Below are 243,793 nucleotides of genomic sequence, written 5' to 3'. Positions count from 1 at the left end.
TCTAATACGTGGATGGAATCGCCTGAAAGTCAGGAAAGGCTGAAGTCAAGGTCACCCGTGCACGCTTACTGGTGTTTGTAACGTGTGTGCTCTGAGCTGCTGCCTTGGAATGTTAGTGTCTCTCAGTCAGTGAGGAAGTCATATTAAAAGAACTTTCAGTGGCGTTCAATATGCATATAAAGCTCTTTGAACTGGGTATTGTTACACTTGAAAATATTAGATAGAAATGGAGAAACTCCAGGTTGCATTTATTGAGCATCCTCCAAGAACAACCTAATATTGTTGCAGGAAAAAAATTCATGATATATTTCTATAAGATGAATGTGTTACCTTGTAACTGTGGAATATTATGTGTACAACAGAAGGAGAGTTGTGGTTTATTATACGTCCTGATCAAAGACTCTTTACTATTCTTTTGGTCTAGTTAGGAGTTGCTTTTGTTGTTGCTGTTTTGATGGTTTACCTACTTTAATAAGAGGATGTTCCACCAGAACAAGCTGTCAGTGTGTCTGGTGAACCCAGAAGCTCATTCTTTTATCTTCAACAGCACAGAGACAACTTTTTTTTTCCCCCCGAGACATACAGAGCAAGGAAAATATATGGATTATGTTTCTGTTTGATTTTTTGCATCAGCTAACTCTGGGTTTGAGTGGCTTTTCTCCTCATGACAACTTACTCAACTCACAGAAGAATTTGACAGTCAACTAGCCCAGGAGCTAAAGACAACAGCTTTTGTAGTCTGTGGGTTGTTGTCAGCAAGATTGACTTTTTCTGAGCAACGTGAAGGGTGGCAACTCTTTCTGGTAGGTTTGGCTTCACAGAATAGGCAGGACATGCTAGCAGTGCTGAAATTGTGTTGTCCAGGTAATAACCTGGACGAATGAAAGCAAACAGGATGGTAGGCTTTACATGGATATTGATTTCTATTGTTAGGAAACATATTGGCAAAATAGTTATTCATTGTTCTAAGTTTTTCTCTTGTTTTTAGCACTTTCTTACCATTTCTCTGTAACATTTTTCCTGTTGACCAAATCGGAGTGTTGATTTTTTACATCTGTTGTTCTTTTGCGTTACACAGTTGTTGGGATACAGAAAGTGGAACAGGATCGCCATGTTTCGAAACAGTCTCAAGATGCTTCTTACAGGAGGGAAGTCAAACCGCAAAAACAGGTCCAGTGGTAAGTAAATGTCAAATCCTCATGCATGTGTTTTATTTACAGTTTTTGAAAGTATTCCTTTTATGTGTGTTTTGGTCTCACTGGGTCTTTCTTTTTAATGAATAGATGTACTCACTTGATCTTGCAGACTCAAAACATCATTATAGGTCATTTTAATATTGTGCTGTAATTTAATATTTAAAAATATATGTATATTTATTTTAAAATGTATGTAAACCACAATCGTGTTTTTATTGGGGAGATAAGATGTAGGGAAAAACAAATAATAGTTATACATAATCCTGTAATAAACTAACATCAAGGTTCATGTTTCAGTTATGGAAATTAAGAAAATAAGTTTTTTTCCTTGAAAATGACTGTGATAACTTGTGGCAGTGAAATCTTCATTAGAGACAATACTTGTGATAGCGTAGCAATTTTTTGTTCGTTTGTTTAAACAGAAGGGAGAGAGAGGAATGGGAAGAGATGGAATTAAGGAGAAATTGCCCAAGTTTAGTCACTGGTAGTCTCCTTTTTCCACCATCCCAGGAAAGGCGTTTACAGTTAGCACCGGTTCATACGGCTTGGCCTGTTTGAGCCCTGAAGGAGATTGGGAGAGATTGTGATTGTGAACCAAACACTATGAAAATACTGATATGCTTTAAAAACATTTTTATTTAACTTTTGTATTTATTTCCAAAAATGGAGTGCTGGCAGTGTAAGAGCTTTTAATTAGATTTTTAATTTCTCTTTCTAAAGCCATCTGGCAGCAGATATTGAATATTTTGGGATACAGTGTTTATTTGCGCTTGTGCGTCTGTGTAAATAGTGCCTATGTAGTGTCCGTGGGAATCCACAAGCGAGGACGCAGAGATACAATGGTGATAAATGCAGTAGAAAAAATGGGCTGTTTTCCCTTGGTTGAAACAAGTTAATACATATTTCTCACCGTGCCAGAATTTCCCGCCCCCCCTCTTTAATATCCTACTACCCCGAGTTCAGTTTGGGGAAGGAGAACTGTGTTTCTCAGCAGTACGGCTTCGCTCTGTCCTGAAGTTGCCTTGTAGCAGCGCTGACTTCGTTTTGGTCCTCAGACGTCAGTGATCTGTTAGAGTCTGGTTTCTGGTGAGAGTCCCAGTTTGTGTTGGTTGATCCTGAAGACGCTTGTCATGAAAAGTTTCAGCAGTGCATTGTGGTGTTGGCTTCCTTGTGTTAGTTACTGTAATTGGTGCGTATCTCATCTAGTGGGAAAAACGTCTGTTTTGCACAGATGCCTTTAGTAATTGGAGCCTGAGGTCATGGTTGTCATTCACTGCTTTTATGAAGGAGATCTTCTTTCCTTATGAACTCCTTAGTCTTTTGTTGCAGGAGTGGTTAATCTGAGGAAGGTACCTGCGTAAAGAGAAACGTAGGTTTTGGGAAGACATACGAGCAGATGGCTCTGTCCTCTTCTGATTTTCTTATCTCTGTGCAGTATCACATTTACAATTTAAAGCCCAGGAAAGTACAAGTCCTCTGATGATACTCACAACCTTTGGAAAACTGTACATAGACAAATAATCTTAAATTGTGGTTCCTGTACAAAGCCATATCTTTGTCAGATGTTCTGTTATCAGTCCCTAGTATTCCTTTTGGCTTATCTCCCAAAGCAATATTAAGGATCTGGTATATGCAGAGCTTTGCAAATATGTGTTTCTTATTTTGTGAATGAAAAATGTCAGTTCTGAAATGACAAGATTGAATAGGGCTGTACTTCTGCCTTTGAGCAGAACAGAAAAAGAGAAAAGCCTTCTTGAAAAACAATATGACAGTATTTAATAGATGAGGTTTTCTTTGGTGCCTAATGACTATACTGTATGTTTAATATAATTTATTGCAATTCTGCCTTTGAAATAAGTTGCTTTATTGAGAAGTTCTATGTGGCATTCCTCAGGGGAGGAGAGGGAATAAAAAAAAGGAGATGATAAGGTTTGTTATATTAACAGTGTCTAAATGGACAACATCCCTCCACTGGAAGGTAATTTTTCAGATAAGTGTTAGTCTATCAAACTATAACATGACACTCGATGAATTCATTGCTGCCTAGATTTTTTTAAGAAATATATTTAATTCTGTATTTTTTTGCAACACAGTAAGGAAAAAATCCATAAATCTTCCATGTACATTTCTCTGTAGCACACAGTATTACAAGCCTGATATTTGCATTATTAGCTTTGCAATTCTGGCGAACTACAAATGTGATGCTTTAAAAGTTGATAAGAAAGGAGAGTGCTTATCTAACAATATACAAAAGGAGTTTGTCACCCGGCCACTGACAGTGACGGAGCAGTCCTTCTGCGCTGCTCTGAACAACCGGACTTGATACTCATCATACTTGTTTGCTTTGCTTACCTTAAACCTCCGTGCTCCTTTTCTCTTCATCCTCCCTTCCTTCCCAGTCTCTCGGTATGCGAAGGAAAAGATCTTGAGGAATCCTTCCACCCCCTTGAATAAACATACATGTTTAACAGCTAGGTCCGACTGGTGCATTCTCTGGAACATTTTCGCATGGTGAGTGCATACCTTCAGGTCACCTACGTGACTGTCGCCTCCGCTGTTACGATTTCATGGGGGCTGTTTGTGTGGAGGCATAGGTGGGACACTGGGGGTTCTGGATATTTTTAGCCAAGTGCTTTAAAAAGATTAGGTATTTATTGGTATTTTTTTTAATTATATTTATCATTAAAAATATTTAGATTGCTAAATAGAAGTTGGAAATGAAGGTTCCCTGATGGTTTTGGTGCTCTGATTTGCCTCGTGGCCTCAGAAGCCGCATTGTCACGGGGCAGTGTGATCTGGAGGGTTGAGCCGGGGAGAGGGACCGTGAGCTGCCCCGCCAGGAGAGGCAGACGTCTCCGGAACAGCCTGTTTTCCCAGGGAAGCTCTAACGCAGAGCTACACCCATCTCTGGGAATTGGGAGCAAACTCAAAATCCTAAGTTCTATGTTGTGAAGGTAACCTATCAGAGGTTTCAGGTCTGCTGGTGATTCACCTTCCACGCGGTGATTTTAAATTCCGTAGGTTGGTGACAGCCCACTCGGGTGTCTCCGGTGTGTGTGGGTTTGGATGAAACTGCAGTATGTGTATCTTAATTTCCTACACTCCAGTCATTTTGCATTCCAGTGCGGGAGTAAACCTTTGAAGCAAGGTTAAACGTATTGTGGTTTTTTTCTTGGGGAATCCAAGTGAGCGTGCTGGCCTTTGAAATGACTGTTGGTTGCAGTTTCTTTCATTTGCAGTAATATAGTTAGCAAACAGGGTCAGTGAAGTCAAGCTAACAATACATAAATGTTGTGATGTGGTTTTGATAATTCTTCATGATTAAAAGAACACTGGTAGTGGTAACAGTAAAATGCCTTCTTATTATTCCTCCTTCAGAAACTGCTGAGCAACTTCTCTGAAGAACTGTGGTTAAAATTTATTTTGACTCAGCAGGGGTGGGTTTTTCTCTTTGGTACTCTTTATGGTATTGTGGTTCAGGAACACATAAAATATTTATAAAAGAAGAATACCAATTACGTGTGTATGAATGTACAGTTACATGCAGTAATGCCAATTAAAATAAATGAATTTGTACTGCAGCATCAGATTGTGTAATCTCCTGTGGTTAATTTTGTGTGTGTGTACTTTCAAAACTCTACTGATAGGATTTCATAGCAGCGTACCGTATGCAGTACAACTCTGCATGTGTATTTGTGCACATATTTAATCTCTTGTCTTAACAAAATTCTCTTGTGACTCAAGGGCACTCAAGATATTTTACAGTAATGCCTTGAGGACACATTATGACTGCAGTAGTATTTTGATTAGGCTGTGTTTTCCTCTGTCACAAACGGATATTCCACAAAGCTACCGGACAACAGTGTCTTTAAAGCTGAAATGTGATCCGAGCATAGTTAAATATTACCTTTATTTTTCTATTCTAAATTAATTTAGAGGAATGCAGACACGTAAGTTTTCTGACTTACAAGTTTGTATCCAGGGCTAAATTTACCTAGAATATGTTTGTTTTAAAGCGTGAAAGAACTGTGCTTTGCTGCATTGTTTTATTCCTCTGGCTGAAGATCCAGCACGATGATTGTGGCCAGAAGCTCCATGGCTAGGGCAAGCTCTTGCGTGAAAACCTGCAGGTAGGCGCTCCTGCCTGTTGCTGCTTGTCAGAAATTTTTCTGAGGCTTCTTTCCCCCTAACTCAGCCCTTCCAGGGCGATTCTGTCCTGTTCTCTGAATCCAGAGACTATAAGGTACTCTGTTGTTTTTATCTGTTTTATCAAGGACCGGTCTCATATTTATCTGCCGTTTGTTTGCTTATACTAAATAGTTATTGATCTGGGTATGTATTTAATTAGTTTACATCAAATCAATCTGCTAATATATTCATTCCGGTATTGTGTTCGTGAAATAAGCCTGTGTAATGGATCCAATCTTTCCGCCTATTATAATTATCATCATTATTTCTTTTCCAAGCAGATGGACTATTTCCTTCTTACATTATCACGTTAAATTAATACTACTGTAAGAGTTCAGATTCCCTTTAGAACCTAGTAAAATTCCGCTGCTAAACTGCATGTTTTATTTGGTTTTATACGTCTCTTCACTTTGAGAGGTATAAGTCCAGGTATTTGTGCCTTTTATTTCTGGCAGAGGCTGAGACAGATTCTTAAAGTTCTCTTGTCTTTTTTTTTTTCCCCATGTTAAATTTGTGTGAGGCATGTAATCCTTTACAAACTAGCCCAAAGGGTCTGCTTTTTTCTTCTGAGTTAGTTAGGAATTGTATCTTACTTGTTCTTAACTGATGTAATGCACACATTCTTTCTCTCGAGCTTACCAGCTAGGAGCCTGCCTGTCATTCATAATATTTTTGGTGTAGGGTTTTTAAAACTTGTTCTTCTTTCCTGGTTCACGGGAGCGCCAATTACTTCTAACTTCCAATGTATTTATAGGGCCTTTTGGAACCTGGCACTTTATATTTTAATTCCAGGACTAAAAAAGCCCCTGTCAAATGCTCATCTCTTTTGATTCTTGCCTTTCTAAGATAAAAGGCATTTCTGTGAAGGTCTCATCACTGCTTTGCCAGGACTCCATGCAGTTTTTTTCTGTCTGATCTCTTTTGGAAGTCTAATTTTTACCCCAAAAGAGTTTTAGAGGGTCACAAATGCTTGTTGGATTTCATTTCTGAAAGAAATTGCTGAGTGATGAGATCCAGCTGGTGGGTCCTATAGATGTTGGGATAACTTAATTTAAGAAGGTATTAGAAGTGGGATATTAAAAGACCTATCAGACTTACAGATCATATTGTGGTACTGAATACCAAACGTATCCACATGTTCGAGGTATTCCATCCAAATAATTCAGACCATTTTCTTCCGAAAAGTTTGCTAGCCTTTCATAAATCTGTTTTTAAACAAGTCTCAAGTATGTGGATGTCGTGGTTTAAGCCCAGCCGGACTAATCACCACACAGCTGCTCACTCACTCCCCTTCCTCAGCTGGACAGGAGGGAGAAAATATGAGATAAGGACATAGGGAGATCACTCACCAACTACCATCATGGGCAAAATAGACTTGACTTGGGGAAATTAGTTTAATTTATTACCAATCAAAATCAGAGTAGGATAATGACAAGTAAAACCAAATCTTAAAAAACCAACACCTTCCCCCCACCCCTCCCTTCTTCCCGGGCTCAACTTCACTCCCGATTTTTCCTACTTCCTCCCCCCCCGAGCGGCACAGGGGGACGGGGAATGGGGGTTGCGGTCAGTTCATCACACGTTGTTTCTGCTGCGCCTTCCTCCTCACACTCTTCCCCTGCTCCAGCGTGGGGTCCCTCCCACAGGAGACAGTTCTCCACAAACTTCTCCAACGTGGGTTCTTCCCACGGGCTGCAGTTCTTCACGAACTGCTCCAGCATGGGTCCGTTCCACGGGGTGCAGTCCTTCAGGAACAGACTGCTCCAGTGTGGGTCCCCCTCGGGATCGCAAGCCCTGCCAGCAAACCTGCTCCAGCGTGGGCTCCTCTCTCCACGGCTCCACAGGTCCTGCCAGGATCCTGCTCCAGCTTGGGCTTCCCACAGGATCACAGCCTCCTTCGGGCATCCACCTGCTCCAGCGTGGGGTCCTCCACGGGCTGCAGGTAGATATCTGCTCCCCCGTGGACCTCCCTGGGCTGCAGGGCACAGCCTGCCTCACCATGGTCTTCACCACGGGCTGCCGGGGAATCTCTGCTCCGGCGCCTGGAGCCTCTCCTCCCCCTCCTTCTTCACTGACCTTGGTGTCTGCAGGGTTGTTTCTCTCACATATTCTCACTCCTCTCTTCTCCGGCTGCTGCTTCCCGGTTTTTCCCCCCTTCTTAAATATGTTATCAGGGAGGCGCTACCACTGTTGCTGATTAGCTCAGCCTTAGCCAGTGGCAGATCCGTCTTGAAGTCGGCTGGCATTGGCTCTATCAGACATAGGAGAAGCTTCTAGCAGCTTCTCACAGAAGCCACCCCTGTAGCCCCCCCTGCTACCAAAGCGCTGCCACGCAAACCCAATACAGTGGACAAATCCATAGACCCTCTGACCACAGTGAAGTCTAACCCTTGAATTTATTAAGAATGAAATGACCCTTCCTGAAAGTTATGTTTTTCATTGATGTAATTTAATGTATTTCTTCTTAGGAAGGAAATATATCGGGAAGATCTGTGTGTACACGTGCGCGCATTTTCCTTCCTAGTTGGGCGTATTTATTTGGTCGGAATCTGTCTTGTGCATATACCCGGCTCTCTTCCCAGACAAATAAAAGATGCTTGGACAATAAAGTTTCTGCTTCTCTCCTGCTGAGCTATCTTAGAGAATTTTATCAGCTAGTGCCCATATTATTCTAACATGTGTTTCTTTACTTCTGATCCACAATACCTTTTTTTTTAATAACACCACAGATGTTAACCTAACTTGCTTTATAGCTCATAAATAATTCTTATTTGACAGGTCTGTTCAGTCCATTACTGTGTTTATAATTTTCTTATTAGCTGACTCAACCGTTCCACTCGAGTTTATCAACCTGTATTGTTTTGTGCTTCTGTGTGTGAGCGTATGGGGCGAGCGGGGGATATTCCAGCTCTGTCAGTCTAAGCCTTGCCAGTATTTTCACAAATTTGAACATCACCAGCTGTGACAACAAGTGTGTTGACTAAAGCTGCCTCCATCCTGTTATGAGTAACAAGCAATGGATGTCCTCACCCCACCTCTTGTGTTTCCAGAGCCCTAAAAGTGACTTTATTACCTGAAGCACCATTCACTGAGTTTTGTTTCCACAACCTTTTTGTGGCTTTTCCCACCCTCTTGAGATTTAATTTATTGTTTTATTCTTTATCTTTTTTGCTTTCATCAAATACAAATGTATATGCTAATCTTTTTCTGGCGAGGGATTTTTAGTCCTTCCTCAGTGTTTTCTGATTGTCATCTCATGGTGTTCTATGGTATTCTTAAATGATTTGCATATGCAAAGTTTTTCAGAGACATATTTTAAGCCTTCCTCGTTGCCTCGACCTTCCCCTTCTAACCTCCCATATTGTGGTATGCTTATAAAACTCGTTTTTGCTTTGCCCCTCTTTTCAAACCTTACAATATGCCTTTCCTTCATTTTTCTCAACATTTCAGCCCACCACATTACTGCATTTTACTGCATTAGTTCTGGAATCTGGAATGGTTCAACTTCTTACGCTTTCCTTGAGATAAATCTTCTTGAATATTCATAATCTCGTAGTTCTCCTTCTCAGTATTCCCAGTTTTTTGGCTTTATTTTTTGTAAGGAATTGGAAGAATGCCATGTTTCTTGATGTCTGTTTTTTTTTTCTTTTTTTTTCTTTTTTTTTTTAATGATAGAGCAGCATCTCTGTCTTTGAAATGCTGTATTTTGGGCTCTTTACTATGAGGCTTAAATTTTGGGGACTTCTAAATCCTTTTTCCCCACTGATGTGGTACTGTTCTCTTCAATGTATAACACTGTTTGACAGGCAGGCCCTGTGTATTGCGTATATTTACTGTTTCGATACAGGTGCAGTTCTTATTTAGTTCCTCCCTTTTCGTTAAAGTAGCCTGTGCCAGAGCTTGAAATGTTCTTTTTTCCTCCCCCAAAACAAAATGAATGAAAGAATCTTCAGACTCTGTCCCATTTGGTCAAAAACGTTAAATTGTAAAATTAGGTACATGGGTTTGGGGAGGTGAGAGAAAACTGCTTGATGTATTTCTTCTATGCTGATTGCTGCAATTGTTTCAGCTAGCTCAAAAAGAGAGGAAGGCATGCCCGGAGCGTTTGACAGGATTGTCTCCCTTACAGCTGCTGGGAGCTAGTTCTTTTTCTTTTGCTGTTTGCCCATTTTTTATTTCTATCGGTGCATCTACAAGCGCGCCTTTTTCCTCAGTCACCCACGTTTTATTTTTCAGATATGTTCCTACTTGCTGGTTTTTATCCAAGATTTATCTCTAGGTCAGTGAGCCCATTCTCAAGTTCTTCTGTATCAGCTTTAATCCTTCTCAAACCTTTCCCTTCGTTAGCGATTCTCCAGATCTGATTGCTGAGATTAATTCACTGAAGTCCCTTCTAATAGCAGGGGCTGATTTGTCCTCCTGCTCTGCTCTGAGTGCTGCTTCCATTACAGCAGCCGTCTCCCCTTCTGTTGTCCTCATACGTTGTTCTGAGCTCTTTAACCTCCAGAGAGTTTCTTCTGGGGAAAAGACAAGGGCTTTTTAAACCGGTCCTTTATGTGGGCATCCATTCTGCAAACAAGGGGGTCGATTTTTAAAATTAAAGGGGTCAGGGAGTGGTACTGTTTGCAGGCTGTGCCATTTCCCCTTCAGCAGTGGTCGGCTCCACTGACCGCCTTTTCTCACTCCAAACTTATCTGAAAGCCTTCGCTGTGCCTGCTTGGTTTTGAGCTGTCAGAAACGACAGTAAAAATGATTTGCCTTTGTGGATTATATGTAATACTTTCCATTGAGTGTTGTGCTGGCAGAAAGCAGTATTTGACCAGAGCTCATGGAATTCAGTGGTCTTCTGTATAAGCTTTGGTTTCATGCAGGAATGAGCAAGACGAGGAAGCAAGGGGTGCTGGTGCTGGATGTCTGGGGCTGTGAGCATGGTGCGGAAGCTGCTCTTGTCTCTTACTGGAGAAGGAAGGTCGGAGGCTTGAAGGAAAAGAGGGAAGCGTGATGTTGGGAGTATCTTTCTTCCTCGTATTACATGGTGTTTGTTTCTACTGCATTTGCCAGCAGTTTTAGTGGAGCTGCATAGTGAATGTTGTAAGAAGTTTTAGAAATCATTTTTAAATTTCCTTGTAGATCTTTTTTTTTTTTTGTCAAAAAGGTATTTTTATAAATAGAACTGTTCAGTTGTGCAACCTAGCTGCTTTAATCCCCGTTGACTAACCGCTGAATGGTGCTTCAAGAACACAGCTGGCTTTTTACTGTACTGATAACTGCTAATAAACCTTTAAAGAGCTTTGAACAGCCTCTTCATGCGAAGAATACCAGTGTAGATAGTGGTGTATGAAAGCTGTAATAAGGTTGTTATGAATTGGAGCTCCCCAGTCATTCTCCAGATGCTTTCCACCAGAGCTCACTTCTGGCGTCTCCGTATCTTCCCAGGAGAATGTAGGAAGCTGGAATGTACGTGCCAAGAAGCACGAGGAGGTCCCCGGGGACTGGGAAAAGGCAAGCGTTACACCCATCTGAGGGAACTGAGGGGGTCTGGGGAAATACAGGCTTGACAGCCTCAGCTCAGTCACAGGAAGAATTATGAAGACTTCTTCAAAGCCATTTCCAGGCATGAAGGAGAAGAAGGTCATTGGGAAAAGCCAACACGGAAAGATTTATCAAGTTACAGATTGTGCTTGAGCAGCCTGATTGCCTGCAATGATGAAGTGCCGGGCTCTGCAGATGGGAATGGGGTGGTGGACACAGCTCACCTTGACTTTAGCAAAGCTTTCAACACAGTCTTAAGACCCTTGTGGCCAGCTGGAGGGGATGTGGGCTAGATAGATGGGCTGCAGCCTGAGAGGAAAGCTGGCTGGTTTGGCAGGCTCGAAGGAGAGTGATCAAAAGTTCACAGTTGTAACTGGTGGCCAGTTATGAGGAGCATTCCTCAGGGGTTGATACTGGCATCAGTAGTGTATAGCATCTTTAGCAACAGCCTGGACAAGGGGTGGAGAGCATCCTCACCAGGTTTGTGGGCCACGCTGTCTTGGGGGCAGCAGCTGATATGTTGGAGGGCAGGGACTGCCAGCCTGAAGGACCTCCGTGAACAGGAGAAACCTTACGGAGTTCAACAAGGACAAGTGTGAAGTCATGCTCGTGGGACATGTGCGCAGGGGATGGATAATGGATAATGCTACGGTCTTTTGGCTGGGTGCTCGCGAAGAGGCCTGGGGTCAGGGTTCCAGACCTTCTCCTGACAGGTATTCAGGTATTTAGTTGTTGTGTGTGCAGAAGCAGCAGCGTATTGGTAGGTGGAGAAAGAGAAGAAAGAGAGAAGGCAATCGCTGAATGTATGGAGGAGCAAGGGATGGTCAATGATCTCAGATACTGTCTCTTTAATGGTTGAAGTTGAGTGCCAAAAACTGGTAGGAATAGTGCCTGTAATCTGTGTGCCTTAGATTTACATTTGTAAAATGGGGATAATATCTCATCCCTTACCCTTGCAAATGAGCAGTCCGTTTCCGTACAACACCTGGATATTTTGATGACAGGTACTGAAGAAGAGCTCACAGCGGTTACCAATTTTGTCACGATTGTTTCACTGGGTATTATATGAGTCAACACATTGAGCTTTAAAATGCAGTAGTGCATAGGTGCTAAGCAAATCAGAAGCATCAATTCTGCTATTAAATCTGGCAGAATTTTTTGGGCTAAGGGAAGAAATATGTCAGTATAGTATTACAGTCAGACTGTAGTGACACAGGTGTGTAGGGAGAACAGAACAAAGTACATATGTTCTGTGTAATTTTGGGTACATCTGGGATTCCGTGGCATTACTCGCATCCACTGGTGGGTGTGGAAGAGGCACCTATAGCTGCCTTATCTCCCGGGGCCAGCAGAGGGGGTAGACGTTTTCTGACAAACCGTGTATCAAAAGCTGCGCGGAAATGCACCGTGCTGATATACCGAGGAGATAAAGGTACGTTTTTCCATGTCAAATGACCTTGCCTTCTCTTATTCCTCAAAGAAGAAAAACTTTTCTCATACATAATTCAAAAAGAATACGCACACTTGCTTCGAAAGAAAATAACATAATCAGTTTGAGGGATTTGTTAAGCCGAACTGTTGGGAAGGTGGAATGTCCTTTCCAGGATGTCTGAGGAAACCTTAATAATTACCATATCTAGAATAGTTTTAAAAATACAAACAAGTCAATTAAGAACAAAGGTTTGTATCTGTGAATTCAACTATTTCATCTGTAAAATCAGTAATGTCTAATGACTGATCTTTGGCTTTCTCTACTGCAACAAGCCTAGCCCCAGTTCTTAGGTGAGCAACAAACTTGGATCCCTTAACTCTAAGGATGATTTAAACAAAATGAATAATCTAATCTGTAAGAACGGATTGCTGGTTTTTATACAAGCAAACTAAAAGTAATGTTATTCACAATTCTGGAAGCATATTAAGTATCCCATGTTTCTAAATAAAGAAATTGTTTTAGAAATACTCAACACTTGCATGTTGATTTTGTCATTTTCCCTTAGCGTGTTGAATAGATAATGTCTATTTTCTTGTAATCAGAACTTGTTGTGGCACAGAAATAAGCAAACATCTTCATCTGCAGGAAAAATAATTAAAATGGAGAAAAGTTCAAGCTAAATTATCAGGCTTGGTATTTATGTTCTTTTTGAATGTTGAAACAGTAATTTCTGTTTGCAGTGAAATTCTGCCTGCAATGATTTAAAATCAATCGATGTCAAGTGTAGAAAGCCGTAGGTAATTTCCTTTACTAATTAGCTTGCGAATTTTCGCATCACATGGCTTGGCACAATTTCAGGAAGATGTTCCGAGCAATAAATGCCATCGATAGATGAACTGGGCGGATCTCTGTCTCACTGTATGACGTGCCAGTGTGCAGTACTACAGCAGGAGCCCGTGACTCATGGGGGCAGGTGAGTTGAATTCAGCTCGTAGGAATGAATTCAGCTCTTGTGAAAATCCACCTTGAAAGAACATTTTCCAAACTTTTAGTACTAAATTTAGCTTTTTTGGAGTCTACATTATCAAGAGGTTTGTGAAAGGCTTACACTTTGGTGTCTTTTCTCTGATTAACTTGTAGGAATAGGTTCAATGAGACCACAAGAGAATAATCTTTTAGCGACAATATATAATTTTTTAATGCAGTGTAGGTAATACAAAGAATATAAAGTAGAAACTTTGAGTGGCAGAGCATGTGGTATAGATGCTACAATGGGAAAGTCGTGCTTTTTGTATTTGTTTGTGGAGGGGGAAGGAAGGTTCTTCTAAGTATCCCTTGAATATTATAAAATTGTGTGGAAGGAAGAAATATTAATTGCTGTGTGGGATAGAGGGAGTCTATATTCCCAGTTCTGTTGTAAAATCCCAGAATGCAAAATAAGCCTCTCCTCTCAATTTCATTTTGTGTTTAAGCTTCTAAATGCGATGATAAAAGTCAAGATGAGACTGTGTAACTGGATGGCAGAAGGTATTATTTGGTTGTTACTTTATTAAATTTCATTTTCAATAGGTTTGATTTTCAACTATGCAGTTACAAAGTAAGCAGCAAAGAATATAGAAAAAGATGGATGAGGTGTGATGACAGTCAGGAGAGTTAGTTACCGCTCTGAAAGCAGCATTAGAACACCTCTGTATGTCAGAGACAGCTTTGAGTGGAGAGATTAATGTACCCTGGCTATAAGGCAAGCTGAAGTTGCGTCCCAAGGTGGTTCTAGCTTGATAGGATCTGAAACGCTAACCTTGAAGGGCTGCTGTTGAGATGGGAGCTGAAGCAGTTTTAGCAAAGGCATGTCACCGAGCGTGAGGAGGTTTCTGGAACTTCACATTACTGCCGTTTTGGTTTTTTTTAACCTAATTTTGGTATTTAACCACAGTTAAGAAACAATCTGCAATTTCATAACCTTTTCAGAAGAAGGAAGGAATCTCATGAAACATGATCAGAGACTGTACGCCGATTCTGTGCTCCACGTGCAAAACGTTTTTTGGACATCAAACACTTCTGCACCGGCTGGAAGAGTTCTCTCTTACGGCGTGGTAGGAGTACTCCCAAACAAAATGAAACAAAGCCTACTTCATGAATTATTTTTTATTTCTTTGATAAAAGAAAGGTCATGTTGCTAGATGCTGCAAGAGGTACGCGGAGCACAGTGAGTTACCTACCGCTCAGGGCCAACGCTGCTTGTGTTTGCCCAGACTGCGCTGTTACAGAGATGAGCGAGCCTCCTCCCTTGAACTGCTGCTGGCTTTCTGGGAGTGGACCCAGTTGCTGGATCCCTGGTGTCCTTTAGCTCTTTGGAGCGTGACTAGAGGGCAAGCTTTGCCTGTTCTTCTGCTCGGCGGTGGGTGTACTTTGGAGAGGTTGGTTTGTCTTCAGTGCTGTCTCCAGAGGGCTGAACCTTCTGGCCTTACGTGTCTGTTAAATGGATCCATTTTCATCACACTGTCCTCAATATTATTAATTTTTATTAGTCTAAGTATGTCTTTACTTAAATTTCCACCAAAGAAGCGGAATTTTTCCATATGACAACTTTTTTCAGTACCTAAAGATAAATATTATTTATATGCAGTGTGACTTATCCCTGGGAAGTGTTGATACAGATTATTGCATTTGTTTATTACATTGACGGATGATGAAACCGTATCGCTCCATCCTAGAATTATATTCCAGGCATGATTCATATTCTTATTTTCGAGGGATTTTTGTGCACTAGGTATTGGCCAGCTTATATAAAACCTACCAACTATAGTGAATTGTTCTAACGTGTGCTGTATACAAATATGTTCAGACACGGTGCAGTAAAGGTTAAAATCGGCTCCCTTCTCCTGCATCCCCTTCCCAGCCTCCGGGGTTTTCTGAGGCTGTGCAAGGGTGGCTTTTTTAATGTGGCTTTTGCAGCTCCCAGTTCAGCACTATGTATGTAAAGTTACTGGTTTTGTGAAGACATCTGTTTAGCTTCATTCATATAAGGATCTCTTTGATGCGTGAAGTACCTGTACTAAATGTTGGCGAATCAATGTCTCTAATGTCATCATTACGTTCTCTTTTTTGGAGTTGCACTTGCTCTTCCTTTTTTTTTTCCTTAAGGAGGAGTAAGGTAAGTGTCTAGTACGTACTCACATTTTTAATGGAAAAATTATCTTTTCTTTGTAAGAGGACTGATTTTTAAGCTCTCTTCTCTTCAGAAGTTTCTCCTCTTCATACTGTTTCTATTGCATGCACAGAAACTTTTACTCTCCCAACATGCGTATGAGGACTTTTTTTTTAATATCGGATATTTTTAGATAACTCATGGATAATTTTTGCTAAAGCTTCCATCTTTAAATGACCTATTTGTGGGAATTGTGGAACTTTTTGCTGAAAGATCTTTCTGATGTAGAAGGATTTATTTTTTCCTTTTATATCATCATTTATAGAAACCGACCCATATTCTCTTAGCATACAAAAACCGCCCCAAAATCTAAGCAAGTTAGGGACGTGATTTTTATAGGACGCTTTGACAGGGTGTCCAGATTTTAGCAGAAGGTGTTTTGGGTCATTTAAACAGGTTTGAAAATCAGTATCTTCTGTTAGGTGAATTATGATAAAGTGGTGCATGAAGCCATTTATTACACTTCAGAGTAGCTTTCAACCACCAGCTCTCCTCCGAGACGTCTGTTACTAACTGCTGATAGACCAAAAATTATCTGATGAACTGGACCTTTGGTCCATTCTCAGAGTAAGAAATGAAGATCACAGATTATCTCATGATTCCAATATACTGATTTAAAAAGAGGCATTTAATTTATATTTGAATTTTCCTTTGTTACAATTTCAAGTGAAGTCTTAATACTTTAATTTACTTTTATACTGAATACAAATTAGTCTGCTTTTAACTTATATTAAAACGCTTTCTTTCACTGATACCACAACTATTAATAGTGCATTTAAATTATTTATTCGTCGCGTTGTTCTTGTCTGATTTAAATGATTGAGTATTCCAGTTATGCTTTTTTTTTAAAGTATTCCTTGAAGTTGTTCACAGTGAAATAGCTCATTCTGATGACTGGGTTGCCGACACTGCTTTATTAAAAGGAATAAAAAGCTATGAAAAGCATTCTTGGTGGTGTTTCTGCATTTTTTTGTTGAGAAATTCAAGTTCAAAAATGTGTCTTATTTTTAATTAGTAAGTTAGCTGAACAAAACTTGTTTGAAAGTTTACAACAATGCTGTGTTGTTAAATACGGACATCTAGAAAGACTTCAGTAGATCAAAGTTCTAAAATGTAAGAAAAATAGGAATTCTAGGTGTCTAAACATCGCAGCTGCCTTTTAATGCAGTCTGCTGCTCCGCAGGACTGATAAATGAACCTTCGCTAGGAAATGTTGCCCTGAAAGCTGACTTGCAAGATAAAAGCCCACTAACAGTTTATAAGCTGAATATCCAGCTACTCTTTATCTTCTCTCTGATAATTAAACAAAGAAAGAACTTTTTGCTCACTGCATATGCCCGAGACACATCCTTGCTATTAAACGGAGACTTTTGTCTCTGCTGCGTGTTCTTTGTACGACCGACAAAGTTTACCTCGTTTCTTGACACGCTCCAGAGAGAAGATCGTCACTTTAAAATAGATGTGAAGTCGTGAAAAGAAACCGACTTTGGCTGTTTTCTGAAGCAGCTCGGGCGGGAGCGTGCTGTTGGTCCCTCCCCGTTCGGCGTGGCGCTTGGGAAGGGCTGAGGTGGGTTAACTGCAGGAGCCGCACCTGAAAGCACTTCAATAAAATTAGGGCACAGTGAGACAAAAATCACATGAAACAGAGGCTGCTTTGTAAGTACATAATGACAGTGAAGCAGACCTTGTCATCATAATTTGCTTATTAATTCAAGTCAGTTTTCTTAATTTTCTTCCTGTTTTCCTAAGAGAAGCATTTCCCACACCGCATGTCGTAGCACTTGTGGTGTTATGGTTGGGGAAAAGGGTCGTGTACTGACTTGGAGCTTTTTGAGTCTGTATTTTATAAACCCGTATTTTAACAAAACAGGGATGGCTGTTCTAGTCACAGTGTGACAGGCTCAAACTGAAAGAGTAATTTTCATTTTATGAAACAAATTGATCCGATTTTTTAATTGGGATAAATAAATTCTTTGGATGTGGGCCATTTTAAAAAAAGTATTTATAACTTTACTTTTGTCAGATTTTCCAGGAGTTCTTAAATATCAAATGAGGAGGAATATGTAGGCTTCTCGGGCACTTCTGAAAACCCTGTTGTGTGATTACCTGCGTTTTTAAGTGACTAGATCAGATTAATTTGAAATCTGGTCTTCTACCTAGTTCCTTTTAAATTCAATAGGATAGCTAAAAAGAAAAGTGTATTCTGGAAAATTAAAGCAGCGTCTTTTTTCCGATTTATGTAAATTTATGCATTCGTGTTGTAATATACCTGTTACGCGGTAGTTTCTTGGTTGTTTTGTCAGTGGGTAAGTGTTTTTCATACAGGTTCTCTGGCATCGCGGTGCGCGAGTGGTTAATGTCGACTTTGGGGTTTTTCTTTCTTTTTGAGACAGAAAGTCTGTTAGTATTTGGTAACTATACTTGGCAGCAGTAATGATTTATCACAGGGTGCTTTTTCCAAATGTGTCTCTTCAGGACACTGTGCATGAAAGAAATCCAGGCGGCTGGCCTTACTCCAGCGTCTCCAGCAGAGAGAATGAATAACGCAGCAGCTCAAGGCCAGGGAGCCCGATTAATCTCCTGTGAAAGGAAGAGGTCCTTCGGGCTTCGGAGGGGAGAAGCCAGGGAGAAAGGAGACTGGTAGATTGGCCTTGGCTATGCTCAAGGTATCCTTCTGGCTTGTGCTGCTGCTGGCACCGTTGCCGTTGCCATGTGCTGGGGGTAAGAGAGTGCTGACGACGGAGAGGATGGCTTGGCCATTAGTCTTGGCCCGTATAGCGAGAAGAGGACATTGTGAAAGAGCTCCTGCCTTTCACTTCGTTAATTGTCAAAGCCCCTTTCAGTGAGTACGGATAAGCTTCCTTGAGTAAATACTGTGTGCTGTCAAAGATGTCCACAGGTCTTGGCTGCAGATTTGATCAAGGATTAAAGAACTTCTTCACTCAGCACTGTTCCTTTGTGCTGAGGCTTTACTTCCCCCATATTTGCAGGTAAGTTGAGGAGTATCTTCTGAAGTCTGTTGGCTGAATCCTAGAGATGAGTGTCTTTATAACAGGACAATGGCTCCCTCTTATTTCTGAACTGGAGGTATCTGAAGAAATCTGATATTTTTAACTTTACGGGCAGTTGGTTTGCAAGCAGTTCTATGTAAGAATTAAGATGACTGTGGACCTACATTGACTTGTTCTTCTATTGATGTGCATATGAATTTCTTGTAGGTATGAACAAAAAAATTCATAATTATCAAACAACCAGTACATTCTTGACATAAAAGTTGCTTTTTACCTTGCTGCCTTCTTTTCTTCTCCTTAAGATCTAACTAGTCTGGATTCCTTGTTCATGTAGTATTTAGCATATTTGTGAAGTTACAACCGACTTAGAGTTAAATTAGGATCGCAGAGTTCTCCACAGTCTTAATGTTTTAAATGAACTTTAATGAATTATCAGTATTCTGAGTTGAAGTTAAAACTAATTTTAAATTTCCAATGCATTTTCCAGCGTTAGAAGTCAGTAATATTTCATTATGTTACACATTTGTTTGTGCTCGTCACGTGTTCTATTTGTAGTATAAATGCTCAGTCACATGAGCAGTTTTTCAGACTGGAAGTGTTTTTCTGATGGGAGAGTGCTTTGTGCTGTGGTACTTGGCTTTGGCTGGGCAGTAATGTAAAAATACATGTAAAATAATGGCAACAAAGAGTAAACCCATAAAAATGACCCATTTTCTTAAAACAGAAGATATCAATTCACCAAACATCCTATCTGAAAATAAATTCAAAACCCCATCTCCTAATTTAACCTGTACAGTCCAGAAAACGTTGTGATTTTCGGATACTGATGTGAGCTGTAAGACAGGAGTGAAGCCAAGAAAGCTTTGCCAGGAGCGGTTTGCTGCCAGCTTGGTCGTACTCAAAGACCCCTTTTATTTCACATCATGTAATACTGATGTTAAAATTGCAGTAGTTGCTTATGTGCATGTTCATAAAATGTGGAAGGTGACTTTTACAGTAATTTAATGGAGTGTAAGTGAAGTGCAGGCTAACTAAGATGACGCTGCTGCTTCCTTCATACAATGCCCCAGACCTCTGCAGCCACTGGGCAAATCTAGAGCCCGTAGTTTGGCGAGTTCTGCTCAGCAAAAGTGATGGAAAGAGAAGGCAGATAACTACCATGAAAGTGAGATTTGAAAAAGTTCCTGAGCTGCCAGCATGTGAAGTGCTTAATAATTGAGTATGTGAGGAGCCATACCACTATCATTATTTTTAAGGAGTAATTACATCTCTGTAAATCTGCCTTATATGTAAAAACCTTAACCCAGTTATCTAGTTCCCTGTTGAATTTTGAAAATAAATATTTCAAGTGAAAAATGATGTATATCAACTTAGATAACAAACTTCTAAAGGGGGGAATAAGATGGGGCTTGCTTTCTGAACTGGATGTGTAGGCTTGAGTGGTGGCGTGGGTTTACGTGCTCCTGTGGTGACAGTGCCACCTACCAAACCTGGAGTTTGCTGAGTCCTAGCACAGCAAGTAGTGATCCACAGCTGCCTTGCAGATGGGAGGAGGGGGAAAGGATCTTTAAAACGTGCATTGAACTGTATTCGTAGGTGTGAAAAGGATGCACAAGAGTCCTGATGCTGTTTCAAATGCTGTATCGTCACCTTTCTGTTATTTACAGTACGCTGTAAAAAGGAAAAACTTGGATAATAAAGAAGTAGTTAAGATTAGCCACTGAGAATTGGTTTAGAGTGTTTTCCTGTATAGAGAAATCTGCTCAGAAGTTTTCCATGTTGTTTTTCTAGACTTGGGGCAGTTTTAAACAGCAGTTACGTTGAAACCTGGTCATAAAATTTGTAGTATTGAGCCATAGCTGAGGTGTGTTGTTGGACAGCGTAGTGACCAACCCACAAAGTAGATGATTGAGTTGAGTGATGATCAAAACTTAATTGTATACTACTAAACTTCAGTACAATACTTAAAAACAATTTGTTTGAAATGGGGGTAATCACAATCCCACTTTAGCGAACAGCTCTGTAACAGCTTTGGGATAATTTGCTGGCAAAGTCAGTGTCTGCCCTCCTGTTAGCTCTTACCTTGGCCTAATTATTACATTGAATTGGTACGAAAGGTAACAGAACCCTACAAATTATTTTTCAGTCTGAAAAAGGTCAGGATAACTTTGTGTTTCATTCTCTTTAGTGCTCTTTGTGACTTTCTTTTAGCTTGAAACCAAAGGGTCTATACATAATGAATGCAGAGTTAAAAGGAAATCGGAGCTTCAAAAAAAAAAAAGATCCTCTGTTGGGTGGTGATAACCTGAGTGATGGGAGAGGAGACATCCATGCAGGAAAGTCACTGTTGCTCTGAAGGAGGAAGAAAATTGCTTTTACCTTTCATGTGGAGACTTGTATGTAATAGTGGACAAAGGGTTTTACCAAACAGCACTGGTATGAAGAACATATGTCAAGTATATGTTGACATAAGTGACTGTGCTCCTAATGAGCAAAAGCTGATTAGCAGATGGGCATCAAATGAATGCCCTGCACCATCTCGCTCTCTCGTCGCAGGTCCGTGAGTCATTGAGTTCCCCAGGAGGCCAGCACTGGGTGATGGCTGTTACAAATATAGCCCCGAAAACACCAGTCTGGGCTCCGGAGAGACCGGGCACCTTCGCTAAGCTGAGCCGGGGTGAAATAGGTGACTGCTCTCACAGCTGACGGCCGTTGCCCGGGACCCAACGCCTGCACCCTGCTCCTGACAGCTCGGCGAGCTGGGGGCGAGGAGAGGCGAGAAGGCTCCAAGCACCGCGAGAGTCCCATACAGCTGGTGGAAATACCGTTTAATGTTTCAGAGGTATGGAGGCCAGAGATTTTTATAACTTGGAAACATTTTTAGTAGGAAATCAGTAACCAAAGGCTAAATTGTGCGTTCTGTGTGACGAATTCTTCAGCTGAGAAAAGCGGAGAGATGTGCCCGCTGCTTAGTGTGGAGAGGGTCTCTGAGCAGGCTGCACCAGTGATAACGTTGATACCCTTGTTGGCAGAAACCTATGGGCTTGTAGATGGCGCTTATTTGTCCCTAATGTGACGTGGGATGCTCCTGTATGCCTCAGTTTCTGCGTCCAGCTGTATAATCACTGTCTATATTTTAACTGCATAGGTGTGGTGTTTTTAAAATTCGCGAATAAAATATGCTGTATAATTTCAAAATATTATTAGCAACGCAATTTTTTACTCCAGGTATTCATCCTGTCATACAATCATCTTCCATGTTAAAAAAAAAAAAAAGTAAAGGGTATAGTTTCTGATTAATATACACTTTACGCAGTACAGGTTTCTCTAGACAGAATAGTGATTTGTTATCAACAGAGAGAAATAAGGGTGCCACTTTTCCCACATGCAACAGAGAAGATGAATTGTATCCCAGATTAGATGTACCTGTTTCTTTCCAGTGACAATAAAAGGGTTGAGATGATGAAGGTGTAGATATCTCTGTCACTGATGCCTAAACTTATTTACGAGTCATTCTGCTCCAAAATAACCCAAATGTTGGTTTATATGATTTCTTAAGAAGTGTGCATACCTGTACATGCCAGGAAAAAACCCCACTTGTCCTTGTGTCTAAAATCCATGGGAAGCGATGCTGACGGTGTATCGTGTAGGAGTAGGACTTAAGCTAATAAATTTATTATGACAAGGGTTTTTTCTTATGTGTTTCTGCACAAGCTGCCAACACAGTAGGACCCTAATTTCAATTCAGGCTTCCAAGCACTGCAGTAATAAAAATAAACACAAACATACTTGCACAGAAAAAAGAGTTCTTTTTTAATTCTGCAGTTGCTCTTCATGAGCCTTGTGGCCCCTGGCCACGTGGGTGGGTTTTTTCTGTGTTTTCATAAGCGATAAGCAATCCGGGTAGTTAACCTAGGATATCTAACAAGCGGGCAGCGTACCTTTACATTTTGAGGTACATCGATGAAGTGCCTGTACTATCGTACACCCTTCCAGCAAGTGTCCGTTCCGTGCTCCTAAAGAGATGGAGTTATTGCTATAAAAATGTAGCAGGAGGAGGGAAGAAAAAAAAAAGCCAACTTTTGGAAAGGTGCTGAGGCGTTTTAGCAGCACGGACACTTGCCGGGTGATGCTTCGCTGGATCTGTGTTGCGGCTCCCTCAATAAACAAAGCAAAGCCATAATTCATACTCTGCTCGAATGACCTTCCTTGATGAGAGAGGAACTCGTATGATAAATGGACAGACTTAAGTATGTTTATGAATTGCCAAAGCCTCTTAAGCCAAATTGCTATTTTTACTTCATTAATTAGAATGTCTCCATATTGCAAACAGTGATGGTTTTACCCCAAAACAGATGGCTTGCTCCATAGGAAATCTAACAACATGAAAATACCAAATGCGCTGTTCACTGATTAAAGTTTTACTTACGTTTTTACATTGAATGAGTTTGCATCTCGTTTCCATTAGAAAATATGAAAAATTGCAGCTTACATTTCAAATAATTGAATGGCTAAGGCAAAGCGCAAAAAGTAAAACATGTAATAATCTGCCTGATGTGATTTTCACAGAATCACTAAGGTTGGAAAAGACCTGTAAGACCATCAAGTCCAACCATCACCCCAACCCCACCATGCCCACTAAACCATGTCCCGCAGTGCCACGTCCACACGTTCCTTGAACACCTCCAGGGATGGTGACTCCACCACCTCCCTGGGCAGCCTCTTCCAATGCTTCACCACTCTCTCAGGAAAGACATTTTTCCTAATATCCAGCCTGAACCTCCCCTGGCACAACTTGAGGCCATTCCCTCTCGTGCTGTCACTTGTCACTTGGGAGAAGAGACCAACACCCACCTCCCCACAACCCCCTTTCAGGCAGTTGTAGAGAGCGATGAGGTCTCCCCTCAGCCTCCTCTTCTCCAGACTGAACAACCCCAGCTCCCTCAGCCGCTCCTCATCACACTTGTGCTCCAGACCCCTCACCAGCTCCATTGCCCTTCTCTGGACACGCTCCAGCACCTCAATGTCCTTTTGTATGGCAAGGTTTGCTAGCTTTATTTTGTGGTGTTTTTTTTTTTTTTTTTTTTAATAAAAGTAATTTTCAGCTTTGTCAATTTAAGAAATTGCAAGTTGCCAGGGATGCAGGCATAGGAAGTGGGCATGTGCAGCCGCCTTGTCCTCTGCCCGAGTGACGGGTTTAGGGAAGGCGAGAGCAGAGCCCGGAGCTGCTCGAGGAGGCACCAGGTCCTGCCTGCGGCTGCGGGGTTTGCAGCAGCGCCCGGGGCTGGTTGCGCTGGAGCTGCGGGCTGCAGTGCCCGTCTGCCACTGGCTCCGGCATCTCCTGCTCTGCTGCCTGGAAGACCAGCAAGATGATGCAGGAGGTTTTGAGTTCAGACAGGAATAACCTTCAGCGTAATTCAGAGGTGGGTTTGCATCGCCGAGCGAGGGAGGAAGCGATGAGGAGCGCTGAAGAGGTTAATATTGCTGAGGGGATCTTTTGTTTTGCTTCAGGATGCAGTTATAGGTGTTAGAGCATGGATGTTTAAAGTTTTTAAAGGCTGTGTGGCCTTTTTCTGAGCTTAAAAGTACAGGAAAATGTGTGTGCCTCTTGTGTTCAAATGTTTACAAAATGTCCTGTGGAAATGTTGATTTGCATGTAGAAGAGTTACCTCTTAAATTATGAGTTACGGCAATCAAATGTAAGATTTTTTTTTTTTTCCTTTTTAAAATGAAACACCCCCTGCATGTCTCTTCATCCTTTCTTCCTCCTCCTCTTCTCCATCTCTTTTGTTTGTTAATTTGGGGTTGTGTGTGTAATAATGCCGGAGAGTATAAACAGGGGAGTCTGAGCTGAGATGTGGAAATTCATGGGAATGAGCAGTTCATATTTTATTGATAAGCATAATACACCGTTTAGTTTGTAGTGTGAATCACAAGGCTTTAAATTATTACTGCCTTTCTTTTTCAAATAAAATATATGCAAAAATACGTCATTGCACACTGTGAGGAAGGAAGTGGGAGTTGGGTTGGGGGTCATGAGGATCCCAAGGACAGAGAGATATGAAGGCTGGGATAAAGCTGACTTTTTACATTATGGTGCGCTTATGTAGGTATGTATTTTTAACTTTGTATTATTTAGCTCATTAAGCAGGGTAGTAATAAAGTTGCTGTGAAACTTAACTAACAACAAGTAGAAGTACGATTCCGTTGGGCAGCCTAGGTAGGTCTGTTCTTACATTGTATCGTTACTAGCGAGAGCGCTGTTCATTTTACGAAGACACAGATTTCAAAGAGGATTTGGTATGTGGGGTGCTGGCACTAATATAATGCTGGTTCACAGGCTTTGGGCACGGGGTGCCCCGAGCTGAGGGGGTGCGGAGAAGGGGCCGAATTCCCTGGGCTAGCTGGGATTCCCTTCGCTGGCTGAAACCTCTCACTAGTGCAGTCCAAATCGACATAGCTGTCACTTTAACCTGGTTCGGTTTGTAAACTTTGGTAAATTCGGCTCGTAAACTTCTAGGTTTCTGATAAGATGTGTCTTACCTTAAAACGTGTGAAAATGCAATATCTACGTAGCCAAAATGTAGTGGGAAATACGTCTTTATTGTGAAAGGGCTCTTGCATTTAGGCTGTTAAACCTTGACTCTGGAGAGGGGAGGGAAGGAGGGCAGAGGGATTAATGTCATGAGCGTGTGTGTGTGTGTGTGTGTGTGTTCATGAATTTGGATAAATAGAATGGTTTTTTGAGATGAAAATACTGACCTTTTAAGTCTGGCTAATGCTTGGCCAGACATTTATAATGTTGTATATAAGGAGTTTGTTTTATTTATAAATGGATGATTACATGTTTTAGTATTTCTATTTACATTACTGCAGTATAATAATCTATTTATTAATTCAGTTTTGTTCTGTTTGGTTCATTTATCATGCATACCTCTCCCCCACCCCTTATTTACTGCAGCATAAACTGTAGTTCAAGAAGAAAGCCCCAGTTTGAATTTAATAATGCTCTATAGCGCGTATTTCTTGGTTCAATTACATATTCTGAATAAAAAGAAAGAGGTCCCTGCTTCCTCTCTATGCCTAAATCATCATATTTTTTCAGATGCCACTTTCTAGTAACTCTGGCATAAAATTAGAATCATGCATCAGATCTATAGGTGCTAAAAATAGGTTATGGTAGCAGCAAGAGTACATCTGAAGGTATATTCTACATATTGTTAGGAATGCGCTTTCCCTTATTTCATGTCTCTTGGTTGTTATAGAACTGAGATTTGCAGATGAAACAAAAGAAGGTGAGTTATGTCTGTTACAAATAATAGCAATAATGAGTTTATCTGTGTTCAGTCGCAGCACTGTGAAGGAATGGCAACAGCAAGGCTATGAACTGGCTAGTTTTGTTTTATTTAAGAACTAAAATTATGTTTATTAGTAATAATGGCTTCAGTTAGATATCTCCTTCAGACCGTTACATCTTCCAGTTTCTTCTTACCTGAAAGTATCCTGAAAATTTTCATCTTAATGGAATCACTGCACAACCCTAGCACGCTCTGCACAACCGGGTTATGCCCGACGTATTCGCCAGGTTATATGGGCAAAGCAAAGATAAATGGCTTGAAATCTTAAAAAAAAAAAAAAAAAAAAGTTTCAAGTTGGTCTCTTAAGCGTGAAACGATCACAGCTCCGTGAGACTTTTTAAAGCGGGGGCTAATGAGGAGCCTTGCAGCAAAGACGGAGGCTCCTGAAAACAGTTTTCACCGTTAGTCTCAAAAGTATTTAGATTTGGCTTTAGAAATTTGTCATTTTGGACTTCAGTGATACTTCCTGCGAGAACACGTGGTAGTTGGCATGCGGACAGCAGGATGGTGCAGTCAAAGCTGGTGATGAATTGTTCTCTGTGTGCTCCCGTTGTGGGCACCCTTGAAAAGGGGAGAATAGCGCCTGTTAGCCTGTACCTCTGGATTATTCACGGTTAGGTGGTCCAGCGAGATACAGCTGGAATGACTTGATCAGATGAGTGCCCTCTTGCCATTAATTGAAAATATAAAAAAAAATACTAGCTGTACAATGCAACTGCTTTATTCTGTTTGCAATCGCAGTATTTCAGCCGTCTTTTTAACAGTTAACTACTCAGGAAGTGTGAAAATAGCATAGCTATGTTAGTGATGGTGATTTAATACGGGAAGAGAAATCATCTTGCAGAATCAAAGCCAGCCGTAACGAATCGGAAAAATCAGGTAACGGTCCTATCTGTGCAAGTATATTTCCCGTGATAAAAATCAGCCCTTACTGCTACGTTCTGCTTCTGAGCTGATTTTTCTAAATTATCTGCTATGCTAATAGAGAAGTAGGCTGGAGACAGCTGTTTCTTGGTGTTACATGCTGCAAACAAGATGGCTGGTATATATTAGTGCTGCAAAATTGCAGATGAAGAGCTAGCTGCAATTAAGTTATTTCTATTGAATAGAAATTAAGCAAAATACAATGATTTTGACTGGTTGTTGGGCAGCTGTTATTGGGATGGAAGAAAGGGAAACAGACTTAAATTAAGTAAATTTGCAAACAAGTCTGCAGTTACTACTGAAAAATAAGAAGTTTTTCTCTTCCGAAATAGATCCTAGATGTGTTTTCAGTTATGCAATTATGGAATGTTATTTGTGTTCTTAAACTCACGTTGACCGAGGCTGGGAGCTGGGTGCTCTTGGTGTAGGTATAAGAAATGCTTCAATGCTCTTTATTTTTTTTTAAAAGTACCTTCTGGAGAACTGATGTTTTCATCCATTGGAATAGATTGGTCATTGCTGAGCTGCAGTACTGAGAGTTGGATGATTTGGGGTTAGTAACTGTACAGTACCTTTAATTTTAGCTCCTGGTCTGGGTCCATCTTGGTTGAATTTGATGGTTTTTTGTTTGACAGCCATAGATGAGAGTGCTGCAGCTGAAGTAGCCTTTTTTGCAAATACTGCATTTGTTGAGTATATAACTGCTTCGGCCCTTGCACATGCTTTTGTCCACAACCTGGTGAAAAATGTCTTTCTATCCCTGTCTAAGGAAACACATGTAGTTTCCTAAAGGCTAAATAGAAGAAGGGGAGAGAACCACAGGTATCGCCCCTGTGAAACACCAACAGGTGGATGCTGTAGCTTTAAGGCTGAAGTGTTTCAAAGTTGAAGTGTTTCAGAACTTGAATTGTGGTAAAATAGTTTAAAGTTTGTTTTGTGCAAAACTCTGGGCACAAAATTTACGGGACTGTGAAGTCAACAAGACTGATTGAGACTTTTGTGATAACATTTCCTATAATGGGCCCCGTAATGTAAACCGTGGAGGTTCTCACGGTGCCTTTGATATTTATCCCTTTTGATCTAAAAAGTACAGGCTATATAAAGATTTTAAATTTCAAATGTTTTAATATGGTATGTTCGTAATACTGTAAGCTTTAATTTATTTCAAAATACTCTTGAGGGCTGTGCATGTTTACAGGAGAAGCAGAGCCTGTTAGCAATAGGGTACGCTGTAATTTTAGGTGAAATGAGTTCTTAGGTGTGATTCCCACTGAATTGTGAGAACTATATGATATTTAGGGAAATGAGGTACAGTTCCTAGTATTTCCGTGAAATACTTCTGTACAGGCTATCAGAACAGGGATTATGTCTTTACCGTCACAGTTGATTTGCTGCTTTCTGCTGGTCCAATAGTCACATTTTATATGGGCAATATTTTTTAATTGTAAGTAATAAAAACTGGAGATTTTTGAAAGACTCGTAAGATGCAGTGAAAAATTCCAACAGCTAGACTGCTCAGAAGGACATTGATACTTAATTTAAAAACACAATCTGTGTATATGTCAGTGCAATGCTAGGTAAGTATCCAATATGTTAAATAATTTTTAAGATCCTGTAATAAAAGCCATTACATAGGATAATTTTCTCTGCGAGATGCTGATTTAGTGGGATGTCAGACAAGAACCTCAACTTTTATGTTATGATAGTGCCATTGTAAGGGTAAATCAAGTGTTCGTCATTGAAAAATAGTTGCTGCATATACCCCAATAAACATACTGTAAATATCAAGACACTGATGTTAGGTGTTATATATTTAAGTTTTTCTTTAGTTAGATTCTGTCAGAATAGTGTAGAATATATTAATTTTAGAAATTATTGTTTTCAAGACTTCAGATTTACTTGAGAGAGAGAGAAAAAATGGGTACGTCTGCTTTCTTAGGAGTGCAAAGACTTTCATAACAGAAAAACTTGGGGAAAAAAGTTCAGATATCTTGTCTGGAAGTTCCGTAACAGCTCTCTGGTCAGCAGTTCCTTAATATTTATTATGTGATGTAAAGTTGGCAACTTGTGGAAGTAATCTCTGAAATGAAAAATGTAGCCCGTAATGTCACTATAATATGCCGAAATGTCACTCGGTAGCACACGTTCTGTGGGAGCAAGGCTTTAACGTTTTTTAAGTGTAGAAGTTATAGGTTAACCTTTAGCTGATTATTTCTTCGTAATGCACATTCGGTACTTCCAATGACCTCCGCTATTCTTCCCGTTTGGAAAAGTTTCTCCATCTCTTGGTGGTGCCCACGTAGCCCTGACCTTTGGTGGCACGCAGGTGTCTTCACCACGTGCTCCGCCTTCTGCCACGAGAATACGTGCCGGAAGGACAGCTCGCCCTCGCTGCGGTGCTGCGGGTAGACGGGGGATGAGCTGGATTTATTACGGAAATTTTCGTTATTTTGCGTTTCTGTGATTATAAGGACTTTATGAAAATGGCATCAAAGGACGCAGTCATTAGACTGGATGCTTCTTTCTTGGCAATTGAAATGTGTTTTTAAAAAAAGCTTCTTTTGCATGCTTCCATTGTCTTCATAACAACATCGTTTGGAGGGTTTTGTGGATGGCCAATGTAACACGCCGGGGTGGGAGGTGGGGATGTTCTGATAAAAATAAACCTTAATAGTTTGCCTGCAAATGAACACATCTAAAACCCAGTGTACAAGTTTTGGCACAAGGATAGAGCCTGGTGCATTTGTGGGTCAAATCCCTGTCATTTTTTTTTACTTCTGCCTGCAGCCCATTTTTGGATCTGGGTGACTTGAGGGTTGGATGCTGCTTTAATTTCCCAAAGGTTAAACCTTTCTTTAGTATACCACCACTCTGAATCTAGATTTGGAAAAGGGCAGCATTTTTCTTCAGGTTTGAAAACACTGTCATTCTGCTGCTAAAATACAGATAAGTAACACAAGGGCACTGGAGGAGGCTCCCCAGGGAGGTGGTCACGGCACCAAGCCTGTCAGGGTTCAAGGAGCATCTGGACAACGCTCTTAGTCATATGGCTTAGTTTTAGGTTGTCCTGCCAGGAGCAGGGAGTTGGACTTGATGATCCTTTTGGGTCCCTTCCAACTTGAGAGATTCTATGATTCTAATTTGCCCAGTAGCTGGTGAAGGATTGTAATTAGGATCGTCTGGGATTAAGAATAGTTCAGAATGTAACCCTTGTCACTCTGCCAGCTAACGCAGCAGGAGATTAAACCTACTCATCTTCCCGGAGATGCGGTGTGAGGGGCTGTGGGCAGAGACCACGGGGGTACCGTCAGGGAATCCCAACGGGAGCTCGCCTTGGAGATCTGCTGCGGAAGCTGCTGCCCTGATTCGGTTTGGATCGTCCAATACCAGTCAGTAAGACAGAAATCCAACAGCCTTTCTTACAAGGGCCCTCAAGGGACAAAGTATTGTCACTGATCAAAATGGGATCGGTGGATGTTTATGAGCATTACTGGAGAAGTGTATTTTATTTTTCTTGTGTTTCCTCCTTGTGAATTAATCATCCAGATGAGAATCAAAGCTTCAGCATGGCGCTAGCCTTGCTAACAGTTCTGTCCTTCCGCCTTTGGAGAGCTGTGCCTCAGCTTTGGGCCACAAACAGCTCCAGGTTTTAGTTTGACTCCCCAAAAGTGTCCTTCAGATCATCTGCCTGACCAGTGCAAGCTATGAACTTTACTTTGGGATCTTCCTTTCTAGGGCGCTTATCCAGAGTGATGGTCTGTTACGGGTTTCAGGGGGTGTGTGAACTATGTTCGTGTTTCTCTGATCTGATAAAGCTTTAGCAGAAGGGTTTCCGTCACTGTCTTTCATTTTCTGTCCCCATATGGTCAGTTGATGTATTTCAGCTATTTGGGCTTCATAGCCAACCAAGGCGACAGCCCGTTGGCACTGCAATACAGGCTCTTGTCTGAATTGTACAGATGGAGGTGTGTTCTCTCTCCAGAAGGTTTTGGGACTTGAAATAATTATTTTATTTCTCTGGTGGGATGATTGAATCTTTGCTGAGACTTCATTTTTATAGCGAATCTCAATGAATGATTGCATTTGATAACTCTGCAATCTTACAAAAAAAACCCAACCAAACCAAACCCAAAAATCCAATATAGAGAAGGACTTTCTTAAAAAAAGTTGCTGAAATAAAGGAATGCCCCTCTGTTGTTCCCTAGGGGCTGCTGTAAGCAAGAGGTTTCTGCTACAGTAATAAACAAGTCTTTGGTTTAATCTTATGCAGTAAAAGTTCATGTTTTCAGGGTATCACAGTCTTGAACTACAATTAGCCGGCACGGGGAGGTTGTGTGTTCATGGCTACCTGTGCATGGCTGAGATAGCCACGTAGCCAGGAGGGTGCCTTATCCCACCTACTTGTGCCTGCAGTGATCGAGTTCATCTTGCACCCTAGCCCGGGTGGTGCCTGCGGATAGTTTTGAAGATCATGTTCTGTAACAGTTCATGATCTCGGGCTTCCACATGTACCACGAGGATTGCGTTCAGAATGACCTGCGTCAGAAGAAAACGCCCCTGAAGGGCCGGGGAGCAGCTCCCCTCCCGCGCCTCCCAGTTAGCCCGCGAGGGACCGAGCAATGCCCTGTGCGGGTAAGGTGGTATGTTTGTGAAGAGCTCAAAGGGAACTCTAAGTCTAGACTAGACATGCCTGAATAATCCTCTCTGTTTCCCTTCGTCGGACTAGATAAACCACGCTGATTTCGGGGGGGGCTGTTGTGGAAGACGAGTAGGGGCTCGGCACGGGTTTGCAGCAGAGCTGCACAAATAAACCACACTCCCCCCAGCAAAAACCTTCACCACTGCGGCTTTTTTGTGTCGGGCACTGTTGTTGCCAGGTTTTGCCTGATACTGTGTTTTGTTGAAAAGTTCTTTTTTTTTTTTGATTGTGCAGTAAAAAATAATGGGAACCCAAGGAACGGCTTTTCTGAGATCCCCGAGAGCTCATAATCTTACTCACAGGTTCCCATTTGGACAGAAGATCCACAAGCATGACTGTGCAGGCTTTATTTTTAATATTAGGAGGGGGGGAGGAAGAGGTGATTGGAAACGTTTACACCTTATTCATTAGGTGGGCGTGTGGAACAGCAATCCAGCTGGGAGAAAATCTGTGGATGGAAGAGAACATGCAGTGGTAGTTTGGAGCAGCAGTGCGTCCTTCAAAAGAGAACGGAGGAAATGCGGGCAGAGTATGGGCAGTTATGCTGCAGCCAGAAGAACAGTTTATTTTGCAAAGAAACAGACCAAACAAAAATGCGGTGAGTTGATAATGACAAAAAAATAAAAATCAACGAACTCAGTAGAACTTATACATATTTTATCTGCCCTCCAGCATAAGACTTCTTGCGTCAGTTGAAATTTGTTTTCCCAATAGCTTCAAGTTTTGCAACCATCTCTTTTCCCTTCAGAACAGCAGTGATCCTAAATAATAAAAATCATAAAAAGAAGCAAAACCCTGATCCATACAGTGGCATTCTAATACTTAAGTTCTTAAAATTCACGAACATATTCTAGCAGGCAAGTCTGGGTCTTTCCTGCCGCAGAGCGTTTCTCACAGCACAGATGTCTGCGCATATGATAGTTGTTATATATGATGGTCAGTTATTCTTCTTTAAAAGAAATTCCCTGAAAGACCTTTATTTCAGAAAAACTGTCTGAGCACATAGTTTTGCTGCTATTTATGTAGGTTCTCTTGCCTGTACTCTGGGGAGTATAAAGGGCATTTTTCTGGGGCGGTTGGGAGGGGGGATGTGTGAAGGCACCGCCACCGAAAAGCAGCAAACGGAAGGTTTGTTCTGTTGGCTCCCTGCTTTTTCACGCGTTGATAATTCTCCCCTTCTCAAGAGGGATCAAATACCAAAATCCATTTTTTGGGAGGGGGAAAATACTCCCTTCGTCTGTTGTGAACAATACTTCACTGAACGTCATGAGGTGATTAAAGTAATAAAATACTGTGGGTTTAACTAGAACATTCCATTTTTGCATGGCACTATGTAAACACAAATGTGGTGGATATACAAACCAATTTTGGAGGAAGCCAACGTAACTTCTATATAAAAGTTGCACACGTGTGTGTAGTCAGCGTACACAATGCTTCATGTATAGTGCTGAGTTAGTGAGCATGTATTTTAAATAAACCCTGATATGTGCAAACCCCAATATGTGCAATATTTTGCAATGGTTGTGCAGACAAATACAGCAGTGTGTATACAACTATATTTTTTTTTTCCTTGTGTGAGATTCAGCTTAAGCGTCTGTTAGCAACTCGAGGCATTAATTCCTTCATTCCAGGGTCATCCGGTGTTCCTCTTGTGGAGCACTGTTGATAACTCCACCGATCTCTGGCGCTATGTGCAGTTACCCTCTTTCTGTTGAGGGGAAAAAAGTGATTCCTTGATGAAAATGAAACTATTTGGGGGGGATTCTTGGCGATTTTACAGGTCAGTCCTTTCTCTATTTTAACCTGGAGTTAATTTAGAAGGTGACGCTCTTGTGAGTATAGTGTTTATGTAGGACTTCCCTTTGTCCTGTAAAGTTTTAAGAACAAACTGATCAAAGTACACACTTTAGGGTTTTGCCACATTAAAATGAGTTGCTAATTTGAATATAGACATTAGAAAAAATTAATTGTAATGAGGCTGTTTTATCGACAGTGATTCACTCTAGTTGCTTACCTAACCTGGGCAGGTTTCAGGGGCTCAGCCTTGACAGCCCGGGACGCTGAAGCGGGACGACTGCAATGCCTCGTACTGCCGGCTGCTGCATAAAGGGAGGTCTACAGTAGGTTCTTCTGGCTCAGAAGACCAAAAAGGACCAGATAGGTCCTTTTTAAAACCAAAAAGGACTAGTTAGTCATCTCCTTACTAAAGAACATGCTTTGTTATGTTTTGTTCAGAATATTTTATATGTAAAGAAACCCGTTTAAAGATGGTTCTCTGCTGTGATTAGCCCTTTAAAGTTTTGAAAAGGTTTTTGTCTTTTTGAAAGGTAATCAAAATGTAGCTTAAGCTTTGAAATGTTTTTGAAGCAAAACTGGTTCTGTCTTTTTTTCCAGGTGTACGATGTGTTGGAGTGGGGTTGACACCTAGATTATCCCTGCTGACAGCTTGAAAGATGTATTATCACCCTTTAAACTTCGGGCTGGCTATTGATGTGTGCTCCATTTACAATTAACAAGTATACTTGTCTGTATTCCTGCTAGTAGTCATTACGGGTGACATGTAGTTACATCATGGGAACCAAAACATTTCCTTTGAAATAAGAAGTTTTCATGGCATATAGATGAGTCCTTTTTGGTGGAATGCGGCTCAGTTGCCTGGGGCTAATGCACTTCGTAACTCGGGCGCATTGCAGGCTGTTTTCTTGCTGTCGCTTCGATGCATTTGTGAAAGCCTTTCTATTTCTTTCTGCTGTATAGATTTACCTTTGGTACATGTTTCCTATTGACTTGATCCATAAAAAGATGAGGGGAAGTGGCAGATGCCTAGGAAACTCTGTGGCTCTGTCTGCTTTAGTGCCTTTTAAGTTCATTTTGTTGCAGCTTCAGACATAGTTTGAAGCTTTCCTTTCAGCTTTGGATGAAAAGGGAAAAGGTGAGTCATGCAGGTAGCTGTCCTTGCTCCGTGCAGTTTCTCAGAAACATGTTCCAGAAGGATAAAAATTACGAAGAGTAAAGCTCTAAGTGACCTGATCTAAATTGGCGTTGCTTTGAGTAGGAGGGGTTGGACCTGCCGAATGCCAGAGGTCCCGGCGTAGATCGCTCTGTGAGCCTCGGTTTCAGAGGTGGAGGACGCGCAGTCCCAAGGTACTTTACTTAAAAGACAAGCAAAAAAACTTGTAGGTTAAAAAAATAATAACAACATGTATTTCTCAATTCTCCTGTATGTGACTCAAGAGGATAAATAGAGATCTGTTCAAATAAAACTACTCTTTTTTTGCACCCTAAGTGTTTTTTACTGTTTGAAGAGTGAAATGGAGCTCTAGAAGAGGACTGAGGGATCGATGTGTTCTTGTCATACTACCACGAGTAATAAGGAATCTGTAGACTGAGCTATGCAGCCAGGCGGTATCCCTCTGTCCTTTAATGGAGATGAATAAATATAATTACTGACCTGGTAATGCCTGATGTCAATTAAGAAGAAAGGATTGAGTGTGCTTGTGTAACGTATTTGACTAGCTAACCTAAATAAAAGATGTAGCTATTTGAAAGACTTTCATTAATGGCTCACGCAGCTGTGTGACTTGACAAATGCAAGAAGAGTTAGGTATAAGGATGATGCTATTTCTCTGTAAAACCAGATATACTAAACCCGAATGTGCACAAAGTATATTTTTCCTTGTTATCTCCTCCCCTCCAACCCCCCAAGGAACAGAACACATAGTAGTATTATACTATGTGTAGAATTTTGGGATAGGATGGATCTTCTTCAGCCACAGGGAAGGGATTCTTTTGTCCTTAGAAAACAAAATAAGTGTATTTTGAAGTGCACTTTTACCTGGATAGCTCAATTTGCATATAGCTTAGACTGCTAAATATATTCAGTTCCTACTGGGTTGTGAATCAAATGTGTAGGACAGATGTTTCAGGAGCCCTTTGGGTGGAAGTCCAGCACAGCCCCCTGCAAGAATAGACTTCTGCACCTAAATGGGTATTTGCAGAACCAGCCTGCAGGCTCCAAGAGCAAGAACATGTTGGAAGAGAAGCAGTTGCTTGCCTGAACGCCGAGTCTGGTGGGATGCTGCAGAAAGCAGTTGGGATGCGGCCGATAGTGGTGGTCTGTCAGTCCACTGCCTTTAAACGTGAACCATGTGTGTTGACAGGATCTTAACCCACGGCCTGACGCTTCAGAAGACTGCCAAAATCGCTTGGCTTCTTTGTTCATAGCTAGCTTTAAAAGTAGTAGGTAATTTGCTGTCGAAGGCTATGGCTAATACGGTCTGTAACGTGTTTCCTGCGGAGCAAGCAGTGATGCGAAGGAGGCAGGTACGTGTTCCGTGACGTGCGTGAGGTAATGGGCGTTATGCAAATATCTCAACGCGCCAGACAACCCAGCGCCGCTGTTTTGTCCATAAATGTCGATGTAGGGCCCAAGTGTGGGAGGTCTTATCTCTGCAGAACTGAATTCTCCCAGGCAAGCGGTTGGACAGTATCGGTACAGTGATGCAGTTGGATTACAGGGTATGTTTACTGTATAAGCAGTTTAGTTCCATTAAAAGGATTGGGGTTTTTCTGTTGATCCTGGGAGAACAGCAACTCTGTTGTTATTTGGGGTTATATTGTTTACTTGAGATTTTGCCCAGCTTTTTGCCACTGATGTCCGCAAAGATCACGAAGTGGGTGAGTTTACATTGTAAGGAGCAGAAGTGGCAGCGTGCTCATCTTTTATAGTATGAACTACTTCAGTTTTGATTGTTCAGTGCTATTTAAGTTCAGAAACACCATGAAACGACTGTGAAAAAAGAAGGGGTTTATTTGTCAGCATCTGTGTTTAAAGCCTGTGTAAACAGCTTAAAGATGTGTATACTCAGAGTAAGACAGCACAGAGATATGTAGATAACTCTCGCTCTCCCCACCTCACACAGCTAATTGCTGCTAGTTGGGTGCTCACGAGCTTTTATCAAGCCTCCCCCCTTTATTTTCCGTAAGTACAGTTTGCCATTCAGCCCGCGTCCTGATGAAATCGATGTGTTTTCCTGCAAAGCAGCATGCATGATGAGGGAAATGGGGGATGATGCTATGCCTGCCTGCTTTTATTCGCGAATACAACGGCATTTCTGTGGTGGTTACAGCGTCATTCAAATGATCAGTGTAGTGCAAGTTGTTAACAGTTTACAGCTAAGTTCTTGCACTTGCCTCCACTTTCAACTTTTGCACATTCCCTGGAAGTGCCAGACTGTCCCTGGGTGCTGCGCTATGGGTGCAGGGAGCGTAGGGAGAGCCGGTTCAGGAGCGGCTCCTGCCACTCACGTAAAGCACCCGGCCGTAAAATGCCTCCGAAAGCGGATGGGTTCGTAGGTCTCCATAAATGCGTGGGCTGTGGGATTTGTGTTGGTGGAGGAGTTTTGGGCTTTAAGTTTTATTTAAAAAGATATTTCAAATGGTCTTATACGCGGTCTGAATTTAAACAAACCTCTGGAAGTCCGGATTAATGCGAAGCCTGACTGATGATCACATGGCGTGCTTTTGCTGGGGTTGTGCATGGATTTGATTTTGGTAAAAGTCACGGTTTTCAAAGAGGCGGGGTGCTGAGTGCAAGGGAAGGTGGGTTAGGCAGAGGGGGGTGCAAACTGTTCGATCATACTATCAGTGGGATAATTAATAGTAGCTAGTCGGATTTGAGGTCATGTACACAGGCACGCATACCTACACTTGCAAATGAGAAAATAATGTCTTGGACAACAGTGGTGGTGAAAAGGTTGCGTTTCCAGTTAGACACTGTGACGGAAAGGGCTAATGAAGTATGTGAGTATGTGTGCAATAAATTCTTAAGCAGGGTGAGAGAGAAGGTGGGTTTTTTATGCAGGACATCAGTGAGGTCAGTAGTGCTGCGCTACAGTCAGTGCTGGTGTCAGCATGTCGGAAAAGGGGTTGTAAAATCAGGGAGAACAGGGAAAGCCACAGCGGGCTGCAGGGTGTGGGGGATGAAACGTCACCCCCTGGAAGGTCAGGAGTTCTGGGTGTGAAGGTTATCAGATGGGGGAGCTGACTTAACTGGGCTGCGCAACGCTTTGATGGAAATACGGGTGCCGTAAGGCCACTCAGCCTGATACAGGGATCTACAGCGCGCAGCATATAGCACAAACTGAAGTGAGAAGTGGAAGTGATGAAGAAGGGCACAGTGCTTTAACAGGATGAATAACCGTTGACGCTAGCTGAATGGAAGTCATTTTTTGGCAGCAGAGGAGCAGATAACTTCAGTCAAACAGAAATGAATGGAAATATGTGGCTTCTGCGCTGCGGGAAGGCAGGCTAGGTCCTCTAACGGGCCCTCCTGGATTTTAACAGTAATTTTAAGAGATAAATAATTCTCAAGTAGAAAACCAGCAACATGTGTCTATGTATATACATATATGTATATGTGTATAAAAAAATTATCACTCAGTTGTCTATGAGGAAAAACTCCTGCAGAAAACATCTTGCCTGATCTTAACGTGCCGGTTGCATGGGCTGGCTTCGTGCTGAAGACTGCTGTGCCCTCTGTTTCTGAGAGGCTTGGAAATTGCCTCTCGGAAAACAAATACTTGTTTGCATTAGCTTTGCAGTCCTCTATAGACCTGGGAAAATAAGGTACGGTGTTTCCTAATGTTTCTATTACAATGCGCAAAGCACTTGAGTTATTACGTGTTCTTTTTTTGAAGAAGCTCGATCTCCTGAAAAGAATTAGATAATCAGATGAATTTGTACCTGCCCGTAAAGCCGAAATACTTTGACATATGATTTGGTCATTATGTATTCAGGTTAAGTTTCCCTCCTTCTGATTTCTGCTCCGCCTTTGCTGGAAACCTTTCTAGTTTATTACCGCTGTATCAAACCTTGTTTCACCTTTATGACTAAGCTAAGCTTAAATGTGCGTCAGCCCGTCTTGAGGCATTTGCATTCTTTTCGCTTGACCGAGGGCTCACGGCTCTCTGTGCCAATGGCGGGTCATGCCCACAGCCCGGGGAGAGGCTGGTACTGTCCTCGGCCCGCGGCGCTGCCACCGTCTGCGGGGCTTTGGCTGGAGCACGAGGACTAAATGGGGACAGTTGGGTGGTCTTTTCTTTTTTTCTTCTCCGCTTGTGACCTACTGTGAATCTGCAAATGGGGTACAAAGCTGAAAAACCAGCTCTCCTTTCATTTCATCAAGGGCAGGTTTTGTGCATTCCTAATTTGCTTGCTCGTTTAAATTTTCTGATAAGTCAAACTCATATAACATTAAATATTCTCTTAACCTGAAGTCTGTAGGTTACTGTAAGACAGGTGATGGTGTAAAGAATTCTTCAGAATTTCTCATCTGCATCTCCAGACAAATAGTAATTTATTTTTAAAGTCTGAATGCCACTTAAAAGAATGGATGGTTTGAATTCTGCTTATAATTTCATGTGTTGGTGTAAGATGCTGTGCATCTTTCTGCACTTCGTGAGTTTTAGATAATTAGTCTGTCTAGCTTTTTAATAGCTGCCTGCTTGAGGAAGCTAACGTGAAAACTTCGTCATCATTTATTTAATCAGCAGAACAGCTGTTTCACTGCAAACTTTCATTAATAAACTTCAAAGTTTGTCTACATAAATACAATAATTTTAGCACTAACAGGTTTCTCCATAATCTTCCATATAGCAATAATTTTTGAAGTGTTACTGTTTTACATAAAGTAATGCTATGCAAAACTTGGCCTCATTAACTTAAATGCACAACAGTCTCAGTTTTAAATTGCCAAGCAAAACAAAGGTAAGTATAAACAAATTTTTTAGCAGATAATTTACACCTCATCCAGGCGGTGGGGCAGCATGAGGGAAACGTAACAGCTAACGAAGGAGCGATAGCAAATGCAGGTGAACTGAATGTAAAGGCACCGCTGAGCCTGGTCGCAGGCGAGATGACGAACGTTTTTAACAATATAAATCAACACACAAGTGGAATATATCCATGCATGTGGTCTTGATTTAGGTTAAATCCTGAACTATTGATTTGGGTTATGTCAATACATTTTCAGGTGAAAACAGCTTGGTTTCACAGCAGTAATTGGAGCGGTGCTGGCAAGCATGTCTGTGCCTGCGGAAGGGGAATATCTTCAGGAGGTTATCAGCAAAATTATTCCGGTGGAAAATGACACCCTGTAAGCGACATAGTCATGCTGAACAACAAGCGGGCTGAGCCTAGGATACAGAGGAGAAAAATAAAATGTTAGCTGAACAGTAAGAGGGGGTTAAATGGCACTTGTGCGGCACACCACGGCGCGAGGGGCTGCCGGGGTCCTGTCTGCAGAGGCTTCCACTCCGAGCTTTCATCTCGCTTCTAGCGTTGGAAGTGGCTTTCCTCAGCCGGGCTGAATCCTGTTCTGAAGCTGTTCCTGTGGCTTCCCGTCGCGCTGTGGCCCAGACGTGCCCGGTGCGATGGTGGGGGTGTGGGGCTGCGCTGGGCCTCCGGCGCTCGCGGAGGAGTCTCCGCTCTGCTCGCGGGCTGCGAGGGTTTTCCTCCGTGCGTGTGCGTGTGTGGAGATCAGCTGGAGGAGAGAATGGAAACTGCTCAGCCTAACGGAGTTCTCCCAGATGAAATCCATGGATTCGCACTCCTTTCCTTGCCGAGCCCTGCCGGGAACTCTGAACCCGGGTGTGAGGAGCAGGAGGAGGTTCTGCAGCAGCCGCTGAGACGCCTGGGTGGTTTTACCCACGGAACTGCATCTCTATGTAGATGCTGCGATCTTCTCTTGTTAACGGGAGCGTGAAGTCCCGGCTAACTAACCTTACTGTAGAAAGCCACCGTGTTACCAAGACTGAGCCCACGGAGGGAAATTTTCACGTTGCTGAAATGCTGTTGAATGAGCCTCAGAGGACCCGCCAATCCTTGGATGTTCAGGCGGTGGTTGGTAGATCATAATTCCACCCAAAGGACTCCTGCGTGTCTGCCGGTCATCTCTGCAGAAGCCTAGTGCTGTTCTCCAGAGTTTTCTGTGTCGGGGGTGTGACAAGTGACTGGGGTGGCCTTGCCTGCTTTCCTCCAGGGAGGATGTTTGTATGGGAAAGAAGCACATGCAGCAAAACACCCCATGGCCAACGGCTCTGGGCCGTCCCATGACGCTCTGGGCCGTCCCATGACGCTCTGGGCTGTCCCATGACGCTCTGGGCCATCCCATGACGCTCTGGGCCGTCCCATGACGCTCTGGGCTGTCTCCTGACGCTCTGGGCTGTCCCGTGCCACCTCTTGGCTCTCAAGATGAGGCCGTGTTGTGGAAATTTGACGGTACTTTGCCATGATGCACATACTCTGATGAAGTGAATTTTCCTCATCAGCTTTCCTGGAAGGAAGTTCGCCCGCGATCCCATACCCCCGTTGCCTGCTGGAGGGGCCCCCCAGCCACGTGCTTCCCTGCTGCCCCTGCCCTCTCCTCGCGCGGCAGGCTGACGCGGTGAGGTCCGAGCGAACCTCTGACACGGATTCTGGGTTTGCGTTTTGTGCCATCTGCTGTTGTCAGATGCTTCCGTGGTGGTAAGATACAGGCGGAGCGTGTGAAAACAAAGCATCAGGCTGTTTTTATCAGTTTTTTAATGATTTTTTTGTTCACGAGAAAAACGGCAGAGTGTTTACCGTAAGGCAGTTAGCTTTGCTTACAGTCATTTAAAAACATTTTGCACTTAGGCTATTGATTATTTACCATTATAAAAAACTTCTTAATGGTTTCTGATTACATTTTCTATCGCTGTAAGAATCTTTATTTGTACTTTTTTATCTTCTCCCTAATTGAGAAGGGATTTTTTTGTTGCTGTACACATGAATATGATCAGGGTAAACCTCCGTTTCCTTTAGATGCCAGGCTGGTTGTTGGTCTGTGCTCTGTGACTTGCATTTCTTCAAGGGGTGGGTTTCTGACTTCACAAAACGCTCTTCCAAGTGGATAGCTTACGTAGCAGAATTTGCTGGAATATTGATGCAAGTTCTTTTGTTTCTAAAATTGTTTTCTTTCACTCTCGCAGCTTTTTGCCCTCGTCTGTGAATATTTCATTCTCCTTTAAAAATGATGGCGGAGAAGGGAATGTATTCTTACCTTCTCGGATGTGAGTAATCCACAACATCATTTTAATTGGCAAAAAATGTTTCTAAGCCATCGTGTGTAATGCGCTGGTACTAGATTGATTATACCTCCTGGTTGATAAATCAAAAGAAATTACTATAAAGAGCTTCTGTAATTGTATTAATTAGAGAGATTTATGTCTGGTCTCTGCAAAGCAGTTTATGATGCTGCGTACAACTCAACAGCAGCTTGCTTAGGCTGGTGCTGCAGAGACAGACTGACGTGGCATCCCTTGGCATGGGCAAACTCGTTCCTGGCTACCCAGAGATGATGTACTAGTGCTTTGCTCTTCCTCCATTTCCTTTTTTAGACCCTTTTGTATTGTTCCTAACTAAAGTCAGAATTGTGCAGTACTTGAGACGAGCCTTTCGTAGTGGTGCAGGGATTGCTATGTAACTTTAGACGGTGCGGTGTTGTAAAGTGCCATCTAAAATTAATGTAGGAATATCTAGAAATAGTTCAATGGATAGGAAATCTGGTACTGGTACAAAGTCATACTGCATCTCTGCATATTGCTCTTCCTTCTGCATTTTATCTTTCAGGCAGAATTTCTTCAATAACTCAATAATTTCTTTAATACTCAATAATTTCTTTAAAGCCCTGTCTGTATTTGTAAATGTATATGTATATATATTACTACTACTGCTTGAGTAGTATCTGGAAACAATTTTTAGAAATAATTACTCATTCTTCCAACTAAATAGAACTGTTAACCTCTTTTTATATTTTACTGCATAATTGCCCGAAGTAGGCGAGTGAGTGGTATTTGTGATCAAAGTCCGTAAATTGTGACTGCATACATCTGTGAAGTTTTTTCTGTGGCAGTGTACAGCCACAGGAGCCATAAGAAAGATGATTCTTGCGGGTGTTTGGGTTGTATTTTTACTATTTGAGTGTTTAAGCATAACTTTAAAATTTTAATTATTTGGATTCCAGGAGGTAACAGACTGGAAGAAGGATTTTGGTTGCATTTGGTGGAAATACCTTTGATAAAAAGTTGTAATGTGTTTCTAAAAACATCGGTCGTGCATTCACTGGAAATGGGATGGAAGAATTAATTCAGCTGCAGTATGAGAGTGCAGAATGCAACAAGAGCTGATGATGGAAAATAATACTCAGTGTTACATGTGTTTGAAAAAGCAACGAAATGCTAAGAAATACAAGGTTTTCAGATGGGATTTTTTTGTTTTCTTTTCCCTTTTGCTTTTCTTTAGTTATCTTACTGTATTTTTGCTAGCACATTCAGTCTTACTAGTTAAATTACTGTCTTCAGTACTAAAGGACATCATTGTTTGGAGAGTGACAACGGTTTTCATACCAGCCTGTCCGAGTACGTTTAATTGTGACAATACTACGGTGATTATCACACGCACACATAAAGCTGGCAGACCTCCATTTCAAACTGCCTGTTAATTGTGACAAATCCTAATGCAGGAGTGCTGGTACGCTCTGCCAAATATCAATTTCCTGCGGTAAGTCATAGATGAATCAATACGGTTGACCGAGGTAATTGAATTAAGTACATCTGGGTAGGCAAAGCATTCTAGTCGCAGGTGAAAGCAGGGACTCGCAGTCTGAACAGCACCGCTGACTGTCATTGATTTACTCTGTGATCTGGGGAAAATCACTTAGAGGAGTGTTAGCAACAGTGCCTCCTTATGCTTGTCTGGCAAAATTAACAATTTGGTAGCTGTGAAGCTAATTAAAGGTGTAGGGAGGACACATTGGCCATGGCAGTTCCAACCATAAAATCATAGTATCATAGAATGGTTTGGGTTGGAAGGGACCTTAAAGATCAACTAGTTCCAACCCCCCTGCCATGGCAGGGACACCTTCCACTAGACCAGGTTGCTCAAAGCTCCGTCCAACCTGGCCTTGAACACTTCCAGGGATGGGGCATCCACAACTTCTCTGGGTGACCTGTTCTGGTGCCTCACCACCCTTATGGTGAAGAATTTCTTCCATATATTTAATCTAAATCTACTGTCTTTCAGTTTAAAGCCATTACCCCTTGTCCTATCACTACATGCCCGTGTAAAAAGCTCCTTTCCAGCTTTCTTGTAGGCCCCTTCAGGTACTGGAAGGCTGCCATAAGGTCTCCCCGGAGCCTTCTCTTCTCCAGGCTGAACAGCCCCAAGTCTCTCAGCCTGTCTTCACAGGAGAGGTGCTCCAGCCTTCTCATCACCTTCATGGCCTTCCTCTGGACTCGCTCCAACAGGTTCATGTCCTTCTTACGTTGGGGGCCCCAGAGCTGGGCGCAGGACTCCAGGTGGGGTCTCACGAGAGCGGAGCAGACGGGGAGGATCACCTCCCTCGACCTGCTGGCCACGCGGCTTTTGATGCAGCCCAGGATGCGGTTGGCTTTCTGGGCTGCAAGCACACGCTGCCGGCTCATGTTGGGCTTCTCGTCAACCAACACCCCCAAGTCCTTCTCCTCGGGGCTGCTCTCAATCCGTTCCCTGCCCAGCCTGTATTTGTGCTTGGGATTGCCCCGACCCACGTGCAGGACCTTGCACTTGGCCTTGTTGAACTTCATGAGCTATATGGTGTATTAGCTGATACAAGAAAAAATGTTTTGAGTTCTAAACCAAGGTTAACTTAAACCTGTGGAAGGACTTGAAATATTTTCCTTGGGATTTTGGTAGGCTGTGCTTGTGCTTTCCGAGGGAGGTAGGACAGCCACTGAGCAGAGCACCTCAGAGGCAGCAGCAGGAGCCGGCCCTGTCGTGTGAAGCGTTCCCACGCCTGCGCCCGTGCGTGCGCGGGTTTGCTTTTCCCGTGCAGTTACCTCCTTCTGTCTCCAGGTGCTGTACCGCAGTGGCGTACGGGGAGCGTCACCTGGTCTGAACGGGTACGGTGCTCTGGTTCGTTCCCAGGGAAAGAGCTTGGCTGGCATTTGGGTTCCCATGCTCAGCCAAGACCAAAATGAGATTTTCAGTGTGTCAGTTATGGGTTTGGGGGATTTCGGAGCCTTTTTCCTGTGCAATAAGGCTTTGAATCCATAATAAATCCCTTTCACTGTTCTCTTTCTGTCGTCGTTCAGGGATTGCTGAGTGCTGGCAGCAGACTGCCTGTCATCAGAATAACCTATTTTGAGCTTCAGTCACTTGTACCAATTTCTCAACTAATTTTAGGACAGGTGACCACTAAGCTGTTCTAAAAATGCCGTTTGAACTTCTAATTAGAGGAACACGCACAAATGCAAAGACAAAATTTGCCCTACAAAATAGGTAACTCTTGTTGTAGCTGTTAAGAAAAGCGTTTGTTGTATATAGTATTAATTGGTTTTAGTTAATTACATTTTAACATATTCAGTCAATTGGAATAATTAGTATATCTGTCATGCTTTTTATTTGAAGCTGAAAATGCTTGTGGTTGCTAAAGGTCCCAGACAGCCTTATTAGAGTATACAAGTATTTTATAATCTGCAGATGGAGAGTGAAAGCATGTTGAGTCAGTGATGACAAGGAGGGAATTTGAAAGTCAGTCATCACTGATCCTCCTTTGCTCTCGTCCCCTTCCCTCGTCGCCAATGTGCATACGCTTCCCCACCAGGCACCGAGAGCTCTCGCATACAGAACAAAGGGTTTTCCCACCTTGTAATGAGTTTTAAAAAATGAATGACTGTACTGTCTGTAGAGTTGTTCTTTGACTGCCGTTTGAAATATTCTGGTGACTTTTATGTTTTCCTACCTTTTTTTTCCCTGATACATACCTATTATTCCATTTATTCAGATTGGAATGTGTAACAATTCATAACTCGTCTGCTTGTGTGTGCTAACACCAGATTTAGTTGTACACTAATTCAGTTTGAAAGTAAGACCTCCTTATCCCAAGATACAGGAGACCACGTCTTTCAAATGGCTAGAATGAGATTTTGTTCCACTGCAAGAAAAGAAACAATTTGTGCTTTAATGTAAATGAAAACATGTTTGTTTCCATATCTTTCTGTTTGACTTTTAGCTTTAGATTGTGCTTCATAGGAGCTGCTGGGTTACTGAATAAGGACAATTGAAGCCGTTTCCCCTCTGTGGAAGCTCCTCTGGGTGTTGTGTCTGAGGCACGTTTGGGCAGAGCGGGAGAGAGCCCACCCGCGTGCCGGAGCAGCTGGTGAGGTCCATGGGAGGTGGCGAGGCTTGGGGAGAAACTGCGGCTGGGAGGCTGGGAGCCGGGCACCTGGGAGGGGTGTGCTTCCTGCCCCTCCAGGCAGTTACGAAGATGGGCTTCTCTTCCACTGTGGTTGAAATGACATGGGGATAGCCACAGCAGTAAGTGAGAAGCTGTACTTTGGAGACGAGGAATGGTGAAGGAATGGTCCCATTTCTCTTCTTTCTGGGCTTGAGTAGGGTTGAGTGTCCAGGTGTTAACTGCTTCAGAGGGGCTTCTCCAACTACCTAATTACGGGCACCTCTAACAAAGTTTCTTACAAGATAACACTTGGTCACTCCAAGCTACAAATTCTAGTATGTTAGATGAAAAATACCCTGCCACGGATCAAACTACCTACTCGGTCAATCACAGCAGCAGCAAGGAACAAGCATGAGTGGTGACATCTTGGGTGAAACATCTTTCCGTACCAGTTTCCCAGGTAGAGTTGTCTGCGCTGCAGATGTTGGAAGTTTGGATTCCAAGGTGTGTTCCTCAGGTCAGAGTTACATTTTTGTTGTATGATACAATGCTGATTTACTAATGAAAAGCCTGTCATTCAAAGAGAAATGCTTGGGAAAGACCCCTTGGGCTTAGAGAAGTTGCCCGGGCAGTGGTGGTGGTGCAGGTTGCTTTTAAGAAAGAAAAACTCAGGGGAAAGAAGGTCCAGGTTAACAGTCTGCGGAGGCAACATACCTCATTTACCTGTTAACCTCTTTTATCTTCTGGGGGTCATGGTTTGTTAACAAAAGGTCTTCATCTACTTGTCAGAACAAAAATAAAACTTAGAAGTAAAATGCAAAACGGTGCAGTAGTACTACTTCACTGGGTGGTTCTCTGAGCGAGTTATCAGGTCCTCCGATCTTGATAGCGAAGCAGATATTTTGTCTGAAATAAATGTCTTATCATTGACTGTGTTTTCCATCTCTTGTGTATAAGGATACATTTTAAATTTCTTCCAAAACAATTAACAAAATACTATTGTGAGTATTTGCTTACAAATTCTGAGAAAAAATATTTTCTACCATCAAATCAATATCACCTCCAATTATTAAACCTATTTATTGTTTTGTCTTGTAAAAAAGATAATGCTTACATTTAATCCCATGTCAGTGGAGTTATTTCTGACTCTGGTGGTTTGGTCAGCTTTCTCCAAGCCATCCGTCATGGTACCTCAGCCTTTATTGAGTGGGTGGGTAAAATTCCATCTCTTGTATCCACGTTTGTGTTTCCTTACAATGACTTCTGAAGAGGCGAGCGCTTCTTATTTTTCTCCTCTCTGAAAGTTGTACCCGCAGCTCTTCTATCTGCTCATCCTGGGTGATTCTGTATTGCCCCCGTAGGAGCTTGGAACATCATTTCAGAAAAATAATTATAAGTTGATGCACGTAGATTGCTGCAAATTAGTACCTTTCTGATTCAGTGACAGTAAACATTACATTCAGCTGATTACTTCCTACACTGGCCCATTAACTTTTATGTAGTTTCCAAAAAGACCAGCTTTACATTTATTTAAATGATTAAAATAGTGAACAAGTGAGGCTGCTTCTATCCCTTCTAGTAACTAGCTTGAGAGATTGTTCATCAAAACAGTTTTGGGGACAAGTACTGAAAATGTGAACGGTAAATCTAAAAAGCAGTGAACTGAGATGGCTTATTTGGCTGAATTTTTTGCAGCACTGATGTGACTTAACCCAAATCTCACTGACAGTGAATGGAACATAAGGAGTCTGAACAAGTCCAGTTCTTCTGAAAATTAACTTTGCTAATCTAATTCTATGTTGAGTTTGCGTGCTGTCATTTTTTTCTTGATCCTGTTTTCTAAATTAATATGCTTTTTTAAAGGAGAATTGCTACAGTGTATATTTGGTCCATTTAGGGATGTCTGCATTAGAGAAACTAAGGGTTAGGGTGAATTTGAAGTTTTATTCTACCTAAAGGATCATATGGATGTTTCAGACTTCTTTTTAAAAAAAGGTTATGGGTAAAAATAAAAAGAAGTCACTAAAATCTTCACCATGAAAATGTCTGGTTCCAATACGATGCACATTTTTGACCCACCACACTTGAGATTATGAATTGAGTGGGGGTGGATTGACTTCTGGGTTCTCTTGGTGTTCGCCCTGGCTCTTCGGAGTCCCCGTAGGGCTGCTTTTGCCCTTTCTCACAGCTATTTGGACAAATTAAAGAACGATGTTTTCACTCCGGATTGCTTTCTGCTCTTGAGATTGTTCCTTAATGAGCTCAGATACAACGCAGGTACTGAGGGTAGCTGGCCTTTGTTTATAAATTTAGATAATGTACTTATTAATGTCATTTTAAAGTGCACAAAGTATAAAGTGCACATATCTTTTTATAGTTATGGATAAAACCTGTAATGTAATTTCATAAGCTTTAATGGAATAACCAAGCCAGCATGTGTACTTGTATTCTGGTCTTAAGGTGTATTAACGAAGTGGCAATAATACTGCGTTTCTGCACTCCATCATGCCCAGTTACAGCCATGACTCCAGAAATAGTTTGTAATGTTGAACATTTTATGATATTAAGGTTCTTTTCAAACCACGGGCTCAGCTGGAGTCAGCGCATACCTTATGTCAGTACCGACTCCTCGTTTGCTTGCTGCCCATACGTCCAGTGGGACAATACTTAACATACAATGAGGTAAACCCCCTTATCTGTATTAAATGTATATTAATTTTCTGCTTTAGCTGAAGTATTTCAAAACACAGCCTGGCATTTCCAGCTTCTTAAATACTAGCATTTTGTTTGCAAAAAAGGACGAAAGTCTTTTGATGACCCGTGGATTAACAATTACCAAATGTAAAATTATACTCGTGCAAACGTTTCTGTGACTTCCGTCTCCCATTGCTTTGCATTATAAACTGTACACAGCTGAAAAGCTTTTCTTGGGTTTGGGGGCTTTTTTGGTATCAGGGCAGTGATGTAACTGAGGTGGGCTTGTTCCTTTCTGACATTTCGGAATCTCACTGCTCAGCTTACCTCTGAAAAATACCTGCTTTTGGTGCCTGCTCTTGGCCGCTGAATGACGGTCTGTTCATCTGGTCTGTGTCTAAGGCCAGGAATTAGAATTAGTTTAAATAACATTAATTGCAGAAAAATAATTCTACACAGAAATAGTACGCCTTGTATGCCCGTTTCGACTTGTGTGAATTATCAGAGCTGTTCGGAGGGGATTCAGCGTGTTGGAAGGTGGCTGGGGAGCTCTTTTTTAATGCGAGGGCCATTAATAACCCAGGTCTGTCCTGCAGTGCCATCAGCACAAATCCTCCCCCTCAGCACCCACAGCCACCCCCCAGCACCCCAGTGCGCCCACTGGGGAGTTGTTTCGGGGGGGGGGGGGGGGGGGGATGCTTTACGCTGTTAGTAAATGAACGTAGTTCGTAATGAGTTTTATCGTACTTTTAATAATACTAATTTTAGCACAAGAATAATTTTCCTGTTTGTTTTCTGAAGCAGAAGACCCCCTCACAAACTAAATAATTAGGAAGAATTTTTGATTAAAGTGACTCTTTTAGTACCAGTCTCAGTCCGCTCTCCCCTCTCGCTCCGTTCGGGTACGTTTTCCCTCTTTCCAGGCACAGATCCCGCCTGGGAGGACAGCGGGCGGTTGCGTTTGGCGCGTGTCATTCCTTAGCCTGGCTGGAATCCGTCGGGCTCGCTGAGAGCGAGATTTGCGACTCCCTCTCCTGCGCTGGGCTGAGCCGCCGCGGGCTCCAGGACGGGCCCCAACGCTCCCTCCCGCAGCGGCGGTGCCCCGCGGTCCCGGGACCCGTCCGGCTGCGTCACCGCGGGCTTTGATCCCGCCCGCTTCATCCCCTGGGGCAGCCCGATGTGGGTTTGTTGGTTTGGGGTTTTTTTTTCTGCATGTGTCTGTGTTTTGGGAGCGCGATGGCAGTTGGGAGCCACATCGCCGCGCGTCGTGCCGTGCACACGGCAGACCTTTCCTTCCGCAGGGATGCCGGGCTGGGCTGGAATCAGATCAGTTCCTAACTGCTGGGCTGGCTTTCTGTGAGTCTTCTGTGTTTTCCAAATACGATTTTGATACGATGCAGATTTAAAGTATTGATTTATAAGCTATTATAGCGGCGCGCGCTCTGTCAGTCGCTGTTAGAGCAGCGGCACATCTAATGCAGTCAGTTCTTGCAGCAGATTTCCCAGCATGCGTAAAGCAGGCTGACCCACCCTTTTATTTTTCTGCGTTTAAAATTTCTTTGTCAGATAAAAGAACTGGGAAGACGTTTAGTCACGTTGTGTGTTTTAGACACTGTTTCAATTAAATAGGGGAACGGGAATATCAGGCTGCTGGCACTTTATTTTATTTAAAACTTGTCGTCTTTGCTTTTAACGTGACCACCTGGCAGCGAGGTGATGCTGAAGGTGCTGTGTTATTTGCTGACACCGGATCGTGGTGTTGCAGATGTATCTTGCTCGTATTTGCAGACTGGTCTTACTAATTGCAATGCAGCGCTTTGTGCAGTGGGTTTATTTGGTAGGATTGCCAATACCCTTGGGATTTTCTTTTCCCCTCGGGAGCGGTCTGTTCAAAGAGTACAGTTGTTCTGTGCATCGGAGAGGATTTGTTGTGTCATTGGTTTTAAAAGGAGAACGGGTAGAATGGGGGGGGACAAGCAGGCGAGGAAGAAAGGGAAGCGGGTGTTTCTCAGACCCATTTATAGTAGGCGAGACTGCTTTTCTGAAGCTGTTACTAAACATGATTGTGTTGAGATTACTTAATCCCTTTGTAAGTGAGAGAAAGAATTAATAGCTATTACTATTTGCTGTATGCTTGCCACATAATGTCCCACTCGGATGCCCTCTTTGGATTTCTGAACCCGGTTTCTGTCTAACATCCCAGTTGGAGGGATGTTAGATGCTGATGAGACAGCATCTTTCTGAAATTAAAATAATGTGTAAATCTTAGTGGACTTTCTTAACACTGAGATATGTAAGAATAAAAAAATCACAGAAGTTTTCCTCCTTCCCATGGCTAGATACAAGAGAATATGGATTACTGAGCCAATATTTTACTAGGTCATTCACTTCCCTTGTGGCATTTGCAAAAAATAACTATTTTCTGTTTCTCGTGGCATCTTACGTGCAAGCTCCTTAACCAGGTTTACCTCGGTCTGTTCTGAGCTTTATTTTAAGTTAACACAGATGTTTGTGTTTTCTAGCAATGACTTCACAACCGATTTACTTTTGGTGACCTTTTTTAGATGTTGCATCTGAGGCTTTGTCAATAACTGTGGTGTTGCACCATGTTGACGATCGTTAGAGCAACTGAGTTGATTGCACTTCCATGAGTGATACTGTCTGCAAGCCATTGTCCAAATAGTAGGTCATGCCTATAAATAATAGGTATTGCTAAAGCAAATACTAACGACTACCTAAAATCATGCATAAACAAAATAACTAACAGTATTGTTGGAACGACAGAGTCCTGATACGCACACAGGGGTGAACGCTATCAAGACCATAAACTCGAGCACTCGGAAGTTCAAAAACGTGAGGATTAATGTTCCCTTAGCAACAGTGATTTGCCCCTTTTTTTGCATGTATATTAAGGTAACTCTTTAATTATGTGTGGTGTTGTACCCTAGTAACCTTGCTCCTCCACTGCGGGGAATGGTCTGTGCTCAAAATTTTGATTTGTAGCAAAGAGAGGAAAAAATTACATAGTTCCATCGTTCAACTTAACTGCGGGCTGTTCCTTATCTTCCTGCAGTCCTCTGCCTTTTCACCATTCATCTTAAATTCTGCAGGTACCAGCCTTCTCCACTACCTGGCATTGATTTGTTTGTATTTTTTTATATTTTATTGCAAGTATTCATCATTTCACAGTTCTGCCTGCGAGGGAGAAGGTGTCTGCTCCGCCCTGGAGAGCCCATCCTGCCTGGATCTGCCGGCGGGAGGCTCCGTGTTTTCCGCTTTCACTCGAACGCACGGCAGATGGGAAGGGTTGGTGGTCCACAGGGTTGAGGGTAGGGAGCTTCCCGAAACACCCCTAGCCCGTCAGGCTGCCTTACGTTAATACAGTGAACCTGTGGTTTTATTTATGCACATTAAGTGTGCCCGCACATGCGCTCTGTGTGTTTGGGAGAGGGACAGCTTTACACCGGCTACGCTTGTTCTCAAAATATTCCTCATGAAAAGCCGCGGAAGGGTTTTGAGAATGCCCGTTAGGTTATGCTGTGTTTCACCCAAGCTACAGCCTTTCCTGCAGCTGCACCAAATGCAGCGGCAACGGGTGAGCGCAACTGCATGCCGACTAAAGACGTCATATATGCTGAGTCATCAGATTTCTTTTTTCCTTTCCCACCCTCCTGAATTGATTCGGGAAGTTAATTTACTGTGATCTTTCTCTCCCCCTTAATATACTGTGTAACTTGCAAATTACCTGAGAAATCTCTACGGGACTCTGAATCCTGTGCAGCAGTTCCCGGTCTCAAACCTCATGGCTTTGGCAACGAGTTGTTGCCGTTCTACGTTCCACTGTTGAGTGTTGAAGAGCGTGAGGGAGCAGGACCGCCGGGTCTGCAGGCCCTCAGCTCTGCTGCCTCGGGTAGTGCTTGTTCGCAAAGCAGGAGGACTGTTTTGTTACGGCCAAGTGACTGTGCAGGAGAGACTCTGCCCTTCCAAGTGATCTTAAATAGACGAATTCCTACTTAGCGTGACGTAGCCGGCAGTACTGCCGCTGGTGGGTTGGTTTGTATCTCTTTAAGCTCCCATCATTGTATTCCGTAAATGTACCGTGCTCAGAAAATACCTGCTTCGCTTTGGTAGGGAAGCTGACTTCCCAGAGACCCAAACCTACTCATTTTGGGCTAAAAGCTAACAGTTTTTTTCTTTTAAAGTAAAGAACGTGCTTGTCTCTTTCAGATTTATTCCGTTGTAGAAAATCCAAGTAGGATTTAGATTCCCAGTAAAGCTATAGGGTAAGAGCCTTCTGTTTTCCAAACAGCAGCTTGTGTTTCCTCCCTACCAAAAAGGGTCCCAAGGAAAAACCTTGTTGCTCCTGTTAATGGGAGAACCGAATTTCGGAAGAGCCGCAAACCAGCGGTGATAAATTGCAGGTTGATGCTTTGGCACTCCGGTGTCCCCGGTGCACTTCACGGCATAAAAGCAAGAGACGCTTTCCTGTTCTCACAGTCTCCAGTCCAGCGCCGGGTGATGGTGGCTCTTGTCGCTGAGCGCACTTCCAGCTCCCCGGTCAGTGATGTTTTATTTTTCACTCATCTTCTGAGTGCGGGGCAGGGGGAGCGGTGCCGGATCAAGTTTGTCTGAAACAAGCAGGTTGGAAGCAGGTGGGAACGGAAACCCGGCTGGGTGCCGAGGGGGGGCCCGTAGGAGATCTGCAGGAGTGGGAACGGGGCTGAGCGAAAGCCAAACCACGCTGAGGATCTGAGGGCAATGTGTTTGAAAAGAGCCCAGTTATATGGAAAAAAAAAATAATGGGAGTGAGCACGGGTTCATACTTGGTCTGTTCCTTCATCTCCAGAATTCATCCCACCCAGCAACACCGGCTGGAGAGGTCAGGCATCCCTTACTGTGGAATTACGTTTTAAGCCCAATTTAGTCCTTAAAGCCCTTTATTAATTTTTTTTCCTAACTTTCAAAACTCTTCCATCTCTGTCAGGCATATATTAGAGTTTTTGGGTATTCTGTAGCTCTTTGAGATGAATTAGGGTAGGGGCATTTTAGAGTTAATTTGGAACATCTGTTTATGATAGTGAAACTGTATTATTAACATAATGAAATATTAGCTGCCTTTGGTGTTCAAAAGTATTTAACTGAACCGAGAGTTAAGCTGTTGTCTGAATCTTATTGCAAAGCACTATGGAAAAAGTTACTCTATGAATTCAAGAAAAGCTTACAAACCAGTTTCATGTCACCAAACACTCCTTTGTTTTACCATAGTTTTAAAAACAAAAATTGCATTAGGTTTTGAAGTCTTATTCCAGAGGGTTTTTTAAATATAATTTAACCCAACTGTGTTGTATCTTCCTGTCCGTGGGGACCTCCTGGGTTATTCTCCTGGCGGGACGGGGCCGTGTGGTCCATCTCTGCCGCGTAACCGGACCTTTGCATGTGTGATCTCCTGCCAGGTCGCATGCCGCAGCATCTCCTCCGTTAGGAGTCCGCCCCCATCAAACCCGTCCGGCCTCTCGCCCGCTCCGTGTCGGGGGGAAGGTTTGCCAGGACCCGCCTGTGGATTAGCTGGACTGACCTGGCAAGGTGGTTGTTCAGTGTTGCTCGCAATAACTATGCAAAAAAAAAAAAAAATACTGAGTTTGTCTTTTGATGATGATTATGTGGCTTTTGATAAATACAGGGGTTTACTCCTGATTTTAACACTGTGACTTTCTGTTTGTAACCCTTGTTCTTTGAAACTTTCAATCCTTATAATTACCTCTTTGTATATTTATGTTTGGAACGCAAAGGTTTTTCGTTTTCTTCATAACTTAGAGGTCGTCCACCTGGGCTTGTAGCCGGGGGCCTTTAGTGATGACAATTATATCTGTATGCAAAGCAGCGTTCAAAACCAACGTTGTGTATTACAAGTCAAAATACAGAGAGAGGGATCTATTAATAGTCTTTTATGCCAGCCGGACTGTAGGAAGGCTCAATATAACTAACCCCAGGAGGGTATCCAGGCTAATAAAGGCTCCTTGAATACGTCAAAATTGCAGTCATCTTTGCAATGTCACATCCTTCTTGCAACCAGAATAGAGAAGTGAGCAGGGAAAATCACAGAATCCTTAAAGTTGGAAAAGATCCGTAAGATCATCAAGTCCAACCACCAACCCAACCCCACCATGCCCACTAAACCATGTCCCGCAGTGCCACGTCCACACGTTCCTTGAACCCCTCCGGTGATGGTGACTCCACCACCTCCCTGGGCAGCCTCTTCCAGTGCTTCACCACTCTCTCCGTAAAGACATTTCTTGTAATATCCAGCCTGAAATGTCGTGGTCTGTGTCCTCCTTGACACCTGGCAGATGTGATGGCTTACCGGGGCATGCGCAGCTGATGTAAAACAGGGGATTGCGGGGTTGCCGTAGCTGGCTTTAGGAGGCTGACCTTCCTGTTGGATGAGCAGGGACAAACGCAAAGGTGACGAAAAATTGCGTTGCTGGCACCCGTTCAAGGTGCCTGAACGTTGCTTCGGGGAAACTGAGGGCTGGAAGCGTGCTGCCAAGGGAGGAGGAAACGGAAAACCTCTCCGCAGCCTGGGCTGTGGTCCTGCTTTTTTGGGGGGGTGTCAGTAGACCTAAATTTTTGGTCGCCTAATCAGTTGTGCTGTTGTGTCCCAATACACAACTTATTCAGGCCAGACTAACAGCTGTAACTCACATGTAACGGGAGCTGATAAAGTTGAATTACTTCATGGCACAACAGGCCTGTCCAACAAATAACTTTGGGGATATATAGACACAAACATATCAGCGTGCAGCTGCTTTTACTATTATCAAAAAGTATAAATGCTAAAATTGACTATTGAGCTTTTAAACAGCTATTTAAGAATTCAGTTATTTCAAAACTACTTCTAAAGATTCTAAAAGCTTCCCCTCCCCTGCCATAAGGTGTAATAACCTCTGAAACGCACCCTGCATTTTAAATGCCTGGTTTTGCTTCTTCACAACCTGCGTAGCTAGACGACTTTTTGCTTTCAGCTGGCATAAACCCTGTGTACTCGAGCATCTATATTGATGTGCCTATCTATTGTTTCTAAGCTGGTCAGTTGATCAATGAAGACCAGCATGTAATTAATTGTATGCTATTGCACGCAATGCCCCACTCTACATTTATCCAGATGGATTTGGTATTTATTAACTATAGCTGCATTCATAAACAGTTTCAAGAGGATATAATGAGAGTGGGTTTGTTCTTCCCAGCCTTCCCATTTTTTAGCTGACAATTTCAAAGGGAAACAATTTCATAGAATATTTTTTTTTTGTCTTTTTTTTCTGGATCTCTTTCTACAAATACTTAATATTTTTTATATTTTGATATAATGGTCCAAAGTGAAGGAGCTAATTGAAGATGCACAATTTGCTTACTGTTTCATTCAAATGTCCGTTGGGCCAGTAGGAGAAATTAGAAGCCTACTTATATCCTGAGGACCTCACAGATTTCATTTGCAGTGAGCTGGGGAGAAACTGGAAGGACCGGCACAGGAGTCAGTCAGCCGTTTGCCCCAGTTTCAGCCTACGAGAGGGACCTTTTGTTCTGCTGTTCGTACAAGATAGGTGATGGTACTCAAGGAAAAGTTGCATCTGCCTGACCTGTCCACTATGATGTTCTACTTCTGCTGTTTTGGTTCTCATGCAGATGGAGGGAACGAGGAGCCACCAGACCGAAGACAGGCAAGTGTAGACTCCCGTCAGAGCCGATCTGGGCAAGGTAAACCTTAGTGTTGTTCTGCCTCAGTGACTCGTTTCTCATTTCTTCACCTTTATATATATACATTTTGTGTTTTTCGTAAGACTGTGTAATCTCGCAGAGTTCGTAACCATCGTTACTCGCCATACGGCTACAAATTTACTAATACTCACAAAGCAGACTGTCTTTGTGTAGTTTAGAATAACTCAGGGCGCAGCGCAGGCGTACCGGCAGAGTGTACGGCATCTCCATTTTGCAGACGGCGGGACGGTTGTTGGAGCTGGTGGTGCAAGAAGTCTTCAGCACGTACCAGCGCAAATCAACGGGCCACTGGCGTACGGTGACCTCTTGCCTCCCGCGCTGATTGGAAAGGGGAGAACCCGGCTGGTTCTCGGTAGCCAGGTTATCGTTCCCCCCCGCCGTGATGTGATAGAGAGGGGACCTGTGCGTTCCTGCCTGGGGCTGAACAGCCGCGTGCTACGTCTTCCGCTTTTCATCCTACAGGAACGGCGCAAAAGGTCCTAGGAAGAGAGTAGTAAAAATAGTTCCTGTATTATTTAAATAATGGTGCTACAAACTCTTTTGTTCAGTAGCCATCATTCACAATAGGCTTGGTGGTTAAAACCAGCACTAGAGCCGTGTAATGGGGATTTCTGTCACTGACAGCAGCAGCTCTTAGATCTTGCTGGCTTATGTGTCCTTTGAAGCAGCTTGCTTAAAGTTTTAAGCATTTGCTCATTTGTGAGGGTTGTGAAAATGCTGGTATTTTCACATAGCTCTTGAGACGAAGAAGCATTTTTTGGAAGCATGGCTCTAGTAGGTGCTATGTGCGTTGACTTATTTTCTCTTTCGGATTGCAGCAATAATTCTCCTTTCATTTAAGTTCAAGTCTGTTGTTGTCATGGTGTTCTAATGACTTATTATGGAGACATTTTCTCCAGAGCATTGCTCATTTTTGGCAGTATTCCAGTGTTGCCCGGGCAAAATTATTGCAACTGATTGAAGCCTGCGATCAGAATTAGGGGGATTGGAATTCAGAGTTAAAACCCTGAAGCCTTGTGAAACATCAACAGCTGAAACTGCTCTGTTAACATAGGATCTTTTTATTACTATTTTAAAATGTATTATTTTAAATTGTCTTATTTTAAAACAGAAGAGTTAAAATAAAATTAGAAAGAAACAAGGGAATTTATAACTGCACGTAGCCCATGACAGCTTGCGTTCAAGTAGCATTTCTGTGCTTCGAGGATACAGAATGAACGGTCGCTCTCTTCCAGAGGCTGTTCGCTGAGATGCGGTTGCTGGTGTTACTGCTGCAGGCTGAGCCTTGCCCGCCTCCTCTGCTGTTAGTCCCTGCGATGTCCCTTCATTTCTCTGGGGTTCGTCCCTCCGTTTGCTGTTCCGAGACGCAGCAGCTCGGATGCGGCTGCTGATGGGAGTTGCCCGCTGGGTTTCCGTACACTCGTTTCAGACCCTCTGTTCTCTCAGGTTACGTTTCAGCCTGTTTATTCAGCATCTCAGCTGCTGTGGAAAAGTACTGGTTTTGGGCAGAGGACGTGGGGCTTTTTTTGCAAATGCTTACTTGCCAAATAACGACCAACCTGTATCTGTTTGCCTCAGTAAGTATGACTCTAGGAATTGCAGGAACTAGCAAGAAGTTTCAGCAAGAGAGGGAGTAGAGGGAGAAACAGGTAAAAAAATCCTTCCAGCTTCTTGGAGAACCAAGCTTCTGCACTAAGTAGTTCCATTTCGATCAACGGATGTGACTGTAGACGCAGACTTTCTACAGTGTAGAAGAAGGACATGTCTCTTCGCTCCATAAAAGCATTATCTTTAACTCTTCCCTGCTCTGTGTCCGTAAGCTGCTGTCTGTCTGCACGTGTTCACGGGTGTTTTTCATAGTCATGGGTGAAGGGTTTTTATTACACTTCGATAAACCAGCTAACTGAAATGAGGTGGTCGTCTTGTGTTTAAACTTCCCTGTTGCCATGTGTGATGCCCAAGTGTTACAGCTGTCTGTAAAGCTTTATTATCTGGGAAAACATCAAGAAGTAGTTTATTAGTTCAAATATGCACTTTGCGGTAACATTTTGTTTAAATACATTTTATAGACAAAGTGTCGAAGTTCCAGTTCAGCTGTGAATGATCCCTAATTTGAGGGTTTGATAAACGCAATATTCTTTCTAAACTGAAACAAATTTAAGACAGTTTCATTTAACTTTGTGTGTGCGTTTGTTTACTCCGGCAAGGATGAGGGAGAAATTTTGACATCTGTGGAATGAAAACAGTACATTGGGGATGTTTTGTGAGTTCACTGTTTTTGTTGTAAAGCATTTGAATTTTAAGAGGGAAAATAATCCTGAAGACTTTGCAAAGATATCATTACTTTTATTTCTATATAAGATACTGCCCCCAGTTGCCCTCGGTTTTAGGTGAAGATTGGTCAAAGATACTGCGAACTTACACCATAATAACCAGTGAAATGCACACTGACTTTTAGGTCTTTCCCAGACCTTAAGTTGCAGAAGATGCCTGCTGCTCATAGTTCCCTCAAAACCTAAAATCTAGCCTGGGGAAATTTGAACTTTATTTTAAAGAATCAAAATCAATGATGGCAAATCTTTTTTTTTGTGTCTGGTGCCAAATGTATTTTGAAAAAACATTGTAGCTTGTTTCTGTCGATGTCAATGCCGATTTTGGCACTGATGCCGGTTTGCCTTTCCTGGCACTCGCAGGTGATTATGAATAGGCTTGCAGAGTCAGCAGAGGTGTTCAGCTCGCAATAACCCTGGAAAAAGCAAGGTCCTCGATCCGCTTATGTCAACTAAGCTGTATACGGAGCCAATAATTACAATTGGCAATTCGCAGCTGGAAGAAGTCAATTTTTTTTGCTATATTAGCAGCATGCTATCAAATTAAGCCCTCCTGGAAAAATTATGCCCTAGTAGATCCATTGCATCTTTTGGATGATTAGCAGCAAAAACTTAGAAACAAGATCATCAATCTTGAGATTTTGAGCTCTGCTGAGCAGTAGCGCTGTCCCGCGTGTTGTGTGTGTGCAAGACTTGGCCTTGCTCTTGAGAGCACGTGTGTCTCTCCAACATACCTCATTTGTCCTGTCTGCCTGATGCGCTGCGTAACGTCCGATGGCAAGAGACCTGAGAAACGGCAGTGTTCCCACCTCTGAAGCTGTGGTCGTTGTGTGGAGCTCCGATGTGTGTCAAATGGGAGACCCCGGGGTGGTGCTCAGCTGGCCCAACGTGGGTGGGTGTAGTGGAGCTGCCTTTGCAGTCCATGGATGGAGTCAGTGGAGTGTCCGGGCTGGGATTCTTCTCCTGAAGCAGAACCCTAAAATGTGTCATTAAATGAATCTTGTCCTAAACTCCCTGCCTTCTAGAAGCGCTTCTAGACAGCCGGCTTGGATGTAGACACCTCTTTTGTGGACACCAGAATTAGATGAGAGGAACACAGTTTCAGCACACCAAAGTACTGCCGGTGGGCACGGTTGAAGAGGACCGTTGAAATGCTTTGGAGATGGCCATAAGCACAGGCTCCGTGTCTGTAAGGAAGCAGTGCTGATGGCGGGTGGGTCGCGGTGGCACACGGCAGCTTCCCCTGGACGGTCTCAGGTTGAGAAGCAACGCTGATCCGCTGCTCACGTAGAAATGGTAGTAACTGCAGGGGAGAAGTGGTACGGCCGTAATTTTAGTTTTCTCTGACTATAGCCAAATACATTTTTTGTGTGTGTATATATACACACACATACACACAAACACACACATATATTTGGCTATATGTATATAAAAGGCATGATATTGTCAGCAACAGCATCTTTTAATACAAAAAAAAAAAAGAATAACAATGATCTGTTCTCCCTTAAAGGGATGTACTCCGTTAGAGCATTCGTGTGCGCACTTAATTAAAGCAGCATGAAATGAATAGAAAACCATCAGTGTCTGGCTCATAGTTTGTGGCAATAATGACAATCTCTGATGAATAAAACATATTGAACTGTAGCATACTTACTAGAGCATACGGAAGTTAAAAAGAATAATCACCTCTGTAAGGCTTAGGCTTTGAAGTTATGTTCAGTAAGCTACTGTGAATGTGGCAAGTGTTCCGTAAGCAAGAGAGTAAAAGTCATGTTTTGAACTGTCAAAAATAGTGTGTGTGTAAAGTGTGTTAGTGTTTGGTTTGGTTTCTTGTAGAGGATGATAGAAAAATGCTGAGAGATGTTCCTGAAAGTTGTCATCAGTGACGGGTGGATTTTAGCCACAAATGATACTACCTCTTAGTTCACTTCAGGAGTTTGTCCAAGATTTTTGACAGTTATTTCAATGTGGGGTTTTCCTCCTATCGTAAATAATATGTTGGGTTGTTCACCTTGCCCTTTGGTATCTGGAATAGAGTCAGTCCATCGCCTCCTCTGGAGTACCATGTATTTCAGGCATTTACCCTTTTGTTTTCTCCCTGCTTTTGTCTGTCTACCCTTCTGTCCAGGAGTTACATTTTCTACTTTAAACACATTCTCACAAGCCATTGAGAACCACACACAGATATCCAGTGGAAATGAAATAATAAACGTCTTACGGAGGAAAAATGTTAGTAGGCACTAAAAGCTAAAATCCATCTCTTAAAGGTGTGGCACGACGGTAATCTTCGTACATTATCTGTAATGAAATATTAACGTTAAGAGTTTTAAGTTGGTTTTGCAGATGAATTATTAGTTGTCTGTGTCAGGTTGTTAATCTTGCTGGCTAGAGGTGGAGAGCCAAGTGTTCTTGACCAGAGGTTTCCCTACTCTGCAGCTAACAGAGGAACCTTACGGCTCCCAACACTTGCTGATCTGGAGCACCCGCCCTTCGTTTGTCATTAATATTTATTGCAACAATCAGCATTATGTGCCTTTATTGTTCTATCTCCACTTGTTGTCATGTTATTTGGTGTCTTCCATGTGGAGCTGTAGTGGTGTGAGCCCCGTACGGGCTTTGTGCGGCTCTGGGGGCTTCCGTGCGTTTGTTAGGGGAGAGTTGGAGGTGGCTGCTTTCGGAGGCTTTTGTTCTTCTATTCTGCGTTGGGGTTTTTTTAGGCTAAAAGTCCTCAAGTTGAAATTTAATTCAGCTGGAAGTTTTTTTAGAAATACACAATCTGAACGCACAAAAAACTCATCAGGAAAAGGATTATTGCTTTGTCTGAGTTGTATTTAAAACTGGTGACTCCAGGACCCTGAAAGACAAATTAAAAAAATCGAATTCTTCATGGTTATGCCATTCATCATGTAAAGAGGTGTGCTGAGATGCTGTTCCAGAAATAAAAGTTCTTCGAGGGAAGTGCCAAGCCCATGCAAGGTGAACGGGCGAGAGCAGCCGTCCCTGCTCCGCGCGGGACTGCGAGCGCCGTGCGCGGCGCGGCGGCTCTGCGGCTGGGCTCACCCGAGCCAGGCAGTCCTCCGTCTAGCGGAGATGAAAGCAGGAGACTCCCTTGTATTCTGACCAGTTCCCTTTTTATTTTTATATTCCCACCAGGCACCTCCACAGAGAACGACTGTGCTTTTGAACCAGACTACGCTATTCCGCCACTCCCAGTGACCGAAGGTATGCAGCACATTCGGATTATGGAGGGCATGTCCCGCTCCCTTCCATCCTCCCCCTTACTCACACATCAGTCTATCAGTGTTCGGCTCCAACCTGTGAAGAAGTTAACTGGTAAGGACTTTAAATAAAGTTCAGTGGGGCTTTTAAGGTCCGTTGGTGCAAAAATCTGTAAGAAAACGCTTTGAACAAGCTTCTGTATACAAGTCATCGTTTGTTTATTATAGCAGCTGCTTTAGTCAAAACCAGGAACGGATTGGATTTCATGCTGACAGAGAAATCTTTCTATTCCGAAAAGGATCTCTCTGTTTTACAAATATTCTCTCGTTTTCTGAGACATTTCTAGCAGAGTGTGTTTCAGTTCCACTTTGTATCGTGGTTTATGCACAGTGGAAGTGTTTCAGTAATTTTAAAAAAACTTTATGCTGAAATTTTGAATGCTGAGAGAATACATCACAAAAATGATAAACTTCTACAGCAAAGTGATTTTTTTCATAGTTTATGCATCTTTTTAAACTGTTTTGTTTATCTAATCTGCTGGGATTGTGGTTTGAGCACCTAGAGATTTTAAAGTAGTTGGATTTTCAAAAGCACTTGGAGCCTAACGTCCGTTGAAAAGCCTGACATCGTATTTCTAGTGGGGGCAGTTGTGAGAAACTTGCTTCTTGCCTAAAATCTGACATCCCTCCGTGCCCGTCTTTAAAAACGATCAGCAGTCTACTGCGTTTGTACGGAGAGAAACCTCCAAAAAGAATTTTAACCCGATATAACCAGAGCTATGCTTTCCAAGGGGAGCTCTGATCCACTTTGTACCTTTTGTTTTCCCTGCCCTCTGGTGAAAGGAGGAATCGGAAGGGTCAGGAGGAAGAGACTCCTGAATCGGACACTTTGCAGGACCTCATGGTGGTCTGAGCGCCTTCGGTAGCAGTGGAGCTCAAGAGGTGTAAGAGAATCAGGCAGAAGGAGATGTAACAGGACACGAAAACAGTTTAGAAAGGAAGTTCCAGTGCCGTGCTCGGCTGTCTGCAGCGTGAGTTCCCCATCACTAAGAACTTTGAAAGCGCGGTGGAAGTTCTGCCTTGAAATGGGAAGGCCTAAACCAAGAGTTGGTGGGAATGGGAACAGCTCAGTGTAGCTCGGAGGTCGGTTCTTCGGGAGCGTTGGTGATGTGACACTTGGAGGCACTTGTGGGGTTTTGTGGATTTTGGGGTTTTTTTGAAACGCTTCTTTTTTAAGAGGATCCTTCGGTTGCAGGCCTGAGTCAGGGCTGTGCAGCTGGATCTTCAGACCTCCTTTCTGTTTGTCCGTCGGCATTTCCTTCTCTTTTGCGGAACCGCTAAGAACACAACGTATTGCGCGTCACCAGAGTAGCTGCTGAAACAAGCTGGACTTCTAAAAGTTCGGTTTTGACTTCTAGAATCATAAAGTTTGGTAGCGGATTACAAAAGCCGTTTCAAAATACAATCTGTTTCAGTTTAGCGAATCTAAAACCTTGGTAGTTTTTATTCTAGTTCTTAGTACTTTCCTCCGGTACGAATAGGCTGCTGGCAGCGCTTTGCGGGGTGGGAATTCTGCGTGCGCTTGTGATGAACTCTTTTTTTTCTCGTCGTGCCACGTAGTAATGGGTAGGTGTGGAATCCACAACCTTCCTGCCACGAAAAGCAGAGGTTGTGAAAAATGACAAAAATAAATCAAGGCTCCTTTTTTCTTCTCACAGCGTGTTCGTACTTATTTAATGTATTGTGTAACGTGTAGCTAGTTTGTTCCTGCTTTTCCTGAGTTTTCTCCCATGATCCTCACATTCATCCAGTTTCCTCTTCCTTTTAGTCTTTGAGTTACGTGCAGGGATTTTCTTCTTTGTTTTGGGTGGTTTCCTTAGCAGAGGCAGGTAATATTAGCCAGTTCCATAGACCTTTTTTTTCAGTTAGGAAAGGATGAAAAGCATTCTATTTTACAAATAGTTTAGGCCTTTGTAGTATCTTTATCTTGTTCATTATCATTACCCTTCCGTCCCCTTCTTTTGACTATGGTCCTTTGTGGCTTTATGCTCTCCTGTCGTAGCTCTGCGTAACATTATATTCATGTATGTACTTGAACAGTTCATTACTCTTCTCTGAAATATTTGCAGAGGGTTTGAGCTGTACCCCATGGAAAGAGCAATTTTTCTTACACCACTGCAGCTCCATTTCTCTAACAGCTTGCAGCCTGCGCAGCCAGCTGCCTTGGTGCAGATCTGCCGGACCTCTGGCTTGTCAACAGACGGTAACCTCCTCCCGCTTCTCGAAATCGCAACAATTCAGCCTAGCAGATTAAGCTGCCTGTATTCATAATTCTCTTTCTCCGGGTGGAAACAGGTCAGACTCCATTTAGCTCCAAACTCAGAAAGCTTTTGTTGGATTTGGCAGGGCTGCTGTTCGGAGTGTCCCACTAGCTCCTCAAAAGACCAGATACTGGGATTCCAGCAGTGGCTTTTGCGGGTGGTAGTTTAAAGAAGGGGATTCATACAGACTTCAGGGGCTTGGGCAGCTCGCTGAGACGCGTGCTCCAGCACCAGTGAGGTGGTTTTGTAGAGCCGTGCTGTAGACGTTCAGCTGGTGAGGCTGCGTGCTCCTCTGTCCGTCTCGTTTGGAAACTATATGCGATGAAATACAGACTTGAACGAGATGATCTTACAGGTCTTTTCCAACCGTAGTGATTCTGTGAGATGTGTGCAAACCAGTCAATAAAATGCTGATAATTGTTATTACACAAAAGCAAGAGAAGAAAAGCGTGGGCTCCTGGTCTTGTTCGAAGGTCCGTTTTGGGGCCACACGCAATCTATTGGAAGGTGATTGGGAAGATGACTGCGTCTGTCTTCTACTTGCCTACTTTTCCATCTGTTTTAAATATCCTGTCCCGGCTAGACCCAATCCTGTGTAGCATGAAAACCCATGCTAATGTTTTGCACGTACATGTCTTGATGACTCCAGTGGAGCTCCTGATATACTTAGAATTCAAAGTGCGTTTCAGTGCGTTGGTGGATTAGCATGATTTTTAAAATTATTAGTTTAATTTACTGTTGATATTGTGAAAGGAAGGTGTTTATTTTACATCCTCATGCAGTCATTATAGGAATTTGTTTGCTTTCATTAAGGTAACGTGTAAAGGAACTGGGAAAGTAATGCTTTCCGCTCTTTGTTATTCAGAGTATTTATCACGTTTCTTCAGCTATTCCTTATCATCTGTCTCTCTTATGTACTACTAATCTGAGAGATTTAAAAAGCAAAAAAAAATATCAGCTGCAGAAGGAGCTGGCTGTTGAACGGCCATTTACTGTATCAGCAAATAAAAAGTTCTTTTTTTTCCCGGGGGACATCAAGTGCCAGTTTGTAAAGACCCTCCTCATTTTTATTCCTTAGTAAAACAGCCTGATCTGTAAAATAAAGAAAATGTGGAGTTAATACTGGATTCATGAGGACACATTCACAGCCTTGCACTATTTTTTGATGTGTTTCTCCCCAGTTTTGCCCAATACCCCTGTCTGATTTTACAGAAGTCTTGTAAGTGCCCTCGCAGCTACTCAAAATCTGGTAGAATTGATAAGAAACTTGGTTCAAAAAATCTGCATGTGGCTGCCGGAGCTCTCAGATAAAAACAAGCAGCCAGCAGTTTGACAGTAAATGCAAGGGGACATTTCACAAAGTCTCCCTGGCTGTGACGGTTTCCTCTTCTGCTTTGTCTCGTTGTGCTGTCCAGTCGTTAATCCTACACAATAACAGCAGTGATTCCTTTTGGAAAAGGGATGAGGGTGATTCTGGGAAACTGAAGTATTACAAAGAGAGGCTTTTGTCCGTCTGACAGTTGCCACACGGATTTTTCAAAGCGACCTTCAGAGCATAGAAAATTGTTGAGAAATTATCCAATTGTAAGGGCTTTTTCATGCTGTTTGCTTCTTACATACATTTGTGTGTGACTAACCCATTCATGTCATAATTTCCATATCTGCGGAGTGGTTGGATAGCGGCATGGTTCTATTTGTTACATAAAAACCTTTGTTGCCTCGTATATATCTTCTGCTACTAAAGATTTAATTCCTAAGACCACTTGCAACAAAACATGACTGTACCAACTTCCAGATTTATGCTTTCTGGAATTCTTCAGAGAGGAACATTTAAATACAAAAGACTTTTTAGGCTCTTCACAAGATGATTTGCTCATGTTCGAGGGCTAAGTTATCTTGGGTCGCCCTGGATCTGCAGGATTCTCTTCCAGTGTAGTGGAGCAGGTTTGTCAGCTCCGATGGGGAGGGGAGAGCAGCTGCTGAGGTGGCCCCTTTTTGTGGGCATCAGGGGTGTCACATTAATTTGGGGTTTAACTTGGCCCTTTAAAAAGGAAAAGAAACTTGTATGGTGCAGAGAAACTTGCCCAGTAGAAACTGCAATGCTATCTATTTATCTATCTATTTATCTATTTATCTATCTATCTATCTGTTTATCTATTTATCTATCTATCTATCTATCTATCTATCTATCTATCTTATCTATTTATCTATAATGTGATCTTTTAAAGTTCTTACCTTGGCTGATTTGTAAACAAATCAGCTTTTCATCCAGGGAACTATTAAAATGTCCATTTTTGGTAAAAAGCCATAGGAACACGTTATGCGGTGCATTAGTTTTCTTGCCGGAGGAGCTGAGGTTGCTTGCTAACATGTTGATATCTGGGTTTTCTGTGGATGGAGTCTTGGCTGGATTCGGCGGTTGATAAATATTCAGTATGGTTGCAATTTTCACTCTGCTGAATAGTCTGGTGATTAAGAAAAACTCAGGTCATTGTGGCTCTAAAGGGTGAAGTAATAGTAAGCATAAGTAATCAGCTCGCCCTCTCCTGCCTGTATAACCGATTGTTTAACAGTGGCTAAGAGCATATTTTAGATCAGCGTGGTCAACCTCAGTTTATGCTGCTTAATAATTTTTTTTTATAACAACAGTGGCTTTATTAGCAAGTGAAATGTGAAAAATACATCATAAAAAGAAAAAAAACCCCAACCAACCAACCCAAAAACACCAAAAAACCCCCTACCAGCCCAGAATATGTGGAAGACATCATTTTGATTTCTGTCTGGAATAAAATTAGCACTTAAAAGTTACCATGCTTGCTGCACAAAGAGAGCAACCATTTTCAAAACCATTGGGTTAAATATTCTACCGTACATCAAAAGTGTATCGCTGATGACTCAAAGCCGTGGCTGCAAGGAAAATAATGCAATTGCATTGTATACCTTCATTCAGGAAAGCATCGCTTTTCAGGAGGGTGCTTACAGAGATGAATATATCTAAGTGCTTTCCTGAATCGATGCCCAAAATAGTAACCCAGCATTACATTAGGTCAAAATAGGAGATATTGGGCTGAAAGACGCAGCTACTGCTGCTTTATTCTATTACTGTGGAACCCACCACGTGCAAAGGGTTTGCGCAAAGCCCGGTGCTGCACTGAACTTCTCCTCAGGAAAGGTTTTTAATTTACATGCTGTAAATTTATATGCGCAGGGATAATTTTATTCATCACTATACTTGGCTATTTCTATTTTTTTCTATTGAATGACAGATTGCAAGCTTTAGGATTCTTTCCGAAAGAGTACGTGTGTGTGAGTGCCCATGCACGGAGGGAGGAGGGGAGAATATTATCAACTTTAGGAAATAAATCATGTCTTTCTAAAAGTGGCCTAGATGTTTAGGTTTGGATTCTCAAAGGCCTCATTCCTCCTGTATCCAGCGTGAATTAGATGCTTCAGCGTCTTTGAAGACATGGGCCTGAGGAATTGGTTTCATTGCAAATCCCCCGCTTTGAGAACGTTCCTCCCGTGCGCTTTGGGAATGTGGGGACTTTCCCTAAGAATAAACTCCATAGAAATGAGTAGGAATGTTCCTAGGTGTGTTCAGGCAATTCATAGCACCCTCTTCCCTTTCACGAGACCCTTTCATGAGATCCTTCGTACCCTTTCACGTACCCTTTCACGAGATCCTTCGAAGGTGGCGAGACCAGAGCTAAGCAGGGTGGAGACTCGCTCTTCCCTCTGACCCCAGCGAGGACCCACCATCGTGGTTCTCAACACCTTCCAGATCCAGCCGGGCTGGGGCCACCCACGGGCAATGTCCCCTGTGCCACCATCACCCATGTCATTTGTAGTGCTGGGAAATGGGAGATCCGGGGTCTTGTCGTCACCCCGTCCCTCTGCGTCCTCCTTTGTATCTCTTGGGAAGAGCCGTAAGGATTGTTACTTCTTCCTTCTCGTATCTTTAGCAAATGGTTAAATATTCTTGATGCTAATTGTAATTGTGGGACTAAACAAGCCGAGATCTCTCTACTTGAAAACTCTAATTGTTTCTTGTTTAATGGTGACAAACGCAGATTAATAATTGCAGCCCTCTGGGACTGCTTATTCCCTCGAAACTAATGCACTGACTCGGCTGGGTGTGAACGTGGGAGATGGTGAGGCGGCTGCTTTAGGTGTGTGAGTGTTGGGGAGAAGCTGGCTGTGCCGGTCCATGTTTGTTCAGATAAAATAAGTTAATAAATGGAAAGGATTTCTAAAACTTTAAATTTCAGTTGCTGAGCAGAGAGTTCAGAACGACAGCGTTGGGTCGGCTTTTGGTGAAATAGTTGCAGTTCTCCTGATCGCGGTATATTGTCTATTTGAGCACGTGCATTAAGTGAAAAGCATCTGATGCTGATTGTGTAAAACAATGTGTTTTGTTCCCTTCTGTGTTAGCATGGAACATCAACCTCGGTCTTCTTTATAGCTTGCTATGGCAACTGTATGTACGAGTTGGCTTTCACAGCACTGCTCTACCTGGCGATGCTTTAGGGGCACTGCCAGCCTTCGCTGCCCAACAGCGACTGTGTACAGGTTAATTTGGGGATGTTTTCCCGTCTCTCGGAGGAGAGGCTGGATCTCTGGTGGGTGGCACTGCCGCTCAGGCAGTCAGCCACCTGATGGTGCTGCAGTTTGGTTCATCTCAGGCTCGCTCCCGTAAAGACAGAGCTTCTTACCTGCGCGGAGCTGCGTGGTATCTGTGGGTCTCCCTGGTACCCTCATCGTTCGCAGATGTTAGCTGGGGTCATAGTTAGCGTCCTGCCATTTTCCTTACTCAATGATTTCAGTTATTTCCATCTCAGTTATTTGAAAACACTGCAAAATCGTGTTGTTCTGTTGTGTTTTGGTACAACGCTCCCAGCGCAAACGTGTCTTGGATTGACGCGATTGTGCGTGCGGTGGTTTGTGCCGACTGCTTCAGCCTGAACAATGAAACCTGTATCCAACCGAGGAGAAGGGGATGCTGCAGCTTTAAAGCATCCAAGGGCTTACAGCCTTTTAGTATAAATTGTTCCCAGAATCCATGTCACAACTCCTTATATGGTGCTGCTTTTTTTTCTCTCGGTTGCCATGACAACAGCAGCACTGCACCATTCATCAGCTCTGGTCCTGGGCTGCATTGCTAACCCTTCGGCTTACTCCGAAATGTTCAGGAGAGCATCAGCGGCTCGTTCGCTCCGGTATACTGCGCCATTATTCACCTAGTCTTTCAGCAGTTTGCTCTAACAAAAGAGCAAGTCAAACTGCGCCATAGGAAGAAACTATAAAAATACTTCGGTTTTCCCCCAAGGGAGGCGTATAGTCTACATTTGCTGCGGCATTCTGGAAGGAAAGGCTCTTTCATGCCGAGAGACTTAACGAAGAGAGGAGGCTCGGTGTCTGTAAGCTTCTCCGAAATCACCGTTGAGCCTGCTCCCCGGGGCAGAGGAGATGCCGAAGTGATGCTCGTTCGGGGCAGTAGGCACCGCAGGGGGATAGATGGTGGTTGTGCTTTTGGGAACCGAGCTTGACATCAGCAGCGGGAGGTGTCACCTGTAACATCATCCTGACGTTGCGAGCAGCAATATGGAGCTAGCGCTAGGGAGAGGTGGGGACCAGGGGAGGATCTTTGCCGGAGTGCTGCTCTCAAGGCGTCGGTACCCGTGAATGACCAGGCTTGCTGACTTCTGCTGCAAGACTGCACGCTCTCGGGTGACGGGGACAGAAAACAAAGCCTTGTGAGTATTTGGACAATTTGTCTCGCATCGACTTTGATTTAAATTGTGTTAGGCGTTCCTTGGCCTCCTTCAACTCTGCAGAAAATCAATGTAGACCACGGGATTCTGGTGCTCCTAGTTTACAAGGAAGCCATTACTAGGAGGTTTTTCTGCTGCTTGCGTTATTTTTCTTTTAGTTGTTGTTGCAATACTTTTACGTAATAGGAGTTTGTCACCTGCTTGCTAGCATGTACGGAATTCCACATACAAAACATGAAATGAATGAGCAATGAAAAAATTCCACTTTCCAGCACTGCTAAGATATAAAAGAACTACTGAGGAGTGTATTTAAAAATACTACGGATATCAAGAATGTTTTGGTTTTTTAAATTTTGAGAACAATGAGACTGAGATAAGGTTTTTCTGCTGTAGTGCAAAATGACTACAAATTAGATTTGAGTGGATTATAAAAATATCTATGTGCTGGGTGAGAGATTTTTGCTTCTCACTGAAAGAGTGAGATTTTTAATCCAATGCTAGTAGGAAAGATACAAATATATAACCGATCATTTTCAAGGTATAATAGAGGAAAAGCTATTCCAGTGCCTAGTGCTCATGTTGCACCTGATTTTTGAGTGGTATTGTGGTTAAAATTGTTGCTGTCAGGACAGACTTTCATCCTTTTTAGGTATTTCGATGTCACACCGTTTGCGGTATGCTTACATTGCTTTTTATGACTTTCTTTAACTGTCATGCTGTCAGCATGACATTGATCTGAAATTCCTGTTTTTCCCGTAGGAGTGGAGGTTGGATTGGAGGCCCACTCTTGCATTTCTGAACTGCACAGTAACGACAAGGACTGAGTTATCTGTCAAGTGCTGTTAGATTCTGGGGTTTTTCAAGATGCATACTGTATTTTTGCTGGGTGTAATTAATTTCCCATTTAATTTTCCCTGATGCATTGCGATCCGTGGCTATTCAGAGGTTTAACAGGTAGAAAACTTGTATTTTGTCAGAATTATTGAGTTGTCCCTCTTAAAAAATGACGTCAAACGCACACGCAAGCAGCATTTCATTGTGGTTTTGGCACCTGCGTTTTTAGTCCTGTCTTGAACTCTAGCGTGGCAAACCCTAATGTCTCCAGCAATGAAACCCGCTGGAGAAGGAGGATCCTCCTTCATTTACAAAGATGTACGCTTAATATTTTTTTTTCCCCTGTTGTGTCAATTCTTACTATTCATTTTTGGGATGCTTCACCCATTATTTTTGGACTTGTGATTTGTTTTGACAGGCGTGTACTTAAACGGGAACCACCTGGGCTTGCAGAAATAGAGCAGGTGGATGGATGTGTCTCTGTGCCTACTCACATATGTGCGCGTATCTTTATTAAACAAACATAACTCTTCAGTGAAATTGGTGAATTTCCCACTAAAGTTTCTTGGGGCTCCAAAACTGTCCCTGAAATCCATACGGGTAAATAGCGTGTCTATTTTCTAACCTTCTGCTTTAAACCAAATCCTGTGTTGAGGGTGTTTCTTTTGCGGGAGACCTGGCAGACTCATGACGTTTCTGCATTAATTTCAGGACAGTTTGGCTGTAACTTTTTTTTCTTTAAATAGAGGGAAGGAAGAAACTGGCATATCATATTTATTGGCTTTTGAAAGTTTTAGCATGGATTTTCCCAAATGCTGCTTACAAGACGAACCCTTTTCTGTCCTGTTTTGACACACAACTGCCTTCCATATTGACAGAATAGAAATCCTAACAGAGATCTGCAGAAAATCCCGCGTGCCTTCCCTTGATGTTTGTGTGTGAGATTGCCTGCCTGCCTGCCAGGCCTGCAGAACCTCTGTAATTTGCTCTTCCCCAGGATTTTTTTTTTGCATGGAGGCTGCTGAACTGCTCAGACATGCCGAGGATGGGGTAAACATGTCATCACAGCACTATAGCTGGGAAAAGGTGATAATAGCTTTTCATTTCAGATATTTGTATAGCAGCTTATACAAAGGGAGAACCCCAAAGGTTTATGTTTAGTGCAGATAACATTAAAAAGGCAAACAAAATAGCCCTGAACCTCCACGGCTTTTCAGAAGCTCAGAGCTAGAAGTCTGTCCTTATTTCACACTGGTACTGCACAAAATGGAGCATCTGTCACGATTACACTTCTGGTGTGTGAGAATTTTAATTTTTAGACATAGCTAAGAGGTTTCTATAGCAAGAGAAGGTGGTGTAGGAAGCCTCCTGTGGAGTTAAATCAGGCCATCGCTCTTCCCTTTGCTTCATCTTTCCTCCTCCTGCTCTTAGACCGTGCCCTCAAAGATGTTCTGTGCACTTGATCGTGCCGCCTCTTGTGAGCGGAGGGGCCTTCACAGGATACACTCTTTTGGAATGAGCCCTCATCTCCAACTGGGCTGCTTGCTTTCTAAGAAAAAGCCCTCGTCTCCGCTGAGCTGCTTGTTTTCTAATCCTTTCCTGCTTCTGTAACAACAAGAGAAGCTGTTCTGGAAACTCTCCTTCCTGTGTCCTGCATGATCACGCTGCGTTATGGGGTCGGATTATTTGTCCGAAGACTGACCATTGCTTTTGCAAAAGTCAGTTTCTGATGGGATCTCTACCTGGTTGCCTCTAACCATGTAGGAGGCTTTGGTCAGGCTCATCACAACTCAGTGTTATGGCTAAGTTTGGAGTGATGCCACGTGCTTAAAAATTCCTGCAGCACGTGTACAGCTGTGCGCTGTGATGGGGTCATGTATTGCAGAGCTGCATGCTGGGTTTTCATCACAGATCCCTGACCAGCGCCCAAAACAGAGGAAGTTGAGAACTGAGGTTGATCCATGGCTCTCGACCGTTGCCTTGGCGCTTGCTATCTCTTTCCTTGCTCTGTGGTGACTTCCCTTGAGTAGCTGTTGGTGCTACTCAAGGGTGTAATTCCATTCCTGCGTATATTGTTGATTTAACCACATGCATATGATTTGGAGTTGTATCAAAGATGTCTTTGGCCCAACATTCAAGCTATAGTCCTATATACCTGCATGCCTTCTCTACACAGAAACCTTTACCAATAGTTCTTGCACCTCAAAATACGCATTAGTATAATCCATCCCTCTTCCATGCACTCCATTAAGAAATAACACATTACTTGTTACCAAGATACGGTTCTTGATGATTTTTTCCAAGTAGATAATCTGTGTATACATTTCTAAATGAGCTGCTTTAATGTTCTAGCATCAGCTTAAACAGTGGCCCTCTTAAGTACCACGTTTGTTGAACTACAGCTACAGCTGATAGGCCTGAGATTTTTATACTGCACGTGGAGATGGGCATTTTTTTCTGTCAACAAAGAAGAAACACCCTAAAGCTAAATGAAATGAGAAAACCCAAACTGTTTTGAAATGGTACTTTGACCAAAGGGGGGGGGGGGGTGGGAAGAAAAACAACTCTTCATTTCCAATGTTCATTTGGTTGAGTAACTTTGTATTTATTAAACCAGCTATTTAGGGTCCTGCCGCGTGCTGTGTTGTAACCGAAGGCCACGCAGCCTGGTAACGTTAATCTTGGAGAGCTCCTTCATGACGTCTCATGGGACCTGCGGGTCTGGTCCATGTCTGTCACGGTCTGAACTTGGTTGGGGCTTGTGATGGGCTGCCCGAGTGCCTCTTCCCTTGGGACTTTGCCCCGTGGAGACGCGGGGACGCCTGATGAGTTGGTGGGTACCAGCTTGGCTGGAGATTGCCAACTAAAGGCCTGATTTCACCCAGTGGTTTTGGAAGGGTTACTGTTGGCTCGTCTGGAGGAGCTCTGTGTCTAACAGCGACGGCAGAGTGCCTTGAGCCTGATGCCTCCCCAGGTGCTACTTTAGGTCTTGACAATCAATTGTTCTTCAGCATTTTTTAAACACACAATTATCACCTCTTTACTCTCTCCCTCCTCCATACCCCCAGGTAGAAAAGATACTTTTGGAATCATGTTCCTAAATCAGCCTGGTTATATAGGCAAGAGGCATGGAAAGGGGAAAGGAAAATTTTCTGAAATATTAGAATGTTTCTAAAAGCTCTTCTGTTTCGCACAAGAGAAGTGAGCCATGTGGTTCCGTACCTGTTGCTGGTACTGTGCTGGAAAACAGACAGATTTTCGCTGCCCACTTAATCCGAGAGCAGGTTGCATTAGGGGGTGAGAATGAACAGCTCCACATTGTCTTCTCGTAAAGGAACCACTGCTACAGAACATCTGGGCTTGGTTTTGTCTCATACCATATTTGTTAAAGTTTATATTTGGACGGAAGGCATTTATGCATGTATAAATACATTGTTGTGCTGAACCATTCTTTCTGATTGCCAAATACCCAGCACTGCTATGCAATAACCATCTAAACATTTGATTTGTTTATACACACAAGATTAAACTTCTGCTTTCGTGTTTGCATCAAAGTAGTACTTAGTATATAGCATTGTGTTATAGTCTTCAGAAAGAAGTGGTTTTGCACTATAAATCTTTCCTTACGTGATAATCATGTAGTTATAACTTAGCTTCGTGTCAAGTTTGTTCTAAAGCTGTAGCGCCCTTTGTTTTACAATGTTAGATACCATAAAATTGAAGCAGAGGAAATGTATTGGTCAGCTTTTGTAAATCTGGATTGGCAGGTGCTAATTTAAACCTAACATTGTTCTCCCCCAGAGTTTTAAAATTTCACCTCTTAAGAAAACAAAGACTTGTTTACGTACCTTTGTTTTCAGCAGGATGTGTTTGAGCATCACGTTAGTTCATGCAGGGGTGAAAGATCTGGACTGTTGCTTGCTCTTTTGCATCCTTCTGGTTTGGCCTCTTCTATTCTTTTACAGTGCTTCTGTGATTTTTTTTCTCCATAAATGTAACATAGACAAATTTTTAGTATACGGATGCCTGTCTACCCTATTTCTTTAGGAAGCAAGACTTACTCTTTTCTTTCTGTTCAGTGGTAGAATCTTTCAGATCAAGATCTATTTAGACAAGTTCTTTATGGGTTTTTTTCCTATTAGAATGTCCAATTTTCTATTTAATGAGTATATGACTACAGAGAGTGATTTCTGAGTGAATTTAAACAGGCCCTTAAACCTTAGCTTTTGTCAAAGGTTTGCATCTTCGTTTCATTTCATGGAGACAAAAAAATAATACTAAGCACTTTGCTTTCTGCAATTCTTCCTAGGGCACGCTTTGAAATTTCTAGAAACAGTTTGAACAGGTGAATAAGCTTGTCCAGCCCTTAGTTCATATTACCATTGCTCTTATGAACAATGTAAATCTAAAGGAGCTATACCAAAAAGACATAAGTCCAACCTCTTGCCAAGCCGAGCTTCTACTATAACCACATATTTATGAGCAAACCAGTTACTTTTTTGAAAAGAACTAAATGCAAAAAAATAAATTAGCTTCAACAAAACCAATAACTGTCTCCCTCCAAAAAATTCCCAACCCTACCTTTAAATAAATTAGGATGAGCACTGTAATTCTGTGTGGTTTAACCGTTAAATTATTCTTAAGGGCAATGCTGTTACTGCTGGGGGTAGTAACTGCCAGCTGGGGAGGCTTTCACACCCTAATACCCAACTTGAAGATTTTCCGGCAATGGACACAACCCCCCGGGGAGGTGCTGTGGCTGTGCACCAGGACGTTGCAGCAGCTACCATGGGTGCAGAGAAGGTTGGTACTCCAAGAGCCAAGGGCCAAGGCAGAGCTGTTGGGCTCAGTTGGGGTTTTCCTGTTGTCTCGGCAGCGGTTTTGGAGCTTTTGTATTGAATTTCTGTCTCTCTTCATCTTTTCTGTCTCTGCAAAGTATCAAATCTGGTTAGAGGGTCGGGAGAGGCTGTGAAGGCAGCTCGCCTGGCTCGCTTCTGATCTGCTGTGGAGCCCTCCAAAGGGGCAACGGGAGAGCGAGCGGAAGAGGAGCGATGGTGCGACCGGGGCTGGGTGGAAGAGGAAGGCGTCAGCGTTGCGAGGAGATGGGACAGCTCTCAGATGCTGTGGAAGCTGGATAGGGAGGAAGCGTAGATGGAAAAAAATGAAACTTCAGTTCGGGGGGGGGGTGGGGAAGAACACTCAATTTGACAAGGATAAAGATAAAGGAAGAAAGGGAAGCTAAGGGTGCCGAAGATGCGGGGGAGAACGGAGGCGGGTGCGAGCTGGGGTAAGGCAGCGCTTCTGAGGCAGGTTACGAAACAAGTGTTTGTTCTGGGAGTTGCCTTTGTGGAAAATAGCATGCTCAGGAGCTTACAGAGGAGCAAGGATATCTTTGATCCTTTCATTGTAATGCCCTACTTGAGAGTTTCTGTGATGGGTAGGAAAATCGCTCAGCAGAGGAAGGAGGAGCAGCAGCCGTGCCCGGTGTTGCCAGCAGCTCTTCAGCTGTCAGAGCTGGACCAAGCGTCGCTCTTGCGTTGCAGACTGGTTTTTAAAATGTATTTATTTTTTTTTCCCCTGCTTTAAGAATCTGTTTGGCCCTCATGGAGCTTGATTCTTCTCTCAGGCACACAAATGGCACCTATGGCTGTATTTTGTAAAATCAGCCGGCCACCACGCCTGTTTAGCCTCAGGGATGGACGGTGTGTCGCGGTGGGAGTTGTGGTCCTGCGCGTCTGCGATGACGAGTGCAGCTCCTTGGTTTGGTACCGTTTGCAGGTTGTGGAAATTTGGAACCTGACAATTCTGCAAGGTTTTTCTCTGCAAAGATGAAGCCAGGCTTAGGAGAAGACAGGTTTTTTCCCCTGTTTATACTTCTGTTTTTACCTTCTCAGTCATGGAAGTGGATAGGTGTAAGTGAGAAAAAGTTTGGTTTTCTTTTTTTTTTTTTTTGAAGGGAAATCACCAGATTGGTGTGTTTCTTTAAATAAATGGTCGCTGGCCGTGTTGCGTGCCATGACTGTTGCTTCTTCAGCTTAGAAAGGGGCACTGAGAGCACTGCCTTCCCAGCCCAGTTAGCATGATTTTCACTTAAAGCACTAGACAGGACCTGGTCCTTCATGGGACATCTCACGGCTACCGCAGGGTGCACGTGCCACCGAAGCCTCGTAGAGATCGTTGGGTCTTAAATCCCATTACACTGAGGAACGTTGTTCTCCTGTGTCTGCCTGCGTGGCTGACAGAGGCAGGTCCTGCGGGTCTGCTTCCACTGTCTGTGTTCGCACAAATAATCACGTGTTCATTAGATATTTTAATTAAATCATTTAGGCATGCTATGTTTCCTTGTCCCTGTTCCGCTGTGGAAGGAAGGGCTGATAAGCAGTCATCACTTCTCAAAACAGAAAGTTCTAACAGCTCATTTATTTCTACAAGTAAATAAAGAATTTTAAAAGCAAAGAATAAATTACCAAAATCTAAAGGTTGGTTGAATGGTAGCAATTTCCTTAGGTAAAAAACCACCTTGTAAACACAGCATAATACATTTTTTCAAGTGTTAACAAATAAGTTCAGCTAATTCAGGCTTGTGTCTTGCCAGATAAGCAGCTTCATTTTAAGGATATCATATTCTGTGAAGCTCCTAACCAGCAAAGTAGTATGGATCCTAAATGCAGTTTCGTATCAATTGAACAATTCTGCATACATGTCAGTGTAATTACAGGTCTGCCTTTATCAGCGAAACCAACTAAATTAGTTTTAGCCTAGCAAAATTTCAATGACTGACACGTAAATAAAATCACCTTATCTATTCCCATCTTTTGCCTTCATTTTAAATGCTGTTATACAAGCTAATACAAATTCATTACTTGATGCTACATAGTCCTGGTCATAAACAATGGTATTGTATAGTGACCAGGATCTGGTCTCCCGTGTGCTTTAACGCGGGGTTGCTTGGGCTTTGAATGGTAGGGTGTTCCGCAATTTAGCCTTCTCCCTTATCGTGGTTACAATATCTTGGTATGATCTTAAGGATACGGTGGGAGAAGGAATTAGATTTTGCTTATGTACACCTTAGGCTTACTCCTGGCCTTGGCCCCTGTCACTTCTGTTCAAGTTCTTTCTTGTAATTCGGCTATATAATTTGATGCCTACCTTTGATCGTTCTTGGCTGCTTGTAAAATGCTTAAACAGCTTTCTTGCAGCAATGTCTAGAGTGAATAATTCCCTTTTGTTGTTCCTTTTCGGATCCCTTGCAAGCCTGGTACAGTTTCTAATTTTTTATCGCTATAATAACAGAGGAACACTAGAATACAGAACGGCCCAACCTCACACACATACCTCACACCGACCTCGTCGCTACGAGCGCTACAAAGAAAGAATGATGGAGAGGTGGGTCTGTCTCGGGTGGCAGCAACGGTAGAGCAGGTTGTAAAAAGAAACTGTGACAAAGCGCGAGGACCAGACGGTGTTCGAGGATGCCAAATTACTGTCTTTGCTGGGTAACCTCTCGTTTATAACTTCCTTAACACCGGGCGGCTGAAAGGTGGTTATTACGGCATCAAATACTAAAAAGGGCTCTGAGGGAGCTCCGGGAATCCACAGAGCTGTTGGTCTGATGTCTGTATGGAGCAAGTTAATAGGAAGTGGTCTGAAGGGCGGAGTCAACGCTCACCGGGATGAACAGAATACGTTAGGAAAAAGTTAACGTGAGTATTGCCTGGCGGTGTTAGGCTCTACCACTCTGTCGGGATGTCTTCGGAAGAGTCATCGCCCGTGCGGAGGGGAATCCAAGCTGATCGTTTCCCTGAGTTTTCAGAAATGAGGTTGGCAGTGCAAAACTGGGAAGCGTTTTTTCAAACTGTGTAGTTAATTTGCAGGAGGCTGTGCTGCGAGGCGTTGGCAACGCTGAAAATCTCTCTCAAGAAGTGACTGGTTATATTAATGGAAGATGAATTTGCTGCGGCCTTCGGGAGATAACACCTCTGGCTCAAAGTCCCTGCGTCGCAACGTGCGAGAGACTGTACAGGGCTCATCCATCCCCTTCTCCACGCTCTTTCCTGGGCGTCTGGTGTTCACTCCTAGAGACAGGTTGCTGAGCTCGAAGGGCCCGATCCTCCCACTCTTGCGGGAAGCCGTTCACAAAGGCACTCCATTTCCTGCGCTCTCCTGGAGCGTCGCAAGCGCTAGAAAAAACGTTGGTGTGATGGGGTAGGAGAACAGCCGTTCTGAACACTTCCTAGTTTAATGTGGCTTCACAGCTACACGTTGTGATGCGAATTTTATTGTAGTCAAATCTCAGTGTCAATAAAGATGGAGAGAAGAGCTGTACAAAAGAGGAAAACACGCTTCCAGGAAGATCAGCCTTAGTTTGGAAGTGGTTATATTACACTCGCTCTTTTCTTCTGCAGGAAGAATCTTCAGTTAAATATATTTTCTTCTGGTGACTTGAGGTAAATGAAGCTGTGTTAAATGTTCAGACAGGTTTCTACATCCTGACTTGTTCAACATGTACAATTTAAAAAAGCCCTATAAAATAAGAGCCCCGGGGACGCTGCAGCAACCGGGCTTTTCTCCCCCCAGATTTGTCTTACCATCAGCTTTCTACAGAAAAGAGGAAAATGTGTTTCCTTCAGGAGTTCTTTAATTGGCTTCTGATTTCTCTCATGAAAGTTTATCTTGAAATCTGAGCGTTGTGTTTTGATGAGTCGGACTTTATGTTTAGAAAACGGTGAAACGGTTTCTTTCTAAATGGTGAATTAACAGGGTTACCTATAATTTGATTCAAGTGACCAAGCTCTTTGCTGCTTTCTTTAGAATAAATGGCCTTTACAGCATATCCAGGTCTTTTTTTGACAGTTTTTCTCATTTTTAGTGCCAGTGCAATATTTGAGTCACTGAATTGCTGAAAGAAGAACTCCAGGACAGTAGGAGATTGAATGGGAATAACGCGATTCAGCACTCGTGTTTTATTGCATTCTCCTCTCATCTGTTTTAAATTTAACATTTAATGAAATAAAACTGTTGGGAAAAGGGATGTGAGGGGGGTGAGGAACGCTTTCCCCTCCAGCTCTGCCCCGTCCCGATTCTGCCATTTGGGAAGATTCTTTGAGAATTTGAGCAGATGTTATGTAGGCTTAAAATTTTGATGACATGATTTCATCCTGTAGGCCCAGGTCTTCATTCACTCTATTTTTTTTTTTAGTATAACCAAAGTCTGAAACTCGAAAAGGAAAACTGACTGCATCAGAAATCTCTAAAGAAAGTCAGTGGGTGAATTGCTTATTTTCATAACAAGATGACTTAGAAAGCTGGAGGAAGTGATGCTGACTTCCCTTCTCTTCTTTCATCCTCCTCCTCTTACCCACAAGTTCTACCTTGAGTCACACATGAGGAATTCCTGCTAAAAGGCAATTTTAAAAGACTTCAGAAGATGCTGGGAAAAAAAAATAGCATTTTAGATAGGAAATGACATGGAGAAGTCTACGACTGTGAGACAGCTCCGAGGAGTCCAAACCGATTTGATAAGTTTGAATGGAAAGATGAAAGTCCCATATCCTCCTCCTGCCATGTCTGTATGTTAATTAAATAACTTGCTTCTCCTCAGAGCTGTCTCCCCTACAGGGATAAAGACTTTTTGGCAGCCCACGTTGGAAATACACTTATCTACAGGGGAAGAGGGAGGGTTTTTTTCTTTCTGGGTTCATTAATAGGAGCAACTTTCTTCCTAAAGGCTTGCCAGAGTATTCTAGGCAACAGCTGCTCAACAGATTCATGCTGGGATGCTCCGACTGGCCTAACCTAAACCGAAAACATTTGGGCTGACCCAGGAGAGGGCTGCTTTGCTGTCTGTTGTCTCCAGCAGTGATAGGTTTGATAACAAATTGCTCTTCCATTTGCTCTGAATGACAGAAAATACTTGCGTAGTAATAAGCAAAATGGAAATAGAGCTAATTTTTTTTTCTGGGATTGCAGACTGCACGCAGGTTAGTATTTTAGGGGAAATTATTTTCTTTCTGAGTACGCAGATTTATTGGAAACATAGTTATACTAGCCATTATTGAAGACTTCACACAGAAATCTGTATTCTTTTATTCTGTATGTTTCGAAAATACATATAAGCCTTTCAAAACCAAGTTATTTTCTCCCTTGAAAGGGGATTAGGAGTGCCTATTCATACAGAAGGTGATTTTGATCAATTACTTGTTTTTATTTGAGAGAGATTGTAAAAATTTAAGATGGGTTATAATTTGATTTAATTCTTTTCCAGAAGACTCCTTTTTCATGTCACTGAACATCGTTTGGTAACATTACTGCTATGGCTTGATGTTATTTTCTGTGCCTTGTACAGAACTGTTCATCTGGGGAGAGAGAGAGAGAGGATGAAATAATTTTCCAGTAGGTCTCTGTGCTCCCACAGGATTGCAGAATCCCACTCCTCCAGAGAAGGTTACTCCTTGTTTTTATAAAAAACATTTTCAGAAGCAGTAATAGGCAGAACCTTAATGTTCCAGACTTCTTACAGTTTAAAGAAAAAATTAAAAAATAAGACAGTTTCTGATAGTTGCTTATTTTAACTCTCCTTTTCCCTTTCTGTTTGTCCCTTGTCAGCTCGCTGGACTGTCTTCCTGCTTTTTTTTCCTCTGTTCCTCTTTCCACCTTCATTTCCTCCAATTTTCTTGTTTCAGGACCTTATCTCCTAAACTAAACATGTTTTCTGAAAGTTTTGGAACAAGTATGATGTTTCCAGACAGCACATTGTTCTCACTACTTGCATGTTCTGCCCTACCCACGATGCTGCGATAACGGTGTGCTGAAAGGAGAGAGGCTTTGAAACGTAATTAAAAAAGCTTTTACGCTCTCAAATAACAGAAGGGAAAAAACTGTTACTGGTACACAGTGGTTTCTTTAAAATTATACTGGATTATCTAATGAAAGATGTTGACCTGTAATTTCACTATTTTAATTTTAATGAAATTTTTGTTAAATTTATAGCTAAAACTCGTAATTACACATAGCTGGTATATTGGTGCCACAGCAAAAATAATCATGTGGTCTGTAATTTTCTCTTTACGGCTCTTACCTCAGCAAACTAAAGAGTCATTTGGGATCAGAGGCGGCACTGAAAGCTCCGTCTCTCATGTTTTGGGTGTAGTCCAGCTGTGTTCAATCTGACAGTTATTTGTTCCAGGAGCTCCGTGGATCAATAGCACTGCAGCACTTAAAACATTTTAGTACGAGGGAGTCTTCAATAAAGTCTACTCTCCGCAGCATTACGTAGCCATTGGGCAGCTTCCAGCACGTGAGTCAGCCTTTGGCACGGCGGCCGTCCTTATTGACCAAAGATGGGGCAGGGATGATGCGCCGAGCGCCCACTTTTACTCTCTTTAAATACGCGTTTCCAAAGTTTGCTCTTCAGACCACTGCTCTGGCTCTTCCCCTCACAGCAAAGCTTGGGCAGGGTTTTGTAACAGCGCGTGCGTTTTGGGGATTGCATTCTCTCTGTACAGAATTTATCTTATGATATTGTTCTGGCAATATTTACAAATACAGTGTTTAAGTGCAAAATTCAGCTCCTCTTCAGCTGAACCCATCACAAGAGATGAGCGTGCGGGACACGCAGAACGGTTCGCTCGGTCTCATCGTTCGTGGCACTCTTTCAGCCTGGGATAAACCCAGTTTTTTACACAAAGATAGCAAATTTCATTAGTTCGTCGGCTTCTGGCAGAGGAAGGCTCAAAGCACAGTTGAAATTCAGCTGTACTTGTGTGTGAGGCGGGGAGAGGACAAAACGGGGGAGAAAAGCGGATTTTGAGCCGAGCTCCTTGGCGGGCTCTGCTCAGGACCTGCCCCGTAGGAGCGAGTCAAGCGAATTCAGGCGTGTGGCTGCGCTGTGTTTGTATTTATAATGATGAAGTGTGCGAGTCTGTGAAATGAAAAGCTATAGTGGTTTGCATGAATGCAGTTCAGGGCACCGTAATATACGTTTCTCTAATGCCTGTCAGGAGCCGATACAAGGAGAGGCTCCCAGGTCCCCCGGGATGATCAAGCCATCGTTCATGCTATGGAAGAAGAGTTGCTGTTTCCTCCAGCATCTTCCTCATCCATAGATAGATTGGTTTCTTGTGTATCTTTATGGGTGTATACGCACACACAAAGGTATAGGTAGATATATTGTAGTCAAACTGTAAAATGAATTCAAATGTACTGAAATAACTGCCTGAAAAAACGCTTTGTTCAGTCAGGTCATTAGATGTTAATAACCCTTTTTTCATGAAACATTACTTTCAGAGCTGAAACTGAATTTCGTAGATGAAGCCTTTTGCTAATCCATGATAATTTCCTTTTATCAATGCCTTTTAATCTAAAGAAAATCTTTTTTTTAATTAAAATACTAACTCATCTATAAATTATGTGACAATGCGTTGGTAACGTAGAAAATGCAATAGAATTAGGGGGCTCAATAGGCTGAACTGGAACACAATGCTAATAGAGATAAGATGATTACTCTGAAAAAATAAACACATCCTGTTTTTTCTTTGGTTTATTTTTATTTGGTAGTAGCTTAGATGCTCGGTGTTGTTCACAAACATCACCAGAATTGATCCCAGTGCTCCATGCAGATGTACAAAAGGATAAACCAGCAGCAGCTCCTGATATTTGAAGTGTTTTCAGTGTCGGAGGGGCCGCACAGCTCTGCTGTACCGCTCATTCCAGCCTCTGGAATGAGAGCTTCAGGAATAACTAGTATGGGCATACAAGTTTGAGGAGTATTATGAATTGGGGTGATCGTTTCTGTTCCTCAGGTGGGCATACTTTCCAAATACTGCGAGTCTCTGTTTTTAAAGAGACTCTTGAAAAGCCAGCCTGCAGACTGCTTGACATTGCAGCTTCTAATAAAATGTTTTCCCTAGTGTTAGTTCAACAGGGCTTTATTGCAGTCCTGTGACTCTATTCTAAATACATATTTGCTTATGTATGCTTTTTAATTCCCACCTAGCTGTAGCGTTAGGTGACAAGGTTATTTCTCTTCTGTCATCAGAGGAAGGCAGACAGAGCATCTCCCGTCTCCACTGATGAAGAAGCGTTGTTGGAGCTCAGCGGGTCTTTGGATTTTAGTGACTCTTTCTTCCATTGTATGGCTCTTCCAGTGTAAGAAGTAGCCTACGGGTTCATAATCAACAGGCAATCCTGAATCCCAGATAAGAGGATTCTTCCTTTTTAGAAGGGCAGTTTCTCCCAGGTGTATATTTTTCCAAAAGATACCTTATATACGGTTTTTAAACTGGTTTAGACTCCTGTCTCTTTTAAAGTCTGGGATTCAGTCATTGGTGACAGTATCGGACTTATGGCATCTGTGTGGATATTAAGGAGAATTGGCATGAGAACCAAGAAGGAAAGGATTCTATCTTTGTCCCCACTGGAAGACAGGCCACCTGCTGCAGAAAGTGTCATAAATGAGCCAGCTAATTAAACTTTCTGAATGCTTGCCCTGGTAATTGTTCGCATTACGTGGTTAATTCCTACCCTAGAATTAGCATCGCTTTCCTCGCGCAGGAAAAGTTGCTGTCAAAGTCGAATGAGAATGTTATCTGCGCTGAAGGAAGGATTTTCAGTTCTGCTCTGCTGGCTTGGGTACCGATGGGGATTAATCTCGCTAAGAACCGCAGGAACTAGCCCCCAAAATGTGCAGCGTTTGTTTTAAATAACTTCTCTAGCTATTTAAATTTTCGTTCCAACATTAGCAGTAGCAAGTCAGGTCCTGTATGACGCCAGTGTTCCGTCTGACATGGAGCCCGTGGGAGCAGGACTGGCCCCTTGCGCGTGCGTACAGGACGGGCTGCTGCCATCAGCTGCTGGGGCGTCATCGGCGAGCGGGCGGAGGGACCCGAGTGACGGGGTGGGGACTTCAGGCTGCTTGTAATCACTGCGTGCTTCTGCATCAAATGTGCGTTTTGCAGTTCGAGAAAGACAGCGTTACTAACTACTGGCCTCTTCACTTAATTCATTGGGGTTTTATAACCGGTTATTGCAAATATCCTTCTTCCCAGTATTTTTGGAAGAAATACTGTTCTCTGCGCAAAAAAATGGCAGTTGGGTAACAGGAAAGGCTATTTTGATGCTATTTAATGCCAACGGTCGGTCTGTTTCATACGGAAAATCTTACCGAAATAAGAGGCCTAACGGACCGAGGCAGGTATAGAATACTTCAAACAATTTTTTCATGCTTTTGTCAGTTTTTACAGTATGTGCCAAATGCTCATCCCGTGACTTTGATCATAAGATTTGCCTGTGCTCACGGGAGGGTGTTAGGGACCTAGGCAAACTGTTGTGCATGAAAAGTCACTTTTATAAAAAGATCAATGTTACCCTTTAACATTTGGCTAAAAAAATGGCACAACAGATTCTTGACTTTATGGCATTTCCATTTGTTGTTTATTCCAGCAGAAAACTAATGCCCAAACATGAATCTGCCAGGATAATCTTCATTTGGACGGGAGTCAGGAGTGCTTAATTCTTTTACGTGAAAATCCTCCTTTCATGTAATCGGGTTACCTATGAGTTAGGAGGGCTTTTTGTCTTTTCAGGTTCAGAATATCTGAAATAAAAGAAACTGTTGCTCTGTGGCTTTCTCCCGATCTGCAGTTCCACTGAGAAGATTGTGTTGACTTGAGCCTTTTAAAGTAAACTGTTGCCTTTAAGTCATGTTGACATAGCATATCTTGCCTGGTGGTAACATGCCTTTTTAAGACTTAAGTCATACTTTTTAGGGAACAAAACCATAAATACTGTAAAATGATGTGTATGACTAAACTTGCAGTCCATTGAGAATTCAGCACCTTGTTAATATCAAGTTCTTCATTGCCCTTGAAAGAAAAACTGGTGGATTGGGTTCTTGAATCCACGAGCCGATCGCTTCTGCTGTCGTAGGTCAGTTGTTTGGAGAAGGCAGGAATTAATTGGGCAACAGGGTCAGCTCCTGGAGCACAAGTCTGATGAGGAGCGGCTGAGGGAGCTGGGGTTGTTCAGTCTGGAGAAGAGGAGGCTGAGGGGAGACCTCATCACTCCCTACAACTGCCTGAAAGGGGGTTGTGGGGAGGTGGGTGTTGGTCTCTTCTCCCAAGTGACAAGTGACAGGACAAGAGGGAATGGCCTCAAGTTGTGCCAGGGGAGGTTCAGGCTGGATATCAGGAAAAATGTCTTTCCTGAGAGAGTGGTGAAGCACTGGCAGAGGCTGCCCAGGGAGGTGGTGGAGTCACCATCCCTGGAGGGGTTCAAGGAACGTGTGGACGTGGCACTGCGGGACATGGTTTAGTGGGCATGGTGGGGTTGGGTTGGTGGTTGGACTTGATGGTCTTACAGTCTTTTCCAACCTTAATGATTGTGTGATTCTGTGATTCTGTGAGTAAAGAAGATCCAGAAGAGAGGCAGAAATAAAGCCCACGCTGAAATGGGAGATTGCTGTATTCGTTCTTTACAGACGGGAGCTGACCTGTTAGGTGCTGATCTACGGAAACCTTCAGGTTCTGCATCTTCTGCAGCCTGAGTCCGCACAGAAAGCGGCATAGTGGGTTTCATCAGCCCTCCCTCTGTGAAAATTCTTCTTCCTCTTTGGGTTAGTAACTCATATAATCTTCAGTGCAAAACCTTCTGGTGGCAATCCCATTTCAGTCATTAACGTTTCTTGAACTATGAAAACCATGTTTGTTTTGTGTTTCAGAACAAAATGAGCATTGCCAAGTGTCACAGCGGATGATTTATGGTTTTAGAGTTAGCCAGAAATGATAAAGAAAGAAAAGATGAGCTATTTCTAATATATATTATAAAAATGTGTGTTACTGGGGCCTGTTAAAACATTAGAAATAAACGTATTTGTTAAAACTGCAATTGCAAATGAAATATTAGTGGATTGGCCTGTGCAGAATTATTATTCTAAACAATTTTCGTGCCATAGTAATAATCTTCTCAATATTTACGTGTTTTCATTACATCAGTATCTGGCACAAGATCATTACTGTGAATAATTTTTTCACTGCTGTTGGCCGATTTGCAAGCTGACAGGGTGCTTGTGTGTGCGTGGCGGGGTTGTGGCGGGGTTTTGGGGGGGTTAAACAACCGACTACCGGCTCGCGGCACTTAGCGTCGGGTTGTGTGTCTGAGCTGGGCTGCACATCCACGGGCTTCCTGTGCCGGTGGGACGGCGGCAGGTCCGGGGGGAGAAGGGCCTTATCTCCCCCAGCCTCTCCGGCATTCCTCTTGCCTGGCGTGGCTCGCGTTACCCCGGCCCCTGCGCGCTCCGGAGGGGAATGTGCTGTCGGTGTATCTGATCTTCACCCAGGGTTTTTCTTCTGCAAAATGGGAGCGTGGGACCTTTTTTTGCCTCGTCAGGTCAGGTCTCCGGGGTGGCTCATGAGGGGGAAGCGAGGCAGGAGGCTGTTCACCTAGTTTGGTACAGAGCGGGGGGGTGCGATTCCTTGCCTACATTCAGCCGCACAAGGACTTTCTGTTGAAAAACCATACCCTAACTTCACCTCTGCTTTTCCCCACCCCCCTTTTCAAAATCCCTGTGACCATTGATGTACCAGCTCAGCTCGGGAGAGCCAGCCAGCTGCGTGTAGCCCTTCTGGTTCCCCCCCGGCAGAGCTGCTGAGCCTTTTCCAGCTGCGGGGCCGGCCGCGCCGCCGCCTGCGGGCTCCCGAGAGCAGGAGATTTATTGCTGCCTCGGAGGTCATCGTTTGACCTGTTGAGCTTTTATTACGGGAGATGCATGAGAACAAACGTGTCCCCCCTCTTCTTTAGTTTCAGACCCCAAATTTAATTTGCAGGACAGAGAACTATAAATATAAATTATGTAAATCGAGGCTATTATGCTGAGAATCCGAGGGGCATGAAGCATGCTGACCCCTGATAGCGTCTGCGGAGTGGCTTTTCAAATTAGCCTTTCACTTTAATGGGCATGTGAGTTTAACTTTGAAATGTAATATAATAATCGCTGCATATAACTTATTCACTAGTTCTATTTCTCTGGTCTGGCAGGAATATCTGTTTAAAAACTTAAAAGTGTTTTAGTAATTGTTTTATTACAAACAAATGTTGCACAGAACTTCATGTCTTTCAGAATGCAGACTGTTAAAACACGCAGAAAAATCCCATTTCTCTAGCACTAGTGGTCAATACTGCTTTGTTACGGCCAGTTTTACCTTTTCCCTGGTCTTTATTTAAGTCTCTTGAATCTTCTCGGGATTTGCAAGGATAAAAGTGGAGTGCTCGTTTTTTGTCTTGGGCAGCATTAGCTTTACTCTGATCTGTTGTGTTGAACACCAAATCTGTTTGGTCAGACATTCAGCATGCTTTGAAATTGAAATTTTATGTTCAAAGGAAACAATAACTGAACACAGAATTTGTGTATTCGTTTTAGATATTTATAGTTCAATATCTTAAACCCTGATGGGCTCTGGGTACCTCTCTATGATCTCAGCTTTTCGACGGTTGCTGAATCGAGGCCCATTTGCTTCCTATTAAAAAAAAAAACCTTAAAAGTAGGAAAAAAGGAAGTGTTTAAGAGTATCAAGAATGTGCCTCAGTACTCGCATGCTTTAAAGTAAGACTGTACAGTTTGAAAGTTTTAACAAGAGCCATCTCCTTTGTAAAGAATGCAGATAATTTTTTTTCGGGGGAAAAAAAAAAGAAGGGGGTAACCTGATATGAGTCTGACAGTGTCGTTTAGTTAAGTGCTTCCATCTGTTGCTTGCTATTTCCCTTACTCATGACCTCTCTTTCTCTCTCCCCCTCCTTCTCCTTAGCCCCTTTGAGGAAAGCAAAGTTTGTTGAGAGCCCTCGAATCCCAGAGTCTGAGCTTGGCTCACCAACACTTTCTTCAGCACAGAAACTGGACGTTGATGCATACTGCCCTGGTAAGCTGCATGCAAAGGCTCTGCGTTAAAAGAGGGAGAACAGGCAATTCCAGCCCCGAAGGATTTTTAAATGTAGTACGGCTCCTTTTTATAGAGGGGTTGATTGGACCTTCCCCTGCCAAGTTTTATTGACTTGGCAACTGAATAAATAGGAGTTTCTAATTGACCCCCATTTACGTGTGTTACTTGCAGTTCGCTTGCGTTCCAGGCTGGCCTCGTGGCCGCTCTCCCCTCAGAATAATTTAGAAGATCTAGAGAATGTCTTTGGAGAAGATAAAAATGATCCAGTAAACATACTACTTTAAATGTAAATTTTTAATGCTGGTCTTCAGAGAGGCTGGAATAAAACCACATTTCAGAAATATCATTAAATCAACTCATGCAAAACTACAGGATCTTGTTCACCTGCATCCAAGAATATTGCTTTTTTGATTTATTTCTTTTTAAGAAATAGCTTCTTATGGATGTATCCTGTAGTAATTGTTCTTAAAAGTATACATCTTGCTAGAGGCCTCTGGTTGAAACGTAAATAGAAGTGGGTCCTGTCCCTCCCTGGCTTAACCCCGTACGCGTCTGACGGTTCGGGCAGGCAGTTGCATAAGTACCTCCAAGCCCAGACAGACCCCATGCAGATGTGTGAATGCTGTTAAATCTTTATATAGCTGCATCTCGCCGCCAACTCGGTATCATTTCCCAGATTCTTCCTAACTTGGAAGTGGCAACCTGGGGAGGGCTGGAGGCTGCGGAGGTGCTGCCCTCGGAGGAGGCTGGGACCGGCGCCGGCTTAAGGCAGCAGCAAGTGTTCCAGTGGATTTTTTGCTGAATTCTGCAGTTGCCTCCCCTGGCTTGCCCTAGGTTATGAACCAAAGGGACCCATGTTGCGCATAGGCCTCGGATGGTCGAGTGTTTTGAAATGGCATGGAAATATGTGACATCTTCCTCTTAAATCTGTAGCTACAGTAGAAAAGGTCATATGAAGAAATGATTCTCTAAAATCAGGGTATCGTTTCTTTTGGTGGATGGTGAGCTTATAGAGTATTCCCAGTTGGAGGAATTAATTGAATGTTGTCCAAATGTTGAATGTGGGCTCGCTTTCTTACTGTATTGTGTTTGAAAGAGGAGTTGTCTCAGAGCAAAGGACAGTCCCTGTACTTGGAAATACCTCCTTTGAGGCCACAGTCGCTGTGAAAAGTGCTCCTTCTTTTCCAGTCATCATGAATTACAGTTAAAATTCTGCTGTTGCAGCCCTTTCTTCTTCTAACGAAATAGCTTCTACTGTCATGTTTATAATTGTTAATAATTATAAACTTATTATGATTGCATCCACAGAGAATTATAATTGAATTGTAAATTTGGCTTTAAAAGCATAAATTCCACATTCCCATGTCTTGCGTTACGCCTTGCCGGTGTGCTTGCACGTGTGTCTCTCCCCCCTGCCCCAGCTTCTCTTGCCAGGGTGTTCTGGAGGGCAGGACTCCTGCCAAGCCCAGCAGCAGGCTCCGACAGTGGCATCTGCGATTTTTTTTTTTTTTTTTTTTTGCCTTTTGATCTCCTTCTCTTGCTGATAGCATAGTGAACTGAAAGGAAAAGTGGAGTTTCCTACTGCCTTGAAGTATCATTAAAGAAACATGAAGCATCATTAAGGAAGGAAAAAAAGTGAGAGCAAGAAAGAGAGTTGTCATAGTCCGTGCTAGTGAACAGCACTAACTCGGAGTAGAGGGAGAAACTTCAGATCAGGGGTTTCAGATTGCTAAAATGTGCCTGCCAAGGGAGCTGCTGGGAGCCCCTCTCTCCGTTGCGTCCATGCACGCTTGGCGCCCAGGACCTCGTCTGGCTGGGGAGCCTGCGCTTGCCAGGGACTGCAGCTTCCGAAGGGCCCAGCCAGGTGAAGAGGGAGCAGGGGAATCCGTTGGGGAAGGGTTTCCGAAGCCGTTTGTAGAAGGACGTCTGTGGCACGCACAATTTTCTTCTTGCAACGCTGCGGTTCCACCCTTCTTCCCCCCGCTCAGAGCTGCAGCGGGGCGCTGGCGAGCAGTCACCCCATGGATGTTCACTCATCTTCTCCGGTAGAAACGGATTATGGTTTACCTGTCTGGATTCATGGTTCCCGCTGTGAAAACAGCGGTAACACAAGTGCTGGAGGTATTGCTGGGCTAGAGAGCCGGATTAAAGGGGCTCAGGAGGTGAGACCTGGGAAGGAGGTAGGTGGCTGGGGAAGGATCCTTGTGTAGAGAAGAGAAAGAACAAAGATCTGGACGACTCATAAGGACCAAAGCACTTTGAGCCTGGGCGTAGCATCCAGCTCCGGATGGGAAGGTGGAGGAAGAGGGGCCGAGTCCCACTCTGGATTGCAACAAAGCCTGCAGGCACTGCCTGTAATCAGTTTCCCGAGGAAATACAGCTCCTTTCTTCAGTGTTAGGCTTCTTTTAACCCTCTTCTAAAACATGCGCATCCTGTGAAGGATGTTAGCACACAGCGTTAAATCCTAAGTGTCTCCGGGAATGATGATACGAGTTGAAAGAAGAGAAGAAATCAGGCTGAAGATATGCTAGAGCCTAGCAATTGAGTGGAGGTGGAGTGGTTTGTGAAGTGATCCCTGACAAGTAATGTAATTAATTATACACTTAAAGGCAGTTTAAAAGACTAAATAGCAATGAGGAGAGAACATTATCTACTCTGCCTATAGAAATGATTATTTCAATTTGAGATGCCTAGAGATGAAATTTTGCTCAATGCTAAAATGTTTATTTTAAGGCTTCAGGCAAATTTCAGCACATTCCAGGGAGGTGGTTTCCTGAGCAACCACCGTGCCACCGCGTGGCCTCGTGCTGCTGCGGGGGATCATTGCTTGTGACATCTTGCAGTGTGACTCAGTGTACGAGGTGATGCGCTCTAGACGTTTTAACTTTGAGGAAGGGAAAAGAAGGATCAGGTGGCTGGACTCTTTTGAGGGAAGTTCTAATAGGAAGGGCATAGTAAAGCCTTAAGCTTGATGTAATTTTTTTTTTTTTTTGAACAATATTCTTTGTTTTGCCAAAGAAGCCCATTAAATTCTGTAAGATGAATTTAATCGATTTAAGTGAAAGCAGAAATTGGCCCACATTTTATAGTTATTGCATTTAAGGTGATAATGGAAAAAGCTGTTTCATGGCTTTGAGAAACTCATTCCTATCAGAATTATATTTCTGTGGAAGTTTTTGTGATAGCAGCGGTCATTTAGAATTCAATCGAACCCTTTTTGACTTGGAAGATCTATGGCGGAGGAGGAGTTGTTCCTTTTTTCTTGCCTTAGTGGTGACTTTATAAGGAGGGTCTGGAAGGAATTTGATCCGTCCTCCCTCCCTGTCTCTGCTCTGATCCTGCAGAGGCGTTTGCGTGTTCCTTCTTGACAGACTTTCTGAGACAGCGGGACAGCTCGGGGATGCCACCCTCGTGGCCATCGTCACTCTTCAAGGGGGATAACATGGAAGAACAGGAGTTGACCTTCAAACCTCTGTTGTTCAAGTGTTAACCCTTTTCTGTAACGGTCTGGCAATTCACAATTTAATCTGTAAGACTTTTTTTCCCCCCAAATTTATCACAGCTCATTCCTCCTCCTTAGTGGCAGTGCTTGTGTGATGAATGGTGTCCTGGCTTCTTGGTTCTGCTTAGTCGTGTATCACGAGGGCATCTTTCTTTGAACTGCTTTTTGTTTTTAGCATGGTAGCTAAAACCTGTTTTGACTTGTAAGTGCTCAGGAAACCTACTGGAAACAGTCTGAGATGGATGGTGCTTTCAGGTAATTGCCTTTTGTCTTAGATCAATGTTTGCAGTTGCATTTTGCGTGATTTATTACCTTGTCATTGTGTTTCAAAGGCTAAGTGTGTTATGACATTATCTTTTAATTTGATTAAATTCTTCTTCAGAAATTTTGGGACACAGATCTTAAATGTCTGGTCAGGGGATGTTTGCTTGTTCCGCATTAGGCTGGCAGGCATCTGTTTCCATCCCTAATTGAGTTAGGTACCACAGCGGTGCCGCCACCACAGGCAGCAAAGGGTGATTTACCATTGCAGCGTCGTTTATGTTCATCTCATGGCTCCTTTTTCTCTTTCTTTGGTTAAAGAATCCTTGACGTAGACATCTGCTTGCTGCTGCTGCTGCTTCTTCCTTTTCATCACGTAAAATGTGTATTTTTCATTTTACACAAACCACACGTTTCTCTTAAACGCAACAAAACATTTCTCAGGTGTTAGAAAAAGGCCTTTAACAGGGAACGCGTGAAACAGTGTTGTACTCTGGTTTTTCATGGTGAAAATATAGGCAATGAGCCAAAAAAAACCCCAAGACCCCAAACAAAATCAGCCATCAGGATCCTTGTCCAACCTCTGTCATATTGGACAGTGATGAATTGGGAGGACGGCAAGGCAGTAATGAAACCGTCCATGGCCTGACAAATGGTTTTACTGTTGAATCTTGTTGTTGTCCCAGCATTATCAAGCCCACTGACCTGAAGGGAATGGGAAATCGTTGTGATCAGCCCTAATTGCAGAAGAGAGTCGTGGTCATTCGGTACGTTGGTTGCTATGGAAGCGATTGACTTTTCTCCTGCTTCTCTTGGGAGGTCAGTGCTGGTTCCTTCTGCCGCACTGAGAGATGGAAGCAGCTTCATAATAAATTCCTGGATTAACCATCTGAAACTTAACCCCCCAAAATAAAACAAAACAAAACAAAAAAACAACTCCCCCCTGCTCCGGTCTGAAATTCTGCTTCTGAGAGAGGAATAATGAAGGCGTTTTTAGACTTTCAGATGTGTCTCTCTTTGGGATCAGCCGTAGACCACTTGCCATTAGGTCTAGTTGGGTTTGCTGCCAACTGAAAGTTGCAGCTTGGAGCATGGTGGCTGGGTTTACAATTTGGGCTTTATTGAACCTTCTTGTCCAAAGGGGGATGCTCAAGAGAAGAAGTGAAAATAATACGGATTCCATATACTATTGCTGTATGGTTTATCTGTTAAATAATTTCAGGTAACATGGTATTCTTGAAGCTTCCTGGTGCGCTCTACTAACAATCAACTTCCCTTTACAACCTGGGTTTTGGTTTCATCTGTCTGAATAAAAGGGAAAATAAAAAATAAATAGGGAAGAAGCGGGGAAAAAGGCTTTAAGTGATGCAAATTCTGTTAAGGCGAAGAACTGTCCAACTTTAAGGTGTTGTGGCTACTGCCAAAACACATAACCTCGGTGGCCCCTGAAGTGTGTTTCACATCAGATACTTTAGCAGCAGAATTTCCTGCAGCTTAGCACCTTTGGCTGCCTGTCCAGATGGATCCCGGGGAGTCTAACGAGTTGTTCTGCCTCATCAAACAGGAGTGCTTGCTTTCAGTTGGCTTATTGGGAAACAGTAGCTTTTTTGTGCTAATACTTTGGCTTGAATATTGAATATTGAATATTTATAGCTTTCTGTCTTGCCAGTAAGTAAATAAGTACACAAGCAAATCAACCCTGTTGATTTTGCAACGGTGATGTGCCTACAAGGATCAGTGTGAAGCCTCCTTTTCTTCCACTTCGGAGCAGATGTGACTAGGTGCTTGATGATGAGACTTTCTCGTATGGATGGAGCATCAGAGACCTTCCCTCTACTGAGTACTTATCTTTTTCATTGCTGATGGACAACGTCGGACAAGGCCAGACTTCCGCTTGAATGAGTGACTCCTGGCAGAGGAGTTTTCTCTTCTAGTACATCGTTTTTTAAAACAAGGGCTCCCAAAATATTGCCGCTTGGGCAGTATGGCTGCAAAAGCATGATGGTCTTTGAAGCAAGGTACTCTGAGTTAAGCGGATTAGTCAGGAATCAGTTGTGTTGGGAAGCTGATGTGTGGGGCTTGTCTTCAGTACCAGCGTGGGTCACTGTTTTGCTCCAGGATTGTATTCTGATGACCATCCGTGCCGCTTAGCTGTCTTTAGGTGTAGAACATCGTGCTTTGGCTGCAAGCAGAATTGAGGATTAGGTAAGTTCAGGGACTGTTCCAGTAGGTGATGTACGTGGAACGATTGCAGGTCTTGGACCCTCAGCCCAACCAGACCTCCAACACTGTCCCGATAGTCCTTGCATGCTCAAATGCTCTCTTATCACCTCGTCGGCAAACGGCTCCATCTTCAACTCCTTGGTTGGCCTAATGTATCCATCTGTAAAACAAAAGTACCAACTGGGGATGGGACAAAGACATGGCTAATAATGAAACATAAGTCACCGTATCTTTCACCAGAGTCACTGGACCTTCTAATGACAGATAACTTAGAATTTCAGCCTGAAGCAACTTCAGTTTTGGCTTAGATAACAGGACATTGATTTATCTCTAACCTAACATATTTTGCAAAGGTACAAAATATCCTGTCTCAGACCAAGAAATCATTCATATTGAAACATTGGAGTGGATTTTTTTTTTTTTTTTTTGCCCTGTAGGTAGCAGGTAACAAATCTGTCTCCATGCTTGCCTTCTGCTTAATTTCTTTTGGACTATTTATTATGCTTGGTCTTCAAAGGTGTCTGCTGCCAGTATCATCCTACTGAAATCTTCAGCCGTTTCTCCACCTTCAGGATCTCGATTTATTGCTGACAGAATTGGTAAAATGTGCCTTTTGAAATCCCAGCAGTGCTGCTCACTTGTTGCTAAAGACTCTGGTGTTTCTCAGTGTCTTCATGAAGTGTCGCAGGAGCACTGGTCTGCACTTGCATTTTATAATTATAAATTCTAGCCAAAACTAAATCATTGTCCCCAGATTTTCCTTTTTTTGGGAGAAAAGACCCTTCAATACTTCCAATTTGGGGAAGGTACTACCTGTCAAATTAGACTTGAGAAATGATTTCAACTTTTGGTCATCTTGTGGTAATTCTGTTTCCACTCAGCATCTGCCAGGCTGAATTAGCTGTGCATCGGCACGTCTTCTGTGTGAGCTGCAAGGGCAGCGTCGGAGGGTCCCAGGGCGACGGCAGCCCTGACCTGGCTGTGACCATGCTGTCCTAGTTGTCTTCGGGCTCTTGCTTGCAGTGCTGTTGACGTCTTTACATAAACCCAATCTTTCGTCTTAGCTCCTGGAGCTATTGATTTCTTTAGGAGTTCTTTAGGCTGAGTTTATTTTGAAGTTAGCCTTCGCCTTAGGTTTATGCCTGTCATAAGTGGAAATACTGGGATGCTAAGTGAGGCAAAAAGGAAGGAAATAATGGTCACTGGAGTTCTTCATCACAGTTGTGCCGACTAGTCTTCCCTTTTTCCTTTTGGCTCAGATATTTATTCCCAAATACTGTACAGTCTAGAGGAAGTGGTCAATAAATCTACTTTTTTTTTCCTTTTTTTTTCCTCTCTATGATGTTTTGAGATACTATTATTTTATTTCAACTCTTTATGGAGGCAAAAAGCTCAATATTCATTTTACCAGCTCTAACAATAGAAGGAGGGGTGATTGCATTTGTAGAAAACTGCTCAATCCTTTTATAAGCTTGGTTCCCATGCGGACATGAGGCCAAAGGATGGTTTGTTTGGGGTTTTTTTTGTCCTCTGCAAGAAGTACTTGAACTTCAGCAATGCTATGGAGAGCTTCTCATGAGTGAAAATATGCGGTGCTCTGAAAGCCACACCATTACTTCTGCTCTCTTACCAGTTGCCTTGACTTCCTAACCCTCCTCAGGGCTGCAGAACAAGTACTCCTTTATTCTTATCCAGCGTGAATATTGTTCCCTTTGCTGTAATTTGTTTTGATCATCGTATTCCCCCCATCCTGTCTGTCCCTTTCTCTTGGGCAGCACAGCTGCGTTTGTACACTGAAGAAAGGAGATCAATTTGCTCATAACCTCCTGCACCACAGTAGATCGTCTACTTTATTAAGCAGAATTTTTGACATTTTATGTCACTAGTTATTTGACTCCTAATCGCTTGAAAAATAATTACTTTGATTCCAAACATGAAAATTTTGGCCAGCTGCCAGTTTGAAAGTACAGCCTTGCTGGGAAGCATTGATTATACCACCATATCTTCAAATTCCTTCAGTGGTCTGTAACTTCTTGCAGGGTCCAAAATTGTTGTGTTTGGCCTGAGCCTTCCTCTCAGACTCCTCTGCTTGCTGTCTTCTGGTTTCTCTGAGTCAAGCTGGTGAGGGGTCTGGAGCACAAGTCTGATGAGGAGCGGCTGAGGGAGCTGGGGTTGTTCAGTCTGGAGAAGAGGAGGCTGAGGGGAGACCTCATCGCTCTCTACAACTGCCTGAAAGGGGGTTGTGGTGAGGTGGGTGTTGGTCTCTTCTCCGAAGTGACAAGTGATGGAATGAGAGGGAATAGCCTCAAGTTGTGCCAGGGGAGGTTCAGGCTGGATATCAGGAAAAATGTCTTTCCTGAGAGAGTGGTGAAGCACTGGCAGAGGCTGCCCAGGGAGGTGGTGGAGTCACCATCCCTGGAGGTGTTCAAGGAACGTGTGGACGTGGCACTGTGGGACATGGTTTAGTGGGCATGGTGGGGTTGGGCTGATGGTTGGACTTGATCTTACAGGTCTTTTCCAACCTTAAGGATTCTATGAAGTCCCCACTGGCTCTTCTGTATTTTCCCGTGGGGGGTCCCTGTCCCTCCGGGGAAGCATTGTCCCACCACACATGTTGGCATCTGGAGCAGGTTTCTCCTGCTGCTCTCCGCTCCTGACTGCCCGCAGAGCCTGCCTGGAGAGGTGTGTCAGGCACCGTGGCGTTCCTGGGCTCCCTGCTGTATTCCCATCTCTTCTCGGCATCTGTTTTGCTTGCCCGGCAAGAGGCGATGTGATGACGTGTGCGGTGACCGGCATGGCTGTCGCCTGTGCCTTCCCCCCTTTGGTATCTTCAGCGTTCTTTTTCCCAAATTATATGGGTGAAATTGCAGATTGTACACTGCGTAACTTAAACGCATCATGAGGACAGTGTGGTTGGTGTTATTTTTGAGTGGCATAAGACTTTCATTAGTACAGTTTACACAGTTTACACTTTAGAGAAACAACAAGTTGTAAATGGATTTCATCCAGATGGACGGTAGAGTCTTCCCTCTCTAATCCTTGAAAGGATGTGAGTTAGCAACAGCTCTAGACATCGGTTCAGTTTGAAAGTAGCATCGAAAAGCATGGAAAATACTTAGTTACATTTGTGGTTGCTCCTAGAATCGCCTAGGACAATTTTACAGAAGTCCGTGCGAAAACCACACCCGGTCCTTTCGCTTCTGATGGTATGAACATACCATGTCTCAGCTTTGCGGGATTTTTTGTATATATGAATTAATTTATGACATAGAAGTAAGAATCCTCCAGTAATGCTTTACGCTTGATATTCTAGTAAGTGGTAACAGTAGATTATTACATCTGTGTAGTATTTTTTATATCCAACCAGTACTTCTGAAATCGTATTTAGGTATATAATGGCAGTAGGTTTCAGGGATTGTTGTCAGTGTTGTAAATGCAAAGGTCGTAATTCAGTCCGATTTGCTTTTAATAAAATTTATTCTGGGAACGTGCTAATACATCAGATCTAGTAAAGAGAAGGCCTTTATACTGTTGTTGTCTCTTCTTGCTCTGTTACAAACCCACGAGCTCCCATTTAACAGCGGTTAAAGGCTACAATAAAGTGTCGTCATTTGCCTTACTGAAGTTATGTCTCCTTGCTAGCTGGTTGTGCTTTGACCTGGCAAAGCTATCCTGGGAGAAGAAAAGGTATTTGTAAAAATCCCCTTCTGCATGTTTTTCTCCTCAAGAAGCTGAAACGCTGAAATTGTGGCTGGTTGCTGCCTCGGGCGTACGAGAAAAGGATTCTCAGCAGCCTCGGCCAGTGTTGTAGCTGCTGAGGATGGGCGTTAGTACGGTCTTTGCAGATGAAAACTTAAACTGATTTTACACAGCGATGGAAATAGTGCACGCACACATAGAGAGAGAGAAGTACGTATTTCTGAAGGTTTCCTGCAACTTGGTTTTTGCCGCTGGTAGTGGAGCAGGGCTGGCTTGGCCGCGAGCGAGCCGGGGAGCAGGCTGCCGGCGGGGGGGCTGGGTCGGACACCCCCTCTGCGGAGGGCTGCGCGCTTGGCAAAATTCCCACTCACCCCAAAAAGGTCCGGAGGAGAGAATTTTTCCGAGCTTCCGTTGAAGCCGTGTCGCCGTCCGGTCGGCTGTGTTTGCACCGCGAGCTTAGTTGTACTCCAAGGCGAAAGTAGAACTCGGTGCTGAAGTTGCCCAAGAGCGGAGCTCAGACAGTTACGGCTCTGCGTTTTCTTCCGTAACAGTCGTGGTGCGGAACGTGTCTTCACGAGCTTTCTGTCAGCTTTATGATGTGAGAAATGGGAAGAGGAGGGAATGTGAGAGGTTTTGAAAAACAATTGCTGAAATTCAGCGAACGGTTTAGGTGGATGCAGCGCGACGCGCCTAATACGGCAAAATAAATGTGCGAAAGACTGTTGAAATATTTTGCTCAGATTTTGGCAAACCAATAATATTTGAAGGGAGTATTGGGGGTTTTTTTGATTGTGAATCACATTAAAAAAACCCTCTGCACGAATAAGAGTGTCAGATGCCATCCTCAAACCTGTCTGGAATAGAAGGTCAGTTCAGAGAGCTAAAAAATAAATACCAAACAACTTTATTGAAGAGTCAGGGCCTTTGATCAGTCAGTGTTTGATGAGAGGTGGTATGTTTAGAGCCGGGAGACCAGACCCATGTTTATGATCAGGACGTTTTAGAGATAAATGCCAAACCTGTGAAGGAAGAAATCATTGCATCTCTGCTTTCCATCCGTGGGGACTCGCTGCCTCCGTCGTGTTGTCCTTGGTATGTGAAAGAGCTCAGGAACCTTTTCAGGGATCTAAGTGTAATCCCGCTTTTAGGACATGTTCTGCATACCCGGGCTTATATTTATGATAATTGTGGCCTTTTTCTTTTTTTATGTATCTGTTCGGTGATCAGTGCACTGAATGTCCTCTCGTTTCCCCCATTCCCTTTTCTTTGGTACTTAAAGAGGAGCTGAAATCCAGGAAAGTCCATCCCCAAACGTGCATGCAGAGGGGTTTTTTTAAATCTAGAACATGAAATGCATTGAATTAGATTTTGTGATAGGCGGTTGCTGTAATTTCAATGCTATCTCTGGTTCAGTATGGTTTCTGATTAAAAAGAACTCTCTTTCTGACCATCCACGTGAAGGAATAGTGAAGGACAGCAGCAGCCAAGGCAGCGGGAAGGACTGCTTAGGAAGCAGTGTCTGTGTGCGCCACAACGGAGAGTTTCCCTTCCTTGAATTTCTTCTTAGAGGAAATGTCTGTGAACTCCTGCAAGAGACTGACTTAGTGGGACTGACGATGGGAACGTCTGTGGTTTCCCGTGGGAAGGACGGGGTGGAGCCGCGGGAGCCCTGCCGCAAGCAGAGCCGGAGCAGCACACAGGGCACAGGTTGAGCCGGAGCCGCAGTTCCAACACCTCCGTAGTTCAGCGTTGGATTTGGGCTAGCTAGCGGCCTTTGGTGTCCATGTCCAAGGAGAACATATTTACTTTGCCACTTGTCCGTGGGGTGATTGAAGTTGGTGGGACCGTTTTCCATTGCGCTCACGGAGCGGCTAAGTGTCTGAAGAGCAGCAGTGCAAAACCAGACATTCAAAGCAGCGTGCATGGGGTAGCCTTCATCCCGGAGGGGTTAAATTTAAAAAAAAATCTCTTCTTGATGTAAACAAGACTACTGAAAAAATCTTCCATTAATTCTGCGATTAGGGGGATATGCAGAAATGGTCAAGGGCGTTTTCCAAATATAGCTCCAGTGTATCCAGAATAATTTAAAGCAGATGTACAGCATAACGGGACAGATTCAGGTCGCGTGGAGAGAGGGAAGTCATTAGATAAAACTCTACAGTTACGTAATTGAAGATCAAAATCCTAACTGGTATCATTTCTATCTGGCGTTCCACAGGTGCTCGCTCTTTGCATATAACTGTTCTATTTCTTTTCTTTGCTAATATAAGAATTTTTTCTTTTTAAGACAAATCAGTTTCATACTCAGGCAAATTCTGTGATGGGTGCCACTAAGTGAGCTGTTACCCAGTTCTTCTTGTTAGACACTCACCGAAATAGATTTCAGATGTAATTTAAATTATATTCCGAGTCTGGTTTTGGAAGTAAAAATATAACCGTTAAACCAAAAATATTCTCTGGAGTAAAGAGGCATTGTTAGTGTCTCCCAGGGGCGCTACCCTACATCATTTATCTGGAAGATTAGACAGTGGTAGCTCTGAAACAAGTCACAGAATTACAAAATAAATCATAAAGAAATTTCATTTCCTTGTAAGCAATTGCAGATGAAAAATGTGGCAGATTTCATGATAGGAAGTGGAAGGATGGAACAGAAACGGTATTTTAAAATGATAACGTTTAAGAACATTGTACGCTTTGAATGCTTTCTTGAAAAGAGCAAACCTAATAACTGCGCTGATAAAATGATATGTTTGATTTTCAAGGAGATGCTGTGAACATTCCTGAGCACTTATGAACTCTGTCCTACTGCATGTGACTTTAACAGAGGTGTTCGAGTTGACCCCTTCAAAAATACTGGGGGTATATGTAGGTAAGACATCTGAGAGAGCTGCCAGGATCCACAAAATTGCTCCTGGAGGGCCTAAATCGGGTAAATTCCAGGGTGAATTGCAGAGCTCTTCTGACGTATTTAAAGTGGGTTGAATTTTTTGAGGGGAGGAAGGATTGGAGGTACTAAATTGCCTGACAAGCTCAGGTTATAATGTTTCTGATTTGCATTTTTGCAGTTCAGTTAAAAAAAAAAAAATTGTCATTAATTTAAAAGGATGGCAAAAGTAGCTGGGAAGCGTGGAGGTGTGCGCGGCTGAGATCTGCACCTCGGGAAGCTAAATTATTAAAGAAAAAAAGCTGTTTGTGTGTGCCTTAGGTATCTACACTCTTTTTGAAGCTTCTAAATAACTGAGTGTTGGATTTAATTACTTATTATTACTAATTACTTGGGTGGAATATTTGAAAATTGTTCTGGTGCTGCCAGGCGGGTGAGGAGAAGAGCTCTTTGGCAGGTTTGTGGCGGAGAGATGCTCCTCTCCCCTTCGCCCCCCCCAGCCCCGGTGACCTTCCTGCTCGGCTGCCGATCAGCCCCGCGCTGCCCCGCTCCCTCCCCTCCTCCCGGTCGATCGATCGCGCGATCGATCTCCTGCCCCGGCACTCCGCTCCCTGCCTCAGCCAGCTTTCCTGTCCCGCAGACCGCCCTGCCTTCGGCAACGCAAGCTCCCCGTAGCGAAATGACCTCCCGGCTTTCCAGCCCCCTGATCTAATTAACCTTCCGCTTGTCTCCCCGTCCATCCCATCCTCTTGTGGCATCTATTCCAGTATAACTCGATCCAGAAGCAAAATAAATAACTCAGTAAAAAGTCATAGTATGCTCCTCAAGGGCTAGAGATGGAGAAATCACATACTCTCGTTTTCTTGTTTCTTGTTTCTTTTACTTTGTCTTCAGGTTTCAGGGTAATTAAGTCACATTTACGTTGGCTTTTCAAATTTTTTTCCATTGCCATGAAGACCAGACTTCAAATAAGGGCGCGCTGGCGCAGGCACAGAGCGCTGGGTGGCTGGTGCCGGTTTGGGATCTCCTCCCTTCCCTGCGCCTCCGTGCTGGGGAACGGGAGGCTCTTGCCCGGGAACAGGAGACCCTTTCCCGGGAACGGGAGGCTCTTCCCCTGCGGGTTTTTGCTTCTGTTTATTCCGTTTCTGGATGGCTCTGTGCATGCAGTGGTGTTAAGACTGCGGGCTCTGATTTTCTGTTTCCAGCGTTCTTCTGCTCTGATAGATAAAAATCCCCATAGCCTAAACACCTGTAGTATTTTAATCTGAAAGGACAACCTGTTTCACATCTCGGTTGGAGCTTTTATTTCTTTCTGTCGTACAACGCTGCAGTTACCTGTCTCTTCTGACGATCAAGGATTAAAAGAAAGAAGTGTCCTTTGGTATAGCTTTTTGGTGACTCTACCTAAAATTCGATTGCGTGTTTCATGTAGCTTTTTGGATATTCTTCTTCTTCTTTGGCTTTTTGGAAGATATCTTTAATTTATGTATAGCTCACTACAAAAGAATTTGAATGTCTTATTTTCGAGTTCATTTGTTTTTGCGGTGCAAAGTAAGGCTGGTTGCTTACATTTTTCTGACCAAAAAAAAATAAAAATCCCTGTACTGCTTGGACAAATTACCTCTCCTTCCAACCAAGGTGCAACTTCTGAGACTAATCTATCTGGGAGCTGTTCATGGGTTTTTATTTATGTTATTAGAAATAAGCAATTCACTGCGATGTGTTTGTACTCTGCGGGCTCTATCTTGATGAAAGTCCTTGGACTAGTGGCAAACATCTAGTAAATCTCCTTTGGTTTGGACTCTGACTTCAGCACCTGCAAAGCTGACTCCAGGTTGGAGCACTTGCCTTGAAATGAAACGCAACAAAATCCACGCGGGGAAAAGTTTCTCTGCTGAATTCCTTGCTGCAAAGGGAAATCATTTTTAGTCAGACTCAGAAAAGGGATGGGGAAATGCAACAGCGTGTGCAAAGAGGGTGGAAGCAGAAGTAAGGTCAGCTCTGGCTAAAGCTGAGCAGAGGTGAGACGGGTGCGTGCCGTGTGGGGTGTCCCACCGGCGCAGGCGGGTGACCGGCAGCGGCGGGACGGGCTGGGTCACGCCGCGGAGGGGCTGCTGTGCCTTCCACGGCCGCTTCACTGCGGCGGGGCTGAGCGGTAAAAACCTCTCCCTTACAACCAACCAAGACATAAACGGCTCAACCAGGTAACTGGAGGTGTCAGCTGGCATGGCAGTGCGAGTTACGTGCTCTGCCGGGGGAGTCGGAGCAGAGCGGCGGGGCAGGCAGGTATGCTTTACCCCCGCAGCTCGCCAGAACGCTTTCCCTCCTATTGCTTTATGCGTGTATATATAAAAATATATGCTTTCTGCACGGCGCAGCAGCTTCAGACCACGAACGACGCTGGGATCCCAGGTTGGGATCTCTCGGATCCGCTGATTGACTTCAGGTTTGCGTGTGCGTAGCTGAGCAGTCTGTTGCTGTTTATTGATATGCTAGAGGCTGCTGATTTGAGCTGACTGTAGTATGTGTGTTTGAGCTGCTGCAGTTCGTTACAGCACCCGTGTCAGGATACCTAAAAATATCTCCGGCCGGTTCTGTTATCAAGTGTGCGCTCAAATTTCCCCAGTGAGGCTGGGGGAACCGAGAGCACTGAAGGGTGTGTAGAATTTGGCTGCAGCACTCGTGGCGAGGGAGGGAGAAAACCCCAGTTATGTCCTTTCGTTGAACTTAGAAAGAGAGTATTAAGTCTTGCTGTCAACTTTGAAAGGCAAGTTACGGCTTCTTTCCCTAATACCCATTCACAGGCATCTCAGAGCCGTTCTGTCTCTTCTTTGACACTCAATTAAATGACTGCACTTATTTTTAAAGACCTAAAACCAAAAAGAAGGAATAATCCAGTACAATAGTGCTTTGCCCAAGTTCAAAGTTATCTGTACTTTGAAAGCCACATTATAATAAGATAATTGATAGTTCCACACTAAACGTGATGCTCTTGGAGCTCGGCTGCTTCAGTTGCAGCTCTTGGTACCTTGTGCCATGAGCAGCATCTCGCAGGTGAATTAGGGCTGTTATCGAAGCAGACAATTATTATCCTCTATATCATCATCTTCTTACGCAGTGACCTGGGACAAGCTCATCATTTTCTTTATTTTACAGGTGAAAGACACCTTTGTGCCCCTTGGAGATATTTTAGGGGTGGTATAGAAGGGGGGAGGTTTGAGGGCAAGGTTAAGCCCAGGCTCCAAGGAGCAAGTTGTTTGGTTTGGGAGCGGTTCCTAACGCTGAGCCGAAGGAACCCCGCTGTGCCCAGCGCCCGGCAGCCTGCCCCGACGCAGTCTGGGCGCTCTCCCTGAATCCCGCCCTGGGTGGGCAATGCGGAGAGAGACCCAGCTTTTCCTTTCCTCCGAGATGTGTAAGTTAGCACGGTTTGAGTGTTATTAATAATCGTGCATTCTGAAGACAGAATGGGGAATGCCTAATGAACTTCTAATAATTACGAACGGAGCCATATCCTTGATACGGATCTCTAGGATAAATTCTAAAAGTGTACTTATTTAAAGAAAAAAATAACCCTGGAATTAAAAGTCTCTATCACTTTCGTTTTACGTAAATGCATCTGTTCTGGATTTGACTCCCAGAGATAGTAAATGCCCACAGATTGAATGTGGGTGGTCAGCAGTTCAGAAAATTGGGCCATCCATCTAAATTTGTCTCTATCTTAAATCTATCCTATTCACGTCAGCGTTGTTTAAAGCAGTACAATAGGGATTCAATAACTTAGAAGACAGCTTCTATTATCATACTGTATCATCCATTTTCATAACAGTGAAGTCACCATGTAGGGACTGCTCCAGATGCTCATCTCCCAGATTTGACGGTGCTTATGGATGCAGACGCGGTTGCATGTGAGATGCTCCAGGGTTTTTAATTTGCAGTAGTGCAGGTGAGACACCAAAAAATTGCTCTAAGCTTCCATGAGGTGTACACTGTGAGTTTAAATGGGAATTTCTGGAAGCAGCTGGCTTAAATTTTCTGAGATCTCGTACATACCCCAGATTCTGTGATTTGTGGTTTTCGGTTACAGTTATCAAAAAGCAATATTTAAAGTAACATCATCTCACTGTAGCTTCAGGCTGAGTGCTGGAGCACCCCGGAGCCAGGACGGAGCTGGGAAATTGAGATCGGCTCTTTTCCAGATTGTACATTATCAGATGAATAATTAACTGTAGACTAATTGCAAATCCTAATTAGTCTCCTACAGCTGCACTGAACACAGTATTGCTTCAGTGTAATGTGGAAAGAACTTGACCTTCAGGCTTTAATGCTTCTGCTGGTGTGAGCAGGGAAGAACTTGACTTTCAGAACCCAACTTACCTTTGCGATACTATGAGTCAAAAACCTCCACAGATTTTTGTTATAAAATTAAAAAGACATGGAAATGCCAACATGCATGGCCTTCTTGCAGGTGTGCATTGCTAGCTGGAAGCTTGTCTGTGCTGCTCTTCCTACAGATGGGAAAAAATGAGGAAAAATAAACTGTCTTTTTGGGTTTGACCTGTTTTATAGACTTGGTGGGGAACTGGCAGGTGGACTTTGCTTTGTATCATGGCCCATACTGTGATGCACGGGGAGGTTCGGTGTCTGGAGAGCAGTGCTTTCTACGTGACCGTGAGCGTGTCAGAAACCGCAGATGGCAGCAGAAGATGCACACGGGTTTTCTGTCCGGTTCTTTGCCGTTAACCACTTGGTAGCGCAGGTTGGCTGCTCTACAGCTCATGGAGTGCTTTCAAAATGGCACGTGTAGGCTTGGTTTCTCTGCGAGTAACTTGGAGGTGGTTTCTGTGAGAGAGAGGAGAGGGAATGCTCTCCCTTCTCCATTGTTGGTCCAGGAAATCTCGTTCCCCTGCGGCTCTGGTGCTTCTGGTATGGGGAAAGCAAGACGGCTGTGTTTGCTTCCATGGGAGGTGCTGAGAATATAATGAGCAATGAGAGGAGAAATAAGAGCTAATGTTAGAAGAAAGATGTGTTGACAGCTGGAGCTATGCATAACCTAAAATTAAAGGCCAGCATATAACGTTAAACCAGACTTGAATAACACGAACAACCTGAAAACCCGGATACTGATGTTGCAGCATGGAAAGTTAGCGGTGATTTGTTGGTAAAAACACTGAGCAGTGGCCAAGGTAAACAATTCCTGACTGAATCTGTTTTTCTTCCTGCTTAGGTGATACTGAGCAGGAGCTGGGACCCCCTCCATCCGTAGATGAGGCAGCAAATACACTCATGACTCGCCTGGGCTTCCTCCTCGGAGAGAAAGTCACGGAGGTACAGCCAGGGCCCCAGTACAGCATGGAGGTGCAGGATGAGAACCAGGTACGACCCCGCCAACCCTTCCTGCTGGGACAGCAGTGACTGCGCGGGTTATGGTCCCAGCATGTGAGAGAGCGGTTTATTTTCTAATTGTACGGCAGCTGAGTGTCTCATAATGGTGAAATAATTGTTCTGAGGTAAAAGGTTGTATCTCCTCGTTAAACGGTGAATCATTACAGTGCAGCAGTACGTGTTTCGGGGATCAGCTGCTACCGTGTGAAACAGCTTCTGTTGTTTTTCTGTTTCTGCAAACGTTGTGGGAGTGGGTAGCATTTCTAATCAGATTATAGTGACCAAAATAACCCGTACTTCCATGGCATCTTACATGCAGCATTTCAAAAGTATTTTAGCAATGTTACATAAAGGCTCACAGTTTCTCCAGGAGGGAGAGGTAAGTGGTAATAGCCTGATTCTACAGATAGTCACAGTTTTTGCTCATGTTTGCTGAACAAGGTGATTTCATGCTTGAAAACAGATACAGAAAGCAAATTATAAAATCTTTATTGTGTTGGAGTTTGTTACATCCCCTCTGGCTGGCTGAAAACCGAAATAGCAAAAAGCTCAGGGCTGCCATGTAGATTTTGTAGAAACTGCCTGAGTTTCTCCCTCCTTCTGCTCAAGCCTGGACAATATACCTACTCCCAGCGGTGTTGAGAATGAAACTAGAGACAGTTTTTTCCTTTTTTTTTTTTAATTGACAGATGGATAGTCCAGTATGTAGCACAAGAGCATGAAACTCAAAGCCCAGTTCTAATTCTCTCTCCTTTTAACAGAGCCATTGCATGACTCTGCAGAAGTCACTTAGATATCTAACATAGGCATTATTAAGAGGACCTGACTTAAAGTCTTGAATTCCTTAAAAAAAGCGTCAGTGAAAAGTGGCAGCCAGGAAGGTGGTTTCTGTGCATTCAAGCTGAGTGCCCGTCGTGGCCCCGGTGGCACGTGAACCTCTCTCCCATCCTGGGCCACTTGGAAGGAAGCTCAGAGACCGGTTGCTCCACCGAGCCCAGGACTGCCTGGCACAGAGCGGGCAGTGCTCTTGGCGAGCAGGCTGGAGGACAGCGTCCTGGGGTCTTGACTTGAACCAGAAGGTTTTTGATCTTCTGCGTGGGCTAAAGTACGCTTGAGAGCCAAGAAATGTGGTTTGGTGAAGTTTTTGCCTTTAACGTGTTCATTAAGCTTTTAACGCTTTCATTCAATTTTTTATGCAAGTTGTGGTGGATTTGAAATGTACTTTACTATACATTGTGCTAGAAAATGTACTTTTAACAGGCACCTATTTGAACTGAATACTTCAAAGCCAAGCAGAGCTTTCTACTATAAATGGTTCCTTTTGTTGTTGCCTTTTGACAAAAATTAAAATCCCATCTTTTCTCTAAAGCAAAAGAGGTCTTTGGAGAATAAATAAAAGAAAAATCTAAAGAGAAACAGCAGAGAGTTGTCCTCTAAAATAGATTGATATCTTGGGCCGTGTGCTAATTTTTGCATGAAAAAGTTTTACGGGGCCTTTGAATGCCGTTCATGTGCTGGTGAAGATAAAGAGAGGCTGGTTCCTCAATTACCAAGTTAATTTTTTTACTTTCTTTGTGAGCATCTCCTGCTGTCAGCACTTGCCTAGAATCGCAGAATGCTCGAGGTTGGAAATGGCCTCTGGAGGTCATCTCATCCAAGCGCCTGCTGAAAGCAGGGCTAGCTTCAAAGTCGGACCGTGTTGCTCAGGGCTTGTCCAGGCGAGTTTTGAAGATCTCCACGGGTGGAGAATCAACAGGCTCTCTGGGCAGCCTGTCCCGGGCTTGGCGACTCCGATTGTGAAGGGCTTTTTCCTCCTTCCTAATAGAAAATTGCCTTGCTACAGCCGGTGACTGTAGCGTCTTGTCCTTTCCCTTTGCACTTCGGCGAAGAGCATGGTTGGGTCTTCCGCAACCCCAACCCCCGGCAGATAGTGGAGGGCTGCAGCTACCCCTAGGTGCAGTTTAGCTGTCCCTTCTCCAGGCTGAATGAACCCTCTCCGTCAGCCTCTCCTCCTACATCGTAAGCTCCAGCCATCTAACAGTCTCGGTGGCCCTCCTCTGACCTCTGCCATCCACCGCTGGCTGTCTCAGGACAGGAGCCGTGCACAAATCCTGTCCAAGCTAAAGCTGCTTCTGAATTGCAGCAAATCTTCTGAAAACCTCTCCAACTGTCCTTCCCAAATTGAATTGCTTCAGCTACCCTACTTAAAGTAGTGTTGAAAATCATGCAGCGAGACATTTATGGGATTGGCAAGGATTAATTCTTCCATTAATCATTGATTAATTAAAATCTGATTGAGACTTTGACTTCTAGTTTGCACTTGAATTTAAAAATGAGAACAATTTTCTAGGTTTTAATGTGTTAATTTACGTGGCCTGGGCAAAGAAAACGTTCTTTGTATCAGAAGCTGCTGCTTGTTATTCTAACCATGCTTTGCCTTCTCAAGCGAGAAAATAATTATTTGCAATCTCGCCAATGCTTGAGCTAAAGAGAAGATAAGGAACAGAGGTGTTTTCACTAGAACTGCCCCAATCTGTAAATCGACAGACTGCGTTCTCATTCAATTGCCTTATTTTGAATATGTCAAAGGATGTATTCTCTAATCCAGATTGCTATGAAATTGCGTGTTTTATGCGCTGTCTCGTTCTTAATCATGCCTTCCTTAATGAGACATCACAAATGCTGAAGAAGAAATCCTTTTTCTCCTACTTTTTGGGAAACTATTTTTTAACTGCACTGCCTGCCAGAGAAGCACAAAGGACAATGAGACTGTGACAGAACAGTTTAATTTTTCAAAGCTTAGTGAAAATGTGACAGATGAAACAGCAGCAATAATAATACAGAATGTTCTGTCAATGGAAATTTATATTTAAAACTTGCACAGAGGAACATTTTCCTCTATCAATACAAAAATAAAACATGTCAATCAACGCCAAGTGATATACCATGTTATTTAGTAATTTCCAGTTGCAAGTAGCTTCTTCTTAAGAAGCTGCATTGATAAAGCTACAAATAAAAGAACGTATAAGAATATCACTTTTGGCATTTCATGACACAATAGTGTGATCAGCTGGAGGGAAGATGAGTGTAGCCTTCTTGCACTAAATTTTAATTTGCTTTAAAGGGTAATTTTTCTGTGTTTTAAGGTTAGTGGATGTTATTTTGTTAGTACTGAGATAAGTTTCAGCAGGGATTTGTTTAAAATAACAGTTGAAACAAGGACACAGGAAAACCTCAGCATAAAGAATTTATAGTAGTAATAATGCTCCACATTCTGAAAGATCCCACATGTGAGCTGATGAAATTTTTAGATGCTGTAGTCTGAGGTTGGAAGGCGGCTCTGGAGATCGCCTGATCCAACCCGCCCGCTCGAAGCGGGGTCAGCTCAGAGCAGGTTGCTCAGGACCATCTCCGGTTGGGTTTCGAATATCTCCGTGTCTCCTGTGTCCGATGCTCCAGTCCTTCAGTCAGCTCCGTGGTCCTTTGCTGGACTCACTCCAGTATCCCTGTCTGCCTCTTGTACCGGGGAGCCCGGACCTGGGTGCAGCGCTCCAGGTGTGGTCCCGCCAGAGCTGAGCGGAGGAGAAGCATCACCTCCTTCACCCGCCGGCATCGCTCTTCCTCATGCAGCCCAGGATGCCCTTGGCCTTCCTTGTCCCAGCCTCAAAAATTAGATTACCCTAAAGGTGATGCCATTCATTGTACTGTCAGTGAGTTAAAGAAAACGAATAGTGGAAAAAGCTAATTTAATAGCTCAGGTGTACTGATGGAGTCTGATCAGCTGTGGTGAATCAGAAGAGACAGTCCCGCTGTAGTGGGTGGGCTCAGTGAAAACATCTGCTTGATACATAGCAGCAATCCAAACATTGTAGGTTATGTTAATAAGAACAATAAACCCCAGCAATTTTAAGGGGAAAAAATAATGGAGTATTTTCATTGAATACTGACTGACACACAAGTAGTTTTTAATTTGACCACTAGAATTAATGAGTTAGAAATAATTTTGCAAAATTAAAAGCAGATTTACAAAAACCAGTACGGTCTTTAGACATTTGAGAAGATCGCTGTATGAGAAGGTGAAAAAGGTGTGTTGAGGGAGAAGGCGCATGACAAGTGATGTACCAAATGTGTGGTACATCATCCCGGAATATAAAGGCAGCCAGAATTTATAGAGCAGTCAGCTTGCCTGCAATTCCTAGAAGGCTACTGGGGAAAAGAGAGATGTATTTGTAAGTACCTAGAACATAAAAGAATGGAAAATAACAATAACCGCGATCCACTAGTGGCACCGCAAATTGGATGGGGAGAGGAAAGCGTTGGTTTGCCTCTCCTGAGTGCTTCAAAAGACGACGATGTGGCGGCAGCCGTCTCATTCACCGGTGGATATTTTATATGGATACCCGAGGGAGATTATAAATTATCATGGAAATACTCACACGGTTCATCTTCTACTGTGTTGCAATCTCTCTGTTTAATACACAAACACGCCCGTGGAGCTGTCACATTAGCACTCTGTCCCTGGTTTGTCGACGTGCTAACGCACGTTCGGGGTACTCTGTAATTAAGGTAAGATCGATGCCGTCACGCTGGCGTGAAAGCAAAGGCGTGGGGCGGTGGAGGGGGATGCCTGCTCCGGCACTGCCCCGTCCCACCACTGGCAGGGGTGCTCTGTTTCGCCTCCAGCGCCAGGGTGGTCGCCCTCTGAGTAAGAAGTTTTACAAGCCCCGTTGGGATACTTTGGACAAACTGGATTGCTTCCCAGTAGCTACACATGGTACCTGGCCTTATAATTTAAAAACCAGTTAATCTTTCATATGTTCTACTTACAAAAGTCTGTCCTGGGTATTTTTTCAGCTTCAGGTATGAAATAGTGAGGAAGAAAAAAAATCAGATGTCAAACCCGTTCTGCAGTTTGGAAGCATGATGCTCTCTGTGGTCACCTTGGGTTCAAATGACATGGAAAAGGGAATACAAATCTGTACAATTATTAGGGAAGTATTCACACAGAATAAAAGAAATGTCATTTAAGCAAATTCCAAATGGGGAAATAACCTCTGCTCTTCCTTCTGTGGGACCAGGATTGTTTTACAACGATGAAATAAATACTGTCCGCAGAGGCTAGCTACAGCAAAGAGCAGCGGTGCGAGAGAGAGGTGATGGCGTGCCGCAGCGTCCCCCGAGCGAGGGGGAGGTGGGGTGACCTCCTCGCTGCAGAGGCCAAAAGACAAATTTATGGGAGGATCACGTGCTCAAAAGCCCATATTTTTAATGCTTACTTTACACATCCTCGTCTGCTCGAGGGGAGGTGGACCGCCGGCCCGACCCGCCGCGAGGGCGGCTGCTCCTCTGCCGCCCGCACCGTGCCCAGGACGCCTGGGCTGGGGCGCGGGGGTGAGTTTTGTGGAGGCATTGAAGCTGCTCATTTTAAAGTTATTTCCAGATGATCGCTCTGAAGTCCAGTGTGAGGGCGATTAAGTCACTGTGTTGGGTAAACAACAGCGTCTTCCCAGCGCTGCGGTCGGTGAGCCGGCTCCAGCGCCCGCCGTCCTCCGGTGACGGCGCAGCAGTTGTTGTTGCCTGCAGATGCTCTAGGACATCTCTCCGGGGAGGAGAAGCTTTGGCCAGCGAAGCCTGTGTATCCAGTAGCCTGTGGTTAAAACAAGGGCTCTGTCTTGTATCCCAGCTTGTCTCAAATTGAATTCAAGAATAATTTTGTTTTCTTAATAAACTAATCTCCGTGCACAGCATCGGATGCATGAACTCCCCCAAGCTTCCTGCACACAGTATCTTATAGGGTCTTTCCAAAATAACTTTCTAAAACACCGTTTTTTCTGTGCTGCTGCATTTTTTTGTTTGTTTGTTTTGTTCTGCCTTTGGAGAGCAACCTTTTCTCTACTGTTTTTTCTTCTTTAAACTTTTTCTGGTGGGGAAAGCATGTCTGGGCGGGGAAGGGCTGTCTCATATCTAGATAAGGGATTTCCAGCTTCCTCTCCGCAAGGGTGTAAAACCACTCTTGTTTTTCTTGAACGGAGGAAACGTTTACAGAGCAAAATAAAAACTGTAGCCCCACGGAGGTTTGGGAGCAGACGGAAATGGCCCAGAGGTCTTTGTAGGATTTCCTGGATATGATGTGTCGTGCTGTAAGTAAAGGTGAGATCATGCTGTACACTTACCACCCTGGAGATCTCCGCTTAAACAGAGGCACAGAATTTACCTCACTGCGTCATAACTTTTGCTTGTTTGTGCTTTTTTTTTTAAACTTTCAGTTCAATGCTAACAAAATCATCAAAATTCCTAATAAAATATGGAATCAGGCTTTTGGTAAATACCGCTTTATTTGTTTTCTGTGTTTCCTATTGAACGTGGAAGCTGGACTCTCTAAGGAATGAAGTAGCGAACGGGCCCAGCGTCTCTGCGTTTTCCACGGATGTGGGGTGGCAGTGGGCATTTACACTTTGAACAGTAAAGCACTTTTTCAGCTTCATCACACAAAGCAAATCCTCAAGCCTGAGCTATAGAAAGACTTTTTACCCCACAGCAACTGGCTGTGCTGAGTGACGTCTTCCCGGTTGCCCTTTTGCAGAGCTCGGCCGCCACGCAGCGCATCAGCCCCTGCTCCACGCTGACCAGCAGCACTGCCTCGCCGCCCGCCAGCAGCCCCTGCTCCACCCTCCCGCCCGTCAGCACCAGCGTCACCGCCAAGGACTGCACCTACGGCGCCGTCACCAGCCCTACCTCCACGCTGGAGAGCAGAGACAGCGGTATCATAGGTGAGTGCTCTCATCCTCATCCTCCTCCTCGCCCTGCTGCGAAGCCAGGTAGTCATCGACTGTGTTGGTTTGACAAGCTTTATTTTTATCATCTACATCCATTTGCTAATTAATGGGATGGTTTGGCATTATTCAAGCTCATACTGCAGTGTCCAAGGTGAATTGTACCCCTCCATCTTCCATTCATCATAGGTAGAAATACGTAGAGTTGGTGAAAATTGGGATGGATGAGGTTGATAAGTAAATTATTTCACAGAATCACTAAGGTTGGAAAAGATCCGTAAGATTGTCAAGTCCAACCACCAACCCAACCCCACCATGCCCACTAAACCATGTCCCGCAGTGCCACGTCCACACGTTCCTTGAACCCCTCCAGTGATGGTGACTCCACCACCTCCCTGGGCAGCCTCTTCCAGTGCTTCACCACTCTCTCTGTAAAGACATTTTCCTAATATCCAGCCTGAACCTCCCCTGGCACAAGTTTTGGAACTTGTTTAAATGGTGAAAGAGTTCTCTCTTTCTTATTTTTGCATCCCATCTTCACCTTTTTGCTTCTTGCAATCTTTCTTCCCAACACATTTTTGCCTCCTTTAATTCTAGTGAGGTTGTTACTTCTTCTTCCAAGTTTTTCTTCTGTTCTGCATCCTCTCCTTCAGCTGCTGCCCATGCCCGTTTATGATTGTGGAGATGCTAATTTAGAGAGACGCAAGCTTTTTGGCCCGATAAGGAAGATGGGATGGTTGCAGTGCCTGGCAGTGGCTGTTATTTGGGGCTGCCATCCCTGCCTACTACCTCAAGTAATTGGAGGCATCTGTTTTCTCAGCATTTTCCTTCCCTTAGTGCCATTTAGTCCATAGCCGCTGTTCTTTGATGTCAGAGGAAAGAGAATGGATGATGGCATCGCGTTCATAGTTCAAATACTATTGGATTATACTATTACAAATATAAAAGACTTGATTATCTTCTGTGCCCCATGTCTGTTGCTGCCACCTTATCAGTGACTCTGTGCCTCAAAAATGACTGTTTCTCAGCCTTGGGCAGGAGCAGGATTAAATTAACACAAATTTCAGTGAATTTCTCTACCTGCTGTAGCCGGTTTTTCATTCGAGTGATCCGTAGGTTGCAAGTGTAAAGGATCTTGAGAAAATCACATACACAGGTAATATCTGTTCAATAACTGTAACGGCAAAATGGGATAAAAGTAATGTCTGGGTAACATCAGGCAGGATGGTCCTTGCTTAGTTGTTCTTGCCATGTGTTTTATGTTGAGTATTTCTCCAGCTAAGAAGATTGTACTTTGTCAACAGTTTATGTAGTGCTTAAAAAAACCAAACCAAAAACAAAACCAAGGAAGGTTGATAATTTAGGGAGGTTAGTTGTACTAGTGATTAATATTTTGCTTGGCTGATCAGGAAATCTGAGCTTAGTTCAGCTCCTGTATGCCACAGCAACCTTTGTAGCACTTCTGCCTGCATGATCTTTAAATGCAAATACGTAAGCTATTCTGAGCTGCATAACGAAGTAGGTTAATGAATTCTGGGAAAAGTCATTGCAGTATCACACCCCCTTCGTTCTCTGCTCACCGTGTCCCACGATCAGAGCTTCACCCTGTCCGCCGGCAGCCCCGTGCAGCCTGGTTGGGCTGGAGGATCACGGTGAGTAAAAGTGGATGCCTGACTCCAGCTGGGTCTTGCCTCTCAGCAGAGCTGTGAGTTAAGCCTGAGACTTGAACAAAGCCTGAAGTGGAGCCGCAGAATCGGCAAAAATGCGTGTGCTTTGCTCTTATGAGCTGCTCTTACTAAAGAGGTTTGTTGGTGCGTGCTGTGCTATCGTGTTGGGCTCCTCTGGCCCTCGTGGTTGGTTGGCAGCTGCCGACCCGCAGGTGATGAAACTGTAGGTTGCTGCAGGTTGGTTTCGTCTGGAGTGTCTTGTCCACGTGAAAGCCAGAGAAGGTCCGGGTGGCCTTTGCGGTACACCTGTGTGTCAGAGAAGCGTCAGCATGATCCCGGTTCCTGATGTGTTAAAGTGTTGAATTTTTTTGCTCAGACTTTCTACTCTCTCCTTTTTTCAGTAGGTCTATAGTAATTAATTTTTAAGTCTGAAACATTTTTTTATTCGCCCCTCACAAGGAAGATTCCCTCTTAGAGGTTCTTCTGTCGGGAACTTAGATTTTCCCATGGAAACTTTGGAAAATAAAAGAAGGTGGCTTATCCCAAGGCTATGTTAATGTATCCCAGATGGAAAAGTCATGCACAAATATGTTCGTGTGGAGTAGGGGAAGCACTTTTCAAGGCTTTCAAAAAGCAAGGCTTTCCTCTGCTAGTGTTCGCACTCAAAGGGAAACAAGAGCCTCTTTCTCCCCTTGTTTCCTCCCCCCCTTTATTTTGACAATAGCATTTTCAACACCTTCTTATTCTGGCATTTGATAGAAGCTGAACAGCTGTAACAAATTGTGGGGAAAATGGTCTTCTCCAGTCATACTTTCCAGCAGCGAAAAAAATTGGGAGGTTTTCCACTAAGTCTGGTTTTCCGTACCTCCGCTGTCTCCTGCAAGCATAAGGTCAGGTCGAGCAAGGGGAGGCTGTTTTCCCGCAGGAGGTGGATGCGCAGTTTGGTCATCACCCTCCCGTTGGGATGGGAATTGGGTGTGCAACAATTTTGAAAGGTGCTCTCTGCATGACAGCAATTCCACAGAATTATTTTCTCTACGGAACAGAGCAGACAAATTGTCCACGTGTAGGAAGCAAAGCCCACCTCGCGCTTTGCTCTCCCCTTTAGGAACACGTCAGCTCCTTTGTTTCTGGAGGGTCAGGGATCAGGTTTCCCTTTCGGTTGCATTCCTCGATTATTGGATACAGATCTTCTTGTATGCACATCCCTTGCTTATGTTTGTTCTCTGCAAGGGTGACTGTAATGACGTGGCTTTTGGTCTGAGCAGCTTCACGTGGTACCTCAAAAGTGTAAATCTGTTGGAGATTTCCTTGTCAAAACTACTTATGGTTTTGTGCCGTTTCTATGTGTAAAGAAAGAGTGAACATTTCCCTAGGTATTTCATGTTTCCTGACTCCTGGCCCCTCCTGCTCCTCCCAAGTAAGTGATTTAAACTATTAACTCGTTAGTGCCAAGAAGGTGTATTTTTATAATAGGCAGCTCCAATATATTTCTTAGTCATCTTGATAGAGGTTATGGTTTGGGGAAGATCTCTTGATCTTTGCCACCGATCAGTCCTGAGCTGCACCGAGCATCCCCTCCAAATCTCGCAATCACGAATCGCCACCGAATTTGTATTTTAAAAGCACAGCGGCTTCGACGTGTGCCCCAGAAGGTTAATGTGCTATTTGTAAAATACTTGAGAATCAGCAAAGGATAGAAAACAGTTAATCAGAGTGGGAAGTCGGTCCTTACACCGTTATGCATAATTGCTTCTCTCCATGTGATTTTTGCTTAGCATGAAATGGTTTTGTACATGTTAAGCTCATTTTACATAATGTGTATTGCTAGACACAGCATTGATTTGTCAAAGTTAAATCGGAGTGTGGCTCTTTAGGTGCCGAATTAACTGCGTTAGGAGCCTAACCACCCACTAAGGTGTACAGAGTGGGCATTTTGGTGCTTTAATCTGGGTGTAAAGACCAAATTTTAACCAGTCAGGTGTTCTCTGATGATTTGTCCTCTTGGAGTTATTGCTGTCCATTTGTATGTCACCTCTTACATAATTTCAATTATTAGAGAACAAGCATGTCGTATCTCTAATCTGCACAGCACAGGGACTATTTCATGCTTGCTGATCGCTTAATAAATGCATCGCTTGGGTTGGAACAGACTTATTTTGAAATTTCAGAGCCGCTACGGTAAAGGCAAGTTCACTCTACTTACGTTGAAAGGGTAACAAAAAATGTTACGGGGTCCAGATCTTCAAAGTCAGACGCTCTTATTTGTAGAAGAAAAGAAATGGGGAAGGGGAGCGGAGGAGGGAGGAGGTGAGCCAAGAGGAGAGGTAGGAGCAAGTCAGCCCTTTCTCCTGGAAGCCACTAAATCCTTCCCGTGTAAAACAGAATGGCTGGTGAAAATGCTGACCTGACTTTAACCTCTGAATAGCTTCCAGGATTTTTTGGCTCTCGCTATGTAAAAGCAGCCAACTGTTAATGTTCAAAATCTGCTACTGAAAAGAAAACTGGTCAAAGAATCACGTGCTGCTACGGGGGAACTTTGCACTTCACGTCCCCACGGGAGCGGACTGTAAAGTTTTGCTGCTTGAATGCAGCAGACTAAGAAAATCTCCAGCAATCTTAGCAAGCCTGCAAAAGAAAACAGAAGACATTTCTTGCCAGTATGTAAAGCTCACCCAAGTGCTCGTGATGTTCAAGCAGCACTTTGCGTCGTTCAGCAGCAGTCTCCCAAGGGTATTAAAAGAACGGCTCTTTGCTGTGTTGAATCTTCCTGTAGAAGTGCTGTAATTTACTCCGATAGGAAACGGGGCCACGCTTGTTCTTAAAGTCCTGTGATGATCTACACCGTGTTCCCGGCTTAATTATTAGGGGGATCATCTTGGGCAGGGAAATAGGTATGATGTTAAAGCAGCTTAAAGGGAAGCCAGCGAGCTGCGTAAATCCTCTTGCGCCGCTGCCGCAGTGGTGTAATAGGTCTAATACCATGAGGACCAGTTGCCTTCACTTAGATTTTGTGGATTTTTACGGTGAAGAACAAGATGTAAAGGACCCCCGTCCCCTCCTGGAGGTGCCTGGCGTGTAGCTTTATTCACTTTCTTTTTTTGCTGTTTTTTACTCTGGATCCTGAGCTTTCATCAAGTTGCTGCTTTCTACAGATTTATGTCTTCATGGGTTAAAAATAGGTTTGTTAATAAATTCATCTAGAGTGCGTGCTAAGCAGAATAGGTGCTGCTGACAATGAAACAAGATAGATTTGTTTGCGAGTTTAACTGCTTTGAGAAGGGAACAAAGAGCAGCTCAAAAGGCACATCAAGATAAATTTAACTCAGGTTAAATATTTTTGTGATCTTACAGCTAAAGCATTTGAATTCTGACATTCTCGTCAGGATTATGAAATGCTCTGTTAATAATGAATAAGATTTCGAAGAATTACAGATCTTTTTTTAAATTGAGCCAGCTTCCATTTGGGCTCATTCCCCAAAGGGGGAGCTCCCTGAAAAATGTCGAATATTGATGAATAATGAGCTTTTGTTCACTAATGCATCTGCATAGTGCAGGTGACAGGACTGACAGTTTAGGAGGTGAAAAGGGAGGCTATTTATCAGGCGTCTCCTCAGCTCTTGAGCAAAATTAGTGGGCTCACAGAATCCCAACCACATGAAGTACAAAAGGACACCATCCCTGGATCCAGATTCAATTCTTTCTCCATTTCATTGAAAGGACAGATTAAGCAGAAAGCAAACACGTGTGTACATCTTGACGTGATTCGTGGTCGATGTCAGGGGTGAGAAACTCTGAAGTCATGAAACAACACTTCTGCCTTCCCCCAGTTAAGCCACTGAGGCATGAAGGGTTGGGTTTGCCACCAAAATCTGGCCCTTAAATACTGGGTGGGTAATGGGTCGGCTATGGGGGTTTGCTACGTTACTGGAAAAACAGGAGAAGGAAGTGTTCAAAGCTGAAGGAATTGGCACAGAGCAGATGTTATACTCGAACTGTGAAATTTGCTTCGGTTTATAGTCCAGCCCGGGAGATGGAAAAAAAAATTGAGTGAAAAATTGAAAGAAAGAATAAACTGAAAAGATGGATCAGAAGAGGGTTAGAGGAAAATTCACTGTTGTCAGCTCCCACGGTGTTATTTTGGATACTGTGATAAGTGACTTTTTTCTTTAATGTTTTAGCTGTTGATGGCGTGAGATTAGATGGGACTCTCAGCTTTTATTTTAAAAGCAACAAGATTTTAACCTTCATGGTTATGAAAAGCTTCACAATGATCCAAGCTCGCCCAAAAAGTTAATACCCAGTATACAAATAACTTCTCTCCCCTTGTGCACACACCCCCACACATGCCTCCTTTCTGCTTTCTTGTTTAAAGCTTATAATTTTAAAACCAGTTTCAAGACTGTGGGGGACTAAGAAGAAAAATTGTCCTTGCTGATGCTAAAGAAGGGGAAAAAAACCAGGTGAACTGATGTTGGTGAGACAGGCAAAAATAAAGAAGGCTCCAAAATGGTAAAAGGTGGGTAATGCAGAGGGCACAGAATCAAGAAGGTGATGGGTGTTGATGTAGGGATAAAGGGATGTGTATGTGCATTTCTTCTGAAATTTTAACAGCCCCGCTGTTCCCTGGCGCTGACACGTGCAGCGAGGTGCAGGTTTGTAGAGGGGAAGCGCAGCATACGGGGTTGGGTTGGGCAAGGAAAAGAGCGTGCGGCTTCTGGCCGCTCCTGCAGTTCGGCAAGCCCTTCTCCGTCATTTCTGTGCATCGCTGTCGCGGAGATGTTTCGCCAGATGTGCATGTGTGGTTTTGTAAGAGGTTTATGTTTAAATAATAGTACTTTGGAGCATGTGGGGTTTTTCTATGATGCTTTGGTAAATCAGCCATCCAGATTGCTATTGCATATTAGATCTGGAACCTTTTTAACAGATTTCTTCAACATTTACAATAGTGGACTGTGCTTAAAAACATTCCTTACCTTGTTTCTGCAAGTGATAAACTGAAGTTTAGAAACTAAAGCTTTGCTGCTCCGTTCTGTCTCACAAGCAGGGTACTTGCAGTGAGTTGTGCTCTGATGGTGGGAGTGTCTCGCTCTCGTAAAGGCTATTTTACCCAGGCCTTCCATTGCTGGTCCGAGTAGCACGCAGGTACGAGCCCTTCCAGGCATTCATACCATTCGTCATCCCGCTTGGCAGCCGGTGCGGCAGGGAATTCAGATTTAGAACAGAACGAACACAGGGTCAGCATGATGCTACTGTCAAGGTATTTTTCATTATGTTTCAAGACCTTTTGTGTGCTTACCGTGATTTACAGTACCTCGAGGCTTGAAACAGAAATGGGTTAACCTGTCTAATCTCTGTCTTTTTACAGCGTTGTTTATATGAATTAAGCCAGTGATTTTACTCTCCCCCCCGCCCCCCCTTGAGATAAGTGTTCTAAGAGAAGTTAAACATACAAAGAGTGGTGTGGATTTTGACCTCAAGCCTTGAGCAGGGCAGACTTAAGGGTTTGGGGATTTATTTATTTTTTTTGCATGGAGGAGCCTTAAACTCACTGGCTGATGGTGTCCAGCAGAGAATAATGTTCTTCAAAAAGCACCGAGTGCTCCAGGGGCGGTTGGGGCATGGGTTGCATGTGGCTGCCCGAGGCTGCTGCCTTCCCTCGGGAAAGGTTTGGGCTTATGCTTTCTGCCTGCCAAAGTTTTCTGTTTGGCAGCCGAGCTCCCTAGAGCGGTCTGGGGCTACACGGCTATATTTAGGTGTATCCTTCTGTGGCTGAGTTTATGCAGGCTTATGTAGATTAGGGTAAAAAATTTATTTTACTCCTTGCCAGCTCATACGTGTTAGGTAGGACATCTCTAATGCGATAAGGCAAGTCGTGTTTTAGTTTGTTACTGGAGATGAGTGAAATGAGGTTAACTTGCAGTGTTTGCATGAGTGTTTTTAAGTACCAATTTCAGTGCAACATATGATACTTTGCTGCAGTTATTTCTTTAAAGCAGCAAAATCCCTATTTCCTACGTGAGACTTTATAAATCTTTACATATAATTAATGTTACAGCCGTTGGTCATCATAAAATGATAACTGTAGAAAACTGCTTTCTCCTGCAGTTCCATCTGAAAGGTGAACATAAAAGTTGATGTTTTCCAGGCATGATCTCTGCCTCAAGGAGAATTGGATGGGATGGTAAAAATCCCCTCACGTGTTTGACTCGAGACAAGAACAGTTGAAAGTCTCATGCTCCAGGGCGTAGGCCAGCTTGCAACTAAATGAGAAATGATATTTGCTATCTTGTAAATACATGAAACTCTCTGAGAAGTGTAGTACGGGCTGCAGTGACTGTCTTGGATGAACTGCTGCTCTGATATAGTTCTGCTTTTTCCCAAAGAAATAAAAATATTGTAAAACATGTTATTTGCAAAAGGTTCTAATCAAAATGTTTCACCAAGGGAAACGAGCCAAGTTTGAAAGTGAAAGCCTGACGTAGGCAAGTCCTCTGCCAAGGAAAGTGCAGACGTAAATCTTGAATACCAAGAGCAAGGTAGGACTGTAAAATAACTCCAGCATCTCTGGAGTGTATCCCCTTCTGGCATCAAAGTCCACGTGTCTTCAAAGACGCCCAGGCTGCGCTGCTCCAAGCTGATGCGGGTAGTGCTGTTAAGAGGGTGGTGTTGAAATCTTGTGGCAAGAGATACGGCAAATCCTCAGAGAAAGCCGCAGAGAGGATTGAAAAGGGGCGCCACGCTGCCTGCATCCTCTTATTCGAGGGTCTTTCCACGTTGTCATTATCCATTAATGTGTTTTACAGCGCTCAGGTGTTCTAGATGCCTCAAATTCTGTCTGTGTTCATACTAAATAGGGTGAGACTGCGTGCCAGCTGGGACTGGAGATGCATATATATATAAAAATATATATATACACACATCTATATTTATATACGTATGGTATTACTGTAGTGCTATGTATTTCTGCATGGCTGTCAGGTTTCGCATGTTCCGTGTGTGACTCACATGGCTGTCCCGTCTTACTCCGTCCCCTGCAATAACCCTCTCCGTGCCTCCACGAGGCACCGACGTCTCTTCTGCTCCCAACAGCCGCCGGCGCGTGCCGTGGTCTGCGTGATCGCAGCCCACCAGCCCCGGTGCAGCAGGGCCCGCCTGCGATGTTCTGCTTTTTTTCACCAGGGTTGTGCTTTCTGGCTGGATTCAGCAGTGAAAGGAGCTTCATGTAAACGCATGTCTCTCACGGCATCTCTGCAGCCCTTCTCGCATCACGGTGTGTTCCTGCCGTGGCACCCCCAGCTTAACGTGTCCCATCGTGTAACCTGATGCGCTGGATATCGTCTGTTAGGGACTCAGAGTTGAAAGATCTGCCACTCAGCAGATGGCTGAAGGCAAAAATTCCTCCTTTTTGATGGATTTGAGGTCATCAGTTTATCTTTCCCAAATTTAGAGCGTGCTATCTGTTAAGAGGTTGCGTTTGTTAGAGCTTTTGGTTGATTAGGTATCCTTAGGTTTAAAAATCATAGAATTATAGAATGGTTTGGGTTGAAAGGGACCTTTAAAGATCATCTCGTTCCAACCTCCCTGCTGTAAGCAGAGACGTCTTCCACTACTAGATCAGGTTGCTCAAAGCCCCATCCAAGCTGACCTTGAACATTTCCAGGATACGTCTTACCACCCCCTTTGTTAAAAAAAAAAGTCATGGGACCCATAAGAAACTTTCTGGCAATGCCTGATGGTCCATTTGTTTCTTTTTTAAACCTTGTATTAGGAAAGGGTTAATTCTGTTCTCTCCATCGGCGTGACAATTCCGTTGTCCCTTTCTCCGGGACTCCGGGACGGGGCTCTCCTTCACAGCCACCCCTCATCCTGCAAACCCCTGAACGTGTCCTGCGAGCTGCGATGTTAGCCGCGATGAGGCGTTTCTCGCCTGTGGGTTCGGCTCAGTCCATGAGTGCTCCTGCGGCCCCTTTTAGCACGGACACAATTTAAACAACGTAAGGTATAATTGGGGTCTGCGGGGAGTTTTCATCGTTGGGACCGCCTTCCCGCAGGCCATCGGCTGGGGTAGCCGGGGTCATAGTTATGAATTACAGAGCAAAGATATCTCAAAGGATGAGCACAAAATACTTCTTTCGTGCTTTAGATGTTCAGTCTCACCAAAGTAGTAATATCAGGAGGAATCTTAACTTGACAGTCAATTTTTAGTATAAACTGATACTCTGATGCTCTCCTTCTCTCTTCTATGATACAAAAATCTGCTTGACAGTAAAAATATGGACCGTGATGTCGTCATGTTAGTTTGTAGCTGCTCTTGCCCGTTTCAGTTGGCTTCTCTGCATCTGGATTACGGCCCCGAATATTTTTAACATGTAGCTCTCATTTAGATATATTAATGATGCAACAGGAGTCCTGTTGTGACTGTGGGTAGGATTCATCCCCAGGGTGGGTCTTCGTTCCCCGTGCAGCCCTCTAAAGAGATTATTGCTGTGCAGCACAGTTAATCCCCCGCAGGGGCCAAGGCGGGAGATGACGGGGAGATGCACTCGCACACCCGAACCGCATGAGCACAGACCCTGTCCTAGAATACCCTCTGCAGCTCTGGGAAGTTTAGGGGTATGAATATGGCAAACTTGCAGAAATAATACGATTTTGCAGATTGCCTTCTGATTGCGGACGTTTATGGGCTTGATCCTATCGGGGACTGACGTGAAGTTCTTTCTACTCAAGAAATCTTGGCACTTTCTTTGTACACGAGCATGGCCAACTTTTTACCCCTGAGTATCACACTGCATCAACTTTAGTTGGTGCAGATAATGTGAATTTTCTGAGACTGGATGTTGCTTTCTCAAATGTTGATTGTGAAGTTGTAATTTCTGAGCAGGTCTCTGGGTCGTACCGTTGGTAAGCTTTAGCTCCCCAGGAGACGTGCTCTGCATGTTGGTTCATGTTGCTGGCTCGTAGCTAATCTTACGCTTTTGCCTTTTAAATAAAGTCAAAATTGGTTTGGTTTAAAATAGCTCATAGAAGAGATTAAGTCCATAGAGCAATTGCTTCCAGCCTGTGTAGCAGTACTTATATCATCCAGGGCTGTTCAGAAGGTAAATTAATCCACGGGGAACAATCCTAAATACCTGATTCAATGAAGAGTTTGCACATAAAACACCTTTAGTGTAAAACAGTGAAAATTATGTTTAAAATGAACACAAATTGACGATTAGAAAAGGGGCCAGCAGGATTTATTAGCTCTTTTTTCATTTTTTGTTGCTTCATTTAGAGAAAACTTATTTTGACACATAGTTATTTTGTTTTTCCTCCGCTTGATGTATTGGAAGATGACTGATTTCAGCTGCTGATGTGTTTCTACAAAGATTAATCAGACACATACTGAGATAGGTTTTTTAAATGAATGGATTTTAATGGATCAATGGATTGGGTTTTTTCTGTGAATAGGCACTGTAGTATGCCTAGCACTGCAGACCCAGACTTTGATTTTCTAGAAAACCATTTCAAACTTATTTCTCAATATTAAACAAATTGAGGGACCAAGAGAAATCTGTGAACATCTCTTTCTTGTTTTTATCTTATTTTCCTAAAATGCTAAAGTGTAAATGTGTTTACCTGACAGCAAACCTATGTTTAAACGCCAACAAGCAAATACTGGTTCTTAGCAGTTGCCTGTGTTGGTTTTAAATTCCAAATTATGTTACAGACAACTAAATTTTGGAACACTTGATGAGATATGAAGATAGTGGTCCCACTGCAGAGACAAGAAAGCCAATACTGAGATATAAAACGATAGAAATAGGTCAAAGCTGCATGGAGTTTGTTGGGATGGATAAAAGAACAGGCACAGGAAGAATTACAGGTCTTGATTTATTTTTTTTTTTAATGATGATTTTGTGACTTTAGATGTAAGCAGTTAATTCTAGTTCCTATTATAATGACACTTAACATGTATAATTAAGCCAGATTAGTCACTGGACATTGAAGTTCATGGTTTTGCATCGGGGATAGGGTCCAGCAGTCTGCTTGGCACCTCGGTACGGAGAGCCGCCCAGAGCCCCCGGCTCTAAGCATCATCACTTTCCTATTTTGTCAGGTCTGGATGGCTATTTCTGAGAATTTAAATCGAACGCCTAACATGAGGCAGTGAAATCATTCCTGTACTCGACATGTACGCAACTGGCTGAAATATGTAGTTCTCTGCTTCTGGATGCATTTAGAAGAACAACTGAAAGAACCCTTACCCATTTGCAATCAAACTGCATCTTCCTTTAGGTGCTGTTTGGCTGGAACTTCTTTTCTAGGCTGCTTACTCTTAAACCTTGGCAGAGAAAAAGCTTTAGCCTAAAAGCACGTGAGTCTTTGGAGCAATTTGCTGTTTGTGTTGATCAATATAAAAATTAATGTGGTGCTGTTTGTTAATGAGGCAGCGTCCCCCTTGGTTCAGGAACGGGCTTTTGTGAAGGCGAGGAGGCTGCCCCGGAGGAGGCATTACAGTGCGGTTTGTGTCGGAGACGAGAAGCGGTAGATCCACGCTGTTGTGTCCAGGGACAGATGGTACAGAAATTAGCAGAGAATTTGGACTGGGAAAGGTATTTACCACAGCTAAGTGAAATGACGGATTTCAGTTGATTTAGCAAGTAGATCTACAAGCACAGGGCACATCCCGGGGCTTCAGAATATTCAGGGTCGAGTTGAATTTCAGGGTTTTGAATAGCAGTGGAAATGTGTGTGATTGGGGCGATGGGAGGATAGTGAGCTCTGGTTTGTGGTCTCTTTTTTTTTTTTTCGTTTTTTTCATCTTTTGTCTTTTTTTTTTCCTCCCTAAGTTAGGGTGCAGGCAAGTTTGACGCAGTCAGGTAAGCTGGTATGGGCGTTGGGACCTTCTCTCAATACCTAACAGGTCTGGTTATGACCTTGAATATGCGGGAGACTAAAGATGAGAGGGAAGTCAACATCCCAAAGGGAGTTACAGCCAGGGGATAGCTGCATCCGACTCCAGAAGGGAAAACGCCGCCGGGGAGACGACGTTCATGGTGTGGATCAGTGTAGTATTGTCACTTCCCAATGTGAAAGTCAATAGAGCAACAATCCTGATCTGTAAAATGAATTAATATGAGGGAAGATGTGTGGATTAGAGTTAAAGCTTCATAAAAACCTGCTGTCAATCAAATGAGATATTGGGTTCAGGTTCTGAACCAAACTAATCCATGAGAGCAGGTTGTTCATGCAACTCAGGTGGGGGCTTTCTGTGCCTACGGCTCTTCCGTGTCAGACACTGCAAGGTGATAAACTTCTGCAAACATTCCCTGAAAAGGTGGTAACCTCGATGCATATTAAGAGAAATGAGGAGCGCTGATAAAGATTTTGCCTTAATAATTTCTGTTCTTTCTGGAATTGTGTATTCAAATACAGTGCTGTACATAATTTTTAATACTCTTTGTAATTACAAATAGCTTTTAGCAGTATGAGCCAAAACATTATAGCCTAAATGTTCTTTTAGAAGTAGTAAGCAGAAACAGTATCATTAAACTAAACTCCGTAATCTCATGATTTATGTGAATGTGGAAAACATGACGAACGTCATTTTTTGGCTCTTGCATTGCACAACTCGGCGTAGAGCAGCGCGTGTGCAAGCCATTCTTTCTTTGTTACTCATTTTGTTTATAATTTCTTCTTCCTTCAAGCTACTTTGACAAGTTACTCAGAAAACGTGGAACGCACTAAATATGGAGGGGAAAGCAGTAAAGAACTTGGATCTGGAGGAAACCTGAAACCTTGGCAGTCCCAGAAATCCAGCATGGACTCCTGCTTGTACCGCGTGGATGAGAACATGACGGCCTCCACCTACAGCCTGAACAAAATCCCGGAGAGGAACCTGGAGACGGTCTTGTCCCAGTCAGTGCAGTCTATTCCTCTTTACCTAATGCCACGGCCAAACTCAGTAGCAGGTAAGAAATAAACATTTTTGCCTTTAGGTCAGAGGGAGAGACAGTACACGCATGTCACAGCCTTTTTCATGTTCTCGTTATCTGAAGAGAAATCTCCTTTCTGTAGTCATCGTCATTAAGCGTGACAAAAATTGTTTTTTCCTTTGACTTATTGCTTCTAAATGGAAAATTCCTGTGGGGAAAACTGGTTCTGATGATGTTTAATGGTTATTTCAGCAGTCTGTGGTCCCTTTTTTACAAAATCGTACAACTGTGAGATTATTGGAGAATGTATATAAAAAAGATTCTTCGCTATCGTGACAATGCAAATAATCTTGGGTTTCAAGTACCCCATAATTCCAAGACATCATAGCCGTTTCTACTGTTTCAAAGGATTCCTTGCAAATAAAATCAAGTGTCTGATCTTCTCTGAAGATCTTAAGAACTTTGGAGTTGAGAGAATTATGATACTTTCTGTCTACAGAAAAGTTGCTAGGGATCCCATCTCTTGTGGTGGACTTTGCCCTGAACATCTTCGCACGCACACGGGCACACACTGGTTTGGCTTTTGCAGCATCTGGGGTTTGCTAACGACTGAAATTTTTTGTTTTGGCGTAACATCAACGTTTTCTTCATTTTATTTCATGCCTGTTCTTTGAAAGATTCCTAAATGATGCTGTGACAAACCTGCTAAGTTTCCCCCTGAAGTTGGTAACAGCAGGACAGAAGCAAGAGATAGGATTAAAAATATTAAAGCTTTACTGAAAAGCTGCTTGCCAGCAGTTATTCTCCTTTGCTTTGCTGCCCCATGTTTTTTTTCTTGCTGGGTAACTTCCCTGGCGTTAAACATTCTGTTGAGGTGATGTATGTCTGTCTGTATGTCTGTCTGTATAGACACATGGAGAAATACAGCCTTTGTCTTTTCGTAGAGTCCCTGCGGGATTCTCCCGTTGGCTGGCAGCATGAATAGTGCTCCGGAAGGTCCAGACTGCACTGAGCCTGGGGTATTGTCTCTTAAAACAGCCTCTCTTGGCAACCCAGGCTGCATTGCATAACTAGATTAGGTTTCCTTTTTAATCCCGCTTTGGACAGTCACAGGTCTAAAAGCGATGTAGAAGGGAGATTTTAGAGATGCTAAAATATGGGCACCCTAAGCAGGGAGGTACAATAACACGTGCTACTTATGTCTGAAAGAGTAAAAGCCTGGGATTTCAGAACGGAAAGAGGGGATAGGAAAAAAGAGGGAAACTCCTCTTCCATAGCCTCGTTACTTTAGGTTCATTTCTTAGAAGTGACACTGCGTAAACACCTTCAAATGAAAACAGGGCAGGCCAGGTACCATAGATCTAAATAGGCGTGTGTATTGGTTTAATCGACTTTGGAAGTCGTTGGCTTGCTTGATGCGTTCAGAGGCAAATAGTGTTTCAAGAGAAAACTGCCTAGCAAGGTTCGGGAGCACCTTTTCCTTCTGGCTGGTTTTGGTTTGTGGGAGTTTTGCTGCTTTTAAGTAGCGTCTCAACTAGCACAGTTCATGGCCCGGGATAAATCGTTGTGGTAGTAACTATGGACAAGAATACAAGATTCGGCTTAACCTTCTATCATCATATGATCTCATGTGATCTCCTATAAGTTTATGGCACCAGAAAATTATGTTTTCTAGGTAATAGATTTGTATGGGGTTTTTCCCCAGACCGGTTGACCTCATTGTCTGTGTACTTGAATGATGGGAGAGGGAAATCAGATGTAGTTTCATGGTTGACTTAAGCCTTTCTGCAAAACGTGCCATTGCCCAAAGAGTTAATCCTGCGCTGTCTGCCAACTCCACGTCCTTGCAGCAGCGCTACACGTTGGGTAGCCGTTTGATAAACCAGATTAGTAGACCCGTCCCGTTGAAAATTAACCCTCTAGAAAATAAGTATATGAATTTTGAGCCACAAGTTCATTAGTGTGGAGGCAAAGAGTGGCTGGGAGTGCGGCAGAAAGCTGCCTTTCTTTTAGTGGTATTCCACATTTTAAGGTAATCGTGAAACCACAGCTTTGGCAAAACAGACTGTTCTTGTCTTTTTTTTCAAATGCAGTTGAATTTATATACAAACAGTCTATTCTTGGGGACCAAAGCACGGCAGCACTTATACCTTGTGGCATTTTTCTTTTTTTTCCTTCTTTTTTTTTAAAGGTTCTCCCTGTTTATCTTCCAAAACGGCACAAAAATGTTCTTTCTTTTAGCAGGCTTACAAACAGCAATCACTGCTGTGTAATGCATCCCTGCGCTCACCCTACGGCTTCCAACTGGAAGCAGTTCTCCCGACATGTATTGATCTTGTCTTGCATAATATTTCTTCAGAAACAGTTAAAAGCACTTTTTTTGGTAAATACTTTCTCTTGAAAAAAACCCAACACTGGAGACTCTTGTGTACCTTAAAATGCCAGAGTGGGATGTTAGCTTTGGTAGAGCACTTCAGGGTCTTGATAAATCACCAAGATTCAAGGCTTACCGTATACGTGATAGGAGGTTTTTAAAAGCCCAGTGGTGGGAGCAGCGGGAGCACGTCTTTCACATCGGCTCAGTGGGAGCGCGTATGGTGAGCAATACTGAGCGAGTTACTGCACGGAGTATAAAAGTTGTTAGGCAGTTTTATGGTATTAAGGCAGAAGGAGCTGTGAAGGGCACTGCTGTTTGCGTGGCAAAGTACCGCCGTGGAAGAGAAAGGGGAACTGTGCTGCAGAAGGGTCGGAGCAAATCACCCTGCCGCAGTAGCGGGAGAACTTGAAGGTCTCCGGGTCATACGTAATTTACGGACAACAAGTTGCTCACAGCTTGGCTGCAAGTTAAAGTACTATTAATAAATCAGAAGAAAATTAAGCAAAACGTGAGCCTACTCTCTATGTACCAATACCATGTTCGAGGGGAAAAAGCCGAGGGGATTCAGGGACCAGAGCTGCTGGTTCTCTTCTCCTAATACCCCACATGAACAGCTCTCCCTTAGGTGGAAATTAGTGCCGCCGCGCTTCAGAGCCAGCCCCGCTTTAAAGTCAGCGGGGGCAGCTCAGGCACTGAGTCCATTCCACCTTCAAATTTCATCAAGTCTTTTCAAAGCTAAAAATGCAATTCAGCTCCTGAAATTGGTTTCGTGCACCATTTGCAGACTGTCTTTGTAAATGCAGAGAGGAGCTCAGCCGTATTGTCTTGTCTTCTGATATAGAGAAGGTATTTTTGATCTCCGTAGGGAACCTTTTAAAGATCTTCTTATTGAGTTAGCGTTTCTCTTGCACTTTTTTTCTCGCATTTTGGTGGGGCTAAATATTCTCTCAGCATTTTTTAGTTATGTCTCTCTGGAATTCCAAGGTTTTTTTACAATCTCGAGATTTTTTTGGTATTTTCTAGATTATACTGTTTCTGCCATTTTACTTATAAAGTCCCTATCAGCTCAAAAAGAGAAGTGGTTCCCTCGATGTATTCTTCTTATCTTTGGAGAGGACGCTTGTTGCCACAGCGCAGCCCAAGAAATTTAGATTTTCATCAGCTAAATTACATAAAACCAGCTGGAACGAAACAGTTGTACAGCTTTCATGCTGGAAGCTGAAACGTATCCCACTCCAACTAGATGCAAGGAACGGTGGCCCTCCGTGGATGTTGGCTTTGGTTCTTGTAGTCTCTTGGAGCTGGAGAAGGTTTACCTGGATTTACTGAAGATTTTTAATGTCATGCATTTAGTAGCTTATAATTTTACCAAAGTTACACTGCTTGAATCCAGAGTTTTAAGGTCACCTGGCTGAATTTTCTGAAAAGCTTTAGCATAACTGTTCAGCCACCTTGGACATGAAAAGAAGGGGACGATGCGCTGTTTGGCTGGAGGTGAATTCCTGTAGTCGCTGCATTTGAGAGGTCCCAGCACCTCCAGCTTTGCCACTTGGGCACAGCCGGATTTCCTTGGTGTTACGCTGCTTTTGTTAAACCCCTCTTGAGGCTCTGAATTGGAGTAAGTTCTTGTAATCTTCCTGACTTCAGTGATCTGAGACAGCTTCATTTACGTGATGATTGTATTATTGGGGAGAGAGTTGTAAAAATCAAGTTTAGTCGTGGTAGCCTTATACTTACACTTATTTAAAAATTCACTCTATTTTGGTGAAGTCCATCCCTAACTATGTAAAACGTGGAGTATTATGAGATTAGAACCACAATCAGTCACATTAACATTTCAGGGTTTTAAAGTAGTATTTTAAATCATTTGCGCACAGGGAAGTGATATTTTCTGTTAACCTCAACGTGATAACTCGCATCCATTAATAGGCTTTTTTCTTTTGTTTAACCAATGCTATGTTATACTGTATTAATTTAACAGGGGGGAGACGCCCCCAAAAAAGCAAATTAAAAATCCTCTTAGTTTTAATTAAGGAAATTCCTTTCCTATGTAGTCAAGATAAGGGGGTGTTGGGAGGTACGTGTTACCTCTCCTGAACACGGCCTTTGCAGTACAAAGATACGTTGCTTCATTCTTCCAGTATTAACAGCAATTTTTCTTGCTGTGTGGCATTCAGAAAGCATAACCCAGTAATCACCAGTTCTAACCAAAACCCCAAACCTTGAAGCTTTAAAAAAGAAAAAAACAGAAAGGCGAGAAGCGGAAAGGAACAGAGAAGTGGAGTCGAAGTAACAAGTGTCCATCGTAGGGGTGATGATATGGAAAAATCTCCGTGTTCCACCAGCGCGCCCAAAGCCGTGTGGGCACCAGCGGTAACGCTGGCCTGAAGCGGCCGTTGCCAAAGGCCCTCGTGATGGCAATGGCAAAGGGTACGAAGCCGATCTGGAAATCCTCCATGCTTATGGCTCTGATAGCAACAGCAAAGTACCAAAAAAGCAATTAAAATTCCCTTTTTTGTTGCATTTACCTGTTCTCCAGGGATTTGGGTGACGGTTTCAGAAAGACAGTCAGGAGTTGGTAGCAAAATTCTTTTAAAAAAGCCCCAAAAGTAAAAAGAAAAAGTAAGCGGTCTTTACTTCTGTGTGGTGCAGAACTTTTTACCTGTTGGGAGAGATGGTGTGTGCTCCGAAATGAGAGGGGGCTGCAGTTCTTGAGAAGTTATGATCCAAGAAAAAACCCTGTAAAAATAATCCTCGGTCTTCCAAGAATTCTTTAAAACTCACTTTTACAGTTCAGCCCCGTATGAATCCATTTGCTTTGCTGTTTTATTGTTCCCAGAAACTGAAAGCTTCAACTGCATTTTCTTCCTACCCCATCCCAGGCAAATCTGCACAATAATTCATTTTATAGACTTCAGTGTTTTTCCTACTAATCATCAGAAGACGCTTGGCACTGGATTTGGGCATTCAGGTTTTTGAATGAACACCAATTTCTTAGGAAAGTTTGCATTTCATGCACACAATGAACATCTCATTCTATTCCCATTACCCGTGAAATGAAACATGAAATCTTGTGTTATTTAGACCACATGCATGGTTTATAAGGTCTGTTTAAATATTAATAGAGAATTAAAATGCCCTTATATAATACCAGCTCCTCTCTTTTTCCTCTTGGAGAATATAAAATAGCAGAAATAATTCACTAGTTATTAACTTTAAATTCTTTATCCATTAGAAAAGTATATCTTTGAAGGTGAGGGCAGGGTTTGCATAAATGCCTATAAATCATGTCTTTTTGAGAACGCAGTGAGCGGTGGGTATCTCGGGGAGCATCCTGTATCCCGATATCTGGCTGCTGGTCCTCGAAGGGTGCTTCTGGCAGAGATCTGAGGGTCTGGCAGACCTGCCTACCTCTGCCTGCACCGCACAGGGACAAAAGCACAAGCTAATAGTACAAGAAAGGATATAAAATGTGCCTTGAAAAGTGTGACTTCCAGAAACGCAAGTATCTCTCTCGCCTAAGGTCAGAAAAATACGAGGTCAAGCAGTGGTATTTGAGCAAGTGATGAAAGTGATTCGACGGAACCAGTCACAAAAATGGGTTTCTTACTGTTGAAATAGGTTCGTATTTCCCTCTGTCCCATGGTTTCCCCGGAGAGTCCGGGAAGGGTCACAGAAACCGGGCGAGAGCGGTGATCCAGTGTGGAGTGACCAACCTGAGAGATGGGAAACCAAGCTGAGACCCGCTGAAGTCCACACGGGAGGAAGCAGGGCAGAAGCTTTTTAAGAATACCTTTAACTCCACCTGAGGGAAAGAGAATTGATACAAAAATAGCTCAGAGAGAAATATGATGTTAAAGGAAATGCACTGCAACACAGGGAAAGAAAGCTCTAATGAGATCTGCCACAGAGTGCGTGCTTTTCCGCAAGCCCTGCAGTGGTAGCTGCGTCACAGCGTGACAAAAATTGGCACCTTTCTTCTTTTTTTACTTGCAGTATTGGGGTATGGCTAAACTCTGAATTAGATGCAACTCTTCCTATGAATTATTCCAGGGAGAGAGATGAAATGAAGATGCTTCGGATAAACCCCAGAACTTAGTATTGTCCTATTTGTGTTTGACTCTTTCTCGATCACTTAGACTAGATACCCAGCCAAAAATTACATCATTAAATCTGAAGCATGTTTATTAATACAGCTGTAAGGAAGCTGAATTTGGGGTACGCAGAGAGTATCTTACCTTGAAAAACACAGTCTGATCCATGCATCAGTCTTGGCAAGCTGAATCCGTTGACTCAGATGAGAGCATCTCCCCCAGAAGACCCAGTCTGCAAAGTCCACCCCCTCCCTGGGCTGCCAAATACCAGTTTCAAGTCAGGTTGGTTTGTGTTTGTCATTCAAATACTACATTGAAATGGAATCATCTTCCGCTATTTATTTGCCATTTCCTTGGGAGATTTGCGTCTGCAGTATGCAAATACTAGTTTTCATAGAGGCATGGAATGGTTTGGGTTGGAAGGGACCTTAAAGATCATCTAGTTCCAGCCCCACTGCCGTGGGCAGGGACACCTTCCACTAGACCAGGTTGCTCAAAGCCCCGGCCAACCTGACCTTGAGGTACTTTTTGAGGAGGTACTTTTTTTCTCCCTTGTATTTTATCTGCAGTCTTATTACATAGGATAAGGTTCAGAATTGAGGGGAAGCTTTCAACAGTTTAATATTATATTTTCTAAGATAGATTGATCTTTCATAATTTTTGAAGCGCTGAAGCGTATTCTGAGGAAAAATTACTTCTAGTTCCTCTGGCCTTAGATCTGTTTAATTATTCCTTAGTTCTAAATCAGGAAGATAAATCTCAGTTCATCAGCCCGAGAAATGGCAGGAGAGTTGTACTGACAATTGCAAAAATGATCCGTGGCAAAATGTGAAATGGATCTGGCAGCTCACGCTGCCTGCAGTTCGTTGTGTACGAGCCTCCTCGGTTGTGGCTGTAGAAGATGATGAAGGTGGGAAGAGAGCCTGGCTTTGGGCTGCTGAGGAGTAACTCCTCACTTCTTGTAGGACCAACGATAAATGAGGCCACTGGCCATCGTCGTGCTCTTCTCTGGCAGCACACAAAGTCCACCTCTGCAGAACATCTGGGATCACAGCTGGCTTCTCGTTTCACAGATGGGACAGAGGGTGAAATGCAAACTCTTTAAATAAGAACAAAAAATGCCAGCAGGATTGCAGCTCTCCCTAGGAAATGAAACGATTCTTCCAGGAGGCTGCACGTGTATTGTAGGGACTCGAAAAATACTCAGTTGTTGTTTGCTTCAGAAACTCCTTTCTGCCTGTTGTGCGGTAATTAGTGCCGTCGGGGCACCATCGGAGGAGCCGGATCATCGTGCCTTTGCCGCTTGCTGTTTTGGAGCAAGCCGAGTTGAGGGTCTGTCCTTGATTTGTGATGAAGGACTCACCACCATCTTTCTGTAGACCTCAGTTATTGGGGGAGTGTAGACTTCAGTTATTGGGGGAGTGTGAAGACCGACTCTCAGGCTTCATTCCTGTCTTCTCACCAAAATCCACATCCTAGAAGATTAGTGCCATTTTGAAAGATTGTTCAGCCCTTTGCATTAGAAAAGCTTTTTAATTGCACAACTCAACAAGTGCTGGCAAAATTGTGTTCCTCAGAAACCGTCATGAGTCCCAACATTGCTAACCTTCCTTTTAGCTGCTAGCTGGTGTGGACGCAGTCTAGAAACCACTTTCTAAGGATGTCTCCAAAGTCCAGCTCTGCGTTAACAGCTGTGGTCAGCGGTTGTCCATCATTTAGGCTCCGGAAGTCTTGGCTTCATGTTGAAAACCTTTCCCTGCATCGTAAGTAGGAGAATCCTGCAGCCCGTAAGTAGGCGGTGGGGAGAAGATAGGACTGATGTGTATGAGGCACTTGGCTCTTTATCTGTTAACTGTGGCTTTTATGTGAGAGATGAGCTATCACAGAACTCCATTCATCTGAAGCTATTCTAAAAGTGGGTTTTGAGGACTTAAAAAGGAGAAAAAAAAAGAAAAAAGACCAACAACAAAACCCCCTTAAAGGCAGCCTTCTTGGAAGAAAAAAGTAGAACTGCCAATATTGCAAAGTGAGGGATATATCCATGCTGGGTTTTAGCCTCTGTTTTAAAGAAAGCGACGTGTCGAGCGGGAGGTGCCATGCTCGGTTAGACCAGCTTGTAGAGTTTGAAAAACTGGGCTTGAAAACCTGGGCATACTCTGCCAGCGAGGCTCTTCACCAAGTTTTTTTCCACAAAGTTTTAAATGACCACGGTTAGTACCGATTTAAGAAAACTACGCGCTAGGCGTGGAGCTGGTCGATGCTTCTGAAACAATCAACTAAAAGAAGTCACATTCGTTTTGAGAGTCAGATACGGTTTGGCAGTATGGGTTGTGTATGGCGTATGATCTGTGCCTCTTAAGAATGAAGCTGGGCATTTAAAATCCTGTGCGATTATCAAGAGGCTCTGTAGTGCCCTGGAGTATTGCAGGTCTTGCTTCTTGGGCAGGCAGCACGTTTATAGTGCAGTATTTTCTCGGTGTGCACAAGATTGGCTTGTATGAGGGTGTTTTCCTGGAGATTGAAGTCAAAAAAAATTTGCTAATGTAAAACTGATTCTCTATTCAAGGACTAATGTGACTTTTCAAAAAAAAAAAAAAAGTTATTTTAGTTTTTTGTTGATGAGTAATTGGAGTGGAAATAATTTTTGGTTTTAACTGTTGTTAGATAAATTGGAAAAATGAGCTTTTATCAGTTTGTTGCTACACTGAATGATCTTGTATAAAGAAATGAAATTACCAGCAAGATTAATGTTTCTGGTCATCCTTGATGGCTCTGTATGTGCTTGATAGAATTAAAATGGGACTGGAGGAGGACTGAATATGGAATTCAGAGGGAGGAAATGTTGTCCTTCAGCAGCTGATAGATATATATATAGAGAGAGAGAGACACACACACACGCACCCCCCCTGTCATATACCTATATACATATATATATATATATATATTTTTAGTGATGGAGCTTTCGCACAGCCGTGCTCTGCTGTGGGTGCTCGGTTCTCCTTGCAGCAAGTCCAGTATGGGGAAGTTTGTTTTCTTTCCTTTTTTTTCCCGAGAAGCAGGAGCAGCTTCAACAAGGTAACTTGAGCTGAATTCCTGAGGATGTTTAACAGAATTCAGTAAAGAAAAAGTGTGGTGTCTTCACAAAGGAACAGTAGTTCTTTCAGCCAGCAAGTTTGTTTATTGTATGCGAGGAAGCCTTGGCGCAGCAAAACTGCTGAGCTCTGTGTGTAAGGCGTTAGTAACTCCCGTTCAGGGGGAGAAGATATGCCTGAGAAGGATGATAATCCTTATCCTAATTTAATGGTCTGCATAAGCTTGCCACAGCATCACCTACAAATATAAAAGGAAAGCATTCAGACTTCGATTTTGAAAATTTTTCTTTTAAAAAGGGCGTCTCCTTTCCCTGAATATTCCCTTTCCAAACTCTCCCAGGATCAGTCAGGGCTGTTTCTGGTGTGGTTTTTCAGCATATCCTAAACGCAGTAGCCAGGCGCTCGGCAATCCTGGCTGGCTGCTTTTTATCTTGTTGCCTGACAATCAGATTGAAGTGAAAAGGGATTTTTCTTTAACAAGAAAGGATTCTTTACAGTCCTACTTTCATGAGAAAGTCAGCAGCCGCATGCGTGAGTGGGGGGAGCGTTGACCTGCTGGAGGGCAGGAAGGCTCTGCAGAGGGATCTGGACAGGCTGGATGGATGGGCTGAGGCCAACTGTGTGAGGTTCAACAAGGCCAAGTGCCGGGTCCTGCACTTGGGTCACAACAACCCCATGCAACGCTCCAGGCTTGGGGAGGAGTGGCTGGAAAGCTGCCCTGCAGAAAAGGACCTGGGGGTGCTGGTTGACAGCCGGCTGAATGTGAGCCAGCAGTGTGCCCAGGTGGCCAAGAAGGCCAACGGCATCCTGGCCTGTATCAGAAATGGTGTGGCCAGCGGGACCAGGGAGGTGATCGTGCCCCTGTACTCGGTGCTGGTGAGGCCGCACCTCGAATGCTGTGTTCAGTTTTGGGCCCCTCACTCCAAGAGGTGCTGGAGCGTGTCCAGAGAAGGGTGATGGAGCTGGTGAGGGGTCTGGAGCACAAGTCTGATGAGGAGCGGCTGAGGGAGTTGGGGTTGTTCAGTCTGGAGAAGAGGAGGCTGAGGGGAGACCTCATCGCTCTCTACAACTGCCTGAAAGGGGGTTGTGGTGAGGTGGGTGTTGGCCTCTTCTCCCAAGTGACAAGTGACAGAACAAGAGGGAATGGCCTCAAGTTGCGCCAGGGGAGGTTCAGGCTGGATATTAGGAAAAATGTCTTTCCTGAGAGAGTGGTGAAGCACTGGAAGAGGCTGCCCAGGGAGGTGGTGGAGTCACCATCCCTGGAGGGGTTCAAGGAACGTGTGGACGTGGCACTGCGGGACATGGTTTAGTGGGCATGGTGGGGTTGGGTTGGTGGTTGGACTTGTTGATCTTACAGGTCTTTTCCAACCTTAACGGTTCTGTGATTCTGTGAGTGCATGAAATGTACAGGCCTGCTCCCGCGACTCCGGCGTGGCTGGTGGGATGAAGGCCGAAGGGGAAGGACGGACTGGCCCAACATGGTGCCAGGCTCCTGGGCAAGCGCTACCTGTGGTTTCTCTCCCTGGCCTAGAAACCCTCAGGATACTCTGGCTCTGCCTGTGGTTGCTGCAGTAACATCTGCTCCTCCACTGCAGATCCTCGGGCTCAGTTACGCTGCAAAAAGGGACAGAAATTGCACACGGTTTCGTGCAAAAGGCACGTTTCATTGGCCTGTGCTGCCGTAGTATGAGCGGAACCTGAAGCCGAGCGCTGGCGATGCGCTGAGCGGGCTGCAGCGGGTTTAGTGCCTACGGAAAATAACTTGCATCCGCGCTAAAGCCACATCTTCCTAATTGCGGCATTTCGGCTCTAATCTGCTCCTTCACAGTGAACATCTAATCAACTTTACAAGAGTGGAAGAGCATGAAGGACTTCTAAAAACAGACTTTAGTGGTTTTATCTCTTTCTCGCTCCTGTTGTTTACCTTTTGTCCTCTCTCTGTCTCTCTCACGCTTTTTCTTACAACTTACACAGAGAGTTCAGGCGATTTTAAGAACAGCATTAAAAATTGCTGCCAAATTTAAGCCCATTCTCCCCCTACCTTGGGACAGTCTCTGAATCTTGCTTAGTTTTTGACTGCAGCAAGATCTTGTAAAGATTTTGACGTGGTCGTTAGGCCTGGTGTGAAAAAAACGTTTCTCTTAGCTTTGAAATTTTCTGCCTTTCAGTTTTGTTGACTTGTTACATCTTGGGTTGTGTGGCAGGGAGGAAGGATGCAAAGTCCAGTGCTGTGAGCCACTCTGGAGAGCTATATCAAAATATTTACCCATTTCACAGCAAAGAATTAATGTCAGCTTCACAGGCAGTCTTTGAAGAAGTCATTTAATTAATTAGTTCAATTTAAAATAATAATCTTGTTATGGTAATTGACCAAAAACTAAAGGGAAAAAAGCAGTATCGGATACAGAGTACTGAGCAGCTGAATATTGAGCAGCGTGATTTCCATCGGTAAATGTTTAATGTGAATTTGGGAAATGGTTATCAGAACAAGAACAGAGCTGGTGATCTGCAAAGACTATTTTCAGATTTACTGTTTATAATTGGGAAGCTTGTTTCATGCAATGGAGTTTTCATTCCTTCGTTTTATAATAAAACTACATTACTTGGCTGAAAAGGGTTCTGACATGGCAGAAGAGTGGGTAAATTCAGATGCAAGTGATCCAAATTTGTTTTGTTTAAACCACATTTTCTCCTATCTTCCAGTCATCACTAATTAAAAAAAGAAAAACTTGCTGCAGCTTTGTGGCCAGCGTGAACTCTAGTCCTTCCCCTCTGATACGGTCCGGAGGCATTTCCCACCGAACCGTGCCGCACCCGTCATGAAATTCGATTTAAAAATTATTTGTGATCATCGAGCAGCTGTGGAAAGAGTGTTGCTTACAGACCGATCGCTGAACTGATCGCTGTAAATGGCACATCGTGGTAGGAAGCGCCGCATGCGAGGTGTGATGCTTGAGGCCGCAGGGTTTGGGGAGAAATACCTTCAAAATCAGGTTCTTACTGAGTTGCTGCATTTTCCCGTAATGCCTCGGGGGTCGCTGCTCGTAGCTCCGCAGAAGTAGCTCGCTCGTCTTGAGATGAGTGCTCAGCTAGCGGTGGGACGATCCAGGTGCTTCGGTTGAAAAATGGAATAAAAAATGACTTGTGCTGTATTATCTGCCGGTTTCCGAGAGGGAGGGAGGAAGTTTCTAGCTGCTGTTTGTGTTCCAACCACACTTATTCATGTAGTGATGGCACCTTCAGCAGAGACTGATAAATTCTGCCTGTTTCATCTAGCATTGTAAAGAAAACTAAATTCTCCTGTGAATAAGTTACATTGGAATAGTAAAGTTATCTTCTTTAGTTCAGATAACATTTTTCTCATTTATTCGTGTATTTTTACTGGTCTGTTGAGAGTTTAATTTTTCTGCCACTAATTCTGGCTTTATGAACAGACAAATGTTAATAGCCAGACTAAGTAGCTCTAAAATAATTGAAGAGGAGGTTGTGGGCTTCAGCATAAAATGCGCTATTGAGTTGTCTTTTATGTAGTGGGAAATGCCGCCTGCCTCTTTCAAGCTTGCCACGCACACGATTGAGTAAGTTTTGTTATTGGGAGAACGTAGATGAGATGTACGAGGCTCCGTGTCTCCGTTTTCCATGTGTCTTTTTTATTTGTGAACATCAACAGGAGACCAAACCAGAGCAAATACCGATGGGGCATGAGGAGGAGTTACCAAAACACTTCTTTACTCCCTGCTAGGGGAGGTTAAAGTTGGGGAAATTAGAGTTGGTTCGTCCTGGCTGTGTTGACTCAATGTAGTTACAAGTCTGTGTATTTTGCTTAAAAAAAGGGAAAATACATTAACCAAAAATTAGATCTGAAAGCCCAGTGTGACGTCGTTGTTTGCTTTCTCATGGCAGCCACCAGCTCAGCCCACTTAGAAGATCTCGCTTACCTGGACGAGCAGAGACACACTCCCCTGCGGACCTCCCTCCGAATGCCGCGGCAGAGCATGGCCGGCGCCCGCACGCAGCAGGACCTGCGAGGTAGGAGCGCGCTGGAGGCCTCGGGGGCTGGCGTTTCACCGGGGTCTCTGGGCTGGGGGCTCGTACTGCAGCCGCTTCGTCCCCGTCCTCGTGAAAATGCTGGAGGAGGACTGTTTTTCATACAGGTATTAAGCGCTGCCTCTCCGTGAGGATGTGAACCAGTTTCGTTTATTTGCAGCATCCTTCTTGGTGGCACGGCCAAGTTGGAGGGGGAAGAAAATAAATGAAGTCAGGAACTAAGTCCTTCTGTCTGGGGGTGGTTGGCCAGATGCTGCCCTGCTGCTCCTAAAACAGTGCCGTGATCAGTGAAGTGCCATCAGTGCAACATTTTGGGGTGGCTTTTCTGGGCTGACTTAACTGTCTGGTTTGCCAGATGCACGCTGTATGTAGCCATGGCGTAAAGATGGCTTATGGAGGAATTGTATTACTGAATTGGCCCAAAGTCTCAGCAGCCTCGTTTTTCAGCAACACGTGTACAAATTGGCAAATCCTACATTAAAACCAGCTTGCGGCATTGCAGCCCCTGCGCCGCCTTCCAGAGCTGCTCTGTGCCCCGAGGCGGGGTGATGGCCGTCTCCTCCGTGTTCAGCTTGCCGAGGGTGCTGCGCTCCCTGAGCCCGGCGGCCACGTCCGGGGTGATGGGATGGGCTGTGTGTGCCTGTGGGCAGCCTGGGACTGAACCTGTACATCCACCAGTACATCACATAAGGTTATTCCTGCAAAAGATCCCCAAATTCCTCTCCCTGATTGCTCCCCTACCAGCCCTCTGTCAGTCTCTGAGCGCTGCGTGGCTAATACTTTGGTAGTTTGTAAAAAAAATGAGAAATTTTGATGGGCTGCTATTATTTTTCTTCTTTTTCTGAACAAAAGGGAAGGATTAGAGCCCCCGTTTCCCAGTTTGCAGCGTACCAGTAGGGAAGGAGCCAAGCGCAGTGTGTGGAACCACCATCCCGGCGCGTCCCTCTTACGGACGCTCACAATGCCGGTATTCAGGCAGCCCTTTGACTTCTGAAAGGCCCTTTGAGAGGGGAAATTTTTGTGGTTCTTCCTGGCAAATTCCACAAAAAAGACGTTAGCGATGAGAAGAGGAGCCAGGGCTGACATTTTAGTATTTTGTTTATTTCCAGGCAGCTCCAGCTAGCTTCACCCCATGTCCTTGGGGTTTCAGCCCACCCTACAACTTCCATCCCCCTTTTAATCTGAGCACGGTCTTTGGCTGCATCCTCAAGCGATCACCGTGACAGCCCTGCATTTGCAGCAGATCGCCAGGTTAATGCTTCATCCCCATCATTCGTCATTGCACAGATGAATAAATAGCCGAGAAAGCTCATTTGGGATTTTTTCTGGTCGTTGCTGTGCCATGACACCAGTTCGCTCTCCCCTGTACGTAGGGAGAGGGGGTTCTCTCGGCGGTATATTAAACTTTTCTTTTCTCTGGGTTGTTTTTGAGCAAGTGCCCACTGTCCTCAGGTGAGGAAATCAGGAGCCGGAGGGTGGCAGGTTGGGTTTTCGCTCAGCACTGCAAGCATGACCGGTTACAGCCTGGTTGGGATTCCTACCAAATACACGAGCCCCCGACTGGAAGAAAAAAGTGGGTATGTGCCGCTTTGGATCGCAGGCTGTAATGAAATCGTATTGGCTGGTGAGGCAGTTATAAAAATGTATTAGCAGGCAGTAAGTGAAGAAAGCAAAGTTTGACAGACAAAATTTCCATATGTTCGAACGGAGTAGCTTGCCAAGGCTTCGTAATTTGGAGTGATTGCATCCAAAACATTAAACTTTATTGTAGGAACAGAATCGAATTGTTTTCCAGACACACTTTGAAAAACCATGTAGCACTACATATTTTCTTTCTTCTTTTTGTTCTTTTTTTCTTTCCTTTTTTGTGAAGGTTGCATGAGAATAGCAGCAGTGTTTCAATTTTTTTGGAATTTGCTTCTGATCCTAGTTGAGGTGCCGTGCTATTTTTAAAAAGCGAGGGAGAAGAGGAGGATGTGAAAAACCCAAACCACCGCTATTTGGAAATATTTTCATTTCATTGAGTATGTGAGGGGTTTTTTTCCCCAAAAATACTACATGTTCCAGATATTACTGTGAAATTGCATCGATCTGGGCTGTTATAATCACCAGCTCTTTGTTCCAACTGGAAATCCTAAACTTGGGCTTAACTTTAATATCTCTAGTCTTGGCAATGGGCTGAAATGGCGAAGCAATTCCTGGCCCTGTATCAGGGGAACACGTTACAGCCCACTGAGCCGTTCCCAGTGTTCAAGAATCCCAGTGCAGAGAAACTAAATGGGAGCGCATCCCTGCTGGTTTTTGTTAAATCAGTTATTTTGACCGGGGGAGTAACCTAGCAATCCCAGCGGCGCGGGGCATGACAAGTATCCGTACCAGCGGCAGGTTTTTAATAGGATGGTGAAGGTGATTTTTGCTTTTACTATTTTCAGCCAGCGGGACTCGAAGCCATTCGGGGTTGCCGTAACCCAAAGTACAAGATGATAGCTGTGATGTACCTCGGGGCAGGAGCCAGACGGCAACCAAGTTCTGTGGCATTAGAACATCCTGATTGCTGCCACCATGATTTTTTCTTTTTCTTTTTTTTTTCCCCAAAAAGCAAGTGTCGGCGCTGATGCAGGGTGTGAAGAACTGTGGTGTTCAGGCGAGATTCGGAGGACAGGAGAGGAGTGGATGCCTCAGACTCCACCAATACGTTCTTTACCAATAGAAGCACTACGGCAGTAGCATGTTTTCCTTAAACTGTCTTTTATAATTTTCTGGGTTTTTTGCTCGTGGTATATATTTCATGCCATCACCTTTTAGGTGAGAGTTCCACACGCTTCTTAGAAATGCTAAAAAATAGTTTAGCCTTTTCAGGCAGGTCGTCCGTGATAAATAGGCAGTGGTTTTATCCTGATGGATGTATGCACTTAAGATAGTTGCAGTCTAAAGGGTCTAAAGGAAATAACACTTGGCTAATCTACGGGTTCTTATTTAACAAAGGACACAGCAGATGTTGATTGACATTGTGCTATTCAGAACCACATTTCATAGTAATGAATATGAAAGTGTTTCTACCCTGGGCTTCCTCTCCACGTATTGGCGATACCCAGGCTATGCAGCATAGCCCTGTAAGGGCTTTCTTTGGGCAGCAAGGTGTGTCTTCCACCAGGAGATACTAAAATGGCATCAAAACGCATCTAGAACAAAATGCAAAACAACTAATGAGCTGTGGGTGCTGATTGCCACTGTAGCTGAAAAAAAATGCCTGTTTGAAGAGAGGGGAGGCTGTAAAACAAATGATTTCTGGACAGGCATTTTAGTCTTTCAACAAACTAAAATAACTAAAAGTTCACTTTGTGTAGCAGAGGATGACCTACGTGGTAAAGCAGGGCGGGCCTTTCTCTGACTTTGCTCCTGCTCGTTTTCAGCCCAATGGCTTTTTTTCAGTCGTGCACATACTACAACCAGCTTTGGTTTGATTTAATTGAAGTCTTCAGCCACAAAAAAGAGCCAGGATGGGTATGGTAGGCAGTGTTTCAGCTTGGGAGCTGAATTTATTGCGTGGGCTCTACAGAAGTTTGCACAGTATTTCATCAACTCTCAGGAAAATTTGACTTTACCAGACCATGTTCTGTCCCACTCCACACACTAATTTCCCGGAAAAGTATGGGTTTAATTTATGTGAAGATATTATCAGAAGTTCTGGGTATTTCTGTGGTACTCTGGCTTAAGTTCTATAAAATGCTTCATTAAAAAGGAATGTAAAACCCAGCAAGTGTTTGACAAATTTTCAAGGATGGGAAGGCAGCTTATTCGCATACTTTGATTTGCACCAGTACTAAAGTCAAGTGGCTAATAGGGTTCATCCAAAACGTGTGCGCGCATCCTCACCCGATACTTCTGAACCTTCTCATCCTCTTTTTCCATTAGCTTATCCTTTAATTAATTTCTGCCCCAAATGTTGAAGCTCCGGTGCAGCCTGCCTTCTCTTGGGTTCTCCTTCCCTTGTGATGCGGGATAATTTTTCAACTCTTCTCAAAAAGAGTTGAAAAAACTCCCCCGGGGCTCCAGGGTCTTCCCCCGGGTTTGTGCCTTGCCTGCCTGTGCCTGGGGACCGCCGGCTGCTGAGGGTTGTAAAATAAATAGTAACGGGAGGATTTTGGCGTGGTTCAGCAGACAGTATCGGGAATTAATGAGGATCTGGCACATGGCTTGCAATTAGTCAATGGCAGTCTTAAATGATTCATAAATGTTTTCGACAGGCCAGCTGGGAAAACGTTGATGCTGCATTTGTCTTCCAAAGACGGTGTGGTGAAATAAAATGTCTTCTGCCTGCACTTGGAGGTGATTTTGGTGGCTGGCAGGTCAAAAAGCGTGTTCTCGGCATTCATGTCCAAACCGATGTGGCAGCGAGTGTTTTCTTAATGGCGAGATGCTTACCAGCGTCCCCTGCCCCCCGGGAGCCCTGGGATTACGAACCCCGAGGCTGTGAAACGTATTGTCAGGAGAGGTTTGCTCCGCTGTGGTCAGTGGCGGGTGGTGGTGGAAGGTCTGGAGGGGCAGGAAGGTTGGCTGTAGGTAGATAAGTGGGTATGTCTCTTCTCAGGGTTTTGTTGAGCCTTTTTTGGGACAGGATATGCTATTCCCAGGTGACAACCAAGGTGTGTATACTCTTGTCCGCTCGGATAAAGACCAGTCTTTAGGGTATCCTTTGCCTGTTTGGGGTGTTGTGGTCAAAGGTGTAGGCGTCACGCAGCCTCAAAGCCATTTGCACCTCTGAAAAGAAACCAAGATTTAAGTCCAGGCCTCCACCATTAAAGCAGGAGCTTATTGGATCCTGTAGCTTTTCTATTTAATCAGTCTTGTCTCTACATTAGCCCCCGAGACCATTTGGTACCAGTTAGGCTTCTGGCTTTCAGAAAAGCATTATTGCACATTTTCACTCACCAACACGACGTACCACGTATATACACGCACACACAAGTAAAGGAAAGCTGTGGCTTATCAAGCACAAATCTTAGCTTGATGTTTTCCAAATGGAGTCTTTTTATTTTTTTATTTAGTTTTCTATATATAGTATTGGTGGCATAATGCAAACAAAAAATTTCCCTCATCAAATGCGCTGCTGGAACGCTTCGTTTGCATCAGTCGGACCACTACAGCTGGTTATCCTTGCCACGTCCATGTGCTATAGCTTGTGCAATATGCCGTCCTCCGGCGGGAAGCCCATCAGCCCTGCTGGCGCCGAGAGCCAGGCTGGAGCTGCCGCAGCCCGGAGCTGTGATGGGGACACGGGGCCATGCGGCCCCGGGGCAGCCTTAGCACCGCCGGCTGCAGCAGCCCCTCTGCCTCGTCCCCTCCCACCGCCAGCGATTTCTGCTTCTCCAGCATCTTCCCGTGCCAGCACGCTGCGCTCGCGTGACAGACCCCAGCAAGGGGAATCAAACGAGCTGCTTGTGAGCTCATGCAATTCAAAAGCCATCTCCACCCTAGGATAAATTTAAAGCACATTCATCATTTTCAAGTGGGAATTAAAATACAGCTCCTGTCTGCAGCATTTTCTGTATCAGTTGAAAAAAAAAAAAGGAAATTCAAAATACCTAACATTTTGAAACACAAGTTATTTTCACAGAATCACAGAATCACTAAGGTTGGAAAAGACCTGTAAGACCATCAAGTCCAACCACCAACCCAACCCCACCATGCCCACTAAACCATGTCCCGCAGTGCCACGTCCACACGTTCCTTGAACACCTCCAGTGATGGTGACTCCACCACCTCCCTGGGCAGCCTCTTCCAATGCTTCACCACTCTCTCAGGAAAGACATTTTTCTTGATACCCAGCCTGAACCTCCCCTGGTGCAACTTGAGGCCATTCCCTCTTGTCCTGTCGCTTGTCACTTGGGAGAAGAGACCAACACTTTCCTTAGGCATATCTGATGTAACATTAAATCCCAGCCCCTTTATCAGCTCTGGTTTAATGGATCAACTCCCTGGTCAGGTCTCTGAAGGATTTCAAGGCGATTTGAGCCCTGGACATCAGGTCAGCAGTTCCCCAGGGAGGGTCCCAGCGCAGTGCCGGAGTCGGGGCGCAGGGACGGGGCGATGCTGGGGGCAGAGGCGGCAGAGCCTCGGAGTCGGGGGCAGCAGCTCGTCTGCTGCTGGATTGGTTCAGAGGGAGGGAGGGAGGTTGGGGGGACTGGGAGGGCGCAGGCGCCAGCATGGTTTGTAGCTTCCAGAGGGATTCGTTGCACAGCCTGGGAGCGGAGCTCATCCCAAAGCACAGAGCTTGATGCAGCACGCTGGTCTGTTCAAAAACCATGTGTTTATATTTACAGTAAAATCTTAAGGGTGGTAGCACATCTATAACCTTTTCCCATGTAGATAAAGCATCCCACTTTTGTGGTTTGATAAAGTATTTTCAAGGAGTTTAGTACAAAGCCTGGCACAGTAGCGTTATCTGTAGCCCCGAGGGCTTCAGGCCGGACCAGGAGGTCTGCGTGGGGATTAAGCCACCACCCGCACGTCCACAGCGGAGGGTGAGCGGGTGGAGAAATGACAGACGTCAGCAGTTGCTGAATGATACTCGCGCTTTTTTAAGTGTCTGAGGGCTTTTAAAACTTCAAAGGAACCAAACGGTCTCCACTGGAAGCAGCTAATGTAAATGATGGGAGTGTGATCGTGCCAAGAGATAACAGTGAGCAAACCGATGGTTTTTTTACTTAAATCCTTCTGCAGCCCTGCTCGGGGAACTCCTCCTCTGCGGCTTCCTGGGGTTTCTTTTAAAATATGCTATGAAGACATCTAGATTCTGTATGGTTGTTGTCGTTTGCAGCGTGCTGTATGATCTCAAAAGAAATGGAATTCAACTTCTGTGATCCACAGCTCAAATTTTCCCCAGCTTACCACATCAGCTTAAATACGTGTGTTGAATGTCAAGTACAAGGCATGTCTTGCCGTTGGAAGGTGTGTCAGAGCTGCCATACCAGGTCCGGGTCTGAAATCGTGTCCCACAGCTGTAGCTCCATGCATGTCACTTAGCCCCGACTTGAAGGAATTATGTTCAAAAATTCAAGGTTTGCAGCTAAAACACGCAGTGTGACTAACCTCCCCCTGAGTGGGAATCACCTGCTGTCTTTGTGGCCACCTTCTGAAAGTTTTTAATTAAGAAACCATTTTGGTGGTGAAGTGGGAAGATCCAGCAACTGTCTCTGCCAACACAAAGTGCTTCCATCGCTTCTTTAAATTTTTTTAATACATTTATGCGTATCATCTCCCAATTACAGATCTCATAGGCAGAATGCACCGTACGAGTTGATTTTTCTAATAGCATCTTTGCACTGGATCTGTGCATGGTTGTTACTCTTTTTAGGTGTGCGTTCCCGAGATAGCTTGTGCCAAATGGAAAGAACAGCAGATACCCTGTCCCTCCACCCCCAAATGTTCCTGAAAAAATTTCAAGGCTGGTTTGGATTTAATTGTACATTTTATTGTAATCTGATGCATACAAAAATGGGCAAAGTAACACTACCAATGTCCATGATTTTAGGTGTTCGCGTTGCACCAGCATACATGATCTGTTGGGGAGGTGTTTCTTGCACTCATTAACTGTACGTTGCTTGCAACACCGGTTTTCCTCGTGAAAAGAGAAAATGTTTTAATTGCCGTACAGGAAAATCCTATGGGCAGTCTGGTTTCATTTTTATACTTGAAAAGATTTGAAATAACTTTGCTTAGATTGATTTAACACTTCTAAGTGGTAAGATTTTTTGTGTGCTCATTGGATTGAAGAGGTGAACAGACGTACTGTACCTACTGAACAGACGTACAATACTGAGTCACGGGGTAGCGGCCCTGGGAAGCGTACCGGTCTGCCTGGGGCAGGGCCTTTAATTATGGTCACTTTAAGCAAGAAATTTCATTTCTCCACCTACACTTTCCCCAGCTGTAAACGACTTCCTCCTGTAAAATCCTCTGAACTCCCTTGGTGGAAAATGCGATGAATGAGCCAGATGCTTTTAACAACAAAACTGTGGGTAACAAACAAGTTTGTATTTTTTTTTCACCTTTTGCAATGAAAAGACTTCTAAGCAAGATGAAACAGCAATTCCCGAACTATAGTTTTACTGTTAGCATTGATGTTTATGTTTTTCCCTGTGTTTCTTCTTTATAGTACGCTTCGCACCTTATAGACCTCCCGACATCTCTCTGAAACCACTGCTCTTTGAGGTGCCCAGCATCACCACCGAGTCCGTCTTCGTTGGCCGCGACTGGGTGTTCCACGAGATAGACGCGCAGCTGCAGAGTTCAAACGCCAGCGTCAACCGAGGTGTAGTGATTGTTGGGAACATCGGGTTTGGAAAAACCGCCATCATCTCCAGACTGGTTGCGCTCAGCTGCCATGGCACACGTATGAGACAGATTGCTTCTGATAGCCCACATGCCTCTCCGAAACGTAAGTACAGCAGTACGCAGATCTTCAGCAATTGGAGGCCTTTTCCATCAGCTTCTATAATGGTTTTGGCTGAAAAAATCCCATTCCTCTTCAGGCCCAAGAAATCAGCTTAGTCTTTGTTGCCAAGCGGAGGAAGCACCTGTCAGCAATATTTAGATTGCTCCTGTTCCAAATCTACTTTTTGAAGGGTCAAAATAGTCTGTCTCTTATTTCTCTAACTTAGAAACATCACGGATTTTCTCTGATTGGGAAGACTCCAATTTTAATTGCCAATAATTCTATTAATACAAATCCATGCCGGAGCATTCTCCTCCCCATACGGTTTGTTTATCTCGGTTTATCATGGTATAGATGTTTAGGGTGGGTCGCAAGCCCGTGTAGGCTTGGCAGCCAGGATTGCTCTACCGCTTGTGGTCCCATCCAATTCACATCACTCTGTGCTGACATGTTTGCAGGTGGGGATGACAACATTTTTTAAAATCATTCAGCTCTCAGTAAGTGAATAAGACAGGACTAAAAATACTGGGTTAGGTACCTAAAGGTATTTTTAAGGATCTAGGTCACTGTATCTCAGTGAAACTGCAGTTAAATCTGTTTACTGGAATCCAGTACTGTTAGCCATGTCGAAACATCTGAAATGTCACCGAGTGTTGGCATGTTGAATAGTGTCACTTGTCAGAGCTAAATGAACAATGCATAGTGAAAGGCAGGGCTTGTTTCTATATTTTAACTGCAGCTCTGCAGTGCACCAGCTGTATGTCTCCCCAGTCCGCTTAGAGGGATTGTGGAGATTAAAGAGACTACTGCACTTAACTGTTTCCAGTCTAAAAGCTTGGGTATTTCAAATGAGAAAGTGCCCTGCATCTGTCATGCACAGAGGACGAAGATCCGTGGTCACACCTAACACGCTGTCTTTCGGCACTCTGCTTTGTCCATGAAGTTGAAAGCTGAATGATTTCTCGGTGTTAGTTATTGGGACGGAGACTTTCAGAATCAATCAACTAATTTGACTTTATTTTCTAAAGAGACCACAAGTCCTAGTCTGGCTATAGAAGATAATAATTATTCTGCAAATCTATTTTCTTTCACATGCTGGGGAAAAAAAAATCTATTCTGCTTAGTAAAATCTATGTTTAATAATAAATGCTCATCAGGTGACCTGTCTATGCTACAGCAGTTGTGCTACCAGCATTAGTAAACTGGCATAAATACAGCCTCATACTCTTAATTCCTGTCTCTGACAAATAATACAGGTGAAGGTGGTGTTGCGTGCTCAAAATCAAGAATGTGCATCATTGCTAACACCTTCAGGGTTTAATTATGTAGGCAGTAGTCGTCCTCCTTTGTTGTTTGCCATTAAATGGGTCATTGTTTGCATTATGATTTCAAGTCAAGCCCAAGGATGCATTGCAGCAATCCATTCAGGAAAATCCTCTGCTAGTATAGACGGCGCTTAAGAGGACTGTTGCTTTTAAAACATTCCTAAAATAAAGAAATCAGTAGTGAGGCATCATCAAGCACTCCATGTCTTAGTGTCATGGAAAAATACTCTGTATGAGTAGCAACGAGTGGTTTGCAAATGTTAACCACAAAGAACCAGCTAAAATGCAACAGAAAGCAGTTAAACTTGACAGAGATGATTCCAGTATAACTCATTATTTGCTTGCAAGCCTTTTCCAGAGGCTGGTGCAACTCCTGCTTCTCTCCCTCTGATTACATTAATGGGCTTCAGACGGATATATTAGCTATGGCTCTCCATTTATTTATGATATAAAATAGGCACAGAAAAATTGGCTGTCTTCACTGAAGGAGGACTTGGAACCAAATTAACCAGCGATGGTTCATAATGAGGGAAGATCTACTGGCGGAACTGCAGAGCAGGAGAGCACTGCACTAAAATATACCAAACTTGAAGGTAGAGCACACCTTCGAGAGTGCACAATTCACTCAGTTATTGTGATTATTTTAAAGTCAGTGAAATTACAGTGGAGAAGATGAGTAAGACAAGCTCAGCGCTTTGTCTTAGCGGTCCTTTCCAAAAGTGCTGCTCCCAAAAGAAGGTTCTTGGGGAGCCTCTGGCCTGGCTGGATGGTGTGACAGTCTCTTGCTGCCTGAAATCCTAAGCAGAGTATTTGTGGAAAGTATTTTAACTGCCATGCATGACCTGCTAGAAAATAGCAGCTGCCTAGTCTGTAATAATAATGTCGGTCGTGCTTGTCCTGTGGCAATTCATAACCTCTTTCCCTGGGACAGATGTGGATGCAAACCGAGAGCTGCCCTTAACCCAGCCGCCTTCTGCTCACTCGTCGATCACCAGCGGGAGCTGCCCGGGGACTCCCGAAATGCGCCGGCGCCAGGAAGAGGCCATGCGGAGACTTGCTTCGCAGGTAGGGAACCATTTGTCTCGGGATTGTTTTGGTCCTTGGGAAAACGTCAATTTTAATAGAACCTGTTGGAAGGTCTTGCTGCCTTACATCACTTGGTGCGCTGGAAAATGTGTGCGTTCACATGCTCACTGGGAGAGTCTAGAGAAAAACTTCTGGAACAAGTTTTATTACCCTAGGAAAGTTATTTCTGTAAAACGAAATTCCCATTACATCAAATACACTCCCCTTCTACTCTGAGAGTTTGTCTTTCCCAGCCATCACACTGTCATTCAAATATTATGACATGACCTAGTTACCGGAACAACTGTAGTATTTCTTAAGCAGTGAACAAAATTGCCACATGCTTGACCAGCGTTTCATTCTGAAAGGAGCAGGTATCACACGGTGGGTAAAGGAGCGGACTGTGAGCGTTACTGCTGTGCGTGCGCTTAGATATTTTTTTGAAAAGTCTGCAAAACAGCTCATAGCCTCCTTTTGAGTGATACACAAATCGTTTGCTGTTACGAGAAGAGTGGATTGTGTATAACACTGTCACTTACTGTAGGTGAGATTTACAGCTTGGATTTTATTGTATTACTGAGATTCAGCCCTACTTTTGTGGTGGTGGGAAGGTGCCATTATATTGCTTTGAAATCCGAGGAGCTTGCTCCTCCTACACCTCTTGAGAGGATGCGAGGAGTTAATGCTTTCCTGTTGCCTGCTCCCACTTCGGAGAGGAAAATATCAAGCAAATTCTTTGTTCTAAATTATTGCCAGGATGTGTTTTGCTTGGCTTTTTTTGCCAGATACTGTCTTGTCCTATCTGCTTTTCTGCTGTCCCCAGATGGCAGAGAGCATGTGATACCTGCGTAAATAAATACTAAGACTTGATATTCTTGTCTTCCACGTGGTGTTCTTGAAAGGAATGCAATGGCCAGGTCTGGTTTTGTTCAGGACGCATTATTCATCATATTCCTTGCAATACTTAAGCATTACCGACTATCAGAAAGGCCAGTAAAATGTGCTATCTCTGCTTAAAATACCTCATCTGTCTCGACTTTCTTCCCCTGAGTGCTTAAGTAATCCTGCTGGATACGTAATTGATAAATGGATACGGTTTTAGCTTCAGTTTCCTCCTGAAAAAGGTAAGGGATATGGCTCTTTCAGTGTGTCACATCCACTGCAGAGATCATGCACTGAAGGTTTTTTTGCATCTCTGATCACTGGAGAAAAGAGCAAGAGACAATTTTTATAGCCAAAAATAAAGTAAAAATAGGTTGTTATACCTTGGCTGCAGGCTGCTTTAGGAAAGGGGTTTAAAGCTCTGCTCATCCCCTAGCCAAAATTTTTTTGCGAAACAAATCCTGTGTTTTGCGGTCAGGACATAACAAATGAGTTAGGAAGATGTACTACCTCTTGTACTACCAGCAGGATTACAGACTTCTAGTATGATCGTTAATCTCCCAGTCAATCTCAACTACTGTAAATGTAGGCAGATTCCAGAAATAACTGTCACCAGCTTCCAAATGTTAAGCCTTCATGAAAAGATCAATGCTAAGGCTGATGAGTTGACCTTACAGCACTTGGAATCGCTGCTTCTACCCAAATAGCTGACACAGCATGCGGAACTTCTGAAAAGCTTCGTACTGTTTAGCAAACAGTTCCTGGGATGAGTCAGAGCAGCGGCGGCACGGCTTGATTCAGCATTCGGAGACCTTGGGTCGATTCCCAGCTTTGCCGTTAGCCTTGTTGGGATCCTTGGAGACCAGCATCTCATCTGCCTGCCTCCGTTTCCCTGCCTATTAAAAGAAAAGTGATCCGTGCAGATAACGGTCCTTTGATTCCTGATGCTGGAAGGAATACGTAACTAGGTGTTACTTGGTTTTCTCAATTCGGAAGAGCAGTTGTCTTCCAGGTAACGCTGCAGTGTGTGCCTGGATGAAGCCATGCATTAAAATAAAGCATGTGCTTAAATCCTGATTCAGAGCCTCATTTCCTACCGCAAAGAGAAATTTTTCTGAAAGTATAGGAGGTTTTTTGGTTGGTTTGATTTTTTTTTTATTTTTTTGAGCTCCGTGTTCCTGCTGGTGATTCTTGATCATAAACAACAATTCTGGTTTTATTGCATGAGAGCCTTTTCCAGAACTACCGTGCAGCATATTGCAAACAGTAAGTTTGATGGATTATCAAGCCTCAGGAAGGGAAATAAAGGCAAATAAAATGGTTTAGGATGTTTGTCAAATTGATAGCTGGAAGTCGTGTGCCTAGTGCACTCTTAGTAACCTCCTGAGTGGTAGAACTCAGCATCACCGCTGATGAATACTTTCTGTCAACAGCAGATAAATTGATTTGCTTAGAAAGAGCCGTGCCGTATGATGTCCTCCTCAATAAAACAAACACTGACTGTTCCACCCCAGCTGTGGTTTTTGAAGTCTCTGAGTGACACTGGGAGAAAAAGGATTACTGACCTGGCAACAGAATTGAAAATCCATTAAAATAACAGTGTTGAGCTCTTTGTTCTGTGTGCGATCGCCTCATTCCGAAACTCGATCACACGCATCTAACTTGCCTTTGGGAGATCATGAGAATCTGTTGTTCCTAACAGGCTTTGAAGATGCTGAACTCTAAACAGAGCAAATACACTGAATGTTTTGGTAGACAACTGTAAAAATAGTTGGTTAAAATAATTTAGCTGCCTAATCTGAATGTCTGATGCCACATTGTCCAGCAGGCATTCTTGGGGACAGTTTAGGAAAACCCTTCACAGAGGTAAGCGAAAGGCTCTCCAAAGTCTAATCGAAAAAACAAAAGCAGAAAAAAAAAAAAAAAAAGGAATGTCCTTTGGTGCAGGAGGAAGGGAGAGAAGAGCAGCATATTCCTGTATCAGTAGCTGTGGAATAAAAAAAGAATTGCTGATGGCCTACTTAAAACAGGTTTTCTTCAACTGGCTGAAGAAAAAAGAGCCCGAGGAAGTGAAGGAAAGACTGACCCGTAGGTTAGTCTGGTTGGAAAAAACATTTCTTGGACACATGTGTTTTACGGTTGCATTAAGACTTGAGTCAGAATTGAAGGAGGGAAGAAAGTGTTGACAGTGATGGACAACCACAATTGTCAGGAATATTTTGGGAGATATATGAAGCATATGTGAGGAGCTAGATAAAGCAATGTGCAGATGTTCCAGATGTTCCACCTCTGCTTGCACTGAGCAGAGCAGGATGTTCTCAGGTTGTGCTGTGGTCATTGTGCTAGAGAAATGCAGATCGTTACGAAAGCAGATTAATAATATACTGACGGGCTGAAGTAATGGTTGGCGCAGGCTCCAGAATGCTAGTGGGAAGCACGCCGTCCCTCTCACCCACTCCGTTCCTTCTGAAAATGTCACTTATCCCAAAACTCAGAAGTTGTATGTTTGTGATGACAGAAATGAAAGGTGAACAGTTGCTTTTCCTCCTCTGGATTATTCAGGGTTGTACTTTTCTGCCTGTTTTTCATGCAGTAAGTTCTTGGGGGCAAGGGTTGCTTTTAGCTCTTGTTGTCAGAGATGAACAAATCATTAATTTTAGAAATACGTAACCGAAGACTGCCTAGCAGGAGCTCCACTCATGTCGCTCCAGCTTCCTTGCCACGCTGGAAAAGAGCGTTATTTCATTGTATTCTCGGGGAGCAGTTTGAAGTCGCCCATGATTTCTAGTTCAGTGTTCATCAGCAAACTAATGGAGGAGAAAAACGCTTAGAAATGAGGCAATTGAGAAAACCAGTATCGGGTGTGATTTTTGTCCTGCAAAAACTGCGCCAGGAAACAAGCTGTATCCAACTGGTTTAGGAGTTACGTGAATTTATCCTCACAGGTGGGTCCTAGGAGGAGAAAAACATCAAGAAGAGGGCAAAATTCCCTTCCTCCCAGAGCCTGGTGGGCAGCTCTTGAGGTTTCCCATGTCTCAGTCCCTCTTTTTGGTCGGAAGTGGAGTCTTGCTGTCCGAGTACCTATCACGATAGGAAGAGTTGGATACTTCTCAGGGTTTGCAGTAGTTTCTTCTGAAAGAATGAGAGAAAACAAGGAGCTTAAAATTGAGATTGCGCTGTTCCTTCTGTCACTTCTCTTCCTAACAGCCCATCTCACTGGGATTTTGTGAGTGGAAGCAGAGTGATCCTGCCTTGAGAGATTAGCAGAGAAGATGCTGGAAGTAGGATAGCGCCTGTGTGTAACTTACCTGGAGCATCACCCCAGTCTGCTCTGGCTGTCCTGTTCCAGCTCCTGCTGATCGTTTTGGATGTGTCGAGGGAGAATATTTTTAAAAGGGAAGGATCAAAGTCTTGCTGTCACACCAGGGTCACGTTCAAGGTTGCGGTTGGCGTTGTGTTGAGGGCTGTTCTTTAGACAGGGGAAGAAGCCTGCCAAGAAACTTGAGGCATCAAGAGGTAAATGCCTTACCTTCCATTTCCTTGCAAGGAAAATATTAAGTATATGGCAATGATAACAGCTTCTTAGCAGAGATTTCTGTGAATCCATTTCCTAATTTTAAAGGTAACACTAACCCTCTTACCGGGAACTGAGCTGGCACAAGCCCCTTTTTTCCCCTCTCACTCACTGTCTTCTGCCTCTGAGGAGGAGGCGAAGCAGCGGCTGCTGATGGACTTCCCACCGGTCGTGGTGAGGAGCCTGGGGACAGGAGCCTGGGGACGTGTGTCAGGCCCCGGCTCTCAGCAGCGGAGTTCAGAGTCCTTGCTGGGGAAGTTTCTCTGCAGCTTTTCCTCCGTCCCCTGTCTCGGTAGGGTTTGTACTGTAGCGTGGAGTGGAGCGACCTGCAGGGAAGGAGGACAAGAGAGGTTGTCTTGCCGGATCTGGCAAACTCTCAAAAGTCATGAATAAAACTACTCACATTGCAACACCCATCTTGACACTTGCAAATAAAACATAAGCATTTCTGGCAAAACTGCTTGGTTAGTCTTTTGTTTTAATATATATGCATGTATTATGGAAATAAGTTTGCAGGATTCCTGAATTTATGTCAAGTCTGCCCTCTGACAATGAGCAGGCTGCCAGTTTTTCTGCAATGCCAACGAGTCAAGCTAGACTTGGCTCCTTCGCTGCGCTAGATGCACACTAGCTTTCCTGGTGAGCTAGCCACGTATAGCTGCATACGTAGCTTCGTGTAACTGTTAAACCCATCTACTGTTGTTTAGAGCTTGTAAACATATTGCCTGATATCATGGAACGACCGTAAGGTGAAACTGAAAAAAAAAAAGTTGTGAATGTGAACAGTAAGGTTTTTAAACCGAAGCTCTCATAAAAAGGCAGCACTCCGCACCTCTCCCATGTTGCGCCATGCTTTTTCTGTCTTTTTTCTGTGTGATCTTTCATCCTTTAAAATACGTGTTGACTTTACTTGCTCTGGCCAGGGGAGGTGAGTGACCATCGCTAAGTCACCACGTGGCTGTCCTTGCAGTGCCGCCTTTGTGTCTCCAGCTGATGCTGGGCAATGGACAACGTGGGCTGATGCATCTCAGCTGGAGCGTGACCTTGCTTGTCCCAGAGCTGGTCCTTCACCTCAGAGAACTGAAATGAGAGGCTTTCCCACCAACCCTAGTCCGGGCTGAAAAATGCTGATCCACAAATCCGTGTCCTAGGTGACCTCTGCCTCCCAGCAAGGGGCACCAGCCCCGTTGAGAGGTACGACAGCCCAAGGTGAGAGCAGCTCAGCTCAAAAGAAGCAGCCTGAACTGTGCCCCTTCTGGTTAGGGTCACCTTCCCCATTTTCCCTGAAGGTTTTAGCCTTTACTCGCAGAGGATTTTTAATGGATTGGCTACACAGTTTTAAATAACCCATTGAACAGCTATATTCTTTGGGTTTCTGGAGGCTGTGTGGTTGTCTGCGGTAGCAGCACTTAAACAAATGGGCCTGAAAGCCAGCTCTGCCACGCTAATGGGTCCTACCCTACGTAGAGCAGCTGGCGGAGGAGCTGCACGTCCATTGCATTAGCGCACTCAGCGGATGCTGAGCACGGCTGGTGGCTTCAGCGGCTCTTCTCCTCATCCTCCAAGCCATAAGCCAAAGTGTCATTATCATTGCTGCAGGCGTATAGGAAGAAAGGGAGCGCTCCTACCTTATGTAGAGGTGGAGGGGTTCATTATTTCTAAGCCTTGATGTCCTGCGACACTAATGAGTTTCAGAGGGCATTTACTGGCATACTCGGCTGTGTAAAAGTAATGAAAGTTCCCAATAAACTGGGTCACCACGTACATGCACAGTCATGTGCAATGGATACAATACAGCAGGGCTGATTGCCATTTGCATTATTACAACCAACGTTATGCCTGGCAAATGGCATTTTGGCAGGTAAAAGCATTACACTGAATTGATTTGAAGCTACTTTGTATGGGTCACAAACAGAGAACTCTGACTAGGTGCAGCAATAGGGTTAAAATACAACGCTGAAGCCCTTTGAGAGTGCTGGAGGAAGCGGGGTGTTGCTGTGAGCTCGAGGGTAGGCGAGGTTGGTCCTTTTAGGGGGGTTTGGCAGGACGGCCTCCTTGCACAACACACTTACAGAAGGAAGCCGAGACGAATCACACCGGAGGCGTGATGTCAAAGGAATGCTTCTTAAATGGAGGATATTCTTTTTCACAGATACTGCCGGAAAACTGCTTAAAATTGGCCTGTCCTAATAAGTAAAAATAACTTATTTCCCATGAGCCATCTTCAGCCCCTCTTTCTCCTTTGATGTTCACACTGTCCTTCCAGCCTTTCTCATATTACTGTTATCTCTGCTTTTCCTGGCATGTCATCATCTCCCCCTCCTCTCTCTTTTCTTTTCCCCCCTTCACAGTTCAGTCTCTTCTCACCCTCTGTGCTTTATAGGTGATACACAATCTCTTTTGTGCCTCATTTTTTTCCGCTCTCTGTGCCCTCTCTAGCCTCTTCTCCTGCTGTGTTCGTGCAGCTCTTCCCCTCCTCTTCCACTGGCGTTTTCCGGTATCCTTGGAATAGCTGTTTTGCTTTTAACACACGCGTGTCTTCCTTTTTCTTCCAGCAGCTGTTTTCCTAGGTCCTGACCTGTATGAGGAAATCTCCCTGTTTTTTTCTGATTTCATGGAATTCTTCCATATCTGCTCAGCTGAGCCCAAGCCAGGTGAAATCGGTAGCTTGGCCTTGGAGATCCGCAGCGCAGCTCGCATGGCCGTGATTTAGAAAAGCATTTTTGCATGGGAAGGAGAGCTGCCAGGGAGGTGGTGGAGTCACCATCGCTGGAGGGGTTCAAGGAACGTGTGGACGTGGCACTGCGGGACATGGTTTAGTGGGCATGGTGGGGTTGGGTTGATGGTTGGATTTGATGGTCTTACAGGTCTTTTCCAACCTTAGTGATTCTGTGAAAGTTGTACGGCGTCTGCATGTCAGTATGGGACGCTGTTGCCAAGTCCTGCATCCAAGAAAGGGGTGGGTGAAGGAGTGAACCTGAAGAGAAGGAGAGCAGAGAGGGTGGTAGGGATGGGGGATGTTACGTGAGGCTGGCTGAAGGGAGACATGGAAGTGGTTGTGGCAGAAAGGAGAGAGTAGGATGGCTGGCGTTGGAAAGGTTGGGAGAAGACACTCCTGAAGACCTATTGGATTTAACACCTGAAGAGAGTATGAATAATGTCTTTCATAATTCTGGTTTAGCAGTTAAGAAGATGAAGTTTGTGTCATTTCTAGATGAGAGTTTTGGTGCTCCTTGACCCCACTGCAGGAGAGAATGGGGTTGTGTTGAATGTTAGCCATGGTCTGTTAAAGGCAGTGCTCTGCCTTCACTGCGTCTGGTGTTTCTCAAGACTTATAACACATAATTCATGTTTAAAAAAATTGGCTACCAAAAAGCCCATGGTAAATGTACTTCTTTGGTGCGTAGCCAGCTAGACTTTCCAGATCAGTTTAGGAGAGGAGGTAATCATTGGAAGTAAAATATGCATCACACAAGTGTGAATTATTTTGAAGCTCCCTTTTAAGCAAGAAAGGAAATGATACAAGTTTGTAACTTTTGGCATTTGATATTTAATATAAACAACAGAATGCCTTGGTTTCTCAGCATGGAGTCACTCAATTTGTCAACACTGCGTTCTCAGCCCTTACAAAAATGACACAAACAGATATTTTGAACAGTTCTCTTGATCTAGGTGTTCCTTTTCCCATCCTTCGTTGTAATCCACTTCTCTTGCGTTAGGGTTGCTTATAGGCGTTGTATACTTAATGTTTGCAATCCAGGGATTTAAATTTAATCAAACTTTAGAGCAAGGAATTTTTCGGCTTCCATCTTCATAAACGTCATTTAACAAACCTGATAGCTGAAATAAAGGTTTAAAAGTTCTGGAAGTCCAATTTAGTGTTTATAGTGTTTAGTGCTATGTGATGACAAAGTTCAGATTGAAACTATGATGAGAAAAATTAAGCCTTAAGTTGCGTCAGACAAAAATAAATGTTTACTGGTGACAACATCAAGGCATGCCCATACCTTTGGAAGAGCGTGCTGTTCCCTGGCGATTTCATTTATTGTAACACAGTTTCTACATAAAAAAAAATGTTTAATTCGAGGATTGTGTTTATGATGAGAGATGGTTGGAACTTTTTCAAGCAGTTTTTTAAAGCAAAGTAATTTGGTTTATGGAAAGTGAAGCTCTTATTGAGAGCACACCTTTTTCAATTAAATTTTCTTCCCAGGCTTATACACTTCCAGGCTTATATACTTCTTATTTTTATTTCTTGGATGTACTTCATGGCTTGTCCAGCCAAGCAAAAGGACTGATAACACCCCAGAATTACAACTAGCATACAGAGTGGTCATTTCGGATGCAGAGCAAGGTCTGGACATGGTCTCCCTTATCTTAGAAGAGAATCCTAAGCAGTGGAGATGGTAATCCATCCCTCTTGCTGGATACTTGAGCAATTAATAAAGTATATAACGTGAAATAATTGGGAAGAGACCTTCCCCAGAGCATTAGTGGCCAGGTATTAAAGGCATTCACCTGATAGGGGGGAGAAGGAACAGGGTTTGAACCTGTGTGGGGATGAGCCTCGTGAACACCAAGCCGTTGGTCGTCCTGAAGTCCCTTTCATTCACTTTCCACTTTAACCCTGGTCTCGTTCCCAAGGGTGGAACAGGGAAATGCTTTGAAACCTTGAAAAGTTTTACAGGATGAGAAGACTGTTTCCCACCCAACTCTGGTTGTGTAACTCTGCGTAACTCTGATTTCTAGCACCAGGCTCAGCTTGCAGCACTGGCTTTTGGCAGTATCTCTTTGATTTGAAGATAGAGAAAATGCCATGGAGAATAAATAACATCAAGATGAAATTTTGGCGCAGTTGCATTTCTGAGAACATCATAATGCCTTTCCTTTAGTTGCCTTTCAAAAATCTTCCTTGCTTACTGGTTTAGCTTCAGATCCACCTGTTAAGCATTGCGTTTATCCTACTGTTGAGGTTTAATACACCAGTGAATCCAGCACAAGGATCAAGACATACGTACATATGTGAAGGGGCTTAATTGAGTTGTAACCGTATGTATGTCCCAGTACCCAGCAGTGACCATTCCCTTCATGGGTACTAGGTGTGTCTCCCTGACGTGGCTCTTTAGATTCCTGGAAGAAGTTAATTGGCCTCTTGTAAAAAGGAGACTATTTTTGTGTCTACACAGCTATTGTGTAGGAAGTAAGAGCTCTGCATACTGCAATTCGGTTTCTGTTACTGGGAACCTGATATCAAGGGACAGCCGCTTAAGAACTTTATACTGTGGAACCCACAAGTTATTATCCCCAAATAAATAGGATTGTTGAAAAGAAATCACTACCTTTATTATTACTTTACCCAGTGCTGTTCGCTAAGGGAATATATTATATTTTAACTGGCTGGTAGGAAAAATTCTGTTAGGAATTTGGAGGTATCCATTAAAGCTTAAGCATATGTATTAGGGCTTGATGCTTGAAATAACAGCCTAGCTTTATCATCGCTGTATGCATCACACCTCATTTTGACTGTGAAAGGAAATTATTGCATTATACCCCATCGGTAATTTCATATATTTCTATTTAAAATGAAAAGCCAGCGCTGAGCCAGCAGTGTGCGAGGACCCCACAGCCCGATGTTTTAATTTCTCGGTGCCGTCCTTTGCGGTGGCAGAGCTCGGAGGCGGGATACGCCACCCCGTCCATCCGCCGTGAAGCCTGCTGCAACACGAGGGCTGGTTATTGCAGGTGGAAAGCTGGAAAGCCTTAATCACGGCCAACGGCCGTGGGCAATGTTTCAGCCGAGCTCACAAGGCTTCCAGAGAGGCCACAGCGATCTCGTGTGCGCAGTGTCCTCAGTTATATTGTCCTTTCCAAGTTCAGAAGTGTGGTTTATTTTGCAATATTGGTATTCTGTGCTGCACTGCTCCAGGGCGGTGGTGGGTTTGGTACAAAACTGATCCCACCTGCTTTGCTGGGATATTTTCGGCTACTATCACATTTGAAAAGAAAACGCAGTGAGTGGGAGCTGGAGGAAAGCTTTTTCACCTGGCAGAGGCTTGCCCCAATGGCCAGGCTGTGCCGTGGGGGGGCCGGTGCCAGCAAGGGAGCGGGAGGAGCTGGTGCCCGGAGCGGTACTGGAGCAGCCTGCCGAGTGCTTTATAAGCAGAGAGGGATTTTCTGGGCCTTTTTTTAATATTGCAAAAGAAAATAGGAAAGTTGGCAGGCTGAACTGAGAAGATATCACCGGTTTTCTGCTTATTTTAATAAGTGGGGAGAATTTAGTGGGTTCTAGCAGAGTTAGCCGAGCTGGGAAAATCAGGTGACCTGGGAAAAGAGGAAGGTTTCCTTTTTTTTTTAAATTGAATTGATATTCTGAATGAAGAGCGGGATCACAGTGGATGAGTAGTGTACTGTAAGCCTGACATTCCCCCCCGTTCACAGGAGTCTGTCGTTTGCAGATGCTACCTTGCTGTAAGGTGCTCAGCGAGTGCTCTCTGCCTGCTTCTGCAGAGCTTGACATTTGAAAACAGCAAATAAAAAGTAAGTTGAAGAAAACAATCACAAGTTACTACTGACACTAAGTCCTTAAAGGGAGCTCGGAGCACAATCCTATCGCTCCCTGCTCAGCACGGTGTTTCAGATGTGTCAGTTACTGTCACTGTCCATCTCTGTGAGCAGCTACAGCGTAATTTCATTTATTCCTCAAGTTGCAGGTCCAGTCATTTTTCAGGATCAGTGCCTGTTTTTACCAACTGATTTGTCTGGATTCTTGTCACGGGTAGTTAACACTCAGTACTCTTAAAGACTTCGCCCGCCGGAATACATCAAACTCACCAAACGAAAAACTGCTGCTTTTAACAACTTGTCTGACTTGTGTCTGATGAAGATGCATTTTTTTGTTCTTTTTCTCTTTGCTAGGTTGTCGCTTATCACTACTGCCAGGCTGATAATGCCTACACCTGCCTGGTGCCAGAGTTTGTGCACAACGTGGCCGCCCTGCTCTGCCGCTCGCCGCAGTTCGTTGCCTACAGGGAGCAGCTCCTGCGAGAGCCCCACCTGCAGAGCATGCTCAGCCTCAGGTCCTGCGTGCAAGACCCCATGGCCTCCTTCCGGAGGGGAGTCCTGGAGCCCTTGGAAAATCTGCACAAAGGTATTGTAATGTCACTCCCCACACTTGCCCTGAGCTCCAGCACACCCTTTTTTATTATTAAAATGCTGCTTAGTTGCATCTGGGCTTTTCAACGAAGCGATAGATTAATCCTCCTGCATCACGTCTGAAGAGCTGCAGGGAAGAGGTGAGATCTGGAGAAGCTGAGAATATGCCATTGTGCTTGTTTGGAATCACGCGGAATCACAAAATCATTACGGTTGGAAAAGACCTTTAAGATCAACAAGTCCAACCATCACCCCAACCCCACCATGCCCACTAAACCATGTCCCGCAGTGCCACGTCCACACGTTCCTTGAACCCCTCCAGGGATGGTGACTCCACCACCTCCCTGGGCAGCCTCTTCCAATGCTTCACCACTCTCTCCGTAAAGACGTTTTTCCTAATATCCAGCCTGAACCTCCCCTGGCGCAACTTGAGGCCATTCCCTCTCGTTCTATCACTTGTCACTTGGGAGAAGAGGCCAACACCCACCTCCCCACAACCCCCTTTCAGGGAGTTGTAGAGAGCGATGAGGTCTCCCCTCAGCCTCCTCTTCTCCAGACTGAACACCCCCAGCTCCCTCAGCCGCTCCTCATCAGACTTGTGCTCCAGACCCCTCACCAGCTCCGTCGCCCTTCTCTGGACACACTCCAGCACCTCAATGTCCTTCTTGTAGTGAGGGGCCCAAAACTGAACACAGCATTTGAGGTGCGGCCTCACCAGTGCCAAGTACAGGGACACGATCACTGCCCTAGAGGGGAAGCGAGGGGTTAAACACCCCTCTCCTCCTGGTGTGCGTTTCAGGGCCGTAGATGAAATGCTAACGACAGCATGCGCTTGGCTTTCTGTTTTCTTGCTTTCTTCCACATCCCAAACGTGGCCTCACAGTTCTGAAGGTTGCAAACAAGCAACAATTTCCACGCACAGCTGCGCTCATGGCAGTGTGGTCTGATTTATTTGTTTAGGGGCTGAACGTTTTTCCCTTTCGCTGCCATTATTTAGTGGGCTTTAGAGAATTTGAAGCTTTCACAAAAAGAGCTGATAACGTAAAAGTCCATAGATACCCCGTGTAAAGCTTCTAGGGCAACTGGTAACAAGCCTCATCCTGATTACAGATTTCAGAGCTCTTCTAATGCAGCATTGGTTTTGTCTCCTTTTCTTTCTTTCCTCTGCAAGTTGTAACTAATGCGTTGTGACAATCGCTAAATTTAAGATCTTTGCTCGTTGCCATGAAAACTGTCAGAGCGTTGCAGAGTTCAGGACTCTCTTGTCCTGCAAAACGGTGTTTATTAAAACAGCGTGCTGCAACTTGGCTGCAAAAATAGTTCAGATAATTTTCTGTTACCGCCCTACTTATGACAGTGCGGGAGCCAACGTGAAATCAGTGCAGCTTCTACCACTTTCAAAGCCCTGTTGATCAAATGAGCTCTTCAAAACACCGTGTCCAAACTCTGAGCAGCAGCATCTGGGTCCAACACGCATGCTTCCACCAGGCACAAAGCACGCGTAGAGCCAGCACAGCTCGACAGCCATTGACTTTCCTGGCATGGAGAAATGTCGCTGTAGGAGTAGCATGGCTACTCTTTCCTACCAACACTCTTGGCAAAAAAAAGATACATTTAGGAACCGCTGCTCTAAAGGAAAATAATTCGTGGTTATTACAGTAACTCATTGGGAGGTATTCCAGCTCTTGAATTCAGAGCATTTTGGCGGACGCTTATTTTTCTTGCTGAGCAGGTTGACCCCCATCTGGTCCTAAGTTCTGGGGGGTGGAAAAATTTTCTATAAAAGTTTTTTTTCCCCCCTCTTGGGCTCTGTGCTCAACACAGCTCCAATGGAGCCAATGATCAGCACTCCCATCTTTCAGCCTTGCTGATGGAGAATTCTGGCAAGTTAATTTGCACCAAGTGTTTTGTCACAAAATGAACAGTGTCTGGAAATTGGTTTTAAAATATATAATGTTTAAGACTCTGTAAATATATCAGCAGGTCTTTTACAAGGTGCTGTTGAAGCTTTAATGCTACTGGGACAAAATTATTGCGCAGCCGTTAATGGTGAATGTCACTGAGAAAGTTAGATTCATGTTTCTCAAATATATGTATTTTTTTTCATCTCAAGGAATCTAAATAATATATAAGAGAACAACATTCTGATTCTTCCCCTACTCCCTGCTTTCTCCTTGCTCCCTCAGGCTTTATGAGAAACATGAGATGTGGGTATAAAACTCAGGCACTATATTCACTCTATTTCAGAGAGTCATAAAGTGTGTTTTCTAGTGTACCCAATAATCTTACTGAGAAGTTAACTGAAGAAGGATCTATCGTAATTTCAGTACAAAATATGTGTTTTTCATATGGATATTAACAGTATGTTAGGAAATAAATGCAACTTGGTAACGTAAGGCAAGGACAAGATGGGATTTCGATGCTCGGCAGTACCAAACACAAGGTGTTTATGGATTTCTGTTCTCCCTGGAACGCCACAGAGACTGCCTATGTCATCGATGAACATTTTGGGCTGGGTTTTCATAGAAAATTTCCTGATGCAATTTAAAGTCAAAGGGAAAAGCTAACCTGCTGTTGGGAATACTGAGCTTTTTGATTTGTGAGCAGGATTTGTCCATAGTACTTTACAAAGGAGAGCAAACTTTATAGAGGTCAGAATCTGTAGTACCTGTTCATAGCGTATGCCAACAACAGACTCTTGTTTCCCACTCGTTTTTAAGTTTATTAGGCAAGATTACCTTTGAGAAGATACCACTTGAGCTTAAGATGCATGTCCAAAAGAATCTATATCATTAGTTATAAAGCTATACTGAGCTCTCAGCATCTCACGTAGAAACACTGACTTCATTGTCTACATCAGTTTGGTTAAATGTATTCACCAGCGGCAAAAATACCCTGTTTAAAAAGTCTGTAATTTGCCTTTTGTAGGATCTTTTTTATTCCCCCCCGACTCGTTTATAAAAGAGCTTTGGCCACAGACTTGTGATCAAACTCCTTTACAATCCAGGAAGCTCAGAGTCGTTTTGAGCAGTCTCTGCTCAACAGAGGTTGTAACCTCCAAAACGTTGAATGACCAGGCAGCCCCACGCGTGCAGGCTGATGGGGTACTGCTCTCAGATAATTGTTCTGCCTGTGAATCAGATTTGCTTTGATTTCAAAACACTTGCCCAGACCTCAGTTGATCAAGAAGCCAGTGCCCAAAGTGCAGATCGGAAGGGTCTAGAGGTATTGGGGAGGTGAATTTCTTGGTGAACCTTCATTTAGCAGTTGCAAAAATTAAGACAGGCTGAGATCAGGATGAGGGCTTAATTCCAAAACTGTAGAGAACTGCTAATAATGTGTTGATTAAAACTTATTAGAAAGATACCAATTCACATCAAATAACTTTGGACTCTGTGGAAGAGGGAATTTTTAAAAAGATGAGTAGCTCTTTCATCTGTGGGATATCACAGTTGTGTGTGTCGTAACTAAAATACTCATTTATAAGAATTGAAATTGTGTATGTGTGAGCCTACCTCTGTGTATACGTGCAATTAATGTATCCTAAGAAAGGTGCTGCTACTGTGTCTTTTTTCTTCTTTAGCATCTGATGATGCTTTAAAACACTGTAGTGACTTTGCAGTACATGACAGTCGCGTGTCTAGCCTCTCAAATAAATGCTTTTTCTCTTTCTCTCAGAGAGGAAGATCCCTGATGAAGATTTCATCATATTAATTGATGGTTTAAATGAGGCTGAATTTCACAAGCCAGATTATGGAGACACCATAGTATCATTCCTGAGCAAAATGATTGGAAAATTCCCTTCCTGGCTGAAGCTGGTAGTGACGGTCAGGACAAGTCTACAGGTATGCTGAGACCAAGAATTGTGATAAACTGTGTCATTGTCATGGTGGGCTTTGATAAAGATCTCAGTGGATATCTGGATTTGCTTAAGACCCTTTATTTCGGGTTATCCTTTTGCCTTTTTTTGTACTTGGATTTACATTCACGTCCCCAGACTCACTCTACAGTGGTGCAGCATCGCTTATTCCTGGCAATAAATGTTCATCAGCAAATAGTTCAGTTCGTTTCGGTGAGACAGCTCGCGTGCCAACGGGCTACTTACTCCCCGAGCGTGTTAGGAGGGAAGGGCCTGATGTCTGCAGCCTGTGCTGCTGGAGAACCTCCTCTCCTCCGTGTGAACGGGCGAAGGAGTGCGTACCTTCATACCCCTTCTGCGTGAGCCGCAGCGTGAGGGTGTGATCGTTTCAGCCTGGGGGAGCCGATGTCAGGCCAAGACATTATTCAGCTCAGTGAAGAATATCTTGAGCAGGCGCTAAAGCTCGAAGCCGAATGTTGTTTGGGTTAGTCTTAAGTATTCTTGGTTTAGTTAGCAGCTGGGCAGGTTTTTGCCTTCAGCCTGTCCTTAGCTACTGCTCACCACTCTCTTGGCATAAGGATTAAGCTGACCTTAGATTGTTGGCTCAACTGCTCGTCTGAATGGAGCAAGCTGGGAAGCAAACACAGTGACCCAGTTAGGGCAGATCTGCTCTTTCAACTGTTTCGCAGTAGAGCTGGTTGATTTGCAGCATCGCTTGTGGGAACATTCACACTGAGCGTCGGAGCCAGGAGCCCAGGGGAGGCAGACGTCAGAGGGACGAGACGCGCGTTTGGGAGCCAGCTCAGAACCACTCTTCAGCTGGACCAGCTGGTCTGGGCAGAAAGGCATGTCTGCAGCTCTACGTTTCTCATTTTTTCATTATTAGCCATTTTTTCATTAGCACAGGGCTGCACAGTTCATTTTTATGGAGCTCTGTTAAGCAGTTTTACTGAGATTTGCTAATATTTACTGAGATGCACAGGTTGATTTAGTGTGGCCCTCCTGGCAGGGAGCTGAGTGCTGGTTCCAGCTCCATCAAGACAGCCAACTGCTGCACGCTGCCTTTGTAGCTGGGAACGGCAGCCGCTCCCCAAGACACCAGGAGAGCACGGGCTATCTGCTGTTTTGTGCCACAGTTCTTATTTTGCTCAGTAATGGAGCAGATTAAACATCACTTGGAAGAAATCTTTTTGTAATTGTAGGTAAATTGCATCCCTATGACTTGAATTCCTCATTTAATTAGGGCTTTTGCAGCCCTAGGGTTTCCATTGCAAGCTTTAGTTTTGCACTGTGCTCACCCTCTTTATTTTGCTGGAGAATTGATGGCTTTTCCTGCAACTGCCTTGTCCAGCTCCGTTGCGTCATTTCTCCCTGCTTCACAGTGACTGAGAGCCCATGACGCAAGAATTCCTTTGGAAAGGCCTTTGATGATCTTTGGTTTGTGTTGCATAAGCATCATCCGTGCAGATGAGAGAATCCCTGGCCACACTATCCTGCAGCAGATAGATGTATTTATTTTGCGCTGGAAAATACTCGCTGTTATCTGTTCTGATGTTTCCGTGCGTTTCCCTGTTAATAGCAGCTGTGTGATACTGGGGAGGTACTTAGCTCAGCTGCAGCAAAATTTCTTCTGGCCTCAGATCTGTCATCTGGTTGTCCGTTGCCTCTGACATGACGGCAGAAGAGGTGGCATGTCGATACGTGGTTGGGATGGGGCAGGAATAACAAGGGCACTGCTATGTGTGAATTTTCCAGGGCTTTCTATGGATGCGGTATTAGGAACAGCGTCCTTCATTTTTATTTCAGTCATGTTTCACATGCAACCTGCTTGATTATAGATGAGATTGTGAGGTCCTGAGGGCACAAACTGCCATCTTGTGTGCTTGCCCTGATGGAAGAGATCTTAAAGGAGTCTCAGAGGTGCTGTTGTAATATGAATTACGTTTACTTAATGAATAATAAACGCTGCCAGCATGAGTATCCTTTTTTTTTCTTTCTTTCTTTGTAGGAAATAATTAAGCTGTTGCCCTTCCACAGAATATTTTTGGATAGACTGGAAGAGAATGAAGCCATAGACCAGGACCTGCAGGCATATATCCTTCATCGGATACACAGCAGCTCGGAGATCCAGAACAACATCTCGCTTAACGGCAAAATGGACAACACTACGTTTGCCAAACTCAGTTCTCACCTCAAGACCTTGAGCCAAGGGTCCTATCTGTACCTAAAACTCACTTTTGATCTCATAGAGAAAGGATACCTAGTACTAAAAAGCTCCAGCTACAAAGTAGTCCCAGTGTCTCTGTCAGAAGTTTACCTGTTGCAGTGCAATATGAAGTTCCCCACGCAGTCTTCCTTTGATCGGGTTATGCCTCTCTTGAATGTGGCAGTGGCATCTCTGCATCCATTAACAGATGAACATATTTTTCAGGCCATTAATGCAGGTAACATTGAGGGCACTTTGGAGTGGGATGACTTTCAGCAGAGGATGGAGAACCTTTCTATGTTTCTTATCAAACGTAGAGATATGACGCGAATGTTTGTTCATCCCTCTTTCCGAGAATGGCTTATTTGGAGAGAAGAAGGTGAAAAGACCAAGTTTCTTTGTGATCCTAGGTAAGCAAACGCTCTGAGAAATCAGAGTTTACAAATGTGTTCATCTCATACTATTATCTGAATCATTTCATTTTATGAGGTTGCACATGGATGTGGCTCACCTGACTTTGGTCTGTCTACGCTGTAGATCTCTGTCTGTACTAGTCACCTCAGATCTTTATGTTGTTCATGGAAAGAAATAAGCACTGCCTGGGCACACAACTGACCCGGCAAACCTAGTAGTCATCTTCAGAATGAGATCAGCTGTTCCTGGGGGGGGGCCCAAGTTAACTAGCTCCCGTACAGGCATCCCCAGGGATGGCTGCATTTTGGCAGATTACTCGTGCCAGCTCGGTCTGGAGAAGGGGAATCATCCTCCCTTTCTCCAAAAGTACCAAAACCACGTGAAGTAGAGGATAAGGAGATGAAGGATGAAGAGTGTGGATACATCTTTTGCAGTTGGCTTCTTTTTGAAGTTGTGTTCCTCGTAGTCCTACTACATGTCTTTTTGAAAGCACAATAAGAAACGAATCAGGCTCTAGCAATTTTGGACTGTAAATGCATCCATAATCTCTGTCCTGATAGCAGCTGAGTTCCTGGCTTAGCTCACAGGGAACGGAATTTAATCATGGTTAGATTTATATTCTCTAAACCCAATGATCACTATGAACAACGTTATCTTTGTTTCTACTGAAGAGTGGAAACAGACGCTCTTGCCTGTAATTCTAGTAGTTTATCCCCATAAGCTTTGCTCCATTTGGCCTGCCCGTTTCTTAAAATATGATTATAAAAATCAGGGAAAGTCTTGGATTCAAGGCCGTGTCAGTGCATCTCCCAGACCTTATGGTCAGTCTGAAGAAAATATGATGGTATCTGCTGGAACCAAATAGCCACCTGGCTGATTAAAGCAGCTGTAGCTGTTAGCGCTGTCAGAGTAATTTACCACTTTAAATTTTGTGGTAAACAGGCTGCAGTAGAAAAATACTACATAGCTCCTCCCAACGGGCATCTTCTCTGGTTTAGTAGGTTCTGCACAATAGTCCTATCGAGTGAACCCTTTGTAAAGCAGCTCACAGCAGCAGGTGTCTTTATAGCAATCAATGTTAGTTATTTAATATCCTTCCTCGGAGTCATTAAGTGCTTGTCACTGTGTAATGCTTTTCCACCCTGTTTGCATGCCTGTGCGGCGCTTACACCTATGGAGCTGAGAGCTTTCTCCCTCCCAGTCGCTCCCACCCGGCGCTACTGGTTTTGTCTGGCCCCTGCGGTTTTGGCTGGCCTGGCTGTAAGAGAGCTTGTCGTCAGCCGGGCGAGCGGATGACAGCCGGCATGCCGGGCAATTATCACTAATCACACAGCACTTGCCATAACGACCCATAGCGAGAGCAACTCGGAAAAATCACTACTTCCCTTCATTACCACGAAAAGAAAATTAAGGTGCAGGGTGCTTACCTGGGGGGTAAGACACCCGGGTGTGCTGGGTGCTGCGTGTGGTAGCAATGCATACGGCTAGGTAACGGCGGGGGCTTTGGTCCTCTGGGTCCAGAAATACTCCTCTTCATCCTCACAGCGATGGGTAAGGGCATTCTCAGCATACCAGATTCAGGATGAAACTCAAACGTGCTCCATTTTAGGTGGTTTTGCACTGAAACCAGGCGTGCAACCGTGTGCGATTTTAGCATGAAGGTGCAAATCAGCCCGTATTTGCTCGGCAAGTCACCAGCGATGTCATAGATCTCTGCTCAGGGTTCGGGTTTGTGCTGACTTTCATGAACGTCACGAACACGTCACGCTGCCCTCAAGACCATTCAGGAGACTTTCAGGCATCACTTTTGATCCCGTATGTGCCATTTCACGTGATAAATTACTGGTGACTTTAAAGCGTACAGGGAACGCTCACGCTTTTTGCAGGCAGGGAATCCCTGCAGAGCTAACCCGACTCAGCTCCTTGCCACTGGTGGAAAAGAGGTTGCAATGAACGTAACGGGCTCCCACTGCCTTGAGAATGATTCCATACGTACTGGAGGACTAATAAATATCTCTAATGTATGATGTGCACTAATTGCATTATACTCTGATGGTAGATAATGAACCAGGATACATTTCAGTGATTAATAGAGAGGACCCCCTGAGATTCAGCTATTGTGCTCCTCAAAATCCTCCTGTCCAGCTCTTGGGGAAGAGCTAATATTGAGATGTTGAGCTCAGAGCCTGGTAAACCCTTAGCAACGATTAAGATAAGTAATGATTTTTCATTTTATTTCTTCTAAAAGAAGCACAGCTTGCCCCTGCCGGAGCTCGTAGGAGTAGCCTATGGAAATTTGCCTGTGTCTGGTTTGTTCACAGCAAGTTTGTTTTCTTTCTGCTCACTTGGAAATTGAGAAGACACGACAACTGTATGGACCGCTCCTCAAGTTCATGGTCTGGCGCTGCAGAAATGCGCCGTCGATGTGAAGCTTGTTGACCTTGCCACGTCGATACGCAGAGTCAGGTTGCTGAGACTGATTTTTTCTGCAGGAGAAGAGCTTTGAAGTGAAATGTGGTTTTGTGAAGCTGCTCTTAATTGACTTACCCTGACAGAGCGTCCAGGTGTGAGGACATTACAAAGGAAATTGGGATAATGGGCCTCATGTCCGCGGCACTGCAACTGGGGTAATCTTCCACGTTTCATTAATGAGAGTGCGTTCCCATGTTCTTGGAAGCACGGAAAAGAGGGGAGAGGAAGAACACAATGTCCAGAAATTGCCACATTTTTCTGCGCTTTTAAGTTGAACAGCAGATCTCCAAATTTTTGTGTTGGCTGTTGAGATGCTAACGCTCCTCTTTGAACACTCACCATGCGTTTGCTGTCCAAAGCAAAGGCTAATTGGCATCGAAAGGGAACGCTATCGCTGCAGGCGCTCCCGCAGGGGAACCCCCCCAGCATCCACCGTTGTTCAATAACAGGGCGCCAAAAAAACGGTTGTCGGAGCGTTTAACCAGCAGTAATGACTTCCCCAGCCTGTCAGTGTAGCACTATTAACCAAGCATCTTAGTTGACAAATAACATAAAACATTTTAGGGAAAGACCCAATCCTTTGTAACTGGTGCTTGGAGAAAGTGGTTATTATTGTACATTCACTCTTACGCTTGTATTTCTTAACCTAAATTCTGTTATAATGCTGTGCTGTTTTCTGCCTAGACTTAATCAGAAGCTTCCATGCAATTATTTTTCATGCTTTTACAAAGCTAATAAAATGTTTTATCCCTGTGCTGCTGATGAAGGGACTGTGAGAGAGACAGAAGTGATCTGCCCTGGCAAGGCAGTAAAAGAGCTGTAGTCAGATATGGACCCCAGAAGTGAAATTACTCTATCCAGATTTAACTACCAACATCTGAGTTACTTGTCTAGACTTGCTTTATAGTCAGAGGAGATAAATAAGAATGATTCATTTCATCATGAGCTAAAAGGCTAAAATAGGTCAGATGAAGAGTGCCTGGGAAGCGTCTCCTCCTGTTGATTTACGAAGGGAGCTCAGGGTGACGGGCTCACCAGGAGATGTCTCCAGTATTGACAAATAAAACGGGATGAGATGAATTCTGTGCAGGCTGCTCTTCTAACCAATACACAGGGTTTTGAGGTAGATTCACAGATTTTCTTTTCCTGTATGGAAAAAGTAAGGAAGGAGAAAGATACTCTCTGTGCTGTTGCATGCATATGACTGTCTTAATTTGGGCTCTTCTCAGGGTGGCACTGGACCACCCAGCGTTGTGCGTGCTGGTGGTGTGTCCCCTGTTGTCACCACTCACTCTGGAGCAGGGTAGGAACAGGCTCTTTGTCTGCCCTGCTCAGGGAACTTCCCAGCGTCTGTGGGACCTTAGCAAAATAAAGCAAATGAAGATCTACAAATCTTCACCTCGAGTGCTTCTCCGCTGGCTTGGATTCATCTCACCTAATTTGAGGTGCTTGCAATCCACGCACCGGTTCCTCAGGCAGTCACTCTGATCTCCTTTAATACTCGAAGCAATTCATCTGGCCTGTTTTAGCCGTCGACTTGGATGAGCTGAACCCCATACCCGATCCCCTCTGCTCCCTGGAGGACAGTCCAGGGTGACTGGCCCAGGCGTGGACATGCCACTCCCGGGGACGTGACCTGCACCGGGCTGGAACTCGGAGAAGATGGGAAGCTACAGAGGTGGTGCCTTTGGCATAGGCTTGCTCCTGTTTGCTGAGCTCTGGAAGTGCAGCCCAAGGTGTTTCTCCCACCCGGAGCTGCGGTGTTGGATAGGCAGAGCAGAAGCTCTGCTGAGCTGGGCTTTATTAAGGCCAGTCTGCAAGTAAGCATAACAAAGAATGCTTTTTGTCTGCAGAAATTAAACTGTTCCTTAACACAACGAAGGCTCTGTTCTGCTTCTGGCTCCTTGCTGTTGCACAGATGTTTGGTTAACTGCACTTACTCTGTGGTTTACCATATGATGGGGACAGAAGTGTTTTTCCTTCTGTAAGAAGAGCAAGAGTGGTGAGGACAGCAGTCAGCGGCGTGATGATGGAGGAGAGTCTCCTGGTAGAGAGCGTTGGAGGAATATCCAGCTGCGCATAGAACGTTTTCACTGCGCGGCGACGCAGAGCTGTTCTCATGGACACTACAGATGCGGTGTTAGTCTGAAATCCCAAACATCTGTGGCCGCGTTTCCAGAAAAGCTGAATGCTCAGGTATGGAGAGGGACCTGGCAGGCATTTGGCATCTCTCAAAATCAGGGTGTTGGTGCCTTGTTCAGCGGTGGCCCCGCTGGGCTGATCTGGCTCGGAAGCCCAAGCTTGGAAATACTGCATGAGGAATTGCTGCTCTGCAATAGACGTTCTCTTCCCGTGCACCAAGACTTTATCAGGCAGCTCCTGCTCATTGACTTTATTAGAAGATATCTGATAATCAGGGATATCACACAAAAAAAAATCAGGGAGAAGTACTGATGGCTCCGTCGTTGAGGTTGAGGGCATCTCCTCATCTCTTCTTTCCTCTTCCACATCCACAAACCAAATCTGTCCCTATCCCTGAAACACCAAATAAAGGCACCCTGCGTGGATTAGCATGCAGCAGCGATCCAAAGGGAAGGACGCATCTCTAATCCAACACACCGAGTTGCCATGGTTTCTAGCAGAGCGGTCTTTTAATACAAAACAGTGTAGGTATTTTGCATTTTCCTTTTTCTCTCGGGAGGCATGCTGCAAGTGGAGACTTTTCCTGCACAAAATTAATGTTTTTATATATTACCCAGCAAAATGATAGAGTGTATGCATTAGAAAAAATAAGGGTATTTTTGTCATTTTGATGGAATGCTTAATCTGATTGACAAATAACAATCCCCAGATAATTAATTTAGAAAGTTCGGAGGAAAAGAAGTTGGTGAAAATTATATTTATAAAAATTCAGGGATACAACAAACAGCTTTAAATGGGGGGTGGGTCCTTATATTGTTACACATCAGCTTCTTAAAAATTATCCACAGTTAGCTCCTCCATACGTAGCTCACTTCATCATTATGGTGCATGGATTAGTTGGCTTTCTTCCTCTTTCATATTATAAGATTCTGAAAAGCTTTTAAAGGACACTCTGCTTTATTGTTAGCTGAAATGCTCAAGTGTTCACCAAAACTCAGGCTGTGTCTTAAGTGTTTTCTCTGCATTCATGTGGGATGGATTTTACTCAGCCAAGCAAAGGTGCTCGTTGAATTCAAGGTGAGGCAAAATAATGGGTTTAGGATCTGTTTGAATCCCTTGTATGCTTATGCAGAAAATCAAAAATAGCGCAGTGCCCGCTCGCACCTTGTGGGGACGGAGGTGAAATAATGAGGTTCTCCAAGCGGTCAGCGGTCGGCGGCAGCCCCAGCTCTCGAGGTGCAGCAGGGAGCTGCGCGCTGCTGCTTCCATTGTTATTTTGTATTGCTTTACCGTTGGAATTACCTCTTGATGTGTTTTTCGTGGCTCCAGAGTGCCGGTCTTTTAGCTCTGCGCATACTGTAGCTCACACTGGGCTATTCTGCGTGCCACCGGGTACAGGTACATGCCAGCGCTTGGGGCATCAGCAGAACCGGGAGGGAGAGGATGTCATTTGTCGGTTTGCTGTCTCCAGCTGTGGGCTGGGTGCCACGTGGCACCGAAATACATGAGGTCAATTTTTTTCCTTGCCCAGCCTGCTGTCCGGTCGTCTGCACTCGTGCAAGGCCTGTGCTGAGTTAATGTAATTAATTACCAAATCACCACGGGATCTAGTGTTTTAAGATCATTTCCACAGCTCTAATTTTGGCAGAAGTGTGGAGCGTGGTAGAAGCGGTGGCTTGCCTGTGATTTGGGGCCAGGCTTCGTCTGGACCTATGGCATAAGAACAACAGTACAATGTTTCTTGCTCTTAATTTACTTCTCAAGAGGACCTTAGTGAGTGCCATATTTTTGAATAGCAAAGATGAATCCATCATCATGTCCTCCAGTTAATTGGAGGAGCAAACACAATCTGTTCACCAAGCGGTAGGGACCTGATGGAGTGCTGACTCTGAGAATACAACTTTTCAGCTTCCCATATGACTTCTAGAATAAAGTTTTCTGTTTCCATGACTTGTAACCTAATACTTGAAATGTAAGAAGAATGGGCAATAGCTCAACAAAATGAATGCAGGAACCTTACTTTATGCAAGTATCCACGTCACCAACATCTCTAGATGTTATCTCTAATCTCACGCAGAAATACAGAGCTAAAAAATAAATGGTTAAAGGCATTGGTGGCAAGTTGGGCAGCTGTTACGGGGACTTCTCCGAGCATCAGAAGCCAATGCTTGTGTAATACGGGGTTCAGGACAGGCTGCAGCAGAAGAGAAGGAAACTTGAACTCATTCGTGTGGTGGCTCTGTGTCTAGCGAAGTGGCTTAGCTGCAGGCTTTTCCTCTGAAATTTGGGCAGGGCTGCAGCTGCAGCGTCAGTTGGAAGAGAAGAGGAGAAACGGGAGACAGATTATCAATCATGACAGATGAGATGGAGAGCAGATGTGATCGCTGCCACCATAAAGGACATCAGCAGAGCAGCTTGTTTTAACTGGCTCATTAGACATGCAACCTAAGCATTCGGATGCAGAGGGGTTTTTGCATATATTTAGTGACTTGAGTTACTGTCCTCATAAAATCTTTTCTTTTTCTTTTCTTCTGGATAGTAAACTTTCGTATGCTGTACCACTTTCACATCTAAATGGAAGAAGTTATTCACGGAGTAATCCATTCTGTGGCACGGAGCCACCAAGAAGAGAGAAGTGGAGTTAATTGGAGGCAATATCAGTGCTGACCGGAGAAAGAAATGTTGCTTAATTTCTTCCTGTTATTTCATTCCTCAAATCTTAAGACCCACCTAGGGAGCAAAGGCATCTTCCAGCAGTTCAGGAGAGAGTAGCCCTGACTTTGTTCCATCTTGCTTCTTACATGGTCATTTACTCCTGGTCAAAGCAGCAGTAAAGCACTTCCAAATCACATTCCCCATTCTTCTATAACCCCATATATTTTAAATTCTGTCAGGTTGAATGAGAAGAGAAAATGTATCACCGTTGGTCTTTTGAGATCCTCTCTGTATGTTAACTGTGTAGTCACTGGAGAGCTTCCTGAAAGATGTTGTTATTCATTTTACCCATCCAACGTATTTATTAAATATGCCAGCAGTCTTTTCACACTGCTCTTGGACAACGCTTCTTTTCTCTGAATATAAAGTAATCTGTTCCTGGCAACCAGCAGATCTTCTGAAAAGCCTTCTGAACTGAATGGAGACAAGGGAATTGCATCTTTACTCTCTGGATCTGGTTTTTTAAATCTCATTAGGGCAGGACCTGTAAGCGTTTGGAAGTGCTTTTTTTCTCTCCTTTATCCTTCCTTTTTTGTTCTGTAGTTTTAAATCATTGTAAGTATCTTTTGGTACCTTAAATCTGAAAGGTGCCATCAGAGTTGTCTGGTTTTCCTCTTTGCTGCTTCTCTTGGCAGTTCCCGGCGCCCGACTGCCGTTGTTTCATGTAGTGTAGAGGTTCTCCAGGATCGACTCCTGACATGGATGCAGCTCTATTATCCCGGATAAACTGCAGACGAACTCTTTCTCTGTGATAGCCAAGTATGTAACATAATCTGAGGCATGCACTCCCCATCCTTGATAAAATACGGGTGCAGCACGGTTAGTACCTGTGGAATTTTTAATAGGCAGCCTTGAGAAATAAAACTGAGACCGGGATTGCGAGCAGGTCTGCAGCGTAGTCTCAGTTTCAGCTGAGCTGCATCAGTGGGGTCATTGCTATTACATCTCTGAAAGTTACTTGGATAAACTTTCTACCTGAACAATATGGCTGTGGATGCTGTTAATACCATGTCAGAGGGGTAAGGAGCTTTCCAGCTCATTCAAAATTAGGAGTCATTAAGCACAAACGCTCTAAAGCGTCTCTTAATGCTGCAGATCTCGTTATCCACTGTTTGTTCCTCTCCTGGCTGCGTCTCACACGCTCGATCAGCCTCCTCTGCCTGCCTGGGGCCGAGGACGTGGGGCAAGGCAGCGCTGGCTGCATTTGGAGCTTGTGCTTCTTGAGCACGTCCCTCTAGAAGAGAGCAGGATCGTAGCTGTGCAGATGGTATTGGTTTCACTGGTGTTCAGTCACACCCTGGCAATGAAGAAACGTCCAGTGAGCCTATTGATTTTATGAGATGTCAGAAACTTTTAAGTTCTCCATCACCAAGATGCTGTTACTTAAATTAAAATTGCTCTTAAGGATAGGCCAGATGCCGTTAAGTGATTCCATTTCTGCTTTTCAAACGCTCACAGAGTGGTTTGTGCAATTCTTTAGCTCTCCTTTACACAAATCACAGTTATGCTGCCTTTACTGCTTAGCCTACACGAGGCCGCGGGGAACGGTAACGAAGTGCTAAGAGTTAGGATGACGACTGGATATGGATTTTTTTTGTGCAACGCTTTGTCTCCTGTAAACCAGTCTAGCACTTCTGCTTGGCGGCAATAACGTCATGGTTGAAACACTAAATGATGATCGGATGTCTAAGAGACCTGCTTCGGTGAAACAGGGGTGCTGGACTTGATAGGCGAGTCTATGGCTCATGCAGCTATTGACGCACGCGTTGGGCGTTATCCGGGCTGGACTTGGTTTGCCAGTCTAACCCGTGCATCTACTGATGCACAGATTGAGCCTTGGTCATCTGTACTATAAAAAACTAAGCTTAGATTATCATGTATAGCCCCTTTTAGCCCGGAAATCTCATGTTTAATACCCAGAGTGATGGATTTCTAGTTTACAGTTGAGGCCATTAGGTGTTCCTCTGTGTAATGAACAGTTGTGATTATGGTGTGAGTGGGTCAGTGCAAATAAGACAACTGCTGGGTGAAGAAAGCAAGCGGCAACCATGCTGGCATAAGTTTCTTGTCCCACTCATCGGGAAGCATGTCTGCAGTTTCCTAAAGCAGCTAGAATCGGTAGCGCACCGCTGCTGCGTCCTCGGTTACTTCTAGGCAAGGTGATGGGTTTTGATCAGATACTGCGTAGCTTGTCTCGCTGCAATGAGACCTGACCCGAGGGATGGAAAGATTTTTCTTGGCTTTGAACTGGGCTGTCCCAGTTAGCTCAGCAAATTAAACCAGTGTTTAATTCTGTAGGAAAGAATATTGCGTGCTTAAAAGCGTTCCCTATTTTGTTTGAATTTTCTTGTATAATGTTAATTCCTTCCAAGTTAATTCACAATTAAACATCAGAGGGAAACTATGTTACAAAAATCAATAAATCGATTTTGGTGATTAAATGATCCTTCAAGAGGAGCTCACTGAGCTGAGCTTGGCCTTTCTGCAGTCGGGCCAGACATCCTTCTGAAAGCAAAGGAGGCTCCGGGCTTTGTCAGAGCAGACATTATTCTCTGTGCCGAAGTTACAAAATTACACTCTGCAGAGCTGAATAAAATATGAATACGCGTCTCTTGGAAGACCAGATTCTCACTAGGCACAGTGTCAAATCTCTGGATTTTGGAATGGTTTCATGGGATTAGCTGGAAGAAGGGGGATGTGGGTGTAAATCAGGGAATTTGGACTTCGGTAGGTTCAGAAGTAAACGGGACTGATTCTCACTTTTTTTTTTGCCTGTCTTTTACTCCGGTAGTGCAATGCCTTAACACTAGAGTAATTTTACACCCTTTTAAATCTCTTTTACTTTGCCTGAGGGATAGAAGAGTCTAGATGAAGCACAGATCTGGGAGCTTTCAATCTTTTCTTTCGTGTTTCCCCATGCTCCATCACAGCTCTTTGGTCACGCTGGTATTTTATTAGTGGCACCTCGTCCCCTTCCATCTGTGGCGTGAGGGACGGGAGCACGATGAGGGATGTCCTCGAGGTGCCACCTCCCTGTGTCGCCTTGCTCTGCGCCCAGAGCTGTGTGTGCCTCAGCTTCGGGCGGGTAAGGGAGCCGATGTATAGGGGCCACTCTGCTGAATCCAGCATCTCCCCTTGTGCCCCTGTATTGCCCTCACTTACATTAGCCTGCCTTATAGCTGCTGTATGTGTGCACCGCTTCGTGCTGTGCGGGGGCTTGGAAGGATGAAGACTCACTCATCTTTCTGTCTTTATATACACATGTATGTGCACGTCCACGCCGGCACCCCTGGCCGTTACAGGAGCCGACACAGGCAGCCTGCGAGAGCAGACAAAGGCTGCTGGAGCTGAGCTGGCGGTGCTATTAATTTTTCACAAAAAGAAATCTTACATTAAAAATAGGAAAATCTCTGATGATAAACTCTGCAGTGGTGAAATTCAAAGCAAATCATTTCACAGAGCTCCTTGATGTAGAAATCATTACTGCCATCCTCTGCTGTGTTAAAAAAAAAAGCAAAAAAGCCTGTGCTGTTGGAGTCTGGTTTAGCATGCAATTAACATTGACAGAACAAGTGACTGCAAGTATTTATCAACAAGCCCAGAGCCAAGGTCTGGGAAGCATTGCAGAGGTAACGTATTACTCATGAATACTGTACTTTATTCTGGAATAGTTCGTACATGCCTTATTCATAACAGCCAAAGTCATGCATATAATTAAATTTAGGTAAATACCCTACCAGCTGCAGCTGAAAAGCAATTTAGGAGCTAACTGTGGAACCTGGGCTCGTGTGTCAGACGGGAGCTGCACTTCATCTCTCGCTGTGAAGAAAAGGCACGTTAGAAGTTTCTGGATCTTCAATTCATGCTTAGGATTAATATAGCTACAGCTCTGTTCAGAGCCTTCTCAAACGATTTCAAAGAGTTTTCCATCAACAAGCAAACAAGTGGCATTATTTCCTCTTCTGTGATGTGAAAAATAGAGGTAGAGAGAGGTGGCTGCGGGGTCCCTTTGTGCAGCCGCTCTCGGATCCGGAGCAGAAAGCCGCGGTTCATGATCGCCAGCCCGACGACTCCCCAGAAGGGAGATGAGCTGATGGCTCTGAACGAACTTGCGCCGCCGACCTTTTAGTGGAGGTAAACACCTTGGCTCTTCTCCAAACCATAAGCGCAGCATTGTGAATCTGATGAGCTTTGAGATGCGCTGAGTGTATTAGAGTGATTATAGGTTTTCATAATCTGGCTGAACGGGGACAGGTGAAATCTAGCACTTGCCGTGCTCGTTGACTTGCAGCTGTAGCTAGCAACACTCAAGCCGTGTTTTGTAGTCACTTGTTTCCTTTTGATCTCTTTCTCCTTTCCATGGGCATTCACACAGAATCACAGAATGACGGGGGATGGCAGGGACCTCTGGAGATCATCCAGTCCAACCCCCCCAGAGCAGGGTCACCCAGAGCAGTTGCACAGGGATGTGTCCAGGTGAGTTTTGACTATCTCCAGAGAAGGAGACTCCACAACCTCTCTGGGCAGCCTCTTCCAGTGCTCTGCCACCCTCAAAGGAAAGAAGTTCCTCCTCATGTTTAGATGGAACTTCCTACAACCAAGTTTGTGCCCATTACCTCTCGTCCTGTCACTGAGCACCCCTGAAAAAAGACTGGCCCCATCCTCCTGGCACCCACCCCTGAAGTATTGATAAGCATTGGTAAGATCCCCCTTCAGTCTTCTCTTCTCCAGACTAAAAGACCCAAGTCCCTCAGCCTTTCCTCATAAGAAAGACGTTCCAGTCCCCTAATCAGCTTCGAAGCCCTTTGCTGTACCCTCTCCAGCAGCTCCCTGTCCTTCTTGAACAGGGGAGCCCAGAACTGGACACAGCACTCCAGATGCGGCCGCACCAGGGCAGAGTAGAGGGCGAGGATAACCTCCTTCGCCCTGCTCGCCCTGCTCTTCTCGATGCGCCCCAGGATGCCACTGGCTGCCTTGGCCCCAAGGGCACACTGCTGGCTCATGATTCCTGGAGGTTGATCAGCGTAACGATTTGTCTGTCTCCTTTAAAAGGATGTGACCTGATGTTCTGCTCCCACTCCAAAGACGGGGAACAAAGAGGGGAAGAGCGCAAGGAAGGAAACACAACAAGCTGTAGATAACGTAAGATGCTACAACCACTTCCAAGGCCCTTCTGTTTTCCCAGCTTTTTACGTTTTGTCCCTTCTGTTGGTGCTATATGGAGAATTCTCACAGCACGGATGCGTGGAAATCGGTGGCACTCCCTGTGCACAGAGGCATCCTGCCTAATTTTAAGCACTCAGCTGCAGCATCGAAGCTAGGTCTTGATGGGCAGAGTCACCGGCTGGAGGAGCTTCTTCTTCTCCAGTGATGGGGAGCGTGGAGCTGCGGGATCCCAACGCGGGCGTTACGCCACGTGCCAGGCCAGGGCGTGGAGAGGAGCCTGACAGGCAAAGCATGGAAATAAAGAGTTTTTCTTCAGCTTCTTTTTCAGCTCAAGTCAACCTAAGAATGAAGGGGACCGTCAGGCAATAAAACCATTTCAGACAACAGTTTATTATTTGAGTTGATGGTGCCTCTGTAAATTTAATTGCATTTTGGAGAGAGGCACAGTAGAATTACTCACCAGTGAAAGAGTTTATTTTATTACATGTGAACGGGATGCAGTGCTCTTTCACCTATCAAGGCTTGGAGATTAAGTCCTGCCTTATAAGAAAAAGGTGTTTTGGTTTTCATCCCGCTCCTCCAGTGGGCACATGTCCACGTCCTGCCAGTACCACGAGGTCTGGCAGAGCATCATCGGGCTCTGCGAAAATGAATCCGTGTCCAAAAGGAGGTTCATTGCCAGGGCTTGGGGGAGGCCTTGCCAAACACCTGGCCGTGGCATTACAAGTCTTTCACTTTTATTCTGAGTTTATTTTGAGCCAGGGGTAATCATTCTCCCTGGATGGAGATGGCGCTGATAAATCCCCACCGTTGTGAAGACTTCTTGTCTTCTGTAATATTTACTTGCCACGCAAAGCACTTTTCTGCTTTACCAAATTGTGATGAGCTAATAACATTCCCTGTCCTTAAAAGCCCTTTTAAAGCCACGGTTGATATCCTGGTTTATTTTCTTTGGCTGGAAGGGCTTTTATGTGTAGTCACATTTTGATTTAGTTCCAGAAATGAAGTGGGCTAAAAAGGGCTCCCTTGGGAGTACCCAGGGCCCTAAAGAAGAATACAAATTCGTTGGCAAAACCAAGAAAACCGCAGCTCCCCAGACCGCTGAGGTCCGAGCGTGGAGCCTCGGTGGCCTCCTCCCCTGCTTGCTGCATCTCCTGCTGTTGCAGCCACACTTGCCCGCCGGGGCAGATATTTGCCGATCTCATCCAGAAATGGTTTGTGATACTTCACATTTTTGCACTGCCTGTGTTTTGTGCGTGTGCGGCGATTCAGCTTCTCGCATGTTTGAGGAGACCCAACCACGCTCAACTTTTGGGGTTATTAGCTGGAGGTGTGTATGTTTAAGAACGTCAGTAAAGATCACCGTTTGCAGTGGAAGTTAGCATCTGTTTTATTATGTTGTGCCTTAAGCAGGGCTCTGTGTGTAGCACAGTTAATTTGCTTTGGTTGTCAACCTGGTAGGTCGTTCGCCAGAAGCATCTTTATTGCTGGAAACGCTGGAGAATGTGTCTAGGAGTTGTGCATGGAAATAAAGTTGCTTCCCTCTGCAGGATGTGTCACAGGGTGGAGAATGTAGTCATTTAAAGTATGTTCTTTCAAAGTGTGGCTATTTTAAAGATGTCCTTTTCTAATGACTTCAGGACTGGTGGCGTGCTTCAAGGTACTTTGCTTCTCTGCAGAATGACTATGAAAGTAGCACTCTGGTTTTCATGAAATCGTACCTCTGGTGTTCCCAAATTTACGTCTGCTCATAGAAAATTTATTGGTTTATCTTTGCTGTCCTCCAGTGGGTATTTTTGAGCTGTCAGTGATCACCAATAGTAAAGGATGCAATTAATTGGTGGTTTACAAGTGAGAATTAGTCCAGCTCTGTTTCCCAAATCTGGACGAGCTTGAAGGCTTAGCAGGAGCAAAAATGGTTGTTGAAAGTTCTTTTGTCGGTGTAACGAGCAAATACTAACGTACTCTTTCTTCTGATTGTAGGAGTGGCCACACATTACTTGCCTTCTGGTTTTCCCGTCAAGAAGGAAAACTAAATCGACAGCAGACTATTGAACTGGGACATCACATTCTCAAAGCACATATTTTTAAGGTAACAGAAATTAAAATGAAGACTTATGCCAACCTCATCCCCATTGCGTATAACCTGCCAGCACTGGCAGCGTTCAGTCTCTTCTTGTTTTAGGGTTGCTGTAAGAAGTGTGATTGCTTCAGGCTGCTGAAACGTGGAGAAGTGAGCTTTAGAAAATTGGCAATGCTATATAAGAAATCCTTGAAATTAAACCGTCCTTCAGACTGTAAATTCAGCAGATAGCCTCCTTACCTAAAATTACTCTTCTACCGTAAGAGGTTTCTTCCCATGTAAGATCAGTTCCTGTAACAACAGCTACAAAAAATAAATTCTTTAAAAGGAGTGGTTTTGAAGAATCCAACCCAACATTCAGGTTGTTAAGGGAAGATCTGATGGTCATTAAAATCTGGTGATCTTTTTTTACTCTTTACATTTTACTCTTCACACCTGGATAATTGAAAGGCAAACTTGGATGTGAGCATCAATATGACCCGTAAACTAAGTCTCATTCTTGTGCCTGTTGGCCCATATACGGGAAGACGGAAATGAGAGGATGGATTTGTAAGGTCACAGGAAGTACAGAATTTCTTAAAACTGTTAGAAGCTGTGGGTGCTTAACACTGGAAAAAATCAGGCTGTATTTTTACCTGGTCTATATAGGATTTTATAGACTTAACAACTTTAGTACTCCTGTGTTTTTAGAGCAAACAGATAGTTTCTGCCATGCGACAGTCCTGTTGGATTTCTTTATTGAGTTCCCCGTGCTGAATTCACCATCAGGTGCAGCAGCAAAGTCTCCTTGTTTGGGAAAGCGAAGGCTGGAGCCAAAGGGAAGAACCCGGGATCGGCACATTACCCGATCAGTGTATCAGTTTCAAATTTTGAGTTGCGTTCCCAAGGCCAAATTCAGCAGTGAGTTTACTCTTCAGCTGCCATTTACATCTAAATCTGGTTCCAAATCTTCTTCGTTTCACACTTCCACGGTAGAAACAAATAACAGGGTTTCGGGCTCTAAACAAATGACAGTTTTCGTCAAGTGGACAAGTTGCCTGTAGATTCCAGATTTAATTGAGCAATATTTACAATAGTAGAAAATGCCAATTAGCATATGAAAAATGTCAGAACAGCCTTCTGTTCCTAATCACTCAGCAAAATCCTTGGGTTTGCAACACTGCAGTAAGAATAGTATGTCTCGGTGACAGATAAGCATAACAGCATGTTGTTTAGAAGTACTATAAAGTTTTGAAAGGGTTTGGATTAGCTGGATTAGAAACACTTTAAAACTTTTGCTTTTCCTTGAATAGGTTTATTTTAATTCCCTTTTTTAACAAGTGTTTACTGAGGAGTTGTGAGTGTTTACTGAGTGAAACAATAGCTGCATTAGTTTTTGAAGGAGGCGTTGAGCTGGAATATTGCAGACCATGTTTAAGATCTTCAGCATTCTTTTAAGAAAATATTTCCCAGAGTACCTACGCAGACTCCTCTCCCCATTGTTACTGACTGTATTTGTTTCTAAACAAGCTTTTTTTTTTTTTTCCATTCAAGCTTTTCATTCTGTCTGCTCTTTTGCTGAAGCCCTTACCGGTATGGCATGGGTTTTCTGCCAAGTAGGGAGCGTGTCAGGTCATCGATTCAGTGTGTTTTTTCCTGAAGTATCATGTTATAGCAGCAGCTTTCCGCAGACACAAAGATCCTCGTTGTGAAGGTATTTATGGAGGCCTGATGCCATTGTAATTCCATTTTATTTACCCATCATGAAGCCAGGAGAGGATTAGAACAGGGCTAAAGCGTTTTGTCCAGCCAGGGAGTACTGAGAGCTAGATATAGAGACAAACTTCGATTAAACAGTGCAGAAAACATGTTTGTCCTTCCCCGATCCCTGTCGGTTCAAATCCACCAGTACTTTGTGCGAGGTAACGATGGGACACTTGGAATTCCCAGGTGTCAAAACTCACTGACACACAGACACAAGGCGATGACCTGATAGATAGGTGTAAAGAAGCTTTCACGCTCCCTGCTTTACTTGATGGCTGAGATCTGCTGGTTTTCTTTTTTTAAACACAAACAGCCTCAAACAGTTTGAGGAAGAAAAAAAAGTACAAATGTTTTCATCTTTTAAAGCAATTACCAGTCTTAACAGGAGCATATGGAAACCCAGCTTGGAAAGCCGGACATGGAATGAAAGGGCAAGAAGAGAAATGTGCAGTAACGATACAAGAAGACCCAAACTTCGGGCTGACCTACCTTTTGCAAATCAACCAAAGAGAAGTCTTTAATTTCATCTTAAATTAGTTAGCTAAAATGTCAGTAATCCAGAAATGGGTGTCCCTCATCCCCAGATTGAGAATGTAATGACAATTACAAGCAGAAACACTCACTTCGACAGCTGCGGGTGTGTAAAGGTGTCTGATATTCCTTGAAAAACAGCCTTGCAAAGATCTTGTGTTGAAGGTGCCAACGGCCAAATAGCAGAGGAAGCGATGAATTAGAAATTAAGGATGCTGACGGCTGTATACAGGAGTGCAGGACAAAAAAAAGCCAGCCTGTTTTCAAACTGGGGTTGTGGGGGGTTGGCAAAGTTATCCAAAGGAAGGGTGCGTGGTCAGGCCGTGCCTTGGTCCTGTGTCGATGGTCCCAGCCAAGTGGAAACCACTGGTGGTATTTGGGCTTGACGCTGTGTCAAGTTGGGATTTGCTTTTGCTGAAGGATTCAACCTGCTCTACAGTTCTGGGCAGAAGAGAGAAATAGAAAAGGAAGATTTGAGCTGTAAAATGAGAAATAGTGCAGTTTTGTTTCAGCAACCGGATGATAATGGTGCTGAACGTATTTATTCGTTAAAGGATAAATGTCATCTTTTATGTCTTGCACTAATATCTAAGTATATGTGTTCTAATACAGCGGTTAAGATTTTTATAGCATGTGTGATTATCTTCAGATGACTGTTCTGAAAAATGCATACTCCTTCCCTTGGTCCTGATGGTGACTGAAACAGCTTATTTATGGGCTTGATAGTATTATAACTATTTTTAAATTATTTTAACCGTTTATTATAGAATTGTTTTCCATTTGTCCAATTATACTGTACTGAGTTCACTGAAATTTAATATTGACCTCCAATGTCCTGTACTGTGTCATTTCAAAAGCAGCATTTAATGGTGGCTAAAATTCCTGAGCTCTTTTTCTGCCTCTTAACACAAGCAGATATTTTTCTCTGTTTAGCTCCCTGAGTTTTGAAGGAAGCAAGCGCATGGAGTTGTTATTTATAAGAGCTTGTCTAATCTCTTGCTTCTTTTTATGGTAAAACCGTTTCAAGTGACAAATCTGGTGACGGCTGCTGCGATGCTTCAGAATATCTTTCACACGTAGGTATTAGAGGTCTGCAGCCGAGTCCAGCAGCGGGCTCAGGTGATGATTCCTGCACGTCTTCCTTTAGAGGAAACAAATCCCACCTTTTGCTGCTGCTTTTCTTCCCACCGCCCTGCACCATCCGTGTCAGTCTGTCATACAAAAGACTTTCCAATCTGAAATGTGATCCTGCTGCTTTGCACAGATAGAAATGACCACGCGACGTGCAAGGAAGTAGAAATCAGGGTTTGCATATCAGAACAGAATTAAAGACGGCTGTATGGTTTCCATAGCAACAGCAGACTTTAATGGTAAATCGATAGCAGAGCAGCAACATATAGGGTGTACCCGTATCACACAACGGAGCACAACACGTATCACACAACGGAGCAGAACACGCAGCGAAGCTCCTTGCTGGGTTGCAAACCCATTCCTCTCCTCTTCGATCCAGCTGTTTGCTCCCATCTGGTGGCTATGGAGCAGTTATTGCTCCTTCGATAGGAGAGGGGGAAACTTGCTTAACAGTTCTGTGCTCTGCCAGTTAGTGTTGCTGGAAAAAGATGTCAGACCTTCTATATATTACGTATAGCTTGATCACGGACGCTGCTGGAAAGGTTGGAGGCAGTCGGGTATGAGATACGAGAATACTGTTCTAGGCTGTGGTTGAGACTTCCTTAATTTATCTTATTGTGAGCAGATACTGTCATCTAGTTTAACCGTGTGAATAATAAGGAAACTTTGTGAATAGGTTCTGCCAAAATAATGTGTACTTCATTAAAAAAGAAAAAAAGAAGCATGCTGTGCTCCTTAGCGTGACATTTTCTGAGGGTGTTGAATGGATTCAGGTTGCTCACAGTTTAATCCTGCCTTCCCTAGACCTTGGGGATGGCTACAGTACCTTTGCAAGTTATTTCCTACAAGCTTATTAATTTCACTGCAAAGGTCGGATGTAGCAAATTGTCACGTTATCTTGTGTATAGCTGTTAGTGTATTGAAACTCTTTGAAGTCCAAAGACCCAGGAGGATCTGCCCAGTGTAACTGAGCATATTTGTAAGCTTGCATCTAAGTCATCTTTTCTTTTCCAGGGGCTGAGTAAAAAAGTTGGGGTATCTTCCTCCATCCTGCAAGGGCTTTGGATCTCCTACAGTACCGAAGGTCTTTCGATGGCTTTGGCATCTCTGAGAAATCTCTACACCCCAAACATAAAGGTACTGGAGGAGGAGGAGAGCTGGGGTGCTTCAGAGCTTGCGTGAGAAGCTCCCAGCGATGCGCAGTAACCACGCACAGTGCTCGCTGTAGCTGCCCGCCCGTGGCGGTGGTCCTACCCGGGCAGCGCTGAGCAGCTTGCTGGGCGTCCGTCTTGAGCTTGGGAGAGGCCATCAGTTCAGCTGGGATTCTGTTACTGTCTGGGATGATCCCTCAACTCTTCTACTTTGACCAGGGATCTCCTTTTAATTGCAGGGAGGGAATAGTGGATTTGCGCCTGTGCAAAATGGTTCGCTTGCGGTTTTCCTCCCCAAAGATGTGGGATGCGACAACTGGTGTTGAAATTTGACAGCCCCGTAACGGGCTCTGGCTTAGACAGGCACTAGCTTGGCGGCGACGCCAAATGCAACGGCACGTGCTAGTTCAGGCCCTTCGTGCCGATTTGCGTTGGTGAGGATGAATGTGTTAGCTTAAGTGACTTCATCTCTACAGCAGAACGGATTTCAGACAGTGATAGAGATTTCAAATTGTCCTTCATCTGGAAGGATGTTTGCCCCAGCTCCTTCCCACACAGGTGACAATGCTAAAATGGGACTGTATATTTGGCAAGTGTTTTTACTGGGCATGTTATGTCCTTCACTGTTTGCTTGGAAATGTGCAAAGGGTTCTTTTGCTTTAAATTCTGTTGTTGCCCTGACACTAAACTAATGTCTCTCCATACAGCTCAGCTAACAGGAGCTCTTCTTTCCCTGTGCAGGTCAGTCGGTTGCTGATTTTAGGAGGTGCCAACGTGAATTATCGGACGGAAGTTCTGAACAACGCCCCCATTTTGTGTGTCCAATCTCACCTGGGTTACACAGAGATGGTGGCTTTGCTCTTGGAGTTTGGGGCCAATGTAGACGCCGCTTCGGAAAGTGGCCTGACCCCCCTTGGCTACGCGGCTGCTGCTGGATTTCTAAGCATCGTTGTGCTGCTGTGCAAGAAACGGGCCAAGGTAAGGTGACCACGTTCCTCTAAAAGCTGATTTAAACTGTTCCACGTTTACGCAAGGCAGGGCACGAGTTGCAGGCGGGATATGTAATGCTCAGTAAAGAATATCCTCCAGCAGATGAAGCCAGGATGCTGCTGCGGAGGGTGGGCTTTTCTGCTAAAATGCGGTCGCTTTGAAAATCTCGCGTTGACACCAAAGCTGAGTAACTCCTGAGTCAGTAATTAGTGTTCTGGAATTCAGGTCTGAGGAGCTGCCTCATCACTGATGGGCTGCTGAAGGAGGTTCTGGAGAAGTCCTTGAACCTCATGAGGTTAAAATGGCAACATTGCTTTTGCAGCACGGAGCGTTCTTTAAATATCTCCTTGAGACACATTTTCCAAAAACTTCTATCAGACTTGTCCTAGAAAAATACCCTTTGTTTAGTTTTGTGGTGCGTGTTTAGAGTTTTAATTGTATATAATGAGTCAAGTTTAAATATTTTGTTGAAGAAGAAAATTGTGCTGATTTTTGAAGTGGAGCCTCCTGGAAGCAATTTGTGGTTTCTCTATATGTTTAGCTTCAGTTCAAAAAAGCAAAATACAGGTTTGTATAGTTCGGGTATGAAAGTCGGGATGACTGAGGGACCCGTTTAGATCTTGCTGTGTTGTCTGTAATAATGCAAGGACAGTAGGAAGGAAAAAAAGAATTCTCCTTTTGTTGGGATATTTTGAGAGAGTTGGGTGACTCCCTGACACTCATTGGGAAGAAACAGCATTCCCTCTCTGAGAAGAGGAATATTTGGGCTACAAAATGCAATGCAGGAGTTCCGCCACTTTTCCTTGAGTATCCCTAACTGCGTTGAGGAAATACCCCAACACCAGCTGGGTTTGGTTTGAAGGCTGAGAGGTTTGATTCTGGCATAGAAAGCTGCAACACTGATTGCTGTGTAAGTTGAGAAATGAGAAATATTAATATATTCATAATGTATTATGAGAAATACTTCTCATATATATTACATAATTAATATTAGTATACTATATTAATATAACAATTATTTTTCATATTCATAATATATGAGAAATGATAAATAATATGTTGCAGAGCACTGAAGGGGTTAACCGGCGGGTGGACGGTAGTTGATCTGCTCGTCCTGTGTTCTCCAAGTTACTGGTGTTGGGATGGGACCTAGGAATCCCAGCTGATGTATTCAGGCCTCGGGTAAAAACCATGCCCTGTCCTGAAAAGCCGACCAAATAAGTTCCTACAGGGCTGCCAAGCGCCATCTCTGCTGTTGACTTCTGCCGGCATTGGGTTCGCGCTGTGCGCTCGACTGCAGGCGAAGGCGCTTGTGTGTCTGTCCAAAGAAATGGTATCTGGAAAACAAGCTGGTTTTCCTGTTGTGGATTTGGATGGAGGAGATGATACCAGTGTGTATGATTTCAATCCGCAAGGAAACCCGGTTGCTGGACTTCAGGACACGAAGGGGAAAATGCTTTTGCAGCCTTTGAGTCTGAAGAAAACTGAAGAAAGCTAAAAAATAATGGTAGCTTACCCAAAGCAAACACTTGTGGCCAAGAGGATGCCTAAGCCAGGGGCAGACTTGCTTTGGGAATGGTTGTTTTCTGGTCGTGAAAGGGATAGTTTACTGGAAAAAATGCACATTTTGCACATGTGGCATTATTTTGAAACCGGGGCTGGAAACTCTGAAGAAACGAAGACATTTTGCCCGTGATTTCGCTTAGTTGTATTTTGTCATCTCTTTTCAAGGTGGATCATTTGGACAAAAACGGTCAGTGCGCTCTGGTTCACGCCGCTCTCAGAGGACACTTGGAGGTGGTGAAGTTCTTGATCCAATGCGACTGGACCATGGCTGGGCAACAGCAGGGAGTGTTTAAGAAGAGCCACGCCATCCAGCAGGCACTGATCGCCGCGGCCAGCATGGGTTACACCGAGGTAAGACCTACCAGCACAGCACTGCCTCTGCACGGGGTGGGAAACCAAGGGTTGACCATGTTTCTTGGCCAAAACATTGACCAGAGAGGGTCTGAGAGGTGGAGTCTACTCTTCCTCCCCTTCCCGTCCCAGGCAGTGGGGTTCCGAGGTCCCTTGGCAAACCCTGTGGTCTGGGCAGGCGTCCAAGAGAGGAAGCGTAACAAGCCTTTACGTTGTTGGAATAAACCTTTAAGCGAGGCTGGATAAACAGTACGTTACTTGCGCCGCTCCTCCAGCTCTGTTAGGGGAGTGTGAGACCACGTAGCTTTGGACTGTATGTTGGGGGAAGAGAAGAGCTGAAGACCTTCTTCCTGTCATAAAGATTTGCGATGTGGAAAATGATGTATGTTTTCCTATCGAGAAGTAGCCTTTGAGGATTTTTTGCATTAGTTGATTTCTTCTCTAAATTGAGCTCCTCTCATTTACTGGAGTTTCGATTTTGCTTTTGTTAAGCGTAATGCATGAAAACGTAAGTAATGTGCTCAGATCAGAGGAGCTAATTAAAGAAAGCTGGGAAATTCTTATTAGCTAAGTGACTGTGAGTTGAACCAATTAGAAGCAGATGTGACTTCAAAACCCTAAAGATCTGCGCGCCGAGGACATAATTTGTAACAGGGCTCAGAACTTTTAAAACGGGCATTTCGCCCCAGATCATACTGATCACCTTTATAACTTATAGAAGGGAGTTTTGGAATTGTTCAGTATTTCAGTTGTACCATAGAAGGTGCGTGGCTGCTTATAGAAAATACTGCAGTTCCCTGTTTTGCGGTGCTTGCAGTTGTAGGAGATGCAAGCTGATGATTACGTTGCTGTTTTTCTCCAACTTTGGTGATAAAACAAATATTTAGCATGTTTATAAAATGATCTTAATCGCTGGTGGAGCCACGCTGGAGTCCTTGCTGTGATTATACCCTAGCGTAACCATACCAGACTTAGCTTTACGCTTTCATCAGGCAACGTGAGGTCCGCTCAGCAGTCCGGCGCCCGGCTGGGAGGTCAGCCGAGTGCAGAGGGGGTTCGTTACGCCCAGCTCACACTCTCCCATCGGGGCAGCAGCATACACACAAGGCATCTACTGTGGGAGGACCGTGGGCATCACTTCAACAGCATCTTTCACATAGGCACTCTCCTGGGTTTCCGGCTGCCCCCGTGCTGCTGTCGTTCCCGATGTCCCGTTTAGCACTAGAGCATCACTGTCAGGACGCGGGAAAATGGTACTCGTCACTGAAATCCCTGCTCCGCTGCGCTGGTGCCTCTCAGTCTATGCCCGCAGGCCGCTGCCAGCAGCGGAGCAGGCACAGCTTCCTCCCAGGTACTCAGAAAATGCTGGTTGTAGCCTGGACCCCAGCAGATAATTGTTTCTTCTAGAACGAGAGAAATGTTTTTGTCCTTCAGTCACGAAAGTAAAATCTCCATTTTCTTCTTAGCGTCTTGCTTTCTCCCATCATATGATCCAAACACTGAAATTTCCTGCCAGTTTTCAGTCAATTAAATCCTTTAATTTACCCTTTAAAGAAGTTAATTTGCTTCTCTGGGGTTTCAAGCATCCACAGCTGGAAGAAAAACATAGTGGAAGTCTTTTTAACAGTCTGCTTAAAAACAGTATTTGCTAGAAAGGAGCTAATAGTTTCTGGAAGTAACTTCATCTTGACTGGAGCTTAAGCTAGTGAAGAGGCTAACAATTGTAACTGCGCCATTAGATCACTTGTCCGTGACTCAGTTTCCCCAGCAGTAAAAGGGGACGATCACACTCATTGCACCCCGCCGGGTGGGAGTCGATACAGATGGACACGGCAGTGTTTCCTCACGGGAAAGCTGCGGGCGGAGGCGCGTCCACTGCACACGCCGGGTCATCTCTAGCAGGACAGACCCAGCTGTAAGGAGCTCACGCTATGAAGGCGCATCATGTGCGGTCATATCACGACATTTGGGTGGGGGTTTTTTGCTTGAACAGGGCAGCGGGTTCAGTGATGGATCTCTAGAAGAATATTTGCTTGAGCTCAGAGTGCCAGGCAGAGGCTGTTGCTTTTCCTCTGTGTATTCAGAGCAGCTCGTGTTAAGATGTCAGCAGTTTCTATATAACGCATCTAAGTTCGTGAGCTGACATGTCATTTTGTTTTAGATCGTCTCCTACCTGCTCGATCTTCCAGAAAAAGACGAAGAGGAGGTGGAGCGAGCACAAATCAACAGCTTTGACAGCCTTTGGGGAGAGACAGGTGATTTCTGTAGATGCTGTAGCTGCTTCTTGCATGTTTGTGTTTGTATTTATGGGCTCCCTGTCGCCTGATGCATCCCTGATCCCTGGCATTGTTTTGATGAAGGGAGAAGGATCGGTTCCTCGGATTTGATTTCGGGTGATTTACAGGTGCCAGGGTGGAGCTTGCACTCAGCTTAAGTCAAACAGAGAAGTTTGCCTTTTGAAAATCCTGAGCTTCTGCAGCTCCTGGCACTTTTCAGGAGCGTGCAGGCGTGCAGCATCTCTGACAACCAGGCCACTAATTTCTCTGAAACATGAGACAGACACAAAATCCTGCTCTTTGTCTCTTGATATTTGGCATATTTATCAAAAGCATCTCCCTGTTTCTGTCTCCCCTTCCCCGTTACGTGCAGCACGTGACTGTTAAAGTATCTGTTGATTTTCTGAAAATTTCTCATTATTTAACACCTGGTAATTAAACAAACGTCCTTTTGTGCCATACTGTGTTTTTGTATTGATGGGTATAATACAGAAGCCCTACTTTCCTAATTTCTACCAAAACAAAAGCAGCCATTCACCCCTTCCACTCCACAGGTATAAAATGCGCTATCATTCCATTTCTTGATATATTCAAACTTGGCGTTGTTAGCTTTTAACTCCAGTGACCTCATAAATATTATCCACTGTCTTTTGTACTCAACTCACTAATCTACTTGCATCACTGGTGATGTTCCTGTCAAGTTAATACACCAAGGTAATGTTCCTGTCTGGGTAACGGAGCGCTGATTTTGATTCTGTCAGCTTTGTTTAAAAATGACACGATCCCAGGGTACAGACAGTGGCTGCTGTGTGGCTTTGTCTTCGGTCAGGTTGTGTCTGGTTAGAAGGGGGGGGAAAAAGCAGGGCTATATTTTGAGCTGGTCTGTACGCTGTACGTTTGAAAATGTAGCCTTATTAGAGCCTTGTAATGAATGGAATCTATCAGAAAGTAGTGCCCCTCAGCTTTAGAGGATGAAGGTGGAGGGATGAGTTGTCCCAGCAAGGAGCCTGGCCAGGCTGCTCGGGGCCGCTCGCGGGGCGTTAGGCAGGAGTCACCTCCTGCACCCGCAGGGACATCACTGAGTAGCAAGGGCATTGTGCCAGCATTAGGGGAAATAAGGGCAACATGTACAAATAAGCAGTTTAAAAGTGTCCCTCGGGTGTCATGGGAGAAAAAAGAAATTGGATATGGAATCAGTCAAATGAAAAGACTGAGCGTTGGTAGCAGGACAGCGGCTTCGCTGCTGGTGAGCTCGCAGTTCACAGTGGTGCCCGGGCCAGAGACAGCTCATCCAAGGTGTTCTCTGGTGTTTGGGTCCCGAGGACTATCTTATAGCCGGGATGGTGGTCCAGATGCCTTCAGAGTTTGACCAAAAGCCATTCAGATGTCTCCCTGCAAAGTTACCTCCTGGGCAGCAGCAGACACTAGAGATGCGCTCCTTGAGTTCAGATAGTCCTGGGTTGTCTGGATGGACCTGGCAAAGCCTGCTATAAAGCCGTAGGTGTTTGCTGAACTGGTGTCTGACTCAGCCCGTCCCTGGAGCTCTGCCTTCACAGGTCACGCCGTCCTGCTCTCTCCCGCTCGGCCGTGCTCTCCGGTCTGAAAGCTGAGCACCACACTCTTCTCCCTGACAATGTCCAGCTCTTCTCTTTCCTCTTCCATGTGTCCTGGGCAGCTCTGCCATTCCCAGCCTGCCCCTTGCCTCGAGGACTCTTCAGCAGAACCTTTTCCATCTCTGTCGTCCCCCTTCCCATACCTCTCCTCCCAACAATGCCAAAAGCTGGACTCACACAGACATCTGGGAGTTTCTCTGTCCGAGAGGGGTTTCTGAGTAACTGGGATAGTTGGGAATGTGGATTTGTGATTTGCAAATCGCACACAAATTGAGGAGCCATCTCAAAGGAATACCCATTTATCCCGTTAAAATTGGTGGTAGGTAGTTGGGAAAATGAACGAAAACGAGCCAACCACCACATTCAACAGTCTTTTGTCCTGTCACAGGCAGGACGAGTTTATATGGATCTCAAGACGCCCTTTCACGTTGTTTTATTATTTTCCTAAAAGTAAATAGTGAGTTTAGATAAATTTGAAGAGAAACGCTGGTTTCCACCTAAAAATAGCAATCTGCTCTAAAAATCTGAATCATGTCTTGTCTGTTTTTTGATACTTGTTGCTCGTGTGTCTAATCTTCCGCAGAGCAGAGCTGACTGCCTGGCTTAGTGATATCAGCCTGATATCATCCAAATGGCAGTGCCAAGTTACATCATAAGTTTAGGAATTGCTGACAGCACACTATAGCCAACTCCAGATGGAATATTTCCCCCTGGGACAAAACTAATATCAAAACCCAGCACAAAAGTATCTGAGTCACTTGTAATAACTCCATCAGAGCTGGAGGTAAAAAGAACGTCTCCATCAAACTGCATTTGTCTTGCTGCCAGGCTGTGAAACAGATACATGTGCCGTACAGGAGCAATTTAATGATTCCTTCTCCAGATAAAGTTGTTTTTTCTCTGAGAAAACAGACATGCTCTGCACAACAGCAGAGGCAGAATGTGCCGTTGCAGATCCCGGCTGTTGGAGACTGTGGCTTGTCTGACGTCGCTCGCTGACGGAGGGGGGCACGTCCACACCTGAAACTTGTCTCAGGTTTTGTTTGAGACGTGTTTTGAGAAATGCGGCAACTGGTTTATGGCGTTTATGCCAAGACTTTGTTATTGCACGGTGAGTTGCTCTCCTGGCACTACATCCTTGTGGAAAAGCTGCAAAGTGACTGTTCCTGTTTTCCAGCCCAGGATCCCGGTCGCTGCTCCTTGGCTGGGCTTGGTGGACTCGCCTTGTCCGTGCTGGGCCACAGGAGCTCTCTGGCAGAGAGTAAAACTTCAGACAAAACCATTTCCATTTCTCTCATTTCCTCTCATCACCTTTCCTTGGCTTTTCTGATGTCCTTTAAACACACAGGCACAGCCTGACGTTGTGCTGTGGGTTTTTTGGAGACTGATGGCTGTTGTAAGGCACATTGGTGATACCAGAAACAGCTTGGTAAGTCCATCTAAGGAGTGCTAAAAGGCTTAAATAAGCAGGTACTTCTAGAATTTTTCCTGAAGTAGTTTAATTGAGCTTTTGGGCTTGGACAGTTGGACACCAGCCCCAGGATAGTGCTCTGGGCTTGAGGTGACCAGCAGTGGAGCTTGGGGATGTCAACAGCCGCTCTGGTTAGAAGGCTGGCGATCCAGGGGTGAGGCACGGTACTGAGAGCAGCAGCAGGCTGTCCAGCTCCTTGCAGCTGCAGGGACCACAGGCGGTTTTCTGGTCCAACCTTCCGTTCAAAGCACAGGCACCGACGAAGTCAGTGTGTACCTTAGGGGGTTGGTCTCCTAGAGTCCAGCTGGACTGAGCTTCTTTCACCCCTCGGAGACGTTCTCCATTTCTGAGGAGAGATGCTCAGATACCTGTGCATTATACAAGACGAGCTTGGATAGGTTTCTCTCAGCAGCAGGCAGCAAATCCAGGTCATCGGTGTGGGACCATCCTGAAGCAGCAAGATCTGGCTGCTCAGTAGCACAGAAGCTCTTGAGCTTCCCTTGAGTTGGAGCTGCAAAGGACAGGCTGGAGCTCCATACCCGCACCAGTTGCTTTGACACATCAATCCAGGTAGAGTGGATTGCAGGGCGGAGTGGAGAAGGGTATGGCCACGGGTCAAACCATCCTGTTTCAGTAAAGTCTTTTCCAAGGAACATTTCGTGGTGAACACCAAACACTTAGGTGATTTACAGTATTTTCATTGTTGCAAACATAAGTCATTTTGACGTGAAATACCTCAAATTAACCTGCAACATTTCAAGTGCAGGCAGGTTTAGGAATAGAACCCAAAAGCCCTGCATACCGATCCCTCTACCGTGCACATTACACACAGCCCTCCTTCTATATTTGTAGCTTACGTTTAAAACCCACATGGATCTGATTATAGATTTTGCAGTATGTTCTGCTTGTGGCAGCAAGATGATTTTTCTTTTAACTCTTGGTGTTTCTCAACCTCAAGAGAAGAAAACTCAACCATAATGTGGAACAGAATCGAGAATTAATTAAATCCCCCAACATTAACAGTGTTGCAGTTGGAAACCCATCAACACCTCGTAATCAGCCATCCCACAGAAATGTACTTCAAAGAAAAAACAAGCTACGTCAGTTAGAAATAGACTCCCACCTTCTGCTCAAACTCCTATTAGAAGCAGCAGAGCGTCGAGCCAGAGGAGCTGTGCTGGAGTGCACAGAAAGTTAGGGAGAGGAGGGAGGAACCGAAGAGTCTAAAATTAATACCAAAGACGAGTCAAAGGCAGGTCCTGCACTTGGAACTGTTTTCAGATTGAATGTGTCTTTTCTAACCCAACCATACTTTCTGAGTTAACAGAGCACATTTTGTCAGGGAGAGAGCTGTCAGGTGTTGCTTCTACCCACCTGTAACACTGTGGGCATCTGTAATACTGGAAATGAGAGAGAGTTTTGAGTTTGCACAAAGACCCTTGCTGGTGGCATCAGTCCTGGCCAGAAACAAAGGCCAGAATTAGCGTTTTTCTTGGCAAACAGTTGAATGTATTCATACAATTTTTGCTTTCCAGTTGTTTCCTTGGTTTCAAAGATCTCCAGGCTAAAGTGGGATATTAAAAATAAAAATCTTCCATCTGAATAATGCTGCTCTGTGCTCGTTGGGTCAGAGAAAAGCCACAAATCTGACTGACATCCAGTGGCTGGCAGTGATCTGTCGGTGCCTCCAGCTTGATCCCTCACTTGCTCTCTTGTAGTCATGGTGGAATGAGTCAAGGACAGGTTGCAGAAGGTCTTGTCAAGACAGCACGTACCTAAAGACCTGTTTTTTCTCTGGACGTTGTGCCCCTGCTAAGACCAACTCAGTCTTGCAGCCTGTGGCTTTCGCAGTAGGGAAACCTGCAGGAGGCACAGGGGGACACGGTGAAGGTTTCATGTGACAAGGCTCTATCTACGTTTCTTTGCGGTAACACCTTGAACCTCAGTCACATGTGCCTGTAGATTATTTTACGCTTATTGCAGTTATCCGGTTTCACTGCCACTTGCGGAAAATAGTAAAAGCTGATTGTCCCAGTCAGCCTCTTTCCATAATGTTACGAGATCTTTTCGTGGAAGAGTTGACCTTTGAAGTAAACTAAAACGACAAGAAAGAGCTAGAACTGTACTGATCCAACCCATTTTCTTTGTTCGTTTTGCCTGTCGTGAGATACGTTTGGCATTTCAGGCATCATCACTTTGGTATCCAGCAGAAAGACCTATCTCTGGATAGGAAAAAACTCCGTGGAGAGTGTGGCTCTTTCCCTTCACTGCTCTTCTCTCTCCTCCAGCTCTGACGGCGGCGGCCGGGCGCGGGAAGCTGGAGGTCTGCCGGCTCCTCCTGGAGCAGGGTGCTGCGGTGGCGCAGCCCAACCGCCGCGGGGTCGTTCCGCTCTTCAGCGCCGTGAGACAGGGCCACTGGCAGGTGAGCGGGTTCCTCACGCCGCCGGTTTGGCCTGAAATTTAGGATCAGGCCATCCCTTCCATCTTGCTGTAACATGGGTGGAGAAGACAAACCCCAACTCTTTTGGGGAATGATAGAAGATAGAAGCGATACTGCTACTTCAGACACCCCGAGCTCTTGCTGGCTACAGACAGCTTTTGCTTAAGTACTGTGTTATCTCACCGTTTGGGAAGCAAATGGGCTGCTCTTGACTTAAAAGGTTATTTTTCCTGTCCTTATACCTCCGTTGCTTCAGCTATGCCCTGATCTTGCAGCAGTAATCCCAGAGGGCACCGTGCCCTGGGCGGTGAGGTTTCAAGACATGGGGACCACTCTGCTCTTCGGCCTCTGGCTTCTTCCCAGCTGGGTCTCTACGTACGACGTGTGTTCTCGCTTTGTGTGTTGCAGATTGTAGATCTCTTACTCACGCACGGCGCTGATGTGAACATGGCAGACAAGCAGGGGCGGACGCCGCTGATGATGGCTGCATCTGAGGGACATCTGGGCACAGTGGAGTTTCTGCTTGCACAAGGTTAGAGCACGTGCTTGGAAGTGTGTTGGAGACCGGCCACGGCGAGTCCCACCGCACTGTCTCCTGCACAGCTGGAGTTTGTAATGTCGGGGTGGGGATTGTAATCCCACTGCTGGATCGGGCGGTGGGAGAGGTTCTCAGCACTTTATTGGAGAACAAGACTAGAATCGTCATCGCATTAATCTTGGCTATCTGTTTTGCTGTCTGTGTTCGGTGCTCACAGCCTCAAAACCACGCATTTGAGTTAGAAAATAAAATAACATATCACAGGTGCTTTGAGCATTGAATTAAGAACATGCCATTGAACCATGCTTGGAGCTTTCCCCTTAGACAAAAAAATCAACAAGCCATGTGATTGAACCGTCAGCATCGCCGTGGAACAGGCAGGCAAGACTCAACCCCAGGACCAGAGTTTGGGACACATATTAACACTTCCATTTTAGTGCTGGTATTGTTACCTGTGTTTTTGACACCAACATCAGCAGGAGGGTAAGGCCCTGGCACAGGCGAGGATTTGGTGTATTTGTTGAAAATAAAACGGACTTGTTTTGAAGATAGTCTGCTCTTCAGCTTTGCTCTCACAGATTCACTTTGCTCGGTACTTTCGGTGTCTAATAACTCTCCTTCGCTAGGAGTTACTCAGTCAACAAGAACATGTTTCAGTTTTACTCATTTCTGCTGTACGTGTTTGAGGTGAGTCAGAACAACACGCCTGCAGCCTGTGTGAACATGATTATTTCTTACTTCAGTAGTTCCTTAGAGGCGTCTTTTTTTTTCTTTTTGACAAATAGCCCATGTTTGTTTGGTTTGTTTGGGTAATTTTCCATTACTTTTTGGCTAGAAATAGCATTTAATTCTTGTGTTGTTATTTGATATTTTTATTTCAGGTAAGATCCCTCTTTGGGAAGGGATATTTTCTTCGTATCGTAAGTGACTGTGTCTGACCTCTTAGCCAAAATGTGAGATGCTTGAATATTGTATGTAGTAGTTGTAAGAACATTTTTTCACTGTAAAATTGCCAGGCTTCCAAGAACAAGTTTCTCATTGCCTGTCTGTCTGTCCTGAGCCACAGGCCAGTGGGATCCTTGCTGTTCAGGGCTGTAACCTGCATAGTGATGTGACAAAGATCAGTTTGAGGCATGAGTTTCTTACGAATGAATTCAATTAATTCTTTTCTGATGTTCTGTTTCTTTAAAAATTTCAAATTAACACTCTCCGTGTTTGGGTTGTAACATGGCCCCTTTTGCACCTTGACTGAATCTGTGTAAAAGGCTTAAAAGAAGTGATTTTTTTTTTTTTGCCAGACTTGAGAACTGTGCATGTTGCTTAAGACTGACTGGTCCAGTGGAGGATGAAAATACCAGATAATCTGATCTTGGCTATGGGATCAAATGCACGTAATGTTTCCCTGGCTCTTCGGACACTGAAAGCCCAAGAAGTCAAAAATACAAAAATCTTTTTTATTTTAAAAGGTCCATTCTTCTGAATAGCTTAATAAACTCCACTAAATAAGCTATAACACATGGTCCTGAAAAGTTAGCTCAAGCCTGGGCAGAGTGCAGTGATATATGGTGTATTTTAATTAAAATGGCTTTGACAGTCCTGTTCAATGTTTCATTAAAATCAAAATGTGTGAATCATAAGCCATAAGCATTAATTAGTGTGTTGCAAAGCAAATTGCATTTGACTGTACTTGATTAACGCAGTCGGCATTTGTAAACACTTTTTATTAACAGACTTGCAGTCATCAATCAATTTGAAATCCAAATTTTTAGAGTTACCTACAGCTCTCGCTTAACACCCAGAAGTAATGGACGTGTGAACGGCGAATGCAACTTTCCTGGTAGCAGCTCTGCTAAAGCTGCTATTTATACAGATCTGTTACACACAAAGCAAAATAATTCTTGATGCTCATTCTGTTTGGAGAGAGCTTGATTCTGAATCTCGTTTTCCTGCAAAAATCAATCCCTCGATGTTTTTGCTGCCTGGGGGTACGTGGTACGTGTGGGTGCTGCTCCTCGCTGTCTGTCTTGTGCCTCTGACACACAACGCTGAGCCTCGTCCCCGCGGGGGGTTAACCCTGCCTGGGCGCTGCAGCTGAGGATGCAGCCTCTGTAGAGAAAGGATCCGACCATCCTGGCTGCTCCCTGCTTGTTTTTGATGCTCCAACAGTGTCAATAGTTTCATTTTTCCTCTAGCTGGCTCATTGTCCTGTGCCTGCTGGATAACATATTCCATCATAAACTCTTGCATTTAACCAGTTAATTTTTTTAGGGCAGGAGCAGCCCAGCCCTTCTCAGAAGCAAGCTGGCTTTACCCCGACAAAACCTTTCCCACTGCAGCAGGGATCGATCCCATGAGGTCACCTTAAGCCACTCGCCCTCGAAACCAGCAGTTTGTTTCACGTCTGACTGCCTTAATGCTAAGTAGGTCAGCGATCCCTGAAGGAGCGAAAGATGCCTTCAGAGTCAAGCAGAGGTTCTGCCGGGAGCCACGGCTGCATCGGGAGCTCGGTGCCTCTGCGGAGGTCGTGCCCAGCCTGCCTCGGAGCAGCGTTTTGGCATTTCCGAAGCAGTGCACATTGTCTGCTCGCTTAGACCTTCAGCTTGCATTGCTGCCGTGATAGCCTGAAGTCTGGGCACATCACCCCGTGGTGTGGTGTGTCTCTTCCACCAGACTGGGGAAAGAGTGGGAAGGCTGAGGGATGATGCAGCTTCCCGGCTTTGCCTCTTACTGCAGGAGCTTTCTCACCTGCTCCGGAAGAGTCAGAGGGAAAACACAAGAGAAGACTTTGACCGTTTGACTGCAAGAATGTTGCTGGTGCAAATAAGAAGGAATGAAATGAGGCTTTATCCTGCTTTACTGAGCCAAAGTTGGCCTTGGGTCAGTTGAGGATCATCTGGAGGGCTTTCACAGGGCTTCAGAAGGGTTCCTGGGTGCAGTGTGGGCACTGTGAGAGAAGGCTGGCAAGACGTTGGGAGTTTATGTTATCATCCCTTAGCCTGTACGTTTGAGCTGCCTTGCAGCCAACGTCCCTCCTTGGCACACCAGGTTGCCCCAGACGTCATTTGCCACCTCCCTCGCCGGCGCTCCACGCCGCGGTTCGGAGGCATGCGGCGAGCAGGATGCTGCGGCTGCGCGAGAGCTCTGGGCAGAGGTTTCTGAACATATCCCGAGCAAATGCTGATGTGTCGTGTGCTCCTCTGCGAACAAAAGGTTGTGCAAGCTGGAAGACCTATCAGTTTGCTATCATCTAGGCGATGTGTGCTAACCGGGGGATATGTCAGCTGGGACGCATGGGAAGGTTCAGGAAATTCAGGTTACTCCCCCACTTGCTGAGCTTTCTGGAGCCAGTGAAGATCTCATGCTGGGCAGTTTAGATTTTACCTATAGGAGAAAAATACTGCAGCAGCAATTCATCCCAGTCTGCTGGCAGGAGCATCCCACAGGTAGCCGCAGTTCCTCGGAGGAGCAGAGCTGATACGAATCTCTTCGGCACGCTGGAGAGCCGGAGCCCTGCCTGTGCCATGGCAACAGGAGTTGTCTTCATGCCACGAAGAGGAGTGTTCACTTAATGCTGCTGTTCAGATCTCATATGCGTATCCATATGCTGTATGAAGCAATACTGACCCGTTGGTATGGCAGCACGATTTCTTCATCCAAGAAAATGTCAAGTCCCTCTCTCCTTGGCTTGCGGTTGGCAGTAGTTTATCCCACAACGTTGTATTTATATTGGGTAAAGTTCAGGGAGAAATACTGCTGGAAATTGTGTTGATTTGGGTAAAGGGGAGGGGAGTGAAGAGGGGAAAATATGTGCTTTTTTAGAAGAACTGAGCTGAATTGACTTAGTTCCCCTTGGTACGCCATGACCTGCTGAAACAGCAAAATGGTCTTCATCTCTGACTCATGCAGGCTGGAATGGGTTTTGATTAAAAAAAAACAGTTAAAAAGAAAGATTGATGTCTCAGATGAGGGATGTCAAATCCACCCTGCTGCTCAGAAGATGTTTGCCAGAAAAGCCTACAGAGCTAGGTGCGAAAAAGTTTGCAGCCTTGGTGTGAATAAACGCATTTGCCACGGTTCCTATCGGTGCATTTGAAGTTGCCATGGAGGGTGGGATCTGCAGTGGGAGACATGTTAATAAAGTAATTAATAATTATGTACATAGCTCTCTAAAAACAAGCTGTCGTCACTAAGCGGATGGTTTGTTGTATCATAGTGCTCAACAACAGAGAGCTCTTAGGTGAACTGGTGCTTGTTCTTTCAGGTGCCTCCATTTCTCTGATGGACAAGGAGGGCTTGACAGCCCTCAGCTGGGCTTGTCTGAAGGGACATCTCTCCGTGGTGCGTTCCCTGGTGGAGAACGGAGCTGCCACCGACCACGCGGATAAAAACGGACGCACTCCGCTGGACCTGGCAGCTTTTTACGGCGACGCAGAGGTGGTAAGTGGCCTGTAATACATGCAGAAGAAAATGAGCAGTTGGTGTAAAAGCCTTAAGATAGTACAGTTCAGCTTGATGTAGCCATAAGCATATAGAGTCCCGGCTCTCCATATGGGCAGGCGCTTCCACAGAGGACAACGCGTGAGACTGATGTGCCCTCAGACCCTACAGAGGTGATTTTAGCCTAAGCACGGGGAGCAGAGCGAGCTTTTGTTGGTTGTACATCCCCACCAGTGTGCGAAGGTCTCACCCAGGAGCGGAACTGACCGTTGGGCTTCTCGTTGCAGGTTCAGTTTCTGGTGGACCATGGGGCCATGATTGAGCACGTTGACTACAGCGGGATGCGCCCCCTCGACAGGGCGGTGGGGTGCCGCAACACCTCGGTCGTCGTCACTCTCCTGAAGAAAGGAGCAAAAATAGGTAGGGACAAGGGGACAATCCGCCGTCGGCTCTGTGCTCGGGCAGGACTCCGAGCAGTGGGGCTGGCTTCCTAGAAAATATAAGCATAACACAGAGGCAGCCTCAGCCCCAGCTGCTGCTTCGTACCCCGAAAGCAGCCGGCGAGTCAGGACTGCCTTGTTCTCTTTATTAAAACGGGGAATATTTTTTTTGCTGTCCTATTACTTAGCAAAGTTAATCAATAAACAACTGTTTCTTTGGCAAGGTCTTTCCTCTGGTAATGCTTTTTCTATCTTTACTAGTCTGAGTCGACAAACGTACTATGTCCATGCATTGCTGTGAGCTGCTGCGTTCACTTGCTCTGTGTATGCTTTCAGATCTTAGTGTTACCTGCACTGCGCCACACAGCTGCTCACGTTGCGTTTTCCTGTGAAAGGGGATTTTGCTGGTGCATTGGCTTCTTTGCTGCCTGCCTCTCACAGCTGCTTTTTTCCTTTCTTTTTTTTTTTCCACCTTCATCCATTTTTTTTTCCCCTCTCTCCTACAACTTTTTGTTTTCTCCTTTCTTTGAAGGTTGTCAGACGTTACCGAGTCGCCCACGAGGTATATCTCATTGCTGTCAGCATCAGCTTCGATCTGATAGCTTTGTCAGCCTTGCTTTCTCCTGTTTGATTTAGCCTGCATGCGTCCCCAACACCTCTAATCTTTTAATTTACCTCACCTTCAAATAATTTTTTTAATGACTGTTGCAGAGAATAACTTGAACTCAAAAACTAACCTCCTTCCCCCAAAATGTACTGAATTTACTTAAAGAATATTGTTGACTTATTCTTCACCCACACTAATGAGTTGTCCCCAAATTTTTGCCACCCCTTCCCTCCCAGTATTAGTCCTTGAGATAACGACTGGCTCTGCACGGGCGGTCCCCTGGGCAGAGCCAGCATGTTCCCAGCCCAACGGACAGCTTCGGCACCAGCAACACTTAGACACGACCTTTCCTTTGTCGTATTTTGCACCTTAATGGATTTTCTGCTCTAGTATTTCACATCTTGTGAAGTTGGAAATCACAGTCCGCTTAAACACAAAACACCTGTCGACAGTCGAACTGCAGATTTCCTAGTACACTTCCAGAGATTTTAATTTAGAAATGCTTTTATGTAACCACTCTGATTTTTCCTTTTCAATATGTTTTGTTTCCCCCACCCCAGCTGGTTCCACAATCAGCACTGCCCTCTCGTGGAAATAGCTCCCGTCATTTCCCAGACCGTGGTGGTGGTGGTGATTAGGATTAGCCTTAATGACTGCAAGGGAAAACCATTGCCACGTGGATGACGTTAATTTAAGTGTGAGAGGAATTGTCAGCTCAATCATTTGGAGCGCTCTGCCCTTTGACCATGCCAAGTTGTTCTCTCCAGCAGAAATTCCCACCCCAGGATATTTTTTCCACCCAGCTTCCTACCACCCTTGCATTGTATGAGTTTTTTACCCATCATGCATCCTGTACACTACAGGTCCAGCAACATGGGCGATGGCAACCTCCAAACCAGACATCATGATCATCCTGTTGAGCAAGCTGATGGAGGAGGGAGACATGTTTTATAAGGTGAGAAGAGTGTTTCTGGAAAAACTGAACGGCTGCAGCTTGCAGCATAGCTTTGTTTGAGGTTTTGACTGAGCAATGCTGCTGCCTTAACCCGTGGCAAGTAAAAGCTACTGCTCGCAGCATTCCTTGCGTTGCACACTGTTTGGGTTTGGTTCGCGGGGTTGGGGAGGGGGGATTGACTGCCCAAATCTGTAAGTAAGCTGAAGCAAAGCCAAGTCTCTCTGCATTCTGGATTTGAGCCAGCGCTTCATTTCCTCTTTGAAAACACCAGAACCCAAGTGTTCTACAGAGATTCGGAGTGCTGATGTCATCGCATCAGATCTGGCAACGTTGTCGTTACCTAGCAGGCTCACTGCTGTGGAACAAGGCAACAAGATAGTATGTCCCAGAAAAACTCGTGGAAGAAACTTCTTGCAATGAAAACAGATTGTGAGGACACAGATGGCTTTGTCGTGTCCTTTAGCCCATGGGAGACGTTCCACCATTACAGTTAGAGAGTCTTTTTTGCTCTGTATTTATTTTAAGCTGATCTTTAAAACCTGGAGATGTGTGTGCGCGCACACAAAATGTGCAAGTACAACAATGATTCACTGTTAGGCTCTAAGGGTGAAGCAGAAAATATGCAAAGCTGGCATTGTAGCTGGAGTTATCTGCCAGAGATACACGATACAGCTGAGAAACCTGACTCTACAGGGTTTTAAAGCTTACTATTCGTAGCTGCAAAATTTATGTCTGGGTCATCATAAATTGCATGCGTCCTAGATCCCATTTTGCCCTCTTTTCTTTCACCCTAGCTGCCATGGCTGCCCCCCTCCAGGGCACAGATCATCCCATCCCAAAAATAGGTGCCCAAAATAGCAAAGATGAGTCACCCTTTGAAGGTGACTGTTGCGTCCCAATAACTATAAAAGGAACCCAGTTGACAGGCGTAGATGTAGACACCTAATTCTTAGACATGTAAAGTCCGGGGAGATGATTCTCAACCCGTTTGTCCAACTTCAGAGCCACATCGGTGCCGTAACATTTATCTTTGCTATTGCAGAGGCTTCTCTGAGCCCCAGGAACTCCACCCAAAGTCCCACACTTCATATTCTTTACCCTCCCTGGTGTTTATTAAGCTTTGGGTGTAGGGTGTTCTCCAGAAATTGGGTTACTGATCATCCAGCTCAAAAGACCATCCGTCCAGAAACCAGATGGAGTTGTATCAAGTTAACATAACACAATTTCTGGTGTGTTTCCCACTGTAGCCTGACAGCTCTGTACGAAGTAGGAGAACTCAACTTGCACAAGACATCTGCATTTGCAGATTAGATATTCCCTTGATCAAATGTTCCGGCTTTCCTTTCTAGAAAAGAGCTAAATAGTGAAGTCATGTTACCTTAACCACCTAAACCACTCATGGGGCTGATGAGTGAGTTCTCTGCAGGGAGCTAAACTCAACCCAAGGATGTGTTTTGACATGTTCTCCTTCTATTAGAAAGGTAAAGTGAAAGAGGCTGCCCAGCGCTACCAGTACGCTCTGAAAAAATTCCCCAGGGAAGGGTTTGGAGAAGACCTGAAAACCTTCCGTGAGCTGAAGGTGTCGCTCCTTCTCAACCTCTCCCGATGTCGAAGGAAAATGAACGTAAGTCTCCCCACTCTTCATGGCCTTACACGCAAGCTGCCAGCTTTCTGCCTGTGCAGAGACGTGTCCGTCCTGTAATCGTCCTTTGACCTCTGAGATCTCTCCTCTGTGTAACCTGGTTGTCCTTCACAGAGCACTGACACTTTATAATTCAAACGAAGTAGTGATTTAATGTGCATTTCTGATGATTAAAAATTCATTGCTATGTTTATAGCTTTTTGAATTTTTTATTACTCCCTTTTGATGATGATGTGAATTGGGGGCGGAGGCATTTTCCAGATTTCTAGGGCAGTGGTGAGGGAGGAGCCAGGAGATGTGCTCCTTTGAATACTAATTAATTTAAAATGAAGGAGCATATGCTTAGGGGGCTAGCACTTCCCCAGGGCAGTGATTCATCCAGAAACACCCCCACGTACTCCCTCTCCTCCCAGAACTGCCAGATCACTGTCACTCTCCCCGCTCCAATCTAGCAGCATCGAGCGACCAACTCCTGCAGCAAGTCTGTTCTTCCAGCAGGCAAGTGCCACCTCCCCCTTGAGACAAGTGCCACCTCCCCCTTGAGACAAGTGCCACCTCTCCCTTGCTCTGCATGCAGAGACTTCACCTCTACAACTTAAAGTCTCCATAGACTTGAAAAGTGAAATCTCCGCTGAGGCCATGAGCCAGTGAAGATTACACTGGAGGGGAAGGGATTTTTGTGACACCTTCATTTCTTTAAGCTGTGAGGGAGAAAGATGAAAAGCAATGGAAGTGAAATCTTAATGCTGGTGAACAAACAACACAGTTTGTAGAAAAAGTGTGAACCTTCTCTTTAAACAAGCCGACTCGCAGCTAAGCCTGCGCTTTAAGGACAAGATTTTCGGTCTGTTGTTAACTAGGGAATCGTAGGGTTTGTGATAGAAAATTTCAGAGGGTTGTAATTGCTCCTGCAGTTTTTGCACCTATAGGTGAGACCATAAAGGTACCTACCTCTTGACCACATGCCCAGTTTAGTCTGTCAGGCAATATCTCTTCAGTAACTGCTACTGAAGGTACAAACAAAAGTAGGAGCTTCCCCAGGCAGGGCGTCCAGATAGCAAGAGTTTGCTTACTGAGTTTTTGAACAAATCGGGAGTACTCTTCGGTCCTTTCTCCCAGAACTGCTCAGGGTCATAGCCCAAGTCGACACTGCAAAGCAGTGTTTGGCTGTGAAACGAAAGCCCCTCCGCTGGGAAGAGGTCTCCTTCACCAATGCTGAGTTTCAGCTGAGCTTAGTGGTACGTGAAGCATTCGGGACAAGGCAAGGGAGGATGGCTGGCAGGGTTTGAACCATAGCTGATAGTCTGATCTCGTGGCGCTGCCACTCGAAAGCACCCAGAGCAGTCTCCATCCCATGCTGGCACCCTCTCCCTCCCCACTCCCAAACTAGTCTCCCAAGTGAGGGGTAGGGGAGAGGCAAGGAACAGCGGAACGGGTGGCACTGGTAGGAGACCTTTGCCAGGCAAGTCCTGTTTGTAGCTACTGAGATATTGTAGTCCCTTCCTTCATGTGCTGTTTTATTCAGCCCCTTCGAAGTATGTCAGCGTGTTGCAGAGTGGGAAGCAGAGGGCGTGGGAAAGGTTTCCTATTGCTTTCAACTGTGGAAAAAACCCCTTCATGAGATTACATTCCAGCCTCTGTGAGAGCAGATGTTTCCTCAAGACTGTAGGTTGTTGGAGAGGGATTGCATGCTCTTGTTGGGGACACAATCAGTGAGAACGGAGCCAGTGGCACGCTGGCCTCTGTGGGTGCTGACAGCATCCGGTGTTGTGAGAGGGCTTGAGTCTTTGGACGTGCCATCGTAGCTCTCTGGCTGTAAATGGTGTCGAATCCATGTGAAACATTCCAGTACCGTCAAGTTTTCCAAGTTTACATGCAAAAAAAAAATGTCCGTATTACGTTTGTTTTCTTCCCAAACTGTATATATTTTTATTTCTATCTCTCTTCAATTACTTATCTGCACACCTATTGTAATGACAGGATTTTGGAATGGCGGAGGAATTTGCTACTAAAGCACTGGAGCTGAAACCGAAATCTTATGAAGCTTACTATGCAAGAGCAAGGGCCAAACGCAGCAGCAGGTGAGGAGAGAGAGAGGGAAAAGTGCGAGGGGCTGGTCTCTTCAAGCCTGGCCACACCGATGTAGGCATCCACCGTGCAAAAGCGCACCAGTGTCCCCATGGGAAGAAATGGCAAAGGAACGTTCATTTAATGAGATTACAGACCTCTCAAACTCCAAAGTAACGCCCTCCCTCATTTGGTAATTTCTGGGGACAGCTGAACGCAAATGTTTTGAGAGGTTCATCTTAGTTGAACTTTGAACATCTTACTGCACCAAGATTGGGAATTCTTTTTAAAAATACACTTTAGTTCAACCACAACTGGGACTTGAAGCAAAATATGATTCATGGAAGCCCTATGTTATGCAAGAGGGCAGACTCATTCATCACAGTGATCATTTCTGGCCTTAAAATCTATGAATCTCTCTGTCCTACAGCACTTTTTGCAGGGCGGAAACTGCAGACTCGCTGTGCAGTGACTGTGCAGGGAAGCGCCGGCCGGTGAGCTTCCAGCCATAGCCTGTGCTCAGAGCACTGCAGCCAGCTTCTAGAGAGCTGCAGCCCTGGGGTCTCTGCCTCTCAGCTGGAGCCCGGAGGATTCCCTTGTTAACCTCCCTGAAGGCTAAAAGATATGACATTAGATTCATTTCAAAACCGATCTAAATGAGCAGGAGGGCTTCCTTCCAAGCCGTACGCTCAAGGGCTGGGCGCACTGTCGTCTCGGTTTTAAATGGCAGCCAAAACGCCTTGCATGGCAGTGCAGAGAATCAGCAGTAGCTGGAGGTGCGTCGGGTCCACCCGTGCAAACATCGCAGCTCAGCAGACACCGCCACCATTTGACCTTCCGTGCTGGAGGCGATGTGTGGCCCCGGGCTCCTGGCCCGGCTGATGCTGCCTGCTCCAGCGGGTCTTGATGTGGGAGGTGAAGCTGTGACCTTCTGTTCTGCAGAGAAGTCCTGCGAGCTGAGCCACACTGACCTAACGCCTTTCCTTTAGTGGTTTTCCTCCCCATTGTTTCCACAATACTTGTAAGGAAGCATAAGAACCGGCTTCCCTTCCAGATGATATCAGTCTCCCCACACACAAGCATCCTTTTCTCCCCAGCTCTCTCCAGCAGAAACAGTCACCACTTTGGCTTTTCTTCTCGGTTTCCCAGTTTGAGCCCAGCAGCACCCCTGAGGTCAGCACAGTCCGGGGAACAGGAGGCTTCGCCTTCCTCCACCTTGTTTTGAGTGGCTTGTGCAAAAGCTTAGGCTGGTGTTGGGAGGTGCTGGGGAGTTTTTCGCTGTGATCATCCCCCAGGACGAAAATCGTGTTCAAACAGACCATTTTGCTCAAAAGCGAACAGTGTCCCTGTAAATGACAACCCCCTTCCCCGAACCCCCACCTCCTTTTCACTCCTCGCAGGCTGGCCTTTCCCTTGCAAAGGCTTCCCTGGGGGCTCGCAGGCTCCCTAACGTTGCTCGATTCCTTCGGTTTGAAGAAGTTAGCCAAATCCGTTGCAAAATCGGAGAGACAAGCCTTGCCTGAAGCGCTGGCCCATGGGAGCCCCTGAGCTCTGGAGCCAGCCCTGACGCTGTGTGGTCTTGGCATCAGGCAGAAGTTAAATTTTCACTGGCGTAAGCGGTTGCAACTCCGTCAAAGCTGCGCTTGTTTACAGCAGTGGTGAGCTTGGCTCTCAGTTATCGATGCTTTGGTTTCCCCTTCGCTAACGCAGGGGCAAAGCTCCTGGTGGTGCCGTGAGGGGTATTTAATTAGCCTGTAATGCACACCGCAGAGGACAGGCATATTCACTAGTCTGGGTTGTGCCATCTCAGGACTGTGTTCCCCTCTTCCCCAGAATGGCTGGCAGTGTTTTCCTTCCGTTTGGATAAAATAAATGCAAGGGAGGCACATAAAGCAGAGTTTGAGATATGCAGCCAGCGGTAGCAATCACAGACATCTCCCTCAGTAACACGGACAAGCCGCTTAACCCTCGGGAGCCTCCGAGAACGGCTCCGTTCAAATCCAGAGTAATTTCAGTTCTCGTTTCTGTCCCTTTGTCAAGCAGGCAGTTTTCAGCAGCCCTGGAGGACCTGAACGAGGCCATCAAGCTGTGTCCCAACAACCGTGAGATCCAGCGGCTGCTGATGCGGGTGGAAGAGGAGTGCAGGCAGGTGCAGCAGCAGCAGCAGCAGCAGCAGCAGCAGCAGCAGCCGCCGCCGCTCCCAGTAGAGCCTGAACCTGAAGCCCAGCATGAAGAGCTGTATTCTGTGCAAGATATCTTTGAGGAGGAATACCTTGAGCAGGACGTAGAAAACGTTTCCATTGGCTTGCAGACAGAGTCCAGGCCAAACCAAGGGCTGCCCATCATCCAGAGCCCACCCCCGTCCCCAGCTCACAGGGACTCAGCCTATATTTCTGGCTCACCTCTTGGCTCTCATCAGGTCTTTGATTTCAGGTCCAATAGCTCTGTGGGTTCACCAACCAGGCAAGGGTACCAGTCCACGTCTCCTGCTCTGTCTCCGACGCACCAAAACTCACATTATAGACCTAGTCCTCCGCACACGTCCCCTGCTCACCAGGGCTCCTCTTACCGCTTCAGCCCACCTCCTGTCGGAAGTCAAGGGAAGGAATATCAAAGCCCACCACCTTCTCCTCTTCGTAGAGGTCCTCAGTATCGTGCCAGCCCCCCAGCAGAAAGCATGAGCGTTTATAGATCACAGTCCGGTTCCCCAGTTCGTTATCAGCAAGAACCTAGCGGAGTCAGCCAGCTCCCCGGTAGACCAAAGTCTCCGTTATCCAAGATGACGCAGAGGTCCTTCCAGATGCCCCAGCTCCCCGTGGCCGTGCCGCAGCAGGGGCTGAGGCTGCAGCCAGCCAAAGCGCAGATCGTGAGGAGCAACCAGCCCAGCTCAGCCGTCCATTCGAGTACTGTAATCCCAACCGGTGCTTACAGCCAGGTTGCCCACTCGATGGCCAGCAAGTACCAGTCGGCGTCAGGGGAAATGGGGGTTAGCCAGAGCAGGTTGGTCTACCAGGGCTCCATCGGTGGCATCGTAGGTGACAGCAGACCAGTGCAGCACGTTCAGGCAAGCCTCAGCGCGGGAGCGATCTGTCAGCATGGAGGGCTGGCTAAAGAAGACCTTCCGCAGAGACCGTCTTCGGCATACAGGGGGGGTATGAGATACAGCCAGACACCTCAGATCGGGCGAAGCCAGTCCGCTTCCTACTATCCGGTGTGTCACTCGAAGCTTGACCTGGAACGTTCTTCCCTCCCCGCCAGCCAGCTGGGCTCTCCGGATGTGTCTCATCTCATAAGAAGGCCCATCACAGTTAATCCCAGCGAAATCAAGCCTCACCCGCCGACTCCAAGGCCCCTGCTCCACTCGCAGAGCGTTGGCCTCCGCTTCTCTCCTTCCAGCAATAGCATCTCCTCCACCTCCAACCTGACTCCCAACTTCCGCCCCTCTGCTTCGATTCAGCAAATGGAGATTCCTCTCAAGCCAGCTTACGACAGATCGTGCGATGAACTTTCTCCGGTCTCTCCCACGCAGGGGGGTTACCCCAGCGAGCCAGCCCGTTCCCGGACCACGCCCTTCATGGGAATCATAGATAAAACGGCTCGGACTCAGCAGTACCCCCATCTCCATCAGCAGAACCGGACCTGGGCTGTGTCGTCAGTGGACACTGTCATTAGTCCTACATCTCCTGGCAATCTCCCCCAGCCGGAATCATTTAGCCCGCCTTCTTCAATCAGCAACATTGCCTTTTATAACAAAACCAACAATGCACAGAATGGCCATTTGCTAGAGGAAGACTATTACAGCCCCCATGGGATGCTGGCCAATGGGTCCCGGGGAGACCTCCTGGAGAGAGTCACCCAAGCCTCCTCGTATCCCGACGTCAAGGTGGCAAGGACACTGCCTGTGGCGCAGGCCTACCAGGACAACCTGTACAGGCAGCTCTCCAGGGACTCCAGGCAAGGGCAGACATCCCCAATCAAACCAAAGAGACCATTTGTGGAGTCTAATGTGTAAAAGACGCTTGTTGGAGTAAGACCCTCATGTTTTCAGCACACACTTCCAAGCTTGATTTCCATGCATATTATTATTATTTTTATTTCTCTTTGGTAGCTACATGACCAAGTTTCTCCGGTACTTTGTGTGGTGGTCAGACAGCCATGCACGTGCTCCAGCCCTTTCGTTCCCCAGCTGACCGTGAAGCCAACATCAGCCGAGCCAGTATCGTTTGCCCAATTCCAGCTAAGTTCCCAACCAGGATATCTTAGTACGTGGTGCGGGGTGGTCCAGAAATAGCCCCTACGCAGCGGGAGGTAACCAGCTCTTTTTCAAGAGACAATTGTGTTCGATTTAAATTGGTTTCTTGTGTCTCGCTGAGCTCTTACTCAATTCTGATGGGAATTCCTAGCAGGAGCAGAGCAGGGATCACAGGAGCCTTTCCCGAGGCTGCATCCGCAGGTCCCCGTGCCGGCCGGGTCGTTTGGCTCTTTGCCCCCAAAGAGCAAATGACCCGCAGCGAGCAAGGGCACGATGTGTTTTAATACCAGGTAGCTATGCACAATAACCGTCCTGCTTCATCCCGTTTGTAGCAGTTTAATCCGAATTGGATTCCTTCGTTATTTAATCGCGTCATCGGCCGGAAGGGGTGGGGATCACGCGATGCTTTGCTGCTTTGCAAGCTACCTGCCGGGTGCCCCGACACTGATTTGCTCTGGGGCATTTTACAAGCATTGAGAGATTAAAGTTGGCCCTTCGTATGCGTTTTAATCAGCCAAGGGAATTGGCCAGAAACCTCTTGTGCGTGAACTGGGTTTGCAACAGCTGCTTCATGCCATTAGCGGACGACTGCACCTCACACACAACACCCTGTTTTCACCGGGACAGTTTAACGTTGGGGTTTTCCTTTGGTGGGGATTTTTACTTGCAAGGGAAAAAAAAAATCGGACTTAGAAAATGGTATTCAAGGAGGAAAATTGCAATTTTTAAAATTCTTTTTTTTTAAATATTTTACGATGAGGATGCATAATGTGGCACAGTAGTTCCCGCGACAGGAGGGGTCCTTCAGCAAACCCAGCCCTGCAGCATCCCTTCCCTTCGCCCCGCTCTGCCCGGGGAGCCGGGGCCGTAGCGAGGGCTGCGCTCCTCTAAGATCCGTTCCCGAAATCCTGGACAGCAATTGCCGTGTCCCGTACCTGTAAATGGTGGAGACCATGTTTGGCTTTTTAGGGACCTGTAGTTAAAAGAGAGATATTTATAATTTATTTGTGCGCTCTGTTTCAGGACATTTTTTGGTTTGGGTTGTCTTGTCTTTTTTTTTTTTAAATCAAATGCAAATCACATCAAGACAGTGTGAAAAGCAGGAGACGCTTCCAAAATCCTTTTTATAGGATTTTCAATAATTTTTCAGTTATTCTCTGAAAATTTTTGGGGGGTGGAGGGCCTTTCTTTACAGATTCATTTATTACTGGCGGGTTCGTAATCTGCCTTTTCAGTTGCCGAGGGCGAAGGCTGGGACGACCCGGGGGGAGAGTGGTAACCCCGTAGCTTGTTTTAAAGCAGAACAGTGCCTGTTGCCCGTGCTGAACCTCACTCTCATCAACTCTGAAGCGCGATTTCAGTGCTGAGCAGGAGGAGCGATACCTTTCGGTGTTCCCAAAGGGCTATGCGAATAGGCGGCAAGACTTCTCGAACCAAATCATGGGGTCCAACCTCCGCTGGTGTAAACGCGCATATCCCCAGCGCGACATTGGTGCAGCTACATCCGTTTACACCAGCTCAGGACTTGGCCCGAAACTCTTTAGCGAACCCTGGCTTTGATGGGGCTTTTTTTTTTTTTTCCTGTGTGTGGATCAGCACATCTCGTTGCTATTTCGTTGCCTAATTTGCTCAGAGCAAACTGGGCCGTGCGTACCTTGGGACGATGGAGGTTTGTGTCTCATAGACACGTTGAGAGCGTTCGGGGGGGGATTCCTCCCTGGGGTTTGGAGGTTTTTGCGCTCTTTTGGGCTATTTGGTGTTTGTCCAAGCCGGTATTTGGATTGAGGTTGGCATTTTCTTTCTCGAGGTGCAACCCAGTGCTGACTCTTTGCTTTATCACAGGGCTCTGTAGAGCGGGGGGCGGACTGGGTGACCCCTCGGCAGGACGGGCTCCCCGCGGCCGCGGGGACGCTCAGCTCCATCCACTATTTCTCTCCTTGCAAAGGGGGTGCGATGGGTTGTGTATTTTTTTTTTCTCCTCCTCTCTTTTTTGAAGCAGCCTGTTCTGCTTTTTAAGGAATAACCGATGTCTTCGCCTCTGCGTGCAGCGCAGCTGTAGCTGGGACACGCGTACCCGGGGGTCTGGAGTAGCACCCGTCGCTTTGCTCAACGCCCCCCATCCTCCAGCTTTCCTGAACGAGTGAGTGGCTTCCTACCTTTAGTTGCTTCTTTGAAAGGAAAAAGTAACCAAATTGAGCCCCGTCCCTGCTTTACCCGGCCGAGCGAGACACGCTATGGCCGTGAGCCGGTTCTCTCCGCTGAGGCGCAAACGGGACGGTCCGAGAGCAGCGATGCGAGAACCGATGCGAGAACCGCCCGTGCTTTGCTTTTGCTATTCACTGCCTTGTGCTCCCAGTAGTGTCCTTCCAAAACGTCCCCTCACAGCACCTCTGTGTATAACTTTTGGGTTTATGAAGATGTTTTAAGGGAAAAAGAAAACAGCTCACACTTTTAACACAAACACCAAGCTGAAAGAAGGCTTAAATACTGCGGCGTGCAGGTTTTTTCACGATACCACGTGTTACATTTTTCACAGGATTCTTGCACTAATGGTTTTCCATCTGTTCTCTCTGTAAATGGGTGCACTTTACTGTTTGAATTTGTTACTATGATAAATACTGGATATTTAAGCGTGAGTAGTGTCTTCATTAGAAAATAGCAAAACAGCTCTTGTCTCTTAGTGTATTTTTCAAAAAAAAAAAGAAAAAAGAAAAGAAACGAAGCAATGAATCCTAACATTTATAGCACAAGAACTGACTCTTGTATATAAGCATCAACAGATTGAGTAATTTTTAAATACAAAATTATTTGCAGTGATTTTAAAGCGCTTCCCCAGCAATTCTCTTAGGGACGGCTGAGGCGGGATGGCTGCTGTAGTCCCCGGGTCCGTAAGGAGCACACCTCTCCCTGGAAAAGTTCTTCTTTACAGTCCCCCGTCTCCTCAAAGTCGCGATTCGGATTTGGCGTGGACAAAAAGCAGAGGTCGTTTTGCGTTGTGCTGTTGTGCGTGGTCCTGTGGTGAAGCGCGGTGCTGTACAGGTGGCGCGGCGGAGCACGAGGCTCAGGTCTCACCCGACGTCCCTTCACCCTGTCATCTTAGGTCTAGATCTGAGAGGCCCAGGCCGTTGCAGACACAGTGCTACGTATTTAATTACTCTTTGACTAATGAAGGTGCGGGACGATGCTGCCAGCCGGCGCCTCCGTCCCCTCCCCGGCTGCAGTGGCACCGCTGGCGAGCCCCCGTCTTGCCAGCGAGTGGGGTTCTTAGGTGCACCGAGTAAACCGGGTTCTCGATGACACCGAAACCTCCGGGTTTGGTTCTTGGGGCGCGTTGGGGAGGCGACGCTGAAGCCGACCCCTGTATTTAGCGGAGCTTCCCACCAGGTGTCTCTCGTCCTCTGCCCGCAGCCGCTCCGAGAGCGGGGTGTGCCACCGCAAAGCTGAAATCTTCTCGCCCAGCTTCGGGGTGGGTGGGTGTCTGCCGCATCTCCCGGTGGGGATTCACCGGCTCTTGCTTCATCTCCCGGGCTGGGAGGGTGCTCTGGTCCCAGGGGAGGGGACACCCGGCTGGTGGGGGGCTCCGCGGCTGTCCCCACCAGCCAGGCTGGGAATGGCATCGGAGGGCTTTGGAAATAGTTGTCAGTGCTTAGGAAAGGGAGGGTTTTACAAAGACAGATCCCTTGGGATCCGTCTCCAAAGGCGAAGGCGCCGCGCAGCCTGAGCCGCCTTCTCTGCGCCGCTGCTTGGGAGGGCGCAGGCTGCGCCAGCTCCCGACAAACCGAGGTGTGCGTCTGTCCGTCTGTCTGTCCGTCTGCTGCCTGGCACCGGTGCCCGCAGGTGGGTCCGTCCGAGCACTGAACTTTTGGGGTTTTTTTCTTTAACCTGGCTGTGAAGAAAACTGCTTGGCTAGTGTGAACATTTGTGTGTGCGTATGACAAACACCTCGGCCACACTTGGATTAGGTCCGGAACCAGGGTGGCTACTAAATTGGGAGCGGTTCAGTCCCCTCGTACGAAGGTTTCTGTATATTCAGGGTTACCCAGAAGAAGTCTAGCTAAAACCGAAGTGCCAGCTCCGCCTTACCTAGAGAAAAGCAAGCCGGCGTGCCTGCTCGTCCTCCGCCTTCCTTGCAAAGGTGGGTCCATGGCGAGCCATCGTGAGCTCTTTGGTGGTTGTACTTTGCTTTAGTCTTTTGGGAATTCAAGATAACTCCTCTGCCGGGATTAACGCTGTTTAACCAAGGGCTTAGGGGAAGAGCTGTTGTACCCGCTGGGACCTCTGCGGATAAATGCCTTCACCCCGTGCTGGCAGCTCTACGCGAAGTCTGGTGGGGTGCGTGTTGGACGCAAAGCACAATGGTTAAAAGTTAATCTGCGTTTTTTTCAGATTTGTGTGAATAATTGCTGGATTTTCATTCAATGAAACTCTTTTTTTCTAATATAAACCACTAAGGGCTCAATTCTTTAGCAAGATGCGTTCGTGTCCAACTCCTGACTATACAGCTGGATCTCACCGCAACTGTTACAGACCTACCCGAGAGAAAACACAGCTAGCGCGACCATCACCGGGAAAGCCAACGGACACCAAACCCGTCCGCCGTATCCTTTCCTCCTGCTCATTTTCTAACTGTCATGGTACGGGGGAGTCAGCAGCCGGGTCCCGTCCGATGGGACCGCATCCTGTAGTCGCGAAAACAGAGGGCTGCTTTGCCAAAAGACTTTGTCCCTCCTGGGTGACGCTGTCCGGGGACAGCGGTGGGGCTGCAGGTCGTCTCCTCCGGCGGGTCGGGGTCGTGCTGGGTGGGTGGGAAAGCCTCACGCCCAGGGAATTGGGTCACTTCACCGTGGGTCTGCCTCGCTGTGCACTGATAAGCCAGACGCAGAGCAGCACTGTGTGCTACGTAAAGCCCATTTTGTTGCTACACTGATAACCCAGAGACTTGTGTGGACTCTGCCAGTACTGCCGGTGTCATCCCTGTCCAGCCTTTTCTTTCCCATAGTGTTGCATTCAGCCTTTTGTCTCCCTTCTGTCTTCACATCCGAGAGGATCCGAGTTCGGTACAAACCTGTGCAGTACACACACCTTGTGCTTTGTACAATTCCCTGGTTGCCATCCTCCAAGACACTTGCTGGGAAGATCTTTAAGACACTTAAATTTTCCTTTAGCTTTTCTATAATTCTGATGTAAAGGACTTTCTCTCTGTACAGTATATTATTCAATGCATGTTCTGTTCTCTCTACTGATATATTGAACACCACACAGTTGTGATATTGTGCAGTGGGAAGAGCAGCCCCTGCGACAGCGGAGGCCTTCGCCTCTCATGTATAAGGAAAGAAGAAAACATATTTTTTCCTTTGCTGTATTTGCTTGAGCAGAGTTTTCTTGTCTGTACATGTGAGCTGTGAGATAGATGTGAAAAGTTCAAAAGAATGCATTTCCCCCCCCAATGTATACAGATTGTAATCTGTACAATGAAAACTGTATGTATGAAAAAAATGTACTTATTTATAAATGGTTAACACTTGGAAACGGCGTCTGGCCTGGTGTTTTTCCCACGCTGCGGTGAGCGAAGGAGCGCGCTGTGGCTTCTCGGCGTGGAAATAACCTGGGGACGTCAGGACGGCGCGAGGGTCGGGTCTGGCTGTCGCTGCCTGGCGATGGGGACGGGGACGTGGCATTGCCAGGAGCCGGAGGGGACGGAGGCAGCGCTGCTGCTGCTGCCGTTAGCAGAGGGGCGTTAGTGAAATAGGGGAGGGAACTGCATCAGAGAGGTTTTTGGGTTAAATTGTAGATTTACAGTAGATTTACAGCTCGGTGCTGTGGACCCTGGAGCCCTGCAGCTCCCGAGAACCAGAGTGTCCGCTTGCTTCGTCCCTGCCCGAACCTGGGGCTCGGTTCTGCAGCTGAAGGCCCCTCGCAGCTGCAAGCATCCCTGCCTCCAGCCGCCGGGCTGGGCTGGATGGGCAGCGCTGGAAGGATGCGGCACATCGGGGTTGTGGTGAGCAAAAACCCCCAACTTGGGCTTGTGCCTTTGCTCGGGCTGCGCTCGCTTTGCAGCACTGGGATCGGGAGCTTCAGGTTTCCAGCAGCTTCACCCGCGCAGCTGCCTGTGCCGAAACCCAGAAGGGAGAGGGGATGCTTTCAGCAGAGTAGATGAGCCCACGTCGGGGATACACCTCCTCACGGCAGTGGGTCTCCCCCACTTCCACGGGCACGTCCAGTGCATGGCCAGACCCTGGAGCCGTCCCCGTAGCGTCCCTCACACAGCCACCACTGAGCTCTGCAGCGCCGGGTGCACGGTGCGGGGCCTGGACAGGACAACCCCATCCCAAATACCCAGCCTGCCCTTCCCAGCCCCTCGGGCAGCTCCTCTCCCGGCTGCCCACGGCACGTGGGAGCTCAGGGGTACCCCGAAACCATGAGCTGGAGGAGGACAGGGTTAGCTGCAAATATTTATTAGGGCAGGAGCATCCACTGAGCAGACAACACAGCACACGAGAGGGGAAAACATTTCGGACATGAAGATGCTGAACCTGCACAGACGCCGGGTCGCTCCGAGCCCCCCAGGGAGCCCTTTGAGGGGAGCACCCCCACGCGCGGCCGCGCTGGAGGGTGATGGGCCGCCAGCAAGTGGGGAACCTCAGTGATGGCAAACATCCCCTCTGCCCATCGGCACTGAGAACAGGCTTTGGGCTTCGACCGCCGCAGTGGGGAAGCCTGGGCTCCCACCCCCCCGTCCCCAGAGCAGGGCAGAGCCCGGGGACCCCCATCTTTTGTGCCCCAGTGCCGCTGCCAGCCCCCGTCTGCGGCACCGCCGTCCCCGCGGGGCTGGGGGCAGGCGCGGGGGGTCACCAGGGGCTGCGCAGCGCAGAGCTGGGGACGATTTAAGGCCAAGCAAGGCTGAACCCAACGGGCAGCGTTACACCAACAAGCGTGTCCTTTCCCAGCTGTCCTTGTCACCAGACAGAGCCCTGAGAGGGTGTACACAGGGACATCCCACAGACACCACGAGGTGCCCGTGCCGGGGACTGGGGAGCTGGGGACGTCACTGGCTGCCACCACCGGGGCTCTCGCCCTCCGTCAGGGTCTTGAAGTCCATGGAGAGGGCCAGCTCTTCGGCCAGTGGCGGGCGCTTCCAGTCGTCCCGTGTCAGCACGTAGCCCACCACCAGCCCAAAGGCCACCAGCAGCACCCCCAGGGTGTTGGCCAGGACACCCTCGGGCACGAAGCGGCTGTAGGACTCACTGCAGGGGCGGAGGGGGATGCTCCAGCCTCGGGGTGCGGGGGGCCTGTCCCTGCCCTGGCTGGGACCCCCTCCTCATCCTCATCCTCTGGGCCCACACCCTGGGAAAGCTCCCTTCCCCCAGATCAGAGCAAGAGGTGACTGCCTGGGTGCTGCTGGCTTTGGGGAGGGACACTCTCGGTGACAGCAGAGAAAACCTGCGGCACAGTCCTAGAGTGGGGCTACAAGCAGCCCAGCACCTCCCCTGCCAGATGTGCTCCCCCAGCCAGAGGCTCCTGGGGTGCCCCATAGCTGTGTCCCCACGGTGCTGGGGCTGGGGGGGACCCCGAGGTGCAGCTGGGGCCACGGGCAATTGCTGCGTCCTCCAGCTGCGAGGGCAGAGGCCTCGGGGACACGAGCGTCCCAGGGGGTTTCTGAAAACACCTCGCTGCAGAGAGGCGGTGGTGGATATTTTCTCCCCAGCCCCAAAGAAAGCTGTCGCAGGATCCGGCCCTTGTTAAACATCATCTGGGAAGTGACTCAGCAGCAGCAGAACTAAAGCCCTTGGGGGGGGAGATGTAATAGCCACGGAGCCACGACCTGAGCGGGGGACCAGCCTCGGCCCCACCGGCCTGGAGCAGCCCTTTGCTGGTGGTCAGGGGGATCTGGGGGGCTACCACTCCCCCAGCTCAGTCACCCACCTGATGTTGAAGAGGAGCATCTCGGTGATGCCCAGCAAGCAGGCAGCGATGGAGAGGGCGAAGAGGGCGATGCCGAAGAAGACGTGCTGGGGTTTGTACCGGCCGCGCAGCGAGAAGGAGGCACCGGGGAACAGGAAGAAACCGCAGCCCAGGAGCCACTGCGGGGGTGCGGGGATGTAATGGGGTGCTGCGGGGTCCCTTCCCCGCCGGGGGCCCAGGGGGTCCCCAGCCCTCACCTGCAGGAGGTAGAGCACGAAGGCAGCCATCCCGCACCAGCTGTGCAGGCTGTACATGTTGGGGATGCCCTTGGTCCGATGGGACTCGAAGACGGCGATGATTCCTGCGGAGAGGAGCCCGTTACCGCCGGGGCCGGATCCAGCCCCATCCACCCACCCCGGCCCCGACGCTCACCGACGAGGGCAATGACCAGCGCCAGGCCATGGAGCAGCGCGTGCAGCACCTTGGTGGAGCGTTTGGCTTCGTGCCTGAAGACCCGGTAGACCAGGAGAGCTGCCGGAGAGAGGGCAGATGAGCATCTATGGGGGTCCCCACCTCCCCGGCACCCCGCATCTTCCAGAGGCGCTGTGCACCGGTGGCGGGGGGGGTCCTGGAGCATCTTCCCGGTCTCATTTGTCACCATTTTGGCCCCTTTGCTCCCTGCCTAGCTGCAGCTTCGGGGGCTTTGAACACTGCAGCCGGGACAGGTCACTCATCCCACGGCCCCACTCACCGTCACCTTGGAGGAAAACCATGCCCAGCACCATGCAGAGGGGGTGGACGTTGAACTGGAGGGGGCTGTGCCAGGCCACGCCGCCCCGGTAGCGGCCCAGCCAGGCGCCGGTGGTGGCCAGCAGCGTCAGGCCCAGCAGCTGTGACACGGCCACGTACGCCGAGAGCCCAGCGGGGCTGGCAGGCGGCGGAGCCCCATCCATGCCGGCCTGCGGGGACAGAGAGGAGGGGGCAACGAAGCCACGGGTGGTCCCACGTGGCAGTGGGGGTCCTGGCCAACCGGCCCCGGTGCCGGGTCCCGCTGCGGGCTGCGTCCAGCCGCCGCTCCGCCTTCACCTGCCACAGAGCCAGACGCTTCCTGGTGCTGCCGGGGCGGCTGCGTCACCCACACCCGGAGGTGGCTCCCGGCCGCCAAGGCACGCCCGGCCCTGCGCTCCTGTCCCTTGGCCTCCTGCCCCTACTTGCCTGCTCCTGCCCACATCCTGCCTGCCCCATTCCTCCCACCCCAGCCCTCCAACCACACTGTCCCTCCAGCCCCATCCCTCCAGCCCTGTCCCTCCAGCCCTGTCCCTCTATCCCCATCCTTCCCACTCCATCCCTGTCCCTCCATCCCTGTCCCTCTATCCCCATCCTTCCCACTCCATCCCTGTCCCTCCATCCCTGTCCCTCTATCCCCCTCCCTCCCACTCGACCCCTATCCCCCCATCCCTGTCCCTCTATCCCCCTCCCTCCCACTCGACCCCTATCCCCCCATCCCTGTCCCTCTATCCCCCTCCCTCCCACTCCATTCCTATCCCTCCATCCCTGTCCCTCTATCCCCATCCTTCCCACTCCATCCCTGTCCCTCCATCCCTGTCCCTCTATCCCCATCCTTCCCACTCCATCCCTGTCCCTCCATCCCTGTCCCTCTATCCCCATCCTTCCCACTCCATCCCTGTCCCTCCATCCCTGTCCCTCTATCCCCATCCTTCCCACTCCATCCCTGTCCCTCCATCCCTGTCCCTCTATCCCCATCCTTCCCACTCCATCCCTGTCCCTCCATCCCTGTCCCTCTATCCCCATCCTTCCCACTCCATCCCTGTCCCTCCATCCCTGTCCCTCTATCCCCATCCTTCCCACTCCATCCCTATCCCTCCGTCCCTGTCCCTCTATCCCCATCCCTCCCACTCCATCCCTGTCCCTCTATCCCCATCCCTCCCACTCCATCCCCATCCCGTGTCCCACCCTTGCCCCCTCCCCACTTCACGCACCCCCAGAGCCTCACAACAACCCCCCCCAAACCCTAGACGGTGGCAGTGCAGGGACGAGCACGGCTGCTCGGGACCCCCCCATGGCAAAAGCGATGGGGACACAGGGCTGAGCAAACCCCTGTGCCGGGGCGGGGATGGACACACCGTGTTACCCAGCCCCACGGCCCCCCACAACCCACCTGCACCCGCGTCGTGCTTCGTGCTGGGTTATCCCCCGGTGCTCCCCGCTGGCCTGGGGATCAGAGCCGCCACCGCCGCTGCCACCAGCACAGCCGCCTCTCCTGCTTCCCCGTCAGCCCAGCGAGTCCCAGTCCCAGGGGCCAATGTCCCACGTCTGTCCCAGCCCCGCTGCGGCTGCCTCTGGGGACGAGCACCCGGCTGGCTGCTGCAGACAGACCCACGGTGCTGTCAAGACCAGGGGGGGTATGGCGGGGGGGGGCGATGCATTAAGACCATGCACACACTTTATTCCCAGCCACCTTTATTGGATCAGCTGGATAAGTGGGTTAAGGGAATTGGTTTATCCCATTAGGATGCACTGCAAAGGCCGCCTGCCCGCGCCCGGCCTCACTGCCCGGGGCCACGGGGTGCTCTGCGGGGACCAGGCCAGGGCGGGGGGCAGCGGGAGGCACCCCCTCCGCCCTCCACCACAACAGCCCCCCCCAAACCCTCACCACTGCCATGGGGCTGCTGGCTCCAATGGGGCCAGGGATCCCAAGCGGGTGCCCATGCGGCCCCGTCCTGCCCCCCGCATCCTCCCGCCAGCTGCACACAGCTGCACCGCTGGCGCTCGCCCAAGGGCCAGTCGGGTCCCCAATGGCACTGGGGACAGAGGGACAGGGAACGATGACCCCGGGATCCGGCAGCGGGACACGGGGAGGTGCCTGTTGGAAACGGGCTCTGCAAGCTGCCCGTTAGCCCTAAAACTGTCCCGTCCCCCTCTCCCAGCCCCGCCGAGCGCTGGGAGAGCTGGAGGCAGCCGGGTCCCCTCGAAAACCGTCCCGTGGTGGGGACCCGCCTGTCCCCCCCCAACTGCGGCTCTGCCCCCCTGCACCCCTGGCAGACCCCAATCGCAGCCCCAGTCCGCTCCTCCCAGGGCAAAGCCGGTGTTCCCCACTTTTGGGGGGGGGTTCTCCGCATAAAGGGGGGATGATGTGTGCGCCCTGCGTACCCCAACACTCCCTCACCACGGCGCGTGGCTGGGGACCCCCCCCCATCCCTGGGGGGGCTCGGGGGTGTCTCTGCTCTCGATGGGGGCTATGGGCGCGTGCGGGGGAGGGGGCTCACTCCAGCTGAGAGCTGGGGGGGGGGGGGGGGGGGGGGGGGGGGGGGGTTGGAGGCACACACCCACGCAGCCCCCCCTAAGCCCCCCCCGCCCTACCTGTGGGTGCCGGGAGGTGCCGCCTGCGCCAGGCCCAGCAGTGACAGTGTCTGAGCGAGGGACAAGGCCACCGCGTTGGCATGGCAACGGAGTGATGGCAAAGCGGGGGGGGGGCTGCACCCCCCCAGCATCGCCGCAGAGGGAGGGTGCCGTCGCACGCTGGGGAGGGGGAAAGGGAGCTGCAAACCTGGGGGGGGGCATCACCACGGGGGGGGTGTCTGTGTGTTGTGGGGACGGTCCCCAAGGCGCTGGCAGCATCTGTGACCCCCCCCGGCTGTGCCAGGCCCTGCCCGCTGCCACCTGAGCCCCCGCACCCTGTGGCACCCCAGCCCCAAACCAGGGCCCCCCCCAGCCTCGCTGGGTCACCCCGGGCCCTGTCCCGCCTACGGGGGACACCGGCTCCGGCCCCGTTGGGGTGTATTTCTCTGGGCAGCGCTGACGAGCGCCCACTGCCCCCCCTCCCGGCGGGAGCCGGCACCCTGCAGGGCCCCTGGGTGCTTGTGGGTCGGGGGGGGAAAGGGGGGGGGGGGGCGTGTTCCGGGGACCCCCCCCGCCTCCGCCTGCCCCCCCCCCAGGGAGTCCACCGGCCGCATCCTGAGCCCCCGGGATGGCCCCGAGCGGTGAGAGCCCGGAGAGGGGAGATGGGGGAGAGGGGGAGATGGGGGGAAATGGGGGGAGATGGGGGAGATGGGGGGAGATGAAGGAGGTGGGGGGAGATGGGGGGAGATGGGAGAGATGGGGGAGATGGGAGAGATGGGGGGAGTTGGGAGAGATGGGGGGAGATGGGGGAGTTGAGATGGGGGAGATGGGAGAGATGGGGGAGTTGAGATGGGGGAGATGGGAGAGATAGGGGAGTAGAGATGGGGGAGATGGGGAGATGGGGGAGATGGAGGGAGATGGAGGAGATGGAGGAGATGGGAGAGATGGGAGATACAGGGGGAGATGGGGGAGATGGGGGGAGATGGGGGGAGATGGGAGAGATGGGAGAGACGGCGGGAGATGGGGGAGATGGGGGGGAATGGGGGGAGATGGGGGAGATGGGAGAGATGGGGGGAGATGGCGGGAGATGGGGGAGATGGGGGAGATGGGGGGAGATGGGGGAGATGGGGAGAGATGGGGGAGTTGAGATGGGGGAGATGGGGAGAGATGGGGGAGATGGAGGAGATGGGGGGAGATGGGGGAGATGGAGGAGACGGGGGGAGATGGGAGAGATGGGAGAGACGGGGGAGGTGGGGGAGATGGGGGGAATGGGGGAGATGGGAGAGATGGGGGGAGATGGTGGGAGATGGGGGAGATGGGGAGATGGGGGAGATGGGGGAGTTGAGATGCGGGAGATGGGGAGAGATGGGGGAGTTGAGATGGGGGAGATGGGGGGAGATGGGGGAGATGGGGGAGATGGGAGAGATGGGGGAGTTGAGATGGGGGAGATGGGGGGAGATGGGGGAGATGGGGGAGATGGGGGGGAGATGGGGGAGTTGAGATGGGGGAGATGGGGGGAGATGGCGGGAGATGGGGGAGATGGGGGGAGATGGGGGAGTTGAGATGGGGGAGATGGGGGGAGATGGGGGAGATGGGAGAGATGGGGGAGTTGAGACGGGGGAGATGGGAGAAATGGGGGGAGATGGGGGAGATGGGGGGAGACGGGAGAGATGGGGGAGATGGGAAGGGGGAAGTCCCCCCCTCCCGGCTCCTCCTGGCTCGGCTGTGGGCAGTGTCCCCCGGGGGCTGCAGCGCTGCAGCAGACCACGTGTCCATGTGTCTGTGTGTCTGTCTGTGTGTCCGTGTTCATGTGCCTGTGTCTCCATGTGTCCATGTCTGTGTGTCTGTGTGTCCACACCGATGTGTCCATGTCCATGTGTCTGTGTGTCCATGTCCATGTGCTGGTCTGTGTGTCTGTGTGTCCCTGTCGATGTGTCCGTGTCCATGTGTCTGTGTTTCTGTGTGTCCGTGTCCATGTGTCTGTGTGTCCAGATTTGTGCAGCCATATCTGTGTGTCTGTGTGTCCATTTCCATGTCTTCATGTCCGTGTGTCTCTGTGCCCGTGTTTCTCTGTCCGCGTATCCATGTCCGTGTGTCCATGTGCATGTGTCCATGTGTCCATGTCCATGTGTCTGTGTGTCCATGTGTCCGTGTCTGTGTGTCCCTGTCCACGTGTCCATGTGTCTGTGTGTCTGTGCGTCCATGTGTTCGTGTCCATGTGTCCACGTCCATGTGTCCATGTCCATGTGTCTGGTCTGTGTGTCCGTGTGTCTGTGTGTCCGTGTCCCCATGTCCATGTCCCTGTGTGTCCATGTCCATGTGTCCATGTATCTGTGTGGCTGTGTGTCCGTGTCTGTGTGTCCACATCCGTGTGTTCATGTCCATGTGTCTGTGTGTCCAAGTCTGCGTGTCCATGTGTCCGTGTGCCCATGTCCGCATGTCCATGTGTCCAAGTCCGTGTGTCCCTGTGTCTGTGTCCACATCCATGTGTCCATGTCTGTGTGTCTGTGTGTCCATGTGTCCATGTCCATGTGTCCCTGTGTCTGTGTGTCCACGTCCGTGTGTCCATGTCTGTCTGTCCATGAGCCTGTGTCCATGTGGCTGTGTGTCCATGCCCATGTGTCCATGTGTCTGTCTGTCTATTTGTCTGTGTCCGTGTGTCCGTGTCCATGTGTCTGTGTGTCCATGTCCATGTGTCCATGTCTCTGTGTGTCCACATCGTATGTCCATGTCTGTATCTCTGTGTGTCCACGTCTCTGTGTGTCTATGTCCGTGTGTCTGTGTCCCCGTGTCCGTGTGTCTGTGTGTCCATGTCCGTGTGTCCGTGTCCCCGTGTCTGTGTGTCCCCGTGTCCATGTGTCTGTGTGTCCATGTCTCCGTGTGTCCATGTCCGTGTGTCCGTGTCCATGTGTCCATGTCTCCGTGTGTCCATGTCCGCGTGTCCGTGTGTCTGTGTGTCCGTGTCCATGTGTCCGTGTGTCCATGCCTCCGCGTGCCCCCGTGGCCGTGTCCCCGTGTCCCCGTGGCCGTCGCAGGGTGCCACTAGGTGTCACCCGGGACCCGCCGTGCGCGGCGCCCCGGGGAGGGACGGGCCGGGAGGACCGGGAGCACCCGCGGCCCCGACCACCCCGGGCCCCGCAGGGACCGGGTCCGGCCCGGCTGGGATGGATCCATCCTTGGCTCTGGACCCCCAAAGGGACCCGGAGCGCCCCCCGAGCCAGATCACCCTGGGAGGGAGCCAGCTCACCCTCACGCCTGGAGCAGCTGGGGGGGGTCTGGAGCACCCTGGGCCACCCATGGGCGCCGGAGCACCCTGGGACCTGGGGTGGCGGGTGGGACCCGGTGCTCCCCTGGTGCAGAAGATGAGGTGTAACCGCCTCTGCCTGGGCGCAGGGTTGCTCCCCCCAGCCCTTCCCCTTGGGCGCGCGGGGCTGCTCTCACCGGCTCAAGCACCCCAAAGACCCTGCTGAGGTTCCCCCCAACATCCCCACCACCGCCTCCCCCGCCAGGGACTTGTGCCATGGGGCGCAAACCCCAGGACCTGGCCAACCCCCCCCCCGCCACGGCGTGATTCAGCAGAGCGGACACCCCGGGGCACCCCGGGGCCGGATGGGGACCTGTCACACCAGGGGCAAAGTCCGGTCCCCGCTGCAGCCCAGGGCAGAGTCCCAGGGCCACCACCCCGAGCCTTCGCCCGCAGGGAAGGGGAGGCCGCGTACGGCACTGCCGTAGGAGCCGCTGCTGCCTCCCAGCCCGCGGCCGGGCCTTAGCCCAGCGGCGGTTGTTGGGAAATGGTTTACAGAGTTAATCAGCTGAGCCATAAAACCACCATAAACTGCAAACCTTGAGCCATTGGGCTGTGTCCCGGCTGGAAAGGGCCGGCCGGGTGTCTGGGCAGGGCGGAGGCAGGATTTCCCCCTTGAAAAGCTGAGACCCTTAGAAAAGCCGCAAAGAGAATGAGATTTGGGGGTTCATCCTTTAGGATACTTGGCAAGACGAAAAGCTTCGCCCTCCGCTGAGAACAGCACGGTTGTAATACAATACGAAACAGCTTTATAAATGTTTATAGCAGCATCCAGCCCAGCTGTCGCGACTTTCAGCAGCCAAAAAGACACAGCAGCCCTCAACCCTACATGGTTAAATGGACGTGGTTGCTTGACCCGTCCACACAGGAGGGACAAACCCAAGGGTGGCATGTGGCAGCATTTGCCGAGGGGTCCCTGCACCCGCTGCCACGCGCAAGGGGACTTGGTGGCAGCCGATCAGGGGACAAATGAGCCCCTTCAATGCTGGCCAGCACCCTCCTCTTACCGGGGAGCAGCCAGCCATTTGTAACCAGCTCTTTAATTAAAGACATTGCCGGGGCATAATGGCTTTATTAAATCTGCCTGAGCTTTCCGGAGCTGGCAATAATGAAATCCTCCCCGCGCTGCCGGGGCGGTGACGTGCCGGTCGGGCAGCAGAGCCAGTGCTGGCTGTCCTGGCATGGACCCGTGGGGCTCGGGGATGCTCGGGGTGGCTCGGGGCTGCCACAGCTTCCTGCAGATCAGTGAGTCGAGGCGGCTCAGTGGATGCTGCTCCAGCTCCCCAACTATCAGCACCCACTCCGAGTTTGTCCTGGGCTGCTGAGCACCCGCGGATCGATAGGAGCACCATCAACTGATAATTCATGGTAAAACCAGCAGTTCCTGCCCTTCCCCGGCAGCTCACCCCCACCCCGGCGTGGGCGTCTTCCCCTCCCTCCGCCAGAGATTATCAAATTACCATTTTGCTGATCTAACCTCTTTTGGTTTGGTTTTTTTTCTTTTTCCTTCCTAAATCAAGTTTTTATCGCTAAGAAATGCTAATTTGCAAGATGCCTCCCCGGAGGATTGTGATTCAAGAGCCCAGCTGCCTCGGAGGGGCCGAGCTGCCGCCTGAAACAAGCCCAGCCACTGCGGTTCCCTGCGAAACCCCAAACCTGGGCCAAAATTAACAGTTTTTCACTAAATATAAGAGAAAAAAATAGAAGTCATGTTGGAAGGCTCTGTGGCTGCCAAGGGAGCGGCTGTGGGGTAGCTTGGGATTAAGCACAAACTCTTGCTGGGTTTGGTCCCCAGTTCCCGGGGTCCCATAAAGGCTGAAAAATGGGTGATTCCCAGCTGGGACGAAGCTCCCCTGGGAACCCAGCTCCTTCCTGAGCCAGGGATCGGAGCAGCCCAGCTGGAAAAGACCCTGGTTCTCCTCCTGGCAGCAATTAAGCCGCCCAGTCCCCCTCCTTGCCGGGAACACATTGCTGAGCCAGGCGGGCGATACGATCAGTGCAGCCAGTGCAAACACTTAATCTCTTTCAGAAGAGGCTGAAGGCGCGTTTATGGTGATTTTTTTAATACCGGCTTGGATAAACAGCCGTGATAACCCGCACCGGGCTCGCAGCGGATGATTAATGCTCCCAGAGCAGTCACGCTGACTCGCCTCAGGGCTGGGATTGTTTTTGGTTATTAAAGAAGGGGGAAAAAGGGGAAATAATGGACTTTGCCATGTTTTATTGGGCTGATGGGTGCGGAGGGAACATGTTGGCCTCTTCGCTCACCCCGTATCAGTGCCCAGCACTGGCTGGCTGGTGAGGAAGGGGGGATGGCGGGATGAAGGATGAGGAAAGAAGGATGAAGGATGAGAGATGAAGGAGGAGGGATGAGGGGTGAAGGATGAAGGATGAGGGATGGTTTCTGGCCAGGCTTTTACTTCTTGCCCCGTGATGATCCCGGACAAGTGCCTGGCACTGGGCACATCTGCACTGTGGCCAGGGCTCCCCAGGGGCTGACTATGGGGGTCTTGCATTTATTTACAACCCTCCCAAGACATGGGCATCATTCAGGGGTCCTGAGCCGATGGTTGCCCTCAGCACGCTGCATTTTCAGGGTTTGCAACATCACAGCACATCCTCGGGCTGTTGGTACTTGTCCCAGCCCGGGGGATGGAGCCGGAGGAGAGCCTACGGTGGAAACCACGTCTCCATCCCCTTCCCGTCCACCTCCAGCCCCGCCAAGCCACCCAGCGCTGAGGCTGGGGGAAACACGTGGTCCCGCTCGGGCTGCCCCGTGCAGCCAACCCAGTTCACGTGCGTTCCCCCACGCCTGCGCCAGGACCAGCCTCCCCAGGGCCGTAAACCCTTGTCCTAGGGCAGGCGCACGCTGGGACGCGTTTTTGCGGGGCGGGGTGGAAAACGTGTCGATAAGGAGAGTTTCTGCTGCGTTCAGCCTCCAGCAAGAGCTGAGTGTGCACTTCTGATGATAAAGAAGAATCGCTGCTCCAGGGCTGGGGGTGAGCTCCCCGCAGTCCATTGCACCCTGTCCCCACGCAGAGGGGACACGCCAGGCTTTAAATACATCTTTTATGCAGGGAAAAGGTGGAAACAGCCCCACGGTGTTGCCAAAAGTCCTTAGCAGAGATATTTTGCAGTCAGACAGCAGGACCCGGGAATGAGGACTCCTAGGTCCCTCTTTCCATCCCAGTCCCCAAGCCCAGGTGACATCGAGGGGCTGCACTGGCCACAGCACTTACTCTAACGGTTCATAATTATTTTAGCAATCACAGGTCTGAAATAAATGGCAAAAAACCCAGTTGCTTGGGGAGGTTTTTTTTTTTATTTTTGGGGGGGAAGAATCAGAAAAAAGCTGTTTGTTTAGATGAAAAATTTGGACCACAGAGGTGGTTTTTCCTCTCTTCTTCACGGCAGCATCACCGCATCTGGGAAAGCAGCTTAGCGAATTATACGCTATGATAATTGATTGAATTCATCAGTAAATAAAGCAGGAGCCTTTAAACTCGGGGTCTGGAGAGGGACGAAAAAAATTCTCCACGCAGTGATTTGTACCAACTGGTATAGGAGCCATCGTGCCCACGAAACCAGGGCCGTCAGGAAAAGTAACACACAAAGCTGCACACCCAATAAAAAAATCTTTTTCTGAGATTTAAATCAGGAGGGAAACCTTTCTCTCCCCTCCAGAAGCTCCTTGGATGCTCAAACAGAGAGATGGATCAGACAGTTTTGAAGCACTCTTGAATGCTTTGAGAAATGGGATGGGGAAGCCAAAAATGTGATTTATAATAAAAGAAGGGGAAAATGGGCTTGAGCATCCCCAGCCAGAGGTTGTAGGGCTGCGATAGACTCAGAAAAATCACCAAATCTTCCCAGCCAGCTCTGGGGCCATCTCCAAATACCTGCTCCTTCGCCCAGCTACCCCTGCTCGCCCTCGCCCAGCACACCGCTATCACAGCCAACACCTTACAGCTCCTTGAAGAAATATTTGCTGTCAAACTCCCTATTTCCTTACTCTGGGGGCTCTGGGGCCGGGGACTGCACCAGCGGGTGCCCCTGCCAGCACTGCCAGCAGCAGGCAGAGAGATTTTGCAGGTCTGGCAAGCCAAGGAGCTTATCCAAAATGCTGAGAGCAAGTCGTGCTCCTTCACAAGTGAGGCACCGCCGCGGTTGCACCCCCCAATGCGCTGCAGTGACGCTCCGGCCATCGCACACGTGTCCGCGCACACGCGCTCCAGGGAGGGGGAGGACATCGTCTCCGCGCAGCTGGTGATGGCGATGCAAGCCGATGGGAAGCATCCTCCTAGCCCAGGGCAGCTGCCGGGGACACCACGTCTTGCCCAGCGTCCCCTGAGCCCGCGTCCCTGCAAGCGGTTCAGCATCCGTCTCCGTGGCAACACATTTTTCACATCCTTCGACACCTTCTGTCCCTCTGGTCTGTGGTTCCGGCAGCCCTGGGTACCCTACACGCTGGGAACAGATGGGCGTCTGTCACCCACCCCAGCACCCCTGAGAGGGGTGGGGAGAGGGGGAACTGGTCCCCCTGTTCTGCAGGTGTCCCACGGGTGTCTCTGAGCCCATCCTTGGTGGGTGCTGGGGCACAGCATGGATTTGGGGCAGCACAGAGGCACCAATGGGCATCTTCAAGCTTGCAGGCATCTCACCTGCCTTCCCGGGACAAGAGCTACTTCACCTGCCAGCACTCTCCTGCATGTAGGAAGTTCTTCTGCCTGATCCCAGCTGAAGCTTTACCGGATGGGATGCCACAGAGCTGTGGGCATCCTTCAAGATGCAGCCATCGAGAGGACCTCTTCCCCAACACAAAGTCCCGCAGCAGCAGCGTCAGCCCCTTTTGCACCAGCCTTGGAAGATGCTCACGTGCAAAATGATGGAGAGCTGCCCTTCCCCTGCGGGGTCACTCATCGGAAACACCAACTTTGGAAAAGGCCTGCCTCGCTGGGATTTCCGGATACCGGCGCCGTGTTGAGGTTGCAGAGCCCATTTCAGCCATGCTGCTCACCCGAGACCCCCGCCAGTGCCGGAGGCTGCGCCGCAACATCCCGGAGCCGGGAAAACCCCTCCCCGGTGCAGCTGGGAACAGAGGCTGGGGGGGTGCAGGAAATCTCCATTCATCGGCACTTGGTCACCAGCCAAATTGGAGCCAAACCAACCATTTTTTCCAACTTCCCAGTAAAATGGAGTTTCCAGAGACCTGTGGCCGGTGGGGAAAGGGGTCGGTAAGGGGGGCTGCAGGCAGATGCTGGCTTTGCCCCCAGCTCCGTGATGTCCAGACTCGCAGGTGTTGCCGGTGCTGTTGCACACCCATATGGGCTCAGGGTTGGGGGGATGAAGGTTGTTTGGGTGCCCAGGTCAGCCGGTGCAGGTGGTGGGTGGTAGGGCAGGGTAGGAAGCTGTGATTTTTGGAGGGAGGTTTAATAGACAGCAGAGGGTTGCAGGCTCCTAAATCCCTTTCTTTTTTATTTTGGAAATGGCTCTGCAAACCCTGTAGTGTCCCCAGCCCTGGCAGAAGGACTTGTCCCTTGTTGAGGGGCCGTGTTATCCCCATGTGGTCACCCCATGGGCTCACACCGAGGGGCTATGGCAGTGCCCAGCTGCTCTGCAGCGCCCAGCGGGGCCAACAAGTCAAGGGGTTTCCCTCTGTCCCCCCAAAAAAAGCTCTCCCTTCCATGGCAGGTGTCCACTGTGTCCCCACGGGGTGGTGGCCCTTACGAGGGGTGATGAGCTCAGCCAACCCAGGGTCTAAGCTCAGCCCGGGCACAGCTCCCAGAGCTGGGGCCAGGCCCTGGGGGAAAAGGATTTAATTAATTAAAAAGAAAGAAAAAAAAAAGAAAGGAACTATCAAGCCCACCGACACGGGTCTGGTTTTCATTTTGAAGGAACTTTTTGTTACTCATTTGTCATCAGCCTAATTCATCTAAGTCCAAAACACTTGCTGTGATGGGATGGGATTTCCTTCACAGACAGCAGAAACACTCCGTTCCTCTGAAAAATGAGGTTGTGCTGGGAAGGGGGTTGCTTTGGCAAGAGGCAGCGGGAGATGGACCTTGGCTGCCCCCCAAGTGAGTGCTTTCCCCGCTGCGCTCGCCCTCGTGCCCTGTGGCGGGTGGCCGGGCCACTGCCGAGGGACGTTCGCCGCGTGATGCTGGTGTGGGGAGGGGCTGTCCTGCCAAGCGCCACGGGCCGGTTGAGCTGGATCCCCCTGTGCCAAGCCGGGAGGGGACCGGGACCCTGCAGGGATGGAGCTGCCTCCCACCCACCCCGTCCACCCCAGCCTTTCTCCTCCTTTCTCTTTTTTCAGCCTTTCCTTTGATTCTCCTCCATCTCCTTCCCTCCCTCCTGTCCCAGCCCCTTCCCCTTCCCTCCCGGCGCAGCCAAGCGCCAAAGCGACTTTGCACCCCAAGGCAGTGCTCGATCCCAGCACCTTCCCACAAGCCCGGGAGCCGCCGAAGGGAGAGCAAAATGCTCCGGTCTTATCTGCGAGGGGAGGCAGGCTCGGTGGGCAGGGTTTGCGTGAAGGCTGCTGGTTTATAAGCAGCCGGCAGCGGAGGCAAAGCTATCTCACAAGGCACCGAACGGGGCCCCCCCTCTCCGTGCACCGCTCCTGCCGTGATGCCCCCGGCACTGGGGCTGCTGCTGTGGCTGAGCCTGGCAGGAGCCCTTCGGCCCGGCCTCGAGCCCCCCCAGTATGACCCCAACGAGGAAGGGGCCACCCTCTTCGCCAGCGCCTACAACAGCACGGCCGAGCTCGTCCTCTTCGAGAGCGTCTCAGCCAGCTGGAATTATTACACCAACCTGACGGCCGACAATGCTGCTCTGCAGGTGGGTGGTGGGACGGGGGCGATGCCACCGCGGGGGTGTCCCCAGCACCGGGGACTGGGGGGAGCTGGGGCATGGTGGGGACACTTGGCGTGGTCCCCTTCGTCCCCATGGGCTTCTGTCTCGGCACCGCAGCATGGCAAACCAGAGCTGGGACTTGTAGTCCGGGAACCGCAGGGTTTTGCCCCAGATTGGCCCTTGGAGAGCCTCTGCCCCCAGAGTGACAGCCCTGGTCGGGAGCAGAGCCGGGGTTATTTTTAGAGGTGGTTCCCTCCTCCCAGCACCTTCCACTTTCCTTCCCCCCCTTCCCGGACCAGGGTCAGGTGTCAAGTGTCCCTGTCCCTGTCCCTGCCCGGTGCCACAATGTCCCAGCACTGTGCCATGCCGGAGCCCCGCCACGTCCCAGTGTACTGGGGGGTTTTTGGTTTGGGGCACACACCGGGAGCCCAAAGTGTGCACAAGCTACCGGGTGGCATCGGGACCAAGGCTGCCACCCTCTGTCCCTCTGTCCCCAGCCCACAGGGATGGAGCTGGCTTTGGGGAAACACTCCAGGCTATGGGAGATTTGCCATCAGCACGGCTACGTGGGGGCAGAGCCCCGGCGGGGAGCGATGCTGTGTGCATCCCGCAGGCGTGTACATGTTTGGCCAGGGGGGTGGCATATCTTTAGGCTGGATTTAGCGGGGCAGGGACTTTGAGCACCCCGGGGGCTGCTCTCCGTTGGGTGAGCTGCAGCATGGCCCCTGCCCAGCGCGGGCCAGGGAATCGCGATGCCTGGGCAGGCTGCAGAGTTTTCCCTGGCTCTTGCTGTGCCCAGGGAGCTGCTGGCTGCCCTGGGATGGGGGGGCACGGCCATGGCCACGGCACTGCGTGCAGCTCGGAGATATACCTGCCACCCCATATAGATAGTGGTGCACAGGGGTCAGTGCAGCCCGTACGTGACCAAGGTGTGTTCAGGGACCCCAGTGTCACCCCAGAGCCCCAAGGGCTGCCATACAGGCCCAAACGCCGCAGGATCCCACAGGGATGGGGGGGCACAGCATGCCCTGCAGCAGGAAGGAAACACGTCTTCCTGCGCAGGAGGAAGATCGCCGCCAGGTCCGGCTGCTGCCAACTTGGCAGGACACCCGAGAGCGCCCAAGTGTCCCTTCAGCCTTTTTTCGGTGAGCTGACGTGATGTCTGGGCAGGCACCCAGAGTCTGCTACAGATGTTGTGGTGCGGCCGGGGACCTTGGGGCAGAGCAGGAGCATCCCAGCCACACCACGTCCAGGGTTAGGGCCAGGAAAGCACCTCACTTTTCTCAACAGCCACTTCCAGGCCAGCTCTCACCCTTTCCTAAATGCCCAAGGATCACGGCCAGGTGCTCCGTGCCATGTCAAGGCTCCCAAGCCAGCCCAGGAAGAGGAGGGGATCCAGCCCCTGAGATCAGCCCACCGACGGGGCAGCGGGGAGGTGTGCGGTGGGATGGGGAGGCACTGGCTACCAAAGGGTTAACAGCTGGCCGGCACAAAGGCTGAATTTGGGGGATCTGGGGAACCCCTGGGCCAGGCAAACCCCAGACATGTCTATAACACCTGAGCCAGGTCACCATGGCGTGGGCTCCTCCAGGACCTGCCACGAAAGGTGTCTCTGGGACAAAGCGACACGGAGGGCAGGAGGCCAAAGGCAGGGCAGCAGCCCCCGGCCATGCAGGGACGGACAGAGGGACGCTGGAACGACAGACAGGGAGCTCGGCTGCGGGAGAGGGAGATGCACCATCTCCTGCAAGCTGGGGGTCTGGGCGAGAGGCTGGCGATGGTGTTTGGGGTTTGGGGACTGCTCATGGGCAGGACTTCTCCGGATGCCTGGGGCAGAGCAGCCCCAGTGCCCTGGGACACATCCTGCGCTGCTGAAACTTCACTGTGCATCCAGGAGCAGGGAGGGACTGGGATGGGGGGGGTTGGCAGGGAGACTTGGGGGCTGTGGGCATCCAGGGGCCTCTGAGCCCCCCAAAGGGGCACCGCCACAGAGAGAGCTCCCGGCTGCAGGGGCGAAGGGCCAGGGCTGGTGGGCACGGATGAGGCAAGGGGGTCTCGGGCAGCGCTGCCGGCCTCAGCTCGCTCTGCCGGAGCTGTCAGGAGAGTTTAGGGTACAATTCGCCTGACCAAACACAGGCGCCTGTTCCAGAAGACGAAACACAGCTGGACTCTGCTTCCTACAGCTCCCCCGGCTCCGCAGCAGGGTCTGGGAAGGGGTAAAGATATCCTCCATTTAGTGGGGTGATGCAAGAGCATCTTGCTCCAGTGCGGGTTGGCACATCCCTGCGTGCCAAGGGATCAGGGCCGGTTGGTACCCAGAGTGATGCTGTGGGTGCTGGGATGTCTGACGGAGGTGGTGGGTGCCTGGCAGTGGGCAGCCAGGGGCACCCGGCACTTTCGGCATCCCCACCCCCGTGTTCCCCGGCCACGTGGGTGCCTGCCCCAGGCAGCCTCCAGCCCTGCCGCACCGTAACTCCCTTCCCTCCCCACTGCCAGCCGAGGGAATGCGAAGATTAAAATAAAACAAACCAGGCTTGTTGCAGCCACGCTAAAAATGCCACGAATAACAGCTAATGAGCTCCATAAATCACACCGGGACAACGAACAGGCGCTCTGCACCTCCCCACTCCATCCTGCGCATCGCCTGCCCAATCCCCCATTTCATATCATGAAATATCAGTGTTTCCAGAAAATACAGCTGGCACCAGCCAGGCTGGGATGCGACTGCCTTGCAATACACCCCGTCCCAAAATCGTGGCTGTCAGCCGCAGCTCCAGCTGCCTAAATAACCCCCCCGTGGTGCAGGGAGCTCCCGGCCGTCCCACGGCCCTGGGAAGGGAGGTCGGGGCTGGCAGGAGATGGGTGACAGTGAGATACCCAAAATAGGGGGTTCAGCGTAAGTAGGTGCCCCTCTGCAAGGTGAAACCCAGATATGGCACTTACAGGGCACGGGCTGCAGATAGCCAAAGGAGAGATGTATAGATCTAGCGAGGAGGTATAGGAAGGAAAAAAGTGAATGTGGCATCTCTGTAGTTTTCCTTTGGGCTTCTGAAAAGGTGAGAAACAGCAGGAACAGGAATAAAATGAAGCCAGAGCTCCGAGCTCCTTCTGAAACTGGGGTCTGGCAGCTGCCAGACCCAGCCCGGGAGCACCCGGACACCCTGCCCATGTGGCGTGGACACCCCCATCCCAGCATCCCCACTCCATCTGTGCCACGACACCCCAGAGCCGCCTCCAAAAACTCCTCAAGGGCCACCTTGGCAGGTGCTCGCCGGGAGCACCACGGGCGAGCGAGGGCTGCAGACGTTGCGGTGTTGGCTGAGAGCTGATGTTTCTATCTATGAATGTCACGGACTGGGAACAGCCCTGCCTGCCACCTCATGTCCTGTCCCCTCTGGCTCCCACAAACCCTTGTGGCTCTGAACCTGGTCCCCAAAGAGTCACCTGGGTGGTGGCGGCGTGTCCCAGGGTTGGTCCTGAGTCCCCACGTTCCCTCTTGCAATGCAGGTCGAGGCATCGCTGGAGGAGCAAAACTTCACAGAGCTGTGGGGGAAGAAAGCCAAGGAGCTCTACGGCAGCATCTGGAGCAACTTCAGTGACCCACAGCTGAGGAAAATCATTGGCTCCATCCAGACCCTGGGACCCTCCAACCTGCCCCTGGAGAAGAGAGAGCAGGTAGGTGAGGTGCCGGCGAAGCCCTGGGCATTGCTGGGGTGCTGCAAAACCCCTTACAGGGATTTTTCCCAAGCCTCCAGACTCTGTTGTTGGCCCATAGCCCCTCCATTGCATTTTGGAGGGTCTCCCTGGCCTCTGCACAGGGAAGACAGTGATGGAGGAGATGGGGTGCTATCTCCAGGGGATGTGGGGTGCCTGCTGGCCCCATCATCCATCCCTAACCTCATCTTGGAGCTATCCCAGTGGGAACTGGAGATTTCCTGCTTACACAGAACAGCCTTGAGCGTCACCTGGAGACCAGCCAGGCTGTGCCCATGGCCAGGGGCCAGCTGGCTCGACACCCCCCTCCCCGGTGCTCCTCGGGGATGCAGACCACTGAAAAGCAGGGCTGCTGCAGCCACCCAGCTCCTGAGCCCTCCCTGCGAGCCCAGAAATGCTGTGCCACGGTGACACAGTTCCACACTAGGGACATCAGGACATCCTGAGCCTTCCCCATCACGGTCCTGAGCTTTCAGTGTCGTTTACCTAAATGTGACATGATTTTGATTTCTGTGCATGAAAATATTGCCCAGGCTGAGGCTGGCAGCCGCTTGCATCTGCACGAGTGCAGGGATGCTGGCACTGCTGTACCCTCCAGCCTGGCCCACAGCTCCCTGACAGCCCTCCCCACTGAAACTCTGTCAAAGCCCGGCGATACAATCCTTTCCGGAGAAGCGTCGGCCCCGGTTCCTTCCAGGAAACCCATCCCTACCCTTTCCAAATAACAGAGAGCATCACTTCTCCTCCCTGCACATCAGCCATGTCTCGCCTGTCCCTGGGCAGCTCCATCCCGCAGCTGCCACCACCCCTCCACCCAGCCAGAGCAGAGGAATGGGAGCGGAGAGAGGGACAGAGCAGAGGAATTTCCTTCCCTGGGAATGGGCTCCCCAGGCAGGTTCCAGGAAACCTCCTGTTGCTATTGTTTGCTGTTGTTGAAGTTCACAGAAATAAATCCCCCTCCTCCTCCTGCTTGTCATCTTTTTTTTTTTTAACCCGCTTAGATAAACAGGCCGTGCTACGGCCCCGCTGACAAAGAGCTTTATAAATAGCCCCGCTCCGGGACACCGTGAGCGCTCACGCCACGTTCGAGGGGGGGTCGGCGAGCGGCTGTGCATGGTTTGTCTGTCCCAAAGAGCTCCCACCATGCGCAGGGTGTAAAACTCTGGGTGAGTTTTACTCACACTTATCTCACCAAAAACACCCTATGTAAACACACCAATCCTCCTCCACATCCCTCCAGACACACACACACACACACACGTTCCAGAGCTGGGAAGTCTGTAGATCGCTCCTGAAGGGCCATTCCCATCCCCTTCCAGCCCCAACATCTTTTCCTTCCCCATAGTACAACACCATCCTGAGCAACATGGACAAAATCTACTCCACAGCCAAGGTGTGCCTGGCCAACGGTACCTGCTGGGAGCTGGAGCCAGGTATGGTCTTTGTCCCTCTGCCCCTGTGGGGTGGTGAGCACCCCATGGCCATGAGTCCGTTCTGGCCCCCACATCCCCAGCAGGTTGGGGTTGGCAGGTCCCACCCACGTTCATCAGGGTTGTCCCCGAGCGAGGATGGGTATTTGGGTCTGGTGCGACGGTGGTGGCACCTCTGCAGAGCTACTGTGGGATGTGACCCCCTCTCCTGCCCCTCTCTCATGTCCTACTTGTCCCCTCTGTCCCAGACATCTCGGACATCATGGCCACATCCCGCAGCTACAAGAAGCTGCTCTATGCCTGGGAGGGGTGGCACAACGCCGCGGGCAACCCCCTGCGCGCCAAGTACGAGGAGTTTGTGAAGCTGAGCAACGAGGCCTATCAGATGGATGGTACGAGCAGGATGGGGGGATGCAGGGGGCGGTCAGGGATCAGGGGTGGGAATTGGGGCTGGGGCAACGGGGTGCCCTGCTTCTCTCCCTGTCACACATGCAGCCAGGGATCCAACTTCCATTTCCCTGGTGCCAACACTTCGGGGAAGGGGCAAAAATCCTACTGCTGTTCCCTGGTCCCAGGTCTTGGGGATGGGTGGGGGGGGAGCACCCAGGGGCCAGAGCTAGAGGTCATCACTGCCTCCCTGGCAGGATTCGAGGACACAGGCAGCTACTGGCGCTCCTGGTACGACTCAGCCTCCTTCGAGGATGACCTGGAGCATCTCTACAACCAGCTGGAGCCGCTCTACCTCAACCTGCACGCCTTCGTCCGGAGGAAGCTGTATGACCGCTATGGCCCCAAATACATCAACCTGAAAGGTCCCATCCCTGCTCACCTCCTGGGTAAGAGGAGGGACCGCCCCAGCCTGTGTCCAGGGGTGCTTGTGGGGCCAGAGGGCACATGCGGGGCCATAGTGGGACAGGGAGGTCCCAGTTATCACTGTGTTTCTCTTCCTCCCGACCTACCACCGGCTCTGCTCCAGCTGTTTTCTCTTTTCAGGCAACATGTGGGCTCAGCAGTGGAACAACATCTATGACCTGATGGTACCCTACCCTGAGAAGCCCAACCTCGATGTCACGAGCACCATGGTGCAGCAGGTGATGGGCTGAGGGACTCACGGGTGGCACCAGGGGGACAAAACCAGGGGGTGTTAACCAAGACTTGCCCCTAACATTGACCCCATGGGAGCGGTTTCTCATATCTGCATAGGGGACAACAGAAACGCCATGTCTGGGAGGGGAAGGGGCAAAGAAATGATGCCCCTGCCTCTCTGGCAATGACCAAAGAGGCAGTAGGTGGGCAAAGAGGAAGGACAGTGCGGTGGGACTAGTGCCAGTCCCCAGGTTGGGGGCTGCGTCCACACCATCACACAGCTCCGAGCACTCCTGGGGCATCAGCCCTGCTCCCTTCTCCTGTCCATGCTGGGCACCAGCATCATTACTCGGTGCTTCTTGGGGATGCTCACAGCAATTCTGGGGCCAGGGCTCCCCATCAGGGTGAGAGGAGCAGGACCTGGTCCCTTGGAGGGACCCACCTTATCCCCACGGCGCTGGGAGAGCATCAGAGGCAATGCCCAGGGCATGGGCAGCCCCTTCCTCAGCCGTAACCCACTGCCTGCTGCCCACCAGGGCTGGAACGCCACCCGCATGTTCCGGGCCTCAGAGGCATTCTTCACCTCCCTGGGGCTGCTGGAGATGCCCCCTGAATTCTGGAAGAAGTCCATGTTGGAGAAGCCAACGGATGGGCGGGAGGTGGTGTGTCATGCCTCGGCCTGGGACTTCTACAACCGCAAGGACTTCAGGTGTGTGGGGGGCATGCAGGGGCCCAGGGCTACAGGGAAAGACCCTCCTCCATCCCCCTTGGTGGTCATCATTTTGGGTACCCCCAGCCTGGCTGTGCAGCCCAATCTGTCACCTTCTGGGATAAGGTCTCGGGGTACCACACTGCCCTGCCTTCCCCTCCACTGGGTCTTTCCCCTACCCCATGGGGTACTGCCACCCTCTCAGGGACTGTGGATGGTCCTTCCCATTGAGGGGGTGCACAGGCATCTGGGGTCCCTCACTCAGCTCAGGCAATGCTCTGTTTTCACCTGGCAGGATCAAGCAGTGCACAACAGTGACCATGGAACAGCTGTTCACGGTGCACCATGAGATGGGCCACGTTCAGTACTACCTGCAGTACAAGGACCAGCCCGTCTCCTTCCGCAGCGGGGCCAACCCTGGCTTCCATGAGGCCATCGGTGATGTCATGTCCCTGTCTGTCTCGACCCCCAGCCACCTCAAGAAAATCGGTCTCCTCAGCAGTGCCACCGAGGACCCAGGTATGGCAACTACCCTGGGGAACCGGCTGGCCTGGAGGGCTCAGGCACTGCCTGGGGCACCAGGAAGGGTTTGGGACATGCCACGGTGGGCTGCAGTCTGGCCATACAACCCAGAGAAGGCAGGACCCCATGGCTGATGCGTGCTTTTCACCCACTCTTGGTTCCATGCACAACCCCTTCTTGACTCCATGGGTCCATGTAGAACCCTTCATGGCTCCATCCTCTTCACCCCCAAGGGCAGGAGGGATGCTCTCCAGAGCTTGTCTGTTCCCTTCCCTTCTCCATCAGAGCCCCAAACCCGAAAGCAGCATCTTTGTGCTTGATTGGCTTTGACCTTTCCAGCATTCCGCTTTCCCTCACCAAGAAACATCCAACCCAGGAGCTCCCAGTGTAGCTCTGTGGAGGTGACACTGAGTGCTTACGTGCACAGTCACGAGGACAGTCAGTGGGTGACGTTCCTGCCTGCCAGCTGGCGCAGCAGAGGAGGACTTGTAACCGCAGGTCACTGCCCGGCTTGGCAAGAGTCTCTCCCCCCGCCCAACATATCTCAGCCAACACGTCAAAGCAGACGGCGGCAGAGGAAACCAAGCGTTCGCAGATTCCTGCCGCAGGCGGCTGCTTTGCGGAGGAGGGACAGTCCCGGGAT

At 46.3% G+C, this 243,793-nt stretch overlaps 3 protein-coding genes across 5 annotated transcripts in view; 2 read left to right on the top strand and 1 right to left on the bottom strand.

Annotated features, from left to right (window-relative positions):
• Positions 1-1,111: 1,111 nt before the first annotated feature.
• TANC2 (tetratricopeptide repeat, ankyrin repeat and coiled-coil containing 2) lies at positions 1,112-214,773 on the top strand. 3 transcript variants are annotated; one of them, XM_059830269.1, is made up of 28 exons: positions 1,112-1,178; positions 56,159-56,230; positions 58,165-58,167; positions 61,735-61,914; positions 88,524-88,634; positions 106,450-106,598; positions 113,191-113,377; positions 126,741-127,004; positions 140,435-140,560; positions 148,737-149,018; positions 151,272-151,405; positions 162,777-163,008; positions 166,692-166,858; positions 168,881-169,488; positions 183,971-184,079; positions 188,490-188,612; positions 189,368-189,604; positions 191,348-191,533; positions 193,695-193,788; positions 199,182-199,315; positions 199,742-199,865; positions 204,133-204,308; positions 204,596-204,728; positions 205,281-205,310; positions 206,219-206,310; positions 207,788-207,934; positions 209,933-210,033; positions 212,063-214,773. In XM_059830269.1, exons 1-28 carry the CDS (start codon positions 1,112-1,114, stop codon positions 214,029-214,031), a joined length of 6,237 nt encoding a protein of 2,078 aa, XP_059686252.1. In that variant the 3' UTR covers positions 214,032-214,773. The 3 variants fall into 3 exon arrangements, with proteins under 3 accessions (XP_059686252.1, XP_059686254.1, XP_059686253.1); XM_059830271.1 differs by lacking the exon at positions 88,524-88,634 and having other exon boundaries at positions 61,735-61,803; XM_059830270.1 differs by lacking the exons at positions 88,524-88,634; positions 205,281-205,310 and having other exon boundaries at positions 61,735-61,803.
• A 6,543-nt stretch (positions 214,774-221,316) lies between these two features.
• Positions 221,317-223,126, bottom strand: LOC132319375 (transmembrane ascorbate-dependent reductase CYB561). The gene is made up of 5 exons (XM_059830174.1): positions 222,925-223,126; positions 222,606-222,704; positions 222,431-222,534; positions 222,195-222,352; positions 221,317-221,515 (listed from the first exon to the last, which is right to left on the bottom strand). Exons 1-5 carry the CDS (start codon positions 223,124-223,126, stop codon positions 221,317-221,319), a joined length of 762 nt encoding a protein of 253 aa, XP_059686157.1.
• Positions 223,127-235,091: 11,965 nt separating this feature from the next.
• Positions 235,092-243,793, top strand: part of ACE (angiotensin I converting enzyme) — an 18,012-nt gene continuing 9,310 nt past the window's right edge. The window contains 9 exon segments of the mRNA XM_059830262.1: positions 235,092-235,442; positions 235,444-235,674; positions 239,197-239,364; positions 240,749-240,836; positions 241,082-241,225; positions 241,478-241,669; positions 241,827-241,924; positions 242,456-242,628; positions 242,924-243,147. Coding sequence (XP_059686245.1) covers positions 235,092-235,442; positions 235,444-235,674; positions 239,197-239,364; positions 240,749-240,836; positions 241,082-241,225; positions 241,478-241,669; positions 241,827-241,924; positions 242,456-242,628; positions 242,924-243,147 — 1,669 coding nt within the window.

This window comes from Gavia stellata, chromosome 28 (assembly GCF_030936135.1).
Source record: "Gavia stellata isolate bGavSte3 chromosome 28, bGavSte3.hap2, whole genome shotgun sequence".
Lineage (NCBI taxonomy): Eukaryota > Metazoa > Chordata > Aves > Gaviiformes > Gaviidae > Gavia > Gavia stellata.
This window is presented reverse-complemented; position numbering and strand designations above follow the sequence as displayed.

Excerpts from the sequence above, each read along its gene's own strand:
- TANC2 (XM_059830269.1), top strand. The coding sequence starts at position 1,112 with ATGTTTCGAAACAGTCTCAAGATGCTTCTTACAGGAGGGAAGTCAAAC. Across the intron at positions 1,179-56,158 it reads CCGCAAAAACAGGTCCAGTG|ATGGAGGGAACGAGGAGCCA; the intron begins GTAAGTAAATGT and ends GTTCTCATGCAG. Across the intron at positions 151,406-162,776 it reads TGCGGAGACTTGCTTCGCAG|GTTGTCGCTTATCACTACTG; the intron begins GTAGGGAACCAT and ends TCTCTTTGCTAG.
- LOC132319375 (XM_059830174.1), bottom strand. The coding sequence starts at position 223,126 with ATGGATGGGGCTCCGCCGCCTGCCAGCCCCGCTGGGCTCTCGGCGTAC. Across the intron at positions 222,353-222,430 it reads TCGTGCTCTACCTCCTGCAG|TGGCTCCTGGGCTGCGGTTT; the intron begins GTGAGGGCTGGG and ends GCACCCCCGCAG. Across the intron at positions 221,516-222,194 it reads ATGCTCCTCTTCAACATCAG|TGAGTCCTACAGCCGCTTCG; the intron begins GTGGGTGACTGA and ends CCGCCCCTGCAG.